The 288,358-nt window shown below is 33.9% G+C and overlaps 7 protein-coding genes across 17 annotated transcripts; 4 read left to right on the plus strand and 3 right to left on the minus strand.

The window, feature by feature from the left end:
* Window positions 1-13,070: 13,070 nt before the first annotated feature.
* Window positions 13,071-45,006, plus strand: LOC129001027 (APOBEC1 complementation factor-like). The gene is made up of 6 exons (XM_054428165.1): window positions 13,071-13,653; window positions 20,690-20,911; window positions 34,974-35,043; window positions 36,681-36,815; window positions 38,674-38,773; window positions 44,651-45,006. The coding sequence occupies exons 1-6, from the start codon at window positions 13,228-13,230 to the stop codon at window positions 44,655-44,657; spliced, it is 960 nt and encodes a 319-aa protein (XP_054284140.1). The 5' UTR covers window positions 13,071-13,227; the 3' UTR covers window positions 44,658-45,006.
* A 3,314-nt stretch (window positions 45,007-48,320) lies between these two features.
* On the minus strand, window positions 48,321-79,294 carry LOC129000799 (uncharacterized). Of its 2 annotated transcripts, none has more exons than XM_054427807.1 (4): window positions 79,213-79,294; window positions 56,364-56,418; window positions 49,833-49,991; window positions 48,321-49,121 (listed from the first exon to the last, which is right to left on the minus strand). In XM_054427807.1, exons 2-4 carry the CDS (start codon window positions 56,403-56,405, stop codon window positions 48,936-48,938), a joined length of 387 nt encoding a protein of 128 aa, XP_054283782.1. In that variant the 5' UTR covers window positions 56,406-56,418; window positions 79,213-79,294; the 3' UTR covers window positions 48,321-48,935. The 2 variants fall into 2 exon arrangements, with proteins under 2 accessions (XP_054283782.1, XP_054283783.1); XM_054427808.1 differs by lacking the exon at window positions 79,213-79,294 and adding an exon at window positions 59,110-59,206.
* Window positions 79,295-87,164: 7,870 nt separating this feature from the next.
* Window positions 87,165-184,810, plus strand: LOC129001675 (G protein-activated inward rectifier potassium channel 3-like). Of its 7 annotated transcripts, none has more exons than XM_054429059.1 (9): window positions 142,680-142,867; window positions 145,754-145,969; window positions 153,164-153,278; window positions 159,739-160,021; window positions 162,803-163,077; window positions 164,270-164,462; window positions 165,396-165,611; window positions 169,398-169,554; window positions 184,698-184,810. In XM_054429059.1, the coding sequence occupies exons 2-8, from the start codon at window positions 145,869-145,871 to the stop codon at window positions 169,544-169,546; spliced, it is 1,332 nt and encodes a 443-aa protein (XP_054285034.1). In that variant the 5' UTR covers window positions 142,680-142,867; window positions 145,754-145,868; the 3' UTR covers window positions 169,547-169,554; window positions 184,698-184,810. The 7 variants fall into 7 exon arrangements, with proteins under 7 accessions (XP_054285033.1, XP_054285039.1, XP_054285034.1 ...); XM_054429060.1 differs by having other exon boundaries at window positions 142,680-142,821; XM_054429061.1 differs by having other exon boundaries at window positions 142,680-142,821; window positions 145,819-145,969.
* A 79-nt stretch (window positions 184,811-184,889) lies between these two features.
* LOC129001676 (ATP-sensitive inward rectifier potassium channel 12-like) lies at window positions 184,890-205,599 on the plus strand. 3 transcript variants are annotated; one of them, XM_054429065.1, is made up of 7 exons: window positions 184,890-185,117; window positions 193,916-194,045; window positions 196,593-196,804; window positions 197,820-197,928; window positions 199,084-199,323; window positions 200,362-200,480; window positions 201,567-205,599. In XM_054429065.1, the coding sequence occupies exons 1-7, from the start codon at window positions 184,909-184,911 to the stop codon at window positions 201,826-201,828; spliced, it is 1,281 nt and encodes a 426-aa protein (XP_054285040.1). In that variant the 5' UTR covers window positions 184,890-184,908; the 3' UTR covers window positions 201,829-205,599. The 3 variants fall into 3 exon arrangements, with proteins under 3 accessions (XP_054285040.1, XP_054285042.1, XP_054285041.1); XM_054429067.1 differs by lacking the exon at window positions 184,890-185,117 and adding an exon at window positions 188,995-189,186; XM_054429066.1 differs by lacking the exon at window positions 184,890-185,117 and adding an exon at window positions 191,802-191,913.
* A 2,017-nt stretch (window positions 205,600-207,616) lies between these two features.
* On the minus strand, window positions 207,617-211,355 carry LOC129000294 (uncharacterized). Its single transcript, XM_054427255.1, has 4 exons — window positions 211,182-211,355; window positions 208,883-209,101; window positions 208,271-208,420; window positions 207,617-208,063 (listed from the first exon to the last, which is right to left on the minus strand). The coding sequence occupies exons 1-4, from the start codon at window positions 211,353-211,355 to the stop codon at window positions 207,617-207,619; spliced, it is 990 nt and encodes a 329-aa protein (XP_054283230.1).
* A 2,999-nt stretch (window positions 211,356-214,354) lies between these two features.
* LOC129001712 (uncharacterized) lies at window positions 214,355-220,450 on the plus strand. Its single transcript, XM_054429108.1, has 3 exons — window positions 214,355-214,575; window positions 217,999-218,067; window positions 220,147-220,450. The coding sequence occupies exons 1-3, from the start codon at window positions 214,369-214,371 to the stop codon at window positions 220,285-220,287; spliced, it is 417 nt and encodes a 138-aa protein (XP_054285083.1). The 5' UTR covers window positions 214,355-214,368; the 3' UTR covers window positions 220,288-220,450.
* A 571-nt stretch (window positions 220,451-221,021) lies between these two features.
* On the minus strand, window positions 221,022-271,214 carry LOC128999770 (ubiquitin carboxyl-terminal hydrolase 7-like). 2 transcript variants are annotated; one of them, XM_054426437.1, is made up of 25 exons: window positions 270,828-271,214; window positions 267,297-267,398; window positions 259,864-260,042; window positions 259,123-259,225; window positions 257,962-258,080; window positions 257,170-257,313; window positions 255,386-255,571; window positions 254,705-254,785; window positions 254,087-254,177; window positions 253,095-253,287; window positions 252,086-252,239; window positions 251,154-251,348; window positions 242,786-242,889; window positions 241,245-241,362; window positions 240,409-240,703; window positions 239,572-239,696; window positions 237,939-238,054; window positions 236,790-236,957; window positions 235,974-236,127; window positions 234,882-235,021; window positions 232,850-232,948; window positions 231,820-231,943; window positions 224,912-224,983; window positions 223,705-223,807; window positions 221,022-221,897 (listed from the first exon to the last, which is right to left on the minus strand). In XM_054426437.1, exons 1-25 carry the CDS (start codon window positions 270,889-270,891, stop codon window positions 221,794-221,796), a joined length of 3,333 nt encoding a protein of 1,110 aa, XP_054282412.1. In that variant the 5' UTR covers window positions 270,892-271,214; the 3' UTR covers window positions 221,022-221,793. The 2 variants fall into 2 exon arrangements, with proteins under 2 accessions (XP_054282412.1, XP_054282413.1); XM_054426438.1 differs by lacking the exon at window positions 270,828-271,214 and adding an exon at window positions 270,407-270,492.
* Between the last annotated feature and the right edge of the window lie 17,144 nt (window positions 271,215-288,358).

A 288,358-nucleotide genomic window follows, 5' to 3' on the forward strand; every position in this document is an offset into this window, starting at 1 on the left:
GCGACTGGTTCTAGACACCACTTGAGTTTACCATAGACCTCTGTAACTTCTGTTCCTTACTTCTCTTTGAAAGTACCAACTATTTATAAAACTTAATTTCATTTCAAATTTTTATTCAAGGATATCTAACACATTAAAATTTAGAAAAACATATAAATTTAGTGTCCCCTGTTTCTTCTTTGAAATACACCAGCGTTCTCGTATTGTCGAGTAGGGGATCGTACTCACCCTCAACTGGTGGAGGAAGTGGGTCTCTTCCAAACCAGATTCAGACTACCACGTCCCCAATTGCAGTATAGAGGTCAGACCTATTACTAGCCCAACCACATGCTCACTGCAACAAAACCAATAAAAATCAAATGGTTGATCATAGACTACTAAAAACCCCGTTTATTAGTAGTTCAACAATTTAAAATTTTACTCTTGATAATGGTTACATGTCAAAAAAATTTGTAGTTGGTGTTGTAAATCGATTGCAAAGAATAATACAGTAGAATCCCGCAAACTCGGCACTCAATAACCCGACAGTCTGGATAACTCGGCCATCATCTGGATCAGAAAATTAGTGATTTTTTGAGTCTGAGTTAAACATGGACTCAAGCCAGCTCAAGTCAAATCATTCGCTACTCATACCAAGGGTTTTTTGTACTATATCTGATGACTTAATACTGACTTGTAATATAAATATAAATAAAAAAGGCGGTTAAAAAGCTTAAAAATGTTATTGTTCTTATTTTTAACCCTAGTTCCTGATAACCCGGCATTTCACAAACTCGGCACCCTTCCAGTCCACATTACGCTGAGTTTGCGGGACTCTACTGTATAAGGTACCTTTAAGAAGGTCTACAGTGATAAAAAGTACATTAGAAGAAAGAAAAGTAAAAAATAAGTTAACAATAATTATGGAGTATTATCTGACTCCATTGTCTCATCGGTCCAAGATTCTGTAGGCTGAAGGTGACTTTGAAGAATAAATGCTGGTTTCAGCTGATCAATAGCTGGTCAGCTTTGCCCAGGGGATAAAATTCCGGCAACCCAAGGCAATGATATATTAAAATGTTTGTCACCTCTTGAATGTTTGAAACAACTTGGAAAGGCCCTTCATACGTTGGTTGAAGGGGCTGTCTTATGGCATCATGACTAATAAAGACATGAGATGAGGTCATGAGATCAGGGTGGATTAAAATTTATTGTTTGTTATGATGGCAAAATGGCACAGGACAAATTGATTTTACATGTTATTGAAGTCGGATGAGTAACGTAGGGATGTCATTCGGCAGCATGGAATCATCAAAGAAATCAACAGGAAGTGTGATTGGTTCTCCATTGACCATCTGTGCAGGTGAAACTCTTATTTCTGGTATTATGTTTTAAATAAGTCCAGGCAGAACTGATGGAAGTGGAAACCCAGTTGGTTGTTAGTTGGTGTGCTTTGAGAGCCGATTTTAAGGAGTTATGCCCCTTTCAACAGCCCCATTTGCAACAGGATGGTAAGCTGTAGTTTTTTTTTTGTGATTTATGGCTGTGAACGATGAAAACAATTCACAATCTAACTGCCTGCCCCTAGCAGTAGTAATGAAACGAGAAACACCAAAGCGAGATATCCATGAGTGCAGAATAGTAGTAGCAACTTCTTCCGCGATGATGCATGGGATTGCGATCGCTTTGGTCTATCTTGAAAACCTATCCTCTTGAAGGAGGTAAAGGTCCAACAATGTCAACATTTCAGGTAAAAGAATGGTTTTTTAGCAGTAGGGCCAACACAGGGTTCATAGAAGTGTATCACCATGTTTTACAGTGTTGGTAAGGAATACAAGTTTTGGCCCACAATGTAACATCGCATTTCAGCAAAGGCTAGTAGAATCTCTCTTGAAGTATTTTGAATCATGCGGATAATCCAGGATGAGATAGATTATGAATAGAGTCATAGAGAGATCTTTGGTAGGTATGAGGGATGAGAGGACCGATTAATTTTTTTCGTTTTGAGGTTCCTAGAAGCCACAAACACCATCCATTCGAATTCATATATGAATTCGAATGGATGGTGTTTGTGGCCTCTAGGAGTTCAGAGTTCTGCCAGTTTTTGCCTAATTCTGTCCTGTAGAGTTTAAAGTAGCAAACACCTTATTGTCCACAAATTGGCTAAATAACTTAGGTACGGTACTTTATAAAAGCTGACAGCCTTTTTACGTTGACTTAAATTGTAAGCTTACCTTTTCCCGTCCATGGACAGTTTGGTTGTAAAAAATTAACCCTTTAAACTGGAATAGGACTGTTATGTAAATTGTGAGTATTTCCATTAGTTCATAATGTTTTAGTTGACTCTTTTAAAGTCATCGGATATTATGGGCTGTTATTAGTTTTTAAACAAGTTATTTAATTATAAATAACTCCTGTACTTCTTTGCAATTGCTCGATTCCGAGCGACATGTACACTAGTTATAGCATATTACGTTACTAGTCCTGAAAATATGTGTTTACTCGTCGAGTGCGGGAATACCATACGAGTCCAATAAACACATTTTGGACAAGTGACATACGATAGTTTACTCTTGTTATACTATTTCAGTGAGGGTCTCATCCATAAATGTATTTTCTGAAGTAAAAGGTTATAAAAATATAGCTATAAGCAATAGAAGAGCAGTGGTCTATATATTCTATTGTTTTTATTAACATTTGTACTGCCACATCAACATTTAACGATAATCCACTGTGAATAACCAAACCTGGTGAGAACTATTTAAAAAATTTACATCTTACTACACATTTTAGTCTGCTGTAGAACAAAGAGTAGTGTCACATTAAAATGTTACAAGTTTGTTCAAACCTAATTATGATTATTGTTCTAAAGGTGGTTTCTTATAATGTTAATTGAAAGTTGTATGGCTGTCAAAAATATTACATATAACACTTTATTTTCCTAATGGAATTTCTACCAAAATTGCTGGAATTATTTAGGAACCGTTTCTCTTGAACCAATAGGTAATCCGTAAACTTCAAATTTAGATATTAAGTAATTTTCCGAATATAAGGGGATAGCTTTCTTATCAGCTTTTTTTTAACTAATTACAATAATAATATAAAACCTGCTTAAAAACTAATTATTTTAACACTTTATTAGTTCAAAATTATACACTTATGGTTGGATATTATCAGATTTGTATAGCAGGAGATTTTAATATCTATAGATATTACCTATCTTCACTTTTTCTTCATGGATGAATTTTCTCTACCTGATTTTCGTTTGTTATGAGACAAGTAACTGTTGGGTGGTTGGGTCTTTATTTGATCTCTTTTTTTATATTTTATAAATTTGCTACCCTGTGTAAATTATATCTATCTAGGTTACTGTTGGTTCACTTTAGTTTATTTTGATCTATTATTAATTTAATCACTTTTGTTTTTATTTTAGAACTGTTAACCTGTACATATAGATTATATTATCTCGGTTCCTGTTTGTTTGGTATCATTTGATTTTAAATCTAAATATAAATGTATTGTTTTGCTGTTTTTTACGTCATAAATATGCTATGTCACTATGAAAGTAACAATAAATTTATTCTGCATTTTTAGCCCTCATGTTTTATTATTTCTATGTTGTAACCTTTTTTAATCGATTTTGGTTCAAATGTTGAATATTTCATTGGCCTAATACAAATAACTCATTAAGGCCTGCCATACACGTTCCTTTCCGGCCTCAAGGCCTGACCTGCACAGTTTGGCCGGAGTCGTGACCTCTCCACACACGCTCATTCCGGAACTGCAAAAAATGGCGGCGGTTTCTAAGAAATTATTATTTCTGCACACTTTTTAGTGCTCCCATTGAATTTAGCATATATAAAAAGGTATAAAATAATATACAACAACCCTAACCCTATACCAGTGTTTCCCAACCAGTGTGCCGCGGCAAACTGGTGTGCCGGCAGGCCTCTGTAGGTGTGCCACGAAATTTTAAGTAGTTAAACAATGTTTGATCAAGAAAGAAACTTTTAATGAGCGCAAACGTCGAGTACAAGTTTCCCACTATAACTGAAACCAGAGTTATTAAATACTAGCTGTAACCCGCGGGCTTTGCCCCGTTTAACTTCTTAATTTTCAAGATTATCTCGTTCGCATGGCTCAATCACGTTCTGGTTGAAGTTTGTTCGCTACGCTCACTCACCTTTAGGTTGGACCTCGTTCGCTACGCTCACTCACCTTTAGGTTGGAGCTTGTTCGCTGCGCTCACTTGCCTTCAGGTTAGCTCGTTCGCTACGCTAACTCGCCTCCAGGTTGAAGTTTGTTCACTACGCTCACTCACCTTTTGGTTGCAAATTAGCTGTTGTCATAAATGTAAAAGAAATAATAGTGCTGCACCCTGTTGGTAATCCTTGTAACTTTAATGCTATTGAACATCATAGAACAGAACCAACTTGTTTAATTGAAACAGCTGTTAAGATTCAATAATTCCATTTCTCATAAGGTTAACATGGGAAACTCCAGAGCCACTGGGGCGGAGCCCGAAAGGATTTTTGAAATAAGAATATGCCTATATGTTAATCGGGAATGTGAGCTATCATCATGCCAAATTTCAGCCCAATCCGACCAGTATTTTTCGCGTTCACTTGTCACAAACATACATCCATACATCCAAACTTTCTCATTTATAATATTAGTAGGATTTCTCACTCATTTTTGGTAAATTCATACAAAATTTTAATCAAGCTCAATGTTTTATTATTATTTAAAACTTTCCACTTAATAAACACTAAATAATGTACACATGTTAGATAACAAATGTGAGTTTTATATTTTTTGCCTTGGTAAACCCACTCTTATATTATATACTAGCTGTGTGCCCGTTCTACGCACGGGGATCTTATAGTAGTCAGTTGAAACCTTCTTATATTAAGATTAAGAGCAGCAATTAGTTTGCATATTTGCAGATATGCTGGCAAAACTATTATATATAAACCTTCGCAAATACAGTATCTGACAGTTCAAGCCAAAATAAATGCTTCGCAATTAAATGTCGCCCGGATCGTGTTGGTCCATATGTCCAATGATTAAACTTAAAAATGTTTTATAGATCCATGAAGCGTAGCCCTAAAGTAGGCCTATAATTGAAAGTTACTTTCCACATCGGTTAACTTAAACGTATTTTAAGTACTACCTCAACCTCACCATTTAACACTTTATTGCGGTTGACATTTTCAGTATCAAAGGTGCTCTTGTCCATTCCGTGAAACACTGAGAAATAAGGACATTAATGCGTTACCAACATACAACAAAACAACACAATACAACAATCCAACAAAGGCCACCAACTATTGATACATAAACAATATAAAGGCGTAAACAATTCATGATGGTTTGCCCAACAAATGTTTTACTCAAATAGGTTATCATTTTCTTAGCATACCGGGTAAGCTAAGATTTGGAATCCAGGCAGAAAAAGCAAAACTTATACAGAGTTAAGACATCACTTAAATTGAATACGGACGGCTCTAATAAATAAGGTGCAACACCAACGATATCTAATTTGTAAACTACCGGTTCTAAGGAAAAGAACCAGTACCTACGTAAGAACCTACCTAAGAATTACAGTAAATCGGACCAATTAAATACATTAATATCTAGCTTCGAGGTTATTGATCTCTTGCTTTTGGATTTTCTCGTAAAAAGTTATAACGTAAACTTATCGGTGTCAGTTTGAAAAAAAGCAACCTTACCCAAACAACTTTTTGTTATTAAATAGATTACGCATTCTCTAAACAATGATTAGTATATCTATTAACATTAGAAGGAAATGTGACGAAAATCACACAATGTTGGGGTTTTGGTCATTTGTAATTTTATTTTTTAAGTAGGTAGGCCATGTATTCTATGGAAAAGTACCGGTATCAAGGATCGTCGTCAAAAAGGTTGTTATGAATAAATATGTAGGCTTACGTACCCAAGATATGAGCTATGGGCCTATTGGCTGTATGGTCCAGCGATTGCATCACACGGTGAGTAGAAACAGAAAGTGACACATTGGAAAAGCGAGTTTGGCACTTCCTCTGTAAAACCTCTGTTACAATCACCCACTGCAGTTGTGATTTTTTACTTTACACTTTACACAATCGCCATTGAAGCACCGTCAATGAGTGGAAACCTTTTTTGTAAGCTATTGGCGACGATCATTTCAGTGTCACAGCCCTATACAACACTGATTCAAGGTCTTCTTCTTTCTGGTTGTCAAAACTCAAGAAACATTTTATACTCAAAGAATTTCTGGTTCCGATTTGGACGATGTCTAGTTATTTAATTTCATTTACGGTTACACTATTAGACTATATTATTGCACTTGCGATTAATTAAATCCGTTATGTAAGAAAAACGTTTTTAATCTCACTTGGTTGGGATTTGCTTTCAAAACGTGATTTGAAATAGTTGCGGTATTTGTAAACAGCATTTGTAAACATGTCATTGACAGCTAGAAAAAATAATCTTGATCCGAACAGCTGTTCGTTATTTCATAGACGATTTCTGTGATAAAAATTGAACAAAAATTTGACAAAAATCGCACAAAACTGCATTTTTGAACGTCCGTAATTTTATTTACAAAGTAGTGAGGCTATATTTAAATCACTAAAGACACTCTCGCCAATCCAGTGAATACATTAAAATGGCTTGGATCTTGATAAGTACTCTGGTTTTCACGGAGAAGATTGCGTAAAATGCCATCTTGAGTGTTACAGACAAAGGGACAGACAGACAGACAGACAGACAGACAGAAATTGAGATAAGACTCGTTTCTGCTTCTTTAATGTATAAAACGTAAAAATAACCTAAAAGTATATAATTCTGAGCAATGTACAGACAAAACTCTAATTTTATTTATATAGATATATATATATATATATATATATTTACTAGTAAAAAAAAGGTTTTACGGAGTAAGACGTAATTGAAAAAAGAGTGTTTTATGCACTTACTAAATGTAATTTTAACCAACGATTTTTTGTAGACAAGTGTGCCGTGACTACAAACTTGTTCTAGTTAGTGTGTCCTGAACGGAAAAAGGTTGGGAAACACTGCCCTATACTAAGTACAATAATTCAAAAAAAAATTCAAGATGGCAGCAGCTACTAAGAAATGACTATTTCTAGATACTTTTTAGTTTTTCCATTGAGCTCAGCGTACATAAAAACATATAAAATGATATACAACAACCCTATATTACACATATAAAAATAATCCTAAAATTTTGAAAAATTCCTGATGGCGGCCAAATCTTGAACTGCCCAAAGGTGACTAAATGTCATCATGAATTTTCTTGAAGCTTTACATGTCCTATTGTCCATTAATAAAAAAACTTAATCCAAAATTTTTGGGTTAGCCAAAAATATAGGGTTTGGCAACCGGACTACAATGAAGAAAGGATGCGAATGCCATAATGCTTAAAATGTATAGGGGGAGGGGGGAAGCAGCACTGTCTTGGACTGCGGGATTCACCATACACGTGCAACGATTTGCCTGAAGGAATCGACACATGTTCAGTTTTTCCTTCAATCCGGGACTGAAGGAAAACCGGAACTATGGTAGGCCTAAACAAAGCTAAATGTTCAAAATTTTGATGATTTCACTCTATTTATCGCAGTTAGATGAATGCGTAAGCCTTGAAAGTAAACAGTCGATTTTGAAGGGTTTCACTTAGTCTGTCTATTCTGTAAGAGATTAAAAAAAAATTAAATTGTGAGAGTTTGTTAGCTCGCAGGATCATTGGAGAGGGTTCGAATTAAAGGTCTTGGTCACAGAGGGTTGGAAAAAAATAGCGGATTATGTCCAAATCTACCAGATAATGAGAAATTATGAAAAAAAATCTTCATTAACATGTGATTACAAATGAATAATTACTAGAGGTTGTCCTGTGGTCGAAAATTCGACCAAAAATATGTAGGCCTACAGTTGGATTTTTTAGCTAGGCTAGAAGTAATTGAGGTATTGCAATCACCATAAGGCACTAGGGCAATCCCTGACTATCGTCGGTTTAAATGTAGAAAAACATGCTTTTCACACAGACAGATGTATTTTGTTAGCGCAGCAACGCGCGCCGGGTAACTGCTAGTTCTCTATAGGCTAAGAATAACATGGGAATTCTAAATTAAAAATTTTCTTAAATTTTCTCCATTACAAATACGGTAACCGAATAAAAATACTTTTATATACTAAATTATTTGTTTTTTTAAGCTCTTTAAAAAGTTCTAAAGGGAAATTGGGAAATTTTGTGTTATGAGGGTCAAAAGTGAGAAAAACCAATTTTTACCCCATAAAACCCCCCGCAAAGCCCCGTTCCCATGGTCCGACCATGCTGGTTCGCGAACTCATTCAAGTTTATCCCGCTTTACACCCTTAAACCAAATTTCATCAAAATGGACCAAAATTACTCAAGTTATCGCGTTCACGGACGTATACCTATACATATATAAAAATTTAATGTTTCGGTCACATTGGCAAAGAAATTAACTTGACTTCTGCCTTTTAAAATTGTATGTACTGTAACTTAGTAACTTAAGGCAACAAGTTAAAGTTTTAGCCCAAACCGTAGTAAACCAATTGTAACAATACACTTATCCAAATACAATAAGTTACATTACTCACATCCGGACAACACAAATAATGGGGTTTGGACCACTTTCCCTTAGTGTATTCTGAGTACTGTACATTACTTACACCTCCTGTAAAAATTACACTAGGCCTAGTGTCAAGAAAAAAACAATCAGTTAAAAGGTCTGTCCAATACCTGTAAAAACCTTTGGCAAAGTTGTGCCTGACATAAGATATAGGATCAATGTATTTCCTTTACAACTTTAAGTACAAAGTCATTGGTAAACGTCACTAATTCTATTACATTATGAAATATACATTAAATATTTTAAATAAAACAATTCCTTCAATATCACATAGCCTAATTTAAAAAAAAGGAAATACATAATGTGTCAGGTGAAAAATGAAAAAGTCCTGAAACTCGCCATGCAAAGAGTGAAAAACCAAACAGCACACTCGGCAAAACATCAGTAAAAAAAAGTACTTACATATTCTTTTTTCAATTTAAAAAAATCATCTATACTTTCAATTGGGTTGGCCAGGAGGAGACATTCCAAGCCCCTTTTGAATTGTTTACTTGGAAGGTTCCGGGCTGTAGAAGAGAACATATTTAATAGTTTAAGGCTTACAATTTCATAGTTTCTTTGTAGTATCTTAAGCCTAACAAAGGGTATATTCAGATCCTGTTTACTTCTTGTATTGAACAAGTGGATGTCGCTCCTGAGCTCGAGAGCGCCCACCTCCTCCTTAGTTTTAATGAGGGTCTGAAAGATAAAACAATTATACACTGTCATGAGGGATTCAGCCTTAAAGATAGGCTCACAGTGAACCTGGGTAGGTGAGATAAAGTTAATCCCCTTATGCTCAGTTAACTTAACCATCTAACACATTTTTTTTAAATTTGGAATAGAATGGGATACAGTTTCTTAACTGGGCTACGCTAATATCGATTGAAACTATCGAAATGAAAATATTGATTAATAATCGATATTTTTAAATATATCTAAGTTATTACTAGCAGAGTACCCGTCCTTCGTACGGGGTTGGCAAATAGGCTAAGTATAAAATGCTTATTGCGGTTATAACTTACTCAATCTTTGCTTTTGCAATGTGACAAGACACGGTAGGGTAACTATCTATCTAAATCTAACCAACCAAACTTGCTCATGGTGAAATAATCGCATGAAGGTTTACTAATCGAATCGATAGTTTCAATCGATATCAGCATAGCCCAGTTAAGAAACGGTGCCCGTAGAATGAATAACTGCTTTTCATATTTAAAATGTTGAAACATCATTTAGACCAAAGCACTATAAACATAGCAAACTACAAATTTTAACAATGATTTTATAATTATTCAATTTTGTTTCCACAAAGATAAGTGTAGGCCTACTCTCAGTAAAAACTTGACTCTCTATAGAAACAAATAGGATTGGTAGGCCTATGGCAATATTGTATTAGGTTTAGAAACATTAACCTATTGTTTGGTATATTTTCATTATTAAAAACCCCATTTAGACAGACATTAGCAAATTTTAGGGATAGATTTCTTTTATACCTCCAATAGGTAATATGCAATGATATTGGGTTTGTTGTTGGACGAGAACTTGTGTTTCAAACCCCACATTGATTCTGTCTGTAGAAAGATCAGTTCAGGAATTTTTCTTCTGCGCCAACTAGCAAAATTTTCAAACAAAGATGTACTTCTTACTCTTACTGCTTACTACGGTGTACTTTATCCACACATGATATATGCAGTTGCACTATGGGGAGGTGAAAGCACAAGAACCCATTTCCTTTTTCGCCTTCAAAGGAGAGCTATCAGAATAATTCACGGCCTTCCCTACAAACAAACTTGTAGAGCTGTATTTAAATCATCCACAATTCTAACTTTTCCCTGTATTTACATTCTAGAAGTCCTCACTTTTCTGAAGTCAAATTATTCTCATTTCCACACCACAACCACCCACTCATATCTGCTTCGCAATACTTTCAATCTGAGAATTCCAGCCCATTCAACCACATTCTTTGAAAGACATCTAAACTATAATGCCATCAAACTGTTCAATGCTCTCCCACTTCAAATCAAGTCCACATCAGATCCGGGATGCTTCAATCAAAAGGCACTTGAGGTCATTTCTCGTGGGTAAAGGCTACTACAGAGTGTCCGCACCTTTCTCGCTGACGGACAGTCCTAACGAATTTTATTTTAAAAGTTAGTAAATAGTTATTTTTAGTAAATTTGACTTGGCTAATGCATTTGTAATGTTAATCTAGCTAAATAAATGAGTTATTGAGTTATAAAACAGTTACGGTATCATTTCAACAAACCTGACCTAGCATAAAAATAGGCTTGCATGCTAATAGCATTGACTTTATATCTACACTATCTACACTTGTGTAGATATAAAGTCAATGCTAATAGCATGTTGCATTTTGCTATGAGGATTTGAACAACATAATTACTAACAAATAACCACACATAACACATAACTAAAGTAACTAAACTAAACCAGCTTTTCTTTCAGTTTTGAATAATTTGTTTTGTTTTTGTTTATCACTTTCACCTTACTCTTCTCTTCACCTAAAAGAGAAAAAGACAAGACGGGAGTGGCTAGGCTAGACTCCCGGATCCAAGTCAGCTGCTTTCACTCTTTTAGCGAATTTCCCATACAGGGAATAAGCTATTACCGTAGTACCTCAGAGTAAATAAAACAAAACTTTTGTTTTATTTACTCTAAGGTAGTAGGAGTATGTTTTATCTATGGTAGTACCATGGTTAGTACTCATGGTAAGACCTGGACCCGGGACCGATTTTTTTTTCGTTTTGAGGTCCCTAGAGGCCAAAAACACCATCCGTTCAAATTCATATGTATATATATGTGATCCGATTTGTATGAAATTTGGTACAAACGTGTAAACTTACGTTTATTTGAACGAGTTCGCGAACCAGCATGATCGGACCATGGGAACGGGGGTTTATGGTGGCTTTTATGGGGTAAAAATGGGGTTTTCCTATTTTTGACCCAAAAAACATAAAATTTTTCAATTTCTTTTCAAACTATTTTATAGAGCTTAAAAAAATGAATAATATAGTATATTAAAGCGTTATAATGCGCCTAATGGTTACGGAGAAAATTCCTAAAAATTGTAAATGTAAAATTCCCATGTTATTCTTATGGAGAATAAGTAAACTGTTGTAGTTTGCTTGTTTATTAACATATTTTGCCCAAATTTGGAAAATGTTTTTATTTCTTACTAACTATTAATCTTTTACATAAAAAAAACACTTTTACCCTCCCTGTTGCAGCAAACCTAAGTATGTTTTAAACTGATTCTATTTAAATAAAGAATAAATGTGATATTTTTAAGCAGACATTTTAGTGTAAATCCAATCAGGCAAATGGAAATTCGCTTAGTCTGCAGGTTTGCTGCGGCGGGGGTATTTTTCTTTAGCTTTGGGTTTGGATAACTACCCGCCGCAGTAAATTTGCAGACTAAGGGAACTTCCATTTGCCTGAATTGATTTTAAAATAAATATATTTAAATAACATCATGTTTAACGGGTACCTAGGTTTGTTGCTATAGGGAGGCTAATAAAGTTAGTTTTTAGTAAAATATTAGTAGCTTACTATAAAATAGACAAATTTGCAAAGTTTGATCAAAATATTTCCATAAACGAGCAAACTAAAATCCTCCATAAGAATAACATATAGGAATTTTAAATTTGCATTTTTTTTATTTTCCCCTAACCAATAACCGTAAAAAAACACATCGGCTCGATAATGGTATACTGAATTCCAAATGTTTTAAAGGGTTATTGCTGAAAATTGTTCTAAAAATGGAAAAAAAAACTATACAGTTTGGTAATTAATTGGATACGATCAAGAACAATTTGTGCAGTTTTAAGGGCAACCAGAGAGTATATGTCTGAGTCTGAGCAAGGCCCCACTATAAAAAACTAGTTTGTCAAGTGGGTCCTTGGTCTGAGACGAACTAGAAAGATATTGCGGTCAGCGAGGGAATTTGAAGATGGAGCTGGGATTCAAATTTTTTGTGTAAAAATGAATTGTTAAATTCTGATTGTCCGGTAGGCTACTCTTTGTTGTAAAATTTCCATTGTAATAAATTCCTATATCATCATTATACAGGTAACTTTTTGTTATACATCTACAAATATATTATCATTCATAACCTTTTAAATGAATATATAAACTTGTCTTCAGTTCCCTACGGAGAAAGTTTACAGTTTGTCGAAAGCAAACTTTCAATTTCTCCAATTGTTATAAAGTTATCGGACACAATGGCAAACTGAATTAATTAGCATGGGGATGACTTTATTATTCTTTGTTTTTTCTAATGCCTTCTTTTAACAATTGAATTATAACCACTGAACCGCACTGAACGGCTAGAAAAGAAATTCAATAGATCTATCGGCTCGGCCTTTCCACTGAGAGACTTCGATCGAGTGACAACACTGGTCACTGACTGACCACTTGACCACTGACTTACTGACTTCCGTTTTGGACTGGCTTGGCTTGGGTGCGAACCACGTGTGCGTGTGGTGAAAATACTAACTTTGTTGTTGTATTAGTCAAAGCTTTAACGCGTGTGGGGAAAATACTTCTGTTTAGTGAAGTTGTTTTTATTGTAACTATGAATCCGCAAGTAGACATCCATCCCGCTGCCGAAATGTATCCGAGTCGACAGATAAACGGGTGCCGAATATACGGACCACATGTGGCTTTCCAAACTTTCACTCCTCCGCAGGGGTCCGAAGTGTTCCTAGCAGGAATACCACCCAACTTTTCACACTGGGAACTATTAAAGATATGCCAAAAAGGGGGTGTAGTATTTAAGCTCCGCGTAATGGTCACCCGTACGAATGATAACAAGGGCTATGCCTTCGTGAGTTATTTAGATCCAGAGTGTGCTGCCCGGGCCAAACCTATCTTAAACGGCTACCACCTCATCAAAGATGGGAAGTTCCTTGGACACCTTCGGGCTACTGATTCAAACGACCACAGGACCTTGATGTTGTTAGGATGTTCCACAAACGTCACAACGGAAGAGGTGGAAGATGTAAGTAATAGGCCTAGATAAGTTAGCCTAACTTAGCCTATTAAAATTATTAACTAGGCTACATTAGGCCTAAATCCTTTGGGCCTAGTCTATTGGGCCGAGTGAATAAAAACAAGTAAAAGAGTTTACTTGTCTTAAATATTCATAATTTGAGTATTTACTTGAACAAAAGTGAATAAGAACAAGTATTTACTTGTACTTGTAAGTAAAGCCTTGCCAAGGAAGTATACCCTCAGAAGCCTATAAATAAGCCTATAAATTTGGTGTGAATAACCACGAGCAAATACTTGCCTAAAGAGTAAATACTTGTTTTTCAACAAGTTATCAGTAACCCATGCTTGTTTGAGTTTACTTGTTGAAAAATGCATGCAACACATTCAGTACAGTGTAATACATTTAAATGATGTATAACTTGAGTGATTTCCGCAAACTAATGCTTGGGGTAAAGATGGAACCTTAATTCAAGAGTCCAAAAAATAGATTCAATTTTTTTTTTCATTTTCAACTGAACGTGGGACTGTTTTAAGCCTAAAAATAGCTTAAAAATCTCTCATTTGAGCACGTAGTGTTAAAACTTTTCCGTGGCATGGAAGGACCTCCAGAACCTCCTGCAACATTCCCTCCCAAAAATATAGGTCTAGAACTGCCCTTGTAGTGAACGTATGCACATTCAACTATTACTTATAGTTTCACACGTACTCAGCAGTGCTGTTCACTAGTAACAAGTGAATATATATACACGTAAGAGCACATAGGGAAACCCGTTTGAACTTAATAGTAGGGAAAAAAGCAAATTTTTTATGAGGAATAAGCTGCAAGTATTTACTCGTACTGTGGGTACTTTGGAAGTAGTAAATACTTGCATGTATACCCTCAGATCAGTGAGTATACCCTCTCATTTACCTGATTACCTGATTACCTTCCTGTTCACCAAGACCAGCTTTGCCGGATAGGTTGTGTCATAGTAAAAAAAAAATGAAAAATACTAGCCTATTTGATAAATTCTATTTACAATATATACATACAATTACTTCTGGCGGTGGATCAACCCTAATTAGGAAGTAATTACTTGCAAGTAAAGAGTCGCAAGTAAATACTTGCTGTACCGGTACTTGTTTTTATTCACTCGGCCCATTGTCTATGCCTAATTGACTAAGTTTAAGCGAATTTCAACTTTACTGATTACATTTTTACTAAAATATTTCCATAAGCAGGACATATTTTTATTCACAATTTAAATAACATTAGATTTAACAAGTGCTTAGGTTTGCTGCTACGGGGAAGGTAAAAAGTGTTTTTTGACCAAACCCTAATAGTACTGGTATAGGATGAAATAAATAAATTGGCAAAATTTTATCAACATACAGTACCTACCGGTACAGTACCTACAACCCCTGTTAACCAAATTCGGGTTAACCAAATCCCGGGTTAACTGAAATGGTTCTATAAAATAATATACTTAATGTAGGGCTGTAAAATGCTTTGATAACTTCAGTTATCTGGTTTAAGGTATTTTCTAATCCTAACATTTTTGCCTTGTATTTCTGTTAATACTGTTAATACTGTTCAATGAAATGGCGACCATACATAGTAGGTAGGCTATTTTAAGCCAAGTATGAATGGAGATGAGTGGCGCAATCTTGTAGTCTTGTTGTTGTTGTTTAAGGCCGACATTCCTTAGACACAGCTGTTAATTAATTAGCCCATACAGCTAAATGGCAACTAAGGGACCTACAGTTTATAGTGGAATCCGAACCACCTACTCACTCGTGCGGACGTTAATCCACACCAGGGAGTATCGCATCCACAGTGCATGCCTATGAATATCCACAATTCGTGACCTCCTAGTAGCTGGATTACAGGACGACGCCACCCGTAACAGTAGTTGAAATAAAACACTAGGAATTATATAGTAGATATTCTCTTAAATTCATTTTTCCTACACACTGTGATGATACATTGGCTATTTTTAGCATAAGTTATGATGGGTTAACTGAAAAATTGGTTATCCGAAACGGCTCTCCCCCTTCAACTTATTTCGGTTAACCGGGGTTCTGTCCATAAACAAGTCAACTACAACACTTTTCATTTTCTCCATAACAATACCGGTATAATGGGAATTTTAAATTTACACTAAATTTTACTAAATTATTTTTTTAAACAATTTAAAGGGGTAAGTTATAAAGGAAATTCAAAAATTATGGGAAAACCCACTTTTACCCCCATAAACCCCTGTTTCCGTGGTCCGATCGTGCTGGTTAGCAAACTCGTTAGAATAAAATGTAGGTTTACACGTTTACCAAATTTTAACAAAATCTGATCATTTTTATTTGAGTTAGCCTATTGTGCTAACAGACACATCTATATAGGCTATACGAACTAGCAGTTACCCGGCGCACGTTGCTGCGCTAACAACTGTTATTTTAAATGGTAATTTGTTCTTTACTACGGTATCATAAATTAAAAAAATGTATGCCTATACCGAAACAAAAATATTTATTTGACTTAATTGCCAGTGGATAAACAATGGCCACGTTGACTAACCCTCCCATACCAGCCAGGGAGGAACTGGCTCCTGGTGGAGGCCTTCATTACACGGTGTGGAAGACCCTAAATCGAATCAGGGTCGAGGTACCAAAATGCAAGACAAACATGCAGAAATGGGGTCTCTTACCAGACGAAGAAAACATCTTGTGCGCGTGTGGTGCTGTTCAGGATCCTGCTGATCTGTCCACGCCTAGACCAGTCTTGCACATTAGATGATCTTTTACAAGCGAATGACAAAGCCATATCGGTAGCTAATTTTTGGAAAAGCGAAGTCTGATTTCCGGACACGGAAAGTAAGTACCGTACCATAAGTAAGGATAAACAATGTTTTTGTTTTAATCATTAGGTGAATAAATATATACCTAGGTAGTTTTCAAGGTTTTTACCTACAACCACGTGAGCCTCAACATACAGCTGTCCGTGTAAAAGCATGCATTTTCTAAATTTAAACTGGCCATAGTCAGGGATTGCCCCTGTGCCTTATAATGGTGACGCAAAGGAAATCGTAGCTGCTTGTATTCAAAGGGTAACTCGGATTATCAAACCTTCTCAATTCTTTCTAATCAAACATCATACGACTCATTCCCACGCACGGATGCACGGGTTATCCTATGTGGGATTAGTTTCGTTTATTTTTAGTTACACATTTTAAAACCTATTTCTATTGCATATATTACATTTTGAAAATATTGTCTATTTTATACGATGTAATGAAGTGTTTAAGAAGACCAGAGGTAAAATCCAGGAAAGGTACTTAGTGATATGAGGAAAAAGCACTGAGGGAAAGACCTGAGGGAAAACACCAGGAAAAGGTGCTCAGTGACACGAGGGAAAAGAACTGAGGGAAAAGTGCCCAGTACTTTCGCCGGGCGGCCGGTACTGGGTACTTCCCCCCACCCTCCAAGCACTTTCTGGCCCTATATAAGGAGCATCCTTGAGGGACTTCGTGAGTTGGGCCTCCGGGCCTGCTCCCGCCGGTAGGCGCCACCGGTGGGTCCCTTCCCCGCACTAGAGGCGTGTTGAGCTCGGTGCAACCAGTCCCCCGCACTAGAGGCGTGTTGAGCTCGGTGCATCACGTCCCCCGCACTAGAGGCGTGTTGAGCTCGGTGCATCCCGTCCCCCGCACTAGAGGCGTGTTGAGCTCGGTGCATCCCGTCCCCCGCACTAGAGGCGTGTTGAGCTCGGTGCATCCCGTTCCCCAGCACTAGAGCACATTCCGTTCCGGCACTAGAGGCGTGTTGAGCCCGGTGCAGCTGGTTGGTGTGTTGAGCCCCAGCATCCATTTTATTTCAGTTAAAGTCCCCGGTGGCCAATGGAGCTGCCTCCCGGGACCATGAATCCGTCTGGAGGGGGATTAAGAGGCCCACCTCCACTATGTAAGAAGAGTGCCGTCTAGGAGAGATGGGAGTTGACATCCGTCAGCGTTACTGGCGACATTGCGAGGAGCTGCTGCGCTTGGGACATCGATCCGCCCAGCACTTCTCGGGCAGTCCGCATCCGACAGTGGGACAGGCTACCTTGTAAGGAGCTGCTTCGTTTGGGCTCTGGTTGGTGAGCCGCCCAGCACTTCTCGAGACAGAGGAGTCGACGTCCGACAGCGAGACTGGTGGCATCGTGTGGAGCTGCTGCGTTTGGGCTCTGGTTGGTGAGCCGCCCAGCACTTCTCGAGACAGAGGAGTCGACGTCCGACAGCGAGACTGGTGGCATCGTGTGGAGCTGCTGCGTTTGGGCTCTGGTTGGTGAGCCGCCCAGCACTTCCCAAGACGGAGCCAGTTAAAGGACTGCAGGAGCTGAGAGAAGGAGAGGACTGCAGGAACCTGCTAGTGGACTGCAGGAGCCGAGAGGAGAGGACTGCAGGAGCCAGTTAGAGGACTGCATGAGCCGAGAGGAGAGGGCTGCAGAAGCCGAAAGGAGAGAACTGCAGGAGCCGAAGAGAGGACTACAGGAGCCAAGGAGAGGACTGCAGGAGCCGAGAGAAAAGGTCTGCCGGAGCCGAGAGGAGAAGCCTGTAGAGCCGTGCTGTTAGGACTCCTGAGAGCCGTGGAGCAAGTGGGAGAAGCCACAGGTTGGGCTTCATGAACAGAAGAGAGTTGTAAATATAGTATATAGTTTTTTTTGTGTAAATAGTCCTGAAATAATAAATGTGTTGTAATCCATGCAAGTGTTCAGTCAATCTGAGTCCTAAAATCCCCGAAAAGGTCTGAATGCTGTACAAAGGTAAAAACCTGAGAAAGTACGTTACAACGAAATAAAGGATTTTGATTTGATTTGATTTGATGATGAAATCATCGGTATTCTTGGGATTTCGACTAGCCTATTATAGCCTAAATTCTCCTTTAAACTTACCACTGATGATTGTAAGTATAGTGCCATTATTTAAATCGTCAGTCTGGTTCCGTTGCACTGCTTGGGTAGATTTAAGTTTTGCATTAGTATTATTGGAGTTTCTTCTTTTAATGACAGTAATGTGGTGGGTTAATTGACTAATTGTGAGGCATTTGAATAGGCTACCTGAGATAGCTCACACGATTATTTTTCACTTAATAATTTATGTTAGATTGTGTGGGTAGAACACACAATAAAAATATTAAGGTAATTTAATCCCTTTTATTGTTGATAACAATATGATGTACAGGTTTTTACTTTTTATCTTAACATTTTTAATAGTTAAGAATTAAAACATTGTTGAGTGCACAGGTGTGCTGCAATTGGGTTTAATATATTTGGACTTAAACAAAAATAAATTAGTTTTCTGTGCTGCATTCTGTGGAAACAGTGTGGCATTATTTCAAATCATGACTAATACAGAATGTTGTGGATTATTCAAACCTACAAAACAGTTGGTGAAAGTAAACATCTGCTTTTGAATTATATTTATTTGTAAACATTGTATCACCAAAAGTCTCAACATTGGTGTAATAGAAAATAAAGTAGTTACCTGAACAGAATAAGTCTTTAATTGACCTAAGATTGTCACTTGGAACATGTTAGGAATTGTGTATAAACAGTCAATTAACAAAAACATAAATAGGAACACATGATTTAACAATTTAAACGTAAAGTAAAGAAGGAAAGGCAGAGTATCAAATATTACAACAATTGGACCCCTTAAAACCCACTGGGGCGGAGCTCTTTTGACGGATCTACACCAAACTTCACACAAACCATCCTTGAATAATGCTTAATAATGGCTGGAAGTTTCATTACAATCTGTCGAGTGATTTCGGAGTCCTTAGGGTACATACATACATACTTCCTCTTTTATAGATATAGGTACGGATGGTGTTTTTGGCCTCATTTAAGCGAATGACACCTCAGTTAGTGTCCACCCTACACCTTAAAACAAAATTTCATCAGTATCTGACAAAAATTACTCAAGGTTAAATCGCGGTGTTGGACACATATAAGTTTATAAATCTAGGCTATATATAGGTAGGGGGCCTAAGTTAAAAATAACATTTTGAACGGATGGTTTTTTTGGCTTCTCTGGGGACATCAAAACGAAAAAGTTAATCAGTCCCGGGTCCAGGTTTTACCATGAGACCTTTGGTAATAGCTTAAATTCCCTATATGGAAAATAAGCTAAAAATGGAAAAATCTGAACATTTTAAAGGAATATTTTAGTGAAAATACAACTTTGAAAGTAAACATTTTCAACATTTAAAAAGCATTGTAACAATACTAACCAATAATGACACCAATTTCTAAACAAATCTGCAGCAAAAGTCGTATTTAAAAAGTTATTTTCAGTATCTAAGTATCTCAATAAGTTAGGCCTACACTCTTTAATTTTGATTGTGAAAACTAATGGGGAATTTAACCATTTTAATCTCCATAGAGTATATCCAAATGCAGACTTAATTTTTTACAACCAGTCTCTCCTCTCTCCGATTTTCAGCCAGACAAGATTATTAGAGCTTAAATGAATTATTGTGAACCGCAATTTCACCCATGTCTTCTCTACATGTATGGATATTTATAGGCACACACTGTGGATACGATACTCCCTGGTGTGGATTAACGTCTGCACTAGTGAGTATTATGACTATCCGCAGTACTATCCTGATAATTAGACCAATTTGTTAAAATACCAAGGCTAAAGTGTGGTTCAGATTCCACTATAAACTGTAGGTCCCTTAGTTGCCATTAGCTGTATAGGCTATTAATTGATAATAATTAAGCTGTTATTAATTAACAGCTGTGTCTAAGGAATATGTTGGCCTTAGTCACTAACAAGATTACAAGATTTGTGCCACTCATCCTACACTCATCTCCATTCATACTTGGCTTTGTATGCTCGCCATTTCATTAAGAGTATTAAAGTATTAATTTAAATAATATTTGTCATCCTTCAGAAAACACTTTGTTGTATCCACAGTTAACATACCTATATTATTTAATGTTAATGATGATAATGTCTTATTTTATTTCAAATGTTTTAGTGACTTAACTATTTTTGCAAATCTTATTAATTGGATGTTGCTTTCAGCTTTTCCGCAAACTTACAACTGATTTGGTGTCTGTCTCAAGAAACTTTGAGATGGGCCAGGCAAGGCCAGTGTTCTTCTTGACTTTTGGTTCAAACCGGAGTGCCACACTTGTGAAGAAGATCGATCTTGTGACACCCCCTCTTTGGGGTCATTTCATCAGTCTCAGTTGGCAGCCTTATTCTAATGAGGACAAAGTATGTCAGTGCCTCCGGTTGAAACGTGTAAGTTTTTAATTATATTCAAAGCAAGTTTCTTTATTCCAACTCATTCAACGTTTTGTATTGGTATTGCTTTTTGGTTAAAGGATTATTGCGGATTTCCCTTTATTGACAAGTAAAAGAATAATTTCACAACATTTTAGTATCTGTAATTTGAGCCGGCGTTCAGCAGAAGATAACATTATTTATTTAAACTATCTATAGCTACCCATAAAGATATTAGTAGGCGTACACAGTACACAGTTCTAGTTATTGTTAGCTTGTATCCTCAGACTGTGTGATTTTAATTGTGTTTGGTAGGCAATTTTGAGCATTATTAGCCTATTTAAAGTTTTGTGTTTTTGCAATTTTTATTGTTGTTTGATTAAAACTTAAATGCCCCTAACTTTTGTTGGTTTTAGCAACTATGTTTCCTAAAACTGTCTAGTTTTCTAGCTTTCTCCCCATCTGCATTTTTTCATAAATTTTGTTTTGGGAATGGTAAAAACTTTGGTCTAATTACTATTTAACGTCAACCTCTTGTCAGATAAAATAATTTTTGATAACCCAATGACAATTAAGGCACCATAGGGGCTAGAATTGATTCCGCTCAGAAGGGAACCAGCATCCTTCACACTTGAAGGTGAGCACTTAGCCTGTTGCAAATGGACTGTGTATAGATGATTTTTATATTAATTAATCTAACAAAAAACCACTAAGTGGTAACACTTTCCCCGCCAAGTCAGCAATCCAAAAAAGATAATAAATCATTACTTTTTCCGCCAAGAAAAACAATGTAATGTATGTAAGTTTGGCAACTTGCCGGCAGACTTTTGCTCGATCACTTTAAAAATACCATAAAACTAGTTTCATTGAGCAAGTATCTCTCCCATTAGTACATTGCTAGGTGAGAGCTTATTTTACAAAACTTGACCTTATTTGTGCCACATTTCATAAAATCATAATAGTGATGGTTTTATATTTACTGATTACCTCGAAATTATTATACTTAGTTGGACTAATTAATTAGAGAAGTTGATTTGTGAAATTATCCACGAACGTAACTTAAATGAAAAAAAACCAAGCAAAAGTCTGCCGCCAAGTTGCCAAACTTACATACATTACATTGTTTTTCTTGGCGGAAAAAGTAATGATTTATTATCTTTTTTGGATTGCTGACTTGGCGGGGAAAGTGTTACCACTTAGTGGTTTTTTGTTAGATTTTATTTATTTTTGTAGAAAATTAACCGTTCAAATAAAAATACTCTTTTCTCTGAAAAAAAAAATAAATTTTAATGCTAAAGTTGACTGAACTCTCGATCTTCCGGTAGTCTTTGCAGAGGGTACCGGTTTTGTACTCTCATCCTGCACTTTTTTGACATTTTTGGTCTGGCACCACTTCCTGTCTCTCACATAAGGAGCCGAAGAGGAGTCACAACTTGTGTTGTAAAGTGGAAGGTCAGACCTGTACTTCTGCCTTAGTCTGTTGTATTCGAGAATGGCGGATTTCTGAGGCTTCACATCTCTTGGGTTAAAGTTAATAAGATGAAGCCCTTCTAATGAAGTCACTCGTGACAAGGCAACATATGATTGGCCACATGTAAATATGGACTCCCCAATATCAATTATTACGCTATTTAAGCTGAGGCCCTGGCATTTGTGAATTGTAACCGCGTAGGACATCGATATCGGGAATTGCTCTCGATACACAAATGCGTTATCCATAACTTGAAACTTGACGTTTACTCGCTGTAGGTGATGGGTAATGCCACAATCAAAGTTAATTGTCACTGAGTCTACGTCATCAGAATTGTCTGTATTAAACCTCAACCCCGTTACTGTTCCAATGGCGGAGTTAACTAGCCCCACAGTGACGTCAATGTTTCTAAGCAACATAACTTTAGCACCAACCTTAATAGGAATAATTTTCTCCATACCAGCCGTTCTGCTGCAGTCAGAGTTGTAAGAGGACAGTATCTTTTTAACTTTGTTTTGTTGACGAGGTAGACAGTCAACTGAGTCTTTTGCAACCAAGTTGCAAACAAGGACCACTTACAAACAAGGACTGTTGCAAATGTTGCAACAGGACCACTTATTCTATTGACCATTTCATCATTTATTATGGAGCATTGGTAACCAGTTGAACAAAGACACACAGAATTGTTGGGTAAAGCAGACAAGTAATCTCCTAATAGAGAAAGGTTTTCACAAGCAGTTTTTCCATTAAGATGTATTTTCTTGCTTTCAATTAGACGGATGTCCTCAACGGTCATATTGCCTACTCTGACTTTGCTTAACACATCAGCAAACTTAGAATCTTGAGCTTGTCGCATGTTTGTAGTAAGTTCATCATAAGAGAACTGTTCAGACCAGATGTTAACACAAGACAGAGAGCCAACAAAAGAACTAAGTTTGCTACTGTCAAGTTCAATGAATGTCGAGAAATGAATGAAGGGGAGTCTTCGTGTACTGGTGGAAGTTGTAAAAGGTCTCCAAAGAGCAGTATATGTTTTTTACCAAACCAGCCGTTACTTTGGTCTGAGGTGTTGAATATTTCACACAATCTGAGATTTATGTACATCAATGTTAGATTGGAGACCATGGACACTTCGTCTATTATGAAGAGCACCACATCTTTCAGGTTGGATCTCAACATTTTTAAAACATCATCAGTAAGAGCTTTGTACTTTGGAGTTTTTCCATGCTCAACTGGCAGCTGAAACACTTTGTAGATCGTAGAACCATTGATGTTGTAAGCACTTAGTCCTGTGGGAGCTGATATTGATGTAGAGGCTTGAAGACATTTTTTAGTCCAAGAGCTGATAGTTTTTATGAGAAAACTCTTACCAGTACCTCCCACACCACTTACAAAATGTCTGAGAAATTTATCTGTCCCATCAGAGTTTGCAACAACTCGTTTGACATAATCAAACACTCTCTTTTGGTCGTCATTGAGTTTTTGGTATTTTTTCTCAAACGGCTCGTCATTCGGCGACCAATTGCTGTCCCTGACAGGCTGGGATGCGGGGACAGGTTCATTAAAGGGCTGAAAGGCTATATTGGATGGATCAGCAACCTCTCCTTCTTCTGCATTGATCTCTTCAACTCGGTTTTGAATTTTGTCTCTTGCATTCTCCGATGCCGCAATAATGTCTTTTAAACGTTTGTCATAGTTGAAGGCTTGAGTGAGAAGTGTCCGCTTGGCCATAAAAGCATCTGTGTATGTTTCATGAGACTCTTTCAGCTCATCAGTAGATCTCCAACAAAGAAACATAAGAAGTAATGCATGGTAGTATTTTTCAGGATCCTGAGTGGGGCTGTACTTATAGTGATTCAGTAAGCATGGTCTGACTCTTTTAGTGAGGAATTTGCCTGAATTCAACTTATGCACTTCACGGTCGCCTTTAGGTGGTTGAGCAGCTATATCGTACCATCTCACAAAGTCGTATAAGTTCATATCTTCTAGTTCGTCTGGTCTAGTTAGGTAGTGGTCATCAACCCACGACTCGTAGAATATGTTCGATATCTTTTACTGTTGTAACAAAGTAATAACTGCTGCTTCTACTGTTCTGTTAATAACAGCATGTACAAATTCTTTGAACCAATGGGCCATCTTTGATTTGATATTTGTTCATCATTGGCTGTTGTCCAACCTGAAGATGTCTTTATGGTACAAGTGTAATGCCCTCGTGATATTGCATCTCCGTGATGAAAAATTGCTGCTGTAGGTCTATATGTTTTATTACCTATAGTCACTTGAGCACTTGGGACTCCTACTATGTTTGTTGCGGTTATCTTTTGTAGGTTGTTGTCAAAGATTAAAAATTGTAAGATAACACAGCGGTTTGACTTTGTAACGTGTACCTTGCCCAGGCTCGATCCTCGTTGGCCGCATTCATCATTACTGCACACATAATCTAACAAGGGCTCCCAGTTGTTTATCGTAAGGCTTAAAAGATTTTTTAGCGTTACCTTACCAGCCACCACGGGGATTCTGATTATATTGTCTGTCTCTTCTTGCCCTGTGAATGTGTAATGACAGTGCTGGCATTTTGTGGTTTTCACCGTGCTGTATGAGATGGCTTCTATAATGCCCTTGTTTGTCTCCAATAAGTCCAGCAAGAACAAAGCACAGTCTTGCTGCTCTGTCAGGGTATATGTATTGTTGTTAGGGAGATTTCTTATAACCACTGTATCTAAAACAACCTCCGAGGGAGAAACTTCGTAATCATGAAGATGTTGTTTTAACTCAGGACAAATTAGTTCAGAGTTCTTTATTATCTCTCTGATGTACGGAACAGAATACAGTATCTGAACTGCAACATTCGCATAACAAGACACACGATCATTGTTCTCAAACCCTCTTAATGCTAAAGTTGACTGAACTCTCGATCTTCCGGTAGTCTTTGCAGAGGGTACCGGTTTTGTACTCTCATCCTGCACTTTTTCGACATTTTTGGTCTGGCACCACTTCCTGTCTCTCACATAAGGAGCCGAAGAGGAGTCACAACTTGTGTTGTAAAGTGGAAGGTCAGACCTGTACTTCTGCCTTAGTCTGTTGTATTCGAGAATGGCGGATTTCTGAGGCTTCACATCTCTTGGGTTAAAGTTAATAAGATGAAGCCCTTCTAATGAAGTCACTCGTGACAAGGCAACATATGATTGGCCACATGTAAATATGGACTCCCCAATATCAATTATTACGCTATTTAAGCTGAGGCCCTGGCATTTGTGAATTGTAACCGCGTAGGACATCGATATCGGGAATTGCTCTCGATACACAAATGCGTTATCCATAACTTGAAACTTGACGTTTACTCGCTGTAGGTGATGGGTAATGCCACAATCAAAGTTAATTGTCACTGAGTCTACGTCATCAGAATTGTCTGTATTAAACCTCAACCCCGTTACTGTTCCAATGGCGGAGTTAACTAGCCCCACAGTGACGTCAATGTTTCTAAGCAACATAACTTTAGCACCAACCTTAATAGGAATAATTTTCTCCATACCAGCCGTTCTGCTGCAGTCAGAGTTGTAAGAGGACAGTATCTTTTTAACTTTGTTTTGTTGACGAGGTAGACAGTCAACTGAGTCTTTTGCAACCAAGTTAACGACAGGACCACTTATTCTATTGACCATTTCATCATTTATTATGGAGCATTGGTAACCAGTTGAACAAAGACACACAGAATTGTTGGGTAAAGCAGACAAGTAATCTCCTAATAGAGAAAGGTTTTCACAAGCAGTTTTTCCATTAAGATGTATTTTCTTGCTTTCAATTAGACGGATGTCCTCAACGGTCATATTGCCTACTCTGACTTTGCTTAACACATCAGCAAACTTAGAATCTTGAGCTTGTCGCATGTTTGTAGTAAGTTCATCATAAGAGAACTGTTCAGACCAGATGTTAACACAAGACAGAGAGCCAACAAAAGAACTAAGTTTGCTACTGTCAAGTTCAATGAATGGGGAGTCTTCGTGTACTGGTGGAAGTTGTAAAAGGTCTCCAAAGAGCAGTATATGTTTTTTACCAAACCAGCCGTTACTTTGGTCTGAGGTGTTGAATATTTCACACAATCTGAGATTTATGTACATCAATGTTAGATTGGAGACCATGGACACTTCGTCTATTATGAAGAGCACCACATCTTTCAGGTTGGATCTCAACATTTTTAAAACATCATCAGTAAGAGCTTTGTACTTTGGAGTTTTTCCATGCTCAACTGGCAGCTGAAACACTTTGTAGATCGTAGAACCATTGATGTTGTAAGCACTTAGTCCTGTGGGAGCTGATATTGATGTAGAGGCTTGAAGACATTTTTTAGTCCAAGAGCTGATAGTTTTTATGAGAAAACTCTTACCAGTACCTCCCACACCACTTACAAAATGTCTGAGAAATTTATCTGTCCCATCAGAGTTTGCAACAACTCGTTTGACATAATCAAACACTCTCTTTTGGTCGTCATTGAGTTTTTGGTATTTTTTCTCAAACGGCTCGTCATTCGGCGACCAATTGCTGTCCCTGACAGGCTGGGATGCGGGGACAGGTTCATTAAAGGGCTGAAAGGCTATATTGGATGGATCAGCAACCTCTCCTTCTTCTGCATTGATCTCTTCAACTCGGTTTTGAATTTTGTCTCTTGCATTCTCCGATGCCGCAATAATGTCTTTTAAACGTTTGTCATAGTTGAAGGCTTGAGTGAGAAGTGTCCGCTTGGCCATAAAAGCATCTGTGTATGTTTCATGAGACTCTTTCAGCTCATCAGTAGATCTCCAACAAAGAAACATAAGAAGTAATGCATGGTAGTATTTTTCAGGATCCTGAGTGGGGCTGTACTTATAGTGATTCAGTAAGCATGGTCTGACTCTTTTAGTGAGGAATTTGCCTGAATTCAACTTATGCACTTCACGGTCGCCTTTAGGTGGTTGAGCAGCTATATCGTACCATCTCACAAAGTCGTATAAGTTCATATCTTCTAGTTCGTCTGGTCTAGTTGGGTAGTGGTCATCAACCCACGACTCGTAGAATATGTTCGTTGAACTTGGGTCCATACTTCGTATCTTGTCGATTTTTTGTAGTCTTTTGCGTCTGGTCATGCCTACATCCAACCATCTTATTGTTGTCTCCGGGTCCGTGCCGTACAATGGAATGCCCAACAGTGTGTCACTAGCTTCTAAAGAACCACACTCACGGTTGTTTAAAGCTTTAAGGCCAACGTTAAACAGTCTACTAGCTAATGATTTTGTAGAATTAATCTCTGTAAAAACTTGGCCAGCATGACTTTGTTCACTTTTGGTAGTGTACTTTGTGACATACCAATGTAGGATAGAAGTGCTTTCGCCTACATACTGGATGTCCACGTTTCCATTCCAAGCTAGCAACACGGCCGGGTTGTAGTCATTGACAAAGCTCTCGCTTGGTGTTCTGGGTAGGTCATAAAGACGTGACTTAGACTTGAGAGCTTTTCTGCCAGCTACAGACTCGACAACGTCACGCAGAACAAGATTCCCTGTGATTGGCCGGGGGAACCCGAAACGACAAGCCTTACGAAACCCGGTTTTGGTTTTCTTTGTCCGCATACAGTACGAGTTGTGGTGATGCATTTGGTAACTTGTAACTCTGTTGTTGAGAGTAGGTGAAACGGATGCATTTGGAACCTTGCAAGTAATGTACTTAAGGATAAAGTCTGCTACTTCTGCGTTGCTGGACGTCCCCATTACAGGAGCATTTTCTACCCACAGAAGAAGATGGAAATGTTGGAGACCTCTGCTTTGGTATTCTCGCCTGTAGAAGTAGTGACTTACTTTTCCTAAAGGAGCAGCATCAGAGACAATAAAATCCAACATTGCCTTGAACTTTATATGGATAAACCGTGACGCACTGATAGGATCCATAGCCACAAGTTCACTAGTTTGTTTTTTTTCTGCGCCTGGAACACTCCGGTTAACTTCCCTAATGAACAATGCCATGTCATCCCAGTTCCAATCGCTTGGGCTTATGGTTAAAAACCATGTAGCTGGTCCATAATGCTGAGCCATGCAATTGACATCATTTCTAGTCTGTATCCAGTACTGGCTAGTGTTCCTGAGTTTGGAGAATACTGATGTCAGGTTCCCCTCTAATTCTCCCGATGCAAGGTTGTTCAAACAGTCTCTAGCACTAAGAGAGCCACTGAATCCAGTGACGTTGAGCTTGTGGAATACTCCTTGTCTTAACTGCCGAAGGTTTGCATCGTGCAGCAAATAAAAAAGGTACTGCTGATTCAGTCTGAACTGAGAATGCTTTGAAAGCAACCGACATTTGATAAATTCAGCAGAAGAGAGTTTAGTTTCTCTGGAATGAAACTGGCCAAATTTACCTTCGGGATACAAATCAGGGAAACAAAGCACGTCAATCTTTGTTTTCATGACTAATCGGAGGTTCATTCACTTTCAGCATCTTATAGAGCTCGGTGTCATCACTATAAGATTTTGACTCATGAAGAGCGTGGATTGTATAGTGAGACTCTTCTGAATCCCATTCCTCGTGAGTTACCTGAGTTAATATAGCACGTCTATGTAGTATTTCCTGAGGTGGCAGTTCGTTTTGATGGGTAGATTGAAACAAATTTGTGTCATCATTAAGGTTGAAGAGTCCTTCTGGATCTGTAGGTAGTACGATGCTACCATAATGAGCGTTGTTTTTCTTTAAGAAAATTAAGGCTGCGTGTACCTTATCCACACTAACCAACATTTGCCAAACTTTCTTTGCTTTGGTCGGTACCCCTCTGACCAAAACGTACAGCTCGTGGTTTGGATTCAGAGGGTCACTTGGTTTGGGCAATTTTTGCAGGGTTTCTTGAAGGGGTAGTGGCAAATGAAAACTTCTTCCAACGACTTTAGAAATTTGTTGCTGAGCTCGACTTGTTCTTTTCCCAACTGTGTTCATTTTTGTAACAACCTGAAATGCTTTGGCTCTCTGAATTAAAACTTTTTCATAACTGTTAAGGCAAGTTAGCTCTTTCGGCTGCGCACAAACATAGAGATCGTTAAGAATGCAAGTAGGAGGCATCTGACCTTTCCTTAGTTTTTCGAGGCAGCCCCGACAAATCCATCCTGTTTTGCACTCTTCTTTCTTTATGTCTTTTATTCTTTTCCATATGTGTCCTACAATTTGATTTTTTAGGTTTTTCAAAAGGCTTACTTGCTGCTTACTAAACAACTTATCGCATGAGACACAGGGAAACACTGGGGTTTCAGAAGAACGCTTCTCCAATGCCTCAAATGCTTTTTGATATTTTTCGAACAACTGAGACTCAGATTCAGGGACCTTGCTTTCACTTGTGTCATCTGTAAGAAAGGCTTTTGTTTGCTCTTTAAATTCCCTTTCTATCGAAAACAACACGTTCACCTGCACGTTAAGAATACCATTTTTAATTAGCATAATCTTCTTAGTTATTTTCAACAGTCGGTAAATTTTGGAGACAAGACTACGAATTGCAGGAAAGTGAGGATAGATTGTTCTCAGAAAAGGAAGTTTCGAAACACATGCTCCTGAGTAACAGTCCAAAGAGTGAGGATGAACACCTACACGAGATGATACACCACTTTGACATGAGTGCTCTCCCATGCTGACAATAAGCTTAGAACCTTTAGTGAGAGAGCTGGCAACTATTTCATTGTAAAGAGATTTAAGTTGCTCTAAGTGGTCAGGCTCAATGAAGCACATATCTGAGTTGCATTTCCACTGTTTCTTTGGAGAACTATGAGCTGTGCTGGGCTCATTACCAACAGTTATTTGTTTACCAGGAAACACTCTATACGTAAACTCCCACAAATAAGGCTCCGACGTGGAAACATGAAGACTGTGCCCACACAACGCCTCAACATTGTCTTCAAACGTGCTTGTTGCAGATAGCTTAGCAAGAGACTCTTTAGCACGATTTTGCAGGCTAACAAATAGCTTAAGGAAATTGTTTTTGTAATTTTTATAAGCATGCAACACCCATTTCAAGAGCTCTTTAGCCCTTAGCAACCTTTTGGTATAACCTTGCTCAAGTATTTTCTTTGCTATAAGTCTGGCTATTTTCTCACAATTTATTTTCCCCAAGAAAATATGTGAAGCTGCAACAGTTTTTTTAATTTTCCTTTTTGCATTTTGTAATGATTTTCTTTTCCCATCAGATCTATTTCTAAAATAAAAGCGTCTGCTTTGATAGGCTGCACACTTTCGCACCCTTTCGTGAAAAACCTTAAGTTTATATCGCAAGCGAAAGTGGCCAGGGTGTTTTGCACAAAGTACTTTGTAACGTCTCCTGCGATTAGATTGTTTCATTTCTTGTTTTGCACCGTAGTTTAAACGTTGTTTAGCTTTATAATATTCTGGATCAGTAGAGTATTTCTGACGCACTCTAGCCTTGTGTGGCTCAGGATCAGTAGAATACTGCTGACGCTTCCTAGTCTTGTGTGGCTCAGGATCAGTAGAATACTGCTGACGCTTCCTAGCCTTGTGTGGCTCAGGATCAGTAGAATACTGCTGACGCACTCTAGTCTTGTGTGGCTCAGGATCAGTAGAATACTGCTGACGCTTCCTAGCCTTGTGTGGCTCAGGATTAGCAGAATATTGCTGCCGCAACCTAGCTCTGTGAGGTTCAGGATTAGCACTGTACTGCACACTTTTTCTTAACCTCTCAGTTTCAATATTAGCTAGATAACGTTTTCTGGCTTTGGATTTTTCTCCTTTAACATGTTCAAGGTACCAAGCTTTAGAAGTAGAACTCTTATTAGTGGATTGTATGCTAGCTTCTTCTGTTTTTCTTTTTTTTATAGCAGGGGCGTTTTCTAAATACCATTCTTGTTTTCTTTTTCTTGCCAGTCTTTCTTTAGAAGGCATACTGATGTTAGATTAGAAAGAAAGTAAATGCAATTAAAACATGGACGTGGTATCTTACCAAATGATCCTAAGAAATGTTCTCAATCATCTCAATGTTCTTGAACTAGATCTCTTCACTAAACATAAACAATGCTGCTCTTTTTGTAAAAATAAACAAGACATCAAATTTTTTTTATTTACAGCTGGTAATTAAAAATGGTTATAAATAGTTTGGGTGAAATATATAGACCACGGCACAACTACATCTCATTTCATTTCAATAATATTGTTTGTGTAGAACTAAATTCTACATTTTTTGGTCTTATCTGCTATAAACCAATTAAAAACTTTTTGACACACCTACCAAAATTACTATTTAACAAAAATTGCTACGTTGGAAGTTTTTGAAAACATGTGTTAAACGTATAGTCAACAGGGTGGTTGTTTCTATTTATGATTTTGTCAAGAATATGTTTATTTTAAACTAAACACACACTTTGAAACTGTATAATCTAGTCATCATCCATTAATATAGGTTCTGTGTCTGGGGCTGTAAATTCAGCAATGTTCATCTTGAACAACATAAAATGCGTTGGTGTTACATAAGTGTTCTGATAATTAAACCCGTATATCTAAAGACTAGTGTAAATTGAGCCCTTATTATAGAAGTAAAAATGTAATCAAACAGTTTAGGTTTGTTGGAAATAGCATAAGGCAAAACGAATATTGAAAAACTAATTAATCCTATATTTACATTTTAATTGCTGGTTTAACATACGTAAAGTGACTTTCCCGATTCTTTTATTTGTTTTAGTGTATCAAAACATAAAACAAACCTTAGTACTAGTACTAAGTTTCAAGTTACTAGGTTTCATATGTTTTGATAAGTAGTATTAAACTGTTAAAAATGACGAACTGCTGTACCAGTGTACCATCGGTACACTGCATTTTTCAATGGAAAGTATCGGGGAATATCACTGCTCTAAGTAATTTTATATAGTAAGTAGTTCAAATCATTCGGTATACCTGAAAAAATACTTTATGAAAGTTTTAAAATAATTTTTCAGCTGTTCCTATGAATTTCTCTAACATTTAAATTAATTGAGATTTAATCGCAGCTGGTCCTTCTTTTGTTTTGATTTTAATCCCATGTTATTTAAATGGGCCAAAATCGTACTTTGAGGGCTTGCCAAGGGTTTATGGTTCAACTCACCGACTTGAGACCCTCAAAAGGCACATCTACACCTTAAGGGCTTTCAAACAACATAAAGAACATTAAAATTGAGCCAGTGGTTTGGGCTGTAGGTCCGTCAACATTCAAGGAGAAGGAGAAGGAGGAGAAGGAGAACACGGAAAATTTGTGAATTTTCAAACTAGTTTTTCTTGGCTCAAACACAACAGTTTTTTAAATTCTTTTTTTTATTTTGTTGAGGATGAGTGCCCCTATCCAATAGATGAACAATTATTTTAATAGCTTTTGTTTCTTCAGAGCTATAGACGAGTGAAAAAGCCACTTTGTCACGTCAAGTATATATACACTGCAGCAGCTGTGTACCGCTGGGGGACTTGGCGGGGCGGAACGCTGCCGCGTTCCTTAATTCATCAGATGTTTTTGTTTACATTTGCAATTAGTGTTTTCTTTTTGATTTATTGTTAGAGTTAGTCTTGAATAGTTATGTCTGATTAAAATTGAAGTTTTTTTTACTATGTTTTCTTGAGTTTATTAAAGTATATTCCTCTTACAAGAGTCAGTCTCGCGCTTTAACATTGCCAATTAGCTACCCATGTGGTTTTTCTTTATTATAGGTTCATTCCCACTAAAAACAGGGCCAGATTCCAGATAAAATAAACCTCCTGTTTTACTGTTGTTTGTTTATCAGTGATGGACAATGTTTGCAGTAAGAAAGAAAAGAAATGTGATTGTTGCGAAATGCGGTTTTGTAACAGTAATCCTTTAAAAAACAACTATAATTCAACATCTTCATTAATAGAACTTTAAAGAAAGGGTCTAGCTTTTTTTCTTTCATTAATTTTTTGTTTGGGAAAGTATTGATGGGTACAAAAAGTAAATACTAGATATGTTAAATTTAAGGGTTAAATGATGATAAAGTAAATGATAAAAATCAATAGTTGTATGAATTAAAAGTTGTATTCCAAAACAATGTAAAAACTGAACTGTTTACAAATAAAAAATTAATAATAATAAAACCAACATATGTTAAATATTGGGTCGCCGGAATTTTATCCCCCTGGAATTTTACCCCCTGGGCAAAGCTGACGTCACTATGACGTAGTAACCTGAGTGGCCAAAAGTTTGTTCGCGGCCGGAATTTTACCCCCGCGGATTTGGAAGTCTAATGAAAATAGTCAGAGCGGGATTAATTAGATTAGCGATAAAAATCGGAATTTTATCCCCTGTCCATATAACTAGCGTTTAGGCAACTGAAGATGTACGGGCCGGATTTTTACTCCCGGAATTTTACCCCCCGGAATTTTACCCCCCGGAATTTCACCCCCCGGAATTTTACCCCCTGGCTGATTTTAGAAATTGAATGATTGATTTTCTTATTTCTGTTTTTAATTAATTGTAAACATTTCATTATTTAGTAGCCTATCTTTATTTATTTATTTTGCAATCTCAACCAAGTAAACAGAATTGGCTGTTTTATTTTGATCATATTAACCAACAGTTGGCTTCAAAGATCGAATCCTGACACTCGAATCTCAAAATTAATATTAAAACCCTGTTCGATTAGTTAATGTTATATATAAATTAAGATAGGCTACTTAATAATAAAATGTTTACCATTAAATTAAAACTGAATGACGATAATTAATCATTCTCACTAATTTATATCTGGCCAGGGGGTAAAATTCCGGGGGGTAAAATTCCGTGGGTAAAATTCCGGGGGTAAAAATCCGGGGGGGTAAAATTCCGGGGATAAAGTTCCGGGCCGTACATTCTAGGTTTTTATAATTTGATGTGTTCTGATTAAACTCACAACCGTGAAAATATATGTTTAATTCCGCGTTTAATCCATCGAGCTGATGTCGCGAAACTCAAAAGTTCGCGGCCGGAATTTTACCCCCTGGTTTGTGACGTCACGTTTGCCCAGGGGGTAAAATTCCAGGGGGATAAAAATCCGCTACCCCTAAATATTTAGTTAAAACAACTGTCTTTTAATATGGTGGTAAATACCACAAGGAAGAGTAGACACTACACACTCCCCCCCCTAGAATGAGTCCCTCACTTTAAGTGAGGAATTATTTACCACACGAACAAATCTCGATCTTTGCGGTTTGCCTGCTGTGGGAATCGACTTATTTTTATTGTTTGATTGTCTTGTGATTTTTTTTTCTTCTTTGCCTTTTCCGGGAATGTAGTCGTCAAGAAGAAACGCTGGTTTCAAACGGTCAGTTGAAACTTTTGTTTTTTTTCCGTTCACTTCAATTTCAAAACAATGTAAAAACTGAACTGTTTACAAATCAAAAATTAATAATAATAAAACCAACATATGTTAAATATTTAGTTAAAACAACTGTCTTTTAATATGGTGGTAAATACCACAAGGAAGAGTAGACACTACAATGAAATGGTTTAAAATCTGGTAATTTTTTTCTGACAGTAGCCTATTAAAACAATCCATATTATATTTCATAAATATTGCACAACTTGAAGTTTTTATGATTATACTCATATAGGGTAGTAGCCTATATTGTATAATAATTTTTCAGGAGCAACAGTTCTTTCGTCAAATGCTGCTGGAGTTACCGGTGTTGCAACAAGATCCAGCCAACCCTGTTGGTAAGCATACAACTTTATACCTCCTTTAGTAATTAATGTTAGGATTACTGTATGAACTTAAGAGTGTTATATCTATATGTGTTGTGAGAAACTTAAAATGTACCATATAATGATTTACAAGCATTACCTAGGAGTGGACCTTGGATCATGGCTTGGAGTGTTATCATCTAATTTTCCCCATAGTTGTTAAAATCATCCAAACTTCTGGTCAGAAAAGGATCAGAATGTTTACATTTGTAGTTGACAGGGCCGATTTACCGAATAGGCAAGATAGGCATGTGCCTAGGGCGCAAGGCAATTGGCTTTTTTGGGGGGCGCCAAAAAATGGGTAAAAATAAAAAAAATGTGGCCGTTTTTGCATGCAATCGCAGTAAACTGATAATCCCTTGCGGCCGTGTACACAGCTTAACAGTCTCCCATAATTGCGGCAAGATGTTAATTATTCCTGCGGTTGTATATACGTCATCATCGTCTGTCTCCCGCGATCCCGGCAAAATCCTGACTATTTGGTAATCATCTCCCGCGGTCGTTTGGAGATCATCATCGTCTTTCGCGAATGAGGCAAAATTCTGCCGTGGTTGAGTGGACATTATCATCGTCTAACGTGATTGCGGTAAAATTCTGATCATACCTCGCAGCCGTGAAGAGTAGACATCATTATTGTAACTCCCGCGATCCTGTAGTCATAGTAATAGTTTACCATGGTCGTGAAGACATTTTAATCGTCTCCCACGGTCGTGAAGACATCGTAATCGTCTACCGCGGTCGTGAAGAGATCGTAATCGTCTCCGGCGGTCGTGAAGACATCGTAATCATTTACCGCGGTCGTGAAGACATTGTAATCGTCTCCCGCAATCATGTAGAAATCATTATCGTCTTCTGCGATCGTGGCAAATTTCTGACTGTTTTCCGCGGTTTTGTGGACATTATCTTCGTCTTCTGTGATTGCGGCAATATTCTGATCATCCTTCGCTGGTCTGTAGATCTTATCATCGTCTCGCACGATCGCGGTAAAATCATGATCATATCCCGCGGTCGTTTAGACATTATCATCGTCTTGCACGATCGCGGTAAAATCATGATCATATCCCGTGGTCGTTCAGACATTATCATCGTCTCTTGCGATCGATGCAATATTCTGATCATCCTTCACGGCTCTGTAAATCTCATTATTGTATTGCACGATTGCGGTAAAATCATTATCATCTTTCGCGGCCTTGTGGAGACATATTATTGTCTCCCGTGGTCACGGAAACGTCACTGTTGTCATGCGTCATCGCTGTAAATTGATAAATTCTAGGTAGAAATACAAAATTCACACATAATTCCCGGTTCAAACAAATTAACGCTTAGTTCCCGGATTTCCTGGTTGGTGGTCACCCTGTTATAGGTATATTGCAAAGGGGCGCTACTATTTTAGTTGTGCCTAGGGCGCTGATATGATCAAAAACGGGCCTGGTAGTTGAAGCCATTATTTTCATCTCACATTATACCCAAAAGCTCTAAAGACTCATTCCAAGACTCATCAATAGTATGGAAATTCATAATTATTATACCCAGTATTATTGTGGTTTTATTTTGATAAATAATGTTGTTAAGTTATTTGTTGAATAATATTTACTCTGGTTTGTCGTTAGGCAATGAAGAGAAATCAACCTGTGAAAAAACCCTTCTGAATCCCCCAGTCGGAGGTCCGCAGGGAAATTCCTGTAGCTTGGAGAAATCTCTCGGACTTGCCATGCAGTCTTTAGCCACGCTGGGTCCGATATCAGGTTAGCTGTTTTATCATTCAATCATTTGATTTGTTATAATTTTACCACACTGAAAAACAAATTGAAAAAAAAAGTTTAAAGTTAACAAATTTTAAGGTAAGAATTCTTATATATCAGTTTTTTGAACGAGGTTATTTAAAGTATTAACTATTGTAATGTGTTAAAAAACAGCACTTCAAAATTATTTAATTATAATTTTTTTCAGCCAACGCGCAAAGTAACCTGAACCTGCAGCCCGGAACAGGCTTATTGCAGCAAAACCGGCTTTTCGCAACTCCTGTCTCTCCACTAAGCATTTAATTTTAGTAAATTTCTCATATAGGGTATTTTTTTGTTTAAGTATGTCTGTATTATGTTTCTGTTTCTCCTGTCCAGGAGGTAATTTGATAAACTATAAGTATACCCTTGATTGTTATACAATTAGATAATCTATCATCAGAGAACACATTAAAACTAATAGTCTTAAATAGGCCCTAATTAAGGAATTCAATTGGCAGGTATGTTTATATTGTATGCATTGGCCAGCTAATGTATTAGCTACTTTTTTGTGTTTAAAGTTTAAACCCTGGTCTTGTTAGTATTATGTCAACCTTTCCTTAGAGAACATTATTAGTAGCCTAATGACAAATGTTGCCAGTGTCTAATTTTGATCATGTTTTGGATTGACCAACAGCCTTCAGATTTGAGCAAGAACACTACAACCACCAGAGACGGAACCAGGACTGGGGGGCACACTTAAATGTTTACATATTAAGTATACAAATCTTTACCATTGGTAATAGATATACCAATGAAAATGAGTGAACTTTATAAGGGTTTAAAATCAAACCCATTTTTGAAGTTGGGTTCGGTATATTGCTATTTGTAAAAACCTGAATTTGTGAAAAACATTTTGCTCTATTGGTTGACGACAATAATGATGTCCCCGCGATCGTGCGGGACGTGAAAGGAGACTTGAAGATTTTGCCGAAATCGCGAAATACAATGATGGTATCTTTGCAAATTGGAATCGTGGTAGGTGTTCAGGGTATTGTCCGAATCGCAGGAAACGATAACGAGTCTTGGTTTTCACGGGGATGTTCAAGATATTTCCAAAATCGTGGTAGACGATGATAATGTCTTGGCACCTACAGAGTTGTTCAGAATTTTGTTGCTATCGCAAAAGACGATGATGTCTTGGTGTTAACGGTAGATGCTCTCAAATCTGCCATGATAAGATTATGCTAGGTATAGCCGGGTTGTTCCCGCCATCGTAGGAGAGATGCATTATCTACATGATTGGGGGAGATGTTGAAGACAATTTTAAGGTTAAATCCTACTGGTTTGTAGAGGCAAATGTATTGATTATCCGTTTATTTTTAACCGTTTTTAAACTTTTAACCAAAAAAACTATCTATTAGAAAACCAATAAATTGCCCTAAAAATAAATTGAGAAAAAATAATTAGTCAACACTCTCAAACCTCACAAATAAGAAACCCTTGACTATAAATATTGGGTATAAACTCAAAACGAGCTTCAAAATTTACAATAGAATGAAAAGATTACATACATACAACTTAAAGTTAATGCCAGACCCACTGATTATACAACTAAACTTTAAGACAGGTAATGTAATAAAGCTTAGAATATCAGTTTACGGTCACACCGGATTCAATCTAGCTATTACGTGTTAGGCCCGTTCGATAGTTAAACATTTTTGATGTCCGAGGGGGGAGCGCCCCCGGCTGGATCCGCCACTGACAACCACTTGGTTTCCCAGTCTCGTCTTTTCAATTAAATGTTCTTAATTTACCTTGTTTCTAATAGATTGCAGTACCTCAATGTTTATATAAGAACTAATTTGAACTAAATGTCTAGATGAGAATCCACTGCCTGGACAATCCGCCTCTTCTCTGCAAGGAGGACCAGTCCGTGAAGGATTGGGTGACATCTTGCCAACTGAACAAAAAGGGATGAGGTAAAAAAGATTTCTTACTGTTGTTTATTTTCTAACCTATCTCACAGATGGTCATGGTTGGAATAAACCATTTCAATTTTAAAAGTTGCCCACCTAAAAGCTGAAGATAAAAAATGAACTTGGGCGAATTGCGCCGCTAAATGTGTGGACTGATACCAATTACAGATTTCTGTCGAGTGCCCAGGACCTGCTATGCATTTAAATGCCCCTCGGTCTAATATTATTGTTTCCACCCCTGGTTGAAGTTACATTCCTATAGACCTTTATTAAAAAATTATTTCAGGCATTAACTTTTTTTAGGAATTATCTTGGTTTTATAAATTTTTTATCTTTATTTATGAATTCAATTTTTATAAAATAGTAAGCTCATGTTTGTGGGACTGAAACAAAACAATGAATAAATGAATTTATTTCCCATAATACAAAACACTTTACAAACATAATAATTGTTGAGAAATGTAAACTGGTCACTTTTTCAAGTAGTGTGGCCAGTTAAAAGGTTAATCATACATAATAAATAATAAATTGTTGAGCCTAGCATCAGATGACAAATATTTTATCCGCCTGCTGTAACATCTGGGCAAAACTTAGACTAAGAAAGTGTTAACAAAATACACATAAAATAAGGTAACAGTAACACAATCTTATACCAAAGAGTTGGCAAGATAACCTACATCCTGTTGAGAACCAAGCCAAGTGATTGTTCTTTTACAAAAGTGTTTGAAATTTGTTGTATTTTTAATATGAAGCGGAAGCTGATTGTAAAATTTTGGACCTAAGTATTGAAATGAATGTCTGAAAAAAGTTTTGTTTACTTTGGGTAATTTGATAGATTTATTTGCAAAACTTCTTGTACTGTAAGGATGATTTGGAATTATATTTTCTCTGTTTCCGCTCCGGATGAAGAACAATCTCAGGACTTTAAAAATAAAAAGATGTTGAACTGGTAGAATGCATAACTGTTGGTATAATGGAAAAGAGCTAGTTCGTTTAGGTTTTTTGAGAATTATTCGCAAGAAAAAATTTTGAGTTGTTCTAATCTTCTCTAATAATGTTTTGTAAGTACCTCCCCAGCAAGGCAAGGCATATTGTAATCTTGAATTTATCAATGCAAAATAAAGTGTTCGTAAAAGTGAAGTGTTACAAAAATTTCGTAGAAAATAGAATTTTCTAATTTGTGATCTTAATTTTGAGTGTAGTTCTAAAATATGGTGTTCAAAAGTTAGTTTTTCATCAAGCAAAACTCCCAAGTATTTAATCGATTTAACTTTTTCTAACAATCCAACCTGCAGAAGAGCCCTCTTGCAAAAAAAGCATGATCCGAGACTACCTGTCACTCGAGGTACTCTAATCAAAATGTAATTTATACTACCGGTATATCAATAAAAGTCATTAATTGATAGCTAGGTCTTACCTTAGCAATCCTATTTTGTAGATCCAAAATTAATTCCGGACCTGAAGGTCCATCATCAGTCTATGGAAACCCCCCAACTTGGAGGGGGGCATAACATTTTTAAAAACAATTTGTTGAAATTGGCGTTTTTATGCTATTTTGAGACATTAATATAACAGACCTAGCTTGATAATCCAGAGTTTAAAGTATTAGTTTATAAAGTGGCTTTATGTCCGTCAATGGGGTCAGGTCAGGTTGCTTAGCTGTAAAAAACACATTTAACTGTATTTTTGTATCCATGCCAACTTTTCATTCATTTATAACACCCGAAATGTGTGGTAAACTATTTTGGATAATTTCAACCCAAATAATAATGCCTATGATAAACAGCAAAATTCCAAGGTTATCAGAAGTTTCAGTTTACATAATACAAGCTTATTCAAATCAACTTTAAGCAGCATAAACTGGGATGTGAAGTTAGAGGGCAATTTTAATGATTTTAACAAGTTTTTCTCCACCTTCAAGAATGCTATGGATGTCTGCTTTCCTGAGAAAACTATTACACCAACAGATCTTAGTAAAAAATCCAAAGCTAAATGGTTCAGTCGTGAATTATCTGAGAAACGTAAGGAAGTAACAAAGTTATATGACTTCTGGCAGTGGGCCCAGAGGTATAATGTGCTGGTTGAAGAGACAAAGCTAAGGTACAAAAAAGCTAAAACCAGCTACAAAAAAGCTCTTGCTCATGCTAAACTAGAATCAAATGCTGATTCGATTGCTTCTGCATCCAATCCATGCAAAAGGGCCTGGGAGCTCATTAACAAGTGTAAAAGCAGAGTGATCTCGCCAACTATTGACTCGCTTACACCACAGATTTTCTCTGACTTCTTCGTTGCCTCTATAGATGACATCCGTCACCAAGTTCCACCTTCAGTAGCTGTAGCATCCCAGCTCGCCTTGAAACCTTCTGTCTTTGAGCCAGCTTTGTTTAGGATGAGGCCTGTGTCAAGTGAGGAAGTGGTGAAAATAGTTCATGGTATGAAAAGTAGCAAGTGTCGTGATATCTATCAAATTAGCTGTGATCTAATTAAAAGTGTGCTTCCCGAAATCTTGCAGCCCCTAACATCTTGTATAAATCTTTGTTTACTTTCTGGAAATTTTCCTGAGTGTCTCAAATTTTCAAAAGTAGTTCCAGTTTTTAAGAAAGGTGATTTGTCAAATCCAGAGAGCTATAGACCGATCTCTGTCGTACCAATCTTTTCCAAAATTTTAGAAAAAGCTATGATACACCAAGTGAATTGTTTTTTTGAATCTAATAACTTGTTTTCTAAATTCCAATTCGGCTTCAGAGGTGGTTTGTCAACTGTGGATGCAGTCGGAAGCCTGGTCTCTGCTGCTTTAACAGGTTTTGAAAAGCATGCGGACACACTTGCAACCATGTGTGATCTTTCAAAGGCATTTGACTGTGTTCCGCATGACATTCTTCTTGCTAAATTGGAATATTATGGTATCAGAGGTGTTGAGCTAAAACTTTTTCGCCAGTATTTGACCAACCGCTCGCAGAGAGTTTGTTACAAAAATAGTCTCTCTGATGCAGAGGTGATGAAAAGTGGTGTACCCCAGGGGTCGGTCCTTGGCCCTTTCCTGTTCTTGGTTTTGATTAATGACTTACCATCCTATGTTCCTACACCCTGTAAGTCAATAATTTTTGCTGACGACTCAACTTTTTTTTGTAATGATGTCAACATTGAAACTATTAAGGGTCAGATGGAAAATTGCATTTCTGAATGTAATATATGGTTTAAAAGTAATGGTTTGTTGTTAAATAGTAGCAAAACCCAGTCTATTTTGTTTAGCTTAAGAAACAGGAATCTTAGCTTATCTTATGTGAATGAGAATGTAAAACTGTTAGGAATACATTTAGACTCAAAACTCAATTGGAATTCCCACATAAATAATGTTACAAGTAGACTATCAAGAGTAGTTCATCTTCTTCGAAAACTAAAAACTTGTATACCAAAATCCTACTTGAGAATGGCTTACTTTGCTTTTTTCAATAGCATTATAAGCTATGGTATACTACTTTGGGGCTGTGGCCATGGCATGAAAAGAGTCTTGACAAAGCAAAAGGAAGCTATTAGAATAATTACAGGTTCTAGTTACCATGCACATTGTAAACCACTTTTTGTCCGAGAAAAAATTTTAACTGTTTATAGCTTGTTTATTTTTAAGTGTTTGTTACATGTAAAAGCAAATCTAGGTTCCATAGCTTTAAGAGGTGAAACTCATGTCCATTTAACCAGGAGGAGACAGTACTTAGATTTACCTCAGGCAAGGCTTGCGAAAACACAAGAATCCTTTTCTTATCTTGGTATTAAATTGTTTAACAGGCTACCTCTTGAGTCACACCATGTTAGCATGAAGTCCTTTAAATCTAGTCTAATGGCCTGGCTGCTTGAAAACCCGTTTTATAGCTTGGAAGAATATTTTAAATGTTCCAGAATTAATTTAAGTTTTAGTAATTAATTATTGACATTGACTAGTCTTGCTCTGTTATGTTTACACCTTGTTACCTTGTTTATAGTTATATAGATGGCATTGTTGATCTTTAGATATATATATATATTCACTCTTGTTAATTTATTAGTCTTAGTATCTTGACGTCAACTGTACAAGTGTGCAATCTTGTTTCTTGTTGAAATAAATCTTTGAATCTTTGAAGAATGCCTGATAACTTATGCTGTAGAGTAGTTTTGTTTGTTACATTATTGTTAAAGGCAAATGAAAACAAAATAATGTCACAAAAAATATGTTTCAATTAATCTATAAGTATAAAAGATGATGTTTGTATATATATATATATATATATATATATATATATATATATATATGTTTGGCAGTGATAAACTCAGACACCGCTGAACCGATTGCCACGAAACTTGGTACATACGTGTAGAATTTCATGGAATAGGTTTATACACCATCAATTTCGTGATCCGTCCAATCGGCTCCGCCCCAGTGGCTTTGGAGTTTCCCATGTTAACCTTATGAGAAATGGAATTAATGAATCTTAACAGCTGTTTCAATTAAACAAGTTGGTTCTGTTCTATGATGTTCAATAGCATTAAAGTTACAAGGATTACCAACAGGGTGCAGCACTATTATTTCTTTTACATTTATGACAACAGCTAATTTGCAACCAAAAGGTGAGTGAGCATAGCGAACGAACTTCAACCTGGAGGCGAGTTAGCGTAGTGAACGAGCTAAGCTGAAGGCAAGTGAGTGTAGCGAACGAGCTAACCTGAAGGCAAGTGAGCGCAGCGAACGAGCTCCAACCTAAAGGTGAGTGAGCGTAGCTAACGAGCTTCAACCTAAAGGTGAGTGAGCGTAGCGAACGAACTTCAACCAGAACGTGATAGAGCCATGCGAACGAGATCATCTTGAAAATTAAGAAGTTAAACGGGGCAAAGCCCGCGGGTTACAGCTAGTCTTCTATAAGTATAAAAGAGGATATTTGTATATATATATATTTGGCAGTGATAAACTCAGACACCGCTGAACCGATTGCCACGAAACTTGGTACATACGTGTAAAATATTATGGAATAGGTTTATACACCATCAATTTCGTGATCCGTCCAATCGGCTCCGCCCCAGTGGCTCTGGAGTTTCCCATGTTAACCTTATGAGAAATGGAATTAATGAATCTTAACAGCTGTTTCAATTAAACAAGTTGGTTCTGTTCCATGATGTTCAATAGCATTAAAATTACAAGGATTACCAACAGGGTGCAGCACTATTATTTCTTTTACATTTATGACAACAGCTAATTTGCAACCAAAAAGTGAGTGAGCATAGCGAATGAACTTCAACCTGGAGGCGAGTTAGCATAGTGAACGAGCTAACCTGAAGGCAAGTGAGTGTAGTAAACGAGCTAACCTGAAGGCAAGTGAGCGCAGCGAACGAGCTCCAACCTAAAGGTGAGTGAGCGTAGTGAACGAGCTCCAACCTAAAGGTGAGTGAGCGTAGCGAACGAACTTCAACCAGGACGTGATTGAGCCATGCGAACGAGATCATCTTGAAAATTAAGAAGTTAAACAGGGCAAAGCCCACGTTACAGCTAGTTCATTATATAGTACCAAAGTTGTTAGTTTATACATAATACTGCAAGAAATTGGTCTGTTTATTACTACTGTTGGAATTTTTTTTAATTGAAGAAATAAATCAGAAACTAATGAAAAATTTATAACATGTGTCAAAAAATGTCATACAAAATCTGTCTTATCTTACTAATTTTTTCTCGTACTAATACAATTTTTCTTGGATCTCAATTTTTATACCTTATCCTGGCTTCAAGGGGGGGGGGGGGGCAAGCCCCTCTCTGCGTGTGCCCATGCTTTCAGTGTTTCGCAAATGTATGTAATACAATTATGATTACATGTAAAATGTCTACAATTGATAGTTTTTTTGTTGTTTTTTTTTCAGATTCTAAAAGTTCCTGTCATGGTGAATTTTGAACTACGTAGATAAACAGGCCTATATATTCAATATTTTAAATTTTTAGAGCAACTAAATATAGTCTAGAATTTTCAGAAGTGTGAGAATTAATGCTCTGCAATTTGACAGATTGTGAAATGAAGTTATAAACGTAATTATTTTATTTATTTGATTATTTTAAGCTTGTACTCTTTTCAAGTACTGTATGTATTTTATGTTTATTGTATTCTCTGATCTATATTTTAATTCTTTTAACCATTATAATCCATGTATTCTTTTAACTTTTAACATATTTTTAATAAAAGTGATCTTTACCAAATTGATAGTGTCCAAATATATTTTTATTATTATCTTTTATGACAAAATTGCATACAATGTAACAAAATTACTGCTATAAGTAATAATATTAAATGTTGTTTGCTTTATAAGGTGTTTTAAAATTGCAAAACATTGATAAAAAAAAGTGTTTAACAAAAATATATGTTATAGGCCTATGTATTGTATTTGAATGGTGTTATTCAACCAAAAATATGATTTTCATTATTATGTAAGTTTTTACCATTAGTGTAAGTAATTTTGGGTATTGACATTTCTTGAAACAATCTTAAAACTCAATATAGTACCCTATTTTCATTAATGTAGATTGTATTACTTTTTATACTTTGAATAAAGAAGTCTAAAAGTTTGTACATCTTTTGTCTGAAGTCTTCCTATTGATATAGTTTTGGACCAATAGCTGGTTAAGGTAAAGGCGTTTGATGATGGACTCTAGCAGTATAAAACTAAATTAGTTTACTGAACTACTAACAAAGGATAATTTTCTGGGCAAGATAACTTAAACCATTTTAGCAGTTCTTCTCGGGTTGAGTTAAACCACCGACTAGGTAATAGTAAAACTTACTTTCCGATAATGTACCACGTTCAATTGGCCATACTCACCACTATCACCTTAATTTCAAGGCATGGATTATTATTTAAATTCAATTAAATTCAAAAGAAAATGAAATTCAATGAGCTATTGACGTAAGTAATCTAGTCTTACAATGGATTATTATTTTCTATTTTTTGCGAGTCAGTCCTTATTTGTCCCTTAAATCCTTAGGATCCTTAAATAAATCTCGGACCTGGGTTCTTGCAAGGATTTCAAATTGATTGCTGTATTCATATTGCCTGCATTATCTTAAGAACTTAAAAGAATGAATGAACTTAAATTCTGAATGAAAACAGTGTAAGTCTCAGTCTGGCTTTAGGGCATTTGACTAGCAATGGAACGTCACCAGGGTACGAGTCAGGCCCGGTCTGGCTCCACTGGAGGCCCTCGGCTAGATGGTGATTTGAGGCCCCCTACCGGAAATAAAACAAGGACCATGTGGTCTTCTCACGGCAACTAAAGTTAGCCTATGTTTGCTGCATGCGGCTAAGGTGGTTTTAAAAATTCCCTAACATTTTTAATAACTTTTGTAAAACTAACAATTGCTAAATTTCCATCAATAAAAAATCGTATTCATAAATTTATTCGTATAATAATAATAATATTATAAACTATTATAAAGTATAATAAATTTCTATTCGTGAATAGAAATACGAGCAAATTTTAATTGATTGATGCCTTAATTGGAATTTAATTTATGAATACAACGATTTTTAATTGATGGAAATTTAGCAATTGTTAGCTTAAAAAAAATATTAAAAATGTTAGGGCATTTTAAAAACCAACTAGAAAAGCCTAAAACAGGAGGGTAAAGGTGTTGAACTTTTCAAGGATTATACTCCTGGAAATAAAAGTATTATTAATGAAGAATGCTTGTCAGAATCCGAGTGGAAAGACAGTATAAAAATTATTGCAAATGTGGTCCCAGTGTGTGTCCTCCACAGCAGATGTCAGGGCAATAACCACTGCAGGCATGCCTGTGGTGAGATTGAAACCCTTGGCTTCTGTCCGTTTGGTGAACTTCTAAGAAACACCAGGCACCACAAAATAAGAAGTATTATAGTAAAAGCCTTCCAAAAAAGGTATAATACATAGGAAGTGCATGAAGAAGTACACTGTCTTCTAACTGATGCACCAGAAGAGTAGATATTTTATTGATCGAAAGAGAAACAAACAAAGGGATAATTCTCGATCCAAAAATTTGATTTAAAATAAATCTAAATCCACCTAATGAAGTAAATGAGAAGAGAAAAAAATTATGAATGTACCTTTGAATATTTTAAGCAAAATTTTAAAAATGGAGGTGATTGGATTGTTTATTGGTTCTAGAGGAACATTATCAAAATGTTTGTGAACTTTTGAAAACAATATGATTTGGACAGCTCCTTTTTGAAAATTATTCATGAAACATTAAGAGGTTCATTGACTATAATGAGAAATCATTTATATGGCAAACATCAAAATTAATCAGTCTCATAGCTGTTATAATCCTTCAATATTTTAGGCTAGGATTATACTAGGACGCTGGCGTCCAAGAGGCTAGCGTCGTACCGAAAATGACGTGGTTTGTGTTGGGATGCTAGCCTCAACTAACATTAGGTTTAACAAGTACCCAGGTTTGCTGTTTTAAGGAGGCTAATTAAGTGTTTGTAGTAAAATATTAATAGCTTAGTTTAAAACAAATTGGCCAAGTTTGATCAATATTATCTATACACAAGCAAATTCCAACAGTTAACAATATTTCTATAAGAATAACATGGGAATTTTTTATTTACACTTTTTTGAATTTTCTCTGTAACTAATAGTTGTAAAAAAACACTTTACTATACTAAATTATTCGTTTTTAAGCTCATTAAAATTGTCTAGAGAGAAATTGGGAAGTTTTGTGTTTTACGGGTCAAAAATGACAAAACCCCTTTTTTACCCCATAAAACCCCGATGCCAAGGTCCGTTGATGGTTCAACGAACACATTCAAGTTCATTCCCCTTCACCTTTAAGACAAATTTCATCAAAATTGGACAAAAATTACCCATGTTATCGCGTTTACAACTTTTTAAATCTACATGAACGGATGGTGTTTTTGGCCTCTGGGTACATCAAATCGAAAAAATAGATAGGTCCGGGTCCAGATCTTACCTGATCCAGGTCTTACCCGGACCTATGGTAATAGCGTATTCCCTATATTCGCGCACATGTTGAAAGAGAGCGTCTCGGATGCTATCCGCCTATTATAATGCGCCGCATTTGATCCTATGATGAACAATCGATTTTGTGCATCCCGGGAAGCAAAAAGTAGCCGTACGCTCAAATTTCAGCGTCCCTAGTCCCGGCACCCCTAGTCTAATTGCCCCCATTTGATTTAATGCCCCGCTAGAGTCCCGGATGACAGCGTCCTAGTAAAATCCTAGCCTTAAGTGTATATTTTTTCTGTGTCATTGGCAACCTTATTGTTTAAGCCAGACGTGTTTATTCTTATAAATAAACTAGCTGTAACCCGCGGGCTTTGCCCCAATTAACTTCTTAATTTTCAAGATTATCTCGTTCGCATGGCTCAATCACGTCCTGGTTGAAGTTTGTTCGCTACGCTCACTCACCTTTAGGTTGGAGCTCGTTCGCTACGCTCACTCACCTTTAGGTTGGAAAATTCTTTTCTTTCATCTGCTGATGAAGAATTATTTTGAATTTTAAAAATATTTTGGTGGTGCTTATGAAAAGATTGTCCACAATACTGAAAATATAAACTTTATTGTTAAAAATATATACTTTACACTGACAACAATGGATAAAATTGGCAGAAAGTTCACTGGATGAATTCATTGGTATATCATTTGCACTTTTGTAAGGATAACTAAAGAACTACTTCACAAAATAAATAAAAGACTATGAATTAATGGGAGTGAACACTTTTCATCATATACTATGAAATGTTAGAAATTAAAATTACATAACCTATAAACTACAGTACAAAATAACTTAAGAATAATAATTAAGTAGAAATGAAATGATGTTTTTGTTGGAGTCTTAGATGATCTTAAATTTTGAGATTCACATTCAACACTCTAAATAGGACAGAATCGACTCCATGATTAAATGATTCTAAAAATATGATTTCCAAATTCGCTTATTAATAAATAAACAGCACCTGTGAATCAGGATGAAAAATTTACCTAACGTACAAAACTCATTACATTCTCTGAAAGAGTAGAGTTCAGAGTTTAACATCCTTTACATTCTTAAAACTTTTCAAATTTATGGCGATTTCTTGAGTCTTGATAAGAAATATGATTTCCACAGGCTTTGCCCAATAACGTAAACAGTTTTGATGGCTTAGGGTTGTTTTCTTATTCAACCTTGAATGTGAAGAAAGCGTCAACAATGAAGACGATTCCCTGGACCAGAGCAAGCACAGACTTGGTTATACCCAGGTTGGCATGGCTGGTGTTGAACTTCCATCCGGAGAAGTGGTTGTAAGTGAACCACGCAGACAGGAGGTACAAGATGGCTCCAGCAACACAGAAAAACAGGTCCTGGAACATAGGTTTTTATATTTACGTTTGTACAGTACAGATGATTACTGTAAACAGAATCATACTCCGTTCACAAAATTTAGGCGGTTTGAGAGGAAGTTCCCTGACCAATGTTTTTTCTTACCTGGGACCAAGTGGAGGGTATAGATTTCTTCCCCTAAAACGGAGTAGGGCTGTGTATGGAGTATAAGACATTGTACAGTTTATATGTATCATATTTTAGCCTAATTGAACCAGGGTGTAGGATATAATTACCGAGTGAATATAATTTAACATGACTTATGTTCTAAATTAAATTAAGCCTACTTGTATTGTATTCATTAAGTTGAAATGCTTACCACTTAAACTGACCATTAATTAAACAAATCCGGATACCCGGCTGGGTACAATGTACTTATTCTACTACTCAAAACAGAAGTACTAAGTACTAAAACAGAAATACTAAAATTAGAAGTTTCAAGAAATGTTATGCATTTTTTATTGTTTTAAATATGTTTAAGCAGTTGTGCAATGAATGGCCAATGCAATAACTGTAGTTGAGCCTCTTGACTCTCTATTGTTGCCGCTCTAATATGTCAATGTGTTTTAGAAGTGTCGCTCCTGCTACCATTGGGGGCAAAAAAGCTCTCCGCTAGACTAGCCTCACTGCTCCACTATGTTTTCACCCTTCAAGGGAGAAAGCATAAGTAAGTTTATGGTAAAGGTACTCACCACAGACTTGTTGATGGAGTTGCCAGTGATGAAGCCAAGGAAGGTTCCTACCACGATGAGAGCGAAACCAGCGTATGTACCAGTGGTGATGAGGGCATTGAAGGGAACAGGCTCCTCAATAGTCTGGTAGTGGATGATCAAGATGGCGATGGCCAGTGCCTAAAACAAGACAAATGCCATTAGTGGTGACATAAAAAACAAACGTTGGTAGTATGATCGTTTGGTTACAACCATTGAGTACATGCAATGTGAACTTGCTTGTGATATTGTGAACTTGAGCACTGGCACGCCAACTCTGCTAGAAAATCAACATGCGGTTCAATTTTGTTATGTTGTTTTGTTATGTTACCTACTAGAGAATACAATTCAACTAGTTCATTGGCTCAAGGCTTTATTGCAAGCCCACAACAGTGGCTTTGTATATTTCTCTGTAAAATGGATTGTCCGTAAATAAAAAAAAGAAAAAGAGAAGCCCACTATTGAACTTTGCCTTGGGCCCCGCAATCTCTAGGGCCGTCCCTGTGGATAGCTGCTACGCATCCTAAACCACGGCCTCTAGTCTCGGCGCTCATCATCCAAATACCTAGATTTGATAAGTATTTTAACCCTAGTAGTAGATATATCGGACAAATCTCAAGTCTCAATTCTCTCATTCAGTACTTCGGTACTGTACCTCCACTCCAGTTTTATCTCTAATTCAGTGCCTACAAAGCAAAATACAATAATACATGAGTGCCAGCCAACATAACATAACAAACAAAAGTTAGTAGTGGATAATCAGAATGGCATTGGCCAGTGCCTTAGCAGATAATGACGGAAATTCGTTTGTAAAAAAGGTAAATGGTTGCACCATCACTCACGATGACATAATTCAAAATAGCCTGGTCAATTTATTTATATTAGGCTGAGTGGTCTGTGACTTGCTGTTTATCAGGAAGTATGGTAATTTGAATATGATTAACACATTTTGGGAATGGTCTTTTTTGTTAATTGGTGATGTTTGCAATGTACTGAAAATTAATTCAATCAAATAAATAAAAGTCAATTTTCCTGCATAAAGTAAAATAAAGAGATGGTATTTCGAACGCACATGACAGTAGCTGTTCATTGCCGGATACTCCTGATTCTAAAGCTCAGATAGCGTTGATTTTATACACATTCGGGTGTTTGGTGGTTTTATCTGCGTTATTGGCAGTTTTTTGTAAGGGACTGGTCTTGTTTATTATTGTACAAATTTTATTAGGGACAAATCAAAACCATACTAGTCGGCAGTGGCGGATCCAGACGGGGCGGATCCCCCCCCTTGGGCATACATATACATATTTTTTACTGCATGTAATACAGTAGTGCATAAAATAATTTGTTACTAACTTTTGGACAGAGAAATTATATAAAACTGCTATTTTGGAGACTAAGTTTACACTAATTTTTCGGGGGGGGGGGGGTGGGGGGGGGCGAACCCCCAGACCCCCTGGTTCGCCCCAACCTTGTGACTGTTCTAGATCCGCCACTGCTAGTTGGGGTTGAGCTATAAAGGGGTATATTTTCATCATTCAAAGCATTTTAGTTTTGAAAACATCCTGAGTTATATCAATTTAAAACTTCTCACTAAGTCAGCAACACCTTTTATAAGTAGAGAGACGAATGAGTCAAGAATTAGAAGAGCTGAATTGTGTTTACCTACGTCATCTTGTTTATTGCCTAAATATTTCTGATCGCCTTGTGAGAAGCTCAGACACGTTGTAAATTTTCTTTGAGTACTGGTATTAAAGTCTGAACCTTAAGACTAAGATGGAGATCGAATGCTACATTTATCTCAAGCTAATTTTCAGACTGAAGCCTCTGTCAAATCTGTACTGCCTACGATACTGATTCTCTCTCTTTGTTTACGAATTCCACTGACAAAGACATTTCCTTTCGCCCAATTTGTTCAACTGGACACTTCCTGTGAGGAGGATGAAAGGATTGTTCCCCTGATGTCTGTCCTATGTCGGAGGATCGTCAAATTTTAATGGAAAATCCGGGATATTTCAAATGCAGGATAGGGTTTGATAGTTGGATATTGTTTGAAGAAAAATGGTAATGCAGATTTTTAGCAAGTTCATAAACATTTCAAATTACTTACTGTATGTTCCAGTATTATTAAGTCAGCAAGGAAGGATATTAATTATTAACTAATTAGTTATTGAATAAACCTATCATTGTATGTTGTTATGAAAATAAATGTTAAGAAACCAAATTTATATGGTTTTATTCAACATTTTGAACTGAGAGAATTAACAACAAACTGTAAACATTACATGCATAAACAAAAAAGTCTTAAATAAAACAGTTGAAGAAATATTTGACAGTACAATAGAAATAACATTACATAACAATTGTCCTTCTATTAAAGTTGTATTACTTTATTAATTTTTGTTTTATACTATGAGGAAAATTTTCTGGGTACAACTTCCTACGGTTAATATTCAATAATTGTTGTCTTTTCAGTTTTACCTGATTTGTGGATAGGAAAAGGAACAGCACAGAATTATAAAGCTCATTCTATCAGTGGCCCCATTGGACCATTGACTGTAAACTATAAATGTTTATATTTAATGATATGCTTCGTTTTTTTTTAACACACTAACAACGTCCATATCATTGCCTTTACACTGTGCAAAATCCCTCCATAACTAGGTTTCTCTTCCAATCTAAAAATCCCTTAGGGCTCTATGAACATTATTGTAGGGATTGGTTTATTAAAAACTACAAGTAATCTCACTGTAGAAAAGTATGTCAGACTATTACAAATAAAAAGGACTTTATTTGCAATTTAATTCAGACAAAATCACAATAATTGGAATAAATAACAAAAACATATTGCAATAAATAAATACAGTACAAAGAGAACATCAAACATTTTGTCAATATGAAACATATTACACTTGAGATTTTAAAATTTGACTAAGTTAGCCTAGGTTGTTTCAATTTTGTTATCACTTAAAATATAAAGCATACAAACAGCTGATTAAAATTATGTAAAGATAATAGTAAAATTAAATATGTGGTAAAATACAAATTTCCCCTTTTAGTATTTAAGCACTGTGTCTCCTGCAATATAATTGATTATAATTGGGTGGAGTTGGAGTAGGCCTATTTATCAAAGTTCTTACATTTCTGGGCCCAGGTGACATAGGGCTTTAACAATTTTTATCTGATGGCCCATTCGGCAGAAAAAAGGTAGATAGTAAAAAGACCTGAGTTTGGCTCTTTCCCTACAAACACATAAACATTGCTGGAAAAGGCTCAAATACATGTTCATAAACTCGATAGGAGCAATTTTCTATATACTCTGTTTTGTACAATAAAACAAAACAACCATGTATGAGAATGTATTAATTCCCCTGGCGAGATTCTAGTTGCTAGTCAATTCGGACGTTAGTGGACTTGAATTTGGTTTGGTCTAGCCAGTGTAGTAAGACCGTCCCTGTCACGGGCAGAAGGGCGTAGCCCTATTTCCGACCAGACATGCCCGAGTTCACAGCTGTTAAGTCCCCAAATTCTCTTATGATGGGATACTTCCTGTCTGTATTTTGGGATCGCCAGAAACAGATGGGGTTTTATTTCCGCCGAGATTCCGCTCGGCCACCAAGAAGTTCGACAAAAGAAATGAAATGGGATGTTCCAGAGGAAGTTAACCAATATATCTCACAAACGTTGGCGGTTTGAGATCTTACAATAATAATTGTAAATGCGGATGCTTACCCTAGTGCGTTAGTTTAACCAATACTATCTATAAATTAGTTTAGAAAATATTACTTTCTACAGTACAACATCAAATAAAATACTTCAACTCTACATTGATAAATATATTTAATATGTCTAATCATACTAACAGAGTAATGGTGAAACTTTAGCCATTAAAACACAATATTTACTACAACAATCCACTTACATACACAAACTACACCACGACGACACAACAAACTATTATTTATACAATAGCTGTGTTAATTTTGTATAACTTAACAAATAGAATTTCCGTTACCAAAGGGTTCTTCTTTTACAAACTTCTTATATAACAATATTTGGTAGTCTCAAAGTCTATTTTTCAATCTATTTTCAACTATTTGTCAAAACATTTTTCAATCTAGGGGATGTTCAGTGTTCACTCTAGCATCTGAACATTTCTCCCACTAAATGGAATGCCGTCATGTTTGAAAAAATTACAAAACCTAATTTAAAAATACATCCAGTATAAATTCAATAATTAATTGTGTAAATAAGTCTCTATTAAAAGCAAAAAAATAATTATTAAGAATATAAATTCTGTGGTTTTGGATTGATTGCATCAATGTTCTGTAAATATTTCTATTATACTGCCTCCCTTTGTTTAATTAGTGGAGGTCACTAAAACTATTGAATTCATATGGTTTCGTGTGGTACAAATTTTCCCTTTTGCGATTGGGAAGTTAATTTACTATGATTACTATTAAAATAATTACTTAAATAAGTGATTTTAGAGATCAATCTTGAATTCAACGAAACAATTTCGTTCAATGGTAGGGGGCCTATTCAAATTTCCAGTTTGGCCAACAGACGAAACAAAAATACCGTCGGCAGATTGGTCTGCAGTACTGTAGTTCGTCATAATAAATTTCAAGCCCAAAAGGATTTCATCAGCGAGGGTGGGTAAAAATAGAGATGTTTCTCAGCTCGGAGTTCACAGTTCAACAGTTTCGGCAACACCGCGGTCTAAAGAGGCATTTGATTCTTGTTTGGATCTAATTTTAATATATATGACGTTATGTGTTATAAGACATGATTGGAATGCAACATTTAAAAAGTCCTTCTGTCAATTGCTCAATAAAATATAAAACAATATTCAAACTTAAGTTTGAAAACTCAAGGCTTTAGAGACTTAAACGAAAATAAACTTTAGGAGCATTGGAAAGCAAAATTTGAACTCTTTTAACTTTACTCTTGTAAATATTTGCTTTTAGATTACATTGTTTTTGTTATTGGTTCCAACAGATTTCCTAGTTGCAGAGGAATAACCTCATATTTGTGTTAATTGCAAACAGCTCTGTGTAAGTTATGTTTTCTGTATCAATTAATTTTAGGCTTAAAGTCGTTGACTCTTCATCGAATTAATTGTTGGCAAACATTAAACCTTTCCAAAAGTATTTTTTACATCACCAACCTCAATTTTTGCTTGTGATATATTTTAGTGCGTAAACTACTTTTTTTTATTTTTACCGCATTTATTATAAGGATGAATTTACTCTGAGTCATACAATAAAAATTGAATTCTTCTTCTTAAAAATAAACCAAATAAATAAAACCAAATGAATCGATACCATAAAATAAATAAATTAAATTATTAAACATAACAAACATTTTTGTTTTTAAAAATTTTTATTCATGTCAAACTTTTTAATTCTTGATCATTTCACCTTTTATATTTGTGGTAAAAATGTTTTGATTGGAAGTCAACTTTTTTATCGTTGTAGAAATTTTTAATAGCTTTGAGTAATGATAGTTCGTAATGAATGTGAAGTAGATTAACACGTTGGAGTTGAAACCAGTTGAGTATTTTTAGCGATGACATGAAACAGGTTGAAAGGGCAGAACTGGTTGTGACGTCATTCATTACGTAATAGATAGTATGTACTCCTTAGTCACCCCCTCCACAGCTACTCCCTCTCCCAAATGTGATTATAGTGCTTGCCTTCAAATCTGAAGGTCACTGGTTCGATTCAAGCTCTTTCTGGACTCAGATAACATTTGTCATTGGCTAATGATGCTAAGAAAAGGTTGACGTTTGATGATAGTAACAAGACCAGGGTTTGAATCGTAAAAAAAGAAACTTAAAACATGTCAATACTGTATAGATACATAAAATACCTAATAATGATTAATAATATCAATCTGATAATACAATAATTTATATATGCCTATTACATATTTCAACCAAAAGTTTATACAAATGCTTCAGTAAAAGATCAGTTCTGCACTTAAGGGTAAAATAAAAAAAATATACAGAGTAATAAATGATCATTACGTTTAATTCACTGGAAGTAGTATAAACACTGTTTATAGAGAGTTCTTTCCAAACATAACGCGGATTAAAAACTCATTTGTGGCCTGATTCCGTTACGTGCCCCTAAATCATTTTATTTTCTAAAATGTTCGATTTTTCTGTTAACCCACATGACATATGCTCTAAAACATAAAATATGCATAATATTGCAGTGTAAAAACTAATTTAAGAACCATGTAAACATTTAAATAAGTTTTATATTACTAAAAGATGCATGATCTATTGCATTCACTAAATAAACAGCGTGTGTTTGGTATATTATTACTTGCTAAACATTCACAGGATTTGATCATATTACTGAATCACTGATGATTCAAACTTCTGATCTCTCCACTATCTCGTCCGCGATGATTCTGGCAAAAATGAGTTATCACATTATAATTACTGCAATATCACGTTTTATCACAACTTATCACATTATTCAACCAAAATACGAGGATACTTACCAATTCGGCGAATTTCACAATTGTCAGTCTGCTAACAGCCATTTTATTTGTTTATCTGTAACAAAAAAAGAACATCAGAAAGCTGTTTCGAGATTTTAGTAGGACTTTAGAGGAAACAGCACAAGCAGTAGTAGAGTGTACAGTAATTTTACTGATAATAAACAATAAACTAAAACAACAATAAAATAAGTAATTGTAATAAAACATATATTTTTTAATTTTTAGATAATGCAGTATTACCGATTCGCGTGATCTTAATTATTGTCCTACAATCTTTACTTCGATTAAAATACAATATTATAAAAATAAATTTAAAATATACGAAGAATTACATAGGCTAATTGTTTAGTTATGTTTCTAAATGACTGTTACTGCTGTTTAATTATTTATGAGAGGTTTAAATATACATCTGACGTCCTCCAAATTATCCTTTTTTTTACCCTAATAACTACTTTAGTCCCGCAACTGTATGTCAACGTATAGAAAGCATCCGTTTATGCTGACGAGACCAATATTTTAGAACAACTGAATCACAGCTAATGAATCACACATCGAATCATTTACAAGATTAGTTCGTAGAACTGGTAGAACTCGGTAACGCTCCCACCAATTACCTATGGCCGCATTGTTACGCGTAACGCATTCGCCGTGAAGCATAGAGGATAAACCATAGAGCATGAAGGATCGCATTCCACCGCACCAGCATTCCTCTATGGCACCAAGGCCGATGACGTCACTAGTGACATCATCAGTTAACTTGGAGATGAATTAGGCAGTTTTGGTCACACCCTTGACATTATCTGCGACCGTGGCTGAGTTTTACTAGATCAAGGATCAAAAGTTGTCGGTTCTTGTTTGTGGAAGGATTAACACTTTTGATTTTCTAATTTGAGCCTTGATGAAAACCTATGAAAGTTAAATTTTTGTTGAGGGAAGGAGATTTAAAAAGCTCAATTGGGCAATAAAACTAAACTATACCCATACGTACAGGTTGCATTTTCTTCACTTAACATACAGGATTTTCTAGATATGTAAATAAATTAACTCAATTTCATATTGTTAAAAATGAGTTTATTTGCTATCAATTTTTATTTAACAGAATTATAATTCTGTTTGAAACTAATATCTTTTGTTTGTAGTTGTAGTAGCCTATTAGTACTTAAGTAATATTCTACTTTATTATTTGTTCCCACATTTGATTGTATTTTAAATATTGAACATGTTGCTCTAAACTTCAAGTCTGATTATTTTAATCTAAAAGAATTATCCCCATGCTCCTCTTAACGCACTTAACTTCCAAACATGTATTTGGATTAATTCAATAATTTTATTTTGAAAGGACAAGAAAACAAAAACAATATAGGCCTACATTTTATAAAATTCTATATTGATCGTTCAAATTTCATGCATAGTTTGGAATTAATCAGACATATATTCTTGTAATACTTCAAGCTATACGTCGGTGCCAACAAACATTACCTGATGGCTAGAATTAAATAAAAGATAACGTTAACTAAATACTGTAAATGTTGTAGAAACCCTTAAACGTATAACAAGGATCCATAAGCTCAGGTAAAACAAAACACAACCCTAACCAACCCCTTACAGATATCAAATTCTTATGGATAAGATGAAGACAAAAAATATTTCAAGGGATGTTTATATCATGTATAAAAAGATATAATTTTGATGAGTACGTTATTGTCATTTCATAAAATTTCAAACAATTTCAACAACATAAAAATATGTGTCTAACTAATTCTTGAACTCTTGTATAACAAAATATCACCAATAAACAGATGGTTTTGACAATGTTGAAACCAGGTAATTTGGAATCCTCTTAAGCCGATAGACCACATACTGTACTTGTAGAAAATGGAAAGAGCTCTTTCAAGAACTTTCTCAGCTTTGGAGAAATCCCTCACAGAAACCAAACTAACCAAAGTTTTAAGTCACCTCTAAACTCTCACCAAGCAAGAGAAAAAGTCGAAACCAAGCATGCGGATATGCAATACATCGACACAGGCTTCAGCATTTACAACGGCATGTCTGTCTAAAGACTATGAAAATCAATACTAACAGAAAATAAAACTCTAAATTAAACCAATCAATTGCATAAAATAGTGTAAGATAAGCGTATCGTTTAAACCAACACCAACGCTGCTCAAAGTTAGGTGATCTCATTAGAAGTCATAGATTTGATTTGGAACATTAAAACAAATTCTGAGTAAAATCTATTAACCCCTTAAAGATACAAAGTTATTAGCACAATTTAACCAAAACAAAACCTTCAACAAAAGTGAGATGCCATTAGTTCAGTTTGTTAATTCACATTTTGGTCCAAAGTCTATAAAAAAGTTTTGAAGGAGCCAATAGCATTCTGAATTATAAAACAAACTTTTTATCTCATTACAAGTCTTGGTCTTGAATCTCATTCGAGGGAAAGTAAAATATAACTCACATAAAAATAATGAAAACATAAAATAACGATTAACCTCAACTAAACAAACAACATATGCTACAATGATGATAAAAAAGAGCCCCAAGTGATTCTTCCCAACCCTGACACTTGCATGCTTGTATGGTTTGGAGATGGTTGAAATGTATCTTAAAAACAAAACAAATGCTTGAAGTCCAATCTGGAACCCACACACCTCGAAACCTATGCTTGTAAGAGAAACTAATCGCCTTTAAAGTCTCTAAACTTTTTATGTAGCCGGAAAACTAGAAAACTGAGGACACTCACCTTAACAAAGGAACCGAAGAAAGGAACTAAACCACGCTACGCTCAGTGCTATGAGTTGTTTGTTTGGTTCGGATGTGAGCGTCGGCCTGTGATGTCATAGACACGGATGGGTGACGCTATGCTTGGATCCCCCCCCCCCCAAAGTGGGCGAACCGGTTATCAAGGTTGCGTCGACCACGGTGAGGGCTCGGTCGAATTTGATAACAGTCTTTGGCTTCAACGCCCCGAGAATCAAAAACGCTTCATTTTCGTACAGGGAACCGCTGTGGTGGTCAATAATGTGTTTGGGAATTTAAATTGTTGTTTAGGGTTCGGTTTTAGTTACAAATTGAAATCTATTAAGATTTGGGAAGTGGTGATGATGCGAATAGTTTGGTAGTTAGAAAACATTTGAAAATGGCAAGTTTGAGGTCGTAAAGTGAAATTCAAATTTTTGGTCAGTAAATCGTGATTATCCAAAAATCTCTAATATGGATTGGAACTCACAGAACTGTAACGTTTCATATGCATGAAATAATTGATCTAGGGGTTTGAAAGAATTATGGCATGCTATCAAAATATGAACAGAATTTTGGTCCAATGAGACAGTTTATTATACCACTGACCAGCATACAGAAACGTCAAACCAACCTTCCAATATTACAATAGAATGATAAGTTGATTTCAAGTATCCAAAGGACAAACTTAGAATGAAGTACTTTCAATTCGGCATTTGATACAACGACTTATTGGAATTTTCTATATTTCAATTCGCACGACTTGAATCCATGTTGTCGAGAGGATTTCCTAGACGTGTCAACAAATGTTTCATAGGTTGGGTTCATAGTGTAAATAATCAATCCACTCAGCGAGTCTCAAAGTATGTTTTTATTCAATATTGATAAAACAAATGCATCAAATTAAGCAAAATTCATAACACCAATTCAATCGAACACACTCTTTCATATTAAGTGTAGTAAAAATTCAATAACTGTACATGGTGTATACTTCTACGTAAGAATATTTTGTTTTTCACAGTTGGCACACCTGTTTGGCCAACTGATAATCCACAACATAACCTCCAAGTTGATGTTCCCGCCAGAATGTGACCGGTCTGCCTAGTAGGTCACTTGTTTAACTTTCCCTCTCCTTGAATTGACCTGCTTTCGTCTCTGCCCCCAAGATCGCACCGTCAGAGTCAGAGACTTCTTATGTTTTTATATGTGACCTTAAATATACTAACCTCTGTTAACGAATCTATATAAAATAACCAGTTAAAAAGATGGGCATGTTAAAATACAGGCAGCGTTGTAAATATTTTAAACTATAATTATTTTGGTTGTGTATCTCCTTGCAAAGAACGTACTTTTGGGTTATCTACTTACTTAATAGAGTCGAAATATCTACAGAAAATTTAATGTATACAGAGTTAACATTTGAAAAATCATTGACTTTTTAAATGCGAGTAGACTTTCCCTCCAATAGTAAAACCTGAGATTGCGGTTTTCAAGTTCAGAACGATTAGTGTGCTAATGACAAAAACACTTTTTTATTCAAAGAATTTGTGATTTGTTCGTTACTGATTGGCCAAAAAGTTTAATTCAAATTAGCGTCTTGCCTCACAAAACAAATTTAGATTGGGCACCGGTACTTAAAAAAAGACGTTGCATGTGATTGGAAAAGTCATTGGCTGTTCATTGTAATTTATGTTTTGTTAAATTATTTATAGACATTCTCATAAATATGCGTTTAAAGTTACTAATGAACATTTACATAAATAAGTATGAGACTTTGTGTATACAACAATATGTATTATAAATCTAAATCAAGAAGATTTGGTTGAAGTAAAGTTGTATATTCAAAAGTGTATTATTGTCTGGACACTCAACTTTGTGACGTCATTGATTATAGCTCTTATGTAAATAAGGCAATTATATACAAATTTGTTATTCCTCGTATCGTGTCAGTCTCACTTACACGTCTCTAATTGGGCTGTTTACTAGTTTACTAGGTCAAGATAAACAGACAGAATTTCCCAGAAAAACTCGCCCTATATTCACACGTAGGTGTAAATAGATAGTGCTGATGTAAATTAGGTAAATGGGAAATTTTTCGGTCAGTTATGGTGTTTCCACCTAAAAGTAGACGAGTGGGTTCGATTTCCTACAAATCCACCAAACATCAAGGATTTTGACATATAACACTTTTATTCCTCCATATAAAATTCCACTGGCAATGGCATTGAATAAAGTTAAGTGGTTAAAACTGCTTACTGCTAGCAAACGAATATTCGACCATCACATTGATGATGTATACTGCAAGTAGATTTCTCATCCTTATCTTATCACTTTATCTTATCTGTAGCCTGTTTTGACATATGTTTAATGTACGGTAACGTCAGAGTGTGCTGATGTCGTGTATATACATTTTTTCTCATTTTTTGGTAAATTTTGCAATGTTAGATTCATTTCATGGTGTACAAAATAGACCATTCACCCTTTTGTTATGATGTCAGAGGATGAGTAATATTTATAAAAAATGCACGTTGTATTTGGTTAAAATAATTTGTTAAACAAAATATAATAGTAACATCATAACACATTTTTCATATAATGGACAGAAACGTTCCTTAAAATTATGTTCTGATAATCCATAAGGATCAATCTTCTACATGGGAGTGCTATGTGAAATGGTTTTAAAGTTAAGTGGATTAACATATTTAAGAGTGGGCAGTAGCAGTCGGCCATATTGGATTGATGCCCCATAAGAACAATGTAATCTTTTGAACCATATAGCGCCGTTATTTTTTAACATAGAACTACGTTTGATGTGTCATTGGAAAGAGAATACAATTCTACAGGGGGTTTGCTTTTTATTTTTTCGATTAAAGAAATATTAAAATAATTATAGCAAAAATACGCTTGTTTAAGTTTACAAATTTGTGGAGGATTTTCTAAAGGAATATTTGAAATTCGAAAAAGCAAACCCCCTACAAAATTTAATTATCTATCGAATAAAGTTTGTTTCAAGAAGATCCGACGTAAACTGTGCACGTGATATGGTTTAAGAAAATGCATGTTTTTGCTGCGCATCGCGGCGGTAATTCGGCGTAGTAGTCTGGCAGATCTCCGTTAGATAGCAGCACGCTCGCGCATTTGGCGGGAGTTCAAATCAGGTTTTTATGATTCTACATTCATCATGCGCTGCGCTGCTAATTTTATAACTTTTTTTATTTAATGTGAAACAAATATTGTTACGAAATTATTGTTATGATTATTGTTGTCATAGTATAGTTATTGAAAGAAAGGAATTGGGGGACAGAGAGAAATGCTGTGGTGTTGAATACATTTTAAATTTGAATACTCGTATTAAATACGGTGGCGCTTTCTTTTACAGTACCGTATTATTTTGCACTTTATATTTTTTTGATTTGCACGTGCAATAACTTTTCGATCTATTATACTTTTATTTCTGGAGCTCAAAACTATTTAAAAGTCCCAACTCAAGAGCAATGTTGGTATTACACGACCTTGTAATATATGTTTACTACGATGATAGTTTTCTACACAGTTTTAAAAAGGTAATTGCGTTTTTTACAGAACTTTAACGCACTAGACCATCCTTCTCGAACGTCAGACAAACGTCCTTTTTCCAGCATTAGCCTACCTTAAGTAAGTAAAACTATTCAAAATAGGATGAGAAAGTGGTATTAATTAAGTCTGGCAAGGGTGGATGGTAAGCTACTAGTTTCACAATTCCTTCTTGCCAGCACCTAGGTAAGATGAGGCATCACCACATCAACTTTTGTCACCGGAGTTCCTCAAGGATACGTTTTTGGGCCAATGATGTTTTTGACCATGAAAAGAGGACGACGCTGTCACATCGGAATATTCATACTCTCTAAAAACTCACAGGGCTTCTACGGTACATTATTTTGTCAAATATAAATTTTAATATTTTGCTGCAAATTTAAACAAATAATTACCTTTTTTATGTAGACAAGTTTTACAAAAAGTACTTCTTTCATACGCAAATGAACAAATAAAGTACTTAAATTTCTTTTAGTAAAAGTTAATTTACTTTATTATTAAAGGCTTATCTTTAATACAGAAAATATAATGGTGAAACTAGTGATGAATGTAATATCCAACGCCTAATATAAAAATATAATCATAGATTGAAGATTAGACGTTGATATAATAAAATAGGTACTTCTTTTAACACTTTCAAATACACCCATAATCCGCGCTTATTAGACTGGATAAATAGAAAAGTGTTTTAAGATGCATTTAAACGTATATAGCACCGACACATAAATTGCTAATGATCTAGTAAAAAAATTCTTAATAAATAAAAAGTTATACTTAAGCTATGTTATTTGAACAGAGCATTACATTCTGCTCATTCAAACAAAAGTGAAAAGAGTACAAACAACAAAACAACAAAAGAGTCAGTAAGTCAATTAAGTAATTTATTAACAATCATATACACTCGTTAGCCAAAAATTACATTTCTCTCCAAAATATATTTTAAATACACAACACAATAGAAAATATAGAAGGCTATAGTCGAAACTGTTGTTCAATAATAAGGAAACAAACTGTTAATTTATTCAATTAATTGTGTAAAATTTACCTGTTTTTTTGATAAAAATCATTGCTTCTATTTGAAGATGACTTCAACTGAATATCAAAAACATTTATCAACATATCATTTTGAACCGATGTAAAAACAACGACAGTTGCATAAACATAAAGTCACAGACTTTTTACCCTTGACCTTGACGGGGTGTTATCAGTATCGTCGTACCAGACGTCGATGACTGCTTGTTTCTGTGTAGGAAAATTAGAATGACACATTGTTTTTAAGATTTTGAAATCATCAATTTTTTGGGCACTGAGCTAAGTGGCTTAGTCAAATTGACTTAAAAAACTTTATCTATGCTCATATTTTCACCTCGTTTAAGAAGACACTATGTACTCGAGAGGCTAATTATATTTTGTGTACAGTTGTTATTATGTGTGAAAAGAATAAACGCTTCAATAATAAAAAATATAAATTCAAAGAAACAATCGAAAACGTTTCGATCTTAAATCACACTTTTCTAAATATTAAGCTTACTTATTTACACATGTTTTTTTCCTTTTTTCCTTTTTTTCCTAGGGTTTATCGGATTGTGGTTATAATTCCAGAGTATAAACATAACAAGAAAAATATCTAACAATAAAACAAAACAGTAAGACATACGATTTGCAGATTTTAGAAAATTTATCATCGAGGAGAGTGATGAACTGCAGTTTCTCGTAAGATTACTCTTTGAGAGTATTTTTAGAAATGATCTAACTCACTGTACTCAGCGACAAGAATTGTAACTGACTGTACTTGGTACTTGACTGCTTGTCTTCCACTTGAAGTTACGACAGGAAGTTGGTTGTAAATGTTTCAATTTTCTTCGGAATGTTAATCCTTAAAGAGACTCTCTTTAGTTTATGCGTTCCGTGAAAAAGTGACGAAATCATGTTGGGGTTTATATTATTGTTAGAAAATTTAGAATCAACAATTTTCGAATCAGCTGAATAGAATGGAATATTTGGAAAAAATCTTGTTAAAACTCGGTTGGAAAATCGTAAAGATATATCGTAATGGTGAGCCATAAATTTCACTCGAGGGATATGCTTTATTTAAACAATATTAGTATTGGGATAGTAGCTTATTATACTACTCTTCTCGCAATTAATGACCACAACAGAAATGTTATTACAATTTCCATCCATTATGAAACTGAATACTGAATTAAATTCGTGTATATCAACGTATAGGCTTACTGGTGTGGGTTTTTCAATGCAGCAACGAATACTGACGTAGTGTCTAAATTTTAGATGCGCTGCTCCAATTTTACTTACAGGTATGCTAGTTTGTAATGAAATAAATTTAAAAGTATTCGTACCCATAAATATATTATACGACAAAATACCTCAGGCCTCTCGCCCACTATACGATTTCGGTCGTACGACACTGTGTCGTACGATATTCTTATCATATGTGTGGTCCTCGCCCACTATACGACACTTTGTCGGATAAATGGCCAGTTGCTCGGTAGCCCTGGAAGAGTGAGGTGTGGGTGTGTTGCGCAATATCTTAAAACAGTGGTTCTGTATCAAATAGTAAAACAATGATTCCGTACCTGTTGTTGCAATGTGGCTGCTGTGGCGTAGATTAAGCGATAGTGGCCAATGTAGGCCTACAGCATTAAAGAAACATTTATTTTTATGTGTAAATTATTTTTTAAGTTAATGTATTGAAAGAAATTTTCAAATTATATTAGTCCATGCATTTTACAAGCTTTTAAATTTACCATAACTATCATAGGGTTATGGGATAGTCTGGTAAAAAGTATGTATGTTAATTGTTTTTGGATTAGTTTTTAAATAGATTTAATTTTATCAATATAATCTACAAAAAATATATTTATATCTTTTAGTCAAACTTTTTTACACAATTTAATTAATAATTGAGATTATACAATAATAATAGCCAAACTCGCATTTTTCAATAATTATTTCGGTATATTTACTCATAAGTGATGCAGTATTTAAACGTAATATAAGGAAAAATCTAAACAAATTGTAAAAAATAAATAGGAAGATCAAAATTACGCAAAATAATGGTTGAAAAATAAGACCAAGTGATATGTCAAACATTATAATAAAAAAGTATAAATGAATTGTAAAAAATATTTATTCACGATAAGAAATACGCAAAGTGATATAACAACTATAATAATGACTAAGTATGAGTTAATTGCAAAAAGTATATATAAGACTACTGGGGAGAACGCACGACATACGATAAAAATCGTATAGTGGGCGAGCGCCCATTTGATTGTGTACGCCACTGCGAGTGAAACAGTCGTACGACAGTCGTGTATCACAGTGGCAGTGGACGACTGCTTCACGACAGTTTGTCGTAGTCGTGAGATTATCGTACAGTGGGCGAGCTCTCATAAGATCCAATGGTTCACTGTGGAAATGTTGTCGTTCCGACACAGTGTCGTACGACCGAAATCGTATAGTGGGCGAGGGGCCTTAATCGTGGACTAGAACTAGGTATGTTTCTTGACGTCTCATGATTTATTCTAATCAGCACCGAATATAAACTGTGAATATTACAATTCTGTGCTCTTTGGTTCCAAAATGTGTAGCCTGCATATATATGCGAGATTATTGTTACTAAAGATAAGCTCGTGTCCACTATTTTCTCTTGTCGACTTTTTATTTTCAGTCAAAGATGAAAAACAATAGTTTACAAACAAGTTTACAAATTTACAAACAAGTATTTATCAATACGTTTGTGAGATAATAAGGAACAAATAGGAACAACTAAACACTCCTTACAAAGGTCCATAAGGATGAATGTATACGAGGCTATATTTCACGTTTTACTAATCAATGATGACAAATTCCTCAACAATCCTTAGAAAAACTCAACATCGACAACAATGACCTTCGAATCAACAATATAATTTCTAAGATAAAAAATCCATAACAATCGTTCTTTTAACAATGAAAATTACCAACAATAGAGGTTAAACAATGGAAAATTCTTTACGAAAAATATTAGCAATGCCACGCCCATTTGCACGTGATAAATAGAAGAGTTAAGTTTGAAATTGTGACAAATCTTCACCTCATGATCAACGCATCATCGACCAGCCTACGGGTTCAGTTGAAAGACTTGTCATTATTCTAGGAGACTAGTATGACGTCAGATCATTGTTGATGTCCTTAGCGATCTCTCCCACCAACATCCTTGGCCTATACTCGCCCGAAGCGTGGGTCAGATCCCTCATGTCAGGCAGAAAACAATGCAGCCAACTGTGAATAGTGAATATTCTTAAGGAGTTTTGTTTATAAAGCCGAAATATTCAATGCTTGGCGATCCACTTAATTGTTAGGGCTCTTTATGACTACATAATCTATGTAGTCCAAATTTTCAACGAAGAATTTATGGTGACTTGTATTGTTACGATCTCTCACTGTCAAAGCTCGCAAGAACTCGAAAGTACATAAATCACATACATTCAACTTAAATCAGTCTACTGTTCGACCGGGACCGTTCTGTATGATAGCATATCTTTCAATATTTTTTTGTTTTGTGCAATTTATTGATTCATTGTTGCTTTCACTGGAGAAATTCATAGATTTTCCCAAGTTGTAGTGTGCTTGGATATGGTATACTGTAATTTAAAAAAATAGTCTTTATTGGGAGCGGTTTTCAACAATGAGATGGTTTACAAAAAGTTCAGGTATATGAGTTAGTAGTTTTATCCTAATGCAACGAAATATGAAAGTAAAATTACAAAATAAAAATCGTTAAATTCTTAAATGGCGACAATAAATAATAAATAAACTCTTCACAGTTTTTCAAAACAATCTATTTAATTTCCGTCGCATGTGTAGAAGTTAGGAAAAGATTCTGTGAAAATGTAAACATATAAAATGTTACGATTAGTTGTGTTCTTAAACGTATTCGAATCAAGATTTGATCAAAATAATATAACTACACAGTTGCTCGTTTAATACATCGTGCCAGTAGACCCATGATGTTTCCTGTGCCCATAAAAGACCCACTCCCACCATACATTGCCGCCTGCATGGGGGCGTAATTATTCTAATTGACTTAAACTGGTAAGCGGTGTGGAGGAAGTAGGGAAGGGAGTCCTATCTTATAATACTCTGGGGTTTGTAGAGTCTATGCAAAGCCAACTTAAACGACAAAGTTTTACATTTAAAAGAAAAACATTGTATGAATAAGCTTAAAATGTGATAATGTGACGCAGCGAGTCTTGGCAAGGTCAGAGATAAAGTTGTCATAAGACAGGTTGATTTAGTGGTTATAGCGCGGAACTTATGTCGTGGGGACCTGGGTACAAATCCCTCCAATCACCAATTTTGTAAGCTATGTGGTTTGTATAAGCTATTTTGTCAATTGATTTAGAAAATAATAGTTAACGTTTCTAAAGCAAGGTGTGCTTTCTTTATTTAGGGAACTTCATTTACTAAAATCCTTTTTACAATATTTTTTTTTCAAATTAACATAGTGTGTCAAGTCAAAAATACTACTAGTGTCAAAATTGTAAATTTATAGATCTCAGACAGAAAGTAAATCTGCAGGTAACTTTTTAATGGATGTTGTCAGTGTATGATAAATTGAATGTTTGAAAATACATTAAGTAAAATAACAACAATTTGGCTTGCATACGCTGTAATCAATCCTTTAATACGTGATGTTGTGTGTTGGGCTTAAGTCTCATAGATATTATTTAACTATTGTTCTTTTAGGTGTTTGAAATCTCAAGACGAATAATATAAATTCAACGAGTTTCTTCACCATGAAAAGAGTTAGATAATGATTCTTTGAAAAATCCCTTTCGTTCATCGTGATAAATGTTCATGCTTTACAATTGTGTTTCCATTATTCCCTTCGTACTTAAGAGTATTAACGTAATAATATTATTGTAAAATTAAAATCAACAAACATAGAAGAACATTGTAGTTCGGACGTGCAAGTAAAATTTGAAGTAAATTTACAATTTCTTCATGCATTGCAAGTTTCACCTTTGTTACAATGGTCTTATCAGCAAAAAGATAACAGGCGACATGATGCTATTGTCAACTTTCAGTTCGTTGTTTTTTACAATTCATGCTGAACTGAGCTTGTTAGAAACGGTAGTTAAATATATGCATTAGAAAAGTATATTCATTGCAGGTTATATAGCAAGAAAATACATTTAAGTAATGATTGAAATGAGGGTTTGAAAAGATATAATCACGTAAACATCTTTGTGTATTTTACAAAACAATGTAAAAAGTATCTTTTTTTAACAAAGCTTGGTTTAAAAGAAAATGCAAAGGAAAATGACTAATTTTCAGTATTTGTAAATGATCTTGTTTCAACTAACTGATTTTCATTTCTGTAAATAGTTTCCGTTTTTATTACACAGCTAAAAAAGTTTGAATTAGTAATATCGTGAAAAATCAAATAATTAGGTCTTATTTTAATTTAATTACCTACATATTCGGTTGGGTTGGGTTTTGTTTGAGTTATGTTTCCTCATTGTTTGGGTACACAAACAGGTGTCGTTATAAAATACTTTACAAATAAGTACAGAAAATGTTGAAGGAATCCGGCAACATTCTCAAAACGACCACAATGCTTTATAGAGATACTCTTTTGTTATTTTAAATTATTTGTTTAAGTTGTTACAATATTTTTCAACCAAAAAATTACAACCCTAATACAAAGAAAATCCTTCAACAAGGCATCGTATAACGGAAACCCTTTTATTAATTAGAAAGCTAAATTAAAGAGTAATTTAAAATAATTCGGCCAGAGAATATCCTTGGTATTTGAGTTGTCAGGCAAGTTTTGAAGGAAATATTGCAAAACATAACCTCAAACAACTCTCCCTTTCTCACAACCTTGGACGGTTCCATCCGTAGACAATTTCCCGCCAAACGAAACTCTCATAGAGTAACAATTCTGATAACACTCATTATAAAGTATTAGCGTGTTGTTATGTTATACCATTGACTAAAGAGTATGATTAATCTATGGTTACATGTATTTACATTAAGTGAGTATACAAACCGGAAGTATCCAAGAGTAAGTTGAGTGGTAACTTCTGTTCGGATTAAGTCTAGTAATTACTGCTAATTTAGTAATGACAACAAATCGGGAAAATTATAGTATTTTTTATGAAAGGTAATAATTTAGGGACGAAATATCAATCTATAAACTATTCAGGTAAAAATCAAATTCTTTTTGACACCTAAAGACATACAACCTCTCAACTATGACACCAAGATTTGTAACAGGTAATTCATAAAAAAAAACTGCCCCCCTCGGCAAAACTTTATTCATCTATTCTCCCTAAAACAAGCATTCTCTTCCAAAAATATGTCATTTTTAGTAATTATCTGAACGTAAGTGTCATCCCAAAGTGTAGACGTGTTTCATTATTAACTGTATTTAGCGAGTACTGTGTTTTTAACAGAATTTATTACAAGATGTGTTGCATCGTTGCATCCAGATCACGAACCAATCTTTGGTGACACTTCCACATTACCCAAAAGTTTCATTTGCATATAAATAATGTATTTAGAATTCATATTAAATTCACTCTGACACCGTGAGCTCCTGAAAGTTTTACGAACAAGCAGTGTCATCTGTCTAGAAAGGGCGGTAACATAGTCTTCGCCTCGCAGTAGGCCTACAGTGTTTTGTTCACGCGTTATCCAGATAAGCCAACTGTCTATTGACTCAATAGCTTCACGTGGAATCTTCAATAGCATCCAACACATCCAAACATTCCTATAAACACCCGCCGTCGAAGTGCCGATTGCCCTCTTAAGATGCACACATGGCGAGCCCGTGGCCATAAAACTAAGAGGGTAATGGCGAACATAAAACTTGGTTGTTAAGTTTGGTTGTAAACACCTCTAAACATATCGCATTGGCAACACGAGGATGGGTTGTGGAATTTTTTAAAGGTTTATTTTTATTTGCGATCTGACGTGAATATAGTTTTCGTTGAATTAGAATATTTGTCACAAGAAATATTTGATAGTAATTTTTTTATCGTTAGTGAAACCTTAAATACACCAGAAAAGTCATAAAACAGTACAAGACATTAGTGCCTATTTGTTTTCGGCTTTAAACCTGTTGTGGTAATTTAGCTTTTACGATGAAGATAAAATTATAGTTCATCTCCAGTATTTTTAACCTTTAACATATAAAATTTGAATTAAATGTTAACCTCTTGACATTACTTGTTATACCCTTGTAGTAACTAGCAAAAAAAAAAAAAACACGGAGTGTTAATTTGGACCGGTATACTTAACCAATGAAGTAATAAACAGATACGTTTATAACGACAAAAACTGCTCTTTATACCAAAATAACGTGCTGTTCATTTTTAATCCTAAACCCGTATACGTACTATTGCATAAGACAAAACAAAATTCATCTGCAGCAGAAACAGCAGTTTTGAATACATGCTCAAATGTTCATGACCTCGATTTTACAGTTTATTCATACCTTACAGGGGTGTTCGGAACTGACACAACACAGACAGATTTATTACATTATCTACTTTTAGTTTAAAGGAATTGGATAGTGAAGCTAGAAATAATTTGGCCTCGGAGACGAAATCAATCACCAAGTTTTAAACAGTAAACAAACATCGTGCAAAGACTTGTAAACATCTGCTGTAAACAATGTTCGCATCAAACGCCAATACACATTCTGCCCTGTGTTGCTGGGAAGAAAACTATACTTCCTTTGAAACACCTCTAAATTCAGAATTAACTAAAAATGCTAATGCTAACTGATACTATTAAATAACAAACTACAGAAATACGTTGACTGAAACTTCACAAAAAAATTACCCTGATTAATCCTATGAAATAAGAAATAGTGTTTAATGCCATTATCGATATCTTTATTCTGCGTTCGCTTCGACTTGAATTTAGGTTTATGCTTGGTGGCTTGGAGTAGTGTAAGTATTGAGGAATTTCGAAGTTTTCGGTATTTAAACATTTTTTTCGAGGCATTAAATTGGAAATCAATACTCCGGAAATCACTGCTTCAGAAGTAACTTCCCCAAAAGTAAGTTTTTGAAAAGTTGCTGAATCTCTAAGTACAAATGATTCAACAACCGAATAGCAAACGTTCGACTATTCGATGGTACTATCGAATACTATAAAGAGAGATTTGTGTTTGTAGATTTGAATACTCTAGTTGAGAGCAATAGCAAGCTTTTGAACCGATTCATATCCGAATAGAAGTGCTTGACCATTCCATTAAACTTATGCAACGTATGCAGTCTCGTCTATAGAATGTGTAGCTTGTATTGCGGAATTAATTTTTTTATATCTTATCTTTTTCGTCGAGTTCTTGTAGCCTACCAATCTTGACGACTCGCAGCTTTTAAATGTTCAATCCATCTACCTTGCCTTATAAACCATGACGTAATTCTAATTCATTCACAACGCGTGCCAAAAACCGGTTAGTAATTCTGAACACCGCCGCAGACATAGTTGCGCAAGACGATAGGAATTTTAAGTTCATCCTTGAAGTGCACATATTTTTCATCTGCAGCTATACATATTTTTATTGGTAACTCTTGAAGAACCTGCTCATGTAGAGAGGTTTGTGGTTTGAAATGACTGATAACTAAACGGCACTGACTGTTCTAGCTGACTTCTCATCCTATTGCGAAATTAGAATATTTTGATGTGTATTCTAAGATTAACTTTCGGTAATATTCCGCCCGTTATTTGTAAACTATATGTTGCTCTTATAAAATTAATTTATTTTTTTGGCAGTTAGACTGTTCTATTGAGTACAATCATCAAGCATTTAGAAAGAGTTTGTTTGTTGTATAGCTATAAAAAGTAAGCAGTACGCAATCTACATTAACCAGGTAATATATATACCTTAAAACTTGTCCTTAGCTGATACATGACGATGACGAATATTTAAAAGTGTATGGGGCTGAATTGTTAATCATTTTTAACTTAATGTTTAGTTGTTTTGAAAATTTGTTTGTTATTATTATGTATATGTATGGCTTAGCACATTTGTGGTTTATCTATATATTAATTTGAAACTGTTTTTCTTTGTGACAGCTATTTTGAGAGAACGGCTGGGCGTAGAAACTTGGTAGAGGTGTCTAAAGAAAGGTCCTGGTCTGTAGATGAGCCATCAAAAGAGAAACATGGATAATTCCCTCGGGGCTCTGCCCCAGTGGCCTTTAAATTACCATCCCATGTTATTCTTATGGAGGAAAACGAGGTTTTTGTTACAGCTATTTTGAGAGAATGGCTGGGCGTAGAAACTCGGTAGGGGTGTCTAAAGAAAGGTATTGGTCTGTAGGTGACCCCTTAAAAGAGAAACGAGGTAAATTTCCTTGGGGCTTTGCCCCAGAGGCCTTTAAAGTTCACTCTGGAATTTTGTTTACATTTCGACCATATGGATAATTTTACACTACTTTTAATGAACCAGCTGTTAATATTAAAATTGTATTCAAAGGTCTACTGAAACTGTCAAAATTAAATGTTTACATTATTATTTATGATTTTAAATGGATTCTCCACTGCATGGCAAGTTTTTTATAGTTTCAACAAAATGATGAATTTATGATACGTTTTAAATGTTTTGTTCAAAAATCTATGCTTTATTGCTCTTAGAAAATTTTAAATTATGAAATAAGTGTGACATATCAATTTCAAAGAAACATATAACTACTCCTTATCGGGCTAGCTTATATATATTGTAAGGTTGGCACTTGCCTTTTTTTCCTACTTTCAATCACCATTTATTTTTAAATTCAAGAAAGAACACCTGAGATTCATTTATTGGTATAAAAGTTTTTGATAATCGGGTTGAAAATTGTGTCATAGATGAGTACGTTGAGGATGAGAGCTGTGTTCAAGTTTTGGAATAGACTAACTACGGAGTCTATGGTTTTGGTAAAGTATGTGAACTAATGTCAATAATTCAGGTATTAAAAAAAAATGTGTACACAGTTTTTACTTTGATGTACACATGTAGCTAGGTCGAACAACGCATCTAAACCTCACTACATACAAAACATTCGGAAACACAACAGTGTCATCACATCTCATCGCATTTGCATAATTTGTTACCAAGGCTGGACTAGGTTATGGATTTGGTTCCGCAAATGTTCAAGATTTGTGATAAAATTTCCTACAATTATGGTTCAATCCAATCCACGAAATACATGCACAGCTTTATGTGATCTATATGGCCAAGGCAAAACTACCCTATAAGTTAATGAATTATCAAGTAAGAACAGGATGATTAAATACATGGGTCGATGTGGCAAGAGAAGGAATTAAAATTGCTAAGTTCGAAGTAAGAATTTTACTGCTTTCTGGAGAATCAGATATTTTTATCAAACAAAAAAAAAACTGATTTAATATGCTGATAGAATTATGTATTTTTATGACCAAAGATGAAGATTACTTATAAATCCGGATACAATCTGAATGATTTTCCTAAAGCAGATGGAATTAGTGGTTAGTAATAAATATTGACTAATTTATACCGTAACATAATAGACTAATTATATGAACTCATTCTCAAATATAGTGAAAGTGGCTTTGGTATGAAACAAACTCATGAACAAACAATTATAAGACTCCTAAAAAACCTTTTGGGCAACCTAAAGCCGATAAAAAGGTAGGAAATATTGTGTTCAACGAATTCATCAATCACGTTTTTTAGGGAACACAATCGTCATACTTATTATTGCTTATCCTCCCTACATTTAACTAAGATTTTAATGACTTCACTCTATCCATCGCAGTTAGCTGAACTGACATAAAACCTCAAAATTAACCGTCGATTTCGACGGGGTTCCACTAGTTACTGATTATTACTGAAAATTGAGTTTAATAGTTGGATTGTAGGCTTGGGGCTTACGGGGATTTTTCTAGTCTTTGTAAAATATGTTTAATGTCTGAATGCAAAACCGTGCCAATCAAATATTTTCTCTTATTTGAGGGTGGGTTTACGAATGTTGAGCTCCATTCATATCTTTAATTTTAATCTTATGTCGTCCAGTATATTTTTTATGTCCGGTTTCAGTGCGTTAAAGTCTAATTAATATTCCTCTTTTATGTGTTGGTAATTTAAAAAAAAAATTATTTTACTCTTTGATTGTTACACTTTGATTATACACAACAACCCAAGTTTTGTTATTGCGACTTGGAACAAGAAAAATGCTACTGTTTTGCATATGACAATTCAATTACTGTACTTTTAATTTTTTCATTATTCTACTTCTGATAGTGTTATATTTTCTTCAACATTACTGGTTTGATTAGTTTTGAACGACATTATTGTTTTGCAATTCTATTTCATAGTGGTTTTATTTATTTGCATGCATAGATTTATGAATCTTATTTTGATGTTGCTATTGGTGACCAATGCATATATTCTTAATATATATATTTTGAGCTATTTCACTTTTTGAAGACACAAGTTGGCTGCACTGGGAGGAAGCTTTCAATGACCAGATGGGTTCACAAAGAAACCGGAAACAAACGCACGCAGGCGTATCTACCCGCCCAATTCGTCAGCCATCTTCTTCTTCTTCGTCTGGTCTACTATTTTCAAAGAATGCAATGTATAGTGATTTTCTAATAACGAGAGAAAAAAGCTGTAAAAGGTTTTAGGCTACACTTATAGGCTGAAGGGATTTACTATTTTTGCGAAAAGCATAACAAAACAATAATAGCTTCCTCCATATAAGGAAATCTTCGTTAACATACAATCTTGAGTTGATGAGTATTAGTTAATTTTGTTTAATGTGAGAAACAAATTATACACATTTTAAACCATGATTCATAGTGTGGACAGATAATTTTTGAAAATAAATAAGGCTCTACTTGACTTGTACCATGTTTGTGAACAAGACAACAAACAATCTTTAAGACGGTGACACACTATCGATCTTTTCCCCGAACAAGACCCCGAACCGAGCAGGGAGAAGGGAGAAGGGAGGTCGAAGGGAGGATGTTCGATAGTGTGTCACGGGTCCGTACACCGATCAAGACGCCGAACAAGACATCAGGCCGAGCAGGGAGACGAGCGCTCTGGAGGCGGTTTTTTGGCGAAAGATCAAAGAAAAGATCGGTCCGATGTACGGTCCGATGTACGATAGTGTGTCACGGTACATTTTTGCCCCGAACATCGTCGCGAGCGCCGCACCGAGCGGCCGCCTGCGCTAGCATTGATAGTTCCGCGCTCTCACTCGCACACACTCTCTATCTCTCTCCAAACTTCCTTTTGCCGCGCTCGGTAGAATTCGTCTGGTCTTGGTCATGTTCGGGGAAATGTTCGGAGTAAAATTTTGCTGATATTTATCTCCCTTCTCCCTTCTCCCTGCTCGGTTCGGGGTCTTGATCGGGGAAAAGATCGATAGTGTGTCACCGCCTTTAGTTTTCGCCCATTCATACTATTAACCGGATGAACACAATAAAATACCAAACAATGAAAAAGAGGCTACAGTTTAGAGAATGTAAACTAAATATTAAATCTTGGATTCGATAGTATAATTAAATCTCGGATTTTGGATTATACAAGTACAATTTCCATTCTCATTAACTGAAAATTTTGAAAATGTTCTGAAGGTGTCAATGAGGACAAATATGTAACTCTTATTTTTCAGACTAATTTCCACTCTACAGCACTAAAGAATAATAAGTAGGTATTTTAGAAATATATCCATCTATGTGGTGGTAAGTTTTGGAAGTTAAAAAAAGATAACGCAATCAAAAGTAGTCAATCGCCTTTAACTAAGCATCAAATAGTCAATGACCATTCCTTAAAATTGTCTTAAGCTGATAGTAAAGGATTACTTGTATTAGATTAGAGTCATACTACACCTGATACACCCCCTGACACAGTGTAGGATAAGTGTCGGATGAGTCATCACGTCAGCAAAGTATACTGTACTACAGTGGAACCTCCGAAAACAAGTCACCTTTGATAACAAGTGTCATTTTTTGATCCCCCAAAATTTATTTGACCCCTAATCACATGCTATTGCAAACCTCGATAAGAAGACAACCTTAATAACAAGTCTTATTTTATAATCACCATGAGAGTCTTGTATCAAGGTTCTACTGATTTATTAGCAGCACGATGTTAACGCTTTCAAGTCATGTTTTTTTTTACCAGATAACCTTTTCCAACCAGTCTGGCGATATTAATGGCGGTGTATTTTTAAACTCCTTCATCATCTGATATAAAATACGATCAGCTGTTACAGAGAAAGTTCTACTTTCTTCCACTTAAAAGGAAGTCTACTCTCTCTTTCTCTCTCGCCGCGGAGAATTTTAATGTCCTTGTCCATTTTTGGAACACCGCCTCTGGGAGTAACAAGGGAAATTTACTGGCTTAGAGGCAATTTTGTTCCGCAAAATTTGTATAAGTGTTAAATGATTATAATTGTTTATATTTGTTTATTACATTACGACGTTTCTTCCTTTAGTACAAATAACAACAAATAAAAACAAGTAAATTAAATAAACTAAAACCATTTCCACCCAGGTAACTTTTATTTCAGTATAATTTTTTTCAATAAAAACATTAAATGTACATACATATGACAGAATCACAATATTAATTGTCAGAAAAGAGAGAATTTCCCTGAAATTTACAGTTTGATGCTTCATATTATGTTATAATATTTTTTAGTTTTCCCCCTGTATCAAAATAATTTTAATTAATCAAATTTCATGAAATAATAAGTATACAAAATGTTATTCTATGAAAGTTTAAAAATGTATTTGAACTTGAGTTTATAGTGAATAGACAATAGATTGTTGTTTAAATTACAAGCATTCAAGATCAGAATCATCACAAGAATGTTTCAAATTTTAAAATCCCTGAAAATTGAACAATCCCTTTAAATGAATTGTTCTATTCGACTTTGCAGTACGTGCTAAAATCAAACAAATACTATTCATTAGTTTACATTTTTAAAGTAATATCCAATATGAATAACAAAACAATTAATAACGAAATACTTTATTAACAAGTGTCATACACTACGAAGATAAAAATTATTAACTTTATTGAGAGAATAAAACAATATTTTACCAGAAAAAGAATGTTTTATGCCAGGAAATTTGTGAAATAATAGTTGGGAATGGAAATAACCCCCCCCCACCCGAAAAACACAACAAAAACATAAAATTTATCAATCTTGCCTAATGTAACGTTTAATACAACTCTGGTTAGACATATTTAAAACTAAAATACAAATATTTTACCATCGAAAGACCTTTTATGACAGGGTGTTTGTGAAATAATAGATGTAGATGGAATTAAATCATCCCGTCCCCCACAAAAAAGCTATCTATCTAATTAGAAAGGCCACACACGTTTTATTTTTGACCAATAGAAAGTTTTCAACAATTCTGTTTAGGCAGATGACTAAAAACACAGTTTTGAAGATCGGAGAGGTAGAAACATCTAGATATCAACACACTACAGTAAACTGGCCGAGTCATTCTTTCCTTATGCCTCATTATATGCACGAGTAATATTGTAATCACGAAATACATTACCAGGATATTACGAAACACTTTTAATTACAAACGTAAGTATAGTTCCTGTACAGTATTTACACTGTGCGTGACGATTGAGGGGGATAATTTTGATTGTATCAGTGTATCTATTAGACATTAGACTATTGTGTTGTACTGTAAAACAGAGTAACGAAATGTATAAACGCATTGTCGAATCTGTGGTTATACTTAATCATTGAATCATATTGTTGACAATACATTTATTATTTACGTTATAGGGGGATACGTTTGTTTAAATATTTAATGTCGACTGATTTGCATGGAACAAACATGAAAATATTTCTTTTTGTGCGAACTTTGAATATATTACTTTCGTATATAATGAATTTATTATATTCTCACTTATTGGTAATATCTATTCAGTGATGGGTTAATGGGATTTTTTTACTCGTAGGGTCGGGAGGGTGAGGGTCGGCATATCCATTGTCCTGTTCGACCCTCTTGGTAGTCTGCTTCAACGCTGAGACAGCCTCTAGTCATCTTGGATGCTAGGCTAGATTTTAGCATTGACTTTATATCTCTACACTGTGTAGAGATATAAAGTCAATGATTTTAGTCATCCAAGATTTAGGATTTCTCCGTTTCAACTGGTTTAAACACACTTCCCGAATTTTATGACCACATTTGTTTATTAAAAGAATGTATACAAATCAACTTGATTCAGTCTCTTCATTCCATACATAGATGAAGACAATAAGAACAAATATTCCATAAGGTCTATAAACTGAATGTTTACAGACTTAATCCAACTGTAAATAAGTTTTCATTTACACCCACTCCAAACACAAACCAAAATACTTTTGAATCCAAACAAGAAATATCCAAACAAGCACTAGAAAGTTTGGTAAACAAAATTGAATCATTCCCCTATAAGGTAATTTACAAAAAGCCTATTAAAATAGCTTTAATTATATAACAAAGCAATATTTTTACTTACATAGTCTTTGGAGATACTCAAACGACCGCGCACTTGTGAACGTTTGACTGGAAATGCGAGTAGAAGTGTAGGAGCGTTTTCTATTTGGTAGTCTCTGGTCACGCGCATGCGCAGACACCTACTTTGAAGCGACTCACCCTCGACACAACCGAATAAGGGTTTTCTACCATCCGATACTATCGAGTGTATCGAGGGTCGATATGTTTTCTAAGCTTTCATCGCTTTCAACACCCTTTCAATAAGTAGTCGAATAAAATTTAATTTATTCCCATTTCGAAGGCGTTCCCGACCAGCGGCATTGAAAGAGTAGTTCAAGTGAGTGGTAATTTGAATGAGAAGGCTAAGAAGAGTTCGAGTTTACTTCGTAAACCTTAATGAATAGAGTAAAAGTATTCGACCAACTTATAACTGTCGAGTATTTGTAAACACAGATCGGAGATTCATATATTATTCATATTGAGCAGTACACTTGCAAAACCATAGTTTCGAACCGACACCTTTTCGATATAAACAAGCGATTTTTGGTAGTTAACTTTTCACACTAAAATCATACCCATGCGCATACACCTACTACAACATTCGAGTATCAAATACTTGAACATCCATCGCACTATCAAGTAACATCTGTGTTATTAAATTGTCTAAAGGGCCGTCATGCGTAGACACTACTACCATTGACTATACCTACCTGTAGGTATATATAGTCGATGCTACTATGTTGAAACCAACGATATTTATATAGGAAATATTTTTCGCCGAGCCTGTGAACACTATTTTCTATAAAGTATGAAAAAGAAATATAGTAATTTTAAATTTGATAATTTATTTTGATATATAGGTAACAATTTTGAACGTTGAATGTGAATAGTTAACTAATAACACAGGAGTAAGTTAAAAATGAATGAGATGAAGCGCGTTGGTTACTATCTAAGACCACTGTTTATTTAGTCAGTATCGATGATTTTTGGTGAGATCACTCCAATAGACATTTTCTATCCTTGGTTATTTTTTTGAACTTTTCAATTATACTTTTAATACTTTATTACTTTTCGATGAAATGGCGACCATAAAAATTAGGTATTTTAAACCAAGTATGAATGGGATGAAGTTTTACCAGTTTTGTATGCCAATACAGTAGTTGCCTCCAAACAAAACTTTGGATGAACAAAATTATATGTGGGCGAGTGTCAAAATTACGTGATTTTCCTTTATGGTCGGAAGCAGTGATAAGAACTTTGTAAACCTACGGGTCGAAGCCATAGGCTGATGTCTAAACGAAAATAGATTTATATTATTACTTGGTAGAGTAACTAAATGGCTGTGTGGTGGTTTGGCAGTTCAGCTCAATCTTTCCAGTACCAGTAATTTTTACGTGATACAATTTTAGAATTAGATTCACACAAACAGTAATACTTTCCCATTCATAGTGTTAGTCGGGCAACCAATTGGTATAAAATACTAGTGTAACATAATAAACGGTATATTTGAATTTAAAGCTGAATTAAACGAAGAGAGTTTTAAGATTAAAAGGAAAAATTCCACAACCTAAAACATCCTTTGTAGTAATCAGATTGGACTAGTTCTCGATGTCAATAAAATTATGAATTAATTCACAAAGTTTGATCTAAATCCATGGGGAAATGTATAAAAGAGTTTCCCTGCATACAAACACACACATTTCATATTTTTATACACATAACAATAAGAACAACCTGTGTTTTGGAATCTGGGGACTCTAAAACAAACATATACAACAGTTAAGGACATCGGTTCTACAAAGAGCATGTTAATAGCTATCCTTTAAGAAAATCAGTATAATATTATGCAAAATTGTTTCGACAAATATATCATTAAACCAGTCCATGGGATGTAATATGGATTGTTGCAAAAATAAGCGATATTTTTCAGTTGTTGGATATGAGTGGGTTTAAACAAACGGTATCAGCGATTTGACTTATACTTTCCCCCAACACTGTAGCTTTACCTCAGCCTTAATCAAGGGTAAGCGGTTAGAGTAACTATGATATTTCAAGGGCAAATAACAAAACCAGCAAGAAAGTTGGAACCATAATTTTCACATTAATGCCGCTTGTACCACTTCGTTTAGAGTTACAAGGACCCTATACTAAATTTGAATCAAAATCAGTCTAGCTATGGGAGAAAATCCGGGTTCAGAGGGACCAAAAATAGATATATCCAATCAAAACTCAAACTCGAAAATTTGGACGAAAACAATAATTTCTTCATATGAACTATGTAGGATATAGAAGGAGTAGGTAAAAAATTTAATGAGATGAAGAGAGTTGGTTACTTTTTAATACAGTATCACTGTTTATTTAGTCAGTATCGATGATTTAAAACCATCGATGTACAATCACGATGTTAAAGGAAAGATGAATCTAGTTTCAAACCATTAAAAGTTTGTAATTCTGTAGGATGTACAATCACCATCGATATGAGTTATTATACATAGATGATAATCACTAGAAATGTTAGATAACGTTCAGCGCCTACTACTTCTGAATACTGTACTACATTTGACATACAAGCAATGTTTGCAGTATCGAGCAATAGCAGGCGCTATTTTTCAACCACTGACACATTGACATTAGATAGTGAACACACTTCGTTTAGAGTTACAAGGACCTTATACTAAATTTGAATCAAAATCAGTCAAGCTACGGGAAAAAATCTGGGTTCAGAGGGACCCAAAACAACATCACTTGTAATCTTCAAGAATAGCTAAGCGCCTTCAACTTCTGAACTCTACATCTGGCACACAAGCAATGTTTGCAGCATCGAGCTATTGCAGGCACTACTTTTGAACCGCTAACTTTGACATTATATTGTGGAAACCTAGTAGTAGCACTGTACATTAATTATATCCCGTAAGTTAATAAGACAGAATTGTCAATACTGTTTTTAGGTTTGATCAATAAAAATACCCCCGCCGTAAAAATCTGTAGACTAAGAAAATTTCAATTTTTCTGGTTTGAATTTTACTTAAATATTCACATAAGTAATATTTATTCCATAATTTAAACTACATTTTAGTGCTTGGATTTGCAGCTTTGAGGAATGGAAAGGTGCGGTGTTTTTTACCAAATGTTAATAAGATAGGATGAAATAAATAAATTTGCCAAATTTTACCAAATATATGTTTATTGTTTCTTTTAATTTTCTCCGTAACCTTCAATCGTACAGCGATATTTCAACGTACAAAATATTTGTTAAGCACTACACGATGACTGTGATGAAAATTGGGCATTTCCATGAACTGTATTATAAGAAAAAATTTAAATCAGGGCTATCCGCAACGGTTTCCTGCATTTCATAAACAAAATTCTTAAACTAAATCAACCGTAAATGGGGGTTTGGATATTAATACGATATTAATAAGGGTTTGCTGTTATATATATTAAACTAAATCTATGTAACAACTATGTAGTTAACTTTTCTTAGTTTATTCACAGATTCCATGTTTTGCTACAATTGAACTTGTAGACAGTAATAATAAAAGGAGAGGGGTCTTCTAAAAGCTACACACACTTTCTCAACAAAAACTATGTTATTAAATGTAATGATTATTACAAATAGTAGTCTATTAATTTGAAACTTGTCCAGCCCGATGCATTATTTAAGATTTGATTGGGAAAATTTTTAAACATAATAGAAAAATATTTCTTCTCAAAGCTTCGCTTTATTGCACCAAATTTTAATCCACTACAAAATGCCATTATCAAATCAAAATAGTTTTCTGAAAAATCACTTTTCAACTTCTTTATAAACGGATAGTACTGTATTAAATAAGTGATGTCAAATCAAATTTATGATTACTAAAATATTATTGTAATTACCTTTATTTTAACTTGTTGTTTGAAAGTGTAAAAGTTTTAGAGTTTGAGAAACGTACTGTTTTCCTTTTTATGGAAACCAACCAATTTCAATGTGTAGATATTTTATACTAAAACCCCACCCCAGAAGTTATTTGGGGCCTATAAATCAAAATTATTCCTATAAGAACAATTGGTTTTTATTTTTTTTTTTCAATCAGCAGCGTGAAATAACGTTTGTAAAGAAACAAATAATGCTGATAGTACAGGGTGTTTCGCGACCCAAATTCCAAATACAGAAAGGCATTGTTTAGGCTAAAAACAATCACATCTGTTAGAAGAGTACATTTAAAGTATGCAACTAATTAACAATGCACTACTTTTAATGAAGAGCGCATTCGTTTTATGCCAAGCTTTGCAATTAAGTTCTTAGTTATAGGCTATATTCCAGTACGTAATAAAATATCTACAGGTATATATCCACAATGTAAATATACACCTACAAGCATTACCAAGGATATACCATTATTACATTATTATTATTTGTATTATTGGTAAGGATATACCATCCTTTTTTTGTGCTATATTCAATTTTAAACATGGATTGCATTAACCCGTGTGAACAACAATCAAACACAGCATATCAGCTGATCGACAATATTGTTTTCCTACTACAGCATAGCAACGATCCCATTGCTATACATGTAAACAGGACTCATTGTTTCGGTGAAATTAGGTATTTACTTGTCACAGAGAAAAATCTATAATTACTTTCTTTGAGTGCCTACGAAACAGAGCAATAGCAGAATGATATCAAAACTGGAATAAGTAGTACTTAAAGGTATTAATAATCTTTGAGCAGAATTGCAGCTATTGTCAAGTGGTGATATAATGACAGATAATTAATTTAATAATTTAAGTATAAATTAGTACTGTACCTATACTATAAAAAGAGCAGTATAAAATAACAAAGCAACAAAAATAAATATACTTTTATAATTTAGGAGATATGCCCATCTCCTATCCTCGAACTAAATCCTTTATCCATCCCTCTAATCAGGGCTATCCGCAACGGTTTCCTGCATTTCATAAACAAAATTCTTAAACTAAATCAACCGTAAATGGGGGTTTGGATATTAATACGATATTAATAAGGGTTTGCTGTTATATATATTAAACTAAATCTATGTAACAACTATGTAGTTAACTTTTCTTAGTTTATTCACAGATTCCATGTTTTGCTACAATTGAACTTGTAGACAGTAATAATAAAAGGAGAGGGGTCTTCTAAAAGCTACACACACTTTCTCAACAAAAACTATGTTATTAAATGTAATGATTATTACAAATAGTAGTCTATTAATTTGAAACTTGTCCAGCCCGATGCATTATTTAAGATTTGATTGGGAAAATTTTTAAACATAATAGAAAAATATTTCTTCTCAAAGCTTCGCTTTATTGCACCAAATTTTAATCCACTACAAAATGCCATTATCAAATCAAAATAGTTTTCTGAAAAATCACTTTTCAACTTCTTTATAAACGGATAGTACTGTATTAAATAAGTGATGTCAAATCAAATTTATGATTACTAAAATATTATTGTAATTACCTTTATTTTAACTTGTTGTTTGAAAGTGTAAAAGTTTTAGAGTTTGAGAAACGTACTGTTTTCCTTTTTATGGAAACCAACCAATTTCAATGTGTAGATATTTTATACTAAAACCCCACCCCAGAAGTTATTTGGGGCCTATAAATCAAAATTATTCCTATAAGAACAATTGGTTTTTATTTTTTTTTTTCAATCAGCAGCGTGAAATAACGTTTGTAAAGAAACAAATAATGCTGATAGTACAGGGTGTTTCGCGACCCAAATTCCAAATACAGAAAGGCATTGTTTAGGCTAAAAACAATCACATCTGTTAGAAGAGTACATTTAAAGTATGCAACTAATTAACAATGCACTACTTTTAATGAAGAGCGCATTCGTTTTATGCCAAGCTTTGCAATTAAGTTCTTAGTTATAGGCTATATTCCAGTACGTAATAAAATATCTACAGGTATATATCCACAATGTAAATATACACCTACAAGCATTACCAAGGATATACCATTATTACATTATTATTATTTGTATTATTGGTAAGGATATACCATCCTTTTTTTGTGCTATATTCAATTTTAAACATGGATTGCATTAACCCGTGTGAACAACAATCAAACACAGCATATCAGCTGATCGACAATATTGTTTTCCTACTACAGCATAGCAACGATCCCATTGCTATACATGTAAACAGGACTCATTGTTTCGGTGAAATTAGGTATTTACTTGTCACAGAGAAAAATCTATAATTACTTTCTTTGAGTGCCTACGAAACAGAGCAATAGCAGAATGATATCAAAACTGGAATAAGTAGTACTTAAAGGTATTAATAATCTTTGAGCAGAATTGCAGCTATTGTCAAGTGGTGATATAATGACAGATAATTAATTTAATAATTTAAGTATAAATTAGTACTGTACCTATACTATAAAAAGAGCAGTATAAAATAACAAAGCAACAAAAATAAATATACTTTTATAATTTAGGAGATATGCCCATCTCCTATCCTCGAACTAAATCCTTTATCCATCCCTCTAAGCATATACCAAAGAAATTTAAACACAATCTTTATTGAAATTCACAATTTTGCATAAATATTATCTTATCTCTTTTCTAAGTCATAACTTCATTTGTATTGATAACAATCTAAATGTGTGTTCTATGAGGAACAGATGTGCGAAGTTGAATGACCTGATGTGAACAGCTGACTTTAGCGACACAGGTTCATCAGCTGTTTGAGAGAAGGAGAAACAGTGTTGCAAATATTCAAGGAGTAAAATTCCCATAACCGTATGAATATTGTATTTCGGTTGAATTAACCTTAAACAATTGAAACAGTACATGTACTGGTTTTAATTTTTTGTTTAATAAAGCCTTAATTAAGAATTAGGACCACTGTAATCAAAAGCTTATTTGATTAGAAACTATTAATACTAAAAAATAATGCGCGTTAGTTTAAAGATTTTCTATGTATAGAAATTTAATAAGTTTTAATCATTATAATTTAGTTTATAATTTAATTTACTTATAATTTACATAGCGATGGTTCTAAAATATAGAATTTATAAATTAATATGAATTGAGAAGTCTTTTGACGTATTATAGAAATCAATGGTGAGAATTGGTAGGTGAATATAATCGTATTGTACATTTCAAATTTGCCTTTTCTAGACACTGATTCAGAAAAATTGGACAGTAAGTACTAAGTAGTTCTTCTTAAAAATTATATCCTTCAATGATTGCACGTAACCCAATTTAATTCGTCACAGAAATCATATTAGCAAGTAAGTAGCTTTAATGACGCTTTGTTTAATAATTTCAATAAATTTAATAACACTTAATTTATTCTTCATATGTATGCCATAGGATACAAAGTACTGTATTTATTGATAAAAATATCTCGCTAAATAATAAATAGGAGTAGCATAACACATATTTGAAAGAATCGTACATATAACATCATTATGTGTTTAAGTGAATACAGTATCATTGAAAACGCGGATTCATATATTTGTTTAAAGTTTGTTCTTATCATAGATCCTTTTATCTATGTTCTTATGTATCCGTAATAGCAGTAACATTTACTATGCGATTATTTACTTCTGCAGTCATAAAGACACCGAAATCTACCAATAGGTGAAAAATAAATTTAGTCTGCTTGTTTGATCTTTTAAATTTTAGCTGGTATTAATAAACATCAAAATTACACTAAAACATTTTTAATAATTTCTAACGCGTCAATGTTACTTAAATTTCATAAAACTTTTAAACTAGTTACAGAAAACATAAAAATTAATTAAAGAAGATAGTAAACTAATTGCAAACTTAACAGAAACATTAAATAGCAATAAAGTATGTAAAACAATGAGCAGTTAAAGAAATAATCATTTCAAACGATACAATTTAAATCGACAATAAGGGAAATCTATGGGATACACAGGGAAATTTCACTTTGCGCCGTTGGTATCACTTGATCCGGCTGTAGCGCAGTGTGTGCGGTGGCGGCACCGGGGCCGGATGCTATGTACTCCACATGCAGGGATACCACCACACCATGGGACCAGCTGATATCATCAACAATGACTCCGACAACGGCCGTCGCGGTCAAGCTGGCTGTGACCAGCGACGAAACGGAACCGGATGTCGTGGAAACGCCGGTGGAAAACGGAGGAATCTTCGGGTCCATACATAAACACCTTCCCTCTCTGTCTAAACTGAAGAGCAAAAGCAAGAGTGAACAGGGCTCTCCTCTTTTCAGGTACAGGGTTTTTATCACTTTGGGTTTACATACTTTTTATAAATGAATAGGAAAGGCGGGTGTAAAATGGAGGGGCATGATTTGTGAAGTGCTATTTCTGCCTAAGTTATGCTGTTTCTTTAGCTACAACAATTTACTTAAAGTACGCATATCAAGGACAACGAAAAATTAAGAACCACAGTGAAAAGTTATGGTAAAATTATGAACCATCAAAAAGTTACTTTGTTTTCTCTAAGCCGGCGTTCTCTGATTAGGAAAGCACCATTAACCATTAACTAACTATGTACTTAATTATGCCTATATTACATATTGATATAATATTTAATCTCTAGATAAAAAATCACTGGATTCTTAAACATTACCAGTATTTATTACACAGGGTGGATAAAAGGTCAAGACCCCCCCCCTCTAATATTTTTCTAAGTACACATACAGAGATATCCTTTTGTTGGTCATGCAATCTTAGCAGGAAGTTTCATTTTATGATTTTGAAATTTTTCAATGTCCCCCAAAAGAGGGGATTTTGGGGGCAACTCAAAATTTTTAATATAAACCCCCTTCAAGTGACACCTTATTTTAAAGTATTTACAAAAACTTAAAGGATGGTGAAAACCAGAGTTCGCTGTCTCTTCTCTATCCAAAATGGTAGCCAATATTACCACGTTATTACCATTACGAAGCCCCCAAAATCCCCCCTTTTTGGTGGACACTCCAAAATGTCAAAATCATAAAATGAAACTTCCTGCTAAGATTGCACGACCACTAAAAGCACATCTCTGTATATATACTTAGAAATATATTAGAGGGGGGGGGGGGGGTCTTGACTTTTTATCCACTCTGTATTTTATTACTTCACTTTGAATGGAGTATTGAAATCGGTTTAGAAGTGAGGTAATAATAATGTAAAATATCGTTTACATCTGTTCTGAATGCACCATTATGACACACCTGACGATGAGTCATAAATAGTTAAAACAAAATATTAGTGTTATTAAATTAAGCATAAATAAAATTGGAAAATCACATTAAAATTAATAAAAATCTAAAAGTAAAAATTTAGTAGCAGTGAGATTTTGTACTTGTACATGTGTATTGTGTAATTGTAAATGAAAAGAAAAGATATACACAGTACCGTATGTAAGACATAAACAGCAAGAGTTATGAATACGAAAAACATCATTGTGTACAGAAATATGTTTTTTTTTTGTCCTAGAACGCTAGGCACGAGCCCGGAATTGTTTTTCTCATTAAAGTACTTGTAGCTAGACCTAGGGGTTGCGGAAATTATCACTTGGATAAAGTCCATTGGCGACTTGGCGGGATTTGAACCTGGGACTTCAGGGACCGAAGTCCTGCAGTCTAACCACTATACCAGCTCGATCCCCGTGTACACAAATATTAGAAAAAAGTCCTTGAGGGGTATAATTCATTATACAACATCCTAAATAATAATATAGACTACCTATGCATCATAAAAAAACTTATAAAAAACTTAATAGTTTTCTAACTATGTTTTTTACAACAAGACACCAGCTTTATTTAAAGAGGCCTTTTACTCAAGACTTAAAATTAAACTACATACAATATAAAAATATTAGTTTGTGATAAAACCTCATTTTAGTGCTACAAGTGACGTAATATTAGAGCAATTATATAAACGTTTGTGGTTTCGAATAATCCAGATAGTCTGTAGTCGTCCAAAACACTAAATTAGTTTCAGATAACAACACTAAACCTCGTATTTCTAATTGAGTTTTCCCAACACGTTTTAAGGGAAAATCACATTTGGATTACTTTTCAAATTGCATTGCAGTTTTATTTAAATGACATTTAAAAAAAAAAACTATTAATTTGTATATTATTGAATTTTGGATTTACGAATAATTGACTGAAGTTACTTTTCAAAATTAATATTTATTGATTTACTCAGAGTCGAGTATCAACCAATTTGAAGCTATTAAACCAAAAGATCAAAAATATAAAATTAAATAATTGTTTTTTCTTCATTGTTAATTTTTGTTGTTGGAATCATTCTTGCGAAAATTTTCTGCTCTGATTAGTAAACATGATTTTTTACTCAGCGCGACTGGTTTATTGAAATTTTTAATTATTGTTTTATTAAAAATCATGAAACGTGATCGCTCCGCTCAATTGGCTTTCACTGCTATGAAAGAAATCCTAGTTATGCATTTAAACAATTATGGGGTTCTCTGTAAAGTCCCTTTTTCAACCGTCCTAGTTAACCGATTTTGACGATTACGATTGGGATATCATTGTAGAGCTTCTGACCTTAGATGAGTGATGAATGGTAACCAAAAAGATCATTTTGTTTAGGCCTTCATCCTCATAGTGTTTGATTTATTTATATAATTTAAGATTCAATTATCCAGTGCTAACCAACTACCTTTATAACGGATTAAAGAATGAATTTTAATCATTTAGTTTGATGACACAAGAGACGAAACAGTTTATGTAAATTAGTTTTAAACAGGCTACTTTTATTCTGACTGTAACATGATTTAGGTAGGTAAATAATCTTTATGTTGTAAATCCATAATCATCAAATTTAACTTACGAACAAGGGCTCCCCTCGTTAATATAATAACACTAATTATAGCAACATAATTATGGGATGTCCACCTCTATCTTAAGCCAAAGATTTTATCCATCAGCGATGACAAATCTACACAGTCTCTAAATTATATAAAGCTAACAAGGATCACAAACCTTTTAGAATACCATAGGCCTCGCCCTATCAACGGCATCCTGAATAATAGGGCTTGATGTGAAACCCTAGCCTGAAAAAATATCACTGTTTTGATATACCATCTCCTAGAAAACGAACCTCAATTAAAGGGTTGTTGGTGCATCTGAAATACTGTATTTTAAATATAATTAAATACAACCCTTTAACCTGTTTGGAAGATATGTCTTTAACCTGTCCCAATGTCGGGTGAATACATTCCATTTTAATAATATAGTTTGTTACTTTTTAATATGAGTTAATAATTTTAATACGCATTATACATGTTTACATTACGATAAAGTTGTACCACACAGTTTAATACAAATACACAATATGTTTTCATTAAAATAAACAATAAGTGCGATCGAGATTTGCCTGTACAATTCATCAGAAGCGTGTGTAACTTTTTTTAAATTGGATTTAGGACCCCTCATTATTCTTCTAAGATTCTGACCCTCTGGCGGCCAAACAACAAGTTAAATTTAAGGGGTTTTTTTTAATAAACTGTTTTGTTTTATATGAATAGGAAGAGTAAAATTAGGAATTCACAATAATTTGGTTCCTTAATACATTTGGAATCCCAGCTCTATCCTCAAATTCTCTCGATGGCTGCGATTTCTTCCTTGATCTCAATGCACGCTGTTTTCTCTCAGTACTGTCACAGATTAAAAAATAGACAAGTATACTCTCTTCAATATATGGTACTGCACAAACAGCCAGTCTTACCCTAATCCAACTTATTACAAAACGGTATAGCTTTTTCCAGTGTTTAAATAGCATTTCGGCTATCGATCTTAAAAATGTTTGAAATGCATTAGCAAAGATACCACATTCAGATGTGACCAGTGTCCCAGTGAATTAAAATGGCCAGCTTGTCTTTTTTCACATGCTTTAGGAATTTTACTTTTTGTCATCCTCTTTCTTTTTTACGACTTTTCATGAGGGACGGAAACATAAGATGTATACTCCTCGAACAAGAAGCTTAGAAGCTTAAGATTTTAATTTGGACATTCACCCGACATTGGGACACTGACTAAGTAGGCGTCAACCACAATATTCATTGCACGCTCCATATGTACCCGCCAAATGTTACAGTATTTCGCGCCAAAACTCACCTGGCCGCGCCATGACAACTATCTGTCAACCTATAAATAACATACAGTAGGAAGCTGGACCGTCTCTGTACGTCAATTTATACAGTGAGTACTGTGCAAAAGTAAAATAATGTTCATTGGTTCACTGAGGTTGTATAATAAGGAATTATTATCTAGCTCGAGACTCTGAACATATTTGTAAAATATTATAAAAGCTTAGATATTGACGAATTGTGTATAACGGTGCTTATATGAAAATAAACAATGCGTCAATTTTGAAATAGTGTAACCTAACTAAATCGGCACAAACTGAGAAAGGTAGCAAAAATAATGAAGTATTACGAAGTGATTACGAGCTATAGAAACCCACTCGTTAAATACTTGACAATAATATAATACTAAAATACCCCGCCCCAGCAACCCTGCATACTAAGCGAATTTCCATTTACCTGATTTGATTCCTACAAATCTATTTCAATAACAATAGGTTTAACGAGTACCTAGGATTGCTGCTACAGGGAGGGTAATAAAGTGTGCTTATGGTAAAATAATAATATCTTAGTACAAAACGAATTAATTTGCAAAATTTTATAAAAATAAATCCATAAGCAAGCAAACTAGATTTTTTTAATTTTCTCTGTAGCGAATAACTTATATGTTGGCTGATATTTTATAAAATAATAACATATTTTTAGAGATAGTAGTTTTTGTTTAAATAAGCATTCAGCAGGTTCGGTTGTCGCATTAGATGTAGATTTAATTACTAGGTGTACCGTATTTCAATTTATTGGACATTATAATAGTTAATTACTGCAATCACCATTATGTAAATTATCCAAGGTGGCAAGTTTATACAAAACAGCAACCAAAAAATGTTTATATATAAATGATTTTTATATTGTTTTCCTTAACAGGTTTATTGAATGATTTTTTGATGATTTGGTGACATTTCGTACTGTCATATACTGAAGCACTGCAAACTTGTATTTATTGGACTTCTAATGTTTTTAAATTTGTTTTTTGGTAAATTATGTAACTTTGTATGAATTATATTTAACATGTGACGTCCCTAATAACCTACTTGAATAATTAACAGAAACCAGGAATAATTGGTTTGGGTTGTGTTTAGTTTTGTCGTTTTGTCAAATCTAATTCCTTATCTTTTAATAGCTTATTTTAACATTGTATGGTTTTGATTTAATAGTTGAAGGAAATTTAAAGTATTTAATAAAAACAAAGAGTTATTTACTTTTTATTGTTTTGATCGTTTTACTCGACGAATTAAATATACAGGGTGACACAAAGGAACCGGACGTTTTTTTAACAGCTGTTCCATTGTTGTCGTACGTTGTAGGAAGATTGAGGTTATGTCATTACCTTCAGTAAGGCTTGCCATTTTTGTTGAAATGGCTTAGTGGACCCTAGACCATCGCGTTTTCGCATACGAAACTTCAGTCCAAAATGGTGAATCCGTCGACAAAACCCAGTGGGAATTTAGTCGACATTTTAATATTGAACGCCATGGAACGGTTTCAAGCCGAATTACGCTATTAAGGTGGGTTTTAGGGTTCCGAACAACTGGAAATTTAACAAGAAAGAAACCACCAGGCTTCTAGAACTTCGAGAACACACGAAAACGTCACCAGAGTGAGTGCAGTATTGAATGAATGTTTCCTAACAAGGTGATTTCTCTCTTTGGTGACATACCGTGGCCACCAAGGTCACCTGACTTGTCCTTTAGTGATTACTTCCTTTGGGGGTTTCTTAAGGATCGTTTTTATGCTCACTAACCACGCACTCTAGAGGATTTGAAGTTGGGAATCACAGAAGATATCAATGGCATTGAACAAGACCTCCTGACCGGAGTTACAGATGATTTTCAGACCAGAATGATTTGTAGAGAAGTACATGGCCACCATATGCATGACGTCATTTTCAAAAAATGACTGTTTTGTAACAAATGGCAAATGTTTACCTCACTATGTACAGTATTAAAACCATTTTATTCCATGTAACTACTGTGTACTACTTATTTAAAAAACGTCCGGTTCCTTTGTGTCACCCTGTATTTTTAAATTAATTAAAAAGTGTTAACATACTTTTTAAGTTTGTAACTGAATAAAACTTAAATTTATTAATAGACCCATAAATAATTGTTTTTATTGTTTAATCTTTTAAGGGAATTTCTCTATGGGGAAAGTTGCTATTGCCGTAGGTGGCTCAGTAAAACTTGGCACGGGACCGATAACATGAGTCATTTTGGTCCTATTTTGATGAAATTATGTTTGAAAGTGTAGGGTGGGATAAACTTGGACGATTCGCGACCCAGAAAAATCGGATCATGGGAACGGGGTATTATTGGGTTTGGAAATTTTCTAAAATTGGTTTTCCAAATATTTTCCCTTAAAACATGGAAATACCTGATTTTCAATACAACCATCGTGTAGAGCTTAAAAAACAAATGATTTTTTGTGCATTAATGCTTTGTTGTAAAACTAAACATTACAGAGGAAATTCCCAAAAATCTGTACATCTAGGATTATATTATTCTTGTGAAGAAAAGGAAAAATGTTATAGTTTATGGATTTATGTTGATCAAATTTGGCAAATTTATTTATTTTATCATATTCTATTTACAATTTGTAAAACAACTCTTTAACTTACCCATAGCACTAACATAGGTACTCGTTAAGTCTAATGTTATTTAAATGGGGAATATGGCTTGTTTATGGAAATATTTGAGCAAAATCTAATCAGACAAATTGAAATTCGCTTGGTCGCTTAGGCTGCAGGCTGCGGCGGGGGTATTCATATCATCATAAGAGATTCTAGTTACCTACCCACCATACTATAATTTAGTATGAGCATGTATGCTAAACTTGACATGATATACCAATAAATATATTTTTAATGTTAAACCTAGAGGTACAAAAGCACAAACATTCTTCTTCATCACAACACACTTCTTGTACCGTCGCGGCTTTATTCGGTTATTAATAAAACTCTATTTTTGTTCGTCGATATTTCAAAATCTGTCAGGATATTTTCGTCAGGTCAAAACCCAGTTCGAACTGTCCGTTTGCGAATACATCAACTGCCTAGTTTATAACCGAAACAGCAGGCTTCAGCGAATTGCGAATATTTCAAAGCAAATATTCGCTGATCTGTTGTCATTCCTTGAGAAGATTTACAGCTGTGAATGACTTTTCAACGAATTCGCTCTAGATTTGAGGTAAATTTTGGACTAAGATATGTGTTTAAAAAACTTGTTTAACAATAAATTTCCTTAAGCTTGTCAGATGTATTCACTATTTAAATAACATAAGATTTAATGAGTACATAGGTTTGCTGTTACAGGTGAGGAAAAAGTGTTTTTGTAAAATGTAAATAGTGTATGGTAAAATGAAAAAAAGTAAAATATCATCAAAATATCATCATGCATAAACAAGCAATTTACAACGAATTAATTTTTCTCTATAATAATAACATAGGAATTTAAAACCCTTTAATCCTACAGTAGCGCTTCAATATACAAAATTATTAGTTTTGTTAGGTTCTACATGATATTGTAAATGAAAATTGGGTATTTGTATATTTAAGGTGCATTTAAAAATCAGTCTGAAAAAAATAAATAAAATAAAAATAAATAAATGGTCTTTGAAAAAGGTTAAACCTCCGTCTCCGTGACCCATCTTGTCGGTTTGCGAATTCATAAACGTATATCCACTATCCCAGCCCTACACGTTCATGCCAAATTACATGTATAAACATTTGAACGAATATTGTTTTAGACCTCTGGGAACATCAAAATGAAAAAAAAATTAAATTGGCCCCGGGTCTAGGTATTTTATTTTAGTGTGAGTGTTAACTACGCCAATGGCATTTTTAAAATTTTGAAAGGGAATGGTCTTGTTGTCTTGCTGAGCCACCTACGGTAATAGCTTCTTTCCTATGGAAAACTTTGCTAAAACTGAATTAATAAATTCCGAAATATTTGAAAAAGCCCAGAGGCAGAATATTGAAGGGAGTTGCGCTATACACCTTCATAGGTATGTTTAGAAATTAAATCAATGTCACTACGTTTCATGGTGTTCGAATGACTTGTTTGACAATGAGGATCTGGTAAAAAGGCAGAAAATTTTACTTTGTCAAATTATATAACATGTAAAAATAGCCTATAGTTATTGCAGAATAACTTATTCAACTATTTTAGTTATTTCATACCTTTTGTGAATAATAACATTAGTAATAACAGTTAATACTTGAATTATATTCACAAAAAACCATTCTACCGTCAAGTATGATTTATAAACAATCATGGACTAAGATTTAAAGGCAAAACTAGTAATAAACAAAAATAGCCTACATCAAATACTGAATTACTGAAAAGATGTTTAAAAATACTTATGTAACAAATCTATTATACGATAATTCTGTCTTCCAAATCATATTGGAAATTTGAATAGTCAGAATCCCCCCTAAATTTGCACGTGTGAAGATCAGCGAGTGTGCAAATCTCAACACATCACGCTGCCAACCTCTCGTCAACAGAACAAAGGATAGCAAACAAAAAGGTTGGCCAATTGTCAAAGGCAACAGTAATACTTCCAAACAGTCTTTAACTGTCTACACCTTCGATATAGGAGTCTTCTAATGAGTGTTCGTTACTGTAATGAGCTTATAAAACCATACCCGGATTTATTAAGTTAAAAGTTAAATACTGGCTGGTCATCAGTGTTACAAAAATGCTTAGTGTTAAGTACAAAGTAAATGAAGTGTGATGATTCATATAAGAGGTTACAAGTCTCAAAGTTGGCTTCCCAAAGAATTATTTAATAAAAAAAAACATGTTTTTAAACACAGTACAGCGATTTCTCAATTATTTGCAAACGGGTTTGAGTAAATTATGTAATTTTCGTGCTCTACATTAAATTTTGAATGAAAAATTTGATAATGATGGAGAATTACTTGTAAAAATTCCATTTACTGCAAATAGTTCCAAAGATTAAAATGAAGGTCTATGAACATTGGTCTACTGCATTTGTCTACACCCTGTATACAAAAAGGTAGCAAAATATGTAGAACACTGCGTCTTTTTATAAGCTCTCCAACCATATGCTACACTATTGAGGCTTAGACATGCTTATGTTCGCTTTAGTGGTTTGAAGACTCCAAAACACAGTGAACCTTTTTACCGTTTTACGTTTTTACTGTTCAAACTGAAACAAAAATACAAGTTTTGCTGAATACATGTCTACTATCTACGATTAAAATGTACAAATTCTGTGTTTTGGAGTCTTCAAACCACTAAAGCGAACATTTTCATTTACACATTTACACACTACATTTACTTTGTACTTACACCAAAATATATGTTTGTAACCTGATGACCCTGTATATCAAACTTACAATTCGTGGTCGGATTAACATACTAACTTATGCCTATATGAAGAATTGACGTCACCAACTAAGTGCCTCCTCTTCCTTCCTTTAATCCTATGCATTTTCTAAATCTATTATATAAATCTAAATCTTCTTTAGACGTCTTGGTCTTCCTCCATCAGGTGCTTCTTCCATAATTTATATGAAAGTCATAGTTAGTATCATTTTGTCATCGTCCAGTTGATTTTAGACATTTGATTTCTGCTATAACAACAACTATAGTGTTTAAAACACATCCTTAAGTTTCCTTATAGGTTACTAACTACTATTCTCCAAGCATTCTTTTCTTATGCTGGAAAAATATTTACCCGAGTACTTTATTTTCAAAAATGACTAGTGTTAGGTATGGGGAAACAGCTACTTAATAATATTAAGTTAATGACTGATATATACTAATAATTATTAACTCGACCGAATCACACGAAATTCTTTGGAAGAACACCAGTCGACGGTACCGCACAAAAGTTGTAGGCCTACTTGAAAATTGAGTTTTATGTGGACTTAGAAAAGCTTTGACGAAAAGGATTTATTTTAAAGTATATATACTTCTGCTAGCTGAATATCTCATTTTAGAAAAAATCGCAAACATAATGACAATTCGTAAATGTAACGGTTTTGGAATCCACCTATTATAAGTTACACATTTTATTGTGATAGTTTAAAATTGATAGTCTCTCTATTTAAACTGGAAAAAAAGTAAAACATTAGCGTAGCAAACAGATTTTTTACTGCTTATAACTTTCATACTAATAAAGTACTTATATACAATTAATGACCGTATATAATTTTAGAGTCAATGTTAATAAATTAATTTCAGCATTAAGACTTTTGTTTAATTTCGACCGGAACGTTTGAATCAAAGCCAGAAACTAGCGATGTAACAAGTTTTGCAAGTTCCCTTAGAGAAAAGAATCTTCAGACATAGAGTTTCATTCTTGTTCTTTTCACTATGTGAACAACTATTGAGTTGTTGATACATTAACTATTTATAAAAATTACAGTACTTTTTACCAATCTATTAGACGTTTTCCCAAAAATGTCTATTTAAGATGTTTTCAGGATTGATTTATTTTAAAGGAACGTTTTAGGTGGTTAATTAACTAAAGTTATCACGTGATAAAGATGTAAGAATTATTAAGTCCCAAATGGAATTGTCTGGGGAGCTGAAATCCGAATGTTACTGTTTTGACCCCAAACGGAATTAATTTTCGATATGTCCGTAGATTATCGTTCATTTAGCCAAACACCAAACAACAATTGGACCCAGATTCGTCATCACTTGGGATTGAACCAGCGGCATCCAAAATCATACAAAACCACTGATCTACACAGTCAGTTTGATTTAGGGTAAATCCGTTAGCTGTGAAAGTTGGTTCAAGTTAGGCTGTTTTTCATTCTCACCATTAAAAATAATTACATGTCCTATTATAAATAGACTTATTTATAGACAAAAAGTATCCTAACCCTAGAGTAGTTTAAGCTCAGCGGATTTTTGGGGGTGTTTTTTGTATGTTGTTGTTTTTCACGTTAGTGGCATTTTGTAGAGTTTTCTTTTAGGAACACTTCAATCCTAATTTTGTCACTGTTCAATGTGGACATTTTGTTAGATGGGTAGATAAAATATTAAAGAAATATTTTCAGACCCTGTATTCCGATTTAACACGATTTCGTGTACCTTAAGCACAGAAGGTAGTAAATAGACTAAGTAAAGGTCTGTTCGGAGAAGATTGTCCAAAGACATAATCGTTTATTTACGATCTGTTAATCTTCCAGAAAACATAACACGTGGTGTAACTCCCAACATGTTTAACGATGTTGGTGTGAAATCCAACTTGTGAGAGAAAATATGTGGTAAAAGACACAAAATATCTTCTAGGTAGTAAAATGTTTATCAGCCACGAGTCTTAGGCCAGCAATGTAAAAGTAAACTACGATTTTTAAGTAGCTGTGAAATAACTTCATGGACAAATATGTACGAAAGTATAACTACGAAGGTTTACGTATTGATATCAAAGTAGTTGATAACTTTAAAGTCTAATGAGCTAACTAGTAAAAACATTAAAATAAAAATAAAAACTAAGTACTGTATATTGTATTGATTTTTATTCTTACTGAAATGCTCTTGTGACAACCTTACTAATAAGGTAAATCCGCAAAACATTTCTACTTACCTGTTATTTTTTTATATTTGTAGGTAAAAGAGACAAGTATAAGGTTTTTTCCTTATGCTCTTTGATGAGTTTTTTAAAATAAACATAATATTCATGTAATTTATATAGCTTTTCACAAAATATCATAACGTACTGTATTTGAATTTAGTTTCCAACATAGTTGAACGCACTTATTCTTGAACAATATTAAATTCAAAATATTACTTGAACCTTTTTTTAATTTGAACTTTTATACAATAGATAGTTTGAATGAATATTATTTTTAATAAACTTACTTGCAAAGCAAAAAAGACAACGCTTACAAAAGTAACATTTGAAAAATTGCTCTTCAAATAACAAAAACGACCTTTTCTTCGAAAAAGAAATTGACGTTTGAAGTCTTCAAATTAATTTTGTTGTGCTTATTTTTTAGTCTATTTCAATTTATAAAGGTATTCTGTACTGCTACAGGAAAATATCTTATTAACAGTATGCATATATTTTCCCTACGATGCACACGGGCTGAGAAAAAAGGTTTTAAAGAAATATGCTTGCCTATTAATTATTAGAGCCTTGTAAGTAAAAGAGACGAGATGAGGCTTCTTTGATGGGTTGTAAGGTTTTAAAAAATAAATATAATATTTATGTAATTTATAAATAGTATATTTGAATTTTGATTAAAACATAGTCGAACGCACTTATTCTTGAAAAAATATTAAATCCAAACTGTTACTGGTATAGTACCTATTTTTTTAAATTTGTACTTTTACACCATTGATAGTTTGAAAAATATTATTTTTTAATGTTTTTACTTGTAAGGCAAAGAAGGCAACGCTTACGATAATAACATTTAAAAAACTGATCTTCAAATAACACAAATTACCTTTTCTAAGAGAAAAGGCTTCAACATTGACGTTCGATAAAGTAAAATACTAATTTGTGAAATCCTAAACTTTTTTATGCATGTTTTGTAAACGTCCATGCTTGAGAACTCTTATAGTTTACATTTAACATAGTTTACTCCATTTCTTGGTAACAAAATTCCAGAGGACAATCAATCGTAGGGAACAGTACGCTTAGGTATGGAATAAGAAATAAAAAGTAAATAATACGGGAAGAAATTCAGCTTACATAGTTATACAGTGTGTGGACAAACAACAACTAAAAAAATAATTCTTTTATTGTCATACCTTCTGTTTTCTCTATTTAAACTATGTTAAAAAGTAGTTTTATCCATTTAACATTGTTTAATGAAAAAAAATGTAGGTATGGCAAGAAAAACATTATTTCTCAGTTATTCGTTTTCCAAACTAAGCTTATAAGATATTGTAATCTGCATAAAATTTACTAGATTTTAAATACATTGCAAATATTTTGTAAGCTGTTGTCCGATTTTCACGGAATTTGGAATTTTTAAAAGCCGCCGTTTTTAAACGGTTAAAGTGTTTTTATTCATATTTTTCACAAAAATAGTGGCTGATAAGATGAAACATACATACATACATTACAGAATTTCAACGCTGTAGCTCAAGCAGTTAAGGAGTTATGAATGTTTGTGTACTATTCACATACAGACATACAGACCGAAAACTGATTGAGATAGGACACGAGCTATATTACATTTTTTGTTTCTTTTGATATGCTTATTAACGTGACAAAGTTTGTTCATATGGTTGCGAGACCCCTATATAGATGAAAACTTAAGCTGATCTATAAAGATAGCTACCAAGAGGTGTTTAAACTATCTCTTAACAGTTCTTATTAATTTGCCGAATATTTTTAAATAAGCGACAAACATCTGGATCGAATGAGTCCAAGGACAGTCCTATCTGATCCATCTGGATTTGTCATTTGGAAGTCCCCTTGATTCATAACTAACCGCTCCACCGATCCTTGGATTATCCTCCATGTATCAATGCATGGTTGTCCAATGTCATGGAAAACTGGCTTAAATATTACTTAAATGCTATAGTACAATAATACGTTTTGCAACAAATTATTTTTAAGTTTGTAAATCTTAAATGTATATATCTTTCAACGATTTCATTTGTAACTAATGATTGATAAATAAAAAAAAATCTATTATAATGTTATTTACTAGTACCCTAATTAAGGGATACTAATAAAAGTATCCATTGATTTTATTAACACACTATTATTCACAAGTTTAATAAATCACTAAAAAAGTAATTAAAATATTTTAATTGTATGTTTTTTAGCAGTCTACTAATATACAATGCAAAATGCAACCTTATCGAGTCTGTCCTATGTGCTCGTTGGTCCTAATACAGCATTAATATTTTGTGTTGCTACACCCAAACTTAAGTCTACTGATTGACGGATAAGATTAAATCAATTCAATTATATATTTCCATGTTATTCATTAGTTCAATTTACGTGATAAATTATTTTATTCATCGGTTTATACGCTTTATACTACTAAATAAATTGGCGTAGCAAAACTATAGCTTTAGTTCCATGATGGTATTTATTATTCTTTTACTGGCTAAGCAATCATGTAAAACATATACCTACATCAGTTTTTGTATGATATTCATTAACATAACAGAAAATAGTTTTCTTTACCTTTAATTTACCTATACAAATAGTTACATGTTGAACATACAATTGGATGAAAAATTCTCATCGAAACATTGCCAATTGTTTAAAATTTCAACATTAACCACTTTATGGGCAAAAAATATGTCAAGACCTAACTCACAGTAGAACAGCAATAGAACAGATGATTTAGAATAGTTTAAATACTGTAATTTTGTTTTCAATGGCATTTTATTTTGGTTTTGAAAGTGAACGATCCAAATCCTGGCCTTGTTGGTTTTTAACGTCGACATTTTTGTTAGATAGCATCACTAATTTATAGCCAATGACAAATGGCATCTGGTTCTGGAAACAGTCTCGCTTTGAATTGAACTTGTGACCAGAATTGAAGACGACCACTAAAACAACTCGACTACCCAGATAATTAATAAAACAAATATATATATATAATAAATTTGAAACAATATAAGTTATTAGCCAGCCACCACGCCGGTGTGATAAAAAAATCGACCTACTTGAAGTTTCAATAATTATAATGTTTACAAAATGTTTTGTACTGAATTGTAAATACATACAATGGCTCAGCCGAGCCTAGAATCCTTTAGTTTTCTCAAGACGTCGCTTTAGTTGTTGGAAAACGACAAATGCATCGACGAAAAGAAGGTGGCATTGGATTGCCGTAAGCCACAATATTCTGGTGGCACTGACGATACAGATCTCTTCCACCGGATCTTATTTATATGTCTATGACGTCATTCGGAAGTTTGACACACTGCCTTCTATATCGGTTCGATACTCTGCCCGAAATACTGTACAAAATGAATGGAAGTCTGTTGAGTTTTACACACTTATATGTGACTAAATATATGGTGACTAAATAGCCGTTTAATATGTTAAAATAAGAAATTTTGATATACTTTCCTGGTTAATTTGATGTCATTAGTAAATAGTTTTATTTTTTAAGTTAAACTTAATTAATTATAATGGTTTGGTCGATCGATGTTTTTAGGTAACGAAACTGCTGCGGAAAAATCATTACAAATGTCAACACGATATTATGTACATTAAAGTTTATATAATATTTATAAATTAATAATTAGTATGAAAGCCAACATCTATTCGTTTCTATGTGTAGAATATAATAGTCTTACAAACAATAATAAAGATCACCGTGGCAATAATTTAATTTTGTTTGTATAATACAATAATTAGTTGTAAAAAATAAATATATATTTTTTCAAATAAAAACTATTTTATTATCTGTTTACTATACAATAACAATCCAATTCACCATATCTCAATTTGTTTATCCAAATTAAATTTAAAACGATCATGGAGAAACTACATATAGAAAACTATTTTAGTTAAGTTGTGTGCCATAACTTAATGTGACAAAAACCTTCATTTGTGGACAATTTACATTGATAAATTTATTAATAAGTAAAAATAAACAAGTTATGGTTTTATTACATTTCAAATAACCTACCCCGTCACATGTCTTACTCTATCAAATAAATTCTTGTCCAAGTAACAATAACGGATGAAGTCAATTACAAGCAGATTTTGTCCCTCAAGTGTATTGGAATTGAGATAAATTGACGTTAGCATTATATAGCCTTTAGGTCAATATTAGTTATTGTTTTAATCTATTGTTTTTCTGTGTTTGTCAAATTAATGTCTGAACCTTGTTGAGAAATAAATATCATAAAACTATAAATATCATTTGTATAGATGTTCGTTTGAAATTTTACTATCATGTTTTACATAAGCTGAACTCTTGGTAAACTTCAATTCAAATCATTCATAAGAAAAACAAGTATTTTGTGCATGTCAATCTGGCTAACAAGAACAACAGAGATTGTAAATTGAATTTCAATTAATCAATTGTGTAAAGTATAACATCAATGGTATTTTAACATGGAAAAGTTTACTTATCACGTTTGTATAAACAAGAAAGTGACAAATCTCAAGGTCGAGAGTATCTGTGATCTTTTCCGTCTGTTTCGTCATTCGTGGACCAACAGGAGGAAACGGCGACCTAGAAAGTGGACAAGCCATTAATTAAACTCTTTACACTGAAATTGTGACCATTTGCATACTCCAATAAAAATCAAATGAACGAATCTTTTACCATTCCAACTATTAAAGAGTTTTTAAATAATTTGTATAGGTAAATAGTTTGTATAATATGGTTAGTAAGAGAATTTGCTTGAATATTCAATGCAATTTCATACCTAGGTTGCAGCTTGTTTCATACTGGACAAACTTTCCGATGCTTTCTGTTTTTTTAGATTTATTAACATATTATATAAAAATAGTATAAACATTGGAAATCTTATAAACAATTGTATTTATAGAATTTCGAGTGGATAAACGAGATCAAAATACGTGTAACCGTATAATCCTTTTTTCAATGTCATCGTATAACTTTATAAAAAAAAATGGTATCGTGGAATTGCAATGTAGTGTGAAGAGCCAATTACTTTGAATCAAGAAACATACGTATACATTTTGATCAATAGATAATTATATCTACAGACTGAATTCCGAGTAAATGTTGAGACTTAACACTTTGGCGTTTCTCCTGTGGTCCAGAATATACGGAGCAAGAAATGACAAATTGTTGCGTATTAACCCAGAAACCTCGACTGAGAGCACGTGTGTTCGTGCTTTGCTGTGTCAAACCTCAATGTCGAGAGATGAATAAATCTTGGTGACTAATACAACACAGTGAGCTTAGTCTTTTCGTATATGTTGGAATTTAGAGGTCACAGCTAAACTTCAATATATTTCATTAGAGCCTGTGCCATTTTCCGACCTGAGCTCCAGTTTGAGGATCTAGGTGAATATCCTGCAGGCTGAAGAGGACATGATCCTAGAACAGCCTCCCCACAATCCGGGGGTTTCGGCTCCCTCGACTAAAACGTCGCGAAACTTACTAACCTAGGTGAAAACATGGTTCGGACCTTGAGTGAAGGTCGAAATGATGTTTTAGGACCATGTGATGGACTTTAATGTTCGTCCTACTTCAAACTGTTCTTTGTAAAAAATTCCTAAAACGTAAATTTGATGCATTGTGTATTTTTGTAAGCTCCAAAATGCCCCTCTCATGGTTTTGCTATAATATACGAACGAGTGGGTAATTGTCCTTTAGGCGCAGTTTGTATTCATTGGCTCCAACACTCCACCAAACGCAATGAAAAAAAAATGTCTTACAAAAATGTATAGAAGTGATTGAGAATTAGTTGTTACGAATTTGAACATTCATGTGAATGTTTGTATATTTTGAAGAGGAAAGAACCTCAAACTTAATTCATTAGATTTGGTTTAAATTACAAAGACACAACCGTTATCTGACAAATATTACATTTTGGAATGTACTATTGTCCTAACTGAAAATTAAACCGTGTAATATGTCCCCACTTGGCAATCTATTTCGTACAAATGTTATATAGCATATGGTTTTTTAATTGTTAATTGGAATGCTTTGATTTATAATTTTATGTTTGTTTCAATAAATTGGTTTAGTATATACTAGCAGCCTACGTCACTTCGTGACTTCAAAATCCGTTATATAATATTTGATATATAGTTGATAAGGGTGAAAACTATTATTTGTCATCATATCCCTATCATTTGCATTGCGTGCCCTATTATTTTCATTGCGTGTGCGATCTCTTCGAGGCATCTTAATAAAATTACAAATGGTAATGAAACATACTATGAAAACACAAAATCTCTTTACATTTTAAACAAATAACACTACAATATTTTACTTAAATTCCCTAAAACATCAATAAAACATACTATGCAAATACAAAATCATATAACAACACTAAATCCAACGTAAGTAATTTTCTTCTTTACCTTTTATACAAATAGCATTACAATATTTTACTTGAATTCACTGAAACATCACTAACTACAGATAAGCCCATTGATTGTATTTATTATTGATGTAAACAAAATTGTACTATGGCCATCTGTTTTGATGTAAACAAATGTAAACTTGAAAAAGCTCAAATGATTGACAACAGAATTCAGAACAGACTCTGAAATTTTAAAAGCCTGTAGGACGAAGGGCTTTCGCGGAATAACCCAAACCTGCAAAAGGCACATCTAGAGGATAAGAACTTTAATTTATACACAACATGCCTATAAAAATTCAAGGATCGATTTGCTGCACACAAAAATCCAACAACTGTTTCTAATAGATACTATAACGTGGAGTTTTAAATTTTTAAACGTGTTATTAATCTCTTACAGTTAAACTAATAGACTTTTAAAATAATATTAAATATTGTTTTATAGTTTAATTGGGAAACTATACAACACATATACTGTACTAGAATTCCATGATAGTTATGTTAAAGGGGACATTTTAAATGTAAAAGTCTGTAAGAGCTCCAAATTATCAGAGAAGTTATCTCGTTTGGTTTGCTAATACTTCGTCAGGAAAAGGTTAAAAGTTGTTAACCGTTTTAGGAAACTATCTACGTGATAAAAAAGGTAAAGGTAAAATTGTATAGGACATAAATAACATGTACAAATTAGGTTCCTTTAATAATGAAAGCTCTCTGATTAAGGATAATTTTTCTTTACTCTTGAACTTTTAAAGCTTTTATCTTACTGCAACAATTACATTTAAGTAACAAATGGTTATACACGCCATAGTAAACCCCTTGATAGCAAGATCAATTTATAAGAAAGAGCATTGCATTAATGATACATTTTTGGGTTAATATGAAGAATAATGTAATTTGTTGAATTCCATCAAATTACATTAAATTTCACATGTGTATTATATTTCTCAAGTAATATTAGAGTAATACATAAAATAACATTCTGTTTCACTTACATGCAAATCGAAAATAAAGATAACATATTTTAAATTCCATTTATAACTCTGATTTATATTAATTTTGCAGGCTGTCCTTTAATAAATTTCATATATATTTATTATATGTTAAATATTTTCCCCATATATTTTGCATACCTACCTTGTATATTTCACTTATTAATTAATTAATAAATAAATCAAATAGGACCAACCTTGAACTAACTTCAAATAACGCAGCATTTTATTCTATAACTAATTGTTTGTAAGACCTTGTAAAGCCTTGTAAATTTGAAGGTGACAATATTCAAAATTATCATGACTAATTAGGATAGGTTCCAATTTGATTTGTATACATAAGAAAATATTACGTTTGTTTCAAATTATTGTGGTAGTAGTTTATTAATATATAGTATATGAGGTATATGAGTATATGAGGATATAAAAATACTTTTAACTTAGTACATACTTTTATTGAATTACGTTGTTAACATTTTATGATATTGACGGAACTGCATAAGTCATAAATGGTTAAAGATTTAAAGTAATTAGTAAAATAAAAAAATAAATAAGTACCGGTAAACAAAAAATAATTTTTTTTATATATTAATTTTTTACCTGGTTCCAATCCGCTACTAATTTGCAACAAATTGCTTCTAATTGTCCTCAAAAAATAGTAAAATGTCTTTCATGATAACATTTTATTAACACGTCAACAAATGAGCAACGCACAGGATTGTTGTCTCAAATCATTTGCTTGTAAACTTTACTTGTATTGTCGTACTGTGAGTTGTTCTTGGTATTATTGTTTGTTTTGACGGTTGGCCAGACTGTTTATTTACTGTTCTTTGTTCCGCCTGTGTTGGCAAAACCAGCAAGTGTAACTTTCCCGCTTTAACGTGACTGACAAGAGTAACTGAGTTGGTTATTACCTATGTCGAGGGTTGAGGATCCTAAAAGGCCATTTAATTATTCAATTTTTTGTGATAGTATTAATTTTAACTAGAGGTCCTCCAATGGCCGAAAACTCGACCAAAAATATGTAAAGACTTCTCTCTCTATTTTCACCCCACGCTGTAAACAATAAAACATATGATTGGAATTTCTTCAATTTTTTTTTAATTTTCTGTTTACATTTCGTTGTTATTTCGTCACCATCATGGCAACCTATAAGGTCCATGTTAATCTTTTGAAATTTTAAATTTATTTTGTGTGCTTATTTTTGAGCCTATTTTAATTTATAAAGGGATCCTGCACATATGCAGGAAAATATCTTTCTAAAGGCATGCGTAGATTTTCCCTGCGATGAACACGAGCTGAGAAAAAAGGTTTTTTTTTATAGAAACATGCTTGCCTATTCATATATAGATAGTTTTATAATATTTTTGAACTTTTAATTGGGAATTCAAACTTCAATGTTAAAATATGTATGACATTTCAGGCTATTGATTTATTATTCAGGTTTAAGTTGTTTAAAATTAAGTATCCATAGCAACATCTTAAGTTTTTGAGAAGTCCATATAAAATAATAATATAAAATACTCAATCAGCTACTGTATACTGTAGTAAGTTGTTGGCCCATGCACCAACAATCCCTTTTACGGGAAAAGTCACAGAAAACCCAATTCCATACTTAATTGTAATCTTTAATTAAGTATGTAATATCTTAACAAGACTTCTCTCTCTATTTTCACCCCACGCTGTAAACAATAAAACATGTGATTGGAGTTTCTTCATTTTTTTTTTAATTTTCTGTTTACATTTCGTTGTTATTTCGTACATTAGATTGAAAATCTAAAATAAATCTAAAATAAATCAGAAAATAAATCACATAGGTCTCAGAGGCAAATATGTGATTTATTTTCAAATTAAAAGGATAACTTATTTATTGCGTGCGTAATAAAAATGTGTCATATACACATCTTTCAATATAGGTATCTTATCTTATTTTAACGATACAAAATATCTTATAGGAACCTCCATTTTAATTCCCGAGTTTTTATGGCTTGTAGTTTTTGATATATAGTAATCAGTTAGTGAGTTGTGTTTGCATTTTTTAAATATAGGTATCTTATTTTGAATTATCTTAAAGGAATTGTTTATAAAGTAGGTATGATATACAAAACAAGTATATTTTTTCGAACTCATGGTAGTCTATTCTCCCTATTTAGGATAACAGGTATCCTAAACACACAGGTCATATACAGTTTTATACAATTCAAAGTATAATATATTGATTCCCTCTAAAGAAAGGATGCAATAGTATATTTCATACCTGGGCCTGGGGCCGAAAATGAGGTTTTGCTGGCTCGAGATCCGACCGAAAGCTTCAAAGCCCTTTCGACCCGAAGCACGAATACTATTTTTCACCCCACTATACATAATTGAGAAATTTTATACAATAAATGCACACTAATAGTGAAACCAACTAATAACCTGAAAGTTATGTGAAGAAATATTCAAAGAAATCAGCAGAAAGAATAATAAATAGTTGCTAGGCAGCGCAATAAAACAGGTCTATTGCAATTCAATGCTTGTGTATTGAATAATGTTTTAAGTAAATAAGCGAACAGCTTATTTACAGCAGGAATGTAAAAACCTGCTTGGCCCCCAAATGACGATGACAGCTGGCACGGACAGCAAAACTTAGCTTTCAGCCTCCTATTGGCGTTTGAAAAACAGCTAAAACATCATAGTGTGGTAGAAAAACTGTTTTTGTGTTTTAAAGTTGAAGCCTACGAAACCTTTGTCTATTCTGATCATTACTGCGAGTAGTTTTAGCAACTGGTTTGTAAAAAATCAAGTGTAACAAGCACACGAAGAAACTTTAAATCTTTAAGAATAATCACTAGGAAAATTTGCCTAGACGGTGAAAAATCTGCACGGCCTCTCCTGACAAATATGACTAATTTCTACTTCCGCTTGATTTGGGGGGGGGGGGGGGCTAAAGGAAGTAAAAATAACCAAACCGTCTGACCAATGTCCAGAGTATTACTCACCATTCGTGGCTCAAAGAAATTTAACTTGTTAAAAAGTAAGAGACGCTATTTATGATGCTGCAATGACATAGGAAAAGAAGGCACGATAACTTGTAAAATTCACTGACGACCAAATAGTTTGTTTTAATCGTTTAATATCAATCATCGTACTGTAGAACTTCCTACTACTTGCTTGTCCATATGACTATTCTGTAACGGTATTTCACTGTTTTTAAATTTTTGCACATTTGTAATGTTGTCCTTTTATAAAGGAAAATAAGAAACAAAAACTGAAAAGAGAGTCAATAAGCTACACTGAATAAGTTACACTGAATCATTTAAGAAACTATTTGTATCAATTGAATTTACGAATGTTCTTTCTTATTTTGAGATTGTGCTAGGCCCAAAGAAATCCAATACTGTATAAAGTCGTAACGATACCCCATACCCTCCTTTTGGTGATTTTTTTTACCCTGGAATGACTAGAAATTGTTTTATTCGAGAACATTTTTTTTCTTCGATCTGTAGAAAATGTAATCTTATTTTCCCGTTTACAAGGAGTAAATAATAAATCAAATATGAATATCCCAACATACATAACATTTTTAATATCAGTTTTCCAAAATAATAATACATGTACTGCACTGTGTTTCATAATATCAATCACTAATTTGGAAAGTGTCCAATAATAAAAAATCCTCAAAGAAGGAAAAAAACTCCCCGGCAGAAATATTGATAGACCATTGAGCATACTGTATAATATTCATCCTAACACATAGTACAGTATTTATACCATGTGCAATTTCGTTTAGTCCAATAATTTGTGATAGGGAAGTTTAACCAAATTTTGTCTATAGGTTTTTCTTTCTACTACTTAATGCGGGGAATTAAGGAACACTTTGCTAAATATGTTAGTAAACAAAGTTGGCCGGTATAATTGGAAAACGCATTTTCTTTCTGACATTGCAGCGAAACTAACTGATGTGAATTGCCTGAAGTCCAGCGATGCAAATGCAAAAGAATAAATGAATAAAATTAAGCGCGAAATAGGTTAGACCTTCCATTATCACAGGAAGTCGCCATTGGTTGCAACCGGAAGTGATAACATTTGATACACAGTTCAGTCTATTGTCGTTGATCAGTGTAAAAGAGTTGTAATAGTTTATGTAACTTCATCCAACATTAACTCATATAATGTGTATGTGTGATCACTTAAATATTATTGCAGCGAAATGAACGTTAATAGATTCAAAATTACAATAAATTTGTGTCTCACTGTTGTATAAAAATATAAACTTTTTGCGTGGATTTTGTTTCAATACAACAATCACACCCTGTTTAAAGGTGTATGATGTTATAGTAAACCAGATTTTAGTGAATTTGTTTACTCTTCCATTGTGTAATATTGTATTTTAAGTCAATTTTATAATATCGCCATTTTTAAAAATCGTGATGCGAAGTGAAAAACAATCATTGACAGCTAAGCTGAGAAGAAATTGGACTTATATATCCGCCTACTCTAAAAGAAGGTATTGTACAAGAATAGTAGGTAAACAATTTATTTTTTTTAAGTTTGGAGATGTGTCGTTCAATAATAATTTAACTACAGTAATTAAAAACAATTATTTTCCTACTGAACTTCTGTAACTAGGCTGCATATTTATATTCATACAACAATAAATAACTTGTTATATTACTTTTTTTGTGGTTCGATAAAAAAATCTTTGAAAATTAGTTTGGATTAAAATAACATTTATCTTGATTGTAGAGGTTTCAAATAATATCAGTAAAATATGTTAAGCAATCCAACCTTAATATACTGTAGGTGTTAAGTGTAAAAATGGTGAATATATCAGTCGTAATTTATTTATGATGATTTGAGATTTACTAGAGAAAGAATATGAATATATTCAGTTTAGAAACATTATATTCTATGTTCTAAACTAATATAAATTACGCGTTAGAAAAACGCGTTTAAGCCTGGTTTAATGTGTGCTTTCCATGTCTCAGAACACTTGAATTTGCCCAACGTTGACTACATTTTCTTACTTTACGGTATATAAAATCATCGATTTTGCACAGTGCGCTTTATTCTTTCTTACTATCAAAGACAAGCAATGGTCATTATGGGTCTTAATATTTGGTTAATATTTTTAAGTTGGTGTGTGAACAGTTAAAAAAAGTAGTTAACAAACAACTAATGTATCACAGAAATTAAGTACTTATAAAATTGTCCGTGGTCTATTATACATATCTTCACACAAACGTGTAGTGCAAGACCGTTCAGCAAGCAAAGCTCGGTCCACCGGTGTATTAATATCCCGTGTAGACTAACGAAGGTGAAGATGTAACACCTATTGTCACTCATACCTCGAGTTTAGTGTGGGAGGAACTTCAAAGCATTCCATCACGCTTGCTATTGACAACCGAACCGACAATAGAACTATACAACACAATGGGTAAACTTAGCACATTGCAGAACACAATGTATAACCTCTTAGTGCTGCTACAGAGTGCCATGCGTTCAACGATGTAATGAGTTTAGTACATTTAATGCTCGTAACATTCTGGATCCCAAAAATGTTAAGGTAATTTTTTAACTAGCTACTAGTTTTAATATTAAGTTAGTGTTAAGTAATGGGTCTATGAATGTATAGAAAACATGAATATGTTCAAACAGACACTAACATCAAATAGTTTATCCGAATTTTTCACCGCGTGTTTGATCAACTTTTAGTTTGTCATTAGAGGATACTTATAAATATGGTTAAGTTATAAGCAGTTAGGTTTGATAGCATTATGAAACATATGGATTGAATAGCAATTAATTGACAGTATAGAAATTTGTAAATTGACAAGGCTCCGTCAAGATAATTTGTAAACTCTTGTTAAACCTTCAAACATGCCAAACTCACAATATGCTACACAAGAACTAACAACACTGAAATCAGCCCCAACAAAATATATAACATGTATGACTAATTCTACGGTTTGATTAATCAGTACTTTAATTCTACAACCTTCGTACTTCATACTTTTATTAAAGTTAATAAATAAAGCTCTAAAAATGTGAAAAAATTGAAAATTATTTTGAAACTAATGGGAACTAATGGGGATGAATGTTTTTTAAACACATTGAAAACTACTGAAATTATTTCTAACACTTCTTTTTAGATGATTTTGAGAAATAAATCTTATATAATTGTGGGTAAATATAGACTATACTTTATTCTGACACGTTTTAACTAATCTTAGCGCAACTGGGGTGTATTGGTGTACCGGATAATCAATGCATTGCAACATTAATGCGCAGTCCATCACTAAGTGAGGAGTAACCCAGGGCAGTATTTTAGGACCATCAATGTTTCTTTGTTTACGTTCGTTCATTACCCACATAAATATTTTCACCTTAGATCAAAGTACGCAGGTGTATTTGTGTTACCACTTTTTTCTCTCCAACCTTGAGTACGAAGCAGTACAACATTTACTACCTCAATAAATCAATGATCAAAATATTTAATTGCATGCTTCTGGGATCTGCTATGTGTACAATAGTATATTATAAAAAGGATAATTTAATAACAATAACAGCGTTGTTTTACCTAATGATGGTTAATACGTTACAGTTCATAAAAACTTTAGCCTATTGATGTCATAACTTACGTTTCCTACCTTTAGAACTATGTTTCCATTTTGATAAGTTATAAAATAACTTAATAATTATGACCATGTAACGATTATTTTGTAGTGATAATATTGTGACACAAAATTGTTAATTTGAGACAAACTAATTCTTGTTACGATACGTTAAACTGTATACATTGTTTCAACAGCCGTACAGCATTGATAAATCATTCGTAGCAGATTTATGTTGAATCCACCATCAGAAAACAAAATAAAACATAAAGAACCACACAGCATTCGAGTTCAAGGGCTTCCTGCCACGTTTTGACACAATTTATTTCTAGAGCGTTTCAAAACGTCTATTTCTGCAGTTACTGACGTAGCGGCGTCGTTGTCCAAGGCAATTTACGGTCTGCATAGAGTAAGCTAACAGCTCATTTATTGCTCTGTGCCCCTTCCGTCACATGCTTTTCTATCGCAATAGGAATGTCTTGTTTTGAAATAGAACATATACTGTATAAGGCACTACCTCTATTTCCAAGTAGGTTTAGTAAGGTAAGGTCACAGGTGTATAATTTGTGTACTGTATTCAGATTACTCAAAAGGGCAATAATCACGACACCGAAAGGCTGGAAATTACAGAATAGAACTAACCGAATGCAAAACAAAAATGAATTATTGATCCCTAAGTATTTTGTAATACAGTATAACCTACCTAATTCGAATTTCAGAGGAAAGGCAATATACAGTATGTAGGACAGTAATTTTAAACTCTTTTTCTTCTTCAATACAATAAATATAAACAATATTTTTTCTTCTTTAAAAAAACTTATACTGTAGATATGTTGCTTATCACTTTTTAAGAGGAATATACTGTATGGGAAGTATGGTTTTCAGGGACTTACTTACTCAGGAATAGCCAAGTACAAGATATTTTTTTAACGCAACCCAAATAATAAGTAAAAAAACTGTGGCGAAAACGCGCATACTTTGTTAGTACTCCTGTTTTATATATTCTTCATTGCCAATCAGCTGATATGCATTGTTGCCTAGTTATCTATAAATTTTAAGGTTGGGAATTTGTATTTAATTATACAATATGGTAATTTCGCACACTAAAAAGTATGTATTGCAAATTAAACGTACTATTGGTTTTCTATGCTATGACAGGTTTGAAATTCAGTTTCCAAGCGTGATTCCAGTACATAAAAATCAACTATTCATAGAATTGTAAAAATGTTTAAGGAAACATGATCTGTAGAAAACCAATCAAACGTAGATCTACATTACATTACATGACATTTCTATTTAAGCTTGCGAAAACACCACGATGAGTCTCTTTACAATAAACTATCAATAACACTAAGCCGCATAGATATCTATGCAACAATACCTACAAGCTAATTGGCAAAAAGTTAAGAAAACAGGGATACCATTATAATATGTTATTATGTATATTATGATCAAGGTTTTCGTTTAAAGGTGTCTCACGGCATTTGTTACTATTTGGGTTGAGATATTAAAAACACCATGTAAAATTTACTTTGAAAATAAACTAAAATAACAGTTTTGAAAATGTTAACTATTTTTAAATACTACAAACACTATATCAACTGTCTTTCTCAATATTTAGGAAGGAAACTGCCCAAACCCTAGAGTTCAGCAAAGGTTGACGACCGATCTCGTCTGTCACTTAGTCAAAACAAACAAATCAACTGACAGACATAACAGGGATCGGGTAGAACATAAACTACCACTGATTGGCCAGAAATAAAGTTAGAACACTATAAATATTGCAAAACAATAAATGGGGCCTTTGTCCTGTGGTTCGATGTTGTTTCGTACATGTAATAAAGTTCACTAATGGGGGAAAACGCACATCAAAAAATACATTCTTGTAAAAATCTCTTGGTTTCTTAAAATTTTCGTGGTATTCTTTCTATATTTGTGAACTTGTCTTCTTTTTTTAACTGCCATTTTTCTTTATGAATACTGTATATTTAATTAATCTAAAATTGTGCTTTTGAACATATAAAAGAATTAAAATACAATAGTTGTTTGTTTTAGTGACTATCTAAGTTATAATTTCGGTTAAATTAGATCATTTGATTCTTAAAAGTATTTTAAATCGTAGTTATTTTGAAATTTTACGTGTTACACATAAATCCAACTAAAATCAGTCTATGAACCTAATTGAAGAAGAATGATTAAATGTTAACACTATTCGTTAATACGAATAAAACATACACATTTGTTATGGTTATGAAGGTTAGTTAAAAATCGGGTTTCCCCTCTATACTTTTAGTCATGTTATCAAGGTTTATTTAACCAACCCCAAGTAGTGTACTTGATATTAAAACCTATTGAAATCTTACAACCAGACTTTTGAAATAAAATTATAATCCTAAACTAAAATAACCATAAATTAAAAATCAAACCAGAGTATTTAATAAAGGAACTATTACAATTATTTTTAAATATGTGTAGTAATTGTAATAGTTCCTTTATTAAATACTCTGGTTTGATTTTTAATTTATGGTTATTTTAGTTTAGGATTATAATTTTATTTCAAAAGTCTGGTTGTGAGATTTCAATAGGTTTTAATATCAAGTACACTACTTGGGGTTGGTTAAATAAACCTTGATAACATGACTAAAAGTATAGAGGGTAAAAGTATATAAAATTAACAAATACATGACAAAATTGCATAAAGTTTTGACTGTTACCTCTGTTTATCAATAATATTTCACAAACTATGGGAACAAATATAGTTAAGTTTGGAATAAAATGGAACTAATCACCACATCTGTATGGATCAGCCTTGGTCAGTTTGTTAATGCACAGTTGAATAAACCTTTTATTTTACAAAGTGAGTTTAAATGGTACAACATTTAAAACAGTTTCAAATTGTAAGGACTATTTGAAACACAAACAAATAAACTAAAACGACCAAATGGTTTACACTTATGATTTTTTTTATGTTTTCATATGGTTCAATTGTGAAAATACTATGTATGTTTACATAATTGCTAAGTTGTATAAGGTAAATTTTCTATTTGAGTCTATCGTATGTAAGTTTATGGGCAATTCAACTAGGATAAAGTTTGCAAGTTTTCGTTGATGGTTTCAAACATATTTTGATGCATAGGAAAAATAATGGCAAATTTGACCACAGCTCATGGGAATTATTTTTTATTTTAAATGCACAAGTGCCTACTATAGCCAAAGGCTGTACAAAAGCTTATTTAAAATTAATAGTTTGTTAAGTACTAGCTAAGCTGTAATAAAACGTTTCAGAAAGGGTACAAAACAATACATTTCTATTGTTCACAATAACACTAATTTACTCAACGAATTGTACGACTTAGTTTACAATGGTACTTAATTACCACGCTGCTATAAAGTACCACCATGTATATTGTACACTGTTAGTCATTACTATTGTTCTCATGTTTCTTTGTTTAAGTAGCTTAATTTGTAGAGCGTAGTATTGTAGCAGCAGTTCTGATATGTACTTTAAATAACAGTTTTATTTTAGTTGTTTTTTTAAGGAGGAGATATAGAAACAAGAATGAGAATAAAATATAAATGTATACGTAGGGAAAAGTTAACATTTTCATGGTTTATTGTTTACATATTAATGTAAACAATATTTTGTTAATATTCTTTTTTTTTGTAAATTTGCATGGTTTATTTATGTAAACTATATTTTGTTAATATATTTTTTTGTAAATTTTCATTGTTTATTTATGTAAACAATATTTTGTTAATATTCTTTTTTGGCAAATTTTCATGGTTTATTTATGTAAACGATGTATTATTAATATTCCCTTTTGGTTTTATCTATTTTAGAACCTTATTATCCTGAAAGAATAGTGGCCGGAGATTAAAAATAAATTATTGGCGTAAATATTGTAAAAACAGGATGGATAGAGATAGTAAATCAATTTTTCAAGTAAGAACACTCCTTTTCCATAATTACAAATTTTGTAAGATTATTATGGTGTACATACTACTATATTTTAGGCGTTTATTTGTTTAGGTAGTCTTTTTTTTGTAGCAAGTGTAATATTGTAACAGCAGTTGCTTAACAAACGCACGATCACTGTAATTTAAGTTTATCTTTCCCTTATTGTGTAAAGCTATATAGTTTATATTTAGGTTAGATCATTTTATGGTGTCTAAATTTAATCGACAGTTGCCTATTAGTTAGAGTAGTTATATGTAAAAGACAATAAGAAAGAAAACGGTATTATACAACAGCACACTATACCGGGCTCAATATAACACTTTTTATATTAAAAGTGGCTACAAAAATATTTGAATGGACGGTATTACTCAAAATCATATAATATTTTATTTTATACAAAATACTGAGATAAATTCAAAGTTGTTAGTTAGTTCAAGGGGAGGAACTCAGGCGATACATTGTGGAATGATGGACCGATATTGCTGCAACCCCTAAGCAGTTACGGAATATAAACAACCTTCCCCTAACGTAATGTAAACGTTAAATCACACCATATAAGCATGTCATTGATTAAAATATAATTAAAATATTTGTCATTCTTTCCAATAACCGAAAGGCAATTTAAATTTTTTTTATGGTTTATGTAGCGTTTTCGTTTACAATTTGTTTTTGTCAACTGGTAGTTATCAATAACGTAACACAGGCTTCAGATGTTGCTTCATGATGTGAAGTCTACTTGTCTACTAGAAAACTATTGTTAGTGAAAGAGATTCAAACCTGCATCCCTAGGCCAAAATATCACTCTTACAGGCCAATTTCATTGGATAAGAATCAACGTTGATCAAAATTAATTAAAAATAAACTCTGCAGTTAACCAAAACCTTTGACTATTGACCTAACCTTTGAGGTATAGACATCCCGTACCCATGTGAATTACTACTCATTGAATTGATCCAACAGAGCAATGCTGTTGTCAATTACTCTGATTTCAGTTGTAAACCTTTATGTCAACTATTTGACTAAATCAATCTGAAATTACAACTTAATGTAAATTCATCATATCAACTACCACGGTGACAAAACATTAATGGGGGAAATACAATTATTACTTAGGACATCCTAAGAGTGGCTCAATCAATAACACTTACAACTGCAGGATAGGATTTATACAGGGTGAATAAAAAGTCAAGACCCCCCCCCTCTAATATTTTTCCAAGTAAATATACAAAGATATCCTTTTGGTGGTCGTGCAATCTTAGCAGGAAGTTTCATTTTATGATTTTGAAATTTTTGAGTGTCCCCCCCCAAAAGGGAGGATTTGGCGGGCAACTCAAATATATTACATGTAAACCCCCTACAAGTGACACCTCATTTTGAAGTGTTTACAAAAACTTAAGGAATGGTGAAAACTAGAGGTCGCTATCTCTTCTCTATCCAAAATAGTAGCCCGTCAAATGTTGTGGAAAATCAATGGTAAAATTGGATCGTAATGTTAATATTGGCTACTATTTTAGATAGAGAAGAGATAGCGACCTCTAGTTTTCACCATTCTTTAAGTTTTTGTAAACACTTCAAAATGAGGTGTCACTTGTAGGGGGTTTACATTTAAAATATTTGAGTTGCCCCCCAAATCACCCCTTTTGGGGGACACTCAAAAATTTCAAAATCATAAAATGAAACTTCCTGCTAAGATTGCACGACCACCAAAAGGATATCTCTGTATATTTACTTGAAAAAGTATTAGAGGGGGGGTCTTGACTTTTTATTCACCCTGTATAAGTACAATACTTATAAAAACAATGGCTACAACTAGTCCATAAAGATCAACAATCTTTTTTGTATCCAATAGTCAGAGGCTACACTCATTTCACAAACCAAAAATAAACTAAACGTTTGGATTTTAGCATAACGTGAGTCTAACAATACCTATACTGATTGTGAAGGTTATGCAACATTATGTTACTTCACTGACCATAATACCACATGCTCTACTACAACAATGGAACAGTTAGGCTTATCAGACTTCGCTGCTGCGGTATCAGACCATATATTATACCAATGCAGATAACGAGCGTTTGATAGGCTAGCCAACGAACACCGATGAATTGTGAAATCTTGTAGTTATTTTTTTTACTACTAAATGTTTTAGATCAAAACACATTTGTATAAATATTTTACACGAATATTAGAGTAGAAACGGCATGAATCATAAAAATAAACAAATAATGTCACTGACGCGAAAGCAAACATGACTTTATTTTTTTAAATGGAAATGTCATACCAGACAGCTATTAGTATAGGCATTTGGGCCAATGACGTAATTTCTTTATGATTGTGATAAATAAAGTTTCTGTTATAATATTCTTGATTTTTAAACTGAGGTTTTAGCAAAGAACTATACTACAGTATTTAAAAGAGGTAAAGATATAATATCAAGTAAAACATTTGCTTTTACAACGTTTGTTTTAGGGGTAGGGTCGGATTTCCCACAGCGGTTTAAACTAGAAAAGCTAGAAATATTTCAACATGTTTTAGTATGTATAGTGTGCATTATAAACGTATACCAACTGAAATCATGGTTGAACTAGAAAATTAAACACCAACTAATTAAATATTGGTCGCTCTAAAGACGTAAATATTATATTACTCAAAGCTCTAGACGGAGAATAGAGAAACAAATACCTGAACACTTTGATCGCAAGTGAAAATATTTAAGTTGGGAATGAACGCGCGTAAACAAAGAAACATGGGCTTAAAATACTGACTTGTGGTAGTCCTGGTTCGGTATACGGTTTAAATTGCACTTTTAAAGTCGTTGTTGGAGAAAGAAATCGATATCAATTAAATCGTATAGCATACTTGAAAAATCATGTTTAAAACGCAGCACTTTTTGTGTACTAAAAAAGGAAAACATTACTCACGTAATATTTTGTGATTACAATATATTGTTTTATATGCTTAATAAAACTTCTCAACATACCACACGTTATACTGTATCTCCCTAAATGATATTTATGATATACACCTCAATATGAATTGTAAAGTTAAATTGATAACTGAAATTTTATTTAATCACACAATTTATTACATAATATACATTTGTTTCCACACCAATACATAATTATGAGGCATCATATTATATTAAGAATCGTAAAAGCAAAAGTTGTGTTACAATACATACACTTACCCAATACAAAGTTCAAGAAAAACTAATTATCATAATTATTAAACTGGCAGTTAATATTTGTTGATCGATATCATTTTACACGTTTCACCGGACGACAAAGCATTGACTCTATAAATATTAAATTGGTTTGTAGTTATGTAGTAAAACTGAAAAAAAATTGACAAAGACGAATACAGAAATGTTGATACAGTAATGAGTTAATCCTATGCGGGTACGTGTTCTGCCTTCAAAATTACCAATAATTTACACAAGTGCCGCTGGTGAATTTAGCGCTGGTGTTCATGTAGCACTGTTAAAATGTTTAGCAATGTAACAATGTTTATTAATGTTTTAGCAGCGTTAAAATGTTTAGCAATGTAGCAATGTGTATTAATGTTGTTATTGTAATTTTTGTTAATGTTTTTTGTAGAGCACTTTTCAATATACAGGGTAGGACAATAAGAACTATACAATTTATTTTAGCTACCAGATGATAAATATTGCAACAAAAAGTGCAACACAAAAAATATTTGTTGGAAGCCATAAAACTGTTCGCAAACCAGCCAATGTGGAGACAGTACGACATGAACTAGTTGAAATTCCTGAAATTTATATTCCTGTTTTTGTACGACCTCTTTGAGTTTTGAGTGACCGCAGTCACTCAAAACTCAAAGAGGTCCGCCAGGAAGAAGTCCTTGGCACTTAAAATTTCTAGGAGATATTTTGGAAGGATCTTGCATCTATATATCCATTTCCACCCAAACAAGATACAATATGCCTGCTCGAACTCAGACAGAGAATCACCGAAGGGTCCAAGCGATTCCTCGAGAAATGCTTGAAAGCGTATTCGACAGGGTTTTCAGGCGACTCGAAGAATGTAAACATTTTCAAGGATTTCACTTTAAGTTTGTTGTTTTCAAGATATTGAATAATGGCTTATTTAGGACAAAATGTAAAAAGATTACCTTTGTTTTGATGTGTTTTTATATAACTAGTGTAAAAATTATAGGTTTTGTGTTATTCGTCAATTTAGTTTTCATTGCCCTACTCTGTATAATACATAAACTAAATTCAGCAGATCAATTTATAATTTTAATGTTAAGCTGATTCATCAGTTGAGTACTCTATAAAATCCAACACTCTAACATGCAAGGGTTGGAGCTTTTAGTCTTAGTAATTGAAACGCCAAATGTTTTTCCGTTGGAAGTTTGTTCATTTACGCCCGCACTAGTGAGTACTACGACGATCTACAGTACTATCCTAAAAATTAAACCAATTCGTAAATAGCTAGGTAAAATTTGTTTTGGATCCCATATAAACTGTAGGACCTTAGTTGCCATTAGCTGTATTTGCAATTAGTTAACAGCCCTGTCTAGGAAAATGTTGGCTAGTCGGGAACAAGACTACCAGATCGTGCCACTCATCTCCATTCATACTTGGCTTAAGATACCTACTTTGTATGGTCGCCATTTCAGATAAAAGTATAAAAGTCTATATGTTGTATTCAAAGAAATACAATAATTAACTGGTACTTGAATATGTAGTGAAGTTTTAATTTGGCTTACTTAACATCCTGTTTATAAATTGCATTTCTTCTAAGATAGGGTCAAATCTAGTTTTGTGATTGGAGCGTACAACATTACACTTTTAAATTTAATTTAAAATCATTAAACGATAATCACATAAATAGTAGCCTAGTTATTAAATTTTACGTATTATTTTATGCATCGGTAAAACATCTGATATTAAGGTTTAACTGTTGAGGTTTGCAAATTATTAACCTTGTTTAGTATACTACTCTTTCTATTATAAAACCTTAAGCTTCTTTTGAAATGAAAGCTATTTTGGCAGAGCTATTTTTTCAATTGAATTAACTAAAAGCCACTTAATAAGCCTGTACTTCATTTTATCACCACTTAGGCTCTCAAAATAGAATGAGAATACTAAAAGCATCATAACTGTGATCGTTGGACGCTGGACGCGTAGGATAAAACAACAATGGTTATTCGCAGCCAAAACATAATTTTGTCAGAGTGAGGTTGTAAAATTTTACGTCAATATTTTCATGAATAGAGACACTTGTTAGGCATTTCGTGATGTTGTGTTGTTGTGGCTTTCAACAAGAAGTTCTATTTGAAATGTATGTTTCGTCAAGTTTAGTTTATGAAACTTGAGCGTTATAAATTGTGACAAATTATTAAAGTTGATTAATTAACTCATATACACACACATACAACAACCCGTTTGACTTCATAAGTATTGGTTAGGTTATGCTGAAATAAAAAAACAGAATACAGTAACAAACAAATAAGTACAGGTGAGGTATTTTTAACATTAGGTACATGGAAAGTTCCCTTTAGAAAGGAATTACGACCTAAAACGTCAATTTATGAAATAATGGATAGTTTTGTGCAAGGTTTCTCGTCATGACGAACATTTTAATTATATGGTTTATGGGGTGTGACTTTTAGTTTTCTCAAAAGTTTATGGGTACTTTGATATTTATTTATAAATGTAGTAAATTTGCATTATTTCTTTTGATAATGAACATCACAAACAGTAAGGTTGAGATAGGCTGACTTTAGTTTTGCCTTTAAACTTATTAAAGATCACTCAAACTGTTACTGTTATTACTATCACTCAAAATGTTCAGTGGTATTTACAACGATTTTATTACAAAATTCAATAACGTCTAAAGGAAAATAGCATTCATAACTTATCAAACAACAGCTTCACTAGTAACAAGCAGGGCAGACATTATGTTGGTTGTTCTTGAACGAACTTACATACGAAATTAAATACAAGACGCGTAATAGCTTGGCAACTGTTCCGTTATGGATTTCTCGTCATTTCAAGCGAACAGCCCGAATCTGCAGTTGACTAGGATCTAATGTAGCAGATTTAATGTGAAATATCACAACACGAGCAGTGTACCCTAGGTGTGATCGGTCGGTGGACGAGTATGTTTAGAACGCAAGAAATTTGATGTGAGGGTTTTAAAACAGCTCAATCAACTGCCTTATATAGCAATAACTTAAAAAATTACCAAACTTTCAGTTGAAAAATGAAGTCGGTGACATAACAGTTATTCAGTAATGACCAGATTATGTATCTTTTGGTGCTACAAATAAATTGCACACAAATAAATAGAGTTCAGATATACCATGTGTTCAACAATCAGGCAATTTCAGTGGTTTAAATTGCACAACAATGACCAGATTATTTAAATTATAATACATGTAAAACAATAGCGAGTGTTTCCAGTGATACCAACTCAACAACAATGCTGATTTCAGTAACACGAAATGTATAACCTGTGGTAAAATGTGTAGATATCCATTTGAAAAAGTAGACTCACACAGTTTCAACAAATAAAACTTTACGTTTATCATAACAATGATACACTTATTCCCTTTAGTTTAACTTGAACTTGGGGGAGCCAGCTGGTCTAGTGGTTAGAGCACGGGACTTTGGTCCAAGAGGTCCCGGGTTCAAATCCCGCCAAATCACCAATGGATGTTATGTAAGTGATAATGCCGCGACCCCTAGATCTAGCCTGAAGTATTGTGAAAAAAATCCCAGGCTCGTACCTAGCGTCCTTGGACAAAGAAAATTAACTTGAAGGAATTTATTGCAGAAATATTTTATTTCAGTTTTCTACAACACCAAAATAACATAACTGTTATCACATGAAAATTTTCTTGATTTATTTTCAATAATGTTAACAATTAGCACTTCTATTCCTATTGACCGTGGTCCTAAAATTGGATTTTTTGATAATTTTATTTGTTGAAATGTTCTGTTTTATGGGTTGTTTGCGGACAAATATATTTGGAAGGTTTCAATAGAGATTATATTGGTTCATCTATTTTTGTTTCTTTTCACCAATAAAAGTGATATTCAAAAAATAAGATCTGTTAAAGCAAATAATTAGAAGTTATACCAATGTACCTTAAAAGGAGGTTTGCACTAATTTTGCCCAACATATTGTTATATCAGGTTAAATTACTTATTCCTCCAACCTCACAATATCATTATGAAATTCAAATTTTTGATGGTAAATGTGAAAAAATCTTATTGGACCGATGGAAGTAAAGTTTCACTGTGCAAAGCATATAAGAAGTTTCCAAAAACAGAACGTAAAATACAAGAGATAATGCTCATGTTTAAGTCCAAGCTAAACAAACTATGGTTTAAAATTAACCCCAAAGTATAAAAATAAGATCAAGAGGACAGAGAAAACTGGATAAAGAGACTAGAGGGCAAAACGTGACAAGAATAATAAGGTTGTACAGTTGGTGTTGGTACAGCTTAAATAACACTGTCCTCTTAAAGTTTGGATTACAGTACTGGAATCGTCTATTTATATTTTTGGAATTATGAAACCAAAAAGTATCAAGACTATCGTTGTTTAGTTTGCAATATTGCTCTAACTATATCTATAATGTTTATATGTTGCAATTACATCAAGATATTTTTGTTTGTCGGTAAAAATGTTACCTTTTAGATTATCTATGTACGTTTGGCTACAGGTTTTTAATACTGGTTTCATCAACTTGAGTTTTGACAAACATGTAGTTGTAAAGTAGTAACTGTTTAAACTTTTTAATATCTTCACCTCATAATAACTGGGTAGATTGAACCGGCTAGTAGATTGATTTTGATGGTTTGAAACTGGACCCAGCTGTGCTTGATCATTAGGCTTTAAATTAATGATCCTGACTAATGAAACAGCTGATCATAGTTAAAAATGCATTACACTTAAATCTACATTCACCCTTCACTAGTATTTGGGTTAAAATATGCACATAGGTGGCGTCCCCATCTAAAAGATAATGATGATGTAATGATAAAGTTACCAAATTGATTCCAAGATGACGACTTTAAGATCTTTTAAGTTTGACCGGAACGTTTGAATCAAAGCCAGAAACTGGCGCTGTAACAAGTTTTACAAGTTCTCTTAGAGAAAAGAATCTTCGGACATAGAGTTTCATTATTGTTCTTTTCATTTTACATTGTTCTTTTTCTCTATGGAAAAACTCCTGTGTATTACACATTAATTATTTTATTGGACTTATTGGTATTGCTTTAGTGAACTGTAGGGAAGTAACTATTACCGTAGGTGGACAGTAAGACCTAGACCCAGGACCAAATTACTTTTTAATTTGGATGTCCCCAATTCGTTAAAATTTTATACATAATTCTATTAGCAAATAATATATATTAAGGCCGAAAATTGAAAATATCTGTGCATCTTCAAAATAAATATATTTATTTTAAAGTTACATTTTTTGAAGATTAGTCTATTTTAAAACTTCAATAAACAGTTAAAAACTATATTTTTTACTGTGCATGTTTGTTTTAAATTCCCGATTATCAGCCCAATTTCGAGAAAGTAAAAATTACTTAAATAAACAAAAGTTCCCTTTTTGTTTTTTTATTACCATAAATTGATGGGGTAGTTCATGTTGCCCGTGTTTTTATCTTTACTCAATTTCGAACAACTACAGTAGGGCCTACTTGGTTAATTGAGCTAGAATTTATATAGAATTATTATATATTTAGAGATCCAATCAATATAATGAACGTGGATTTTCTATGGACTAGCCACATTGAAATTATACGAAATTACGTACTTTACGTCTTGTTTATCACAAACTCAAGATTGTGAAGTTTTACAAATTGCGGTTACAAAAGAGATAATTATAAAATTGTTAAGTGTCATTTTACTCTATACAGTAGGGTCTCATTAATGCACATGAATTTTATGAATGTATTGATGCCAACACACGCTCTGTTAAATCAGTGGATGGAAATAACTTCGACATTTTCTACCTGAAGTGCTCTTTAGCTTTGGTATTTGGCGGTTAATGTTGGCATTCAGTTTAACCTCCCAAAATGTGTTATGATATTTTTATATGATAGACTTGACTCAGTCGTATCATCATTTTTCTACAAACTGTTCACGTCAGTTCGAAATATTTATTTTGGGACTTTTCAATGTTGATTTACGGTTTTATAAAAAATAAGTTAATTAATATCACCTTTGGGGAAAAATATTTGCAACAGTTATATTTGTATTCTTGGTTTAAACGTCGTTGATGGTGATAAGTTCATGTTCTTTTAAAGCGTTGCTGTGAACAGTTTTCCAAGGGGACTTTTATATTGGTAATCCTTGATGAAAAGTTTCCAAAAAATCATTTTTTTATTGTCTTGGTAGTGGAGTGTTTATAATGCCATCAAGTCTTTAGGTTGCTGATTCGATACTAAACGAAGCAGATTTTAGTTTTTTATGCTGTTTGTCATTGGACAACCGATTGATGATGTCATCTCTAGTAAGGCCAATGATGTATCATTACAGTAATCTGGTTTTGGCGTTTATGCCAGGTATTTAAAAAAATATAAAATACCTATGATGTTAAAATAGACAATAAGGTGCACAATATTTATTATAACAGAAATAATCGTCTAGATTAATATAATCATTGTACAATGTACAAACTAATCATATATGTACAAGATATATGTTCAAAACAAAGACAAATCATTTACCACTAAAGCAATGCGGCTGTACAATATTTTCAGCTGCAGAAATTATGTTCCTGTAAGTCTTTAAATATAAAGAGTACAATAAATGTCTAACTGTGCAGATATGTCTCTATTAAGTGTTTTCAGAGATTTCAAAATTCATTACTGATAGGTTGTTATATTTGTGACTTTTTTCAATACTGTTGTAATATTTATGGAAATACAGTACAAGTCTTAATATTTCTTCAGTTGTTTAGGTTTAAAAAAATAAAGAACTTTTTTGAATGACAGCTTTAGAAAAATCAAACTTAAAAAACTGGTCTATATTATTATGTAGAATATTTTATTCTAAATTTAAGCCTAAGGGAGAAAGGGTTAAGGGACACTACCTTGAAGATCAACTGTTATTTAATAGCTCATTGAATTAATTGTTATTAAAATTAATTGTTAATTCTGTACTAGTAATGTATGGGTGACGATGTTTTATATAATATACACACCAACTTACTTATCAATTAAAATGACAACTATTAGCAGGCTATTATTTTTCTCAAAAATACTCGATATGAACGTTCAAATTGTGAACTAATATTGTACTAATAGATACTGCTACAGTATTGGCGTTGTGTGTTTTCTGAAAGCAAGTTGCTAGTGTAAAAACTGCTAGTTAACTTACGAATAAAAGTGTAATCTTTGTCATTATGTTTTGAAAAACTAGATAAGAAAGTGAAAATTAGTAAATCTGATATTATAATGATAAATGTCAATTATTAGCATAATTTGTCCTGAAATATGGATGGGGCTTACCTATCTGTAACTAACATTGTACGACATTGCGTCACATATAGTATAGTATATGTAGACTATTCGCATTATATTTTATTACAAATCTCTATAGGTATTGTATGTAAAAATTGTAAACTAATTTTGACGTCAACTAATTTCCCTCTTTTTTATAAATTTACTATGGTTGCGAACGTACAAAATTGTTTACTAATATCGTACTAATTAATGTCAACTATTAGCGTTATGGTTTGCGGTTCGTTTAAAACACCTGTTTCTTGAAGCGCAAAAGAGAGAGGTTTGCTGATGGAGGGAGGGAGAAAGATTTGACAAATGACCTTTTTCTGGCCATCATACACTACACCTGACTCTTTATTTATAGCTTCGGCTATTCTCAACAGAATGCATGAAGATCTTATTTTCTTGCACGTCAACAACACTTATGTTATATCTACAGTGCACACCGTGTTCCGTTGGCCCTTAGGCCTTTGAGTTAAAACTATCAAAACACATTTCTTTGATTATCTATTGATGTTATAGTATTGTTTCATATTGTTACATTGTTGTATTTCCATCGGTGGATTACCGACGTTTGATATATATATATATTTTTTTGTAGCTTGTAGAAGGGAAATACTTTTAAAAAGATTAAACCTCAGAACATTATAACTATTTAAGACAGTGTAACATGGAGGTGGTTTCTGTCTGTATATTATGTTCGCCGTGAACGCACAGACCATACGATTTTTCTCAATGGCACACACATTGGCAAATTTATGTCCTTAAAAATCCTTGGACTACGCTCTTTGGAACTGAAAAGTCTTGAGGTAAAGGGTTTTTGATGTAAATATGGATTATTCCTCATGGAAAATATAGAGGTTTAAATTTAAAACTCGATGACAAAAAGAAACTTCTTTGTAAAATTTTGCTCCCACAACAATTTTTTAACCCCTCCCCAACAAAAACATTTGCCTACTTCAGCGAAATCAAGAAGTAACCAGTGACACAAACACATAAACACAGGCTACATGTCAAACAATACGATAATAAATCTGACTGCAGTAGCTCAATCCAATAATGAAGAAGCAAAATTCTTGAATCTGCTACAAAAGAGTTCGTTTTGGTTAGTAACAGGTTTTTGATTGAAAATACACAATTTTTGTTATAATTCAAATGGAAAATAAATATGTACATTTGATCAAAAAATAAAAAGAATTACTAGTTTAGAAGTAGAATAAATCTTCATACTTCTACAATTATTGTTCTCCATGAAATTTATTTACACTAAACAGTGTTTACTGTACTTGTAATTAATCGATTGACTACTGAAGTTGGGTGGATAAATCACAAAACATTCTAAAAGCAAAGCTCGGTCCCCACAAACGGATTTCCTCATTGTTTCAACTGCGACAAAGACAAACGTCACCACATAAGTGAGCAGCTCTGGGAATTGTGACAAGACATAAATTTAGTGACAGGTGTAATACTGGCTAGTAAGTTGTTTGTCTTAACAGCTACATAGCAATTTGTTCGGCTTCATGTCATGTAGTTTAATTTAAACATTTGTTTTGTTTCATAAGACTTTTAGTCATTATAATGGTGGTATTTATAGTGGAAACGAATAAATTTGGTTGAAACCAAATCAGCCTATTCAAAGGCTAATAGAATTTGGAATAAAATATTATTTTTGAGAATTTCCCTATAGGGAAAATGCTATTACCGTTGGTGGCACGGAAGACCCCCCAAGACCGATATACTTGTTCATTTTAATGTCCCTTGTGGCCAAAAACAATATTCCTTCAAAATTTGTTATATACACAATTATATGTGTGTCTGTAAACACGATAACTCAAGTAGTTTTGTTCTAATGTTGATGAAATTTGGCATGAATTTGTAGAGCTGGATAAACTTTATTCGCAAACCAGCAAGATCGGGACATGCAAACAATATGTTATAAGGGTTCCATATTTTCAAAAATTATCTTTAAAAAATGTTTACCCTCAAAACATATCAATGCTCAATTTTTATTTTAGCCCACGTGTAGAGCAAAAAAAATATTTTGTACATTGAAGCATTATTGGGATGCATTGCACGACGTCCAAGTGCCACGACGTCCAATAATATTTATTCAGTGCCACGACGTCCAAAACATAATTTTTGAGTTGTTGCACGACGTCCAAGTGCCACGACGTCCAAAAGTACAGTAACTGCCAAAAATATAGCCTTTCTACAAGCTTTGGACGTCGTGACACTTGGACGTCGTGAAACAGCGCACTATAGAATTGTAAAAAAGTTACATTTGCGGGAGTGTTGCACGACGTCCAAAGTCGCTGCCAGTTGCACGACGTCCAAGTGCCACGACGTCCAATAAATATTTGACTGTTGCACGACGTCCAATATAGCTCAGCGCTGTTGCACGACGTCCAAGCTCCTTCATGATGACCGGTTACGATGACCGGCTACTTGCCGAATAGTGTTCTCTCGTGTAAAATGCTTATGGAACGTTTATTAGTTATATATACATTGGTATATGATCTTGTTCAGAAATATATATACTATGAATATTTGAACCATTAATTGAAACATCATAAAGTAAAAAAAAAACATAAAAAAATCAACAAGGCAACAGTTGGAAAACTATAAGGTTTACATGGTTTGAAAAATGATGACATTTTGTTAACAACCGATCAACTTCATTATGTTTGGAGTAAGCTTTTAAATACTTATTTTTTCAAGACTAGATGAATGTACATTGATCAACATGATCTTTGAAAACTATTTTTATACCCTCATTTTAATTTTTACTAGTATAAAGAATAGAATGCCTTTTTCGAACTGTTTTTTAGGCTTCAATTAAATGTCTTTATGTCGCAAATATGTTTATTAATAGTATTCACTTAACATTGACTTAATTTCATTTCAATAAATTTTGTGTTTGTGTTTTGCTACACCACTTATTAAATTGCAACCAATGAGAATATATATATAAATAAAATTGGAGTTTTGTCTGTACATTGATCAGAATCATTCATTTGTAGGTTATTTTTACGTTTTATACATTAAAGAAGCCGAAACAAGTCTCATCTAAATTTCTGTCTGTCTGTCTTTCTGTCTTTCTGTAACACTCAAGATGGCATTTTACGCAATCTTCTCCAGGAAAACGAGAGTACCTATCAAGATCCAAGTCATTTTAATGTATTCACTGGATTGGCGAGAGTGTCTTTAGCCATTAAAATATGGTCTCACTACTTAGTAAATAATATTACGGACTTTAAAAAATGCAGTTTTGTGGGATTTTTGTCAAGTTTTCGTCCAATTTTTATCACATAATGATCTATGAAATAACGAACAGCTGTTCGGATCAAGATTATTTTTTCTCACTGTCACTGATATGTTTACAAATACCACAACCATTTCCGATCACGTTTTGAAGGCAAAGCCCATTTATCTAAGTGAGATTAAAATCGTACATAACGGATTTAATTAACCGCAAGTGGAATAATATAGTGTAACCGTAAATGAAATTTAATAACATCATCCAGGTTAGGAACCAGAGATTCTTTGTGTATAAAATTGTTCTTGAGTTTTGATAACCTTGAATCAGTGTTGTATAGGGCTGGGAAACTTGAATTTATTAATGATCGTCGCCAATACCTTACTAACTCATTGACGGCCCTTCAATGGTGGTTGTGTAAAGTGTAAAGTGTAAAGTAAAAAATCACAACTGCAGTGGGTGATTGTAACAGAGGTTTACGGTGTATGGATGATGCTAAACTCGCTTTTCCAATGTGTCACTTTCTGTTCCTACTCACCGTATGATGCAATCGCTGGACCATACAGCCAATAGGCCCATAGCCCATCTCTTGGGTACTTACGCCACGCCTACAAAATTAATCATAACAACCTTTTCGACGACGATCCTTGTTACCGGTACTTTTCCCTAGAATACACGGCCTCCCTATTTAAGAAATAAAATTACAAACGTCCAAAAACCCAGCATTGCGTGATTTTTGTCACATTTCATTCTAATGTTAAAAGATATACCAATCATTGTTTAGAGAATAGGCCTGCGTAATCTATTAAATAACAAACAGTTGTTTTTATAAGGTTGTTTTTTTTTAACTGAATAAGTTTACATTAAAAGTTGTTTACGAATAAAGCAATTAATGGGAAATAATTTTGATTGCCGATAACTTTTCACGAGAAAATCCAAAACCAAGAAATCAATAACCTTGGGACTTGATTAACGCATTTAATTTGTCGGACGTAATTCTTAACTGTAAACGTTGGTTTTTGGTACTGGTTTTTTCCCTTAGAACCGTTGGTAGCAGCAAGAATCATTTTTACGTACCAACACATCACTGTAATTTACAAATTAGTTATCGTTGGTGTTGCACCTTATTTATACAGTGGTATTACAGCCTTATTCAATTTAATTGATGTCTTAACTGTATAAGTTTTGCTTTTTCTGTCTGGATTCCAAAATGTTAGTTTATGCTATGAAAATGATAACTCATTTAAGTAAAACATTTGTTTAGCAAACCATCATGAATTGTTTACGATTTACGTTGTTTATGTATCAATAGTTCGTGGCCTATTTTGGTAATTTTTATTATAGGTTAAATTACCATTACCAATCTAAATTGTCTATAGTACTTCATTTTATAAAGTAAGCCGTCATTTCGACAGCATTTCGGGCCATCTTCGGTCCAAGCAAATATAAATTGTTATGATAAAATTTGATGACATTGACAAAGATTTCAAATTCTAATTTTATATGTACTTTGTTATGCTTAAAACGTAGCAAATTCCCTAATTAAGTTCTGTATTTTTGTGTGTATGTCTGTTGGTAACGCATTTATGTCCTTATATCTCAGTGTCACGAAAAGGACAAGAGCACCTTGATAATGAAAATGTCAACCCGAATAAAGTGTTAAATGGTAAGGTTGAGGTAGTACTTTAAATGCCTTTAACCATTGTGGGAAGTAACTTTCAACTATAGGCCTTAGGGCTATGCCTCATAGATTTGTTTTGGCTTGAAACTGTCAGATACTGTATTTGCGAAGGTTTATATATAATAGTTTTGCCAGCATATCTGAAAATATGCAAACCAACTGCTTTTCTTAATATAAGAAGGTTTCAACTGTCTACTTTAAGATCCCCGTGCGTAGAACGGGCACACAGCTAGTATCATATAAATAAGTTGCACACAGGGTTCTTTTGTTTCCCCAACTCTAAAATACAACGCACATGAATTGAAAATGTTATAGGTTTAATAGTACTGTAGCAAATCGAATATCAATAAAGTTAACGTATAACAATAAATTTACATATTCCTAGATTATAATTGAATGTGTTTACGAAGGAACACCACAACCTCAAAATTCAACATTACAGTATATTTACTCAAGATTTATTGTTTTCATATAGCACAGTTGACGTTGCCAACTAGCGTGGGAGCGGAAGTCCTGATAAAGGCTGGTTCTCGGAAAAGTAATAAAATTGTAGTTTGAATGAAACATTTTTTTTATTTTGTACAGGATTCATGGGATCCTCAGCATCAAGTACAAACTGCAAAATGTGTGTCGAAGGTCTGATTAGACCTTCCGAGATTTAGACCTTCAGCAACTGATCCGTTTTTTACCTTCCTTTAATTTATTCTTTTTCATGTTGTGCTTCATGTACTAGAGGGCCGCTCATGCCCTTGACAAATAAATTAACATTTTCGCACTAATACAAATCAATATCGTCATTAGACAAGAATTAAAACATAACATGTATAAACAAAACCTACCACGGCATATTCTTGAACAAGTATGCCTACAAACCTACGATAAGCATGTTTGTTAATTATTATACCCAACCTACAAATGCTATGACTTAGGGCATACCTGTTTTCCTACTAGTGGGGGAGCTACGTTTATCAAAACTGCAAATTGTGATAAGAAAACTCCTTTTGGTATGAATGTAGGTTATGGTCCGACAACTAAAATAAGATGGGGAGGCATTGCCTAAAGTTGTTATAATCCAAAATGGCAGCCATTTTTCAAAATGGCTGCCCATATTTTGTGTTTACTTAGCAATTCACTGATAAAAGCTTGAAAATGGCATTAACACTATTAAATATTGGTATAATATTAATCTGGAGATTCCGGCCTTTAATTTAATACCAAGTTTGTAATATATTACAATTATATCATCTCTATAATATAAGGCTGAAAATATACTCATTTTCAGCCAATTCTGAAGGTCATCAAAAAGCTTTTTATTTTAAGAGTTAAGTTTTTCACCTACAACGTTTTATTTACAACGTGTTTTTCAACTTTGCCTACATCCATTTTGAGACATAAGGAAAATACAAACTATGCAAATTCACTGGAAAGAGAGTTTTTTTTCTTCTTCCTTAAGATATTTTTTCCATAAAAAATAAGAGGATAAAAATTTTAACAAAATTATGACACTTTCAATTATTTTTCTCTACCAGGTTGGCAATGCTAAATAGACAAATATTGCCAAACAGCTGATACTACAGGTCATTGTTGTGTTTATTATTATGTGTCACTCACGTTCTGAGTGTAGTTTTATTAGGAAACCCTGTACAAATGTGGCCGTCACACCGGGCCTAACACGGTGACAGTCCTGGGGGTTTTTATTTTTTTCTGATTCGAGTGAATGAAGATTGGATTCTAAAAATGGAAAAGCAGTTACACTTAGTTCCTCAGAGTGACTTGGGTGGATACTAACCAAAAGCTCTTGATCGGATCATTTTTATACTGTGCCAAAAGACAGATAATGATAGATTGCTTTGTCCTAAAAATAATAAAAATGTAAATGCTTGTGCCCCAGATAGTAACGCTTGTCAAAAACTTTCAGAACTTTGATGACATAAATGGTTTACCCGCCGATATTGATATAAATGTTTTTAATGGAAATCGGTGTGGAATGAAATGAATCAGAAAATCAGAAATAAGTCGATTAATAAACTAGTTTGAAAAGAAAAATTGCTCATGACCAAAAATCATCCACTAGAAAGTCTTCCACCAATAAAAGGTGCATTACTACAGCAAGTATTGCGTAGTGTGCAACATCACTCTCTAAAAACGACATCTAAACAGTGTGCAACATCTGTCTCTAAATTCAGAAGATAAATAGATCAAATGGAAATCCTGTAATAGGTCATTTATTTTTTCTTGCTCTCTGTATTCATTTAATTTCTTTTTGCCTTATCTTCATCTTCATTCATTCTCACACCCCGCCATTGCATTATTTGTTCAAATGTTTGTTTGTAACCCTTTGTTTGTATAGTTGCATATTTGATTTTATATCCATTATTGTCTCATTTAAAGTAGTAGCATGTTAACTTGTTGATTGGAACTCATTATTGTTTCATGAATTTGTTGTGTCTATATTACTGTATTTATCAAGAGCATTTTCATTATCTTTCGGCATTATTGCACTTGCATGTAACCTTATAATATTATTATTAAACTGCAAAGTCTTGATTGTAAATAGATTGTAGTTGTAATTTTGTTATTAATTGATTTCAAGTCAATAACAAATATTGTTCATTATTTAAGTAATTTGAAATCAAGCTGTCTTGATTGTTGTTATTATTAACTGACATTGTAAAAATAGTGGAACCGTTGATAATAAATAAATAAATAAATAAATCACTAAACAATCGAGGTTGGAGTTTGCATAATGAGTCTTGGTAGTTGAAATGGTCGGAATTAATAGAAATTTCTGATTCCTGCAAAGAACTCATAAAATGTGTTTGTAAATTATGTAAAAACAAGTGCAGCTGCAGAACTGCTCGTTTATTTTGCACATTATTGTACAAATACAATGAATGTGAACAATCATACCCTTGCCGCAGCAAACCTGCAGACCAAGCGAATTTCCATTTGTCTGAATTGATTTCAATTAAATATATTTAAACAACATTAGGTTTAACGAGTACCTAGGATTGCTGCTACAAGGAAACTAAAAAAGTTAGTTTTTTAGTCAGATATTAATAGCTTGGTATAAGATAAATACATTTACTATTTTTATTAACATATATCCATAAACAAACAAACTACAACATTTTACAATATTCTCCATAAAAATAACATGAAAATTTTAAATTTTAATTTTTTTTTATTTTTTCTGTTATCAATAACCCCACAACAACACTTTGATATACTAAATTATTTGTTTTTAAGCTCTTTAATAAGGTATAGTGATAAATTGGAAAATTTTATGTTTTGAGGTTCAACAATTATAAAACGAAATTTTTACCTCATAAAACCTCCTGTAAAACACCGTTCCTGTGGTCCGATCATGTTGGTTCGCGAACTCTTGTACAAGTTTATTTCGCCTTACACCTTTAAACCAAATTTCATCAAAATCGGACAAAACTTACTCAAGTTATCGCGTTCACGGACACACACACACAAATATATACATATATAAAAAATTGAACGAATGGTGTGTTTTGCCTCTGGGGACATTAAAATGACAAAATAAATCGGTCCCGGGTCTAGGTCTTACCATGCCACCTACGGTAATATTATGTAAACTAGCTAAAATTATGTAAACTAGGCAAATTAGCTAAAAATGGTGTTGGTGGAAATATTCTGCAACTTATAAAATATAGCGTGTTTTTTTATTGGTGATATAAATTTTCTGTAAATAAATTTACGTTTATTACATTATTCTTTAACTTATTTACTTACCTTATACCTTAAAACTAAAAAAATGATCAGAAACACCATTTTGCATGATGTATATCAAAAGAAAATATATAAAACCCAAAATACGGGCAGCCATTTAAAAAAAATTGCCGCCATTTTGGATTATAGCAACTTTGGTTGGTGCCTCTCCATCTTATTTGCATTGCCTAACCTTAAACTACATTCCCACCAAAGGGCATACTCTTATCACAATTTGCAGTTTTTTTATAGTTTTTTTACTGTATCTCCCCCACTATACATAAAACATGCGAACTAATTGCGAGTGCGACGTGAACTTAGAAAAAGACTAGTAAGAATTTACAACTGTGAATTTCTCAGAATTGATTGACAGTTCAGATGAACCTATGGCTACAGACTACGGAAACCTACAGTATTATTGTATTAGTATACTGTATTTGTATTATTGTGTTACTAGCAGAGTACCCGTCCTTCGTACGGGGTTGACATATAAGTATAAATGCTTATTGCAGTTATAGAAGAGGACACGATTAAAAAAAAAAAAAACTGGTCTCTTAATTTATACGGTATCCTATTGTGTGGCACACATCTACCATAGTCCTGATGTTCTTGCACCTAGACCATGGAAATAGTAAAGTTCTCATTGTGTACCACAACTTTTTTTTGCTAGTTGGTTCAAATTAGCTGTGGTCATTAATGCAAACAAACAACATAATAGTGCTGCACCCTGTTTGGCAAGCCTTATAACTTTTTAATGCTTTCTAATATCATAGAACCAACTTGTACAGTTGAAACGGCTGACAAAATTCTTTAATTTTTTTTAATATGAATTCTCATAAGGTTAACTAGAGAAAGTCCAGAGCCAGAGCCACCGGGGCGGAGACTAAAAGAATTTTTGAGGTAAGAATGTGTTAATCGGGGATGTCATCTATCATCATACCAAATTTCAACCTTGTCGGTTTAGTAGCCTATTTTTCGCGTTTGCTTGTCACAAACATCCATCCATCCATCCATACATCCATGGTTTGCACTGTAAACAAAAAGCTATCACAATAGTTCCATACCGACAAATAGGAAAATATAAATAAATATGGCTTATCATTATAGCTTAAAAAGTAGATAGTTTACATAATATTTAGCACATTTGACGGATAAAACTTTTTTGAATTCGTCATATTATAAGTGTATGAAAATTCATATATCTGTGTATCAATATCTACTTATCTCATTTCTGTTCAATGGAAGTTATACAATTTCAATGATACCGGTACTTAAATGGGAAGTCTTACAGCTGTTATAAAACTGTGCATACATTTTATCTTACCAGTAAATTTGCTACCAATTATATAGTATGACAATTCTATTCTACTGCAGTACTTAGAATTCTACCACTACTCACATTAAACCAACCATATTTACTTTTGGGCTAGTGATTAATTTATTGTATTAATCATACAATATAGTGAATAGTGTAGGTAGTCATTTATTTATTTCGTTTCTATGACATAGCTCTATTTTGTAGAAATCAATTATGCAATCATAACAGAAATACTGCATCATTCCATTTTACGGTGACATAGTATTTATTTTACATATAAAAAATTTAAGCTAATGCAATAATTAGTTCAATTAGAACCATTGAATATTGAATAATTTAAACATTAATCGAAGACGAAGCGGTTGACAACTTTCAAACAGTTGACTAGATAATTGCAATGCGAACTGTATGCACTGAGGTCGGCAAACAGTGTTCACAGTGTGAAGGCACTTTGGACGTCGTGGCACTTGGACTTCGTGCAACAGTCAAATATTGATTGGACGTCGTGGCACTTGGACGTCGTGCAACTGGCAGAGGCTTTGGACGTGGTGCAAATGATACGTCTTTACAATTATATAGTGCGCTGTTTCACGACGTCCAAGTGCCACGACGTCCAAAGCTTGTAGAAAGACTATATTTTTGGCAGTTACTGTACTTTTGGACGTCGTGGCACTTGGACGTCGTGCAACAACTAAAAAATTATGTTTTGGACGTCGTGGCACTGGAAAAATATTATTGGACGTCGTGGCACTTGGACGTCGTGCAACACTCCCCATTATTGTATAATTAAATGTTACCATAGATTAAAAGAGTACTCCTTTAGTCTATGTTACAGAGAAAATTACAAAATATTAAATTTAAAATTTCCATGCTATTCTTATAAAAAAAAGAAAACTGTTGTAGTTTGCTAATATATTAATAAATTTTGACATATAATTAATTGTTAAATAATTTAAACAATTTGTTGCAAATATTATTAAGTACGAGATTATTTTGATCCAGCGATTATTGTCTGTGACAAGAGTCTCGGCTTAAAATCGGAAATCAATCTACTTTAATCACTTTTATCTAACATCAAAGGAAACAGAATCCGTCAGGGAGATTACCAAGTTTCCAGGCAGTGCTTTAGAAGTCTAGATTACTGGCTAAGGTTTCTTTTTGATCGTATACTCTCGATAGTCGGACACTCGGAAATCCGGCACTACGATGGACGAGTCATTGGTTGATATCAGTGTTGACAGGTCTTGCACAACAAAAATGTTCCAATCGCGGTAACTGGTCTGTATCCACGGTCTTTATAAACAGTATTGTTAAGTGTGTTGAAAAAAATTCACAAGTTTGCTTTGTTTGATTAAATTTAAGTGACTTACTTTTTATCATTTAAGAAATACATGTAGAATTGTTCCTGACTGTTTCTGTGGCCAAACCCCTTTTATTAAGTTTTTTTGTATATGATCAAGGATAACAGGGCCCAGTTACCATTTAAAGGATAGCACAAACGAGGACAACATTTTCCTTACAACATGTTTCGATATGATTGTATGTCCGATTGAGTCGTTACTGCCTATTCTTAAGATTTGAAGTGGTGAACCTCTAACCACTAAAAATATAATATCAAATTTTATTTGGTTTCAGGTACGAATTTAAAGACCACGATAAGAGTTGTGGAACATTAACAGTAAGTATTGTAGAACAAGTGATAAAGTAACATTTAAACCGTTGTATGATATAACGATTTTTCTTAAGATCTAAGAAAAGAGTTCTTTTTAAAAACATAATTTCTAATTAAGATTGAAGATTAAAGTTTATTATAAAAGTTGCCAAATAAATAAAAAAAAATTATTTTCGTGTATTATTTAATTTATGTTATTGTAGTAAGTATCAGTATGTTTATATTCAATGTTAGCAAAGTATAAGAACAATCTATAAGTATAACGGAATCTATAAGCTTATCATCTATACTTTCAACAAATACTATGTGCTATACTGTGTGGGCAGAACAAGTCGATTGTAAAACAAAAAAAATGTTGAAATACAAATAAAACTTTCCGTCATTAAAACAAAGTGTGGATGGTAGTATTGGGATTCTCCACTTAAAAATTAACCATGAAATAATCCATCGTTAAATAAAGAATTTAATAAAAATACACCTCTCGAGAGATAATTTTGTGTGATGAAAATATAATTAAGTGAAATCATTGATGAAAAATCTTAGTTAACGACCAGAAACCCGGCCCCTCCACCCTGTAGGTAACCCCAGCTAACTGGAGTGTTTACCCACGGTTACATTGGGTGACGTAGCTCAGGAATAAAACTCAGCACTCGCTTACAAAACCCAACTTTATTATTACCCAAACAATACAAAGAACACAAAGATAAGTAACAATCGAAAAGGCAGTAGACTGGGACAGTGATAATATAGTATAAAACAGAAACCTCAATTTGGATAAAAGACTCTAACCCCCAATTATAAAAACCCCCAAGATTGCCTTACCTGGACCCAAGGCCTTGGGCTCCAGCTCCCCCAGCAGGACCTCGTCCTCCAGTACACTAAACTATCCCTACACACACAACAGACCCCCTGATCAAGTACACTGGCCTACCTAAAGCAACAGCCTTCTGTTGGTCAGAGCAAGATATTTTTTATCCACACTTCCAGCCTACTCACACAAAATTGCCAAACACTTCCTATTCACAATATTTGACCCCTCCCATGCATATTTCAATGGTTACTGGTGGTGTCTAACATTTATATGATTTACATATATAGCAATATATCTATTGTATGACAATATTGATAATCTTTCTACTCAAAGTTGAGTTAGGTCCGTGCGCAAAACAATTTAAGAATCAACTCGAAAGATTTTCCCTTAGCAAAAATTAATATTTATTTTCTTTCAAGTTCGCCTTTTTTCTTCTTATATGCCTTCAGTGTGTCCCTTGTTCATACTGCTATGCCTTCAACTTTTCACGTTACCCTTTATATGCCTTCGCATTGTCCTATTTTCATTATCTTTTACTTTCCTTTTATGTTTCTAAGTTATCACTTTTACTGTACAGTAGTATGTTAAATCTCCTCACACCTGAGCTAGGCTACGGAGAAAAGTAATCACAGGTTATTTTCATGAGCTAAAATAACTTTATAAATCCACCAGCAGTTAATCATAACCTCGCATAACACTATTATTTTATCTAACAATGAAGATCCTTGTATCTAATTATATCATTGGACGTCTTCTCCTCTTCACACGTAGGCAAAGTGGCAGAAGTATTTTAAACTGTGAAATATAATGAGTTTGCAAGCGTGTTAGTTAATCTAGCGCAACATATTATCTTCACAACAATACATATTTCAATTTGTTAGTTTGTTTCTCATACGGATACCTTGAAGTGATTCGACCGTATCTTAAAAATTACCTGCTATAGTTGGAATCTAAATTGATTTATTTCTTTATGTACTTTTTATTTTGCAAGCATTCAAGGTTTTCCTGTGATTATAACATAGTACTAATAGGTATGAGGAAATGATAAATGTAATTTGGTTCCAGAATCAGAAACTCTTAGGGTTGAACCAGCAATCTTTAGAGTTAAAGGTTATAACTACTAGATAAATTGTCTTGATCACTGTAACTGGTGTACACTAACTAGTAAAATCTACAATTGTATATTACTTTTTAGAAGCCCTAATCAGTTAACAATAATCATATTAAACATATGCTAAAATATGAGAATAAACCAACTGAAGCGCATACAATATGTTTTAAACTTAAAAACCAACTGACATCTTTGCTAATATTTTTGTTAATAATACCCACAAATATCAGATAAGAGCAAAAAAGCAGTTAACCAAATCAAAATATATCATCAGATAAGGCAAAGACTAAATAATAGTCTGGGGCTGTACAGTCTTTCTGAAAAGCTAGAAATTAGGCTGTTGTGATTTCCATCCAATTCCAAATTAAAAGTAAACAAAATTTATTTAGCTTTACTCTTTATGTAACCAGAAATATGGGCTACTTTTGAAAGACACTAAACTTAAATAAAACCCACAGACTTTAAACAACCTTAGTACTTAACAACCAATTTAAAATGCACAAACATTTAAATACATCAACATATAATGTTGCAATACTAGAGACGTTTTCCCGCCAAATTTCAGCAGCTGTGGCCAGTGCCATAATACAGTATCGCTCCCATATTAGCGCCTGATCGTCGCTAACGTCGCCCGCATTGCAGGACTGTGTGGCATATTGCGTACACTTGCTAGAGGGCGCTGCAATATTTTGGGGATCTATCAACATGCAAGATAGATTGGGAAACAATAAGTGTTTGTAATACTGAAGGTTTTTGTGATACTAGCGATTTATTTTAACCATTTAGATTATCCGTGATGTAGTATTGTACTGGATATACAGTTTTAAGATTGAGTTAAATTATTATTGTATGATTTTTTTCTAGTGCTATTCATGCGTTTTTTTACAAACCTTGCACTATTTTATTTACAAGATTGTTGTTTTTGAAATGATCAGACCGTGGGACATTTTTCTTAGGGTTCAAATACCGCCAATCAATTATCTCAATACGTGTCTCTATTATTATATAATAATACTCTGTGGTATCACTGTGGAAATCGATAGTACCAAAAAAACGTGCAGTATTGCAAAAACTTATTGTTTCCCACTCTATCTTGTTTGAACTTATTGTGGGTTAATCGTACCGTAGGTAAAACCTGCATTGTCTAAAAGTCAAGGGTTAAACCAAGTATCAAGAAATATCTAATACAATGATAATTTTAATATATTTTTATTACGGTCATAAAACAAGCTTAACTAAAATTCATAAATTTATTTTTGATTTTGATACATTTTATACATACATATGCATGATACCAAATAAACGCTATGATCATAATATTTCTATCAATTTGCCTCAATATTTATTTGGCCTTCTTAGTATGAATAAAGAAAACAGGTTCATATTATAGAAAAATAATAAGACAATATTTCTACAGGATAAAAACTAAAGAAGATATTTTCAAAAACACGGGTCAACAGTTCCATAACTATACTGTATAGCCATGGAAAACTTTCTTTAACTAGTTATTAGCCACAAAACCTGCAAAATCCAATCAATAAAACTGTTATCAATAACCCAGTGATCCCAAGGACCATCATGGCCACTCAAAGTACAGCTGACATCTTTGTCGTTTTATTACCATATTGGCGTCAGGAGCACTTATTTTCTTGTAATGATTTTGAGGTTATGTTTACAAGCTGCAGACAACAATGGAAGCGTTATTCTAATCAGCTGATGTCTAAAAACAGATGTCCCATTGGCAAAATATCAGCTGACAAACAGTTCAGTGCTAACTTTACACCTAGTACGACCATGTTGTCTTTTGCGCGTAATTTGTTTCAGTGCGCTTAATTTTTGTGAATTATTTCCTTCTGTGTCGGTGAAACGGTGTATTTGTTCTGTGGAATGTGAATAACTTTGATAGGATTTTTCGGCGTTAGTTTGAAATGTGAATTTTAGATAGTATTTTACACTTAGAAAGCTACATTAAGTTTGTATGTATTTGCATTATTGACCTATAATACTACTTTAAAAATAAAAATAAAATATTTCCTTCACAAGCACATGCATATTGTTAAAAATAACTCAATTCAATAAGTAAATACTTACATTACACTCCTCGGTCAATAGGCTTTTAGAATAAATTCACCTAAAGTGGTCCAATAGTTTTTGCTTTAAAGAAAGACAGGATACCAAAATACATTTACAGTATACGACCTCATTTTGGTGAAGATAAATTAAAATAAACGGTATCAGCATTCTGACACATACTTTCTCCCATAAGTTTGTCAACAACCTTTATCATGTGTAAGCGGTGAGAGTAAATATACGGAAATGGGATTTGTACAATTTTCTTCAGAATTTAAAGGAATATAACATACTAAATTGTTATCAAAATCGTTTGGGCCAATTTTGGGGAAATCTGATTTTCCGTTATTTTATGGGGTTTTATGGGAAAATAACATAATTTACAATAACTTTTGAATCGTAATTTTTACAGAAATGGGATTTGTGCCATTTTGTTCAGAATATAAAGGACTATAACATACTAAATTTTTATCAAAATCGTTCGGGCCACTTTTGGACAAATCCTATTTTTCCGTCATTTTATGGGGTTTTATGGGAAAATCCCCATTAAAAATAAAAATTTCTAAAAAGTGAAAAAAAACTATCAAAATTGTAAGGACCATAACATACTATGTTAAATCAAAACCGGATCTTTGTCTAAAACCCTATTTTTCGTTATTTTATGGGGTTTTTATGAGAAAATAACATAATTTACCATAACTTTTGAACCGTAATTTTTACAGAAATGGGATTTGTACCATTTTGTTCAGAATTTAAAGGGCTACAACATACTAAATTTTTATCAAAATCGTTCGGGCCATTTTTGAGAAAATCCGATTTTTCCGGTTTTTTATGGGTTTTTATGGGAAAATCCCCATTACAAATCAAAATTTCAAAAAAATGAAAAAAATGCCTGGAGATACCATGGATAAGAACCTACATACCAAATTTCATCGAAATCGGACCACAGGTGTAGTCTCTAGCTCTGTACACATCCAGACACACACACACACACACACACACACACACACACACACACACACACACACACACACACACACACACACACACAGACATCACTTCGAAAACCACATTTTTGGGTCCAGGGGGACCCAAAACGAATATATCCACTCAAAACTCAAACTCGAAAATTTTGACGAAAACAATACTTTCTCCATATACTATGGTATAGAGGGAGAAAGTAAATATTACGAAAACTCACAACAAACGCATATGTCAACAAAAATTCCTCCTAAGGAGAAACGAAAAACATAATTTCTAATCTTAATATAAATTTTTGTCTCATGTTTAATTTGTTATACTTAAACTTTCAATAAAGTTAAACTCGATCTCGCTTGAACGCTGTAACTGTTTGCGAAAATTAAAACAAATGTTTACTAGGTAGATTAAGTTACGGCACAATTTTACAGTAATTGTAGAGTGAACTTTTCAAATTCATTAACGATGTTCATAAACAAATTCAGGTAATCTTTTAAGAATACGGAGGACAAGATACTGACTCTGTTTCGTGTCAATAATTAAAAGGCGTAAAATATGAATATATTCAATATACTAAATTATCAGTTGATTAACGCCAAATTGAATCAATCATTTCAGAGGTACAAATTCCCCCTAATTATCTAAAATCGGGCTGGTTCATGAACTCCTTAATTCGTACGTTTACTTTTTTGTACAAACCTGAATCGAAATTTTATTGTTTTAGCAAGAGCTAGCTATTAGCTAACCGACTGATAAATTCAAACTTTGTATTTATGTTCTATGGAATTTTCAATTAAAAGTTACAGTCCGGAACGACTACGGTTATAGCATGCTTAGCTTACTATGTTACTTCAAATTCCCAAAAACTTCAATAAAATTAAAAATTAAACTTCAACAGCTGTCTTCGTGGTCTTTTGCTTATCTGTGCGTATAACTACAGTCAATGAAGCACAAGCACTGCTGTGGTATAAGTAATATGGTCAGACCAGAGGTCTTCGCAGTTATATGATAGTATAGGCAACCGACCGATTTCAAAATCATTATCGTGACTAGTAAGTTAGATGACAAACCTCAATAGATTCTAAATTTCAACCAACAAAGCCTTTACTCGTCAGTAGTGCCAAATTGGATACACAGGGCTGCCAATCTTATTTATAGAGAAGGTTACTTTCGAATATTCCGAATATCGCCGATTAAACGCTAGAAAAAACAAATTGAATAGTAAAATTAATTAATGGTGACGCAAAGTCGAATAACATAAGATATACCCCCGCCACAGCAAACCTGCAGACTAAGGGAATTTCCACTTGCCTGATTTGATTTTCACTTAAATGGATATATTAAAAAAAAAACACGAAAACAAACGATAAGACTATGACTTCACATTGATACCAGATAACTTGGTAAACAGGTCATCCCTAAGGAATTATGTGATAGATTAAAACTCAATTACAAGTCCTAACACGACATGGGCATATGTACGGATTTAATTAAAACATGTCAGCTTGTTTTCTGAATTGAAACATAACCACTTAAAATTAACTTATGTAAATTTTTAAACTTTGTAACGCAAAAAAAAAACTGTAAAACACCACATCAGTAGTTACATTTAATCCGATTATAATAACTCGACATAATGTTACTTTTATTTAAATTAGATTTTTGAAGACGTCTTTTTAGTTTGACTAACACATACGAAGGGTTCGTATTCATGCGGAAAATTACTCAGGATATTTATATCTTTACTAGCTTCAATGCATTAAAAATAAATATTTTATAGTATTTTCGTCTTGTAAATTTGATTCACCCTAAAGGTGCTTCTTCGGGCAATATTACATAAAAAAGTTTGAGACTCATCAAATTTCTTATACTTCCATAGCTTGCATAGTGTTTGGGACTTGAGACATGTAGATGGGATGAGAGTATGTTATGGAATTGCGGGATGAAGAAGGCGTCAGTTCGTCCCATGTCCCAGCAAAGATGATCCGGATGCCTGACTTTATGTCATTATTGACCCAAGTTTACAATCTGTACGTATGAGTTCAGCATGGTAAAAAATTGTATGCAGTTTATAACTGTTTGGAAATTCAAATAACTAAACTAAGAAGTTAACTAAATTAATGTGGTTAAACATTAGAAGAATGCATGGTAGAAGTTCAGGATCAGTTTTGTTTTTGTTTTAAATTATTTGATTATTGAAATATAATTAAAAATTTTAACGTGAGTGAAAAATCGAGTTCCGCATCGTAGATTTCTATGACCAGTTTTAATTTTAAATTATGCCAATATCAAACCAAATTTACCCATATTAAACGTTTGATTTTTGCATGAAGAGTGTTAACCTATGTGTTAATTAAATATTATTCGTTACATCTAAAAAGCTATATGTTTTTATCTGTTTGGCAGACGTTATATTGAAAATAATGGTGTCATGTGTCTTTAAATAACAATTTTGTAGTATGTAATTTGGATTTATTGACGTGATTGTTAAGTATTTTGAATGAACGCGTCAGTTTTTCAAGTATAAAATTCGACTTAATGTAAAAATATACATTCAATTATCTTCGGAGGGGTTTTCCTTTTGTTTAGGATTTTAATTTTAAAATTTGTCTAAGCCTTTTGGTCAAAATTGTACGTGACGTTTTGACTTTTTTGTAGATATCCTACATCGTAAGTTCCAAACTAAAATTCCGCGGTACGCTTTGTTGAAAGCTTTTTCCCAAAGAAGATGTTAAACTTATGTCCAACACTCATTTAACACAGGTATATTCTGGTCGGGTAAATGGGTTCTAATCCCAAGAATTAGCAATTATAATGTGATAAAACAGTGATCCAGTGGTGGAAAGCCCATCCACCCAACAACTAGGTAAGATAGGTTTTTATAGGAAGAAAACGATATCTGTTTTGGTTTACTCTCTCCAATCATGACGTAATATATTTTTAATTAGGCATCCTAAACCCCCCATTACAAGCACACATAACATATATCATATTACAGAATGTTTATAACAGGTAGAAATCAGGCCCAACTTTGTAAATGGACTGACTGTTCTATAGCCCAGATTAGGGGCGTCAAATTTCCAAAAAATGTCTTTACAGTATTATTTCGAAATTTCCGTTAATAGAATCATTTTCTCTACGTATAAAAAATCATATTGTTTTCTAGAAATAGAATTTTAAAGTATATGAACATATTTTTTACAGAGTAGGAAAATAGCCTAAGACGACATTTTTTCCACGGAAACACTAAGCCACGTAACTACAGTTAGGCCTACGTTTTGGACTTTGGATGTTGGCCAAGTAAATTATAAATCAGACTTTTTTTCACCAAAACAAAAATGGTTTAGAAATATGTTTATGAACAATTTACATAGAATGCGCTAAATCAATTATTCCCCGGGTGAAATGTGTCCCGAGACCAATGAAATGCGCGTTTTACATGGGAAATGCAAAGAGGAAGAGGACTCTGAAGATGAAGCGCTTCTCAAGAAAAAATCTTCACCGTGGTAAGTAAATCTTCGCACAGATCTGTTAAATTACATAGACCTTGACTTATATGTCAATAAAATATAGGAAATTATTTCAACTCACAATGGCAATTTTTTAAACATTCCAAACATTTTAAGAGACCATCTAATCAAAAATTAGAAGAATATTTTTTATAAATTTAATATATAGTATGGATATTTAAATGATCATTGCTTATTTTTGAGAAATGTTCAAATCTTATTGAAACCTCCAGGTAAACATCTAATAAAATATTCCTAAAGCTTGGCCTACCATACAAAACTGTAGCAAACTTTGACCAAGTTTTACAAGTGTATTTAAATGAACACATGTGTTGGTGTTCGGACTATTAACCTACCAAAGCTTGAATCCTAAAATTATTTCAATTCCCCAACTTTAAAAAGAAATCACCATTTTAGCAACGCTAACAAATCGTGAACCTTTTATGCAAGACAGATCCATAGATCTGATATATTCCCATCTTTTCATCTTACAAAGGTTGGTTCTGCAACACAAATTTGTAGCAAAATTTAACCAAGAAGATGTAATGCAAAACGTTAGTTGGTGTGGGGACCATTCACATAGTCAAGCTCGGCCCCCTACCCACTATTCTCTCGTCCAAGTCTGTGCTATTTGCGACTCAATTGTCCCTTCCATCTATAAATTCTCACCTCTTGCTAGTGACGTGTTTGTATTTGTAACTGTCATAACAGCTGGGATGGAGTTACAAATTGTTGTTCTGGACTCAAATATTAATAGCCTATTGTTAAATACATGCAAATCCAGATGTTAATTGTTGAAATGGTTTTCCACACTTTCCAACATTGTTGTAAATTTACTTCATTCTATATTATTGCATTATATCCTGGACATTTTGAGAGTTTACTTACAATTTTATTTTAAGGAAACTTAATTACCGAGGTACTGCTGTTTAATCTAAATATCGTAATAAGATTAATACATTGATGGCAGGCAGGACTTTTGGTAGATTGATTTTAATTATTTTAAAATAAATTGTCAATTCCGTTTTATTTGATTTCATTTGTTGTTTTTGTACAAATCGTATGGTTACTAAAAGTGTCCTGGTAATTGGTCATTAATTTTTTTTATCAAGATCACTTTTTGAAGAAATTGTAATTGCTTTAGAGATATTATTAAAACTAGTTTTTTTTTCTGATACTATAGAATTTGCCCAATTATTGTTGTCACTAAACATGAATGTATTTTTATACAGGCTATACGGGTACAAGGACTAATATAACATGCATACAAACTGAAATAAAATAATTTCAGGAATCCGACATCTTTCCAAAATACGTTATAAGCAAAACTAGATAGAAACAATTTTTCGAGTTGATTAACAAAGGTTAACATTTAGAAACATTTAGTTACCGTAACTTAAATAAGTTTGAAAAACTATAAGCGGATCTTTTGTGAGAAAACTATCCTCCTATTTTGGAGGATATTTTAAAAATGTACTGTAAGTTATTTTGGTTGACGAATCATAAAATATGTAGAAAAATATCTTTAGAAAAAATAGTTTTAGACAATCGTTTTTCTCCTGACCCAATTCGGTTGTCATTTCGCCTTGGAGCTCGTTCCAAAGAGTCACTTCATACTTGAAACATCAACACAAAATATATAATAATGTTTTGGTTATCAAACAAAAACTACAAAAAATTTTGAAAATATTTATGTGAGTCATTTACATCGGCTTAAATTTAGAGTTTTAAGGAAGCTGAAGTTTGAAACTGATCGTAATGGCTTGTTAGAATGTGATGGATCTGCCAAAACAATCATCGATAAGTGTTTATTTGACATCCGACTCCCCAAGATTCCTGGCATGTTGGCAAAACGCTAAATTACCCTTCCGTCAAATCTCACCTCTTTTAACCTATGTCCGATTTCGTTTACCTTAACAGATTGTGTTTGTCATTCACACCATTTGACAACTTCTTGCTTTTTTCTATTTGAACTTTGCTCTTGTGACAATTTATTTTGGCTTGTGGAATGGTTGTAAAATAAAGTATGGGTATAATTTATGTATTTATTTATTTTTAGGAGTGGGTGTAGAGTAACGAATTGCATTATACCAATGGTATTTCGTTACAGCACGATTCGGTGTTTATATACGGAAATAATGCTTTGGCACAGTTTTTCAAAATCTCAAAGACAAATCTTGTGTTAAAATCTCACAGCACCGAAAGAGTTTTAGCAAATCATATAGCACGAAAATAATTAGGATTCTTGTAGGGTTTATTGTATTCTATGCTGTAGGATTCGGGATTGTAGGACCATGCCTTATAAAATGTTAAGCATTTTGCAATATTAAAACTATATCCTTCTGACAAACTGCCATGTAAATATTCTTGGTTGGATGGAATCGTGACCAAATTGTGCCATGGTAGGTAACCGTTTCTATTATTGAAGTTGAACTTAGTGCATATATATATTATACATGTAAGAAGTAGTATTTTTAAATGGATTCGTCTATTGTGTCACCGCTTACCATCTTGTGTGTCAACAGTATAGGTGTAAATTATGATCATGTGTTATTAGACCGATTTTTATACTTGAACATATTTTTAAACACAAAGAATTAATTGTTTTCTTATTTTATATGAAAAAAGTGTTTAGTGTGTTAAGCCTAAATTTGAACTTGATTCAACTTTTATATCTAGTCAATGACTTTATTTGATCACTTGTATTCATTTAAATGTTTATTAGTGATTTGCATTATTCTAGTTTAGTCCTAATCTCCCTGGAACCATATTAACCATCGTCTCATTAGTTGTATAATTGAATGTGCACATAGATCCAATTTTCTAACGTCTACCGTGCCAACCTGTATTCATCTTCATCAGGGTCTATTCTGGACCTCGTGGTCGACCAATGAGAGAAACCATCTCTCAGCGATTTGCGGAAATTACAATAATTACTCGGTCTTTGGCCAAGTCTACGTGTGAGGAGATCAAAGTGTTAGAACGAACTCTAACTTGTTAAGTAACGTAGTGGAATAGACTGACGGGAGTAGAGCAGTTAGACTTTGAGCGATGAGAGGAAATAAGGTTATGACGTTTCGGCCACATCATCATTCCTTCTTTAGGTTCAAGTAAAATAAAATGGAACTAGCTCATAGTATGCTTAATACGATAAGGGTTTCCTCTGTTACTTTTTCCCCGTCCTACTTAACATATTTTTAAAATTAAAGTGTCATTTTAAAGCTTATAATCTTGCGGAGGGACGAATGTTAACTAAAAAGGTAATTTCCATTAGGGTTTCTCTCCCCTTAGAGTTTAATTTATTTTTAAAGTTCGCTTTCAAAGATCCAGTGATGCTGAACAACTTTCTTAATAAAGCTTTAAATGTGAAATTAAATTTAAATCAAATCAAATAATTTATTTAGTCAGAATTGTATCAAAACAAGTTGCATTAGCTAAAGTCATATTAGTTTCAAAACATGCCTTACATAGGTCTACAAATATATACAGGAATTCACACAATGGCTTACATTATACTATAAATGATATCAGAGACTTATAAATCAATATTTACAATCACATTCTTAGAGCTGATATGAGTTAGGAATTCCTGGACGCTGTAAGAGGTAAAACTTATCAAAAGAGATTTTAATGGTTTTTTTTAATTTGGAAAGGTTTGGTTCTAGCTTAAGGGAAAGTGGAAGGGAATTGAAAAGTTTGAACTGCTGATCTTTCACTTGAATTCCAGTCAGAATGTAAAAAGGTCTACATTGTAAAATATAGTAAACCAAATTTTCTTTAAACATGTTCTCTCCCTTTGCAAACGCAAAGCACGAGTATAACTGCAATAATAATTTTATACTTACACTCCAACCCAACACGAAGGACGGGTACTCTGCTAGTAGTTTTATAAATAGACTACTCTTATTTGGTAACTGTAACCTGATTGAGGTGAGTAATTCACTCGTTATGGCGTAAATATTAAAGAACGAATTTAATGCATTATAAGTTAGTTGTTAATTCACCTATTATAACTGTGACAAAGAAACATAATTTTTAAGTAAATAAAAAGGGTAGTGCATTATTTTATTAGTTTTGCCTCGGAAGCTAATTCCAACACAGTTCACACACGAGTATTTAGTGTTGGTTTAAAAATATCTGTTAATGAAAAGTACACAATATATTAATCCAATCAATATCCTTATAGTGAAAACTTATTTTAAAGAAATTCTACACCATAGTTCATTATACTACTTTCATACTACGGGATATGTCGCTAAATAGTTTAAAAAAATGGTATCAATGATTATTTTTATTAAGTACTCTAACGCTTTAGTAAAAAAAATAAACACTTTAAAAGTGTGTGCTCCCCCAAAATATTAAGACCAGGTAGTTATGTAAGGTCCTGGTAAAACATGAAAACTGAAATAGTAGTTTTCGCTAGTAAATTCAAACTATAATATTTTAAAATATAAAATAACCAGGAAAGTTAAAACGTCTAATATTTGAATAAGTCTAATATACGAAGAAAATACCGGATTACAAAATAAACCACACACGTTTTACTAATGGTTGACGATTCATAAAATATATTAAATTAAATAATGCCCATGGTCTATACGCAATTTCTACATAAGAATCGCGTGCATAAAGTGTGCTCATTATTGAATACATATTGAATATAATGCATCACGTTTCTAAGAAAACCTTTACAATGTTTTGCTATTTAAAGAGGTTTATTTTTTAGCTGAGCAAGAAAACTTGTTGACATTCTGAACACAATATCGTCTAACGAAGACCTTTGTTTTGAGTAAGAATCGTTAAACATGGTTTTAAAAATAGGTCACTTTTTGTTAGAAATCACAATTAAAACGTGCCACTTAATACAACCGTTTCACAAAACTAATAATAAATTGAGATCAAAGACAACATGAAATTGTATCAATGCGATTGTTTCTAAGGCTTGTTAAATAATATGTTTATTAGCTTTGTTATTACTCTTTGAAAATTGTGTTCAGTTTTGTTATACTTGTGTAAATGTAATTAATCTACATAGTTTACCGTATTGTTTTATTTAAATGAGAACTAATATTTCACATGTTTGCTCTAACTTTTTAATTTGACAAAAAAGAGTGTAGTTTTGTTATTTATGTTTTTGTGCTAGACATTAATTTAGTATAAATACAATTTGTTCTATAAATATATTCATAAAAAAAGTTTTAAATTCCGTAAGCTAATATTTGGCTTACAAGGGCGTATTAAAATCAAACTAACCATATTGATGTTTACTATTATAAAATATAAACACTTTGACTGGATAGAAGTATAAATACTATGTTCATGTAACGCTGTTGCCAGTTTTATAATAAAAATATAAGTAGTTGGATTAAGCAACGAGCAGAGTGCACTGGTGACAGTTACCGATTTCTGTAAAATACGCAAATTTTTTGACACCACACAACTGAAAGGAAAACTTATATTTAACTATAACACATTTTATGTCATATCCAGCTAATATTATATAACAAATTAATGGATAAAACTGGATTTTGACAGTGGCGTATTCGAGTAGCTCGATCGACTATTTGAACAACACATTGGCTTACTAATCTATTAAGATGTCATGTCTACTTCAGTTTTAAAGGTGATAATCAAACATAAACTGATAAAATTTCAAATGTGAAACTATTATTTATAACGGTTCCTAAAAAGTAACAGTTGTAACCGTGATTTCAGGTACCGACAGACCAGGTTCAGCTCCAGGAGGGTCCGTAGACGAGTGGTGTTCAAACATGGCGACTGTAACGTGGTTCAGGGGAAGGTGGCGAAACGAAGAAGAAGGTATCTACAGGTACTTCTACTATAGCTTATGATCCCAAAGTAACGGTTGTAACTAGTAACAGTTGTATGTATTAGCAGTTGTAAAACGGCTATAATTACGAGGTAAAGACGATTATATCTACAAGTATTTATACTACAGCTTATGGCCAAAGTAACGGTTGTAACTAGCAATAATATTTTCACGCAATAAAAGTTAAAGTGTGTAAGCTTAAATAGCTAATACGAATGAATAATTTACAAGTACTACTGCTATAGCTTCCAATAATAGTTGCAAGTAAAATACCCTAAAATGTTTAAGCTTGCGATGGGTACGGGTACGAATTTATTTAAAAGTACTTTTACCATAACAGATTTTTTACTAATATCCCTCTTGGAGTAGCAGTTGTAAACGCGTCTTAAGCTCTCAAAGCAAATACGTATTTATTTAAAAGTACACCTACTATAGCGTATGGATCCCAAATTAACGGTTGTAAACTACAGCAGCTGTTTATGGTACCACTTGCTAGCCTAGGTGGTCACTATTTAGGCGGTAACAAGTAAGGAGGAAGGTAACTTTGGGTACTTTAACGTTAATTTATTTCTTTAATTTGTATCATCAATCAAACGTTCAAACTATTATGAAAATATAACCTTCATTTCATAGCTTCTTATCTTATAGTGTTTTGTCAAAATTTGCCCTAATAGAATAGAACGTTTACTTTACAACAACGCACTTATGTGTTAATGAACAAAAAGCACCAAAACAAACTACGGATTTGGAGATATTATGATAAATCTTTGCAGTTTCCAAATTTTTCGTCATTGTTCTTCTTTGTCTCATATTTTGTGTCTCATATTATTAGTCGTCAACTATTACATAATTTGTATTTGCCGAAAAAATACACAGTCCTTCAATTATAATTATTCAAAATCTACGTGATCTTGAAACTGCAAAAGATCTATGATAACTTTGAAAATAATTCCTCTGTATTAACTTTATCAGCCAAGTTTAACATTGAAGTTCGATACAAAATGAGAGCTTAATATAGTCGGATTAATTCCGCAACAATTACGTCAGATACGAGGACTGAGCTGGGTCGTTGCTCTCAAATATATTGTCTTCAACTTGGCAGTGAAATATTTAGTTTTTTGTTTTACATAAAGAACTCTGAATGTAAGTTCATCCCTCCCAAAACTTTGGTTATTACTTAAGTAATTTGAGCGGAACTTGGAAAAAGTTCCGTAGACATCATGGGTGAAAGAAACTGTTTGCAGAAGTTAATCATGGGACAATATGTTATTATTAATTTGCTGAAACACTTTTAAAATAATGAGGAATTAAAAATAGTACTTCTTGCCCTTCTTTTGTTTATGGTCTTGATTTTTCATATGACTTTTTAAAGTTTTATTGAACGTGATTTAATTGATACAAAAGTCACCATTTTTATATTTTTCACTAAATTTGTTATTGAAAACTATTACCTGTCTATAACGAAGACTACATCCAAGCATTATAATTTGTTATTTAAAGCCAGTGAACACTTTATAATTGTTTTCTCTATAAAAATATAATGTTACTGCAATCATTGTAAGTTTTATTTTATTTTATAATAAAATACTCTACGCATGTTAGGTAAAGGAATCTCCTAACACCTACATTTCAAGGTATGTAAAGTATCTTACAATAATATATTGAAAAATACAAAAGTATATCACAAAAATGTTTTGCAGCTAATAGAAATTAACTGAGTTTTATAAAGATTACATTAAAATAATATACAGTCAAAATAAACTTTCAAAGGTCATACTAACCTACAAATACAATTACATATTTATAAATTATTTACTTGTTCTACAATTAACAAAAATATTACGAAATAACATATAGGTCATACAAACTATATACATATACACATATAATAATATAGCTAACAGGTTATAAGAATGAAAATACTGATTTGAGGTTTTGACTAAAATCAAATATGAAAAATCTCAAGGTCTAAGATGAGTTTTTTGTAAGCCAAGATGGATGTAAATTTACTCTCAATTCATTATAAACAGACTCTTAAATAAAATAAAATTTAATAACACTAATCAAGTTCATCTAAAACGTGAAAAAGTCTTCTCTCGAAAAATGTTTGTTACTCAATATAAAATCTCCATTTCCATAGTTCAAATTAGTGTTAAATGCGATTAATCTCTTGAATGTTGCAGATATTAAATGTTTCATAAGTATACAGAGTGAACACACTGTATGGAGATACAATATTGATCTGTATTGCCTGTATTGATCAGGGGCCCTATTTTTGAAATGGTTGACTGTTGAGTTGAGTGTCGAGTCATTCTATTTCAAATAGTTTCGTATTTTTGAAACGATCGACGGTGGACTTATACAACCAAAACTACCCAACACCTATCGAGCTGTTGAGTGGAGGTTGACTGCACTTTCTTCTTCCTCTCTTTCGGCAAAAAATTACTTTTTTTGAGTCGACGCCATATTGTTTTGTTATTGCTTTAATTTACTAATTGCGATTTAGAGGTTATATATTTGTTGTCAATGTCTTAGCACCCAATACTTTATGCGGTTGTTAATTTTATTTACTGTGTCAATACTAGACTTATTTAATCTATTTACTTTGTTATAAGACTATTTAATTTGTTTGAAATACACTAGGCATACTAATTGAACTTATTAAAAGATAATTATTGTCATTAGACCTATGATTTAAGGTATTAAAGATTGTGGTAGAGAGAAACAATATCATAGTTTGTTTCAATACCATTCACCTAATAAAGGGATCAAATTAATTTAAGTTACGATAAGCTTTCAGTGCAATGGCAAATAGCCATAAGCTTTAACCTAAATAAAAACACAATTGAAAATAACATGAAACAAAACGATGAAGAAAACTAAAATAAGGTGATGTGTTCTGAAATAGATACGAAGAAAGCAAATAATAATGTATTTAGGATATGCCTAAACTTATAATGAGCTACACCATAAAACAAACAAACATCCATAGTAAATTTTATTGTTAATACTTATAAGTTTATATAAGGTACTTTTGCAATCACTAAGATTAAGCAAGACATAACCTCAATCTCTCAAGAACGGAGTTGACAGTTTACCTCAGAATCTCGAAATATGGTAGATTGAGATTAGCTGATCCAGATTTTAGAGTAAGAAGAGGTAAAATCGAAGATCACAAAAACTCTGCATTGTGATTGGTTTAAAATGACGTCATCTGAATTTCGGGCGGTCGTATGCTCTACATTTCCAAAACGAGTCACTCAACTAGTGATTTCCAACTCACTTCCAAACTGTTGGATTTCAAAAATACCAAATCCTGTTGTTGGTTGAGTTGAGTGTTGACTGTAGAGTCAACTGTCAACCATTTCAAAAATAGGGCCCCTGGTGTCAATTAAATTTCCAGTTTTTATTTTCTTGAAGCTATACTAAATAATTTTATTTTAATATACAAATTTTAGTTAACTTTTAATAGGTACCTGTGTAGTTTTGGATACTTTCCCCCATTACTATAGAATATTGCACCAATGCCTTTGAAAATTGTACTTTATTGTAACAGCAAAGCGGGATTTTCCTGCTTCAAATTACATCAGGTAAATCCTCTGAGGGGCAGCAGCAAACATAATCAATATTGATGTTAGTGGGCGAATTGTATACACCCGAATTCCGAAAAACTTTCCTTGATGACCTTTTACTTGTTGTTTGCCCATTTTATACACCCACTATTTAACAGAACACTTCTTAAAAATAAAGAGGCAAATATTTAAATTATAATATTAGTATGCGTATGGATAGTATGGACCTTTTTAAGTTATTAATGAAGAAGCACAAACAAGATGATGGTTGCAACAAAAACTTTTAAACTGGAGCAAACAGGCCGAACTAATTTGTAACATCGTCCCCAACAAGTTCATTGACCCTTGTATGTCGTCTTCTGTTGTGGATTTTAACAATGGAGAGTAGGTATACAAAAAAATTTTTTAGGACTTAAAAATTATCATTAACTAGCTGTTGTACCCGTGCTTTGCAAAGGGAAGAGGAAACAAAATAGAAACATTTTAATCTTTATCTCTTGCATATAATAGTTACACATCCGCCAACGCTTTTAGAATCAAAATTCAACTTTTATGGCCTTAATAGAAACGTTTAAGTTATCACTTTTAAATCTGGTAAGTAGTGGATACCACCATTTTGGTTTTGATTAATCTTGTGTAGGCTGATATGAGAAAAACTGACCAAATCTTCTTTTTTACCAGATTTACCTTCGTCTCCCTTAGTTACACATCTTTTAATTTATTATTGACATTTTAAATTTCAATTTGAAGTTGCAAAAATACTAATTATTAAATTTAAATATCTTTATATTAAACTCTTCCTTATATTAAATCACAAATCCTTTCATCTTCAGTTATTTCACTCCAAATAAATCATTAGCAAAACTAAGTCAGCTGTTATAATAAACTTTAGAAATATTGCTGTGCCTTATCAAAGCAGTCTTTTGAAATATTAAAGAAACTATATCTAAAGGTACTATAAAAGATTTCAAACAAATAATTTAGCATTAAAGACAGCAGTCAAAACTAATATGATTATCAAAGCATCAAGGACTAAAAAATGTAATAGCAAATATATATGTTTCATTGCATCTCTGATTCTACTATACAAAAATATCAAAACAACTTAATATACAAACCAGTTCTTTTAATCAGTTCCATCATTCATTGCCTTTACATTTTCACACTTACCATTAAGAAAACATAGTAATAGATATTTCATTGATTTTAGAAACAAAAGAACACTGTGTGCTGCTTAGTTTTATGATATTTTCCTTGGTTTAATTTAATCAGTCGTGTGGCAAAACACAAATAATAAATGTATCAAATAAAGTAAATGTGAACTGAAAGCTATGTTAAGATAAAATAAGAATATTTCGTATTACCGGTACCATTTGATAATTAAATATAGTTACACATATACAACAGATTTTAGAAAAAAAAATCAACAAAAATCTAGTTATTGATGATATTCTTTAGTTTAATTTAAGCATAGGTTTAGCAAAACACAATAACTTAATTTACCTAAATAAACATATTATAAAAAACAATGTGATGTGCAAGTTATGTTAAGTTAATCTAACACATGTGAAGCAGTTAGAATTTATTTAAAGTAGCCTCCAAATTCATGACAACACATATACATCGTAATTTTCATACTGTTTCCATGAAAACATATCAATAACATTATTTTCACTTAAGATTATTAACTTAAGACGCTTTAAAAAATCCAAAGCAGAGCCGTAGTTGATACAGCAACGGTTATAAAATCTTTTTTTCTATAATCATTGACATAGTTTTAAAATAAATAATCCATGATAAAAGGTTAGATTAAAATAAACCTACCTCATATTTATGGAAAATATTATATTTAATTTCTTTGTATCAGCTGTCTGAAATTGTGAAATATGCAGTTTAGCAGTTCTTCTTGTTTAAATGTCAAAGCAAATGTAAACAAACATTGTTAGTGTTCTCATCACAGCCATGGAGACCAATCAATATTTACTATTAAAATGTTCACCTCAGAACTTTTAAAGCCAAAGGGGCAAAGCCTACGGTCAGTATCGAAATGTGAATAGTCCTATAATGGTCCTTGGTATGGTAGCTATATTTTTGTAAAATGTAAGCCCAGTTGGTTCAGTAGTTTTTGCACCTATTAGAAATACACATACAGACAGACACCATTAGATTTTTATATAATAGTATAGATTAGACACGTAAATGAAAACATCACAATTACTTCTATTGTTTAGATAGAGAAAAATTGGTTTTGATTTTGTGTTTGTGTTTTTTTGTTAAATTGTACACACAGTTTTGACCACATTGTACATATTTTAAATCTACATATTATCAATTACAATTTCATTTACATATTGCACGTGGATCTTGCATACGAGTACTGTTGTAAAACCTTGTATGTTGAGTGTGTCACCCGCCTTGATTAATTTGGTGTCAATTGAATGCTTCTTTTTTTACTGTGTGCATATAGCTATTTGGTTTTTTACAGAGGTTAAACCAAAAAGTATAACAGTCTAATTAGTATTTGGTGTGGTGAAAGTAAATTATATTATTATTAAGAAATGCATCTTGATTTTCAATTTTGTCAATTGAAAACTAGCGATTTTTTTTTCAAATCAAATATAAAATATTATACGATTGTTTAATATAGGCCTACTTTAATACTTTACTGTACTTCATACGGTTATTACTTTTTCATACAAATAACTTATTACCATATTATATTCTAGATTTAATATCCTCATAACGTTTTTCAAGAACATTTTCATCGCCACGGACTTTGTTCTTGCCAGTTCCCAAAATCATCAACATTCCCCATGTGACATCGTATTCAATTTACATTGCGTTTTCTTTTGCAATTATCTATAAATCTTTCTATTTTTCACTTCCAGGACATCTTCACCACCCTGGTTGACGCCCAATGGCGTTGGACCCTCCTCGTTTTCGCCTGCAGCTTCCTCCTATCATGGCTGGGGTTCGCCATAGTCTGGTGGACAATCGTGTTTCTCCACCGTGACGTCATAGGAGCCCCAGATGACCCGGGTGACCCGAGTGACCCCTACAACGTCAACACGACCACGCCGCTGGTGACGTCAGCCGTGCAGCACTGCGTCACGGGGGTACACAGCTTCACCAGCGCGTTCCTCTTCAGCGTGGAGACGCAGCATACGATAGGTGTGTGCATAGGCAAATGGAATAAAATATAGACTGACAACAGTGGTGTGGTTAGCGTTAGTTCTGGCGTCCACCGCTAGGAGTGCCGTGTTGTACGTAGCGCGTGCACCATAAGTAAATGCATTGACTATACACCTCTACAGAGAGGTGTATAGTAGAGGTGTATAGTCAATGGTAAATGGTACTCCTAGCGGTAGACGCCAGAACTAATTACCATTACCAACTGGCGATCGTTGACCAGATGTCTGGATTGATCTTGTCAAATAAAATTTACTTTTAGAATTAATAAACTAATATTTACAGTATTTACACTTCATGGCGGCCGGATTCATACTCAAAAGTCCATTGCAGTAGTAAAGTATTCCTCAATGGAATAAAAACACTTCCTACTCAGCCATTGTTTTAGTTTGACTTTAAAAGGTTCAAGAAGGAGTTCTTTAATGTGAAGGGGCAGTCTATTGTAGAGCTTGTGTGCTAACACTGGAAAGCAGTCCTTGGTCTTTGATAGCCTACACCTCGGGACATCCACATTCCTTGCAGAGCGCAGGTTGTAATTGTGGTGTTGGTCTCGTGTAATATGAGGGAGCCTAGGGTCAGTTTTCAACAGAAGGAGGCAGTCTAGAATGTATTGGCTATGTATCGTGAGAATGCCGAGCTGCTCAAAAAGTGGTCTGGCATGATCTCGTCTACCACTCGAAGATAAAATTCTAACAGCAGTCTTCTGCATAATCAGAGCTCTAGTAGTGTTCGGAGCATGGCCCCATAAGACCAAGCCATAGCTTAAATGGCAATGAAACAGACCAAAATAGGCTAGTTTAAGATAGTCAGACGTCACCTGGGATTTTAGTTTCCTTAAAAGACAATTAACTCGAGATAACTTTTTGCAAATTACATCAATATGCTGGTTCCAGGTAAGTTTCTCGTCAATGGTAACACCTAACAGTTTGACTGCACTCACACTAGGCCCATCCAACCTGGCTTCAGGGCAGGTCCACAAGCTGCAGAGCAGCTGCTGAGTTTTCCCCTCATTCAACTGCAGTCCGTTTAGCCTAAACCACTCCTTAGCCTCCCCTAGGCAGAAATTCGACCCCGTTGTTAAATTGGCCATGTTACTACCACGATTAATAATGGTAGTGTCATCTGCATATAATAGGGCATCATAGCTCTCTAGGTTGAAATCATTAATTAAGATGATAAAGAGGCTAGGTCCAAGTGTTGAGCCTTGCGGAACTCCGCTCGTAATCGCAGCCACCCCAGATTTTGCACCTTGAATTGATACCACCTGCTGGCGGCCACTGAAGTAGGACGTAAACATCCGTTGAACAGCCCCCCCAGACCCGTACAAGGAGAGTTTCCTTAGAAGCAATTCATGCGATACGCAGTCGAATGCTTTAGATAAGTCCAATAGTGTTAACAGTACGGATTCTTCGGTCTCAAAGGCATTGTGAATAGTCTCAATAGCAGCCCTCACGGCAGAGATGGTTGAACGTTTCCTACGAAAGTATGAAATAAAGTACGAAATAATGCTAACCGCAGCAATGCTGTCGGTCTATATGTAATTCTATTTGTCTATGGTGTGTGGTTTTTAGGAAGATGAACTGTTTGGACGTATTGTAACAAACAGCTTCAGTACAATTTATAGACACTACAGTGGAACTTCAATAAGAAACCCACAATAACAAAAGGCCCTTTATAATGCCGTTTTTTAATTGTATTGATTTTATACGGCCCTTAATTACATGTAATCGCAAGTAGAACAGTATTTTGCTACTGCAAATCACGATAAGGAGTCAACCTTGACAACAAGTGATATTTTTTATCATCTCCACGAGAAACTTCAAGGTTCTACTGTATCTTCACTGTTACATTACAGAATACTCTAGTTACAATCTTAGTTGTTGTATTGCCATTGAATAGATCATCCTTCGCCTTTATTTAAAAAAGTTATAAATATCAAACAAATATCCTTTCTTCTATTTAGCAATCTTCTTCTTCTAATTATTTCTGAAAACCCCTAAGCTCTTTTGCTGTAACAAAAGAATTCATCCCCTAAAACGTGTTTTTCTACATTTTCACTTCAAGATCCCCCTTATTTGTACACCTTTTCAGGATTCAGGGTGTTTCATAATAGTATATTTCGTACCAAGGGCCGAAAATGAGGTTTTGCCGGCTCGAGATAGTTTTCAAGTTCGAGACAAAGTCGAGAACTTAAATCGATCGAGAGCTGCAAAACCATTTCGGCCCGTGGTACGAACGCTATTTTTCACCACACTATACTCTATTACCACTATTCACCACTATAATAATGCTCACTGATAGTCAACACAACTACAAGAAATAATTTGAGGAATCAGCAAAAATAAAAATAAATAGGTGCTAGGCAACGGTGACAATAACACAATTCTATTGCAATGCTATGGATTTTGATTGTGTATTTAAAATGCATTCATGTTTTAAGTAAGTAAGCGGACAGCTGATTTTGCGGCCCCGGCCTGTAAAAACCTGCTCGGTCCCCAAATTACGATGACAGCTGGCATGGCCAGCAAAACGTAACTTTCAGCCACCAATTAACGTATGTAATACAGCCAAAAACATCATAGTGTGGTGAAAACATTCTTTTCCACCACCATGCTGCGTCTCTTTCAAATTCATCCTTCATAAAACTGTATTTTCTTGGAAATCGAAAAAAACTCCTTAAAACTGTTCAACCCTTCGATAAACCTTCTTTCAACTTTCTCTTACCAAAATCAACACTTTCATCTCAACCTTGTTAATTTACAGGGTACGGCTCCCGGGTCACACAAGAGGACTGCATCTCCGCCATCTTCGTCATGTGTCTGCAGAGCATCACGGGAGTGATGATCCAAGCGTTCATGGTGGGTGTGGTATTCGCCAAGCTGTCTCGCCCCAAGAAACGCACCCAGACCTTGCTGTTCAGCAGACACGCGGTCATCTGTCAAAGAGACGGAGAGCTCTGCCTCATGTTCCGGGTGGGAGATATGAGGAAGAGTCACATCATCGAGGCCCATGTCAGGGCACAGCTGATCAGGAGAAAGGTGAAGATTTGTTCTATTGAAATCGTCTCTACCATTTTCTTTAGTTCAAATATTAAAATGGTAAAGACTCTTTCAGAACTAATATGTCTTATTTGGGGTTTGTTTATCATTCATTACGTTTTCTGAAATCTAAGACGATTTGAGGGCAAGTATCTGAAACAAACAAAGTTTTGTATTACAACTTAATCCTGGATTGTTTTAGTATTGGCAAGCAGAGTAATAGGGAAATGCATTGATTCAAGATAACTAAAGCATACGGTTTTTGTGCATATAACAAAGCCACACAATTATATTCTAATTTTCACTCTTTTCTTTCCTTGTCTTGCCAAAACCAACCCTCTTGTGTATTTCTTTTTGGCTTAGACTTAATAATACGTGTATGAAAATTAAGCCAATTGAACTTCGAGAGTGTTCCCAACGCTAAAATTGAGAAATTAAAAGGATTTCGTAAAACCACATTGGCTTGTCATAATATTTACAAGAGTTAGTCTACCTATTCCAAATATCCATTGAGTATAGTATCACTTTTCTACCAGCTTCTATATAGCAGCAACACTGGCCACTTCCTTTACACAAGGCCTCGTAGGTCCGCGTGGCATTTGGCATCTCAGATGCCATTTGGCACCAACGTTAGCTCATGGATAGATGCCAGGTGTCGATCGATTTATCAATCGATAAAACACACAAGTTCTTCTATATTGTCCCATCACTAACTCTTGATCCGGGCTTTGGCCAAGATACAGAACGACTTCCCGGCTATCTTGTTGGAATTCGTGCTCTATATTCAGCCGAAAGAATTGTCGGCACTGGAATTTGTAAGTTAATTGATCTTGAGTGTAGGAAAAGGATTGACTGAGGAATCTAAAAACCAAGAAGCCATCATAGCTGTGATTAAATACAGTCAATGAAACTTTTGACTGGTAAAACTAGAAATTTGATTCCTTTAAACCAATAATTTATCTCCAAATCACAGTTGAGTGCTTCTTGAGCCAGCCAAAAGTTTTAATTAGGATTTTAGGTAACTTTAAAAGAATTTGCTTGTGTTTATTCCTCTTGAAATACTATGATATAATTTTGATTTCACAAAACTAAATTAATTTATATATAATTTCACTCTTGCTATGAAGACTGAGCAATCTCTAACAGGAGCCACAAAAAGGCCTAACTCTACTATTCTTCACTTGTTCTACAGGTCACCAAGGAAGGTGAAGTCCTGCCGTTCTGCCAAACGGAACTGAAGGTCGGTGGGGATGGAGAGGAAGATAAAATCTTCTTCATCTGGCCTACCACGATAGTCCACAAGATCACGTCGTCATCACCTCTGTACGAGCTGTCTGCAGCCGACATGCTCAGGGAGAGGTTCGAGATTGTTGTCATTCTGGAGGGTAAGTATTGTTGAGGATGAAACAGAAAAGAGGAGGGAGAAAAGAAAAAAGTTCCATATTTTTTAAAATCTCATTCGTAGGCTACAATTATTCAAGTTTAAAACAAGTTAATTTCTCATAACATACCCCACATAAAACTACTTCCTTTGTTCCCAAAGATCTGAGTCTGATGAGTCGATTTATAATTAATTACTATCGCAAGGCTATGATCGGATTCATGTGATCGTTGGATCGGATGCGGCCACTGAGCTATAAATTAAACTGGAGGTAGCTCTGAAAGGGCAACTCTGCTAGAAAATCGAGTAATTTTGTTAGGTTGGTAACAAACTCGTCGAATCAGCGCATTGGCTCATGAATTTATGTACAATCCTACAATTCCCTAATTCAGATATACTAGGTACAATCATTGAGCATACACGTACAGATCCTGCAATTAACTGGATCAATGTAGTTTATCCTCATCCCCCAGCACAAATGGCAGCCAACGTCTCGTAGTTCTCCTATTCAGTGGTTACCTCCAGTTGTATCCCTAGTTCAGTGGATAGAGATTTCCAATATAAAGAAAATCCTTCTATCCTAAAAGGAATATTCAACTTTATGTAAGTTAGTACATCTTAAGTTTAAGGTGTGCATCGTACCATTGGGTCGCACAATTATTGCAAAAATAATAACAATTTGTGACTTAGATTTGAACTGGACCTTTCTCGATTTTAAGACTATGGTCTCACCCCTGGTTTTCGCTTATATCATATATCTTTTTATTCGGTGGCATCATTAACTGATAGTCCAATTAGATCATCATTTATAGACTCAATGACAAATGGCTTGGAGCCAATACCGGTCAGGATGAACCCAGAGTCCTTCACTTTACATTACAATCATTAACATGATCAACCCCCATCTCTTTCACTCACCCCCGTCTTACACTTGCAGGGGTAATAGAGTCAACGGGGATGACGACGCAGGCGAGATCCTCCTACCTCCCCAGTGAGATCCTCTGGGGACATCGCTTCCAGACACTGGTGTCCTTCAAGAAGGAGACGGGTGAGCACGAGGTGGACTATAGTCTGTTCAACGACACTTACGAGGTGGACACGCCACTCTGTAGTGCGTCGGAACTGGACAACCTGGCCAGACAGAACAGACCAGGTAAGTTGAGGGATGCTGCGATTGGATACCAAACTCTACACGTTTTATTATACTCTGTATGATGAAACCTGCCCTGGGGACTTTGTAATGTTAAAAGGCCGGGGCCAGTTCTAGGTAGATGGGGGGTCAGGAGACCATAGTTTGATACTTCGTGATTGTGTTGTCCAGAAACAACCACCTTTTGTTTTTCAGACCCTACGATGTTTCATTGATCCAACAAAATTTAGGCAACACAATTTGTTCATTACTCAAACGATACATTTCCTTAACAAATACTGCAACAAATTAGTCACAAGAAATTGTTATTACTCAGGCACACTATTATTATACCAGTCAGACACAAACATTTTCTTTTCACTTAGACACACGCATTTTCAGCGCTCAGATACACCGTCATTTTATTACTATGACACACCATTACTAAAATGAATTTTAAATAGACCACTTTCACAGAATGTTTAAGCCTGATTAAGGTAAGTAAATCTCTTATTCTTTAAAGTACAGACCTGCAACCGATATATTTGAAATATAGTTAAGTATATTTTTTCAGCTAATACATTTTTCAAACAATATATTATCCAAGTCATACAAAAACAAATCTCATGACTCTGTGCTTACAAAATAGCAAATTTGCACACGGTCCTCCCGTGTCGTTTATTATTCATATATTTTCACACTGCTAATATTTTTATCACTACACATTGTGTCATTTTTACAACCCAGTCTCTGTGATCTTTCATCGCACCAACTCTGTGTTATTTTATTACTAAGACATTGCATTGTTCTGTATCTTTGCTTTTGATGTGCGTTGTTTATTGTCCCAACAGTGTGTAGCTTTGTCTATAGCGTTACTCAGACTATTCTTTTAGTATTTTACACATGTTATATGGTAATGAGGTGCCACATGAAATTTTCAGCGTCTTGTACCATCTTATTGGAGTCTAGTAAAGTATACGTATTATATTACAATTTTATTAGGTTTGTTTTACTTTGTACGTTATGTCATTGAAATCGTTTAAATACTGCTAAGAAATGAACACTTTTCTTATAAATTTTTATATTACATATTTTACTCCTAATCATGCGACATAAATATAATAGTTCGCAATTTATCTTCATTCTTGTATGCAAGTGCAATACAAATATAAATACAGAGTAATACTCGTAGTTGTGTTATACGAGTTTAGTTTGCATTCTATTCATTTGAATCACATTATTTTTTTAAATTGTTGCAGTTTAATGTCTTAAATTAGGTTGAATCAAGAGTTTTATTTCAAGCAAAAAATATGACATCTCATAGTACTTCCCGTTACTTTGGCTTAGTTATTATTCGTAAGCTATAGGTTTTATTATATTTAATATGCAGAATGTATGTAAAATGATGGATTCTTGATAACTTAGCTTTAATAACATATTTGACACAACTTACAGTTATATACCAGGATGAATGAAAGAAAATACCTTAATTTGTTTGAGTTTCTCTGTAAGACAGATTGTCATAACGACTAATATAAACTTAAACACCTCCAACACAACCTGATACTATAATACACAATTAATATCCTTATAGCTATAGTTTTGGTTTGGAACTGTTTTAATAGCAAATGCCATATTATATTATTAAAACTATTAAACACACCGTATTCACGTTTTACAGTATTACTTAATCACTACGCACCTCTTACTTAAAAAATACATGTAAACCTATCACATTTATTTTCCAATTATAAGCCATGGGACTGCAATGTAATCAAGTTATGTATTACTGGTCCTAAAATCACTTCCTAAGGTAAAAACACTTAACTGATAAAAAAAAAACGTGTACTGTACAGAAAGTCAAACCCAACCATATGAAATTGTATTCATAATACAGACAAACGAATAAACTTAGTGACATGAATAGTGTGAAACTAATCAATGTTAATATTATTCATTGGAACCTGCAGCCTTGCCCCCCCCATCCCCCCACTCCCCCCATCTACATAAAGAGTTAGTCTATTTGACACGTGATTAAATACTACGTAAACCAAGCACTAAATACAAATTGAATGTTTGAAGCAGAATTATAATGTACCAATGCGGATGAAACTTTTAGACTGCTTTTATTCTTTTAATGTTTTTTTTTTGCTTCGCAATAATTTTTAAATGTACATAAATTTACTTGAAACGTTTAAAGCAGCATTCAAAACGTGATCTTTAAACCAACGCAGATGGGATTGTCAAATTGTTTTGTATAAGGTGTACTGTTTAGGGTGTCCCGTAAAAGTACAACCATTTAGGAATATGGTTCATGGGTCAAAATGAAAACGAGACTAAAACTTCACCCAAAAATGCCTTGCTAGTGAATTTATTCTAGCCATTTAGGTTTGTGTATTTTAAATTTATATGTTACAAAAAATATTTATGATATCTTTATGAGATTTCGTAACCATTTTAAGTAAAAAAACTATTTCGGAAAAATAATCTTTAAAAACAGTTTTTTGTTTAAAAAATAAATGATTTTTTAGTAAATTTTTTGAAATTAAATTAAAATAAAACGGCTGAATTTATAAAAAAAAATGCCAAGGTCACTTTTATTTAGCATTCGAAATTCCCTATCAAAAGACACCAAGTTCAAAAACTTGCAAATAGGTGGGGAATCACGATTTTTAGTTGTCCAGGGCAGGCAAAAAAATAGTCAGGGTCCGTCTGATTTTGCACCTTAAAGCTGTGTACACTATACTATACGTACACTGTACAGTATTATAGTATAATTATAAAGTTAAGCTGAGCTTTGAGTCAATTTGTTTAACATTTTAAAGTCAAATAAAATAAACTTTTAAAAGTCATCAAGCATTGCGTTCTCAAACAATTTGTTATTTTACTCTTTTTAACAATAATAAGTAATTTTATTTAACCAATTTTATGATAGTTAAAAATTGGAATTTTAACTTGCTGCTATTGATCTTCTTTTAAATTGAAAATGTATTTGGAAAGTGTGTGTGCATGTGTATGTGTAAGTGCAATAAATATGTGCATAGAATACAATTGCTGTAGTCGTAGATTTACAAAGTAACGGTTAAAAATAAAAATAGTAAAAGCTTATAATCTACCTGGAATTAAAAAAAAAACTGCAATAATTATTTGTATCTAATATCGATGATAGTTCAAATCATGAATAGCCCACTAAAATTATTATAACACTCTGCTCGAGAAAATTAAATAACAGTATTCAAATTTTCATCATATTGGAGTTACAATTACAAATGTACAAATTATATCAGCCCTTTATGAAAACCTGCAGTTATGAAGGATCTGCAACGCCAAATCGTCACTGTAATCACATAAAATTTACCGCTCTTTTACCCAACTATTCAATAGCCAGTCTCTTTTAGTGGATTTCATAATCTCTGACCGATAGTTCAAAAAAACATATTGCCACTTTTCATTTGGCTATCAATTTATCATGATTTCTAACAGCAGGTTGAAGTTGGATAAAAGAATTTTGTCATAAATGGTTTGTAAAAAGAAAACTTTGAATTAAAGATAAGGATTAGCTATGTAAAAAATAGGAATGGTTCCGTTTCCCCTTGTTTTATTGATATTTACAAGCCGTCAGATAAAAAATAGGATCAGAGCCATTTTGTTTAAAAATTACTATCCAAAACCAAATTTACGTTTGATAAAAAATCCTTTCAAAATCAGTTTCAAAATCTCCTTTACATGAAATAGGCTTAGTAAAATATGCACTACTGAATTTAAACTTGTTTACAAACATCAACCATTGACTTATGCACTTCTCTCCAGATATCCAGAAACACCCTGCGCCCTCCCCTGACGTAACCAGTGTGACACTAGATCCCCAGGGACTTCAGGGACTCCAGGGACTGCAAGGGAAGCCAGACAGCTGTGTAGTCCAGCTTCAGCATGTCCCAGGGCCGGAGTCCCGCATTTGACATCACAGGTAAAAAAAGTATTTTATTTAATTTGCATACTTTCTCAGTATACAAATGATTCTTCGTCAATTCGTCAAATAAGCGTCTTCAATGTTTATCATACCCATGACTATTGTGTCTTATCATGGCGACTTTGCCTATGTTTTTGCCTAAAAATAGTTTATGCTCTCTTTTCCTTAGGAATTTGGCAATTTAATACATTTAACTCTTTAAAAATTGTATTTTGGATGCAAAAACTGAGAACTTGTGGTACCTGATAGGTGATTCTACGTATCTCAGACATATTTGTTTCACGCACAATTTTAAACAAAAATAAAGAATAAAAGACTTAAAATAAATCCTGTAATTTCAAATGTATAGTGTACGTTTTTGATCAATCATTCTACCCTAATTATAAAGCGAACTTCTAAGAATATGTTCTAAATTCACCCCTTCTATTTCCCATGCTTGCAATGTTCCAAGACGCCCATATTTCCACTACTTATCATAGCAGTAGCATTATTATTCTACCGACGGGTGAAGGTGGCAATGACAGCTTCCTAATCAACACAACAAGCAGTTAGTTGAGGAAGGACAGTTAAGTCGCCCCCTACTACTCCCACTAACTCCACGCGCTCTTGTTGCCTTTCTACTGCTGATGTAGTGAACAAACTTGAAGGATTCAAAGGGAAATACTATATAAAAGATCCTTATGTTTACAAGATTGGAAGATCTTACTAAAAGTTATGTAAAGAAGATAGACGAAATAATCTTGAATCACTAATTTTATTTACACATATAAAAGCCAGATATACAACATCACATAAAGAGTCTAGATTAATCACATTAGTTCTTACATGTTGTATGTAGTCTTTTATGTGCCTTTTACGTTGAAGCCACACGTAACAAAATTTATATTCATCCATACATTTGATTTGTCTACGGATTAACCTTATGCAAGCTGGCCATTTATACTATTATTTCATATACATACGAGTAAAACAAGAAGAACTTTTAAAACTAAACTAGGTGAAACCCGTCAAAATTGACGGTTACTGTTGAGGTTTAAAGTAAAGTCAATTAACTATCAATCCATGGTAAATAACCCAACTTTTTGTAACAATTTAGGTTTTTCGTAATTCAGCAGTGTGTCTTAGTAAGTCCGATATTAATAATCAATATCTCAAATTTATGCTGGTATTTTACTGAAGAAGCTGGTGGTTTTAAGATCAAAACATATAGGAGAATGTAACTAGAACTGGTGAAATTTACCTTTAATTAAAGTAAGAATAAAAAAACAAGTTTCTGTTTTTTTGTTCAAGTAATACAGTAGATAAATGAATTATGGCTTGATGAAAAATCTGTGTGTGCATACCTTTAATTTGACAACAAAATTATGAAAATCGGTCGGTTAGAAGAGCCAAACGAACTCGGAAAAGAAAAACCCATATTTTTTAATATATAGGTTAAATTAATCTACAATTAGTTTCCTAATTTCAATACGCAATATTGCCAAAAACGATTACTGAAAACACCGGCAGACAGGTGGCAAGTGTGGTGAAAGAATGCTAAATATTCTCCCTCTCCTGGCAGTCCATGTTTCTTTCTTCTAGTTTGTTGTAAACGTTGTAATCTATTACGTGTAACTTGTAATAACCCAATACTGTAAGTGACCTTGTTCCCAGGGATATCACCTACACTGGGAAGTCTGCGGTGAACAATATTTGTTGTTTAGGAACTAGTTTTAAAAAGGTCAATGAACTTGTGTACTCTTCTCGATCAAACAGTTAGGGACTATTGAAAAATTATACTGAAAAATGACTACTGACTTATACTTGAAATTGAGCTGCGCTGTTAACTACTCATTGTTTTAATTTAAGTATAGGCAAGCGTGGAATGGATATTCTTAGCTGAATATAATTGCTGGAAGAGTGTTATTACCTTTGTAGATTTGTAACTGACGGTATTTAAGATCAGCAAACTATAAACTAGCTGCCATTCAGATTCAGCATAGTATCAAAGTATGGTTTCTCTACCGCTACAAAACATCTACATCGTGTCACCTCATCTAGGTGAAACCTCAGGCACCTCATTCGCTGGCAAAGTAGGCACTAAATGCACTTACTTTAGATTTACAATCAAAATTATTGAATTATTCTAAATTAGTTGTTTTATTTGCAGAACTTGTTTTATTTATCTGAAACTAACATAATCTTGGAAAGATAAGATTGTATTTTCGGTTTAACATGCAAAGACCTTATTGTAACACACGAATTTGGGCACGTTGCCCTCGTAGTTATATAGTCACTCTTGGTTAGAAAAAAAAACAAAAAAAATCTGTACCCTCATACATATTTTTCAGTGTCATGAATCCACTGTTTGTGGATTAGATATTTTAGTTCAAGAAAATTCAATGGTTTTGTATTTGTTTTAAATTAAGAGATTTACTCGTTTACGCGCTTTTGTAATATAATTTTGACAGTTTTTGTAAAAATATGTTTTAGTCGTTATCTTCCCAATTTGTGTTGCATTTGCTTAACAAACACAGTGGTTATGGCCATATTCACCCAGCTGGTGATCCGGGTATACTGGGTAGTGGGTTTACTAGATGCCAGTGATGCCGGGACCGCGTCTCGTTGTCCCTCCGTCTCGTTGTCCCTCCGTCTACTTGTACCTCGAGGCCTAGGGACAACTAGTCGTAGGTACAACTAGACGTAGGTACAAGTAGACGGTGGCTCACCCGACTAGTTGTACCTGCAGATTTTTAGGAGGTACAACTAGACGTAGGTACAAGTAGACGTAGGTACAACTAGACGTGTATCCCACCGACAAGTAGTATCACCTAGCTTGTACGGATGCGACCAGTTGTCCCTACGACTAGTAGTCTCTACGACTAGTAGTCTCTACGACTAGTGGTCCCTCCGTCTAGTAGTCCCTACGTCTAGTTGTACCTACGCGTATTTTGCGTCCTTATAGTCTAGTTGTATCCATCCTTCAATTCGTTACCCTGTTTAATTGATTACTGCACGAGTACTTTTTAATAATACCCTTAATTAAATCAGGAACTGCAGTCGATTGAGTATGATTGGCAAATATTTTTCACCGCAATACGATGTTTTAGTAGTTTTACTTTACAGACGTTAATTGGAGGCTGAAAGCTACGCATTGCTGTCCAGGGTCGAAATGGCAGCTATAGTTGTGATTAAAATTTTCCAGCCCTAGTACCGAAAATCGCTTATTTAATTAAAACATTTATATATATATCATTAAATATACAAGCAGTATATCCCTAATGAATTGCAATAGACCGCTGCCCAGCAATTATGTATTACTATTTTTGCTGATTCCTTTAAATATTTTTTCACATAACCTTAAAGTATTTGCATTGTTTAGTGTGCATATCTTATAGTTTACAATGGATTTCCCAGTGATCAATGAACAATGAAGTGTACAATGAAGTTGAGGTCCAGCGGTTGAAAACTCGACAAAAACTATGCAATGTACTACACATACTTCTCCTTTTAGCGAATTTCCCTATAGGGAAGTAGCTATTACCGTAGGTCTCATGGTAAGACCTAAGCCCGGGACCGATTTACTTTTTCATTTTGATGTCCCCAGAGGCCAAAAACACCATTCGTTCAAATTTTTATATATCTATATATAGAGATATATATATATATGTGTGTGTGTGTGTGTGTGTCCATCCGCACGATAACTTGAGTAATTTTTGTCCGATTTTGATGAAATTTGGTTTGAAGGTGTAAGGCGGGATAAACTTGAATGAGTTCGCGAACCAGCATTATCGGACTATGGGAACGGGGGTTTATGGGGGGTTTTATGGGGTAAAAATAGGTTTTTCCCATTTTTGACTCTAAAAACACCAAATTTCTAAATTTCTTTTCAAACCATTTTGTAGAGCTTAAAAAAACAAATAATTTAGTATATTGAAGCGTTATTATGCGCCTAATTGTTACGGAGAAAATTCAAAAAAATTGTAATTTTAAAATTCCCATGTTATTCTTATGGAGCAGAAGTCAACTGTTGTAGTTTGCTTGTTTATGAAAATATTTTAATCAAATTTGGAAAATACATTAACTTCTTACTAAACCACAGTACCTTTTAACATTTTACATAAAAAAAAACTTGTTTACCCTCCCTGTTGCAGCAAACCTAAGTACTCATTAAACTAATTCTGTTTAAATAGGGAATAAATGTGATATTTTTAAGGAGACATTTTAGTTTAAATCCAATCAGGCAAATGGAAATTCGCTAAGTCTGCAGGTTTGCTGCGGCGGGGGTATTAACATACACTGTAAATAATAAATGTGATTGGAATATGTTCCATTTGTTTTGATTTTATTTTCATAATTAGTTGTTATTTCGTCACCAGCATAGCAACCCGTTAAACCCATGTTAGTTTTAAACATTTGTAATTCTTTTTTTTATGTCTTTTTAGCCTATTTTAATTTATAAAGGCATTCTGTAGATCGACAGGAAAATACATTTCCACCGATATGCGAATATTTTCTCTGTGATGTTCACGAGCTGATAAAAAGGTTGTAAAGAAACATGCTTGCCTACATTATTGATATATTTTCTCAGTTTTGTATAGTTTGGTGAAAAACAGCAATCGTACCACGGACCGATTTCATCTTCGTCTCGAACTTAAACATGATCCCGAGCTGAAAAAAGTCATTTTCGGCCCTAGGTACGAAATATACTCTTAAACTATCGTAGGATCGGTGAATACTAAACTCTATCTTGGAATTGCATACACTCGCTCCTATCTTTAAGTTTACGTTGTTGCCATACAATAAATGTATAAATAAACACAAAAATTCACAAGTTTTGTTGTAAGTACCTATATCATGTATAAATAAAAACATACAATAGCATAATGTGTAAGTGTATTCTGTAAAACTTTAAACAAATATTAGTAAAATAGTTTTCAGGTAAACTAATGTTGAATGAATTAGTTTTAAGTTGTTAAATTAACCTCGACCCGTGCTATATGTTTAATGGAGTTTGTCCGGAAAAATACCATAGTAAAATTAAATCAAATAAATAAAATCAAAAGCAATTCATAACAAAAGAATAATAGATACAGAATGAACGTAATTTCTGAAAATCGACAGGGCCCACATATGCGAAGCCTGTGCGTGGGGACCAAGTTGATTTAATAATTGGCAATTTGTCATAGTCTTGTAACATAACTAACTACCACTACTATAATTATCAATACATTTTCAAAGGAGAAACAAACGTCCGATTATTTCTAGGCAGCCACAACAGATAACTTTAGAAAACTACGTTATAAGAATTAGAACAACTCAAAAATTAAATTGTTAACATGATTTGTTTAGCCTAACGAAGAAAATCATGAAAACCAAATTTAACTCCCATAAGAAAAACATGGGGAGCAATTTCGTTTACGTATAAGCCGAGTGAGATAATAGAAAAATATACGCCGATGCTTGATGGCAAATCTGTGCGTGCATACATTTAATTTGAGACCTCAGTAATAAAAATGGTCGGGTAGCAGAGCCAAACGAATAACCCATTTTCTTAAATTTATAAGATTATTTAATTATTTATTTATTTTAATTATTTATTTATTTTACTTGACTGTTAATACCAAAGCAAAAGCTTCAACTTCGTATGCGTCCGGATTACGAATAAACCTAAAACAATCTTACACCAATTTACCAATAAGTTTAATAAACCAAAATTGCACATACTCCGGACAGATTTCTTATAAAGAGATGCTATGACAATATGATCAAATCTCTATTTAATATCGTTTAGGTTGTGTATTGATTAGTCAGGACATTGATTGAATAAATAAATATTTAAACAGTATATATACTAAAACATAAATACAGTACAAAACAAACATAAATGTAAAACATAAAACATAAATGTACAGTACATAAATATCCTAAGTGTTACAATAAATTAACAATGATCATTTGTTAAATTAATCAGTTCAATGTTATTTATATAATACGACCATAAAGATAGGCGAATGTCTCTCGTGTTTATTAGGACAATAACACAATATACCTTATTGTTGATTCAGGAACACGCCATGAACAGCTATTTCTGAGAAAGGTGAACGAAATACCTGTTGTAAAATGCAGCCAAAGACATCTGCTACAACGTATTTAACTTATTGTTTAATATAAGCAAAACCATATAGATTCAGTACTTGGAAAGGCAAAGGAAATATTTTGTAAACAGCGTACAGAATTGTTACTCAGAATGGACTTCATTTGCAAATTCTTAGAGTTTCCTTTCACAACAATCCATTCCAGTTATTGGGGTGTTGGGTCAGCCCTCTATCGCGTAGTTGCGAGAAAGTGATTGACCTCCAATCAACCTAAATATTGTTTTGATTTTACGTAGTACTGTTGCTAAAAAAAAACTCTTTCACTCACAGTATTAAACATTTTCAAAAAAAATGTTGATTATATCAAACTGTTATGAACAGTGTGATTTTTTTATTAATAACATAAGCTTTTAGTTGAGTATTTTAAACTCCTTGAATGACAAAAGTTTTAATGTAAAACAGATCTATAATCTGATGTACGCTGCCCAACAAAGACGTTATTTATTTATTAGTTTTGAAATAATTCCTGGTAATACACATAGCTTAAAAATTAGTCGATTTCGAGAAACAGGTACACTACATTATAGTGCAAACAAAACGTAAATAACACTTAGATTTTCAATCCATTACTGATTTTATACTGATTTTAAGTCTAAATCTACACAGGCAACGTAACTTATGAAATACTCTTAGTTTATGAAGGCTTGGTATAAAAAGTCTTGTAAAGTGCCATTCTTGTGTGTTCTCTGGTTAGGAAACTAGCCTTAATATTTAGTTGTTTATGATATAAGCGGTCTGATTCATACCTACAGTGTATTCAGGTTTTGGACTGGCTAGGCCTATATACAAATATGCATGAGTGTTCGATGTCATCATGAGCGTTGGAATGTTTACCTAAAAAAAAATGTCGTAGTAGAGGGTGATAGTGTAAATCATAGCTGTTCCCTGGTCCATCGGCCGGTGCCTCGAGGGGTAATGACCGACGGACTAGGGATAGAGCTGATGACACATCCGGTCATGTGAACATCGATATATTAACTAATACTATTTAATAGTAACTAGGTGAAACCCGTCGAAATCGACGGTTACTTTCAAGGATTACGTTAATTCACCTAACTGCGATAAATTGGATGAAATATAGGCTACATATTTTGAGCATTTAGCATTGTTTAAAGAATAATAAGTGTAAAAACAATATTGATATTAATTGCGTTGGTCGCCAAATTCGGTTGATCATTCAATGAATAAAATATTCCCCTTACCATACGTCATCGGAGTTATTATTAGTATGTTATCTGGTATCTCTTCCTTTGGAAGAACCTTTAAATAGTATTAAAACTGTATTGGTGGATCTTTTGTAGTTAAACACTTCCGTGATTTCATCAGTGTAATATGATTTTATTTGAAAAGAAAACTTTTTTTGGGAAGACATATTCAAAGGGAGGTATATCCGTTACAGTGTAAGTTTGATTTTTCCTTCGTCACGTCGCGTCAGTTCATATCTTACTTCTGTGCCAACGAATGCACCCTCTAGCTTACTTTTGAGAAATTTATTTTGAGGTTACTGTTGAAGCTGGAATTTCTTGACATGGGGGATGTCAGTTTCTTAAATAGGTGACATACGTAATTTTGATCACCACAGTCCATATTACAATAATCAGCAATAACATTGCGTACTCCTTTATGCGTGCTCAAACCCCCTCAGCTCCTGGACTACAAGGCCTGGCCTTTGTGTCAGTGGAATTTGACAAGCGAAGTTTGCGTACACCACCAAGAACCACGGCTAGGTGTTGACTATTTGACTAAAGCAACCAATCAGTTCTCACTGATCAAATAAAACTTACTAACTATATTAAGTAGTAATAAAAACATACCGCTTTTAAATTACTATCTAGATAAATAAATGTATATGTAACTTGGTCTTATGTGATTGTTGGATGTAACAGCCGCTCATACACTAGACAGAATTGTCACGTATGGAAATGTATAAGCGGTCTTTCGGCCTTGACGGTTTTATTCTTTTTTACAGTTCTGATTATGTAAATACTTAGCGGCTACTATTACAATTAACGTTATTAGTAATCTACAATAGTACAGTTTCTAAATTAAAACTATTTACATTAGTCAGTTCTTTTGGTCTTAACAAACTTATATATAGTTAAATATAGTTACTACCCAAGTTTGTGGAGGTATAATATCGCTTTAAACACGGAGCTATGTCTCTATTGTAATGATACCGGTATTGTTTGCGTATTCTTTCGATCCTTTGGTCCAGCATAAGATAGCGACCAGAAATCATAACGTAGCCAAAATAAAGTGTCTCCTAAAACTAATAATGTTTAATGGTAGCTCAACGTTATTATCTGAAGCAACATTGATTGAAACCCAGATTTGTGTATGTTAAAAATAGTATTTATATGTTACTATAACTTTTACAGTTAAAGATATTTAACAAGGGATTGCGACGTTGTATTCCGCGTTGGATGGTTACTACATTTAGCCATGTAAAACAGGTTAGTTAAACCTTCAACCCTAACAGAACTGAGCGATAAATAATTAATTGTAATTAAGAAACTGTAAATATTGTACATTACTAATAACGTTGATGTAAATAGTGGCCGCTAAGAATGTACATGGTAAGAACAGCATATAGGAATACAACTGAAAAGACCAAAAGGCTGCTTCATACATTTCCAGACTTGAATTTGGCTTAAGTAAAATTTGTCTAGTAATGTATGAGCGACTGTTACATCTACACTCTATCTATTCTATCTATATAAGTTATTAATTACGTAAGCCGATTCTTTGCGTCAAAATTGTGGTGAGAGACTGGGAAATCGTAGAACGATTGTGGCATCTGTTGTGGCTGCCTAGAAATAATCGGACGTTTGTTTCTCCTTTGAAAATGTATTGATAATTATAATTAAAAAATAAATGATTCAGGATTTAATGGAAAACTTTTGCTTTGTTTTAATTTCAAAACATATGTTCAAGATTTATTCAATTTTTTTATATTTTATTTTACCAATTTTAATTTTAGATTAATTTATTGTGGTGTTTAATCAATTATTGTATAAAGGGATAAACCTCAACGGCCACTCTTGGAAATCAACCTGGGAATAAAGATGAAATAGGTTCGTTCAGGACAGGCAATATATTTGTTCATTAATCATCAAGTAAGTACTATGACAAGTTCCAATGGGCGGAAACACATAATTTTTTAGAGGAGATTTTAACCAGGTACTCCAAAAAAGGTTCAAATAATATAGCCCAGCATGTACGGTTTTAAAGGAAGCATCCATATATAACAGTAAAACCTAGAGGTAGTTTCCGTTTCTTAAAACCAACCAAAAATATGCATGTCGAAGATTCTGATGAAAAGTAATTAATTGTTTTTTAACTGGGTAATGGAAACCTAACCAGTCGCAAAATAGTTAGGAATCAGCCGTTGAATAGACCCCTTTTTGATAGAATATTTAAAATCAATCGCACCTTTAGGAGGAATACCACCACATAATCTTGCACTAGGCTAATAGTAGTTTTTATGTTGATCAGAAACAAATCTAGCGATACGTTTGGTCAATGGGATGCTTTTACTTTACACTAATTTTGTTAAACCTTTCCAAAAGGAGCATAAACGTAGAAATAATAACTTCGTAGGGATGCTAATTTAGCGGTTTTGACCAAGAACTAAGCTTATCTCAACACACCTTTATTTGCCTTTTCATTTTTGACGAAGACGATTTCCAATCTTTCAATCAGGGAAGCCTTTTTATTATCATTATCATCAAACACAAGACCAAAGCTACCTTAGTAAACCAATATTTATTCACAAACATGTTTGCTGCCTTTAGTAGTAGAGTTAAACCTCTGGAGTGATATAAATTATTTATTAAAAATAACGTCAACAAAAGCAAAGAAAGACTAATAACAAACTGTTTCTCAATGAGCTGCAGACAAGCCAAATTTTCCTGGCTTTTGTAGCAAGTTGTTTATAATAAATTGTTGTAAGATTGTATGATTTTTAAAGAAATAAAATAAATCTCTTAAACCGGTGACAAGTTGAAGGGGAGATACAACTAGCCGCAGGTACAACTAGACGTAGGTACAAGTGGGCGTAGGTACAACTAGTCGTAGGTACAAGTAGTCGTAGGTACAAGTAGTCGTAGGTACAAGTAGTCGTAGGTACAAGTAGTCGTAGGTACAAGTAGACGCAGACGTATGAGGTACAAGTAGACGGTGACGTTCCCGACTAGTTGTACCTGTAGATTTTTAAGAGGTACAACTAGACGTAGAGACAACTAGACGTAGAGACAACTAGACGTCCGCACCATCGTCAAGTTGTCTCTACAGCTTTGGACGGGGTACAACTAGACGCCTGTCACCAAAATGCAGCAGGTACAACTAGACGCCGGTACAAGTAGACATCGCCCCGTGATGCCACTTAAACCGATGTTTAAACCAGAGTTGAAGCGCGCGTGCGCTACCGGAAGAAGGTGTTTCTATTGTTGAACATCCGGTTGTCAATTGAACGACAAAGGCAGGGCCGACTAGATTGTTGCCATTAAGCAGGCACTCCCTTGGTGGAGAAGAAGGCAGGCTCTGCTGGTTTTAGCATGTAGACTTTCGCCATAGTATAGATTAACATAAAGATAACTTATAAACAATATAAATACACATGTGTATCTAAAACACGTGAATATATACGTAATATATTAATGAATATATTATAAACATCGTAGTGCATTGAAACATACCAACATTATAAAACACGCCATGACAGGCTTGAGATTTTTGTCCATAACTAATTTTCTAAACATGGAAAAGTCATGAGATGACATTGTTGGTAGCAAGTAAGTGTATGTTAAACACACCTTTTTCTATGCCCTACTCAGATTTCCGTTTTTGAGGCTTAATTTTCTTACCATGCATACAGTTATTTGCTATCCACAAAATACATCACGGTCAACGCTTCAAAATCGTTTTTTTTTTATATCCTTGTTCTCGGACCCTAATATGTCCTGTAGCTATTATAGTCAAGTGGTAAAACATGTCTTTTGGCGCAAAAGGGCTGAAAATAGTGTAAAATCGACTTAACTTCATTCCAAAAATATCGAAATCAGGGAACGACTCTTAGGGTCAAATTAGTAGTTCTTTGAACTTTCATCGATTTAAAAAAAGTCGAATAAACATGGCAAATATTTTCATTCAGCCCCCCCCACTCCTCATCCTGATGACCTTGAATAAATCTGGTTCCTTTCCAAGGTCAGGTCCTTCACCCAAAGTGCGTCCCACAAGACAATACTCCCATTTACAATGAGCCGGTGAGAGGACTACAATGTTGCTGAATTATTTGTGAGTTTTATCATATTTAATAGGTTATTTTTGAACAATTGTTATTTTATTTTTATCATTAAGCTGTTGATTTTTGTCAAGTTGTTCTATAAGTTAAATTCTGAATTTATTTCTTATAAACCATTATATTCTTACCAAACATTATATTGATAATGTTTTATGTAACATCAGGCCGTATAAATCCTCCTAGTTTAAGTTATAGTTATGATCCTAATTAAAGTTACTTTTGAGGAATGTGTTGAGAAACTATTTCTTTGATGTATTTACATTTTGACAAATTTGTAGCTTGCTACCTAATGTTAGGTGTTATAAATACGAGATTCTAAATTGCTTCAGGTTTTACTAATAATTTCAGTTCCAGTAGCTTTAGTTTAAATGGAATTGTTTAATTATGCCTCTGGTGTTTTATGGAATTTGTTATTGAGATCTTTAATTTCTGTTGGTTATACAAAGTACAGTTTGTTGTGTTAGAGTAGTCATGAGGAATTTCAGTTACCGTGGTAAGAAATTTTATAAATGAGCAAAATAATTTGACTGAAATGTTTTTATTCATCCTACTATCTTACAATATTTCAGTACATAAATACGAGAGCCAGCATAATTAATTGTTATTTATGTTAACAATCGATATTTGTTCAAAAATAGTACTAGACGTTTTAGGCCTGTTTCCAAAGTATTTTTCTCCAATCTCCCTAATATTCGGAAAATGTTTTTTTTTAATTTAAAGTCAAATTAATTGTATGCTTGGAATACTTTCCTTTTCATATTTAGGGAGTACACATTTTAAACAGGGTTTTGTTATGTTAAACAAATTTTTACCGTGTATCTGTTTCTAATTGTTATCTCAAATCACTAACACATAATAACACTACAAACTAGTAATCAATCAGGAATCACAAGGAAATCTAGGTTATGTTTCCTCTAAACATGATATACCAGTTTCCGGCGCGGTTTGCCAACTTCCGGTTGTAGTCAGCTGATCGTTGATCAGCTGTTTCCTTATCACACCTGTTAGGTTGGCAGTAGTGGGTGCAGCTTGATAAACAGCTGCGAATTTGTCTGTGCAAACGGAGATAAATTCATTCTGTGAGCGGCTTTACTTCGTGTAAGTGTAAGTACGCGTAGCATTTATGCTAAACATTTATGTTAATTGTAGTTCTTACCAATATGAGAAATACTTGAGTACCTTTCTTGTGGTTATGACCAGTTCGCCTTATGAAACTTAAGTTACGATAAAAATTTGTGTTTTCTCAAAACAAATACAATAGAATCAAATGTTAAAATTTAACAACAGTTGGCCTACAGTAGGGAATTTACTATACTGGAGGATTATTATTAATTTATTTACAGATTTAATATTAATTTTAGTTATTTGCTTGATTTGATTCTTAATTTTTCTTTTTATTGTATAATGTAGAGAGTTATATTTTATTGTTATATTTATTGAGATAATTAGTTTTGGTAGAAAAATTGTTTAAATTTACATAAATATTTCTCATTTGTGTTACATCTTAAATGTTTACCTACATATTTTTGTAATTTTCACACAACTTTGTAGGTAATTTTTTAATGTGCGTAGCATACATTGTAATTAGGTGGTTTAATTGAATTGTTATATTTCGTTCTTGAAAGCAATATGGAATAGCAATAGATCTTCCTCTTTGTCCAGTATACAATTTAGACCAATCGCAACAAAGTCCTGATTCATCATATCTGTTAAAACATTCACTACCTGGTGACGCAAGGCCCTTTATGCAGAGGCAAGAGGATCTTGATAACCGTCAGACAATGTGTTAGTTTGTTGCCGATCATTGTTATAAGGTCACAACAATTTCCCTTTGTAATTTCTTTTTTTATATAATTTCTAACCTTTGATCTTGATAATTGATAATTGAAATGATATTGAGTAGGGGAAAAATCTACAATATTTGCATTCTGAACGTGGCAAGTTGTGTGATTAGAGCACAACACTTCTATCCGGTAGATCCGGGTCCAAATCTCCCTATTTGCCAATAGCTTGTAGCTATATGATAATGTGAAGCTTAATTTAGCTGTAACTCCACCAATTTAAAACCCAAGGAAAGACGAACTAGTTTTTAAGTTCCCTACACTTAAAGTCATATGATAGTTTTTGTCTTTCTTTAAAGCAATAGTTCATTAATCCGATTTCTCTATTAACGGTCACCCATCCAAAAGAAGAAGAAAATAACTGATAAGGGTTGGAGTAAAGAGCGAGTAATCCTATAATTTTTCCTGTTTTCTAAACATCTCCACATAAAGCCATATGATAATCAATTTGAAAAGGATTATTCTCTTTATTCATTTCTTTTTATGTGGGCATATTCAACAAGTTTACCTACCAAAAGATTATTTGGTTTACCAATCCAGACATTTTAACATTCACTAACTCTAGTTAAGCTTTAGTTATTCCAGCGTTGATTTATTCCCACAAACTCTGTTGACGATTCCTCTCCAGTGATGCGGTACCTTCTCTGACCGTTTATCTAGATTCAATCCAAAGTAATTAATAATCTTCTTCATACTTTAAACACATGTTGTCAGTCAGTGGAACACCATTAGTACTAAACTCCTTCGACAAGCCTCAAGTTCAAAGTATCCATCACTACCTTGGTTTACTTGTGAAGCATTACCTGTACAGTATTTCTTACGTGATATCACATATCAGTTTAGCTGTACAGTATTTCTAACGCGATATCTCATATCAGTTTGTACGCACACACCTTCAGCTAACATGAGATTACTCCCACACAAACCTCAAGGTCGTTGTCTTAGATAACACAGCAGAACTGTTATCATTGCTAAGCCCTCCGTGACACAGTTAAGGTAACGCCATTTTGTATAGTCAATGTTCGTATAATCTTAAATTTTTCTTTTAATGCCCTTTCGTTCTGTATGTTTACAATTGATTGTGGTTGGGGAGTTCGTAAAAACTACACAAGTAAAACAACTACCTACTTGAGTAATATCATTGAGTATAGATTGTGTACGTTGTTTTCCATGGGAAATGTAATTTTTCTATTCAATTTTATATTAATTTGTAATGTTATTACAACTGTAGCGAGTGAATTAATTAGATAAGTAGTGCCTTTATTAGATCTAAGAAATTCGTTAGTAATCTGTTATATCATGTTACGGTATTATGTTATTCGTTACGGGTAAAATTGCAGTATGGGGATGAACATAAACTCCTTACGTAAATAATACTTGGACATTTATATACGTTAGCATTTATTTTCATGTACATTTATTTTACATGTTTTGTAACTTGAGAGAATTTATATGAACTACTTGAATTGGATTTCTCTTTATGTGTATTTGTTCAATATTTTTTATCTTGTGTAAAACTGTGTACTGAATAATACTATCTGGTTCTTCAGAAAGGACCATTTATGAAAACCGTTAATGGCAACGTGTAAGAAAACAGTAGTACGCGGTATGTATTCCAGATTTCAATCTTAACATATTTGGTTAATTCTAAATCTAGCACAACATTAAAATGGAAATGTATGTTAACATCGCAACAGTCACTCAATAGTCAAAGCATTAACTGCATTAATTAAACATTAAACCACGTCTTGCTAAATGTATGACATACACCATCAACTGTAATTCCATCCGAATTCTACAACACTATCTTATGTATAATTTAATTTATAATTATTTCAAAACAAACATTTTCTGTTTCAGAGGGCGGTGATGCCACAACCTGAGCTCAAGCCTAAGTGTACTTATGTAAATATGTAGATGAACGGGTTTTGTGTGCGCGTGCGCGAAGAACCAGTCAGTGACGACGATCTAGTGGCAGTGGTCGCGATGCGTCGACGCAATCAAAGTGGCAGTGACAGTGCGTGAAGTGAGGTTATGTTACATGCGATACCGTGACGACAACAATTAAACAATGAGTCAGGCCAGCCAAGTGACAGTTGAGCCTGTGGAAGCGGCGCCGACCGCAACCATAGAGGAAGACGACTTTCGTTACTTCGAGGAACCTGAGGAAATCGAGGATTCTCACAGTGAACAAGAAGAAGAAGCGATGACAGTGGAACCACCGTTAGTTCGAGTGGCGACGTGTGGATCGACCATCAGCCATCTCAAACATGACTACAGGTTTGTGAAATGTAGAATATTTATGTTAAAATGTTTTCGAGTTTGGCACTCAGTTGTACTCAGTTACCGGGAAACTAATAATTAACTAATAATGTGTAAATAGGATTTAATATCAAATTTTGGATTCCTGATCTAATTTAAAAAAATTTTGTCAGAACAAAAACAATGCATAGTAACTTCAAATAATAAATAATAACTTCATATTTTTGGTAAACATTTATACTACTGTACTGGGATTTTAAAGAAATCGAATGATTGAAAAATGCATGAGCTTTATAAGCAAACAGACTACTTAGCACGGATACAATAGTTTATTGCAAGACCTTGAGACATTTTTAATATTACTCAGTAAAAGCATCAATGGTCGAATAATTTACTTATACATTTTTTAAGCTAACGCCAAAAGATAATTATTGGATAGGGTGACAATTTTTAAGTCAAAAAAGTTACATTACGATGTTTAAAATATTGAATACGTTCCTTAATTTACCTTCAAGTAACAGAATACAAATACAAACATATATTGAATAATTAGAAGAGAAACTCAACTTATTGAGTCATATTGTAAAAAAATTCTATACATACATAGGCAATTATGGTCACCATTTCATTGAAAAGTATTGAAGTATTAAAAGTATAAAAATCAGACAGTTTAACAGTGATTTAACAATTTTTAAGTTATGTGTTTAATGTTAATTCTAGTAGCTTATATTTCAAGTAAATGGCAATAGTATGAACATATTTTAAAGGCAAGTTTAATATTCGTAAAGTATTAAAACATATTTATTTTTAAACTCGAACCATAATTACAATATTATATTGGTTGTTATAAACAAGCATTCAAATTGACTTAAGCATAATTTTGAAATTAAAGCTATTTTCTTGGAATCCTACACGAAAATAAAATTCGCAAAACAATATTTCAAGCGTTTCAAGAATTATAAGGCGCTAGAACGCAATTCAGATACAAGGGGTCTGTAGCTGTTTTGCCTGAATTTTTTGGTCAGGCGCTAAAACGCAGAATAGAACACCTGTTTTATGTATTTCTCGCCGTACTGCAGCAAAATCAGCTGTTTTCATTGCAATCGTTGCGAATGTACTACTCTTTACTTACTCTTGTTTGGCTCTTTAATCGGTGGTTAAACTTGAGCACCGGTCGAAAAGAGTCACTTTACGCCCTAATTATGAAAAATACCATCTTGAAGTAGATAACAGTAAGTTTGATTAAATTCAAACGAGACTATTATAAACAAAAGAGGAGCAACAATATAAACATGTTTATTCGCATGATTTAATGCATCTTTATCTCTGATCAATAGGCGATTAAATAAGAATAATGCAATAACATCATTTCACTTAAATGTTGAAGATAAGTATTGTTTTAATGAATAACTTGTTTTTGTTTCGTACAATAATTTCAACCAATCATTTACTATGTTAACAATATTTTTAAAAACTCCCTTTCAGTCAAACAAATAAAATCGTTAATCTTTGACACTATGGACACAGCTTATCCATTTCTTATCGTATTAATATTTAAATTAGATACATAATAACAATAATGTATACTTGTAAAATCACCACAACAAAGATCGACAGCAAATATTCATACAGTTTCAATACGACGATTACTTTTTACGCAATTGTAATTTTTTAAGTTGCTTAAAAGTAATGTTTCAATCCCTGGTCTTGTTAATATCTAACGTAGATGTTTTGTTATGTTACATAATTATTTAATAGCTCAACGACAAACTTGCCAAAATATCTTAGAAAATGTGACTGTGGATAGTAATCCAATAACAGGAGATAGAAATAATTTAAATCTAAATCTACGTGATGATTGACAGAACTAACTAACTGTTAACGAAGTATCTGAAAATCGCGCGAATTTAATCAAACCGTATCAACTATGTATAGAAAACGATCAATGAATAAATTGTGGAAAACATTTATGTGTCACCGTTAATTAAAACTATTAAATATTTTGTTCGTTAAGTAATCTCTGACAAATAAAGTATCGACATGTTATCAGAACAGAAACAACTTTCGGTGAAAATTATCTCATCTGCCTTCAGCTATGCTGCAGCAATTCGCACAGCATCAAAGCATTGTTTCTATCACGTACAGAGCTGAAGGCATTGACATGTCTGTGAAAATGCTGTTTTTCTATTCTTTGGCTAAAGTTTATTTTTGGCAAAGTTACATTTATGTTGATCAAAGAATAGTTGCCATTGCTAAATCGGAAACTCATATTTCTTAACGTTTTGGATTCGGGATCTGGAATATGATCCCTTCTTCAGGTGTAAAGTTGACTATAAAATAACAAGATAAATACACAAACAAAGCAAAGCTAGAAACATAATAACTGAAAATATTCACCTCAGTCAAATAATAATAGGAAAATAGAAAAGTACAAAATAACAAATAAATAATTTTACACCATTTTAAAAAGGCTTAAAATAAAGTACATTATCTCCCAAGGAAAAATTGAAGCATAAATCAATTGCTTTAGAATACTTGTTTATGGGTGCAGCCAAAAAGTCGTTAGACAGACAGTGTCTTTATTTGCTGTGTGCTTTGAAAACTATAAAAATATTTCTTCTCGTAGTATACTAATGTTATAAACGTGTAGGCCCATTTCTGCCATGATTAAAGATTTTGTTTCAAATTACAGCAATATGTTTTATGTTGACTCTACTTAACAACTAGAAATTCGCTTATCTGCAATTGTAATTTTCAATTTAGCATGAATTGGCTTTATTTTCATTCATATCGTATGGAAAGGAAAAGAATAGATGTAATTACCTTTCTGTAATTGATCAATTAGGGTAGTAATTGCTCAGTTTATTGTAAGGATAGTTACAAGTAATTATCTTATCAATTTCCTTGCCACTTTGTAATGGATAGAACACAATTATCGGCAAAACAGTGATTGAAGAAACTTGTTTTGCCAATCAAACCAATGATAGCGACTGTTAGCAGTCCTGCATAAATTATTGGAACTAAAACGTAATGAATTGGTTTTTAATAAAATGTTTGTATATTATAACCTTAATAATTGTCACAGACCAGTTTTTATTTTAATATACTGATTAAAATATTGGGTCTTCATATTCTAATATTTGTATAGGCTAAGTATTTTTTATTTAAACTTATATTTTTATATACTATTTATAAAACGTATTCTAATGATTTAATCTTGAATTTTTGCAAATTCTTGTTAATTTAATATCGCCCTCACACCTTACAACGTTGAATTAGAATTAAAAAAATATATAAGACAAATTGTCTTCATTAAACCATACAATGCAATGGTAATAGTAATAGTAAAGCAAGAGTCTTTTAGAGTTCAATATGTATGTTCATCATGGATACCGCAAGGTGACTTATCATCATTATAACAAAATTCTGCAATTTCTAGTTACTTCTTAGTGTTCTGCTGATAAAAATTGTTAGACAACTTTCACAGTGTATTGTATGTGTCTGTGTGACTAGGTTTACTTCAATATAACTTTTGCTTTCAAACAATCCAAAGCTGCTCTGTTTTGAAGTTTATTATTGTGATGTTATTGATTTTACATTAACTTTACGTTTAAGTTATTTGTGGGGTGATTACGGTCATTTTCAGTCACGATCAGTAAACGAAATATTTAAAAGTCGGAATTAATAATTATCTATAGGCAACGCCATAACCTACATCAATTCAAATACCACTTCTTATTCACTCATTCTGCCAACTCTGCTACCTACAAACAGCTGTTTTACTTTGCCAATAAGTGAATTTATTGCTGTATTATCAACAACACACACACGCACACTGACAAAGTGCAACCTACACAAAACCGATAACCTTTCGCATTCCAAGTCCAATGTTCAACAGATCAGCTGTTTTAGCTTGGTTTAGTATCAGCTGTTTGTTTAATAGTTTGTTAGTAACAGCTGTTTAGTGCAGTTTTGTTCCTATTGTTATGACACAAAAGAGTGAGTCAGTTAGTTTAACAGTGGAAGTCAAGAACAAGAAAAATGGGAAAGAGAGGCGGTCTAGGTCTAGGTCACGTTCGAGAAGCAGGTAAATTTTATTTTATTATTTTAGAGATTCAATTATTTTATATAACAGAAAAATACCTATTTTTCAGGGATATGATTTCCTTATCATACTTATTGTAGCTGAAATGGAACTTCTGTAATTTTGCACTATAATGTAAATAAATATTACCTATTTACATGGAAAATCATACATCTAGAATTTGATTGCAAATAAGAAATATAAATCCATTACATAATAGTTTACAAGTTTCTTAATATAATAACCATATAAATTGTTGGTTGTTTAAACTGAACTGTAATTGCTCCCATTAGTCCATTAGCACGGTAACTAGAGTAAAAATTATCCAATTTTGATTAAATTTGCTACAAATGTGTAAATCTACGTTTATTCGACCGTTGGAACAGGGTTTTATGGGATACATTAGGTGTTCCCATTTTCCACACTCAAAATGACATTTTGTAATTTAGGCTATTACCAAACCATGTGTATTAATAGTGTTGTACAAATAATGGTTTCGGAGAAAATAAAAAAAGTACATTTAAAGTTCCCACGATATTCTTCAAGGGAATAGCTGAACTGATAAATTTTGCTTGTTCATTTATATTTTCTGATAAAATTAGTAAAAATTTATATATCTCACAATAAGCTATTTACTAAGTAATCGTTATTTAAATATTGAATAAATTGGAATTTGAACATGGAAACGTTTGAGTGAAAATCCAATCAGGCAAATGTAAATTTGTTTAGTCTGCAGGATTGCTGTAGCGGGAGTTTTGTTTACTTATTTTTTATTTTATTTTTTATTACAGTTTGGAGTTAATTCCAACCTTCTAAAGTAAAAATTGAACATTACCAAATCAATAAATGTTTTTGTTTTGATTGAAGAGTTAAGATACAAAATATAACGCAATGTTCACTCTTACAAGTAATCCACTAGGGAAATCAATTTACAAGATAAGTTACCTTACGAAGCAATTTACAGCCAAACTAATACAAAGAGAAGTTAACAAGTCAGTTGAGCAGCCAACAAGTCATAATTAATGCAATTTGCATTCTCAGTTCGTTAGAAGATCATCCTCATTAACCACATTAAGGGATCTAGTTTGCATAGATTGTTTCAATATAAATTCTTTTATTTATTTACGATTATATTGCCATTTATTTGAATATTAAAATAATACATTACATAGACGAAAATGTCCGAATATTTAAAGAAGATGGCCTTTGTCAGTAGTTAAAGTTGGTATCTGAATAATATCCCCCCAATCACAAAGGTTTAAGTTTTACATGGTACGGTATAGTAGTTATTCACATTGGATCTTTACTTTTATATAATTTTATATTGAAAACTCGCACTAATTTCTGCTTCTAATACAAATGTAAAATTAAAAGATTGAACATTTTATTTAATCGATGTTTGTATTGTTACAAAAGAATAAATGGAGCCGAAACTCATTTAAATTAAGATTATTGCTTTTACAATGGGAATATCTTTATAATTATTATCTCCTAATTATTATTTAAAATAAGTAAAACTGGTCTACGTTATTTAACGAGGTAGTAACAGATTTATCATAATAATCAAATGTTTGAGAGCTGTGTTTCAAGCAAACATAATAGAAGTAAGTCACAATGCAACCCAAAATGAGATATTGTTTTCCTAATATGTAAATATTACCTCTAAATAAACAAACCTACCGATAAGCAAAGTAGGTCATGAGTGAATAAACAGATGACTCAGAATTATAAGAATACAATGACAGCTGATAACAATATACCAAGAAATCAGCTGTTCATAGTGCCGATGTGATATCAATCATACGAACTGTGCTATACCCGCTTCGCAACGGGAAGAGGCGAAAGTTGACAATGGTTTTCTTTAGATATGCTGTATGAAATAGTTACACACATATTATTCATTTTAGAAACAAAACTTAATTCCTGCACAGTACTGTAATAGTTATCTGTGTAACTAGTGGGCGAAGTGCGAAGTGGCACTAAGAAATGTTTACGCACGAGCCGTAGGCGAGTGCAGTTCAGTGCAGCAAAGGCAGTTTTATCATTAGTCATAATAATGTAGGAATAGTAATATTTAAAAACCATACCTCGGCAAATTATAAAAGTGATCATTTTGCATGAATACTGAAATGTAGTAAAAATAATTCTATTTCGTCAATCAATCAATTAATAAAAAAATGTATTTCTACATTGTTTAAACTGCTACCATCAAAATAGGTTTTGTTTCACAGAACAACTTACAGCTTAAAAGAATTACAAGTATATTAATTAACAAATAAAATAACAAATTAACAGTCAACCCAAACACAACCTATCAATAACAAAACCTAAATAATATATTAGTTTTACTACATTTCAAAATGAACTGCAAGTTTGTTTAAATTTGAAAGAAAGTTAACAGTTTCGCATCTTACTATGAATTCAAGGAAACTGACACAAATAACTAACTAACAATTAGTCAGCTGTTAAACTGCCTGTAAGGTTAGGGTTAGGTTAGCTGATTGGAAGCTGGGCCATGAAGTGCTAGGTTGAGGTTATGTTATCAGGTTGGCAATCCTGCCACTGTTAGTGGCTAGTGCTGAAATGTTGGTACTCGTACTAATAACAGGTGTTGAGTTTAATGGTAGTGCTTGTGGTTTGTTTGAGTTGTGTTGGTAAGATGGATTCTGCAGATAGAAAACTTGTGAATTCGCAAAATAAAACCATTGTTACTTCAAGCTCTCCTGCTAGGTGAATAATTAGAATTACAATTTATATTTTATTTATTCTGTATGGTAATCACAACCTAGATATTTGTGCCAAGTTTTTTAACTAGTTGTGCTTTTTTAAATATGACTTTTTAATTTTGTGTAATTAACGTAAAAAAACTTTGTTTTATGTAGTGTAGGCTTATCATCTACATGAGCTAAAATACAATTTGACAGTTCTCAAAGTTTATCTTTGTTTTTAAATTTAAAATATGCTCCATTTAATAAACTATAAATACACACTAAATTGTCTCTATTTTCAAAGCAAGTGTTAAATACAATTTAGCGCAGACACTTTAATTTAATTGCATTAAAAGAAAATGAAAGGCAAATGGTTTTCTTCATTCTCAAATGTGTAAAATAAAATTAACTACCAAGTTTCAATGTAAAACACAATCACACAAAATATGCTCATTTATGAAAAACTTTGAGACATGGTTATTATTTTATTGCAAAGTTGTTTATTACATAGTCTAATAAATAATACTATAATAGTTTAACTGGTCATCCACACACCATATTCTATATGAAAAGGTAGATAGAAATGCCAACTCCATTAAATACTAGCTCCAGAGACAATACAAAATAACACTGACAGTTCTTTATTTTTACCATGTTTTTGTCATTTTCAATACCATTTTTTAAATTTTATTTTGATTGAAACCAAAACCCAAACTGTAACCTTATCTTTTTAATAAATCCCCAACCCAATCCACTTCAAACAGTCCTTTTGACTTGTCAATTTGTCACTTGAACATTGGATTAAAGTCAAATTAAAATCAAATCAGCTGATAAGATATGACTAGTGAAGAACCACTTATTGTTTATCTATACCTACACCTTCTATGCAGGATTAAAAATTAAATTTATGAGTGGGATACAACAAAAATTTTGCTAATGTACATTATCTTTACTCTTTAGTCATCTTACTAGCTTGACAATCTCTTTATTATTGACCGTTGATTGAAGTGTTGCTTTAGATAAAGACGAGTGCTCTGTTTTGTAATTATAACTACAATGTAATTAAAACTATAATAAAATAACGATACACTACACAACATAATAAAAATAACCTTAACATAGATTATTTACATTTTTAATAGAACATTCTATTTCCACATGTGATTTTATAAAATATAAACGAACATGAAAAGCATTATTTTTTGGGGAATTTTTTGCTGTTGATTACAAGTTATGTTTATAATAAATTTAAGCACTGAACATAGTCACAGAAAACATACTAGGTACTATAGTCCAACAATATTTAATACACTAAAACAGTAGGGCTATTATTATCTATTTTTGACTTCTGCAATCACTTATACTTGCAGTTGAACTGAACAAGCAGAGGAAACAGGGACGCACAAAATACTGAATCTAGGAAATGGGCGAGTGTAGGAAGTGGCGATTCATGCTGTTCCCAGAAAGATGAGCGATGAATACTGTCATACGACACCTGTTGTACAAATTGAGATATAAAAACTACCAACTCAGTATGTGATTTGTCCTGGATTAATTAATTGGATATGTCAAGTAAGACTTCTCATATCCTATTAAAAAAATCTGGAGAATGTTTTGATATTAATTTCATGTCTGGTTGAGTTTGAGTGAGTCAATGATCTTTAAATGTTTTTATCTTTTTCTAGGGTAAATTTTATCCTGTGAGATTTATTTTTTTGTACCAGAGGACTATCAAAAGTGATTAAATAGATCATTTTATTTGGTTAACATAGCAAAGAAGTTGGTGAAATAGTGAAAATTACATTGTAAACAAACAAACTCAAAATTTTCTAGCTAGAAACATTATCTTAAATTTGTCTTCTTAAGTTGATCCTAAAGGATTATAAAAATAAAATACTGAATTCAGTGTATCTATGAGGTAGCAACACTATACAATTAATTTAAATAATGACTGAAGTTGAATGTAAATGTTCAGATCGTAACTTATAAGTTTATTTATTATAAATTTAAATATTGTGTTTCAGAACCAGATACAGAGGGGGACCTGGCACAGGGAATGCCTACAGAAAACTACGAAGAAGAGCCGTGTTTAAGAACGGAGAGTACAACGTTATCCAGACACATGTCTCCAAGAGACGGAGAAAATACTTGCAGGTAAGAATAAGAAAATTACATTTGTGGAAACATTCTAGCAAACAAGCTGTTTAAACACTTTAGCAACAACCATTCATTGAATTACATCATCAATGCCTTAAGATAAAGACATATAGGGTAAAATACAGCACTCACACACGTATATTGAACGTATTGGCAAAGTTTCAGCCGCCTAAAGGTCCAATTCCTATGTGGCAACTGATACGACTGTAGTCAGAGTAGTTTCAGAGACATCTTCTTCAAGTATTTGGGGGCTTGGTGTTGAAAATGGATGGGTGGTGACGAACCAGTTCAATCAACTTTGAATCATCCATGAAGGTACACGCCTCAAACTATTTGCTCCAGCCGAAAAACTGAAGCGACTAGACACTGCTCATGGAGCAGTCGAGCCGTAACGACTCTAGCCCCTCGTCTGTAGTTGCTCCAGTCGCGCGGCTGTAGACGCTCCATAGGAATGGGTTGCATTTACTTTGCATAGAAGCAGTCAATTTTTACAGCCACGTGGTTAATTCGTATCAGTAGCAGCATAGGAATTGGACCTTTAATTAGGTTTTCATATGCAGGCTTTTTCAGGTAGATTTCACTGCCATATGATTTGCCCTGATGGCTGTTGAAAGTGGCTTTGAAACAATATTTTTTCAATGGGAAATATCTCTCATTTGGTCAGATCTGATTAACCTCTTGGTGTACGATTATCAATTTCCTGTGTTCTGACTTCTTCATAACACCTCTTTCCTTTGGCTGAGCAACATTCCAAAATTTACAAGTCTTGCTGACAAAAATTACCAACTATCTTACAAAGAAACAAAACTTTACAGGGAAACAACTTTTTGTTGATTGTCTGAAAAGCCAAGGACAGCAGATCTGTTGTTTCTTTTTGTCTTTTTTTTTGTCTTTCTTTATTTCTTTTTTTTTTTGTCTTGTATGCATTTCTATTCCTGCATTCCTGACCATTCATCAAGCCACCTTGAACACCAGTGAGCAAATGTAGGCTTATGTAAATCACATACTCCTCAACACATTGCACTTTGCATTTCTAATTGCAAGCACACCTTTTCTTGCATACAAAATGTGTTTTGTAATACTTGGTTCCTCTTATATAATTGATGCTATTATTTAATGTTAATTCTTGTTTTCATAAATATGTCCCACTTTAAAAATCCACTCAATAAATTCTTGTTAAAAACAAGTTTTCCTCGTGTAAAATTAACTTGTATGTTTTTTGTATTGTATATTTTTAAAATCCCGATAAATTTAGGGATATTCAATATTTTGATGCTCGAGAAATGAACAGGATACAGGAGTTTTAAAGAATTTATAAAGAGTATTCAACAAATATACAGAACTTGAGTTGTTATAGAACGATATCCTTTGGGGATCACGAGTCATGTTCAATTAATATCACCAGAAAATCCTTCAGCATAAAAGTATAATGTAAATTAGGCCTATCTAGAAATACAATTTATAAAAATATTATTATTCATAGTCCGAGGAAGTTAAGAGAACTGCAACAAATTGATGTAGGGAAACATACTGAAATATCATTTAGATTATAAATCCATAACAAAAAGGAAGCAAAGGATACAACAGCTATTTGATTTAACACTAATACCAAAACCTTACCCAGGCTGAAGCTATCCGAAACTCCTGGTCTGTGAGACCCATTTGAAAATAATGGGCCCCGCTTAGAAACACACAAACTGAAACCCTGGGCCTGTGAGACCCTGCTTAAAAAAAATACACTAATGCTGGGCTTGTGAGCCGTGCATGTTATGAACAGACAGCCTGTCAAGGTCACGGCACCCATGAAAAATGACCAAACAATATATCAACAGGTAGGGGAGGAAAGGAAGGTATTGGGGAAATGGAATCCCCCAAGTAAACAGTGTTACCAACATGTGTTTGTGAAAATTCCTGTGGGTCTGTCAGACCAGGTTTCGGTATAAGTGTTAAAAACCTCAAATTTGGTTGGATCTACAATGGCAGCCTTGCTTTTAAAATGTGACTTGCCGAACCAGTCCACAACACAACACTGGTAGAAAGTGGCAAACGTTCAATTCCAGGTTTTGCTCTTTTATTGATCAGTCCATGCCATGCCATGCCATCGTTCAGTTTTTCCTGTGTCAAGTGGAATGGAAGCTGATTGCATGTGCATTCACATTCACTATTCACTTGTGTAACCATGATGACTGACAACATAATCTCAAACGTGTTGCTTGCAGGACCTGTTCACAACCTTGGTGGACATCAAGTGGCGATGGACTATTCATGGTGTTTGCTCTCTCATTCCTCATGTCCTGGTTCAGTTTAGCCTGTGTCTTGTGGCTGATTGCCTACAAATGGTGACATATAAAAACCTAAATCTCAAACATTTTGACATTTTGTGTCCTGTTCACAACCTTAGAGATATTTTTGGACTATTTCCAGTATTACAGTATTTTCTCTCTTCTTCTTCATATTATAGTTCAGGTTTGTCTCAGTTTGTAAGCTAAAAGCCTAATTCTCATGGTGACCTCGATAACATAACCTCAAACTTTTATTTTGCAGGACCTGTTCACAACCTTGGTGGACATCAAGTGGCGATGGACTATTCTGGTGTTTGCTCTCTCCTTCCTCATGTCCTGGTTCAGCTTTGCCTGTCTCTGGTGGCTGATAGCCTACACCCACGGTGACTTGGAGCCAGAAAATCTGAAACCTGATTCCGGCTGGACTCCGTGTGTGGATAACATCAATGGATTCACTTCTTGCTTCTTGTTCAGGTAAGATCTTTTATTTGAAAACTTCGTCAATGAAATAATCAATTATAGGCTACTGTGTGAATTAAGCTTGAAAATTCACTGTGAATGAAAAAAATATGAATATTAACTTTTCTTCATTAATAATAAATCACAAGCGGTTAGAATATAAAATTAAGACAATAGATTTTTGTTAAGCCATCTTGAACTTTTTATCAATGCTGATAGTTGGGTAAGGATAAATGTTTCTTAAAGAGTTTGGAGAGAAATTCTTAAAGAGCAGGAGGATTTTAGGTGTAGGTAATAGAATTTGACTGATAGCTGGATGATAAATTCAAAGACAGTTTTAAAGTTAATTGTTGATATCAAACTCAACGAAAATATTGAGTTAGTTACTCAGCTTACAGGGTACTTACGTATTAAACGGAGGCCACATTTTGTCAGCGCACTGCGGCGGTTATGTTAGGTTGGGTTATCATAATAGAAAGTATAACTCGTCTGGTATCGATTCATAACGAAGCGAGGAAAGTCCTACACACATAATATTTACGATAACCCAACCTAACATAACCGCCGCAGCGCGCTGACAAAATGTGGCCTCCGTTTAATACGTAAGTACCGCTTACAGAGTGTGAAACCAAGACAGTAAGTTGTATCAGGGTTGCCACCTTTTGGTTAGGGAAAATTCGGGACAAAACGCCTCCTTCCCCCCGCATCAACATGAAACACGGGCACACGGAACTCGGGCACCCGGCACAAGGGGCAGAAATGGGAACTATCCCAACAGAATTGGAACGGGTGAAAACCCTGGTTTGCACTTTATCTTCTTGTAGGTGGTACTTTACCAATTCACCCCTTCCTTTGCTGAACTCATTCCACGTAGCTCTGAGGCCAATGTGGACGGACAAGTTCAAGGAGAAAAATGTCTGACAACCTCGTTGAATAATCTTGTTTGGTTACCGAAGATGGAAGTAAAGTATACTCTTAATTATTCAACAAAAAGTCATAGATTGTAATTAACTTTTGTTTTGTTCGCCAGCCTGGAGACACAACACACCATCGGCTATGGAGGACGAGCAACAACAGAGGAATGTCCAGAGGCAGTGCTCACCATGTGTATGCAGAGTATATGGGGAATGATGATACAGGTAGGGCTGCCAACATAACCATGTTGAACAACTACTATTGTTATCCATTTAAGGTTCATTTGTTAATAATAATTGGAAGAAAAAATAACATTTTGATGTGGTTTATATATCTGTACTATTATATAATTGAGGTGGCGTCTGTCTGTCTGGGCGGCTGTCACGACTAAAATACTAAACCAATATAGCCAATATTAACCACAAAGATGGTTTATATATCTAGGGCCTATTCATTTTCTTGAGTTCTCATTGGGCTTCACCCTGTGGATGTCCAAAGTTTTGAGGTGAGCTATACAAAAGTAAATAGGCCTATTGATCGGTCTTCATGGCAGAATGCTTTGACATAGAACTGTCAAATGCTCATTCACAATTTCAGGCAGCTGATTCAAAGAAACTAGTGTACCTGTTGCTCGAATTCGAGCAATAGCTAAGTATTGCAGGCGTTATTTTAAAACGAATAAAATTCATAATTTCTGATGATTTTAAAAGATTTGACTCAAAGATTATGGAAATACTCCAGATGTACATAACAGATTGATATAATCAACATTTCTTGTAAACAGTGTTTTCTACAAAAAAACATTCTAAATTTATGTAAATGATTATGAAACTTATTTTTCTTTCTGTTGTGAAGAAATGCTACAGCAGCTAGTTTTACATAAAACTTTTAACAGATTTAGAATTAAAGAATATAAATCTTTATTTGCCGTTGACATTTTACATATTGTGTTAGTAACACTCAGGAATCTAAAGAGTTAAAGGTCTTAAAACATGTGCACAAAACATAAGGTTACAAACTAAAATACAATTTTATTCTCCTCTAAAAACTCTGTGAGGGAATAAAAGAGATTTTTTTAACCAATAATTACAGTATATAGACTTTGTTTTAAAACATTGAGTGAGTTTGATATGATTGAACAGTTTTACCGAGTATATTTGGCTTTTTATACTCAAATTTAATCTGAAGAAAACTTTGTTTGGTATTTCAATTGTTTCTTGTATTGTGACTATTGTTCTCTTGTATGGATTTGTTCTTGTTGACAAGTTCACGGTATATTATTCACAGTTTATTAAAGTTACTCATCAAGAAATCATTCTTTCCCGACTCATTGAGTCCCGATTATTCTTGTGTCTTCACTGAATTATTAATTTTCTCAGGCATTCATGGTGGGAATTATCTTTGCCAAGATGGCCCGTCCCAAGCAGCGCACACAGACACTGTTGTTCTCGCGCAATGCGGTCGTCTGTCAGCGTGACGGCCAGTTGTGTCTGATGTTCCGAGTGGGTGACATGCGTGAAAGGTCGCACTTGATAGCAGCAAGTGTCCGAGCACAGATCATCCGACCCAGGGCGACCAAAGAGGGAGAATATTTGTCCCCTTTCCTGTGTGAACTGGACGTGAGTTATGGGTTTATACTAGACACATTTTAAACTCTGGAACTATAGGTATTTCCAAAAATCTGTAGGGGTAATGGCTTAAAAAACTGATGCATAGAAAGAAAATCTAATAGTTGTAAAAAAGTGTTTATTTTTGGTAAACCTAGCTAAATGTTAATTTATTAAGAGAAAAGAAAGATTATAAGAAAGATTTATTATGTCACAAAGAAAGATTAAGCAAATGTACAATCCAAATTTTTGCCTAGCTATTAATAACAAAAATATTGTTCTTAGTTGTAATATCACAGTTTTTTTACAGTGATAGATTTATCTATCCAATCATTTGACTGAGATCACGGGTAAATCCTAGATTAGCTATAAAATTATATAATTGGAATGGGACATCGTTGATGTCAAACTTTTTCTTGTGAACGTCTCAAATCTGTATGAACAAACTTACTTAATTGATATAAAAATGAAAACATTTTGGGTAGGAGTAAAAGTATAACCATAGTATTTTGATCAAACTGTTAAGTATAGGGTTAAACAAAAATCAAAGGCTAACCATGTGCGTCTGGGGGGGTATGTAATAACCCCCTGAATAGTGGGGGGGAGGTTGTCTGGGGTTCCTTCCCCAGAAAATATTTAAAATTTCGTTACAAAATAGTTCATTTTACGCATTTTGTACCTACATTTGCTACATCAATTTTTTGATTTTACTGCAAAATTAAAACATGTGGTTAATGTGGGGTCTCATAGGAGGGAGGGGGTCGAGCTCCCCCCCTTAGCCCATATTGATGGACACTTATGCTTCTAACTTCTGGGTTGAACTACTGACTATAGTCAATAGTTGATGATGAACCAAGTTGTTTGGGCAGACTTTTAGAGAAAATATAGCCCTCCATCTTTAAAACAACAAAGACTCTTCACAAATAGTACTTCTATTCCCTACTTACTAAGCATTCATCCTTCGACTAAACAATTAATGTTGAAATTTATGCATAGTTTCATCTTTATTTGTTAAACTTTAAATTTATGTTCAGCATATTATTCTTCTAGGTCCAAGTGGATGACTACAATTCCAACATCTTCCTTATATGGCCGAAGGTTGTTGTCCACAAGATAGATGCCTCAAGTCCTCTTTATCACCTGAGTGCAGCCGACATCATACATGACAGGTGTGCCAACTTTAATTGATTTTACTATCAATATGTTATAAACAAAAATATTCTTAACTCTCAAGCCAAATTTGTTACTGTTTAAGAAGCAGGGAATCAATTTTTATACAGTTAAACACACACAACAACCCCAACAATTACAGTGTAACAGTTGTACACTGACTCATAAGATCAAGATAAAGATGGAAAAGACAATTAGTATTATAAGAAACGCTGCGGACAAGCCTTTTTTAAAAGGTGTATGCAGTTTTGTATTGTAAATACATTGTATATGTGCTGTACCAAGTAATAAATAGAAATATAGTGGTGATGGATACAGCCACAGAAAAAAGACCATACCATACAACTAAGTACAATTAGCTTTCTTTTTAAGATAGACTGAACTGAAATATTTCTAGCTAGATACCTCTTCTTTAAACACAATAGACTCATTATCTTCTAAAAATTTGTCTTACCATGGTTTGTGACCTTTTTTAAAGCCGATTACTAGATCACGTAAGGTTTGTTTGTGCTGCATTCAAAAACTCTGGAAGTCTCAACTTTGAATTAACCTGGTTTGTTCTGAGTGGAACAACAAAGTACCTGGATGTATATAAGTGTAAAAAGGACTTACAAAATTCTGGATAGAGTTTCTTATCATTTTAACCCTTTTTGCTCGTTTGGCTGTTCATACGGGCCATACTTGACGTGATCATGTTTCCACTTCAGCTGAATTGAGGATATCCATGCAAATAATGTTAGTGTAAACAAACAAGCATAACAAATTACAGCTCGTGACACCTAAGCTGGCACTTTGCCTAGCGCGGGCAGTGTAGGTGGGAGAAGGGTGGAGGTAGGGAAAAGACTGGACCGCAAACATTTCCGCAGCCTCACGGGGTTGACTCCCCTTGCATTGTACTTGAGCGCCTTCATATGGGTCGAGAGGACAGTTGATGCAACCCGCATGACGGGACATAATGTTTTTGAAATAGGCACTAGTAGGGATCGGCCAAGTGCCCAGCTTAGATGTCACGAGCTGTACTATCCATAATTGTCACAATATTCCAAATAGTTTTTTCCGCCTTTAAAAACATAATTTACTTCCAGGTTCGAGATTGTTGTGATCCTGGAAGGCACGACGGAGTCCACAGGGCAGACGACGCAAGCTCGATCCTCTTACCTTCCTCACGAAATCCTCTGGGGCCACCGGTTTGAGCCGATTGTCTCTTACAGCAAGGAGAAACTCAGCTACATCGTTGACTACAGTTTGTTCCATAACACGTACCAGGTAGACACTCCCCTGTGCAGCGCACAGGAACTGCAAACGTTCATGGAACAGACTGCTGCAGTGCTGGAGGATTACGCTTGACACTACGTGACCCAGGCACTCCGTGACTACGTGACTCGAAGGTCACTCATTGACTTTGTATCCCGTGAGACATTGTGACAACCTGACCCGAGGGTTGGTGTAGCTACGTGACCTCAAGGTTGGTGTGACATATCCTGAAGGTCTCTGTGACTACGATTCCAGAGGGTAACGTTTGATATAGTTAAAATGTGACCTGAAAAAAATTACTTCACTCACACAGGAGGTGTATTGGTCGCCTATTGGAAATTTTTTTTTCTAAAATGAATTGACAAAATGGTTGGCTAATTAAGGCAACCCGGTTATTGTAATGGGGAGGGAGTGTATCTTAGAAATTTTATAAGTAGCAAAAAACAGCAACTATAACAAAAAAAACTCGTTAACAGTAATTAGTAAACAATGTATTCATCTACCATATAATCATACCAATCAATCATGGGTGAGTTTTAAAATATCCACCTTACTAGAATGGTTTTAAAAAGTTGTGTCGATCAACGCCATTAATAGCATTTTTTTACGTTTTAAAGGGACCGGTCCAAACCCTGGTCTTGCTACTATCTAATGTCGAGCTTTTGTTAGATTGCCAGCTGCAAATGACATCTGGGTCCAGCAAAGATCTCGCTTGGAATCAAACTAGCAACCTTCAGATTTGAAGGCAAGCGCTATAACCACTCGGCTACCCAGGCAGGTTCGCCTGTTATAATTACTCATAGTATTGGAATTAAGAAGTGGAATATGTCTGTACCAATTGAGTTAATCACATTTAAATTGTGACCATAAAAGTTTGAACCAATAAGAAAAAAAAAAACTTTAAAATTAGGAAGCAGCTTTCAAAGTAGCAACTCTTTATGCTTTGATCTACGTTTAGGGTCCAATAATTTTATTCACAAAAATACAAAAAAGGTCTGAATAACGTAAACTCATAGAATTACATATCTTAGGTTTTCAATACACCTCCTGCAATTTTATGATATAAGAACATTGTTTAGACTGCTGCCACTAAAATAGTCGTCACTTTGAGAAAAGTAATCAGGGTATTAAGTGTGATTTTTACATTATATTTAGGAATGAGGATAAAACATTTTCATTATATGTATTTAAAATATAAATAGGCCTACATCTTTTATAGATACTGGTACTTCATTTTATGGTTTTCAATTAAAATTTAACATAGTACGTTTTACATGCAGTACCTTAACATTAATTAGAAAATACAACCTCAAAAATAGAAATTAGGTCAACAATTTTATTTTTTGTAAGAGTTGCCAACCTCTTTTATCTTACATTTGCCTGTCCACATGGGGCACTGCACAGTGGCAGATCCAGAAGGGGGCAACCGCCCCCCTCGGGCATACATTTATATATTTTTCTGCATGTAATACAGTAGTACATACACATTGCGTAAAATAATTTGTCACACTAACTTTGTACAAAGAAATGGTATAAACTGACATTTTGGAGACTTAGTTTACACAGATTTTTCAGGGAGGTATCCCCAAAACCCCCCAGTTTGCCCCACCCCTTGTGACTGTTCTAGATCCGCCACTGGCACTGCATGCCTAAGGGTGGAATGTATCCAACAAAGCAAGAGGTGAGCCAGTACAGTACAAGGGTGAACTATACTGATAAAAGTAGTGTCAGGTACCAGGTTCCAAACCGAAATCACTTCCTTGGGCCTTAAGTTAGCTGATTATTTTTATGGTATTAATGAGCAAAAGTAGCAAATATTTTGTAGAAACATTTTACGCGGAAATTCACAAATGATACAAACACAAATTTAAGTCTTCATAACGCACAGATCCATTTAACGGGAAATGGTTGTCTTTGATGTCCCATAAATAGGCAATTCTGTTTATTACTAAGACAACTACAAATTACACAAAAAATTAAAAATCATATATCTTATCGGGATAATAATGCAAAACTCACACTTTTCACCTCATTTTATTCTTAGCAAAAATGTAAAAGAAACTGAATGTGTATAAGTTTAATATGTTTTATTTTTGAGAAATTTCTAGAAATATGTTAATTATTTAGAGATTTTTGTATTGAATACTTTATACCTGTTGTATACCTTGTCGAATTTATTTTTATTCACATTGTGTAAAAACCTTTTTGGATATGCTTGCAACATTGAACTATTTTTATTTAGTGTAGCACAAATCACTTTTTAATATGTTTTTCCTTGTATATTTAATAAGGTTACATTCTGTGAGAAAATTAAAAACTGAATGTATTTACTATTTATTGTAAAAAAATTTATCACTTCTCGTTGAACAAATTCAGGAATGACTGAATTATAAATTTAAGCATGAGTTATTGTTATTTTAGCAATGTTAATAGTTACATACTAATGTTGATTGTTATGTATAAACAAATAAATGTAAGTTCAAATTTATTTTGTAGTAATTATATGTTATGCTTTTAAAGCGATAACTCGACATTTATCTCTTAACAACATTCACAGGTAATTCAAAAACGTTTATTTATTTAAAATACACTGCCAATAATAAAATACTCTTCTACTTTACAGATTTAAATTGAATTTAAGAATTAAAATTTATAATTTTACTTGTGAAGTATGTTGTAAAAAATAGAAAATCAACTAAAAAATTGCAGCCATTTCGTTAAGTGCCATAAATGTGTGCCTTATAAGTTAATATATTTTTTTTTAAGTTAGCTACATTAATAATTAAACTGAACTAAACAACCTTCCAATCTCTCTGAATCAAAATGTTCTTCCATCAAACTTTAATTGAACTCAAACCAAATTGTTATTTTTTTACCTTCTATTTAGTCTAATCGTCCAAATACCTGATGAGAATTTGTTCATTGTTCCTCTATGTAATCTATCTGTGCCAATGTAAAATATTTGTATCGATTGTTCTTCCTCAAACTTATTTGTACCTAATTCAATAATGTTAAAAATTTGCATGTAATGCATTGCCCAAAATACTTTCTTTAAGTAGATAACGAGCTTTAGACTAGGCTTAAAATAGGTTTTGAACCTCCATTAGACTAGGATTGTATATAATTGTACAGTTATAATAAGACGTAGTGTCAATTTGTGATTTGAACAACCAAAACAGGGGTTATGTTTAGTAGGGACAGAGTGACAGAGTCAAATAGTAGGGAAGGTGAGATTTTTAAAATTTCCCTTGGTATGGTTTTACATTCCCAGAGGCGAAGACAAGAGAGAAAATCCTATAATTTTGTATAGCAATATAGAGCGTGCTGTATCGAAAACCGATAAAAAAACACTATATGGGGGATGGGGGTAAAAGGAACTAATAGAAATTCCTTGCTTTTACAAATTAAAAAATTAAAATTATTGTCAAAAGTATTATAAATTAAAGATAAATGATCTTTACCATACAATCCAAGATAAATTACATAATAATAAGCAACAAAACTTGCTTTCATTATGAATTATTTAATTTTTTATTTTCATACTAGTAATAAAAAGGTTTTACTGGTCCACAAGTGTAATGAACAGTTATTTTGAGTTAAACTTCAGTCCTCTTACTCTATTCATGACAGAGTAACCAAACATTATGAGGTGAATTAATTACCTGTTAAAGTTTAAAATCTCACCTTCTTTCTGACTCTATTTAGTCCTATTGACTCGCTTTGCACAAAAGACATTAAAATGTCAAGTTGTTACCGGTTATTTGAGCTTTGTACGTTTGTTTTACGCTTGTTACGGATTGAATCCGAATTTTCAAATGTGTGAGACACATGTTGACTCTATTAAATTTTTATATGAAGTGAAAATTGTTTTTATTTTATCCTTGTGTGTATAAGTTGGACAACTTAGATAAAAATTTCCGTATCCAATAGTCAATGATAAAATGCAGAAATGTAAGGTACAGAGAAAACTTGCTTATAGGATGACCGTATGCTTTCAGCCAAGGCAACACTAAATAAACAGGCCGTAATGCTCCTCTGGCGTGACGTCATCCTAGGCGACCGCAATGACGTAATATTTTTGGAAATAATAGACAAATAGATAACATGTATCTGATTAGATGTGCAATTCATAAAGAATCCACCCATGCTGTCAACTTCTACCCAAGGTGGCTAGTTTATTTTGAGTGGTGCTCTTCCCAAACTCTACTACAGACAGTTAACTAATCTTAAGTTCCACACCAAACCTGACTGAAACAGGATTTAAACACTAAACCTACAGTGCAGTTTGCAAATGCCTTAGCCTACTAACTTGGTCACTGATCATACCTGATGATCTTCCAAAATAACAATACTAATAAACTATATTCAGCTAGTTATGGGGGGGGGGGGGGTGTCGTAAATTAAAGTCTCCATTGAGCTACCCTTAAAGCCAAGCAAACCAGTTCAAATCTAAGCAAGACCAACTTCGCGTTCCTTACTTTAAAATTTTCATTTAGCAATAATTGCACTTCATCGACCTTTATTCTAGCTGTTTCTCACCCCTTTGGTTAGTTAGTTTCGAGGATTTAGTTTGTAGTATTCCGAAATTGTGTACAAGAAAATTGACTCTCCTGCAAGTGTAAAATACTTTCTCAACTTTTGTGGTCTTAGTCATCGACCACTATTGAAGTCCCTCGCCAATTGACAGATGTCAATGGAGTCAAGTGTTTGGAGGGAGTTCTGATTTGGTTTTGCACAATGTTTTCCATGGTGTATGTTGACTGCTGTTGTTCATTAGTCTCGTTTAAAGTTGTTACCAAAGTTGGGGGAATTTTGCATGCAGATCGCGATGTGACTGAACGAAAGAGATCATCGACTTAAAAGGGGGGTTTGAATTACAAGACAATCAAGGGCTACTGACAGCCTTAAAAGTCTGTAGAACACTGATCAGCTAGCAAAGTTTCCTCAAATTCTAGCACTGTCTTAATGAAAACTGATGCACACTCACTGCCTGCCACATTGTGCAAATTGTACAGGCTTCTATGAACTCCTATAGCTAGAATAGTAGTGGATGAAGTATGAAACACGACATTATGGTCTTGGTTGATTTGATCTTGGTTGCTTGGCTGCGTCGGGCTTAATGAAGACCTTAATTTACGGACAACGCGAAAAGCCGAACAACCTTCGTATTTACATTTAAATAAACGGTTATCATAAATCTGACACATACTTTCTCCCATTAGCTTGTATATCAGATATTTTATATGTATATATATCAGATTTAAAAAAATAAAAGTTTTATTTTCTTGAAAGAGTTCCGCCCCCCCAGAGCCTTTGGCCCTGGAGCGACTGCTCCACTCGCTCCACGGTCGCTATGCGACCAATTGAAGATTGATTTGTGTTGATTTGTATTGAAGTGAACTTTATGCTGAACAAAACTATACCCATCCCATGTTTGTAAGTTTTATAGTTTTCTTTGAATATCAATTTTTTTAACGTTAAAAAACCAATAAAATCCACTTTTAGGGCATAGTACATGTTTTTCTTGAATGAAAATTTGTATTGTGGTTTTAGGTCTTAATTATTAAAAAATACCAGTACAAAAAAATACCAGTAAAGTATTAAAATAGGCCAGTTACAAAATAACATTTTTTTTTAATTAAAACTTTAGCGATTTCAGTAGCAACTCCCCTTGGAAAAATAATATAAGTTACAATAAATTTGAAATGTAATTTTTGCGGAAATGGGATTTGTACCATTTTGTTCAGAACTATAGGGAGAAAGTAAAAATGGGAAATGTTTAAAGGGTTTTAAGCTAAATACCTCATATTATTTTAAGTTCAGGCATGGATGTCACATACAAACTAGAATGCTGAGGTTTAGTAAAAAAAAATATTTGTAATTACAGAAAAGGCCGCAATGGAAAACCATTTATTTGTTGTCTTGGACGTTTCTTTTGTCTTTCTAAATTATCAAGTTTCTTCTCAATTTCGTTGTTATCTATCGCTTTCTCACCTTTTTTAGTTTGCATATTTTTTATTCCATAATTTGACTTCAAATTAGATCGGCTTTGTTTACTTTTAAATTTTTTACTCTGCTGCTGTTTTCCTTCTTCAACTCTTTTACCCTTGTTATCACCCTGAATTGTTTTCAAAACATCATGGGGAATAGATTCTCCAATTCTCTTTTGTAGGTTGTTTCCATCTGGGATCCTTTTAAAATTCAGTCTAGTGTTACTTTTACCATTCAATTTATTCTGAAGGTCTTTCTTTTTCTTCTCTTCTTCAGAAGTCTTTGACTTCTTCTTTCTGCGCTTTTCTTTAGGATCCATATTTGAAGGCCATGTTTTCTGCAAGAATATGACAAATTTATAAATGTATTTAAGAGACCAACTCAACTACTATAGTTCGGCCGCTTAGAAAGCGACCTCCTCCAGCATTGGTTTAGCATTAGCGCGCAGGTCGTTTTCTAAGCGGCCGAACTATAACTTATCATGAGTATTTATAAATAATTAATTAATTGCAACTATACTGCACTTAAACAATCAAAACCTTACCTTTTCTTTCTTCTTTTTTGTTTTCCCCCCTCCATCCTCTGATGAATCTTTCTTCTTTTTCTTCTTCTTTTTCTTTTTTACCTCTTCGCTTGAAACTTCTGAAGATTCAGACTCCGAGTTGAACGTACCATATTTGTCCATTCTCTCTTCCTATAAAATAAATTGATGTGTTAAAAATTCATATTTTACAACAAATAAAATAACAAAGTTAAAAGAATTATGTTTTGGGCAAGCCTTAGTCAAGTTCAATACAGAAAATTAAACAATAGTTATTTGTGTAAGTAGTGCGCTAAATGGCAATACACTGCATTCCTAAGGAATATTTACGTGGCTCAAACAATACAGTCTCTCGAGTGTAACAATATTACATTACACACAAATTATATAAAAGAAATTGCTTACAGTTAAAATAAACCATAATGTATGATTTTCTGGTCACCTTTCAACTTTTTTATTCACAAAGAGAAAAAGAGTTCATACTTGCATTAATCCTCCCCTCGCTGGATATTAACTGAAGGTTAAATCTTAGTGATTTCTAATTTTGTTGGTAGGTAACTCTAGGATTATTTCTCAATTTGCTAGTAGGTAACACTAGAATAAGTAAATCCTCACCTCGCTAGTAGTGATCCGGTACTTGGGCACGTAAGTGTCGTTGACCTCTACAGTATACATGGGTCCAGAGGGGTCATGGTACAGCTGCGGGGTTATGTTGTACACTTGGTTGGTGTTTACGTTCCTCAACCCTTTCCGTTCATAGTAATATTTGAACTTGAGATCCTCGGAGTTCTCTTTAAACTCTTCTGAGGGCAGTTGGTCAAAATACCCTTGAATCTGAAAAATATTTGTTATTATTACTAGGAAGAGTTTGTCACCTTTGAACAGTATGCTACCTTTCTTTGCTTCATTGCATTTGCAATCTCTGCAAACATCTGCAAAAGTGTAGATAAAAAAGAGAGTAAATGAGTGAAAATTTAAAAACGTACGTTTTCAGGAAAAGCACTTTGCACATTTTTTTCCCCTTTTTTCAAAACTTTTATTATTTTTTTTATTTCATTAACATTTGAAGTTTCATAAAATGTCCATGGTAACGCAATATCTTTGGTAGTTTTTTTTTTAAAGAGCATCTTTAGTGGAAAAACACAAAATCCTGTCACGACCATAACGGATGTTTAAATGAATATTAAAAATAGTTAATATTATTATTATAACTATGTTTTGCTATAAACTAATTTACTTTTATGACCATTATACAATAAAAAGGTCACTGAGATTTTGGTATATTTGGTCTTTCTAGAAAAAAATAAAAAAACTAAAAAAATAGAAAAAAAGCTAATAAAATCTTTTTAAGTTTGTGTAACTCCAAAAAAACTAACCTGAGACCCGAAAAATTGTTATGTTTGTATAGAGGTGTGCTTCTTTTGTGTATAAAACATTGAAATATGACGATATTTTAATTTTTGAAATTTTTATGATAGAAATCATATACGTGATGGTCAGGGACAAGCGGTACGGTCGTGAATTGTCTGGAATAATCTAAATCTTTCCAAACAATCCTTCAATTATACTGTTAGTTATAATAAAACTATGTGTTTCAATTGAACTAGACTGTTCAATTTACAATTATATTAAAGTTATTGTCACGACCAAACACACTATAATCCATAAGGCTGGATTGGTCGTGAAAAAACCCGTGATGGTCGTGAAACTTTGGTCGTGAAATTACGTGTTATTTGGCTCTGTTCAGGCGGTAGCCCTGCACCTCATGTTTGAGGATACAAAGTGGACTTCTAGGTTAATATAGCAATTGAAATATACTATAAACAAAAATTAACACCATGTCTACTTCATCGAATGACTACGTACGGTCATGGACACACCAAAATTACAAAAAACACAATCTTTCCTTTATTAATCTTGTAATTCCTCCTTTCAACTCGAAACGACCGGCACTACAATCCTGATGTACACCCCGAACTATTCTCTAAAACCAACTGACTCCATCGACGCCAGGCTTGCCACTGTCGTGCTCCAAAGTTGAAAATTTTTCCCAAATGGTCGTGACGCCAAATCGAGGGACAGACTTATTTTGTCATGGTAGTCAGTTTGCAATGACAATAAAATTATAATATGCTCCTTTTTTGTAAGTTTAATAACAATTGATGACATAATAATATGGCTTTATATATTTCGGCATGAATAATTAGTCTAAAAACAGCTTGAAAGTTGGAAAATGTACCCTAGGGACACGTCATGGTCGTGAATTTCGAGACTTTAAAAATACGAAAAAAATACCTAGAACCTATTAAAAACCAAATAAATGTGTGTAACATGTTGCCCCCGTCCCAAAAAATATTAAAACGCATAATAATAAACTACAAATCCAGTATCTACGAAGTAAAAGGCTAGGGACATGAAAACGTACGTTTTTAAATTTTCACTCAAATGTCATACTGAATGGAAAATGTTTTCAACAATAGTTATTGGATCGTGCATAATAACATTTCCAAAACTGGATATTATGAGTGTAAAGAACTAATTAAATGAGTGGGATGACAGATTTGTCAGTGAATAAGTTGTTTCTTTATTTAGAACTATTTTACCACTCACTAAAAAACCTCCCCAAAGCTTTTAGAGGAGGGAGTCCTTCAATACAGGATCAGTTCTTTTTGCCCAAGAGAGCTATCATTTTTTGTCTTATATAGATGGGCGAACCTATAGAATAGCTTAAGATTAGTTCCAAACCACTGAGTCAGAGTATTATCAGCTAAGCTATTGGTGATAAACTTGGTTCATCAGTTTTCCCGTGTACAAAAAATGCACTCTAACCACTAGATCAGCGGCACCACTCAAAGCTACCCAAATAAACACACAGAAAAAAAATTAAAACAATACAATTATAACCAAATCTTACCTCGTCTGTCTTCCCTTTCCATTCCGCCAAAACCCTATCCCTCAACTCGGCGGTTGTATAGTTGCCATTCTCACCAGAATCGACGTCTTCATGGTCGATTTCCGATTCCTTCGTTCTACTGTCAACAAACCTTAAAAGTGTCCAACATGTAACAATAATGAACAACACATTCATTACAATTTATTAAGAGGAATCATCACCAATGCCTTATCAGGAGAGAGGTTTATCTCAAGTTTGATCTTGATCAGATTGGATTGTAGAAAGTGTTTCTGTTGGGATTTTCTTGGTTTTGTTGAAGAAAGTCAAAGTATACTTTTACAACTGGTATGACTGGATAGCTGAGTTATTATAGTGCTGCTTAGTAATCTGAAGGTAGACGGTTTTGATCCTAAGAAAAGTCAGTGGCTTTTTGATTGTTGGAGAGTGAACTAAGCTGTTATTTAACATTGGGTTTTTTTTATAAATATTCTTGGCTAAAGATACTGATCCTAGTCAGTAACAAAGCTACAAAATATATCCTACTCACCCCCCTTTAATGTTATTTGTTATTTTGGTTCATATACCCCTTACTCGCCTCCTTGTCCTGCAGTCAATATAGAAAACAAATTATAGAAAAAATTATGAAATACTGTACCGTATGGAATAAAGTGATGCAATAATATGCTTTTAGGTATACAATTTTTGTATTTGCCTGTTTCCAAGTTTTGTTTTTGAATGACTCAACAGATTATCAATTTGATTACTTTAAATTTTACAACTAAAAATAGTATAGTAGCTTTCAAAATTCATAATCACTATTTAAAATAATAGACTATCACCTCAAGTATTAGGTTTAAATAGCATCTTATCCTTATACTTTTTAGTACCAAACAATGCGCTTCTAAGATGTAATGTGCCATAAAGTAAAAGAAGGGAGATGAAAAAGGGAGGGACAGAGGGGTGTAAACTGTACAGTTCACTAGAAATTTTTAAACTAAAACTGCCAAATCAACAAACAGATTCATAACATTGCTGATTTTGGTATCGCCCAAGAAATTTCATAAACAATCTGAAATGATGATCATTATCAAGATTTAATCAATAGTAAGTGATTGTACAAGAAAAACATATTTGACAGTTACGATGGATTAATAAAGGCATCAAGATGTCGTAAAAATGTACACTAACAAACTCTTTTTTTGTGTGGTGTTCATATGTGCATATGTACATTCACAGTCTAACAATATCACAAGTGAGGATAACCCAGAGGGTCAAAAAGGAGAATATGGAGACTACGATACCTACGTGAATGACTATTACGCAGACTATTACTCAATGAATTCAACGGACGGTCCACAAACCGTGGATCATCACAATGTCGCAACGGAAGTGGAATTGACGACACAATCAAGGACTGAGAGTGTTAATAGTATTGAATAGGTAGTAAAAATGTGTTAACTTATTTGAAATCTTAGATGTACCGGTAATTAAAGTAATTGTTTGTGTTTGTACAGTAGCTTGAAATAGTTTTGCACATTTCCTTTATGTGAATAGCTAAGTGGTTAAAAAGCTCACCTCAAAATGATCTTTGTCAGTTATCTGCACAGATAACCTTACATTCTTCACTCATCCTTAATTGATATTCAGCTTTAATAACAAAACTACTTGTAAGTGGCGTGTGTCTCTGTCTTATTAAACAAACTTCACATACTCGAAAAGGTTTTCTTAAAAGGTTGTAGGATAGATCCAGAGGAAATTCAGTAGCTTTTTGATAATTTTGACGTGTCGAAACTGGTCCCAGCTGTTCCTGATCATTGTGCTTTAAATAAAAATTATCCTGGCTTTAATGAAACAGTTGAGTCGGTAACAAAACAATGCTACACAGATTATCACACTCCATTCTACACTAATCCTTCCCTTTTAGAGATAAAATATGCTCAAGACCAATAGATAAAAAAATAATATTTGATGAGATTATAAATGGATACTCTAATATGGGTAAATCAGAGGTAAATTTGAAAGGTAGGTAAGGGGATTCCATAATAAACAATTTTGTTGTACTCCCTAGATTTTTTTTACTACAGTCTATAACGTTGACATCTGAGAAGTGGGGCTAAAAATGTGGAGTTAAACAGATGGTAAATACTGTATGTCTTGTTTTAATAAATCCACAATAATTGATTAATTAAATTAATTAATGTATAATTATTATACATTAATTAATTATACATGTGTCAATTAAGATGGTTTGTTAGATACGGCTCTCAATAACACTGAGATTCACATCACTATAGACGCTAGTAGTACTAAATTTATCCAACAACAATAACTTGTCGACATGACTGTAGCTACAAAATAACAAAAGACAATGCAGAAGGGGGTTATTATGTGCATAGACCCGCTCACCACTCTAATTAAATGATATATAGTTTAAAAAACTTATTTTACCTCTTTTTTGTAAAATACAGCTTGTTAAACGCAGCTATATTAGTGGTGTTGGTTACAAAATAAAAAGGCAAATTTAGACAGAGAGTTAAGCCCCCCATACACGGGTGAGCATGTTTGCGAGCGTGTCCGCCAACAGGGTTGCGAACATGCTCGCCCGTGTATGGGGGGGCTTAAGAGCTGATCAATTTTAGCTTGTTGCCACTATGGCGTGGAAAATAACAAGTAAAATTGAGTACAAAATGCATTTCATAATAATAATTCTACATTTCAAAAATACAAACCGTTGAAAACGCTCTCTTTCGAAAACTGTTGAATGCCAATGAGATTTCTAAATAATTAGAAAAAATGTGGGCCTAATAATTATGTTCAATTTTGTACCGGTAAATATAGCTATTCTGAAAACCCAATTCCTGTAGGTAGAACCCTTCAAAGAAGACATTTAATTTTATTTTAAGAACGTAAAAAACCCTGTCAATCGAGACTTTAAAGTATTTTTGAAAAGATTTGCCAAAATTCAATAACCAACCACCATTATCAATTCACTTGTAGTTTTATTCACAAAAATTTAAGTAACTAGGCCTAGATAGATAAGACAAAGCAGTTCAAATATATATTCCCAATTATTTTAGAACTAGTTTAAAAAAAAAATACACCAAAATTAGAGAGAAGTCTCACAAGTATCTTTCAAATCCCAAATCAAACTGAACGTCTCTAATTCCTACTTTATCAACAAGATTCTTATCAGATGTGAGATCTCAAGATGCTAGTGCGGGTGTGTGCTAGTGTGTGTGTGGCTTTCATATTCTTAAATGTAGTCAGGACAGAATCAGAAGATAAGTCTGACAAATCCTTCAGCGAATTTAAACCTAAAGATGTGGAAACAGGAGAATATCCTGACTATGACAAATACGAGGACATGCCTTCAGACCCGAGTGCAGAGCAGACTCTCTGGCAGAAAATGATGAGAGTAAGTTTGTAACGGTTTTGAATTTTGATACAAGAATACATCCTATTCTCAATTCTCATGCAAAATATTAGCCAGTTTTAGAATGAAAATTAACGTTGAATTCAGGCATCGACAGAGTGTATTCACATTAATTACTGAATTTTGTCAATTACGCCAAATGTTTTACCAAGCAACTTATAGTAAATAGTAGTATTTGATATGTCACATTATCTATTAAGTATCAAAAACTAAAGGAGACATAAGAATTTTTGGATTTTTCTACTGCGTTTCATCATTTTGGACACTAATTTAGGTACAGCTGGTGCATACATATAGGATGTATATTATAACATAAATAAAATGTGGTGAAATAGATGTTCCATCCCAAAGTTGTAGCTTGATTAAGAATAAAAAATTAAGTTGAGGCAAGGGCTCAATACGCTAACGTGTTTCTTATACAACTGTGCCAAATTAAAGGGTAACTTATTGTGAACTTAAATGTTCCCATCTCAGTAAAATTAAACAGTACTTTTTAGAGATGAATTCAACTATTTCCTTTGAGTAAAATTGGCTAAAGCTGGTAAATATAGATGTGATGTCTAATTCAGTGCCCAAAGTCATTATTGGTGATATAATTTATAAATTTTATAGTGTTTTTCTCTGAGTACAACTAGAGCTCAGGCCAAGCCCCCCCCCCCACACTTGCATGTATTGTAGGTAAAAATAGCTTTCTCTGAGATAGAAAGTTCCCCTCACTAAATTTCAATAAATGAAATATTAACAACAAAGTATAAATTACTGTGATGGTCTGAAATTAATATAGAAATATTATTTCGGCTGTCATTATAAAAATACAAATGTGTATTTGTCAAATGAATAAAGTATATATATTTCAGTATTCTTTTTATTATGAAAATTGTACAGAAATATTTTTAAGCTGTTGATTCCTTTCCCACAAACAAATCTGCAGAGGTATTAATTTACGCCTGTGACAAACTTGTTCAAAATTGAAACCAGATTTATTTGTTTTAAGATATAAATATTGAAAAATCCCTTAAATGACAAATCACTTAGGTTAATTATTGATTAGTAATAATTTGAGACCCTGCTATCTGCTTGATAGGGGGAAGCTAAGGATCCAAGGGTTGGAACTTTTGACATCACTTGGGCCCCAAACCGACAAGTTACAAAAATTACGACATCTTCTAAAGTGCAAAGTTCTAAACCACCATGGGCCCAGCATATTCCGAAGGTGTAAAATGTAAGAGAAAGCTTTTAACTTAGTAGGTATTTAACCAAACTATACATTTTGATTAGAAGTAAAATAAAAAAAATTAAAATGTACATAAGGAATAAAAGTCTACCATGTAAAACAAAGAAGATTGTATACTGATAAACTAAGATAGTAATGATCAGATACAATGAAACTAAGTGTTTAAGTGTTACTCTCGTGGTGCTTAAGTAAACAATATGCAGTGTTGAAAATGAGACATATTGAATTGTATTCATTGTATTACTACTGTGATGTTTGTTAGAGTGGTTTTGGTAATATTAACATTGGGATTGATAGGAATTACAAGGTCTCATTTTACTCAACGGACACTAGCGGAAAATTCAACTCAGGTTTATGAAAAGATCGACGGATTTGCTGTTAATTCCGGGCAATACCCGGGGATGGATGAGGATTCCCGAACAATTGACGTTTCTACGTTTTACAAGATGCAAATAGGTTGAGTAGATTTTAACTGCCAAGTAAAAATCACCTCTTAAATTATTTTTTAAAGTTTCAGTAAATGTAAAAAATGTACATAACTTTTATTTAAGACAACCAAAATTAATAAATTTCTATTTAGTTTGGATATCAAAAGTTGTGCCCCAGTATTATAAAAAAGAATAATTTAATAGACTCAGGTCTAACATCGTTAAAGCACAAAAGTAATGAAGGGCACAGAATAAAATAAATACAAATAAAATCACAGATATTGTGTCCTGGAATTTTAGAAATTGACTAGACCAAAAACAACAAACTACTTTTTTCAATTTTTTCACAATTTTTTCATTGCTACAGAAAGTAGCTGTACCGTATATCTATTCAAGACAATGTAAATAAATGGTCATGTCATCACAGGGGCATAATCAAAGCAAGGGATAATAAGTCGATTTTCCCTTGGTCACAATTTTATTTTCCTTATTCCCAAGCAACTTTTAACTATCCAATCCAATCCAAACTCTAATGTTTATTTATAGTATATTTCATTACTAGGGCTGAAAGTGGCATTTTCCAACGCACGCTTGAGTTTCACGTGCGGGGCGAAGCCGAGGACGGGATTAATGGAGCAAGCGCCGGAAAATAGCTTTCGGTACGAGTTATGAACGATACTTTCCATCAGAACACAAAAAAAAAAATACACAAATACAGAACAACACATCTAAGTAGTATTAGTTTTAGACTACTCTTAATCATTGAAAATACACTTCACAACGTACATATTATATGGTTTCATAATTGTAGATTTTTTAGATAAATATATTAATTACCGTAATACTTTGTCACTTACATTGACTTAACATTTTGTAATTTGTATCACCAGCTTCTAAGCTTTCTGTATTCCTCTTCTTATCTTTCCCGTGATTTATCTGGTGGAAGGTGATTAGTTACCTCTGAAGCTGTTTTGATCAAATCATCAGTAATGTTAGACATACTTTGAGCAATTTCAAACATGCACTATGCTAAAAACACAGAAAAAAACAATAGTTACGTGTTTCTGTATAGATTTAGATTGTGCAACAATAAAAACAGCTGATTTAAATCTTTAAAATAAACCTAACAATCACTATCACGCATAGTGGAAAAATGGAGAACTAATTGAGAGAGAGGGAAAGTAAATTTAGAGCGAGGGAAAATCAGCTGATCGTTTTTCCCTCGCTCTAAATTAGAGCTTGGGAAACAGCTACTTTCTTCCAAATCATCTGTTATCGTAAATAGATACTTTCGGTAAGGAATGATGAAAAACTATTTTTGTACCTTCAATACTATTTTGGTCCAAATTCAAAGGAAGTAGACATAAATAGATTTTTGCATTGCCATGATAAGTATTGTTCATAACTAACTTTGTCAAAAGTGCTTTTCTGAGTGATATTTGCTCTTCTTACTTTCCCCATAATTCAAACTCGACCAACGTGCTCGTCTATGCCTTGTACTTCGATCTGTGTGTTTCTCAGCTCAGACCAGGCTCACACATAAACCTCGAGGGCCCCAATAAATGTCCCTTACCTTTTGGTAATTTCAATGAAATATACTTCTTAAATGGGTGAAAGTTAAAACGATCCCCCATCACTTCCGCAAGTGTGATATATTTACTTAATGCAAATTGCTGGTGATTAAACTGAAAAATAGCAAGGTAAGATTAATTTTATTTAATGTTTAAATTAAGTATCTTTCAGGAACCGAAGACAAGAAGACCGACAAAACCGATGACTAAGACAAGGGCAAGAATGATGAAAAGAAGAGCTGTAAGTGAGATTGATTATTTGTATGTATGTAAATTAAATAGAGAAGATTCCAAATACGTATCCTATAAAAAAAGTGTTATAGAAATGTTATAGTCTAGTGATTACAAATATAATTTTTTAGGATAATTTTTCGTATTAGGCCTAGTGATCTTAGTTCAGCAATGAAATCAAAAATGTTAAATGCTAAAAGTAAAACGATAAATAATAAGCTTATACAAATAACAAGGATTGTCAGTAAATTAAGTTCCCTCTAGAGCCCCGGGGTAGTCAAGTCGTTAAAGCGGTGGTGGTAGTTTAAAGCTGAGACCTTTGCCAAATTTTTTACTTCATCTGTTACAATTCTGGCCAGTTTCTTACACTATGAGGCATTTGATCTCGTCAAAGTAGCCTAGTAGCCCAAACCAAGGATTGAGTCCACCAAATATGAATCACGTTCAGTGAGTGATTCCTAAAAGTTGACCCCCTTGCCACAGAAATTTCATTACAGAACCTGACTTATACTTCACAGGAGTTTCGATTTTCTTTCACATTGTTTTAGGCTAATATGACAAGACTAACCGTCCCATAAGGGTGGGTACAAGCTACAATTATGAAGTAAAGAACAAGTGTTAGTCTCTGATTTAAACAAGTTCTCTTGGTCACAACTAACCCTCAAAGACCTTAATTTACAGACAGTCTTTGTAAAATCTTTAAGCCCCTAGATTCGTATTTTAACGAATAAGTTAGTTCCTACGGATAAGTTAACCCTTACGCTCCTTTCACACTATACGATTTCGCTCGTGCGGTTATTAATCGTATTTGTTGTAACGCATTGGAGCTTATGGCCCCTTTCACATTATACGATTACCAACCGTGTACGATTTTCACCCGCGTAGCGACCGTAGGTGCACACGGTTGGTATCCGACTCCCGCACGAGTAAAAATCGTGTCTACTGCTAGTGGCCATGTGACCATATGGCCCCTTTCACACTACACGATTGTAGTCGTGCGGGAGCCCTCCCCAAGTGCAGTTTGTTGCGTATAGTTTTCAGATATTTTGCGTTTACAGTAGTTTAATTGTTTAATTATTGAGTTGAACTACCTGTGCATACCGTATTTTATTATTTAGTTTTTGTTATTAATTACAGTTTTGTCTATATATAGTTAAAATTATGAATGTGATTGATCTTGAAGCTTTAAACGATTCTCTTGAAATCCGAAAATAGTTGAAAAACGTTTCTTCGTCATTTCTCAGGTCTTGAAATAATGTTTTAAACATCCCCACTTCCTCACGTCTCAAATTTAAATACGACTATTATTAAATTTATTTTTCTCCTATAAATTATCAAAGTAGCAATAATTTCCTCGCGATCCATACTACTTAAAACTTTCCACTGAAATGTCAATGAACTCTGTTCTAGTGGAGTGGGGGTTAAGATTTTTTTAATCGTACGATTACAAATCGTACAGTGTGAAAGCAACAGACCCACGATCATCTGCCCGTACGATTAACACTCGTACGAGCGAAATCGTATAGTGTGAAAGGAGCGTTACTGTGCTACAGATATTTTGGGTGGCCTTGACCGTAACACTACATATACATTACAATAATTATGTTTTCCCAAAGGTCAAAGTTGGATTTTTTATAATAATATAACTATAACACCAATATAATAGCGAACACAGCGCAGAATGAAGTTTCTCCTGGAGTCTGTGAGTTAACTATACACTCGGGAGTTAGTCCTTCTACAGTGCTGGCATCCTCATAGCAAAGACCAGTAAGTGTAGCGAGCCGCCATTTTGTACAATCAGAGGGCGGGGAACATTTTTATTGCGATTTTCCATCACGTGAAATGTTCCCTAATAGGTGCATTGGCAAAACTTGGAACTACCAAGACCAGCCAATGCTCTCTGTATTAAAAGGAGAGTATAGTCGTCCATAGCGTTTTGAGCAAAGGGAATTTCGGCAAGTATATCTGTCTAGACAGCAGTAAGGGTTTTTCAAACAAAAAAACACTTTTTAAATCAGCCAAGCATTTCCTTACAACACAACCTTTCAGTATAAAGTTTATGACTTATTAACGTCTGAATTATACCTAGGCATACTTAAAAGCTCGGGCTGAGAGAGAGGCAGAGGAAGCTCGTCTTGAAGCTCTCTACGGAACAACAACCAATGAAGTTATCACACCATCCTCTGAGGAAAGGAAGAATTTCGTCACTGAACGGCCATATGGAGGATGATGTATTTTGATTGACAACCATTGTAAACAATAGGCAACCCATCATTTTTATCCTCGCCCTTTTGTTTCCCAAGTAGCTTCTAAAGTGTTGAAAAGAAGAATTTTGTCAAAAGTGGAGAAAAGTGTAACAAACATGAATAACTCTTGCTCTGCCTCTATAATAAACTGATCTATATAACTATCGGTTCCGTTCTCATTTTTATTCTAGAAATTTCCTAATCAAACTGTAGGTAGAATTAAAAGTTTTGGTAGACAAATTATTTTCCTCCTAGAAATTCACAAAAATTAAAAAAAATTTCATTCTTTTGAACAATATAAGAAAAATACTCATTATTTATTTTTCTAGGTGAAATCTTTTAACTGCTTGGTAGCAAAATCAGGCTGTTCGCCATCCAATCTTAATTCACAAATCGAAACAGATAAAAATCTCTTGAACGTTCAATTTAAAACAAAGTTGAAATTCGGTAAATTAAGTAAAGCTTTACAAGATTAGGTTGACATTTAAAATATAAATGAGGTTAAATGGAGAACTAATTTCCAATAAGCTGTTAAGCTGTTAGGAGTAACCTTGTTAACTTGGATTAATTATTTTTAACATAGCTAATTTTTAAAAGTTTTAATATAAACTAATGATTTCCACTGATAAAGCCTACTCAATGTATAAAGATCATTCAAAATGAAACAAATTACCAACAGAAAAGGGAAGGAAAATCAACAGGTTTAAAGGAAACAAAATTTGAAATAGTCATAACTCGTTTATTCCATTAAAAATGACCTATACATAATATTGAGTCCAAACTTCTGTGATCGTATGCCTATATACAGCACTGTCAGGGACAACATATTTACAGAGAAGCCATCTTAATACTGCAAAACGTAGAGGAAGCAGTAACATTCAGAATAGACTTATGCGACGTCGCCGGATGAAACAACCTCGAAAACAACCGATTATGATAAAAAAGTTTTAAAACTCTAATACATTTCCTTCATACGCATCACAGTACGCGATCCAGTGTTAAATAAAAAATTCTACCTATTCCATTAAAAATATACAACAGTACTGAGCAATTTGGCAAATTAAATGCAAAAATATACAAATTCGAGTGGATTACAATAAAATTCTCAAAAATAAAACTATTACTAGTGTTAATTCACAAATTGGACTATTCCATAGCATTTCAAATGTTTCCAATGTTGATTAAAGCTAAAATTTTCGCACTTATAATTTTCCCATTATAAAATCAACAAATAATTCTATAAGACAATATTTATTTTTAAATTCATTAATTAATATAAAACCTGTAGTAAACGATCTATAAGATAAATAATTCAACACAATAGTATGTTTAAAGATTTACAGTGATAAAAACAATAAATATTACATCTGCAACTTTACCAACTGGACTCTTACGTTTGATCAAGACTAAGTCTTAGGCCTCAACAGATTACAAGGAGATATAGAATCAGAAATTAATAATTTATTGAAATAAATAAAATATCTGTAGCTTCAATTGTAGATCTTAATAGCCTTTTCTAGGTAATTGAATCTGGAGCGTTTAGGTGCTTTGTTGATGTGTTCCAAGCCAAGCCAGGGTTTGGACTGCGTCCCACCTGCAAACAGTGATTACAGCAACTATGAATCCTATTGTAAACTTTGAAGCATGAATTGGTGTCCTGTATAGTTTGAGTATAACAGTATTGACTAAATGTTTCTCATTTTATGATAAATTTCACAATGAGGTCTCATCTGGTGAGTCAGTGGTTCAGTCAGTAGTAGTGATGTGTCAAAACCAAATCTCAAAACCATCAAAACTTGGGAAAAGTTTCGGTTTCGAGATTCGATCACCAAGTTTCGAGATTCAAAAGTTTCGAAATTGAAGATTTTGGCAGTTTTATTTTTGAAACTGCTGACATTTTTTTGTGCCATGGTTATTGTTTTTAACACTGTTTCCAAACAAGCTGGTAGCAACAGAGCAAACATCACCATTAACAGTAATGAAACAAGTAAATTTTATTCTGAACTTCAAAAGGTATCTTAAATACTGTAACTGGTACAATTCAGTTTCACATCAATATTTACTAAACACAAAGAAATATTGACCACTAAATGTTCTAATTAATCTAATGTTCATGTTTATGTTGATGTTAAAAGTTTATTTATTTTTTTATTTATTATTTTTTTTATGAAAAATTATGTTGTATTGGGTTATAAGATTATCAGTCACATTCACATATTTATGTTATGTCACGGTCAGGAGTCCATCTCTTTCAGTTTTGATTTCATACTTAACATTTTATGATCATGTGTATTTTTTGTTACCTTGACCTTTGTAACCAGCTAAGTAAAAAAGTTTCGCGTTTAGGTTTTGAGATTCGAGATTCGGGATTCAATTTTTTAAAGTTTCGGTTTCGGTTTTGAGATTCGAAATTTCTGGTTTTGACCATCACTAGTCAGTAGCGACAAAGACTACAAATAGGCCTACAGTCAGTAGATGTCATTAATTTGTGTCCTGATGATAAACTGATATCCACAAAATTTTATCAATTAAGTTTACTTTTTTGTTGTACTGACTCTCTTCTTGCTTTACTGGATACAAACAGGCCCGATGCCTATGTGGAGAGGCAAATTCAAGGTTAAAAGAGACCACTAAAGCATATATGTAAAAAATGTGTAAAAAAACAACACTTTGGTTATGATGCCAAAGCAGTATTTTACCAGTATTTTAACATTATGTTTCATCTATGGTTGAGTAGAAATAACAAACCTGATGGATTGAAAAAAAATAAATCTTTGTGCAATAATTTAATATCTGGACCAAACACCGTTGCAAGCGACATATTTTGATAAGTTGGATTTTTGAAGAACAATGATGCAAATTACATTCTTTACTGCGTGGAATGTTTAGTTTTTAATGAACAGGTTGGCAGCGCTTACAAATTATTGAATGTGCAGTAAATGTGTTTATGTGTTTTCTGAAAACATCTAGCCTACTTATGATCATTTGCAACATTGTTCGGCAGAGTTCTTCAATTATTTTTCAGATATGTGTATAATGGCCGTACATTTAAAAACAGAAAACTTGCTCACTGACTAATAAGAAACAAATAGGCAGCCCAAAGGTGTTAAAAAGCATTGACAACTAAAGTGGTAAAACAATGAACTTAATGGGGGGTAACAGCTACTAGCAAGTTGTGTCATACAGATAGTGTCACGGTGCGTGGCGCCTCGCTGGAGCATGCGCACTGAGAGCTTTCCCCCACAACGCCTCGATGTACGGTACAGTCACGTTCAAATACTGAAGTTGTGAACTAGCATCAGCTTTGTCAAATTAATTTGCTTTATGTTTACGTTTTTGTATTTTTCTGTCTCTCTCGCACTGCCTCCCCTACACGCCAAGCACGGTGAAACGGTCTGTACCTTGGTTGTAGTGTGGCCTGAAGTCTTGTAGATTGATGCAGAAACTTTCGTGATCATCATTGATAAACTGTGGTCGTCCCAGCGACACGATAGCAAACTTGAACTGTCAAACAAACAAGGTTAGGTAATGTAACTGTTCAAAACACCAAGCGCCAAGCTTGGATTTAATGTACAAGAGATATTGATTTATACAGTACGACCTAGCTAATCCAACCACCGGCATACCATTATTGACAGGATCAGGAGCATGGCCAGAACGCAAAAAAGTCAGATTATTAGGGGAGCTAATTTATTTCCATTAACACTTTGCTAAGCACAACATTACCGTTATACAATATGTTTTGACACATCGCCAACCAAGTTAATACTAGTTAACTTATACCTAGTTAATACTAGTACCAAGTTAATACGACATAAAAAAAACTGTACAGACAGAACTGTGAAAGAATACAAATTCCAAAACTTCATCTAAATGACAAATTTACATTTTTTATCAAACTTTCTGGTAGGCCCTAGAACATGACACAACAACAAAAACAAACATCACACATTATTGATTATTGGTTGAAAGAATTCAGTAATGATGGAATTTTGCTCAGAAAACAACATCTAATCTAGCTGTCGTGTTCCAATATTTTCTGACTCACAAAATTTCCATTGGTGTGGAAGTGTAATCACATTGAGTATGTCAACACACATAAATGCACTCACTCATTAATGTTGTACTAAGTTTATATTTAATTGATCCCTTTACCTATAAAATATACTAATGTGCGGTACAGCAATGGCTCACTGATGCAAAAAAATAGTGACAAGCGACTGACCCGTACAGACATGTCAGGTGCAAAGACCCCTAACCATTTAAACAATAGTCAACAAGTGTGTGGTCAGAAGCGAGGAGTGGGATAATCTGATATCAGATTATTTTGGGGTAACTGGAATTTTTTATTGGCTGTACTACCAGGTTAAAATTGAGTCAATAAGAATAAAATTGTGAATTTACAAGCAGGAAAAATATGGAACTATGAAATTTAAAAACCTGAGCATAAAATATTTCATAAAAAATCTCTAATAAGGTTTTTTTTTTGTATCTTTGATCTGTTGCAATGCAATACTAGTAAATATCAAACATGTTATTCCTTAATAAAGCATCCTAGCACAGGTAATGTTTAAAATTTATCAGCGATGCAATATTATTGAAACTCACCTTTTCAAATTCCTTATCTTGAATCCCTAATTTTTTGGCAATTCTATCCTTGACTTCTGAAAAAGGTTCACCCTGGAAAAAATCAAACATTAACGGTGGCAACATCATTTTTATTTAATAGGGACAGAATACGTTTGCTAACTTAAAAAGCTGAACTGTGTGAACCTTGTAAGTAATTAACAACATACAAAAGGACAATCTTAGCTTTGCAGCTCATATTGTCAATGAAAATTTGTAGAAAACCATCCAAAACCACATTTATCATAGCAAAATGTATAAATAATAGTATGACATGCAGGTTGCTTATTCAAAACATATACAGGGTGAACAACTTAACTGTGCCACCATGTGAAACCATGGTCAATAAATGCCTCTTAAATTATGTTACATAACCTCAAAAAATCCCAAGACAATTTCTTCAGTCTCAGCAAAAGCAGAATTATTTTTCTGGGGGGATTTCTTTGGAAGGTGTTCTTTGAAACGGGCTTTGAAAGAGCGCGCAGTTTGACCTTCAACAGAATATAGCACTAGTCTAAACACCACTTAAAAAAATGAGCTGTCAAGAAACAATGTTAAGTTATCTTTTAGGACCTCTAACAAATTGTCATCCATCCTAAAAGAAAAAAGAAAACCCTCTTCTGGCAAAACTGAGCTAACAGGTGTTTACAAAATTAATTGTGACACCTGTCCTAGTTTTTATATAGGTCAAACTGCGCGCTCTTTCAAAGCCCGTTTCAAAGAACACCTTCCAAAGAAATCCAACCAGAAAAATAATTCTGCTTTTGCTGAGCACCTAATAACGAACAACCATTCATAGAAAATAATTTAGAAATTTTACAAATTCACAGAACTAAAGGCAAACACTTAAACGTAATAGAAGAATTTGAGATCTACAAAGCTGGCAAGAAAAATCCCCAACACATTTTGAACGAAAAAGCATCTTTTGAAAGCAATTTATTATATGAAACAGCAGTCGGCATTGAAAGAATGATAACAACACAGAAAGGACCTGATAAGAGCTGGAAGAAGGGGAGGGGGATGACAGATGGACAAGACGGCAGTGACGACAGTCTGGACTTGTAACAAACCCAAACAGAGAAAGCAAGATTCAAATAGACCAAATGACTTTCCTATTGCTCTGTCTAATCGTTTCAAACCTTTAACCCCTCATGAATCTGAGAAAATAATAACAAAATATAATGAAGAACACTGTACAGCAAATATTTCAAAAAAACATCAAAGTAAACAACAAGGAAGTAAAAAGCAAGGGTCTGTTGGAAAACTCACCAAACCAAATCCTGTGAGGGGGCAAAGTAGACCTCATCAAGAAACAAGCAAAATAACTGAAAATAGCACCAAAAGTAAAGTCTATGTGTTTGCCGATAGCCATGGCAAAGATCTGAGCAGTCTGATACAATCCCTATTACCAAGGAATACAGACACTTTCGTGTATTGTAGTCCTGGGGCTACAGCCAACCACGTTATTAATGAGGCTAAGAAAACGATAAACGGTTTCTCCAAAGATGACACAGTAGTGGTAATAGCAGGAGCCAATGACATCAGTAAAACTAGTCACACTGGACAAGACCCTGCAGATTATATACCTGAATTATACAAGAATCTCAAGTCAGCAAATGAACACACCAACGTTGTCTTTGTGTCCCAAGTACATCGCCATGACCTTGCATGGGATAATATAATCAACAAAAAAATATACAGATTAAATTATAAATTGAAACAGCAAAATATCAATATGATTAATATAAGCGATTTCAAAAGGGGTTTTTTTACTTTGCATGGCCAACACCTGAACAAACTAGGTAAACAAGTTTTAAGTCGCAGAATTGCAGATTATGTCTTGAACCTTGAATTTAACAAGCGAAGAACCATTGTCTCTGCACATAAAACAGTGCAGATCATAGAGGTGGCAGACATGAGTGAGGTCATAGAGCAGTACCGCAATGATGCGCAGGTGGCTTTTGCACACTGCATCTCAGCCGACATGGACAGTAAAGCAAATGTCCCAAGGAGTAGCAACAAGATTTAGAGATAAATTTGGGAAGCCAAAAAGCACAGATTATTGCAGTGATCATTTAACCTATCAGAAAACAACATCTGGAGCAAGTGTATATGGCCTGGTGACTAAACCTCTATACTACCTAAATGCTAACAATTTCTCAGACTATAAGGATACATATGATATGGCTTTCACTAATCTGATGAAAGATTTTAAAGCTCGTAATCTGGGAATGCTAGTCTGTCCCGCCATGGGTTGCCTTAGGGACCGAGTGCATCCAATCCAATTCGTAGAAAATATATTAAAGTTTAAATCATACACTGGTGCAGATGTTCTTGTTGTGACCTATGATGATACCTCCAAGAAAAACCTCCGTAATGGACTTTCACACACTACATTTATTAATTACATTAACAGGATTTTGGTAAATAAGCTTTATAGTGAATACTACTCAAAAAGTAGTTTGAAAACAAATGAACACAAAGACCCATTGCTAAATGTTCAACTGGCAGATGCGACAAGTAGCCTAACAACAGCTACACCCCTGACTAGAGAGGACAGCATGACCCCGACATCCCTTGGTTCCAGTGACTCTGGTGTAGCCTCACAGCTCTCCATGGAAGCCAGTATAGGAGCTCCTCATCAGCCTGACTCCACAATAACAACCAACCTGATGTCTATGGAGGAATATCCACCGCTGTCGACCCGATCAACCCCTGTGTCTAGTGATGAAGTGCTGAATGTGTCTAGAGGTGATAATACGGAAGATGAAGAAATTAGTGGAAAGAGTGATAGTTGTAAGGAAAACGATAATATCATACCTCCTGCTTCTTTAAACGGTTTTGGAGAAATGGAAAAAACTCCAACTTAGGTCAATTCCCATCAACTTCAAAAAATAAAAGTAAAAATATTTCAAATATAAGAATATTTCATCAGAATATTGAAAATTTAATTTCACGGATTGACTCGCTGGAAATAGTTTTAGATGAAATAAAACCCCATATCGTAGTATTAACTGAACATAATTTAAAAAATGATGAAATGTCCAGACTTAATATAAAAAATTTTAGTGTCAATTCTTATTATTGTAGAGAGACCACCACAAAAGGAGGTGTCGTTATTTTGTCTAGTAAATCTATTAAGTGGAAGCAGGTGGTAGAAATTAAAATTCATAATCTAGGAGAAGATAAAAAATTTGAGTTTTGTGCTGTGAAATTCATAGTTAATAAAAATATGTTTGTACTAGTAGGCATATATCGCTCCCCGAGCACAAATCCTTTTGAATTTATAGAGCTTTTGAACGAGTTAATAATGAATCTACTTTCTATTTGTAGTAATCTCATAATTGCTGGGGATCTAAATATAAATGTTATTAATAACGAAAAAGATTGTAAAGCACTATGCAATATGTTGAGTAGTCATGGTATGTCTCACTTAGTTACATTTCCCACTAGAATAAGTGAAAAAAGTCAAACATGTATTGATAATTTCCTTACATCTATTTCAAAAGCACAAACTAAAGTAGAAGGTGTGATCACTTATCTCTCTGACCACGATGGTCAAATTTTAGATTTTTTATTTGATATACCTCACTGGGAAGGTGGAAATAAAACAAAATATAGGAGATGCTTTTCAAAAGATAATGTAAACCTATTTCTTGAATCACTTAAAAGTGAAAACTGGAATGAAGTTTATTTTTCATGTGTGGAGGACAAATATGATAAGTTTCTCAATATTTTTATGTATCATTTTAACTTGGCTTTTCCTAAAAAAGTTAAAAGGATAAATTATAAGCAAAAATCCTGGGTCACAGAAGAAATAAAACAGCAAAGAAACAATATTATTGACTTAGAGAAAGAAGCTAGAGTAACAAAAAACAAAGAATTGAAGAAATATGTTAAAGAGAAAAATAAGTTATATAGGAAAATGTTAAAAGATTCAAAAACCAATTTTTATAATAAGCAGATAAATGAATCAGAAAATGTCATTAAAACAACTTGGAAAATAGTAAATACTGAGGTTGGAGTTCTGCCCAAAAACAAACAAAATCTAGAATTGACTGTAGATAATAAGAATGTATCTCATGTTTTAGTTATAAGTAATTTGTTAAACAATTATTTTATAAACTGTATAAAAGATCTTCAAACAAAATCAGATATAGAACCTAGTGTACAGAAAAATAGTCTTTCAAGTAGTCTCTCTCCTCATAATCAGACTTTTCGCTGTGAGCCCACAGATGAAAACGAAATTATTAAAATATTAGATTCTTTAAAAAATAAGCAATTATATGGGTTTGATGAAATTCCTGTAACTATAATAAAATCTGCAAAAATACACTTAAGTAAAATCTTAGTTCATCTGGTTAACTCTTCTTTAATATCTGGCATTTTTCCAAAAAAATTAAAAATATCCAAAGTTGTACCTATACATAAAAAAGATTCTACAAAAGACATGTCCAATTATCGTCCAATTTCGATTCTGCCATCCTTTTCAAAAATTTATGAAAAAGTCATGTACAGAAGATTATCCCAATTCTTAGAAAATTCAAACATTCTAGATATGTCCCAGCACGGTTTTCGGCCCGGAAAATCGGTTTTCACTGCAGCTGTTTCTTTTATTGAATCCATCATAGAGTCCATAGATAAAGGGGAGAACGTAGTGGGCATATTTATGGATTTAACAAAAGCTTTTGAAAGCGTAAATCATCATCTATTACTTGATAAATTATTTAACTTTGGTGTCAAGGGAGTTGCATACAATTGGTTTAAGTCATACCTTTCCGACCGATATCAGTATGTTGAAATTAACCAAACCATTTCAAATAGGATCACGGGCGCAGCATCGGACTTATGTTTGGTCTCATGTGGCGTCCCACAGGGATCGATTCTGGGTCCTTTGCTGTTCTTATGTTACATAACCGGACTTCCTGAAGTGCTACAGACTGTTCCCCATAGTAATTTATGTTTATATGCAGACGACACAAATTTAAAAATCTCAGCAAAGAAACAAAATGAAATTGAATATTTAAGTTTTATAGAACTAGCTAATATAAAGCAATACTTCAATAATAATAATAGTCTTTTGTTAAATCCAAATAAAACTAAATTTATTACATTTTCCACAAAGCAAAATCGTAAAAAAATATCTCCAAATATAATGATTGAAGAGGAAATTATTGAACAAGTGAATGAGGCTAAATTTTTAGGTCTATATATTGATGAAAACCTATGCTGGGACAAACATGTCGAACATATATCGAGAAAAATTAACTCCGGTTTATTCGCCTTAAGGCGTATGGCCAGCCTATGCTCATTGCCTGTACTAAAACAAATATATTTTGCTCTGATTCACTCTAATATTTCTTATGGAATTGGCTTGTATGGTGCAACAACAAACACAATTCTAAACCTACAGAAAAAAGCAATTAGATGTATGCTCAAACTTGAAGATGATGACTCCGCAAGAGAACACTTCAAAAATCTTAAAATTTTAACTGTGTATGGTCTGTATATTTTTGAATGTATCTTATTTTTTATAACAAAAACTTATGTACAACCAATAGGTCATCAATATAATACAAGAAGACAGACCGAAAAACATTTTGAAAAACATAGATTGGAATTTTTTTTTAAAAAGACGACATACATTGGCAATAAATTCTTTAAAGCACTTCCGAATGAACTAAGATCAGAAAAAAATAATAACAAACTAAAATGTAAATTGAAAATATATTTGATCAACAAACCCATTTACTCAATAGAGGAATTTTATGAATACAACAAAATTATGAAGCAGTAGTGGTAGATTTTTTTTAAATTTATAATTGTATTGTTTTTTAGCTTTATATTTGACGCCATTTCTTGTAATGACATGTACAAGGATAAATAAAGTGATTTGATTGATTGATTGATTGATTGATTAACTCAATGTGCACATACCGTCCGCCGTGCAGTCAATTTGTGGCCACACGTGTTTTTGTAAAAATGTGTTTAAGTGTTGTAACTGTTCTTCGTTTTGTATTTATTGACTTTATGACGACCTCTTCGGAGTAATTATGTGTCCATTCAACGCCTGATGATGACCCCTTTGTTGGGTTGAAACCGGTCGCCTTTCATCGGTGACTTTTTTATCACACTGACGGATTATAAGGTATTTTAACCTCTAGTAACAATTTGATATAAGTCACCTTATGAACATTTTGACCTCAGTCTCAAACGTCAAAATATACAGTCCATCCAGAAATTTAATCGGATTTTAAAATTTAAATCGGATATTTAACGGATAGTGTTGGATATCAAATTTGGGCTAGGTTTGGTTACGGATATCCAAACCGAACCGAAACCAACCCGAAATTTCAGATATCCGCACACCTCTATTGGAAATACTAGGAAAAATAGAGTTGAGTGCTGATAAATTTTCATTACAAAAAGTTCAAAATATTATATCAGAATATTTGTTAGGTTTAGTCATAGATACTACTAGAAACCTTAGAAATACATAAAATAGTCTCCACTATCTGGTTTTTTGTTTATTTGACCCTCCTTGCAGATGATTCGAGTACCAGGAAATGTTTGCTATGCCTATACACCATAGCATTGAGCGTGTTGAGACATCAATTGCTGCTCTGTTTTTATGGCAAATTGAAAGCACTTTCTGATTGTTTTACCACGCTACATGCCACACAGTTCTTCAACATCTCAAACCTTCAAACCAGTCACGCCATAGTCATGGTGCAGAGACACTTGAAAGAGTATTGCTTTATCTTTTATACTTTACTACAGAACTGATTTTTTGACTTTAGATGGTTAGTTCTAATTTAAAGCCTTGGATAGGTTAAACAAGGAAGAAACGGTTATGGTCATTACCCAAACTCAATTTCAAATTGACTGACCTGTTTGACCTTGATCAGGAAGGGGATGCCGAAGGTGGAGAACACGTCCTTGTAGAAGTGTGCCACAGGGATGAGTGCCTCGTCTTCCCCTATCTCTACCTCCTCCTTGGGGATCTCCTCTATCCTAAGGGACACCAAAAGGTTCATTGTCAGTCGTGTCAAATCTATGTTGTTTAAAGGATTATTGCGCACACTTGATGTTTTTGGACCTAGAATCTTATCCTGTTTTCAGGTGGCAAAAACTTTGTGGTGAAAGATTGTAGCCAAAGAACCTTTGACTATGGATAGAACTGGACGTTCAACGTCTATTCCCATTTACTTTGTAGTTGAATTGTGCTACCAATTCCCTGATCAAAATGATTGATTTTTAATGAAAACCAAACACAAGAGAAAAGCATATAGTAAACTATAGCATCTTAAATATCAGATCAATCATCACACAACTAAAAGCTAACGAAGAGAAAGGTAATTTTACACTGCAGTGCACTCTGTAGTGGATCATTCTACTGTGTTATTTTTAGTACAAAATTATGTGCGGCTGGTCCATATGAATATGTCTACTTAGTTATCCAAAAGTAAATGCTTGAATATAACAAGATCATGTACCTGTATGTGTACTAAGCTTCATGGTTTTACAAAGCGTCCTGTGGAACGGTCTGCTATAAAAATCTAGTCAAACTGACCAATAAAATCAATGGGAATCACATTAAATTAAATTTTTCATAGCCACTGACCACTTTTTCAATCACAAAGAAAGGAAGCTACTGTAAGTGTTTTTGATGAGAAGACACTCACTGTACACAGAAGTCTGCTTTTCCTATTAAAAAACCTATTCTGGTCTAGAGCCTTTACAAAGAAAATCTGACCAATACTCTCAGCTGCTAGAGTCTATCTAAGACTTGCTTAAGGTAAAACTGGTTGATGTTTGAAAATTGATTGCTGTGATATTCCTAAACAAAAAAATCATATGGTAATAATTTAACACTAACCGAACATAAATTGGATTCCAATTTCAAAAAAAAACACTTACCTATAAACTTTGGATGTATTTTGAGGTACTAGTAACGTTTCTAATAACATGTCTTCTTTGGGTCCCAGGCTGATTTTGTTTCCGTTTATTTCCACTAACCTAAAGCATGAAAATAATTCTTAAACGGATATAAAAATAACATAAGCCTAAGTGCCATTGCTTTCAACAGGTTTGCTAAAATTGCCCTAGGCAGCTTCATTAAAAATATCCAAGCTGCAAGAGAAATATTTGCTACACTCAACTTGCATTTGAATTTAACTAGTCAATGATTTTAAAATTTAAAAAATAGGGATGGTCAAGTCTCGAAATTTCGGGAAATTTTCGGGAAATTTTAAATCTTGTTACACGAGACAAGATTTCTTTTTGACCGAGATTTTTATCGAGACGAGAATAAAAAAAAAAAAAAAATTAAAAACGCCTGCAGAAAGTCAATGCAATACCTGCAATACAGGAGCGTGTTGTAGTTGCGTTTCCTTTGCGAAGGCATTCTTATTTAATTAATTCTTTAAATGTAAATACTACTTTAATTATTTTAATAATATTACTTTAATAACATTTGAGAAGTTATGTTAAGTGTAAGCAGTGTGATCAATGTTTTATTACTATAAAAAGTCAAAACAAGTAACTATTTTTTATAAAAATTAATATTGCTTTTATTTTATGATTTATTTTATTTTAAGATAAGTTGAACTCTATCCTAACTGATATCACTATATTTCCTAATCGTAGGCATTTTCAGGGCCGTCCGAAGGGGGGGGCAACCGGAGCAAGCTAAGGGGGCGCCGCGCAGCGGCTACTGGTATCAACGCACGGGTCCCGAAATTTCAGGAAATTTCCGGGAAAAAAATATTCCCGATTTTCGGGACGGGATTTAATTTGATTCTGGAATTTTTTGGGACGGGATTTGATCCGAATTTTGACGCTTCGCGAGTGAAAATGACGCTGCTATCGCGAGAGATGTTCACGGTAATTCTACGAACGCAGGAGCCGAAGTCATTTCGACGATCGCACCGTGACCGCAAGTCATTTGGACGATCGCGCCATGATGGCGAGTCATACCGACGATTTCACCGTGACCGCGAGTCATATATACCGACGATTCCACCATGACCGCGAGTCATACCGACGATCGCGCCGTGATGGCGAGTCATATCGACGACTTCACCGTGACCGCGAGTCATATATACCGACGATTCCACCATGACCGCGAGTCATACCGACGATCACGCTGTGACCGCGAGTCATACCGACAATAACGCCGTGACTGCGAGTCATACCGACGATCACGCTGTGACCGCGAGTCATACTGACGATCACGCCGTGACCGCGAGTCATACCGATGATAACGCCGTGACCGCGAGTCATACCGATGATAACGCCGTGACCATGAGTCATACCGACGATCACGCTGTGATCGCGAGACATTTCGACCCTTTTTTGCTTTTGATAGATCAGTGCCATAAATGGTAAAATTGATTTTGTTTGTCTTTTTTGGTAACTGCAATACTCAAGACTTTCTTTTTATGCACAGGAAAAATCCCGTCCCGTCCTGTCCCGAATTAAAAATTCAATCCCGTCTATCCCTAATTAACATAGTATTAAAATATGTGAATGCGACTATTACTGGGGGGGGGGGGCGCCACGACCACATTTGCCCCGGGCGCCGCTAACCCTAGGGACGGCCCTGGGCATTTTTAATAAGTTAGACGTGAAAAATGTTATGCTGATGTTTTTTAATAAAAGATTGTAAATATTCTTGCCTATTATTATTATTTTTGTTTTTAAACAGTCATCTAACAATGTTACAAAATCAGGTAAAAATTTTGAACGTGCATTTCCTGTTGTGTATGAGAAGGGAAATCCCGTCTCGATCTCGTCTCGAAATTTTAAGAGAAATAAAAAATCTCGTCTCGTCTCGAACTAAAAATCCAATCTCGTCCATCCCTAATTTAAAATATTAAAAAATTAGAAAATTTTTTTGGTTGGTTACAGAATCTAGGTACTCTTTCTTAGCCTAGACCATTTCACTTACCTAAGCTTGCCTGAGCCAGTCTCTGGAGACAGTTCGACCGTTTTCTTGGCTTCCTCGAGCAATTCCGCGACAGTGGCGTTCTTGTTCGGGTAGAGCGTCAATTCCTTCTCTTCCTTCATCTTGGGTCCAACCCAGAAACACTAGAATGCAAACATGGGGGATTTAAAAATTTAAAAGTAACAAAACCCTAAACCACAAGGTATACTAGTTGATCAAACTAAATTTCAGTGACTTGGGGAGAGGAAACAATGTTACTCATGACCTTTGGTAAAGATAAGACAAAACTTATCAAAAATGAACAATGAGCATGAGATGGTAGGGGATACAATATTTTGTGCCTTAAAGATTTAAGCTGGTTGCCTGCTCCCAAAATAAGCCCCTGTCACTGATTCTGTATTATGAATGTAATCTCTGTCACAGCAAGATGCAAAATAAAGACAGGTTGGAGAAACTATTTAACTAGGCCCAGGCTTTTCTGTGACTTTTGGGACCTTAAAATGAATATCTGTTACTTTTCAGTAACTTCAGTGATTTCTGTAACTGGTAGATACCCTGAACCAACTTGACAGGTACCTATTGTTTGATTATTATTGAACAAATAAAACATATAAAACAAGCAGTTCGTAACTTTAAGCCAAGATGAAAAAATTATAATAAAACAGGCCTGCATATGACAGGAAAGTTTTGTTAATAATTAATAAATGAGACCAGCTAATTATTTGGCCAGGGTCAAATACTAAAAACCAAATAACCAAAGCTATCTGTTATCTCTTTAAGTCACACATATTATTATTTGCAACGTTTGAGTATTTTAAATCCCGGACATTAAAGATGAGATAAGTTCCCACCTGGGACAATAACATAAATTAAAACTAACAATGACTGAAAACCACGTTTACAAAATGAAATTATCAATAAATCAGTGTATTATGGTAGCATATTATTAGTCAATATGCACAGTATAAAAACTACTACGTCAGTAAAACTAATTTTAATTTACAAATTAAGTGAATTTTAGTGATGTTTCTCACACAATTTCAATTTAAAGTCCTTTCCCAAGTGAACACAAATAACAATTACGAGAATACTAACCTTAAACGTCCTCTTGTTCTCAAACTCAAAGACAGGTATTGAAAGCTGTTGGTAGTAGATTTTCTTGACTCCTTTAGGCTTGGAGTACACAAGCAAATCCTTTAGTGTTCCTTCAAAGTTACACCTCAGGGCGTTGCCAGGGCCGTCCTTATACCTGAAAGTAACCAGAGAATCAAAACACTTTGTATCTATTGTTTATTTAATCAGGTTGTTCAGTGACATTTACCATAACAACAAGAAGACTCTACAACTAAAGGAACTGGTAGTTCAAAAAATCTATATTTTTTCAAGTGTTTATTTGTACTATAAACTATTTTTTTTAGGTAAGGTAAGCCTGATGTTCAACCTATCTGTTATATGCATATTTGATCTATTAGGACTACAGAAGGAAGAGTTCCTTGAATATCAGAAACCATTCGTAAATCACAAGGCATGCTTATGTATGTAAAATTTTCTTTTTCTTAACGATGTACACAATATAAAAATAAAAAGTAAACTATGACGGTTTTTTATTGTTGAGAAAAGTCAGTAGGCTACTGGTAGCTAACTGATGGTACAAATATTGACTGATTTGTCCTTGATAATTGGCATTTTTATGGTCCTGGCTACAAGAAACGGTTGGTCTTAAAAGTCAGTAACAAAGCTACACAAGTCTCACTCCATTCTACACTCACATTTGGGTCAAAGTATCGCCAGTTGTGTCCCCATTTTTTTTGGTGATGATAATAAAAGTTGTTATGAATCAAATAGCCCAAAGATTTGAGGGACTACATCAAAGCAACTTTTTAGCCCTACACCCCCCTTGGCAAAACTCACGTCTGCGTCTTGAAGAACTGCAGTCGACTGGGATCAGTGCCCACTCGTTGTGCAACGGCCGTCACCAGCTGCTCATAGTTCATCCTCATCGACAGCTCCATTGTAAACCCGGGGTCATTGGGGATCATCTTATCACAGAATGTCACTTCCACTCGGTAGAACAGGTCTCTGCAGACATTGTGAGGTTAGGTCAATTTAATTAGGAAATAAGATAAGACAGAATATTATAATGCAATATTCAGTCTAATGTGAGGATTGAAAACCTCTTCAGTTCATCTTAATTTCAAATCAAGCTGAGTCAAGTTTGGCTTGTTTCACAGAAGAACACAAAGAGAATGTTACATTTTAATGGGATTTGAGCACTCATAAGTTTAGGTAAATGAGATTTGTTAAGTTGATGGTTGCACTAAAAGATTTGGATTATTCATACAGCAGAGAACAAATTTATTGCTAGATTCTTTGAGATGCACTGTTAGAACCTAAGAAGAAGGCTAGATTCTTAAGCTTGGTTCTTGCTAATTAGTTCATAAGTTAATTTGTTCGCGTTGATAAGTTAGTTAATAAGTTAGTTTGTTGTTGTGTAATTGAGTTTCGCAGCGGCATAACACTATTTGCGGTACATTACAAAAACAAAAAGAAAACAACTTGACAGCTCAAAAAAATTCGCAAGTTACAGCAACAATATATTTTTACTAAACTAAAAGTATAACTTTTTTCTTGTGTTTGATCAAAAATATTTCATTAAGTCATTATAAAATAGTTTAACAGGTTATAGAAATGTACGTAGTCATATAAGCTATTTAAAGTAGTTTATATGTCAGTTGTTTGAGAAAACATATTTCATACAAATCTAATCCTTCTATTTATTTTGTAATTTTTCTTTCTCATTATGAAATGGATTTAACGGTTTTATCAAATGGATACGGAATTAATCAGTATAAATCACTGCTATATGAATTGTAAACTGCAATATATCAGCACAAAAACGTGGTTCCCTTTATACAAACAATACAAAGGTAGGTACTGGGAAGAAACAGGAGAAGACAGCCTAATTGACACCAAGACCCGAATTAAACAAAATAGTAGAGGATATGTGTGTAAGTCCAATGATGACTTGTACAGTATAACACTAGGCTACACAATACATACCTGAAGTACTCCCTACACGTAGAGACTTCTGGCTCTGTTGCATTCGGATGTCTTCGGGTTTCTCTCGGCTTCTTTTGGAAAACTATGATATCACCGTCCATGAGTTCCTCTAACACCTATGACACAAAGATATTGTAGCTTTCATGACTATGTAATGTGAATCATTTCAAAATAATCATTCTTTATTGAGCACAACTATGGTTGTTTTTTTATCATTCAAAGACACATTCGACTAGGTGATTTTAATCCATATCTTGCTGGTTAACAATTGTTTATTTGCAATCATTCAATGTATAGGAAGAATAATTGGCATTAATGGATACCAAAGGCCTAAAAGTGGTAAAAGAAACCACTTTTAAACAGGGTGTCCACCAAGCCAACCAGAAAAAAATTCATGAGTAAAATAAAAAACAAATTCTAGGTAGTTCAGGTCGTACTTTTCATACTAAACTTTTTAACGTGGTTTGCACCAACTCCCGCAATGCTGTTTTAGTGCTAACACAGCTCGCTATTTTTGTTATCGGAAAAAGCATTCTCAGTTAAAGAAACAAAATGTATAATTACTGTAATATTGCCTGACACAAGTATTCAATTTTTAGATATTACTGATAAAATAATCCAAAAATTTAAATATAATCCTTAAACCTGCAATTTATCAATAATTTCTTAAAAATAGTGATATGTCGATACCAAAATTCATTGGATCTCCTACAGGCACCTGAAAAATAGATTCTTAATGCTGATCAATGAAATTTTACTAATTTTCTGAAGGATTAGTACACCAACCCCTGTCTTTATGTTCTTTTATATAGTATGTAATTTTGGAGTTATGGGTAGTTTTTCAAGTGGCCTACAGAAATAATTAATGCAGAAATTACAAAAATTGTACGTAGCCAATTTAAGTATTAAACCCTTCTAAACACATTAAATAAATACCACGTTAAGGTAAATGAAGATGTTACAAAAAATATAAAAATAAAACTTTCTACATGTTTGCCATTTTGAAATTTTTGGTCAAGCCAAACTCGAGGTTATATTGTGATCATCGTAGAGACACCATCATCGTTTTCTGTGATAACTGAAAAATCCTGAATATCTCACTCAGTAACAGAAACATCACCACTGTCTACCGTGGTCGTGACAGAATCCTGATATTGTTCAGCGGCAACAGAAACATTATAATTGTCTCCCGCGATCACAGTTAAGTTATTATCATCTTCCTTGATATTTGCTTAATTCAAATAATTTTCCGCGGTCATCATTGTCAAGCAATATTTTTTGGACATTATCATCGATTCCCGCGGTCACGGAAACAACATCGTCGTCTCTCGCTGTCACGTAATCTTCATGCGCGATCGCGCAAATTGAAAATTCCCGGTAAAATACAAAATTCACGCTTAACTCCCGGTTTTCCAGGTCGGCTTTGACCATTATTGAAAAAAATGGCGGTGGTATAATTGAAGCTGGAAATTTACTTAACAGATTACTTGAGTTTATAATAAGTTGTTCAATCTTTAAGCGCTAAGTTATTAGTAAAATTGTATAATAAATTAAATATTTTGGATGATTCAAGTGATTTTATTTTTTTATCCCAATTCCACTGTATTTTGTGATAAACATAATCAATATTTACCTTTTCTAAAGGTTCGTTATAATTTGATATCCTTTCCACAAGATTTGGTTTAATCTCTTCAAACAACAAAAGTTCCGTGTCAGGCGGAAAGCCAGCTCTTTCGTTCAGCATCGGGATTAGTTCCTCTGTAACACAAAGTACAGTAAGATACTTAAATACTCAACTTGCAGTCATGCAAAAACTTATCTTGGATTCCAATGCAAAATGGTTACAATTTTACGTTCCTTCCTAAATCTCAGTTTTGTAAATTTTTTAAAACATGTTAAGTTTTCCTAATCTGAGCTAATTTTGTATTTTTTTATTATTTCATTTTGCCTCTCTTCTTTGTCTTTAAATTCAACTCTTGGACTAAAAGGAACAGGTTATATTTTGGGTGAACTTTAATGATTCAGAGAGGTTTAGACTGGTGTCACTAAACTGTGCTCGATTAAACACGTATACCTCACTGTAGATATAAAGCTCAATAGAATTAGTCCGTACAAATGATCAACAGCAATTCAAGCAGTGAGGGGCAAGTTAATAATGAGTTCCCAACAGTTTAACATATGGCACTCATGCTGCTAACTACTTGTTCACACGTCTCTATTAGTAATGAGCCAATTTCAGAAACTGATCTAATACAAATAACGTCCTAACTTTTAATTGTAAACCTAAATAGAAATTTGGAATTTATAATATTTTTACCTTCAACAGCTGCTCTCAAAGATTTAAGGAACAACCTCTGCAATCCAGCTAAATGAGACAACTACGTGGTCTTAATCGCCGAGCTGTAGACATTCTTGTATTATCACATTTAGTCAATCACTAAACTCTACTTCTCTTACTCCAGATACTCACGGACTTTAGAGATGACAGGCATGTAGTGATGTCCGCAGTAGTAGATCCTCTTGGCCTTTGGGTCGTACATCTTGAAGAACAACAGAACGTCTGAATCCTTGTCGAAGGCCGGGAGTGCTGAGAGTCCAGAGTCCGGAGAGACACACTCCAGAAACACGTTCCACGGGTTCTGACTCTCTGAGACATCCTGTACATTCTTGTGGAGGTCAGCCTCGAGGTCGAGTGGCGTTGGTCGGCATGTCTGGTTTGACCTGACGCCAAACGGCCATATCCGCAACTGCTCTACGGAGTATTTCTGTGGAAATTGCAGAAAGTCTTACGTTTCTGAGAGCTAACTTCCTCTCCCTAAAAGGTTAAGGTAAAGTACAAAAATCTAGATATTTATTGTTGTTAACTGTACAAACACAACACTGACAATTGTAAAAGAATATGTAACACTCCGTAAAGAGACCAAATGATTTTACATGATAAATATTGGTTATGAAGGCTTTATTTGCTTAAATTAATTATTGTTAAGTTTGAAATATCAAGTAAAAGGGTAAAATACAAGTAATAACATTTCCAAAACAAGTTAACATTTTGACTCAAATTTATACATTTTTAATTTGTGAAAGTAAACGTAACAGGATTGTGTAGTGTTCTCATCACTGGTAGTCCATGAATACAACAACCTATCAATCCAAGGTAAATCCTAGGTTTGTTATATGCAGCTCTTCTTAGTGAATTGTTACCATAAACAAATTTCTAACGCTATTCCTTAAATTATTTTATAAAGAGGTCAACTCCGCAAAACAAGGTTTGATCTTTTGTGCCGAGCTCTGCCACCTTATACTTACGAAGGCATCAGCAAAGTGATCCATGAGCTCTTGAAGAGTAGATGTCTTCTTCACCCGGAACACCTTGTAAGTGACTCTGTCTGGGTCAAACAGATCGTTGCCTTGGTGACCACAGAAACTTGGGAAGGAGATAATAATCATGTTAGAAGGAGACAATCAATAAAATTTCCCCCAACCACAGGCATTAGCCCATTTGGGGATTACATTTCATAAATCGTTGTTTCTACCATTGTAACTGATTTACTGTACTGAAATAATAAAGGATTCATTCATTCTGTATTTTGACACTATTTATGTATGTTATATGCTACTTACAAATAAAGATTATTTGAATTTGATTCATTCAATTATGTATAAATGGCAAAGATTCTTTAAAATCACAGTAGATTATCGCTATTCCAAACAAATCAAGACCAAACATAGTTCAACATGGGCTTAGGATTACAAGAATTTCTGGAATACTGTATTAGTCTCATCTATCTGGGTATACAAGGAAAAAAAAACTTTTATAAGCTATAACTAGAATATTGAACTGTTCCAACTGACAAGCAATTTTAGGCCTGCAGTCTCAAGATATCTTTCTTACCGACTCAAACATTCCATAATCTAAAATATCTAATAATGATTGTGAAAAGTGTTAAGTAGCCTATTTCTGTTTCTTATGCTAGGATCAAATTCTTAGCAAGATTCAGGTAAGCCCCATTCACCAAAAACAATATTTTTTACAGATTGGTCACACTGGGCCAGCTAGATTCTGTCCGATCAAGTGCAGGGGATTTTGATGTTTAAATTATTTTTTAACCATAAAACTAATTGGTTTTAAAACCTTTTATCCATCACAAACTTTGTTAGCAATGATTTGGTTTTGTCCAGTAAAGCAATATCTGTTAGACCAACCTAGTAGCAAGACTTAAATTCTTAGCTACAAGACAGCTTCTTGTAAATAAATCTATTCTGGCAAGATAGAAAATGAAATCAGTTAGTAGTTTTTTTAAGAAAAAAAAAGCAACTTTGCTTTGAATTAATTATTCAAGAGAAAGGAAGGATACACAACTGAATAAAGAGTCCTAGGAGGTCAATAAAACACATAAAAAGTACACAAATAAACTGATATTTCATGGATTCTACTTTCTACCTTTGAAGAAGCCCCTGAAAGGGGACAAATACCAGTTTATTTATGTACTTTAATGTTTTCTATTGACCTCCTGGGACTCATTATTCAGGTTAGTTAGTTGTGTATCCTTCCTCTACTACTAATTAGAGATTCTTTCAAACATTTTTCAGCTAGCCCAGCTTGGTTAGTTTAGTTAGTTCTAGTTTAAAAAATGAATAATATAGAACTAATTGGTTCAACAATTAATTAATGCATTAATTATTGGTAGAGGTCTCAATAGTTTGTGTCATCTTGGGTAGAAAAATGAACGGGGATGTCATTCTAAAAAGATAGTGAGAGTTTAGTAATTTTTCTTTCTTTTAGAAAGTGTGATTCTTAATATAAATTGTTTAGCAAAATTTAAAGATTGCTGCAAAATTATAATTACCTGTCCTCAAGTAAGACTTGAACAGTCATGTAAAGATGGGCTTCATTCCTCTCCTTCCTCCTCATCTGTTCTAGCTTCTTCTCCTCCTGCAGCCTCGTAAACAGCTGTTAAACAGAAACACATGTTACTACCAAGGTTTGACGACTGATGATATCAAAACTTTAACAGTTATCAATCTCATTAATTTCAAATTCTTCTCCAATACCAGAAAAAAAAGAAGAAAAAAACAAGTTGGTAAGTTGGTTGTTTTACTAGCCTAGTGGTTAGCGTCTCGGACTTAGGTGCGGGAGGGACGGGTTCAATCCCCGGCACATCCAGTGAACATTTATCTCTCGCAACTCTCGTGAAATGCCACTGGCATAAAAAAAAAACACAAGTAGGCCTACTGTTAAGAAAATTTGAACCAACTTTGCCATTGAAGAAAAACTGTTACTTGAAGAAAAATTGTCGACCGTTTTTTGCACTATTATAATTTTTAGGGAATTGCTGCAGTCTAGTTTTGTTTCAAGTGCATTAGTGCCAAAGACTGCTACACATCAAAACCAGGGTGTTGCTAGCCTAGTGGTTAGCGTCTCCAACTTCGGTGCGAAGAGACAGGTTCGATCCCCAGAATATCCACAAAACTTGGATACTTTGGAACGCTTAATCTCAAAAGTGTTTGTGATCCCACATTGAAAATACTGCTGGTGTAGACACTAAACATTAGTGATGGGTCAGTACTTCACGTCAAATGTCGGTTCATCCGGTTCTTGGCAAAAGAACCAGAACCAAGAATTGATGGTAAAATCTAGGTACCGCATCCCGTCGCCGATAATGCCGGAAAATTAGCGATACTGCCGCGATCAACAAAACGACGATAACGTTTCCGTGACCACGGGAGTCAATAATGATGACTACGCGGCCGAGAGAGATGTTCATGATTTTGCCTGCGATTGCAGACAACGACGATTCCGTAAACGAGGCAGATGTTCATGATAGACATAGACATAGACTTTATTTGCACAAAACATTCCATACATGTCGTAACATTTAGAATAGGTGCATTGTCAAAATTAAATCCATACATAAAATATTTAACATTAAAACTTTTAACTTAAAATCAAACATTTAAAAAAAATTTCTAAATTGTAGTTCTGTAAAAATCTTCAATTAAGTAAAAAGCCTTGTCAATAAGAGGTTTTGCTTAGTGACTTATAGCATGGCGGAAGCACATTGTACAATCTCAGCCCAGCGTACAATGGAGATTTTTCATATAGGGTCAAACGGTGTCTGGGGAGTCTAAATATATTTTCATTTTGGGTTTCATACCTGTGATTAAAATGTATTGTTTCTGGTAGCTCATTTTTAACTGAATGTATGTAATTTAATTTAATAATTCTAGAATATACAACCCCGTTAATGTATGAATTCTTAAATTTTGAAAATGTTTCTTACAAGAACTGCGTGGATGAGAGTTGGTAATAATACGAATAATACGTTTTTGTAACCTGAATAAAGTTTTAATACCAGTAGCTTGACCCCATAAAATTATGCCATATCTTAACACTGACTCCACATAAGCATGATAAACTACTTTAAGTGTCTCAATAGAAACACAGTCATGTATGAATAAAGATGATATCGACCTACTTTTGTTACGTAAATAATTCAAATGTGAATCCCATTTAACTGCATCATCTACGTAAACCCCTAAGAATTTATGAGCTTCAACTAAATTAAAGGAACAGTTTTCCATATTTTTGTGTCTATTAGAAAATTTAATAATATTTGTTTTTTTAACATTAAGTTTTAACCCATTTTCTAAAAACCATTGCTCCATGTCCTTTACCACACTTTGCAGAGAAGAAAACATTTCAGTTGTATTATTATTTTTGATCAAAGCAGTAGTGTCATCGGCAAAAAGAATTAGTTCTTTATTAATAGCTTTTGGAAGATCATTAATGTAAATAAGAAAAAAAGTGGGCCCAATACTGAGCCTTGGGGAACACCTGTGGATATAATTTTCCATGGTGAATAATGTTTGTTGTTGTCTTCTAAAATTAAAGTTCTTTGTTTTCTTTCAGAAAGGTAAGATTGTATTAAAGAAAAGCAACTTCCCCCAATCCCATAATCAATAAGTTTCAGCAACAGGAGTGAGTGATCCACACAATCAAAAGCCTTAGACAGGTCACAGAAAACACCTGCTGTGGCCTGAGACCTGTCCAAGGCCTCTGCAATCTCATTAACAAACTGAGTAAGAGCAGAAACTGTGTTAACTTTACTTTACTGTGTTAAGTTTTTTCGGAAACCAAATTGTTTATTGTAAAATAAATTATTACTTTCAAAATAATTAACTAGTCTAAAGCTTATTACTTTTTTCAAATATTTTAGAAAAATTCTTAATACTGATACTGGACGGTAGTTATTAATATCTGATTTTGAACCTTTCTTAAAAACGGGAGAAGTTTGGGAGTACTTGAGTTGATCCGGAAAAATATCATTCTTTAAACACTGATTTATAATAAGAGATAAGGGTTCGGAGATAATGTCAGCAGCAGATTTGATCAATTTAATTGGGATTTCGTCCCAGCCTACTGAAATTTTGTTCTTTAGAGAAAGGATGATCTTTTTTATTTCATCTTTATTAGTGGGGCTAAGATTGCACAATGTAACCCCACCATCACTGCAGTATGATTTTACAGACGAATGAACAACATTGACAGAAGCCTTTTTACATTCAGATTAATAACTGTATTACAGAAAAAACTGTTAAAAAGCTTAGCTACATCATCAGGATTATCAACAGTGGTTTGGTTTGTATCATCTTTTAAAATAATTTTGTATCTTTGAGTACGGTTTAAACCCAGTTCATTGTTAACAATTTGCCAAGCTGCCTTAGACTTGTTTTCAGATTTTCTAATTAGGTTATTACTTATTATTTCAGAGAATTTTTGAATTTTTTACAACTTTATTAAATATTTTTTTGTATTGCTTAACATAGGATAAAAACTCTTGGTTTTTACTAAACTTGGCTTCCAAGTGCACTGGAAATTCTTATACCTTGGGTCACCCAATTCAAAGTAGATTTATTAGTTTTAGCATTAATAGTGATTTAACAGGAAATATATGATTGAAAGATAATAAAAAATTTCTCAAAAAACTATTGTTATTTTCATTGGGGTTTAAAGCGGGGTTAAATACAAAATTATTATTAGTGCTCTGTAGATATTTGCAAAATTCATCTTTATTTCTATCAGAGATGATTTTTTTCTTAAAAGAACTAGAAGTATTCTTGATGGTTTTACACTTGGCTAGCTCAGGGAGGTTTATAAATATAGCATTGTGATCAGAAAGACCTAACTCAGTATTTAACCTGTAATGGCAACTAAACGTTTTGGGTGTGATAAAATTATCCAAACAAGTAAATGAAGTATTTGTTATTCTAGTTGGCTCCTCAAATTGAAAATAAAAACCATTACATTCGATAATTTCTTTAAATCTACTTGTGAATGTGTCATTCGTTAAAATGTCTATGATACAATCTCCAGTTATAAAACTGTATTTTTTTATTATTTTTTCTGTATTATCAAAAATAGAATTTCAAGTCTATCTAAAAACTGTTTACTTATGTTGAAATTTGGTACTGTATAAATAGAAATTAAAATTGAATTAAAATCCACAAGTTCAATAGCAGAACATTCAAAAATAAAGTCTTAATTTAAATTGGAAAACTGTGTTATTGTTGTTACATATTTACAGTTCTTATCCACTAATATGCAAGATCCGCCCCTACAGCCACTTTCTCTTATATAAGAACCAGCCAATTTAAAATTATTGATTGTATTTAACAGAGAGGCTGAATTATGATGTAACCAATGTTCATTAAAAGATATAGCTTTAATATTCAAATTGGCCTCAGATAAAATAAATTGAGAGCTGAAATTTTTGTTAAATTTAAACCTTGACAATTGTAATGCATTATTAAATCACAGTTAGTTGAATAAAAAGATTGATTACATAAACCTTTTAGTTCGTTATTTTGAGCCAGTGAATTTGTTTTGTGCAAAGAATTATCCAAGTTACTTAATTTAGCAGGTACAAGGTCATTGTCAGAATGAATCAGTTTAAAATTAAAGGAGATTTTGTTGCAATCATGGGAGACAATGATGACGTCTACATGGCCGAAAGAGATGTCCATGATTTTGCCACAATTGCGGATGACGACAAAGATGTAACCGCGGGAGATGTTCATGATTGAGCCGGGATTGTGGAAGACTATGATGACGTCTACACGGCCGCGAGAGATGTTCATGATAGTGCCACAATCGTGGACAACAATGATGACGTTTCCGCAATCCCGTAAGACGATGATGTTTACATGGCCACAGTAGATGTTCATGATTTTGCCCCGATTGTAGACGAGGATGAAGACGTTTCTGTGACCGCAGGAGATGTTCATGATTTTGCTGTGATTGTGGACGACAATGATGACGTCTACACGGCGGCGAGAGATGTTTATGTTTAAGTCGCGATTGTGGAAGACTATGATGACGTCTACAGGAATGAAAGAGATGTTCAAGATTTTGCCGCGATCGTGGACGACGTCATTTCCATAATCGCGGGAGATGTTCATGATTAAGCCGCGATCGCAGGAGGCAATATATGTATAGTTTTGTAAACTTCGACAATTCAATTCAATTCAAAGACACTTTATTCACAGATATACAAAAGTATACATGAATGGTGTTCAGAACAATACATCATACATTAAATCGCCTAATAACTAGATAGAAAACCTATTAGCCCAGTCAAATGGTGTTTTGAAATGGAAAGTTTTGGTGTAATTGTTTTCTTTTGTTTTCTTAATGTTTTTTGGTGTACTGAATCCAAATTTGAAGTTTTCCAACAAAAATTTTATCGGCAAGTATGAAATTTTTTGAAAAATAGGGTGAAAATTGTATTTTTTCTAGTTTTTGGCTCATAATTTATCGAATAATAATTTTACGCCACACTACATTATTTTGACGAACTTCCCACGCAAGGATTTAGTCCAGAAAACAGCTGTTTGCCGCCAGCTTAATCAAATGGGGTTTCATTGCGTAATACTGTTCTGCAATGAGTTTTACCGGACACCAATCAGCTGATTATACTGTATTTACGTGGCATTGATTTGGTTATAAACAAAAACAAGAGAGGTTATGACTAGTGATGTTTAGTCCTTTAGTTGGTGGAAATATATAAGGATTTGTACGAATTAAGTAGTATGGCGCAAACTATCGTACGTAACTCGTCCAAAATGTGTGTACCGGACTCGTATGGTAATCCCGTACTCGACTTCGTCTCGCACGGGAACGACCACACTCGTCCGGTAAACACTTATTTTCAGGACTAGTAACGTAATATACTATTTCCCAAATATCATCCTATACTAAAATAAAGAGCATAAAATTCTCTACAGTTTCTGTATCAATAACTTTGATCTACAACAAAGAAGTTTTTATCAAACTAAATTTAAAAGGTCTGCAAAATCAGGGTGTCTAGTTTATTTCCATTATAAAATTCAAGACTAATTCCAGATTTTTCAAGACTAGTTTTTTCAACAATTAGTGCGTGTTGATACCAAAATGTATCGATTCTCGATTCTTGATACCGATACCAATTGTTATAGCTTAACAAAATTTTCTGAATAATACTACACCAACCCCTGTCTAGCCTATGTCATAAAGTAGTATTATGATAATGTGGTGTTTTCAAGTAAAGAAATTATGCAGCAATAAAAAATTCAAACTAGCAAATTTTTTTTCATGAAATCTTCCACGTACCGTACGTTTATACATCATCATTGACTGCAGCGGTTACAGAAACGTGATCATCGTCGTCCGCGATCACGGCAAAATCATGAACATTTCCCGCGGCCGTGTAGACATCATCGTCGTCTCCCACGGTCACGGAAACGTCACCGTCGTCTCCCGCGGTCACGGAAACGTCATCTTCATCTCCCGCGGTCACGGAAACGTCATCGTTATCTCCTGCGGTCACGGAAACATCATCGTCGTCGTCCGCGATCGCGGCAAAATCATGAACATTTCCCGCGGCCTTGTAGACATCATCGTCGTCTCCCGCGGTCACGGAAACGTCATCGTTATCTCCTGCGGTCACGGAAACGTCATCGTCGTCGTCCGCTATCGTGACAAAATCATGGACATTTCCCGCGGCCTCGTCCGCGATCTTGGCAAAATCATGAACATTTCCCGCGGCCTCGTCCGCGATCTTGGCAAAATCATGAACATTTCCCGCGGCCGAGCAGATATCATCGTCATCTCCCGCGGTCACGGAAACGTCATCGTCGTCGTCCGCGATCGTGACAAAATCATGAACATTTCCCGCGGCCTCGTCCACGATCTTGGCAAAATCATGAGCATTTCCCGCGGCTGTTCAGACATCACCGTCATCTCCCGCGGTCACGGAAATGTTATCGTCATCGTCCGCAATCACGGCAAAATCATGAACATTTCCCGCGGCCGTGTAGACATCATCGTCATCTCCCGCGGTCACGGAAACGTCATCGTCATCTCCCGCGGTCACGGACACGTCATCGTCATCTCCCGCGGTCACGGAAACGTCATCGTCGTCGTCTGCGATCGTGACAAAATCATGAACATTTCCCGCGGCCGAGCAGATATCATCGTCGTCTCCCGCGGTCACGGATACGTCATCGTCGTCGTCCACTATCGCGGCAAAATCGTGAACATTTCCCGAAGCCGTGTAGACATCATCATTGGCTTTTGCGGTTACGTAAACGCAAGACGACGATCGCGGCAAAATCATGAAAATTCCTGACTTTGAAATCAAATTTAAGACTAAATCCCGACTTTCAAGACCATTTTGAAATTCAATACTTATTCCCGACTTTCCCGATTTTCCCGACTACTAGACACCCTGGCAAAATTCATTGATTTAGGAAAAAAGCAAAATTATTTCCGTTATGACTTTTCCAGGTTATAAGAGGATGTAAAAGTGTAAAACGTCCCATAAATCTTGTTTTATTTATAAATATTAAACCCTTTTAATTTAAAAATACATGTACAGCAACATAATGGTAGATACAAATGACTATGGTTAAGTTAAACTTTTTAATTTCTCCGAGTCTTTTTGGCCAACGGTACCATGATTTCTGCATAGAGCTACTTTCAGGTTCTTTTTCACCTAAAACACCTTTCAAGATTTGGATCTTCAGTATGTGCGAATGCTTTACATAAGGCAGAGCTTGGCCTCTTTCCTGATACCAAAGTCATCGAATAGAGGCATTGGGTACGGTTATAGTTCGTATTTCAAAAAGCCTTCAAGTTTCTCATCAGACTGCTTGGGAATTGTCATTCTGTAAACAATAGTAGTTGGATTAGTAGGTACGATTAAGGTTATCATGTATTATAAGGGAATGGATCAATGTGGAAAGTGGCAAAGCTCTGTCTTTTCTGTAAAACTTTACCTGTTGAAAATCACTTCCCACGATTGGATTTTAAGCAATGTGGCCAATCTCCTTAGCCTTGTGGCAGTTTATATTGCTGTCTCCCACAACACCTGAGCTAAGAGACATCAGCGAATGGTTTGCGTTGCGTAAACCAATCATCTAACTTTTTTAAATCATTTCCATCTCTTTTGATTCTAGCTTCTCTCATTTTAACTTTTTGTTCAGAGCTGATTCACACATCCACACATCTCCATTTCTTCACAAATTTTTTGTAGTGAAGTCATTCCTTTGTTCATCTGCACAGAAACCCTTCACTTACACCACGGTCATGGGTAAGCGCTCCAGTAATTTTCATTACTCTCATAGACATGTCTATGGACATGTCCGTCCATGATCCTCTCCAGAACTTGTTGGTCCTTTGAACGGTAAATCCACCACCAATAAACTTTTAATATTCATCAGGGCTCATTTTGTCTTTCAACGAGTGCGTCTTGGACGAGGTACAGATTACAGCACTTAGCATACAAGAAATGTCCACTTGCATGGAAATATGGTAGCATCTGATAAATAACTTTGAGGTGATGGTTGCAGTTTGCCGATCTTTCAACTTCTATGAATAGTTTAACAAGTGTTAGCATCTCAAAGTTCCAAAGTTTAGAAGTAGCACCACGATGAGCTAAAATTTGGAGCCGAGCAGAAAACATAGTTTCCAATTTCTTTACACTGCCGTTTTCATTAGCTGACAGCGTAGCCGACCTAATAAAAAGAAAAAAGAAATGGGTATCCTACAGCTATTACGATCCAAGAGCCTAATGTCGATGGAGAGGTAAATAGATTTTAGAAAACTTGGGGTAGCTATACGCTATGCCCCAACCTCCTACCCTCACAGGAAGGAAGCCCTCGTCAAAGTTTTCTTACCTCCTCAGGTATGTCTGTCTCGGTAACCTCCTGTAGTACATTGTGTAGTTCAGAGTCCCGTATGTAGACCAGCATGTAAGCATTGGTGCAGTGTTTCACCGTCATGTTCAGATCGTCGTCCTGCCCACCGTAGTTGTGGTCGATCGCCTCCTGTTTGGAGCAGCGTGACACCACGTCATCGTCAAACTTGCACCACTGGAAACATAATGTTCGTCTTATCAGTGGAAATTTTAAGTAAATATCGCTAGATTGCAAATCAATATTTTGGTGTTTCAATGTAAAAACTGAGTATGAGGTTTAGGCAAGTCCTTTAAGTAAGACCTGTCATTTATAAAAGTTTATATTGATAAATGCTCTTAAAAAACTTTGCAAAAAAAGTTGCAAAAATGTTATGCCAAAACCGAGACTACTAACAGTAAGCATTATTATCTTTTAAATTATTTGAATATGTGAATAAATGAATATGCATTCTACTTTTGTGGCATAAAGAACTAGCTTTTTTGTAAGTACATACATACAGGTAGACGGTTGATTTACGATAATAACATTTATAGAATGTGGTATAGGCACAATATGTATTTGTGTGTTACCTTTGACTTTGGTTGGTTCAATTAATCTTCCTATTTTATTAATCCATGTTACTATTATTAATCTATGTATTTTAAAATATGAGAAAAAGATTGGACCAGAAAAACTTATGTGCTATAAAACTCATAATGAATTCTAAAGGGACTAAAATTAATTGAACAAAAATCAAATGCACATCAGTTGAAATGGTTACATAGCAGATGTAGTGTGTTGATTTAAGTTAAGAACATCCTCAGTGTTCAGCCAATTAAAAATTGTTACAACAATGCCAAATTGAACTTGACCGGCCTAAAGGATGTCAATGTTTTGACAACAGGGGCCAGTTGAGAGGAAGTAATACTGACCTTGCCGTCACCGCGGGGGTTGATGAAGACAACGTAGTGACCACCGTGGTTGTCGCCACTGTGGACCAACACCGCATGGAGAGTATAGTCAGCCGGAGTGGTTTCTGGTGCCTGCAGGTAGCCACTCAGGTTGATCTTATCTTGAAACTCAAACCTGGAACACCCGGATTTGAGATTTGGGATAGCTTGTACATATATCTTGGCCACAACAGCAGTTTGAATATCTAGATACCTAATAACTATGCTTGTGCTTTGTGTTAGTCACTTGAACTTGGAAAGTTGGAAAGACAATTATAATGTATTCAACATGGAACACAACAGAACTACAATAATCAATGGTATTGCCAAACAACGAACGTAGTATTTCAGCTTTTGGGTTAGCTTTTTAAAGATCAAACCGTTACAAATGATCAGTCCTTAGTTAAAACTATCCAAACAAATAAATGAAGAAGGAATGGATACCACATAACTAACTAATCCAAGAAAAGAGTTACAGTAGAACCTCAATTAACCGTCACCCATTTAACCCTCACTCTCTGTTATCTGTCACCCTGCCACCATATTTAAATTAATATATTTATATATTTAAATTATTTTAAAATGTGATATTATTTCATAGTAAAACATTGAACAAGTACAACATACAAAATTTCCACCGGCGTAGAAATAAACAAATAAAATACCAGGTCTGTAGTACTTTTGTATAGTAAATTTAAATATATATATATTATGTATTATTCACTTCTACAACTTCAATTCCCAAACATTTTAAATCAACTTACTACGGTCCTATAACAGCACTGTCCTTAATTTCTTCCAAGCAGTACTTTTTCCTAAGAAACTTAACCCAAAGTGTTATGATAAATTGTTAAATGTAGTTGCAAGTGTAATTGATAAATTGTTTAACCACAGAAAAAAAAATATGAGAGGGTAAACTTTTCAAGTTAGCCGCTAACTTAGCCATAAAAATTAGTTAATAATTAATTAATTATCAACCGATGCAGTTTACCTGTCATTGAACTTGACGGAGCAGTCGGTGACGGGGTCGTACTGGAACCTCATGAGGTGCAGATGCAGCACAGGAGGGAACGAAGCAAATATCACTCCCTTCTCTGCGTCCTGCAATCCGTGCTCTCCTGCATCATACTTGTTGTCTCCGTCCAACACCTCCGCCTTGACGTAGTCACTGAATGACTCGGCAACTGTGACACGACAGGGTACAAATTGAATACTCAAGGTTTCCAGCTAGACATGAAAAAAATCAAGAAAAATTCCAATTTTCTATGTTCAAAATTCACAGTTCCAAGGCCTGATTGGTAGCCAACATACTTGTGTTGTAGTTAGCATTTGAAGAACCTTAAAGAACCCCTAAATAAAAAATTATACATAGCGAAATTGTAGTGGGCCTACATTGATAATTGCATGTTTAATTGTGGTTTTATGTTACAGTAATTGACCTGACCAAGAAATTAGTGGTACAGTCAAACCTCGTTAGTATAAACCTCGGCCAAACAAATTTCTTGACAAGACAAATTTTTTTAATCCTCTTGAATTTCTTATAAAGGTCAATGCCAAAAACACCTCCGTACAACGTAGTAATTGGGTAAAATATTCTATATATATTTTTGGGTTAAATGTGTTTGTGGGATGGACTACTAATACAAAACCTCTACAAGACTAATGCGACCTTTATAAGACAAATTTCTCATGATCTTAACCTCCATAGTACGTAGTTTTCAAAACAAACACAAGATTTTCTCAACATGAAACCCCCCATCCATCCCTCTTCCTTACTCAGTTATTGTCTCAGAGCGAGGAGAAACCTCTATAAGACAAATAACAGCAATATTAAACCTCGATAAAATGAACATCAAACCTCTTTATTAAGAATACAGTACCTTGATAATACAGATTTACCACCTGCCCCTTGTAACGTCTTTAAGAGGTACATAAGTAGTAAATAAGTATATAAATATAAAGCGCAATAAGTAGTATACTTACTATTTTTCTTCCCCTTAATGTTGAGTTGAATGTCGTAAAATGTTTCAACCCTGGTGGAATTGTAGTCAATGTTTTTGCATTTGATGAAAGACTGGAAAAAAACATTAATGAGGGAATTTAAAAGCAAGTTATAAATAATGAATACACAAAACTTTATAAGCCATCTACAACTGATAACCTCATTAATACTTGTAAAACCAGTAAGAAGTGTGTATTATTTTGGCATTAAAGATTCCTCTTTCAAATAAACATAAATTAAAATGCTATGAAAAACCCCATCCTATAAAGGATCAAACAATTTCTTAAGCAACTTCCTAGTGGATTTAGAAATGATCAAAGCAGTAAGAATTTCATTAGAAAGCTAAAACACTCCTAAATACGTTCATAGTACGTTTTCACCTCAGTCATAATTGATTTAGATTTGTTTATTTTCATTTACTGGTTCATAGATTTTATTTCTAATACCAGTAATGGTCTAAGATATATCTATGTTATTAATTTAAGATAGATTGGTTTACACCATTCTGTGCACAAAAGTGTACTTTATGAATAAAGCATATTGGATTTGATTAGTAAAAGCCTATTTATCAAGTTTGAGAACATAGCAAATATACTTACCACCATTTTACCCTCGAACAATTTGGGAACAGTTCCCTCAACGCATGTCCCTTTCATTTTGCTTTCCAGTTTATCGAGCAACTAAAAAAATACAGATGTAGAGGTTAAATAAGGTTACATTATTATTTCAAAATCATACCACTTTTGTTGTTCTACATTCTACAGTATTATATAAGTGAACCATAACACTATACCATTAGTTATGAATACGACATTTCTAAGAGGTTATTATATTCTAAAGGGAAAGGCATGAGTTGAAATGGTTTGGAATATTTTACATTGGAAACCTGAGAGCTAAGAGAGCCAAGTTCAGAGGGTTATCCAAATTTGTCCCTTAAGTGTAACAAAGAAGAACTAGTAGCAACCAGACAACTTATGATACATCACAAAACATTTCATTGGACATCCAATGAATGAGAATAGTTGACATTAGACGACATGAGAATGTTACTTCTTAAAAGTAAAAATTGAACAAGTTAAAAATACAGCTGTGATTTTACCAATTACTCCACTCTGGCCAGTAACGTAAGCTTAGGTCAGATGAAGTTTAGGTTTATTTGTGAACTTTACTTTACAAAGTTTGCTATGGTAAGAATTAAAGTTGTCAAACATGACAAATAGTTATGGTTTCTCAGAGAAATAACTGTCAAAAAACTTAACAGGTATCAAATATAAACTTACAACTCGTAAAAACTCCTGTACGTCGTGTTGCATGAATGAGTCGAGCGTTTCCCAGCCGAAGCTCTTTGTCAGTTTCTTGGTTCCGACTGGTTTGTCGCAGAACTGTAACTCGTGAAAGACCCGTTGTAACGCCAGCGCCACGGACTTGCTTGAGTCATCACTTTCTGTGGGCATCTTGTAGACAGCCTATAAACAAAACAAATTAATGTAGCTATATGATCATCTTACTGTAATTATTAGTCTAGTAAAATCAGAAAATAATAATGTAGATTATATAACTGGGGGAAGAAACTGAGAAAGTTTGATACACACAACTTATTAGAAAAAGAGAAAACATTGAAATCCTACAACAGTAAGTTAATTTTCCAGTTGAAACCAATTTTGAAGCAGTAAAATGTTCAATGCAAGGATGTAATAAAAGTGTGCAGCAGTATGATTTATGGTAGGCATCAGTTTGACATCAGAGTAAAAAATGCAGAATAGTTATTTGTGCAACTAGTGAGAAAAGTGAGCAATTGACTCACTCGAGAGAAATCCTTACTCACGAGCCGTAGGCGAGTGAGGAATGGTTTCTCGAGTGAGGCAATTGTACTTTGAACTCGAGTTGCACATTATACTTTTCCTACAGTTACCATAAAACAAATAAATTGGTCTTATGTTTCTTCAAACATAACCTATTTTTACACAGAAGTGAACTTTTAATATAACATTTAATGTGAAGTGACAAATACAACAGTACAACAGCTGACCAGCTGATTTACAGCCAGTGCTGCCAACGTACTTCGCGCGCATACGACGTTGCCTGCATGTTACGCGCTCACTATTTCGTGCCTTCACGTTGCAAATCTGGAGTGAGACAAAGTAATTAGAGTGAGACAATGTTAACATTGTCTCACTGATGAGCGAATTGGCCACTTTGCTTTCTCAAATCAGTGAGAGAACATTTACATTGTTAGGTAACTGTAGGAAAAGAAAATTACACATCTGAAAATGTTCACACACCGTTAAAACACACAAAACAATGTACCCTCATTAAAGTGGACTCGACTAGACAGCTAATTGATAATATTGTAATGAAATTTCAAATGTGCACTGTATACTGAACAGTTTTGGGGCGATCATCAGGAAAGGAGAGGGTGAAACAATGATAAGAAAGGTTGGTTTTGGCTAAATATGCTGATAAGATTAAGGTTTCACTTACCATGTTACATACAACCATGTAACTTGTGAGCTCAGTACAATACACTTTCGATTATCCTAGCGCCGGGTTATCAGAGGTTGTTTTAGGCCTAAATGTATATATTAGAGATTTTCCCATATAGGGAATAAGCTATTGCCGTAGTACTCATAGTAAAACCTGGACCCGGGACTGATTTACTTTTTTGTTTTGAGGGCCCTAGAGGTTGTTATAAATGCCAAAAAACTTAACAGGTAATGAATATAAACTTATAACTCGTAAAAACTCTTGCACGTCGTGTTGCATGAACGAGTCGAGCGTTTCCCAGCCGAAGCTTTTTGTCAGTTTCTTGGTTCCAACTGGTTTGTCGCAGAACTGCAAAAATGCTACCGCAGCTCAAACCCTGATGTAACCCCTAACCTCAAAATCAAAGACACCTCCATGTTATTCAAGATTCTCGGTCTCTGAGAGGTAGTCTCGGTCCCAACAACCTTGGTTAATTGGGAGTGTGCTGTACTCAAGTGACTGTTAACTAATTCCGTCAGGACAGGTATGTCCTGTTTCTTGAGTTGGTAATAAAACCTAACCTACGCCTTCACAACCTCACCTTCCGCAGCTGGTTGGTGAAATAGAGTGTTTGCAGGAGAGAATTCATGTAACATGTTGCCCCTTGGTTCTTCAGACCGACGTAACCTGTGTGTTTCTTGGAGTCCCAACTGACACCGTGAGGAGCGTCGGCAGCTACGTGCACCTGTCAACCAGATTAATAAAATTGTAAATCAATAAAATATAATCACACATTGGACTCTTTCTTGCTTGAACCTTTCACCTACTTTGAGAGCCTTATACGAACTAAAAAAATTAAACAAATATAAGTCAATAAGCTAATGGACACCTTTAAAATCACACATAAGGGTAATGGCACACTCGCCCGACGATGACCATGACAAAAACCTCAACAAGTTTTTTTTATTCACCACGCAGACAGGACACGACACGACCACCACAATGAATGTTATGCCTCTCTTCAGATCAAAATGAATGTTGGAGACTTAGCTACTTTAGTTTAGTGCTGAATTTTTATCGTAGAGACATTTAGCGAAAGAGAAAGCGATACTGGGTGCATCTCATGTTGGCCGTCAGATCTACAAATGGACATTTACAAAATTTGATGGGAAGCTATGCTAATATGAAAATAAATGTAGCCTAAAGACCTCTTTTGAAGTCTTATTCAAAATGTAACTACAACATTACTTAACATAATTAAGCACTAGATTGGGTTTACTTTCATGAAGACAGCTTTTAGATTTGTGGGAATTAACTCACAAAATTTCTAAATATCAGAACATAACTTAAATATAACATAACATACCGGTAACACGAAAAGCAACAACCTTACCTCAAGGATGATGGTGTCATCTTTGATGTATCCTTTCTCTGGGTCAAGGACATCATTCCAGGCAAGAAAGTGGCTGAATCCCCAGTCATTCTCCTTGCAGTAAAACAGATGTTGGATTTCTGAAAATAAAGTCAATCTCTTCATTTTTCATTTACATGTTAAAATATTTGTTTGGATTGCGACACATTTATTACATACAAGATCTTGAGGATATTCTCATTGAAATGAAAAAGGTAATACAAAAACCAATTAACTTGTTCACTGACTACTAAGATGAATATTGTAGGCGCTGTCATGGGGCTCGCGCCGACATTGGCCGACGTACAAACGATCTGAAATACATTGGATTACTGAAATCTTAGCCATTAACGAGGGTAGTTGTTATTGAGAGGGCCACCTGTTTACACCTCAACCTTTTTCACGTTTGTACCGGCTTATGAGTTTAGAATGGGTTAGTTAAACAAATAACCACCAAAGGGATTAGCCAAAGAAGATCGAATGCCCTTATTATTCAGCATAGAACGTGTTAACAGGTTGATAAGATAATCAATAGAGGATTAGGTATACGATACATTGCTTTTAACAATTTGGGAGAGTTTAGGAGAGTCCTATAGCAGATTTTCAAAGAAAAGTGCCCTTTAGAGTTTTAAGATTCAATTTAAGAAAATGTTCAATACAGCAAAAACCTTAACAAAATTATTGGATAAATTAAGCGTTTTCAAGACCCACTTTATAGTGTCCTTTATCTCCTTACATCCTATGTTATCTCCTTATTCGTGATAGTTTGAACTGCATTCACATTCATTTACTTTACTAAAGACTGCCCACCAAACAGGAAAAGGAGGTTGAGAGGTAGTGAGGGTTGCGCAACTACATCAATTAATCTAGGCCGATAGGAAATTGATGTAGTCAGCACTGAACATGATAAAAAACAGCTTTATCTATACTCTATACTGCTTCAAAAGTGCAGGTGTAAAGGGGAATCGGCAGTTGTAACTACATAAGAGATTCGATCCTCAAGTTCAGCCTATTAAATATCAATCTCAAATCTTTTTATAAGATTCGGTGAATTTGAGATTTAGGTTGACAAATTGATAAGTGTTTCCAGACCCCTTTTACAAATTATTATCAAAGGCTGTTATACAAGGTTGTTTAACTCACTTCGACTGAAGGTCTGTATGCCTTCGCCCTCACGCTGTGCAATCAGTCGCAACTCTGCGTTGGCATAACAGCTCCATGTTGAACTTTCCGATTCTCCATTACACTGGGGAAAACATCAGAAACATGTGATATAGCCAATCATATACACTACAGGGTATTGATGAAAATAGGATTTTTAAAATCTTAAAAAAACTAGAGTGGGAAAAAAGTTTCAAACTAGAATTATTTTAGTTAAAATTATTGATATTCAATTAAATAATGCATACTCTTAGCCACACTTAAATCTCCTTTTACAAATGAAACAACAGAGAGACAGATTTTCTAACAAGTAGTAAGGAAAAAATACCTTAAAACCTTACTTTACTTACAGAAAAGGTACAGAGGAGACTTGCTTATGGGACGACAGTGCGCTTTCAGTTCTGGTATGTTGTGCCAGAAATATGTTTGTGACAAGGTAGGACAAACTAGGACAGCGAGGAATTACATGTAATCATGTAATTCAAGGTGGGAATTCCAATCGCACAGGGTACAGGGTCTTCCTCCACTGTGAGCATTGTAGTACATGAGGGCAAGAGCGTCCATATGGTATTTTGTATTACATTTGTACCATCATTGAACACCAGCACTAGTGCTAGACACCATCAAGTGTACGATTGAATGTTTCCTCTGTACCATACTTCTCTGAGCTTAACTCGACCCTTCCAAATCCCTAGAAACTGTCAGACCAAAGTTGTTACAAACCTGCAGAAAGAATCCAAGACTCCGCTGCTGTTGACGATCCTGCATCGGAGATATCCTGGGCATCACCATGATCTTCCATGGTAGGTTACGGACGTAGCAGGCTGGCGACAGTTGCGACTCCTTCAACTTGCTGAAGTTCTCAACAATGAAGCGGAAAGTAGCTTCTGACCTGGCCTCGTCTGTAACACATAAGTTATGTTAGGATGTCACAATACAGTTTAACAACAGAGTTTTGACACCTGAAATGGTATAAGGTAACTCATACAAATGTAGGCCTGACTCACTCAAATGGAATTTGATTAGCTACTTAAATGATTTGTCATTTAAAATATGAAAGCTGTCTAAAAATTAAGGTCTTCACCAAGCTCCCATTGTAGGTAAGCAAACTTAAGTACGGTCCACAAGAGTCTGCAGTTGAGGGAGGAGCCTATTTACCATGTGACTTCGAAAGAGCCAATGAGGATCGTGCGTTGTTGCCAAATCTAAAAATACCCGCTGATTTGAAAATACTGTTTAGTATAAAATATGAAAGCTGTCTAAAAATTAAGGTCTTCACCAAGCTCCCATTGTAGGTAAGCAAACTTAAGTACGGTCCACAAGAGTCTGCAGTTGAGGGAGGAGCCTATTTACCATGTGACTTCGAAAGAGCCAATGAGGATCGTGCGTTGTTGCCAAATCTAAAAATACCCGCTGATTTGAAAATACTGTTTAGTATATTTTAATTATTGTCGTCAACAGGCAATATGGCAAAGTCGCACTAGCCCTGTCTTGTGATTGGCTGACGCTAACTGCAGACTCTCGTGGACCCTAGTATAGTTTAAATCTGAGACCGACACACTGTTCTTTACTTCTTCCACAACTATTCTGTCTCATGTTTATGGTATAGCCTCTATATCACTGAATTTTACAATAAAAGGTTTAAATTACCTGTATCCGTCAAGTGATCCTGGTTTGTAGTTAATTGACTACAGCCGTCTCATGTTGTAAAAACACATCTTCAGGTCAAACGTACATTGATTTAATCCATGGAATGGTCGTCAAAAGGTTAAAGTTCACAAAAATAACACATACACGTACACGAAAACATTAAAACATAAATTGGCCAAAACAAAAATATGAAAAACGTGTGATAGGCATCGGACACGTACGGCGCCGCTAGAAGGTATCACGCGTTTTTCGTATTTTTGTTTTGACCAAATTTATGTTTTAATGTTTTCGTGTACGTGTATGTGTTATTTTTGTGAACTTTAAACCTTTTGACGACCATTCCATGGATTAAATCAATGTACGTTTGACCTGAAGATGTGTTTTTACAACATGAAACGGCTGTAGTCAATTAACTACAAACCAGGATCACTTGACGGATACAGGTAATTTAAACCTTTTCTTGTATTCTGTCTCGTTTCCATACCTCAGTCCAAATGTAGAACTCAAAAGGATGCAAGAGAAATTTGTTGCTCTCACCAAATATAAATTGCATTCTTTAACCTTAGCCACTTAGACAAAGCTGTATTGACAACTTGTATAACAGTTTTTAATGTTAATTCATGGAATATTTGTAGCATCTGTAACCTTCTAGAAAAAGCTGACTCTAAGGGCCCTTAGAGCCAGACATTACAAACACAAAAAAGGTTTCTCATCTTTTGTTATTTCTCTTCCATCCTAAAAATGGTTTGTACACTTCCGCACACAATTGAAGGGTTTTGTGCTGGGCGCGTCACATTTAGCAGCACAAAGAGATTTTTTAGTCTTAACTTGATGGATAATGATTTGTGCCTTTGACAAAGATTGCAAATTCAGTTTGATACATTAAACCATTGACGGACTAACGAGATTAAAATGCAGAGTATTTTTATATTTTACACACAAGCTAAGTATGGGCCTGCTAGTTCTAGTTAATCCATAGTTGCCTGTTGGCTGGTTTGGATTAGACTAAGAGGATTACTTTGCATCAAAATAATCTGTAATGTCTTTTCACAACAAAAACTATGGTGTTCTGGTGTTACTAATGCCATGTGTAATAAATCAATCATAAGATCAGCAACCTTTTATAATTAAAAATGATTTGAATAAATAATGTATTTCTATTTTTTTTTTTTTTACTGCAAAGACAATTTACAGTTATTGTTAAGTGGACTCTTTAATTTAAATGGTAGAAAATTTGTTAACAGAAGGTAGAAATGTAATCTACCAATGTCTTGTATCAGCGACTATAGACTATATTTTGGCAGTTTGAGGGGAAGTTACCACAAGCCACTTTTTTGCTTAATGTATGTTGCAGCTGATTGACAGGTTGTGTAAATGATTGTTTATATTTACTCGTCTATATTTACCTGTTTGCATATATTATAAGAAATTATCAAATAAAATGCCGCATAATAGTATGACAGGTTGTGTAAATGATTGTTTGTATTTACTCGTCTATATTTACCTCTTTGCATTTATTATCAGAGATTATCAAATAAAATGCCGCATAAAAGTAAAGTCTAAGGTATTTTAACCTATTGGCATACCAAAATTGCCCTACAAGATTACACTTACAGAAATTCCAAATTTTGTTTGCTCTTTTAGGGACTTGCGATAACTATAGCTTCCTTAATTATTATTATGTTTGTTTAAATTATTATCGTTCTCCTCGGCTATGTATCTGTAATCTATGTACTGTACCACTCTATTTCACTCAACCACAAACAAGACAGTCATGGCACATAACATAACCTCCCAACTCTCACTTATTGTTACTAATATTTTTGTTTTCCAAAATAGGTAGGCAATCAAGAAAACTAAAACTACACACAATATAACTATTGTAGATAAACAGAAAAAATTATTGATCTGACAAATTCTGCGATCTCTCAGAATAATGACGCTCAAATAGCAATGTCCTAGGACGGTACAGTTCTATCTAGGAATGCCATTATACAATGTAGGCCTAATAAAGATCTTGTTATCAACAGCCCAAGTGTTATAGAAAAGGCTAAAAGTGTGTGCGTTCACTCCCCATGGGAAGTGTTCCCAGGATTAGGTAAAGCGCAAGAACTTTGATAATGAAAAAGATGCAGAGGAATCTAAAAGAAGCTTCAACATATCACAAAGGAAGATTAGATTTGTGTGAAAGACCAAAACAAAATCCTATGCAATGATTATGCCAAAGAATTACGAGTGCACGATGATTTTAGCAGATCATCATCAACCTTCAGGACAAACGTTCTGACAGTGACAGCCGTTACAACACTGTTGAAGACGTTTAAGCCACAAATGGACATTGTAAGTAGGCCTATGAAATAATTCCAAAACCAACAATGTAAATGTGCTAGTAGATTGTAACGGAGTACAGTACTACAAGTTAATCAGTGCTTATGATGGTAGATACATGGATCACATTAAATTGTTCAGATGACCTTGACAAATTTGGTGAATAGACAACCTTTAACAAGGAATTTACATAAATTAATTTGCTCTCTAAAAAAGGATAGAATATTAAAGCAAAGTAGGCTACTTACTTAAAAAGCAAGAATAAAAATATAGTAAAATCAATTTTATTTTTTTAATAATTAAATTTTTTCCAATGTTAAGATAAAACAAAAAAATTAAATTTAGGAAACAATCCCCTCCCCATAAAAAAATAAATAGCCTATATTAGTGACATGGCCTATTTTATAACATAGGCACAGAATTGCATAAAAATGTGTCAGGAAATAATATGCAAGCCAACAAACAGTTAAAATGCTGTAAATTAGAGAAACTTAATTTTTATTTATGGTTCAACAAAAAATGTAAAACAACAATATCAACTTTAATTGTTTTGGGGTTGACTCGAAACACTAAATAAATTCTATCTTACTTCAGAAAGAAAAATAGTACGAAAGCAAAAAAATATACTAATAGGTAGCCTACTATTATTATATTGTAAATAAAACCTAATATTCCTTTTTTGATTCAGCCTACTAAGTATAATAAAACTAAAACTACTTTGATATTCAATTACAACTTCTACTGTGAGCTATATTTAACACATGATGATGCACTTTTAAAGACACAATTTATGACTCACAGTTCTATTTATATTTTTAACACGCTTGAGTAAAGATAGAGATGAAAGGTTATATAATTTTAAAGTGTAAATAAATACATTTTTTTCTACATAGCTTGTTCTATACAGGGTGATTAATATAAGTGAGCCAGCCGTTTTATTAGAAAACTATAAGAGATATCAAAAAAAGTTAAATGGTAAGTGCCTTGGATTTTTTATTTAAAAAATTGTAGTCAAGTAAAAAAAAATATTTTAGCCGCCATTTTTCCAATATGGCCGCCAACTTTGATTTTTCTTATGGAACAGCCTGTATTTTATGATTATTCTGGTAGAAAATGTAATTTTAAGACGATTTTATTCTAGTGATTTTTTTCATAAACCTAACCGTTTCAAAGATAATAATGGTTTAAGTTGTGAAATTTTGAATGGTTTTCGAATAAAACAGCTGGCATGCTTGCTTAGGCCTTTATCGAAACTCTTTCTCATGCAGAAATTTCAAAACTCTAACCATTATTATCTTTGAAACTAGGGATGGACGAGATTGGATTTTTAGTTTCGAGACGAGACGAGACAAGATTTTTTATTTCTCATAAAATTTCGAGACGAGATCGAGACGGGATTTCCCTTCTCATACACAACGAGAAATGCACGTTCGGAATTGTTACCTGATTTTGTAACATTGTTAGATGACTGTTTAAATACAAAAATAATGATAATAGGCAAGAATATTTACAATCTTTTATTAAAAAACATCAGCATAATAAAATAAATCATAAAATAAAATATTAATTTTTATAAAATAGTTACTTGTTTTGACTTTTTTTATAGTAATAAAACATTCCTCACACTGCTAACACTTAACAAAACTTCTCAAATGTTATTAAAATAATGAAAGTAATATTTACATTTGAAGAACTAATCAAATAAGAACGCCTTCGCAAAGGAAACGCAACTACAACACGCTCCTGTATTGCGGGTATTGCATTGACTTTCTGCAGGCGTTTTTATTTTTATTTTATTTTTTTTTTTTTTTTTAATTCTCGTCTCGATAAAAATCTCGGGCAAAAAGAAATCTCGTCTCGTGTAACGAGATTTAAAATTTCCCGAAAATTTCCCGAAATTTCGAGACTTGACCATCCCTATTTGAAACGGTTAGGTTTATGATACAAATCACAAGAATAAAATCGTCTTAAAATTACATTTTCTACCAGAATACATCATAAAATACAGTGTTCCATAAGAAAAATCAAAGTTGGCAACCATATTGGAAAAATGGCGGCTAAAATAATTTTGTTGACTTGACTACAATTTTTTAAATAAAAAATCCAAGGCACTTACCATTTAACTTTTTTTGATATCTCTTATAGTTTTCTAATAAAACGGCTGGCACACTTATATCAATCACCCTGTATATTACCCTATTTTTTATATAGAAAATGTTTGTGTAACTATGTAATTCGTAGTATTATGATTTAAATTCATACAGATAGGATAGAAATAAACTCATATTATGGACGGCCAGAAATAAACATGTTTGTGGTTTTGACCTAAATAACTACTTTAGATGTTTATTGTTCTACCCACTTAGCCATTAGGCTATGTGGACAATAAAGGATAGCCTATTTACTTGGAACTTCGCTGTAAAACAAACAATAGAACAAAAGCCTATAATAGCCTAACAACAGCCTAAGGGTTTTGTGTTGTGTAAGAATAATGGATTTTAAAAAGAAGAAATAAGGCATCTAGGCCTAGTATGGTACTTTGACTGGTTAGGATTGAAATAAAATACAAAAACAAGGGTTTAAATAACTCCAAACATTAATGTAAAAATAATTGAAAGTACAGTAGCTACTTACCGCCTATTATCCATCAGTCTATTACACAAATATAATGAACATATCCTAGAAAATAACACTTGGTTATCAAGTATGGAAAGTTAAGGATTGTTACCATAAAAATGGTACAATATCACTGAAAATAGTTATTTGCCTTCAAGCAAACATTATACTAGCGATTCTAAACTATTTTACTGTTATTTAACACATTTTTATTATCTCGCTGTCTTGTCTGTTCGGAACAAATTTTGCAATCAATTTTTTACAAACTTCCCGATGAGCTAGAGACTTTAAACTTGAAACATAGGTAGCTCACCAATGGATGACAATGCAATATCAAATAATTTTATTTTCATACTTCCCTTGGGCTGACGCCCCATGGGTTTCCAAAGTCTCACAATGTTTACATTTTGGAAGAATGTAAAATAGTAAGATCTCAGGCTATATCAATTGAAGTCAGCTGTAAATGCTTAAATTTACTTTAATTTTAATTTACTACTTTAAAATTACCAGACCAACCCTCCTTCCGTATCGTGTTTCCTGGTACCGACGTTTTTGTAATGTTTATTTATTGTTTGTTTTATTGTTTGTGTGTTAAATGTATGACATATATGGATTTTAACTTCAACGACTTTCTCTTGAACGAAATTTGATGGCCTTGACAGCCTGATGAAGTTCCCATCCGGAACGAAAATGCAGTAGCCTATATTTGGGCTACAATGGATTACTTGACAGTATACAGTATTTAAACCATTATTTATTATTACCAGTGATCCGGAGGCTAACAACATAAAATTATTTTTATACCTACCTTTTTTCAAAAGTTCCTAAGCTAGCCCAATGTTGGAGACTTGCTGGGGGAAGTCTTGTCTACAGGAAGTTGGGAGCTGTTGGGGTTGAGGTTTTAAAGTAGCCTATTGATCCTCAGAAGTTTTAGTTTATCCAGTAGCCTATCTTTTTTTTACGAAGTTGCAGTCTCAAGCTACTATAGAGGAATATAGCTTAGCTCTTGTTTTGTTAACTTTCAGCCTAAATATGTCCATAGGCTATAGGTATTTTATGGACTAACCTGATAGTGATAATACAGCAAAACCCACGTACGTTAAATAATCACGTACGTAGTGCAGCATAGGCACGTATAGCCTACACAAAGTTCCATCATAATGCGCTTAAAATTTCAAAAAACTTTTAAGTTGTGAGATCGGAGTGAAGAGGTCCATAAAAATAATGGTGAGCGATAAAATGTTTTTAAATGTTAAGTAATCTACCAATCGCTCAATATATTATAACTATGGTACGATACGGTATACTTTCCATTTCTTGCAATAAAACCAGAATACTTTCAGTATTGTGAGCAAGTGTTAGTATTATTTTATACTCTACTAGTAGGCCTACACTATTCCTGGGCAGTGTATATGTATATAAAGTTTCACACTGAATAGGCCCTAACCATCTACGATACAGCTGTGAACACCAATCTCTCCAGCTTTGCTAGTCAATGCAGGACATTGTGGAAAATATTTATTAAGTGATGACTGTTAGTTATAAACATCAAATTGGCCTACCTTCTTCCATGTCTGCGTCTTGAATGGTTTGTTCTGTGACTTCTCCGTTAATTGTTTGGCTGTCCATTAGTCCGCTAGTGTCATTGGGAGCATCATTTTCAACTGAAACACAAAACTACATCATAAATCTGGACGAGAGAGAGAGAGAGAGAGAGAGGGCAGCATTGCACTAAGCAGCAGGCTTAGGTTCGCAATAACTTATGTAATTTGGTCCTTACTTTACTAAGTTTAGGCTTTAAGTTAGGCTAAGTTAGTTAGGCTATTAAGTTAACTTAGGTCTAACTTGAAACATGTCAAGCTTATGGGCGATTCCTACCAAAACATTCACACATTTATTTTGAAACACCAGCTTGTACAAGAAAGTTACTAAGAGGTTGAACAGAATAGCCATAACATGTTTGCTGTAAAAAAATTTAGAACACTGTAGGAGCTAAGTTCTAAGTTAAAATCAAATTTTTTCTCTATTTCACACCCAAAATAACATCTTAAGTATGTTTGCTTCTTAGGTAAGTTAACTGACTTAAAACTAGAGATATAAGATAGGCCTATGCATGATTCAGATCAGACTCCAAGTTGGTATACAAGAGTGAGGTAGGCTACCCTACTTTTTAGAATTAAATGCCAGCACATTCGACTAGCCTGTTCACATCACTTTGGCCCCCAATCGTTACGCTGACCGGCCGGACGATTGTTACGTGTATGGGGTCACCGACAGGCCGCCGGAATGCCAACAGTAGGATTTACGTTCAATTTGAAGTTAGGCACAGTTATGGACATAACCTAACTTTATTTTTGCTCAGTCTTTGTGTTGTGACATATATCGAGTGTTTTGTATTGTTCAGTGACAGTGCCTAAGTTAGAGTAGATAGAGTAATAAATAATTAATTTTAATTTTATTAGTAAGTAAAATCATTTTTCCAATCCTTGGGATAGGTACAATCTAAATTCTTCCAATAAATTGACATCGGTTGGTGCTGTTCTGTTTGAAGCAAAACACTTTTTATGCCATCAGCCCTCTTCCTCATTTTCCTTTTCTGCAGTGTTAATCGCAGCATAGGCCATCACCTCCTCCATTTGAGACGACATGTCACACTACATCACTGTTCACAGCAGCTGCAAAACGCAAACTGACTCTGCACGCACACTTGCTGCCAGGCGGGAAAGGTTCAGTCCGGCCATCCGAATCGTTGCATGTATGGGGACCCTCCTTTCACAGGCCAAACTGTTGTTTGGCCTTCCAGGGCCGTTAGTTACGTGTATGGGGGGCCTTAGGTTAAAATGCAATCAAACTTTTCAATGCTCCTCCCCATCAGACCTGTCAGGCCTTCAAAAAGCTTAAGGCTTAGCCTACTTATGCTTAATATTAAATTCACATCCACAAAACTTAAATGGGTTTGGACCACTTTCCTTTAAAAGTGTTAACTTAATACTTAGGCCTAACTTACATCTAGCTAACTTGTGAATTCAAAATACAATGCCACTGGCATAGGAAATAGCTTATTCCATATATTGGAAATTCACTAAAAAAGAAAATATATGTATGCCTAGAAGTTATAACATAAGTAACTTAAAAAGAGCAAATGCTTGAAAGTTTCACAGTACGGTACTTAATTTACCTGATCATTTCTTGTTAACGGACAGTGATATTAGATCGGACAGTCTCACTGAATTTCAGTTTTAATCGGGATAACTTATTTAAGTTACTTAGGCCCTAACTTTTGTTAACGTGTTTTAATGTAAGTTTTACCTTACTGTATTAGCTACTTAACTTAGTGTATTTTATTAAGTATCAGTTCTTCATATTTTACCCTATGGGGGTATTGATGGCGTCATTATAAACATAAAATAACTTTTTAACTTATTTAGCATGGTAACTTCAAGGCTAATCGAAATTGCACCATAACTTAAGTTAGGGTCTTTGACTTGGCTAGAAGTTAAGGCAATGTAAAACTAACTTAAGCCTAAGTTAATTAACTTAAAATTATCCCAAAATGTGATCAAACAAGGACAGTGTGCAGATGTCTTAGCAGAAAATACACTATGCTAGCATAACTACAGAAATGGATCACACTCCCTTAGTAGAATTGTCATCCTTAAGGAATCAGTTGAAGCCAATTTTATAGCTTAAGTTAAGTTAGTTACTTCTGTACGTCAGAGAACTTACTGTAGGGCTATAAGGCTGCACTTTACTTGACGTCCTACACTCATTCAATTGTTTTTTTCGATTCGATATTTTCATTCGATTTTTTTCATTCGATATATCGTTTGGTTAGTTAGGTTAGGTTAACCTTACCTAACTAACCAAACGATATATCGAACGAAGCAATCGATTAATCGATATATCGATCGATATTTTCATTCGAATGAGTGTAGGACGTCAAGTAAAGTGCAGCCGGCTATAAGTTAGGTCGTGTTTTGTTTACAGATTTGTTTCTTGTTAACTTATTTCAGTCATTTAAGTTAAATAAAACCTCGTTAAACCAAATAAATCACTTTAAGTTAATCATATAGGCTACAATTACTGATCTCCTAGTTAACTTAATAACCAAAAAGTACAAATCATTAAAATAGGCCGAGGCCTACCCCTAAGTTAAAATAATAGAAACAAAATTTTGTCTACACTAGCGATCAGTACCGACGTAAATGAACTTAGACACGAAAAACAAACTTCAAAATTTACAATGGGATGAGAAGTCTACTTGTGTTGCTTAGTCTATGGTTAGCCCTAACTTAATTTAAGCTTAGCCTTAGTTATGATAATCTCTAGAGTAGCCTAGGCCTAGCCTAAGTAGGCCTAGGTTAAACCAACAAGTAAGCTTAGAGAGCATAATCCAGCCCTACAAATAAGAGTAGGGTAAAATTATCTCATTAAAGGCCTAACTTAAGTTTTCAAAACCTGAGTAAGATAACCTAAGGTTAACGTACCGGTACCGAGACTGGCTTAAGGTTAACTTATTTGTTTGAAGGCTATTTGATAGGCCTAGACATAAATGAAGACATTACTTGTCTGAGGCATTTGTAGATAAGCCAGAAGGTTTAAGTTAATTTGGCCTAGGCCAAAATAGCTAAGTAAAGCTGCATTCAAAATAAATTATTGACCTTAGGCCTACCTATCTTTGCAGTTAGGAGTGACCTGATGTCTACTTAGTAGGCCTAACTTAAGTTACTAGTGGACTTGAAAAAAATAGGTAAACGTCTAATCTAGGGAGGCTCAACATTCACACTAATGCATGGCTAAGGGTTTAAAAGTGAACTAATTTAATTTGTTCAGGTAATATGGGAATCAAGCCAAATCCATTCTGTCATTTATTTTACTCTCAAGGGAGGTTTAAATAATTAACTTATTATGAATCATAAGTGTGTTACAATGTTAAATTGAAAGATGGTGCGAAGAAATAGCTAGCTGCTAATCGTTAATTTTTACAATAACATAAAGTAGGTCCTAGAAAGAAATCTGAAATAATGGAGTTGACGCCTTGACATAAGGAACGTTCATTCTCATTACTGTAGATGAAAATCTTGACATCTTACCTTCATGGGTATCCATTTCTTCAACATCGTTGTTTTGATTTACTGCGTCAATAACGTGGTTCATATTATCGTTCGATAGAATTTGGTTATTTTTAGAAGAATTATTATGAATTTTAAGTTTTTTAATGCTAGCGGCCACACGATCCTCAGAACTGTGATTTTTACCCGACACGGCAAGTTTGACGGGTTTACTTGCGATGCGCCCAATGTCTGCAGATTTCTTCACCCCCTGTTTCCAGGGGAAACAACGCAACCATATATATTTCTAGTAAGTAATAAGCCCACGAATCTTAATTACAACTACAGAATTTGTCAAAAGTCACAATGTAAATTCACATGAAAATAAACAAAATGGCTGACGGGTTAACTTCGTGGATTTGCGCAGGCGCTGTGTAGTGTAGCGCAGTTGTGGTTTTCGGTAAACTACTACTCCAGAAGTCCAGTGTAGAGCCAAAAAAGACTGATGACTTAGCACTCTAATAAGGTATATATTTGAGAGAAACATATAATATTATAATGATCGTGTTTATAATTTGTTCATAACACTAGAATGACTGAATATTGATAATTAAGACAGTTACCTTCTCTATTATTTAAGATTGGATTCATGTTGTGGAAACATGTTGTTATATACGATAAACAAGTCGTTTTGATGCCATATGTTTGAATATAAGTACTAAAACAAAACATTGGCTAGGGCACAGTGTTTATAACAACTAAAAAACACAAGAAAGTAGACTTCTCATCCCATTGTAAATTTTGAAGCTCGTTTTTCGCGTCTAGTTCATGTCCGGCACGGCCGCCTCTACCTCCGAGTGTCCGGTGACATTCAGGTTGCTAGTATTGACGATTGACGAAATGTTGTTTCTATTATTTAATTGTTTGTGGGTTAGTTTCGTGTTATTTTGTGCTTTACTGTTTGGTTATATAACTAGTAGTTGAGTTATTGTTATTGTTTATGATTATATCGTTTTATTTGGTTAAACGGGGGTTTAAATGACTGAAATAACAAGAAACAAATTGTAAACAAAACACTACCTCTACAGTACACCGGACAGAACTAACTATAAAATTTGCTTCAGCTGTTCTATAAGGATGAGAAGTCTACTAAAGGAGTATGTTTATCTGATTATTAATTAATACAAATCCAGTAATAGTCAATCGTTTTATCTATGCTAATTGCTAATAATTAATTATAACACTTTAAAATGAAACAACAAAGAAGGTCATTGGTTAAAGATATTCAGATGTAGGTGTTTGCCGGGGGCTTCAGCCTAGGAGGGGGCCTAATTTTTTTTATTAATTTATTTCACCGATAATCTGTTTTGTGGGAGACGTTGATGAAATCAGCGCCACCGCAAAAGATCTTCACTATTTTGTCGTTAAGGTAGGAGTTGTCACTATTCAACCACGATCGCGGAATGTCCAAGATTTTATCGCAACCGCGGGAGTGTCGAGAGTTATGTCCCCAAAAACTCGGAAGATCTTCACGATTTCACAATGATCGAAGGAGACGAAGATGGCGTCTCCGCTCTCGCCCAAGATGCTAACTATTTCTCTGCGGCCACAGAATACTTTCATGATTTCCCTACGATCGGAGGAGACGGAGATGGCTCGCGCATAATGTTAACTATTTCTACACGGCCAAAAGAAGTCATTCATGATTTCGCCGCGATCGGAGGAGACGAAGTTGACGTCTTCGTGCTCGCGCAAGACGCTAACTTTTTCTCCATGGTTACAGAACACTTTCATGATTTCGTTGCGATCGGAGGTCTCCAGCCACACAGCCACAGTTACACCACAGCCATACGAGACGTTCATGGTTTTTACCGTAATCGGAGGCGACGATGATGACGCCTCCGCGCTCGTACAAAGTGCTAACTATTTCCATAGGAGATGTTTATTATTCTAGCAACCCAACGTGTTCGCAGGAGACGAAGATGATGTCTCCGTGGTCACCCATGGTGTTCACTATTTTTCCGTGAATGTAGACATGTGCCGTTCGCAATCCCTCCGCAAACACGGTAGATATCCACGATTTTACTGTGACCGCAAAAGGCCCTAACATTTTGGCATAGATTCCAGATTTTGTGCAAACCGATTATAGTGTATCAATTATTAATATATTTTAAATTAATTATTTCTGAAACTAGGCTACCCGATTTTGATCCGATGCCCAAAAGATCATGATTGCTTACTGAACCTGAAAGAAATGAAAAATGTGTGGTCCCAACAAGACTCCTAATGTTATAAAAAAATAATAGACTTATTATTTTATTAGCTAAGTCTCCTAAGTCTTTTTGCCGGTCAGATCGTTGAAAACAAAAGACCAATAATTCATTGAGTTGAAGCAATACCTCTTTTCCAACCTTCCATAGAATCAGAATATAGAGGGGCCTTACTAGTGAGAGCCGAAGGGGGCCACATCCTCATGGGTTCTAAATAAGGCCCCGTATCAGGTCCACACTGTACAGAAAAATCCGTCATATCTGATACTATTTTTCTATAGATAGTCTGGGACGGGAAAAATCTTATCTGTGTATTTCATCAGATAAGGCCGACTCAACGGAGCGGTCAAGGGATCAAGCAACACATTTTAATTGCTATTTTAAAGTTCCATTTTGTTGTACTAAATGCATGTTTTTACCTTGTAATTCCAAAACTGTAGGAAAAACTAATTCTAGTGATTTATCAGTAATATCCAGGGGGAACTCAGATGGTGTAATGAATAACTGAGGAGTGGATGTCACAAAGAAATATTTTTCATTAGATACTATTCGGGCAGGGGACTCCTGGGTAGACACGAGTCTTTTATATAGTGATATAGGATATAGTGAGATATAGTGATATAGTGACTGGGTGAGACCCAGAGTGTTTAATGTTAGATGTTGTAGCTAATTGCTGACTTAGCTGAATCAGTTTTTATTACTGCACTAGCTGGCCCGACAGACGTCGTTCTGTCCTAATGTGGTTTTATGTCAATGCTCGTTCATTTTCAATATGAGCTCGTTCGCATGGCTCAATCACGTCCTGGTTGAAGTTCGTTTGCTACGCTTACTCTTACTCACCATTAGGTTGGAGCTCGTTCGCTGCGCTCACTTGCCTTCAGTTTAGCTCGTTCGCTACGCTAACTCGTCTCCAGGCTAAAAAATAATAGTGGTGCACCCTGTTCGTAAACCTATTACAATAATGCTATTGAACATCACAGAATTTGTTTAGTTGAACCAGGTGTTAAGATTCTTTAATTCCATTGAAATATGAGTACTCATAAGGTTAACATGGGAAACTCCAGAGCCACTAGGACGGAGCCCTTTTGACGGATCTGCACCAAACTTCACACAAACCATCCTTGAATACCGGTATTGCTTAATAATGCCTGAAAGTTTCATTACAATCTGTCTAGCGGTTTCAGAGTCCATAAAGGACAAACAAACAAACAAACATACATTGGATTTTATATAAATAAAGATATAATTGTTATATATATATTTCATATAATACTATAGCTGGCTCGACAGATGTCGTCTTGTCCTAATGTGGTTTTATGTCAATTGCTCGTTCATTTTCAAGATGAGCTCGTTCGCATGGCTCAATCACGTCCTGGTTGAAGTTAGTTCTTCCCCCATTTTTTATTTCCTCAATTTTAAGCTCAATCTTTGTATTCAATATAATGTATTTTATTCACAACAAAAATAAAATTGTAAACAAAACATGCATTGGTTTAAATAACTGCATTTATTTATTTTATATACCAACGGACATCTCCAATTTTATAAACTAGACATAACAACATTTCTCTTAAGTGACTGTAGAATTAAAATACATTTTTGTACAACATTCCAACCCAGTAATAAATATACACATATGTATGACACCCTGTATAATGATCGAAGATGATAATGAATGAATGATGATGATAATAGGTAATGAATGAATCTCTTCAATGTGTAAACAGATCAAATCTTATATTATATTCTTCACAAATATTATCTCAACAGGTGTAATATCTGGGTATGTCAGATCCCAAAGGTCAGGTCCGAAGTATGTTTTATCTATGGTCCTAGTGTAAAGCTAAGGTAGCTAAGGAAATAGGAAAAACCAGGGATATACATACAGGCGTTAAAATTAAAAAAAAAGAAACAAACAAAAACTAAGAAAGAAAAGGAATGAAAACTTGCCCATTAAGGAGAGGAGAGGTTAGAGCAAATCTTAATGATTCCTATCGCTCAGGGCGGTATATGGAAGGGAGTCGTGCTGTTAGGCTTTTGGACACGTCTGGAAACCTATTGCGGCTATGAGTAAGGCTATTTGTAGAAAACACTATTTATGTTAAATGTTGGTCATATCGATCTGTTATATACATCTTGAGTATTTTCATAATTAAAGTCATCAGAAATTATGACTGTTATTCGTTTTAAAATAACGCCTGTAATACAATTGCTCGAATTCAAGCAACAGGTACACTAGTATATATATATACTAGCAGAGTACCCGTACTTCGTATGGGGTTGGTGTACCTATAAATATAAAATGCTTATAGCAGTCATACTCGTGCTTTGCGTTTGCAATGGGAGAGGGCACGTTCGTTAAAGAAAATTTGGTTTACTATAATATTTACTGTATACTATAGTATAGCACATCTACCATAGGCATAATGTTCTACCACCACACCTAGACAATAGGAAAAAGTAAAGTTGTCACAGCTATTTGTTGCTGCTTCGTTCAAATTAGCTGTTGTCATAAATGCAAAAAGAATTAATGGTGCTGCACCCTGTTGGTAAACCTTATACTGTAACCTTTTAATGCAATTGAATTCATAGAACCAATTTGTGTAATTGAAACAGCTGGAAAAATTCTTTAATTCCTTTTAAATATGAATAAGCCTACTCATAAGGTTAACATGGGAAGTTCTAGAGCCACTGGGGCAGAGCCCAAAAGGATTTTTGAGAAAAGAATATGTCTATATGTTAATCGGGAATGTGAGCTATCATCATACTAAATTTCAACCCAATCCGAACAGTAGTAGATTGAACTTCAAACAAACAAACAAATACACAAACTTTCACATTTATAATATAAGTATGATGTATCAATTTGAACAGATGGTGTTTTTGTCCTCTAGTAACTTCAAAACTAAAAAGTAAATCGGTCCCGGGTACAGGTCTTACCATGAGTACTATGGTAATAGCTCATTCCCTATATGAGAAATTCCCTAAAACAGCTTCAACATTATAAAGAAAACATGGGAAACAAATTAATAGAGAACAATTTTTTTTGCAAACCTAAGGAGGCTAAGTATTCAAATTTGTGTAAGCATAGTAAGACAAACAAACACAAAGGACGAGATTGTAAATGTCTTTATTTACACTCTCAAAAAATACAAATTACATGATAGAATATAACATTTCTTTACTTTATGTTTAAAGTTATAAAACCCGTATTCATGTTAAATTGTTAAAAAATTTAAAATAGTTTAAAAACAAACATATAAATATATCTGTACCTAAGCCAATCATGTACTGTTACATTTTGTACAATATTTCTATAAAAAATAATGACAATATAATATACAAAGATAATCTATGCAGTATAATGTATATTAAAAATATGTTAAAGTATACAATAAAAGTTGTTTTAAAGAATTCAAAAATGCCATACAGAACATACATACCAAAAGTTATTAAAATGTGCTTAGGCTACTTCATTTTCAATTTAGTCAAATTTCTGAACAATAGCAGGGCCTATAGATTCTCAAATCATTCTTAGCTTACCTATAAGATAATCTATGCAGTATAATGTATATTAAAAATATGTTAAAGTATACAATAAAAGTTGTTTTAAAGAATTCAAAAATGCCATACAGAACATACATACCAAAAGTTATTAAAATGTGCTTAGGCTACTTCATTTTCAATTTAGTCAAATTTCTGAACAATAGCAGGGCCTATAGATTCTCAAATCATTCTTAGCTTATAAGATCTTTGGTAACTTCATGACAGGAACAATTTAAAACCTGAAAAAAAAACACTTTGTCAGTTGTACACATTGTGCATGTTATTATTTACAGGTACAGGATAATATTGGCTGCATAGCTGAAAGGTTATAGTGCTCGACAAGAATAGGTATGTTCACACTTTTGTGTGCACCAAGCGCATCAGCCCACAGCGTAGAGCAAGGCAATCCACCAGCCTTGTATTTCTGTGTGTTTCAACAAGCAACTGCTTTACATTTTTGACAAATTTTCGTTTTGTAGTTATTTGCAGCAACATGAATAGCAAAGAAACCTAAGAATTCATAGAAGATTGCTCTCATATGCTTCTGGGACATAGTGAATTTTACACTAACAAAACAAAGCGAAACGACGCCCCGCCCGGATTTAGCCAAAAAATTCAACATGACTGAGGATATACGGAATAAAATAAAAAGTCTGTGAGGTCGTATTTTTAATATGATCCAATTGGCAGTTGATATCCATTGACTGATGATTAATCTCAATTTTTACAGCAATATTTTTAATGTGATGAATTTATTTTACAAATATATAATTGCACGAGCAAAGAGCGGGCCAAACAGCTAGCCATATTGAAACATGAAGTGGTTTTTTGTCCTAAGGTTCCGAATAAGCCCCTTGATAATCTCATTGTTCTTCGCTTTTTAAGGAAAAATATTTTTTAAAGAAATGGAATGTCAATGTCATAACAGTAAACATAATCCAATAAAATTGGCATAACTAATGAAGCGTCATTTTCATCCGTCTTGGAAAAGGCATCTAAAAAGTGAGGCATGGCTGGCAGTTGAGTATGGACAGCTGAAAGCGTAGCCTATATGAACATGCATTGATGCACGTGATTGTGGACATAGCCTTTCCTAAACCTACATTGATACAAAACCTAAATTCATAATGATGAGACAAAGAAAATTAATTGTTGTTTATACATGCTTATGCTATGGCTATGACAAGTTTTCTTTACTTGATTTTTTTAAGCAAATTCTAATACAATTTTGCAAATTTTTCTGAGGCATGGAAAGTCTAGGTCCGTGAAGTTGGCGTACCCATATTAGCGTATCCACTTTTGATCATACCAATCGTTAGTTCATCGTTAGTTCTCGATAGTTCCCAAATTTTGTCGTTAGTTCTCAAAAAATAAAAAAGTTATAGCCGATAATAAGTGGGTACGCTAACTTCACACTTCCGGGTTCTAGCGCGCGCCGTTTTCTGATGAGAAATGTTTACATCTATATATCAATCGTTAGTTCTTCGTTAATCCTCGATAGTTCCCAAATTTTTTCGTTAGTTCTCAAAAAATAAAAAAGTTACGAGGCATACAAAGTGGGTACGCTAACTTCACAATTATAGAATTTCCAGCGGGCACACTTTTTTGAGTAAAAATGCTTATATCTATATACCAATCGTTAGTTCTTCGTTAGTTCTCGATAGTTCTCCAATATTTACGTTAGTTCTCAAAAAGTAAAAAAGTTACGAGGTATACAAAGTGGGTACGCTAACTTCACAGTTATACAATTTCCAGCGGGCACCGTTTTCTGACTATAAATGCTTATATCTATACACCAATCGTTAGTTCTTCGTTAGTTCTCGATAGTTCTCCAATATTTACGTTAGTTCTCAAAAAATAAAAAAGTTATGAGGCATACAAAGTGGGTACGCAAACTTCACAATTATACAATTTCCAGGAGGCACAGTTTTCTGACTATAAATGCTTATATCTATATACCAATCATTAGTTATTCGTTAGTTCTCGATAGTTCTCCAATATTTACGTTAGTTCTCAAAAAATAAAAAAGTTACGAGTCATACAAAGTGGGTACGCAAACTCCCCACTTTGTATGCGTCGTAACTTTTTTTACTTTTTGAGAACGAACGTAAATATTAGAGAACTATCGAGAACTAACGAAGAACTAAAGATTGGTATATAGATATAAGCATTTTTATTAAAAAAAATTGTGCCCGCTGGAAATTCTATAGTTGTAAAGTTGGCGTACCCACTTTGTATGCCTCGTAACTTTTTTATTTTTTGAGAACTAACGTAAATATTGGAGAACTATCGAGAACTAACGAAGAACTAACGATTGGTGTATAGATATAAACATTTATAGTCAGAAAACGGTGCCCGCTGGAAATTGTCTAACTGTGAAGTTAGCGTACCCACTTTGTATGCCTCGTAACTTTTTTATTTTTGAGAACTAACGTAAATATTGGAGAACTATCGAGAACTAACGAAGAACTAACAATTGGTGTATAGATATAAGCATTTATAGTCAGAAAACGGTGCCCGCTGGAAATTGTATAACTGTGAAGTTAGCGTACCCACTTTGTATACCTCGTAACTTTTTTACTTTTTGAGAACTAACGTAAATATTGGAGAACTATCGAGAACTAACGAAGAACTAACGATTGGTATATAGATATAAGCATTTTTACTCAAAAAAGTGTGCCCGCTGGAAATTCTATAATTGTGAAGTTAGCGTACCCACTTTGTATGCCTCGTAACTTTTTTATTTTTTGAGAACTAACGAAAAAATTTGGGGACTATCGAGGATTAACGAAGAATTAACGATTGATAAATAGATGTAAACATTTCTCATCAGAAAACGGCGCGCGCTAGAACCCGGAAGTGTGAAGTTAGCGTACCCACTTATTATCGGCTATAACTTTTTTATTTTTTGAGAACTAACGACAAAATTTGGGAACTATCGAGAACTAACGATTGGTATGATCAAAAGTGGATACGCTAATATGGGTACGCCAACTTCACGGACCTGGAAAGTCTCATGGAGCCAGATAATCTGTGCAGTAACTTAAAAACCAACAATAGAAAGAAATCTTGTTTTTACCTCAACATCTTTGGTTTTGTTGACAGGTTATCATCCAATCTTTTAGGGCGGCTCCACAGAGAACGAAAAGAGGATTTTGGAAGTTGTGGTGGCAAATTCTCATCTAGACATAATAAAAATAAATCAAGGAGCTGAAACACTGTGATCTATCAGAAAATACCAGACAAATCAGGAGAATTTTATAGAACATACATTTTTTAAGAACATCAAGAGTTTTGGAATATAACAAACGGAGTTTTAGAACTCTTACAACGCATTGTTTGTGAACATTGCTCGATTAATCAAAAATATAGACTAGGCCTATATATATGTATATAACAATTTGAGGGAATTTTGTTTTTGGTCTCTGGGGGCAGCAACACAAAAAAAATAATTGGTCCCAGGTCTTAGTCTTACCACGAGACCTACAATAAAAGCTTATTCCCGATATAGGCAATTCACTAAAACTTGGGTTTTAAACGTTTTTATTACAAGCAACGTCAAATAAATTTGTAGACAAAAATAGTATTATAGCCAATAGAACACAAATATGTACAACTTATCTGCCAATTTTAATCCATAATGATTTAAGACTATTAATTTATATTTAATTGTTCCCTGATAAACCATTGTGAAATATTACATGACTAAAACCAAATTAATTAATACTAAGGCAATTCTTTCTCAAATTACCTCCTGGTATTTGGACTTGGGGTGGCACAGCATTGTTGGTCCAGGAAGATGGTGAAGCTGAGGAATCTTGACTGGTCTGGATGTTACCTGTTAAGAGTCAGAGAGAACGTCAATAAAAGTATTGCGACTAACACAAACAGCCTCTGCACTAAACAAAAACATAGTGTTCAGTATTTGACATGTCCAGTCACCTGTTTCCAAACATGCACCATGCACTTTGTCGAGCAGTTTTGCAATAGCATGGTCTCTTGTGATTAGTCAGTTTTTCAAATATTGAAGAATGGGAATCAAAGTACCATTCATATAGTTTTTTCCAGGCCTAAGTTATACAATCGAGAGACTAGTATGTTGGACTATCATTGTGCGTAGATGTCGTGCGGAACGAGGTGAAGTCTAAAATTTTCGGTGGGAACAGTCTAAAGCGGGGAAATCCATGGTGGGGGTAGGAGACGAGCCCATCGTCGCCTCGCATAGCGACACTTCTCCCGCCACACCACTATTCCCCTCCAAGTTTCACCTCATTCCGTACAACCTCTAGGCCTATAGTAAATTTTGATAACTCAGTGAATTTCATAATTTTTAAGTAATTAAGGAGAAGATAGAACTTAATTGCTAACCCATTTCTGGTGGGAGAACTGGCTAACCCCGGAACCAACTAAGTAATTTGATTTTGTGTTTAGCGTTGGAATTTATTAACTTGGAAACTTAACTTGGCCAGCATAACAATTGATACATGACAAAAACCACTAAACAGATTGTTGCTAAAAAATGTAAGACAAAATTATTGTAAATTTCCGCATGTCTCCAACATCAAAGATGTAAATCATGCTTACAAATTAATAATACTGCATGCTTACAATCATGCTCATTATTAACTTAAGTTGAATAATGAGTCACATAATATATTATATTTAAGGTTATATTACCTTGATGGTAATATAATATAATATAATTCCATATTACCGGGGGGTGGCGGGGGGTATGGAATATTCCCCAGAAAAAAATGTGGAATTTAGTACTATAATTTAGTGATCCATGTAAATCCAAGAATAGGTTTAAGTTACGTGTTTTGACGTCAAAGCGTCATTGTCATACAAAAAACTTGTGTCTAAACCATATGGTCGCGTCACAGTATTTCCGAAACACATGTATTAATAAAATACAAATACGGGTACAAAAATTAGGCCTACTAACTTAACTAAAATTAGAGCCCGAGAGATGATTGCGCCTCTCTCTACCTATCTTGTGGGGGATTTTTTTCTTTCTTGCGTCCCCAATGGACCTAAACCCTCACATGCCCCTGGGCCAGGGCCCATTTATTAAAGCGGCCCTGGTTAGCGGTGGTAGTAATTATGATATTTTAATAAGAAAAATCACAAGTTTTTGTAAATTACTTAAATTTACAGCAATAGGTCTACTTAAGTTTAGGGGTTGTACATTCTTTCTGACCTCTATTGTTACTCAGAGGTGACAAGTTTGCACCACTGGGAGCTGGATTGTTTTGCTGTCTAAAGTCTGCTTGTGGCTGCATTTTCCTTTCCCCTTTCCTGAAAAAAAAACAATTGAAATAAAATAGGCCTAGCCTAAACTAATTTTTAAGTTTAGTGTTAGTAGGTAGGGCCATAGATAAAACATACTCCCGTAACTTAGTAGATTTCTCATCCTTATGGAACAGCTGAAGACAATTTTATTGTTAGTTCATGTATGGTTTATGTAGAGGTCGTGTTTTGTTTACAATTTGTTTCCCGTTATTACAGCCATTTAAAACCTCGTTTAACCAAATAATACGATCTAATGAGAAACAATAACTTGTCCCCTAGTTATATAACCAAACAGTAAAGCACAAATCAAGAAATTAACCCTAAAATAATGGAAACAAAGTTTCATCGACACTAGCGCCTTTGTGTCACGTACATGAACTAGACACGAAAAACGTGCTTCAAAATTTACAATGGGATGAGAAGTCTACTTGTGTTGGTTAGTCTATGGTAGGGCTTAAGCTTACTTATTTAGGACCCAGACCTAAGCTTAAACTTTTAAATTAAGTACATAAAAAACATACTTTTGTTCCCGGTATCATTTTTCCATTTGGGACAGAGAACATATACCTACAACTACAACTGAAAACTTCAATTTATTTTCAATAACTTAACTTAGGCTAGGCCCTAAGTTACTGACAGGACCAGTGGAAGACAAAACTAAGTAAGTTTACTGTATGAAGAAAATGTTAGAAAGCAACAATGCCAAGTTGTAAATAGTTATTTGTGTAACTAGTGGGCAAAGTGGCACTGCGGTTCGTGCGGAAACATTGCTCTCGTGTGCAGCAAAGGCGTTTTGCACTCGTGTTACATATTATATTTTTCCTACAGTCACTATAAAGCATATAAATAATTAGTCGTTCAAACACTATACAACACGTTTTTAGGTTCAGCTGGCATCACAAATAGGTGCCCTAGAGAAAGTAGTACCCGGTCCGTATCACTCCGCTATTTTTCCTTGGCAAGAAATGTGCTCCGTGACTTGAGAATATAGTTCCGTATGTTTTTGTAATTTTAAGTGGTTTCCGCGCCTAAAAAAAATGCTTTATAGGTATTTTCTTGTTTATTAAGATCGTAGGAATTTTTTAAAAACGTTTAAAAGAAAAGTCCAGAAAGTTCAGAAATACCGAAACTACCAAACATGAAATGACAGGTTAAATCGCATTTATAATAGTCAATCAGCTGCTCATAGTATTATTATCATTAAGTGTTTCCAACCTATTTCCAAGCGTACACGGATTACGTGCATAATAGAACCTCGCTGTTTTGTGTTGTTTCGTTGGAATCCTGATGTGCGTCAAAGTATAAACCGTACGACGAAGTATAAATATGCAGCAATTAGCTTTCTGTACTATAAACAGTACAAGGAAGCCAACTTTGTTGGGTGACTGTAGGAAAATAGCTGAATTAAATCAATTTCTTTGCATAGGCCTCTATATCCATATGTCTTTGCATAGCCTCCTTGTAAAGTTTCCCCATTCAGTTATTTAGGGAAATATTTACCCCAGGTAGAGGGGTTTTATGACCTATATGAACTATAACTGTAGGCTTACTTACTTAAAGGCTATCAATTGCATCGCTGTCTATTGTCTAGAACTATATCAACTCTTAGTGTCAGTCCCAGGATTTCATTTAGAGGGGGGGTGTTTATGAGCACTGGGGGGGGGGGGTGGCGGGGGGTATGGAATATTCCCCAGAAAAAAATGTGGAATTTAATGCCTAAAAACATATTTTTATTTTTTATACGTATTTGAGCTCTAAAATATGCTCAAGCGAATAGCATTAATGTTAGAAATAAAATATAGAATAAGTTATTTCGGGGATAATTAATCAAGACACAGTAAGCCTTAGCCTACTGTAATTCATAATTTTGTTGACCTAGTCCTAAGTAGCCTACCTGAATAAATGAGCAACAATCTCAAAAATTGTTTTGTTTGATTATGGCTAAACACTAACTAAATATGAAAGAAAACTCGATAATGCTAGCATACTTACTTTCACCAGGTGACTAGGACCTTAGACTTTATATTGGTTTGGTTGATGATTTACTTAACGAGGACGACGTGATGTGCGGTGTGAAATGACAAAATGGCCGATCGATTTGCGATTGATTAGTCCATTCCGCGAGACCGCGAATTTTAGAACAGAAACAGAAAGAATCCGCGGTCCATTCCAATTCCAAATGTCCGTTAATCATGCTGACTGGTTCTAATTTTAGAAAAAAACAAACAAAGAATAATAAACTTGATCCCCAAGCTAATTGAAATCAGATTGCCAGCATTGATCGTAATTAATTCATCACCTTGTTCATGTTATATTGGATGAATTGTTATTTTGTGGAACAGGAGTAAAATGTTGTAGTAAATCAAATCAAAATCTCTTTATTCATCTTGTATATGCAAACAAGAATAGTGTCATAGTCGTAGTCATAAAATACAATAAACGGTACCAGCAATCTGACACATACTTTCTCTCATTAATAGCTTATCAAACACCCATTTTAACATGGCAAGCGGTGAGAGTGAGAGTAACACTTTGATTAGTTATGGGGTGGGGATAATCACAAAAGGTACAATAACTTTAAAACCATAATTTTTTATAGGTACCAATATTATAGGTTGTATTGTATTTTGCTTTAAAAGGAGTATAACATACATCATTTTAATTCAAATTTGTTGTATTAATACGATTTTCTGTTATGCAATTTTGCTGGGTTTTTATGGAAAAAATCACAAAAGTTACAACAACTTTTTTGAACTGTAATTTTCACAGCTATGGGGTCTGTTGTACCCAACGATCACTTAAGACCAACTTGTTCTTATGTGATCGTTGGTTGTACCACCTCTCCCTTAGAGTAACGACTATAGGCTATTACTAAATTTTAATCAATATCGTCCGGGCAGGGAGAGAGAGACATCACTTAGAAAAATACTTTTTTGGGTTAAAGGGGACAAAAACGAATATTTCTACTGGTACCCAAAACTTGAGCTCAAAGACTTTGATGAAAACAATACTTAGCTTAAGTTATTCACTCCATAAAATCATAAAACAACGACAAACCAAGAATAAAATGATGCTGTATGACAAATTATCCTATAGCTTACTTTACAATAAAATTAATTTTGATGAGCCAACTGGTTCAAAATTATACAAAATACATCACCCTTAATTTAAATTTATTCTTAATTCTTAGAATAATGCTATTAGAGAGCAACAACTTTTCTTTATTAAAACTTGTTTACATTATTTCCTGTAATGTTTTTGTCTATATGTCTATATCGGCTTTAAGTGATGTTAATATGATTTAAAAACTTGGTTCCTATGTAGGTTGCTTTTGTACAATTGTAAACTGTGTTAGGATAAGTTTATTGCATATCTATACAGTATTGTAAAGTAGGAATATGTATGAAAACTCAGTTTATATGTAATGTTTGCTTTCGAAAATCACAACTTTCTGCGGTGGGAACTGATAAGAAAACGTCATGTACTAACTTGCATTGAGAGTCCTTGGAGGCTAGCGGCCATCTTGGATAGTTCCAAACAACTGCTGAGGAGTTATTTATTATTCAAATACATTTTTTCAAACACCAAGGTGATTATAATTTAAATATCTAGGACACTGCGGGATTAGAAATTGTCTTTGTAGCTTTAAATTGTTTTCCAAGGGAGTCCATGGAAGCCAACGGCCATCTTGAATTTGCCCGCCAAAACAAATTTGAATAAATTGTTAATTTCGTCAATTTCAAACAGCCGCTGAAGAGCTATTTACCATCTCAAAATATTTGTTAAAATACCAAAGTGATTACAAATTATAAATATCTTGTTTTGATTATAATTTTCAAACACCTACACCGCAGCAAACCTGCAGACTTAGAAAATTAGCATCATCATTGGATTTTCACTTCAACATTTTCCTAAACATGTTAGATTCATTTCCTAAAAGAACAGTACGTTTAATGAATACTTATAGGTTTGCATTACTGCCACAGTGAAAGGTTATTCGTTATTTAGTGAACCGTCTTCGATTAGGATGAAATAGACCAATGCCAAATTTGATTAAAATATATATCGATAAAAAGCAAACTACAACAGTTTACTTATCCTCCATATGAATAACAGGATGTGCATTTTAAATTTACAATTTTTGAACTTTCTTTGTAACCATTTCCATACAAAAACGCTTCAAAGTAGGCCTACTAAATCATAGTACTGTTATAATTTAGCCGAAATCTTAAGAATTGGTACAGTAAAATAAAAAATCAAATAAAAAATCTAACACGACTAATAAGCCAAATGAAATGAGCAGCCAATAACATGTTTGTCTGCGAGCTTCAGTTTGCATTTGCAATGGTATTAACTGATATAAAAACAAAATAAATGTAGGTTTAGGTACCTTACGTAAATCCTTTGTAGCCCTTTGGTTTTGTGTCAATGTTTGTGGAGTTAGTTTTCTACAGTTAGTGCTTATGCTACCTATTTTTAATGCTAAAAACAGCTAAGTCATTTTACAGTTAGCTAGTAATAATGTAATGTAAGATCTTTCAATTGTAACCACATGTTTTGCAGTTTTTACAAAGCACATAAGGGTAGTTAATTTTTGACATTTAAACCATTAGGCTAACATTTTGGTTCTGGTTTCATTGGTGTAGACACTGCCTGATTTCTTATTTAAGGTTGAGATTACTTTCCTTGTGCTTGAGTGTCTTTTTCAGCCTCTTAACCATTTTTGGTTATTAAATTAAAATTATTTAAAATAATTGTTCTGTTCGATTTTGTTTAAGTTACACGAAGAAAAGAAATAAAATCCCAGAGAGATTTGAATGAGCGAGGCTGAATGATGGCTCTCTACAGTCTGCATATTTTACCACTGCCAGACCAAAAATGAAAAACATATCAGTACACAAAAACAGCATAAGTTAGGAACTGAGTGTGTGAGGGAACGACTTGTCGCTTAATGCCGTAAGATAACACGAGGAACATATTTGTTGCCGCGGCCATGAAACGCTCCTGATAGAAACGTTTATTTTTGTCACCAATGGTCGCTGGTCTCGGGTCGCTTCAAGTGGATGTCTTCATTTTATTTAATCATACGTACTTCTATTCTTAGGTTGCCAAGTGCATTTGTAACCTAATTATACCTAAAATTATATCTAAAATTTGAATAAGATGAGAAATATTTTTTCCTACAGTCACCCGACAAAGTGGGCTTCCTTGCACAGATTAAGGAACTAAAGCCTTACTTTGGCGCACAACAGAGCCGTCTTTATAAAATGCGGGGCCTGGGGCAATACATAATTGCGAGGCCTTGTTTAACCAAGCTCACCGGGGGGTATGGGGGGTACGGAGTATTTGTAAAATTATACTTGTAAAGTCGTCATTTTAAGCACTTTGACGAAAAAAAATGAATATTTTACACTCTGAAAATAGGCGTAAATATTATTGCTAATTACACATATTATTGTTCCAATTCCAAAGTGGATATCATAAATATTGCACACGAAATTCTTAACAATCATTAATAAAAAAAAATTAACACTTCACTTCTCCTTTACTGTGGATTGTGAATTGAATTAACACTTTGTAAATTAAACAAAGTGGCGGGACGACAATTAATAGTAAATGCTTATAGGCTATCTTGTTTATTTATTTTTTGTCAAGTTAGGTTTATTGTGTTTTCGGCAGTTGGTCTGTGGAGGGTGTTTTAAAGGTAAAAAATATTACATAAATAATTGTCAATGAGATACTTGCAAATTCGTCATTTTAAGCATTTTGATGAAACAAATGAATCTTTTACACTCTGTAAATGGCCGTTAATATTATAGCTAATTGCATACGGTATATTATTGTTCCAATTCCAAAGTGGATATCATAAATATTGTCCACGAAGTTCTTTACAATAATTAATAAAAAAATTAACACTTCTCTTCACTGTGGATTGTTGTCCCGTCACTTTGTAAATAGTAAATGCTCATAGGCTAACTTGTTTATGTACTTTTTTGTCAAGATAGGTTTATTGTGTTTTCGGCAGTTGGTCTGTAATTGTGGTTTTAAAGGTAAAAAATATTACCTTTAATTGTCGATGAGTTTTTAATAATAAATTAAAAGAGGTAGTATCATTACAGTGTAATTGATTCACAGTATTACTTTTTACTTTAATGAAAAATATTGTCATAGGTTTATGTTTATTGCAAAATGCGAGTAGTTTACAGTCGGAATGGGCACACGGAAGGGACTAAGGCTAAAGTTGAAGTGATGTCACATCTCTAGTGGCTAATGTCTTCTCTTGAGGCGACACGATTACCGTAACGAAACGATATGATTTCAGCGGCGTTCGTGGCATAGTTGGTAGCGTTTCGGATTAGAGTACAGGAGGTCCCGGGTTCAAATTCCGATGGCAGCATTAACTTTTTATCAACAAATTTTTCATATCAGCAAGTTTGGTTGGTTAGGTTAGGTTATGACAGTTTA

Source organism: Macrosteles quadrilineatus, unplaced genomic scaffold (genome assembly GCF_028750875.1).
Source record: "Macrosteles quadrilineatus isolate MER2022 unplaced genomic scaffold, UCM_ALF_1.0 Scaffold_8__2_contigs__length_117827958, whole genome shotgun sequence".
In the NCBI taxonomy this organism is placed as follows: Eukaryota; Metazoa; Arthropoda; class Insecta; order Hemiptera; family Cicadellidae; genus Macrosteles; species Macrosteles quadrilineatus.

Coding starts and splice junctions, on each gene's coding strand:
- LOC129001027 (XM_054428165.1), top strand. CDS start 13,228: ATGAATCCGCAAGTAGACATCCATCCCGCTGCCGAAATGTATCCGAGT. Junction 20,912..34,973: donor AGTGCCTCCGGTTGAAACGT/GTAAGTTTTTAA, acceptor ATAATTTTTCAG/GAGCAACAGTTCTTTCGTCA. Junction 35,044..36,680: donor AGATCCAGCCAACCCTGTTG/GTAAGCATACAA, acceptor GTTTGTCGTTAG/GCAATGAAGAGAAATCAACC.
- LOC129000799 (XM_054427807.1), bottom strand. CDS start 56,405: ATGGCTGTTAGCAGACTGACAATTGTGAAATTCGCCGAATTG. Junction 49,992..56,363: donor TTGTGAAATTCGCCGAATTG/GTAAGTATCCTC, acceptor GTCTTGTTTTAG/GCACTGGCCATCGCCATCTT. Junction 49,122..49,832: donor ACTCCATCAACAAGTCTGTG/GTGAGTACCTTT, acceptor CCTATGTTCCAG/GACCTGTTTTTCTGTGTTGC.
- LOC129001675 (XM_054429058.1), top strand. CDS start 87,174: ATGTACTCCACATGCAGGGATACCACCACACCATGGGACCAGCTGATA. Junction 153,279..159,738: donor GAAGAAGAAGGTATCTACAG/GTACTTCTACTA, acceptor TTTCACTTCCAG/GACATCTTCACCACCCTGGT. Junction 160,022..162,802: donor GGAGACGCAGCATACGATAG/GTGTGTGCATAG, acceptor GTTAATTTACAG/GGTACGGCTCCCGGGTCACA.
- LOC129001676 (XM_054429065.1), top strand. CDS start 184,909: ATGAGTCAGGCCAGCCAAGTGACAGTTGAGCCTGTGGAAGCGGCGCCG. Junction 185,118..193,915: donor CATCTCAAACATGACTACAG/GTTTGTGAAATG, acceptor ATTGTGTTTCAG/AACCAGATACAGAGGGGGAC. Junction 200,481..201,566: donor GCCGACATCATACATGACAG/GTGTGCCAACTT, acceptor ATTTACTTCCAG/GTTCGAGATTGTTGTGATCC.
- LOC129000294 (XM_054427255.1), bottom strand. CDS start 211,355: ATGAATGTGTTGTTCATTATTGTTACATGTTGGACACTTTTAAGGTTT. Junction 209,102..211,181: donor GGAAAGGGAAGACAGACGAG/GTAAGATTTGGT, acceptor AATATTTTTCAG/ATTCAAGGGTATTTTGACCA. Junction 208,064..208,270: donor CAAAAAAGAAGAAAGAAAAG/GTAAGGTTTTGA, acceptor ATATTCTTGCAG/AAAACATGGCCTTCAAATAT.
- LOC129001712 (XM_054429108.1), top strand. CDS start 214,369: ATGCTAGTGCGGGTGTGTGCTAGTGTGTGTGTGGCTTTCATATTCTTA. Junction 214,576..217,998: donor TCTGGCAGAAAATGATGAGA/GTAAGTTTGTAA, acceptor AGTATCTTTCAG/GAACCGAAGACAAGAAGACC. Junction 218,068..220,146: donor GAATGATGAAAAGAAGAGCT/GTAAGTGAGATT, acceptor AATTATACCTAG/GCATACTTAAAAGCTCGGGC.
- LOC128999770 (XM_054426437.1), bottom strand. CDS start 270,891: ATGAACCACGTTATTGACGCAGTAAATCAAAACAACGATGTTGAAGAA. Junction 267,399..270,827: donor AGAAATGGATACCCATGAAG/GTAAGATGTCAA, acceptor TTTGTGTTTCAG/TTGAAAATGATGCTCCCAAT. Junction 255,572..257,169: donor TCACCAACCAGCTGCGGAAG/GTGAGGTTGTGA, acceptor TTTTGTTTATAG/GCTGTCTACAAGATGCCCAC.